Below are 264,859 nucleotides of genomic sequence, written 5' to 3'. Positions count from 1 at the left end.
ACATACTGAAATTCAAATGTGATGATAATAAAGAAACTTAAATAAGTCAATAGTAATCAATGAGAGCAAAGCATTATGAAAAGTTTTTCAACAGAAGCCCAGGACTGGAAAGATCCACCACCAAATCTTGTCAGACCTTTAAACAAACAAACAAACACCTAGAATCAGTGCTCTTCACACTCTTCTGTAAAATAGAAAGTGAAAGAATGTTTCCAAACTCCAATCTACAAACGCTATTATCCTGTTAAAAACCTGACCCAAAAAGACCATCAACAAAACTTTCTAACAATACCCTTCATAAATACAGATGCAACATTCCTCAATTGAGATACTTACAAACAAACAAACAAACAGAAAGATACTTGAAAACAGAATTTAGCAACATATTCATAACTCATACATGATGACCAAGTTGGTTTTAGCCCATGGGTGGTTCAACATGACAATAAGCGTAATTATAAAACACAAAATCAGGGATAAAAGTTATTTGAAACCATATCATCTCAGTAGATGCTCCAAAAGCCTTGATGTTTATTGCTCAACTTTTCTTCATGACAAAAACCCTGAAGAACTCAGTATAGAAGGCTCTTGCCTCAGGTCTTACTTAGGTTCCTATTGCTGCGATAAAACACGTGACCGAAAGTAACTTGGGAAGGAGCTTATGTCATCTTACAGTTTGTAGCCCATTATCCAGGGAAGTCAGGACAGGAACTCCAACAAGAGCCTGGAGGCAGGAGCTGATGCAGAGGCCGCGGAAGGGTGCTGCCTACTGTCTTGCTCCTCGTGGTTTGCTAAGCCTGCTTTCTGATAGAACCCAGGACCGGGGTTGGGGATTTAGCTCAGTGGTAGAGTGCTTGCCTAGCAAGTGCAAAGCCCTGGGTTGGATCCTCAGCTCCACAAATTAATTAATTAATTACTTTAAAAAAGAACCCAGGACCACCTGCCCAGGCAAGGCACCACCCACAGTGAGCTGGCCCTCCCACCATCAATCACTAAACAAGAAATGTCCTTTAGGTTTGCCCGTAGGCTAATCTGGTGGGGACATTTTCTCAGCTGAGGCTCCTTCTTCCAAATGACTGTAGCTTTTGTCAAGTTCACAGAACACCAGCCAGCACAGATCAGTCTAACAAAGCCTAAGATGGAACGAACTCACACCTCGCAGCTAATATTTTACCAAACAGGAGAAAGCTGAGAACATTTCCTCGAGAACCAGGGACAAGGCAAGCGTGTCTTTTGTCACCTCCCCACCCCAGACAGGGTTTCCCTGTGTGGCCCTGGCTGTCCTGGAACTCACCATGTAGACCTGGTTGGCCTACTTGAATTCAGAGGTCCACCTGGCTCTGCCTTCCAAATGCTGGGATTAAAGGCCTGCACCACCACTGCCAGGCTAAGGGTGTCTCTTGCTACCACGTTTATTCTATATGGCACTTCAAATTTTACCCAAAGCAAATTAGGCAAGAGAAAGAAATAAGGACACAGATAGGAAAGGGAGGAGCCAAGATTTCCCCCCCACCTCGTTGCAAACAGCGTGGCTAGACTTAGCAAACCCTAAAGACTCCACCAGAAGACCGTAGAGTAGAGAAGTACAGCGAAGTAGCACTATTCCAAATCAACATCTTTTCATAAGCAGTAATGAGTTCATGAAGAAACAGATCAGGAAAACAACCCCATTCACAATAGCAGAAAAAAAATTTTTTTCTACAGAGAAAATATTTTACTGTTTAAAATAACCCTGGACTTTAAAATTATAACCTGTTTTTATGTTCAGGCTATCAGAGTATTATTTCTCTTGCAGTTGTACATAAAATGTTTTTACATTTAAAAAAAGGACAAATACTATAGAATTGTATTACATGAAATATATAGAACATACAAATTCACAGAGACAGAAAGATCAGCCGTTATCTCAAGATAGAGAAGAAAGGAATATAGAGCAATGATTTCCCAAGTACAGAATCTCTGTTTTGTGTGATGGAAAGACCCCACAAATGGATAGTGCTATCAGGATATAATATCATGAATGTAATAAATCAATACAATTAATGAAAAAAAAAACTACACCAGTTTGACCACACAGCTGCCAAGACAGGCTTAGGGGCCTGGTCACAGCTTCTGTGACAGGTTTACTGGCAGGTACTACCTGGATCCCGGAAAAGCCATAACCTGACTCCACCCAGGGATGGGCCAGCATCTAAGGGGAAGCACCTGACATCCCAAACATCCAACCATTAAGATTAGATAAGATTACCAGATGTTCCTGAGCCTAGCACATACCTGTTCCCCTTTTACAGACACCCCTAGACAAATATCAGCCAGTGAGGGTTCTGAACCCTGGAAATCCCCTCACCCCAACTTCCACTATGATAAAAACCCTACCTGGCCCGGGCTCAGGGCTCTCTGCTCTCACCACTGTGTAGGGCAGAGACACCAAACTCAGGCTTGAATAAAGACTGTCTGCTTGATGGGTAATGCCTAGGGGGCGCTCACCAACCTAAGACAGAGCATCTGTGTGGTCTGGGCAGGCCTCTCCATGACGGGTAAGGTGACCTGCTGATGTCCCATGCAACCTAAGTCAGAAGCTCATTTATTAGTAAAAGGGGGACCTGTAGAGCCCTGCCTTCCCCCCTTTTGGGTAACTGTTGCCTTGCTTGCTGACCCTGATCTTGATATCCTCCCTAGGCTAATTCCCTCCTGGGTTTTACCCTCCTGAATGCTTAAGGGAAGTTCCTTGTCTGTGTATCCTACATAATGGTCGTTAACAGCTTAGATGCAAGATTGTAAAACATCAGTAGTGAACTTCTGCCCTCCGGGGTTCTCCCATTGTGCTGTAAACCTGTATTTAAGACCTCTTCCCTCCTTCAATAAACAGCATTCAGCATTTAAAAAAAAAAAAAAAAAAAGACTCTCTGCTTTTACATACAGGATTTGGTCTCTGTGGTGGTCTTTTGGGGGTCTCACAATCTGGGCATACCACAGGAATAGCTCAGCAGTAAACCACTTGCCTTACATGCACAAGGCCCTGGGCTCAATCCCTAGCAAAACCAGAAAACACTTAGAAAACTGGAGAGGTGAAAGTTAACCCTGAAGGAAGAAAATAAAGATGACATTAGAAGAAGGAAACACCCTTGGGCTACGGTAGTGGCACACGCCTTTAATCCCAGCACTCTGGGAGGCAGAGCTAGGTGTGAGTTCAAGGCCAGCCTGGTCTACAGAGTGAGTTCCAGGACAGCTAGGGCTGTGACACGGAGAAACCCTGTCTCGAAAAAAATGAACAAACAACAAAACAAAACTTAACAACAACAAAAAACACGTGCTTCCTTCATGGATTGGAAGAATGGCTATTCTTAAAATGGCCATATTTGCAATACACAATCTACAGATTAAATGGCATTGCCATCAAAATACCAATGACGTTATTCATAAAAGAAAAAAAATCGTAAAATTTATACGGAAGCACAAAGACTCCAAATAGCCCAAACAGCAGGAAGGCCCATGCTAAAGGTATCAAATACCCAGCTTCAACCACACTGCAGAACCACACTAACACAACCAGCCTGGCTAGTGCATAAAACAAACATATGTATGCCTGCAACGGAATGGCCCCAAAATAGAGAAACGCAGCGCCAGCCGTCGGATCCTTGACCAAAGTGCCGAAAACTGATCAAAGCAAACGTCAACAGATGGTGGTGGGAAAACTGGGTGTCTGCTTAGAGTGGAAGGCCACTAGATCCCTCCCTCTCTTTAAAAACAAAAACAAAACAAACATGAATTAAATGTTTCCTGTGGTTTGACTGTTAAATGCCCTCCCCCGCGCCCGCAACTCCACCCCCCACCTCCCCTAAGCTCATGCAGTTCAACACTGGGTGCCGCTGGGTGGCGCTATTGCGGAATGTTATGGCTCCTTAAGGAGCTGCAGCCCGGCTGGAGACAGGTTTTCTAGCCTGGCTGCATTTCCTGCCCTCTGCTTCCTGACTACTGATAAATGTAACCAGCTGCCTCAAGCTTCTGCATTATCTTATCATTTCCCTGCCACGACACAGCCCTTCTTGAACTGTAAACCACAGTTCCCTTCCTGCCTTAAGTTGCTCCTGGGTCAGGTGTTTGGTCACAACAATGAGAAAATAGTAAATTAATTATCTTTTTTTTTTAAAGTATGTGTGGTATGCATGCAGACTCGGGTGGAGAACTGAGGTTGGTGGGAATTTTCTTGTTTCTCCTTACCTTATTCAGTGAGGCAGGAGCTCTCAGTCAAACCCAGAGCTCCGGGGTGTTGTCTCACTAGCCAGCTTGCTCTGGCTGGAATTACTGGCTGACCGCCATGCCCACGCAGCGTCCGCAGGGGCGCCGGGGATCTCAACTGGATGGAGTCCTCTGGCTTTCACAACAAGCATTTTAACCACTGAGTACCTTCCCTGACCAAATACAGTCCTCTAAGACTCAAATTTTGTCTCCTGTGTTTCTTGTCCACCGAGGTGTGAACGGTCTGCTCCTCCATGCCCTCCTCTCGATGGACACTCGTGACTTCTGCGTCAGGTAAGTCCTCCTGCTCCCATTGTGTCCCATTGTGTCAGCAACAAGTGACTAACACAGGGAGACATTCATGGGAAAGGCTAAGCGAATAGAGAGGACATGGTCGTTAATACATGACAGGGATCTTGAAGATGTAATAAAGTTGATTAAAAAAAAGGGGGGGTGGGGTTGGGGATTTAGCTCAGTGGTAGAGCGCTTGCCTAGCAAGCTCAAGGCTCTGGGTTCAATCCTCAGCTCTGTAAAAAAGAAAGAAAGAAAGGAAGGAAGGAAGGAAGGAAGGAAGGAAGGAAGGAAGGAAGGAAGGAAGGAAGGAAGGAAGGAAGGAAGAGCCAAGTATCTTGTGCTGTACTATCATAACAATTTCATTTTCATATTTTAATTTTGCTCATTTCCCAGTTTCTCATAATTGACATGCTGGATTATTACATTAGAAGTTCTCGTAAGTAACTGACTCATCATGCTGACTGGTGTTAAACACAGGGCAGCAGATGTCCAGGGCGTACAGTTCATGGTTTTACTTCTTTAAAAATCTTCATGACAGCTGTGCTTATTACAATTCCATAATTTTATTAAATCACATAACTTGATGACATTGAAAATCTTAAAATTTGGGCAAGGTAATGGTGGCAACCCATTATTCCAACACTCAGGAGGCAGAGGCAGGTGGATCTCTGTGAGTTCGAGGCCAGCCTGGTCTACAGAGAGAGTTCCAGGACAGCCAGGGCTATTACACAGAGAAACCCTGTCTTGAAAAACAAACAACAACAACAAAAAATCTTAAAATCTGAAAGTACTAGAACAAAAGGGGAAACTCATTAAGCTATAGGTCCAAGAATTCTTATTAATAGAATTCCAATAGCTCAAGAAATAAAAGTGAGAATTTATAAATAGAACTAAATTTAAGAAGTTCCTCCACAGAAAAGGAAACATTAAAATAAAGAGAAATCCTAATAGAGGGAAATGTTGTCAGTTATTTATCTGAAAAAAAAAAATGATTAATTCAACATATACAAAAGATTTAGCCGGACGGTGGTGCCGCACACCTTTAATCCCAGCACTAGGGAGGCAGAGGCAGGCAGATCTCTGAGTTCGAGGCCAGCCTGGGCTACCAAGTGAGTTCCAGGAAAGGCGCAAAGCTACACAGAGAAACCCTGTCTCGAAAAACCAAAAAAAAAAAAAGATTTAAAAAGTTATTAAAAATTAAATAGTCCAGTAAATGAATGGGCAAATGATCTGATCTGAACAGACTCTCTCCAAAGAGGTAGAAATGGTATGTCTACAGAGATGGCTCAGCAGTTAAGAGTACTTCCTGCTCATCCAAGGGATCTGAGTTTGGTTCACAGCACCCACACTGGGTGGTTTACACCTTCCTATAACTCTGGCTCCAGGGCATCTGATGCCCTTCTTCTGGCCTCGTGTACCATACACACACACACACACACACACACACACACACACACACACACACAATTTTAAAATTAAAAAAATAAAAGTTCAAATAACGAATAAATATATGACAAATGCTCAACATTTCTATCCATTAGGAAAATGCAAATCAAATCAAACTACATTAAGATTCCATTTCATGCCAGGCAGTGGTGGCACACACCTTTAATCCCAGAGCTCAGGAGACAGATCTGAGAGTTTACCGCCAGCCTGGTCCACAGAATGAGTTCCAGGACAACCAAGGAAACATGGTAAAACCCTGCCTCAGAAACAAAATATTCCATTCCACCTATTCAGAATGGCTGCTATTGAGAGAGCTGAGCAGACGCCATAACAGCCTGTCAGTCTTCTCTCAGAGATCAGGCCTCAGTTTCAGTTTCCTGAGACCGAGCAAGCTGTTTCTGAAAGAACCAGGAACAATGGACAATCTTCAAAGCCCCTGACAGCAGTAATGAGGGAGATAGCATGTACCAAGATAGCTTGGGCCATCCCCTACAGTATCTCAAGGCAGTGACCATATAGGGACAAATCCTCTACCCACCTTTGGAACTTGACCAAACTTGACCAAAGATGGTAAAACTGTAACCCTAGCCAGTCCCTGCTAACCTTAGCCAATCAGAGATGTATTAATGGCCAGGCAGTGGTGGCGTACACCTTTAATCCCAGCACTTGGGAGGCAGAAGCAGGTGGATCTCTGTGAGTTCGAGGCCAGCTACAGAGTGCAATCCAGGACAGGCTCCAAAGCTACACAGAGAAACCCTGTCTCGAAAAACCAACCAACCAACCAACCAAACAAACAAACAGAGATATATTAACGTAACTGCTGCTTGTTTAACCAGTCATATCTGAGATGACCTAACTGTCCCTACAACTCCCCTTAGCTATGTATAAAAGGTGCCTGTGAGTGTCTCTTGAGGTCACCATTTTGCCTTTGTGTCAGATGTGCAGTCCCAGAATGCTGGAACTCTTGCTCTCAAGCACTAAATGCTCTTGTTGATTGCATATGTGGATGGTGGTCCTTTGTAGGACTTCTTGCAGAGCCTAACACTATGACTTCTCCCTTTCAACAAAACAGAACTGCCAGGGTTGGTGATATACTTCAGTTGGCAGAGTGCTTGCCTAACATGCATGAGACTTTGCGTTTGATCTACAGCAGCATATAAAATTGGACATGATGGTACATGCCTATATTTCCAGCACTCCAGAGGTGGGGGCAGGAGGATCAGAAGTTCAAGGTTGTAGATAGACATTTCTCTCCCTCCCACCTGTTCCCAAATACTCAGAAGCCACTTCCCAATAATTGACTTGGAGGCTTAATATAAATTATAAATGCTCAGCTTATAGCTCAGGCTTATTAGTAACAAGCTCTTACATTTTAAGTTAATCCATATTCCTTATTTATGCTCATGTCATGTGCCATACTAATAAAGGTACTGTCACATGGCAGCACCTTTATTAGCATGGCACGTTCATCTCCTGCTCCCTCTGCATCTGGCTGGAGACTCCTGACTCTGCCCTTCCTCTTCCCAACATTCTTAGTTTGGTCACCCCACCTATACTTCCTGCCTGGCTACTGGCCAATCAGTGTTTTATTAAACCAATTCAAGTGACAGATCTTTTCAGTGTACAAGAGGATGATTCCACAGCACAAGGTCATCCTCAGCTACACAGCAAATAAGAGGTTAGCCTGGGGGGCTGGAGAGATGGCTCAGAGGTTAAGAGCACTGACTGTTCTTCCAGAGGTCCTGAGTTCAATTCCCAGCAACCACATGGTGGCTCACAACCATCTGTAATGAGATCTGGTGCCCTCTTCTGGCCTGCAGGGACACATATAGGCAGAACATTGTATGCATAATAAATAAATCTTTAAAAAGAGAGAGAGAAAGAAAGAGAAAGAGGTTAGCCTGGGATACGTGAGACTGTCTCAAGAAAAAAAAAAGTTCCAGTTCATAGTGGGACATGGTGGCTCATGTCTATGCCAGCACTCATGTTGAGACAGGAGGAGGGCCATGAATTCAAGACAGTAAATTTAAGACCAGCCTACACTACAGTGTGAGACCTTGTCTTCAAATTAAATTCAGGTCACAACAGATGTCAAGTTACATGGTTCAGGCAAATATTTATTTATTCATTTATTTATTTATTGGTGTGTTATTTATTTATTTAATTTTTTTACAGTACAAAATTGTTATCCTAATAGTGAAATGTTTCACTAAAGCTTGCCCAATGATTGGGTAAAACAAAAACTTATGGTAAGCCATAGTCATCCTAGGGTCCCCCCTGCTATATAGCCTACCTGGGTCTATGGGTTGCAGTCTGATTGTCCTTTGCTTTGTATCTAGTATCCACTTATGAGTGAGTACATACCATGTTCGTCCTTCTGAGTCTGGGTTACCTCACTCAGGATGATACTTTCTAGTTCCACCCATTTGTCAGGTGAACATTTTTAAAGCTACAATTCAAATGAATGCTCTCACTTACTCTGTTTCTGTTGGTTTGACTGGGTCTTTGGCCCCTTAAGACACTTTTGGGCTTTTAAGTTTTGCTAAGAATCTCCTTTGAGATTTTTATATTAATTTTCATAGCATTGCAAACAAATTTCTTTAAAAATACTTTCACCCAGCTGGGCATTGGTGTCGCATGCCTTTAATCCCAGCACTCAGGAGGCAGAGCCAGGTGGATCTCTGTGAGTTTGAGGCCAGCCTGGTCTACAGAGCAAGATCCAGGACAGGCACCAAAACTACACAGAGAAACCCTGTCTCAAAAAACAAACAAACTAAAAACCTTCACCTTGAAATCCCACCTGTTAGGATGGCTTCTATCAAAACACCAGAGAGCACTGTATGGGAAAGGGTGTGGCGATATGGAACCCAGAGTGCCAGTGCTGTAGGAAGAAGTATGGCAACTTCTACCACATGCTGCCATAATAATGTGATCCAGAAGTTTGCCAAGACCAGAAAGCCAGGTCTCGGAAAGACATGCTCATACACACATTCACAGCAGCACTACTCATAACAGCCAAAAGGTGGGAGCAAGCCAAACATGCCCTGAAGGAGACATCCAAAGGACATGCGTATCGCATACACTGCAATCTTGAGTAGCCCTGAGGAGGGGAACGCGGTCCTGCTAAGTGGATTTTTGTTTAATAAACACAGTTTCAGTTTTTCAAGGTGAAAGCAGATCTGGAGACTGGCTCCGCCACAAAGTGAACATAGGATCTAGTTATCTTCTGCTGTCGACTCAACACAGCCCAGAGTTATCTGAGTAAGTCTCAACTGGGAGACTGCCTTGATTACTGGCCTGGGGAAGCATTTTCTTGATTGCTAATTGATGTGGGCCAGCTTAGCTCACCGTGGCTGTTCCTTCCCTAAGCAGGGGGTCCTGGACTATATAAGAAAGATGAGCAGAGGCCAGGGAGCAAAGTGTAAGCAGTTTTCCTCCATGGCTTCTGCCATGACTTCTCTCAGTGATGGACTGTGACCTGGAAGTGGAACATAAAATAATTCTTTCCTCCCCAAGTTCTTCTTTAGTAGTGGTGTTTATGACATCAACAGAAAGCAAAGTAGGACACATTGTTATACCCATTTCTCGAAACCCCCAGAGACCACCAAGGAGCCGGTTTCCGATGCAAGCACACAAGGGTCCTTTTATTCAGGTTCAACCTGGGCCACTGCATGGCAGATGATGGAAATGTGGTGGCGGCCACAAGCCCAGGTGTAGAGAGTTTTTATAGAGAAAAACCACACACCGGGATTACATGCTTGGGACTGGGTAGAAGGGATATGGGGCAAGGTGATTTTTTAAAAATGTTGGTCTAGACTTTGGGTGCGAAACCACATTTGAAACCATTGGGAAACCACAACCCGCTGAACAGGATTATCTGGACTGCTCAGCAGGATCATCTAGATATCTTCAAGAGCCATAAACCGCAGACAGAATGTCTGCAGGAGGATACTGCCCTGTATCTGTTCAGTTGTCATGGCACATTCCTGAGAACCGAGTACAGCAAGTGGTCTGAGATGGTGGCCCTTTCCCTAAGATGGAGCCTGGAAAGTCAAGTCTAGGCCCTCACAACATGACACTGCTAACCACTTAGAATAAAGGTGGTAACTTTTTTATTTCTTTTTTGTCTCTCTTCCATCCTGTCCTTCCCCCTCTTCCTGTCTTTCCCTCTCACTCTTTCTTCCTTCCTCAGTCTCTGGAGCGTGGGATTGAAGGCACACATCATCACATACGGCACAGAGACCTTTTAATGTCTTCCATGTGTATTGTCACAAGACTTTCCTAATTCCCATTCTGTTATTACTTTTTTTGTTGTTTACTTTTTGGAGGCTTTTGTAGTGTGGTATATCATTTATAGTAAAATGAATCACACAGGTGTGTATTGGTCAATAATCACAAAACAGGCACACTTTTAAAAACACACTTAATATCCCACTTCTGCACATTCCCTTCCAAAAGTTCTCCTTTCCCTTCTAAATGCAGCCAACATCCTAATTTCTGATACCATGGACTGGGTTTGCCCATCTCCACTCGTTTATCAGTGGCATATTGCAAGATGAACTCTGCTCTAGTTTCTTTCCCTTAACATCATGTTCATGAGATTCACCTATGTTGCTCATATAGCAATAATTACTGGCATATAGTATTCTGCAGATGAATGTATTACACAATTGTTTATCCACCTTATACTTCACAAGCATTAGTATTTGGGATGGTTGATGTTGGTCATCCAACTTAACTGGATCGACAATCAGCTAAGAGATAAACCATTAGGCCCACCTAGAAGGGACTGACTTGATCAGGTGGAGTGAAGTTGGAAGACCCAGTCTAAATATGGTCAGTGGCTTCTGTTGGCAACTAGATCAAAGGGGTTCCCGGGGGAAGCCCATGAACTTTTCCTGCTTGCCTTCTGGTTGTCTTCTGGTCATGCTCTCCAGTTCAGTCACTTTGCAGATCCCGCTGCCCTTTTTTGCTGACATCAGATCACAGCTTCTTCAGTCTTCCAACACAGGCTGAAGATCAGCTGCTTTCCAGGAATCCTCCAGGCCTTTAGCACCTGTTCTCTGGATTGAGCAGCTACCAGGCTCTCAGCCTCAGTAGCGTGAAGGCAGCCATTGTTGAACTACCCAGCCCAAATCATGTATGCAAGTCTGAGAAATCCTCTTGTAATATGTATTCATTTTATGAGTTCTGTTCCTCTGATGAACCTGATCCAGCATTTCCTCCACTACTGGCCTATAACAAACAGTGTTTTCTAGGACTAATGTGTATATTTTTAGATGCACAAATTTTTAAACTTTGAATCTTTTTAAGTTGCTGAGGATGGCCTTGAACTTGCGACCCTCTTGCCTTAGCCTCTGGAGTAGCTGGAATTACAGGTATGCACCAGCAGGCCTCCTCATTCATTTGCAGATCTTTTGTTTTATTTCATCCTTTCAACTTTCCTTTTTTTTTTTTTTTATTATTATTCTGATCAGGACTTCCAGTACAATGTTGCAGGCAATTCCCATGTCCTGATTTCAAATGAAAGGTTTTCAAAACTTCGGTGGCACATACACCATGTCCTAGAAGTGTGTGATATAACTTACTATGTTAAATATGATTTCACTTCTAGTTTATTGATTCATTTTTAGCTACATATATATGTGTGTCACTGCGTGGGGATATGCTATATGTGTGCAGGTGCCCTGGAAGCCAGGAGAGCCTGTCAGATTGCCTGGAGCTGGTTCCAGGCGGTTGTGAGCTGCCAGACATGGGTGCTGGGAACCTTAGTGCAGGTCCTTTACATGACCAGCAGCAATATTAACCGCTGAGCCATCTTTCCAGTCCCTAGTTGCAATTAAATTTTATGAAGTGGTTTTTCTGAAACTCTTGGGATTTTTCTCCCGTGCTGTCAATGTGACGGATGATATGGATTTTCAGCTGTCAAATCACACATTCCTGGGATGATTCATCTTTCATTGTGCTCATTGTGTTGTTAGATCCGTTTATTGTTGCACTCATATGTAAACGATTTGTTGAAGCAGACTTTTGTTGTAGAGCTTGGGCTAGACTAGAAACTCCCTGGGTAGCCCAGGCTGCCCTCAAACTCAGCTCCCTTTTCATCAAACTCCCAAGTGCTGGATTTCAGATTGGAACCACCATTCTTGGCTCCTGATTCATTCATTTAGTTTTCTTTAAGGAATCGGTTCCACTGGCTTAGTGTGTATTGACTATTGATTCTGTGCATTACTTTCTAGCATCTTTGAATTTCATTTTTCTTCCTTTATGTCATTGCTTAATAATTTTCAGCCTCATTCCTAATCTATACATTTAAAGTTATTTTTCCTATTGTCTTTAATAGGAATTGCATCTCATAAGATGTTATTTTATTTACATATTTTAATTTTTATTTAACACTTTCTAATTTTATTTATTTTTTTCTTAGCCTCTTGGGGTGTGTCCAACAGAGAATTTGGTTTAGTTTGGTTTGGTTTTTTAAAGTGTCTCACCATGTAGCGCTGGCTGGCCTGGAACTCAATCTATAGACCTGGCTGGCCTCAAACTCACAGAGCTTCACCTGCCTCTGTCTCCCCAGGGCTGCACTCTATAGATTATTTATTTTGCTGCTGGGAATCTAACAGGACACTTTGAACATACTGGGTAGGGTTTCTGCCACTGTTTAGTTTGCTGCTCTATTTTTATAACTCACTCTGTAGCCCAGGCTGGCCTCGAACTCATAGAGATCCACCTGCCTCTGCCTCCCGAGTGGTGGGATTAAAGGCCTGTGCCACCACCGCCCAGCTCCAGCTCTACTCCTATTCATTCATTAATACAATGATGTATTTTTTTTTTATTTCTGTGTAAGAGTGTTTTGCCTGCATATGTTTGTGTACCTGTACTGTGTGTGCACAGTGTCCTCTGAGGCCAAAAGAAGGTCTTGGATCCCTGGAACTGGAGTTACTGAGGGCTGTGAGCTGCCATGAGGGTGCTGAGAATTGAACCTGGGTCCTCTGGAAGAGCAGCTAGTGCTCTTAACTGATGGATCATCTCTCCAGACTTTGTTTTCTTTTTTCAAAATTTGTTTATTTATTATGTATACAGTGCTCTGTGTGCATGTCTGCCTGCAGGCCAGAAGAGGGCATCAGATCTCGTTTTAGATGGTTGTGAGCCACCATGTGGTTGCTGGGAATTGAACTCAGAACCTCTGAAGAGCAACCACTGCTCTTAACCTCTGAGCCATCTCTCCAGCCCCTGTTTTCTTTTAAAGCTTGATTGTTGACATTATTTTCTGGTCCAAGTCCATTGTAATTAAAAACAGTGTGTGTGGGGTTCAGGAGATGCTCAGGGTAAAGAGCACACAGTGGTTTTTGTTTTGTTTTGTTTTGTTTTGTTTTTGGTGTTTGGAGACAGGGTTTTTCTGTGTTGTTTTGGTGCCTGTCCTGGATCTCGCTCTGTAGGCCAGGCTGGCCTTGAACTCACAGAGATTTGCCTGGCTCTGCCTCGCGAGTGCTGGGTCAGGGAAACCTCCACAGCAATACAGGCAAGTGCCGCTGCTGCTGGGTGTCCGTCGGAGTTCCAAGGTTGCTGGAGACACCATACGGCCTTTTTGCTAGACACAGAGAAGTCACAATGGAACTGAGCTGGATGCTTCACCTTTGCCTGCCCTTGTACTGCAGAGAGGGGCTCTGTAGGCTGCTGGGAGAGAAGTGTCAGCAAGTCCTGCTCAGTTAAGTCTGGGTGTAAACGCTGCAGCCCGACGAGAGATGTGCCCACTGGCGCAGCAGGGGCAAGTCTGTTGTGGGGGTAACCAACTGTTTTCCCATACTGGGTAGGGGGCCTGCTCCACAGGAGGGGGGTTCCTGTCTGACTCTGTGAGCTGGTTAAAAGCCCATGGCTGGGGAGGTCCTAGGTCCTAGTGCAGAAGCTATGGCCGTGTTGCCAAATGGACAGGACCTGCCCATCAAAGTGCCCTCTAAACAATTACATTTGTGCCCACCACTAGTGCTGTGTCAGCTTTGTCAGAGGAGCTGCTCTGTGCAGTGGGCAACAGTAACTGCAGAAGCTAAGTTGGTGTGAGTGCCGTGAACGAGTGATTCTCCAGTGATTGACATGAACGGGACATCTTTATCACCCCCTCCAAGGCTTAGGGAATACTGCAGCAGAAGAGACAGGACGAGTGCGCGCGTGTGCGTGTGCGTGTGCGTGTGCGTGTGCGTGTGCGTGTGCGTGTGTGTGTGTGTGTGTGTGTGTGTGTGTGTGAGAGAGAGAGAGAGAGAGAGAGAAAGAGAGAGAGGTGTACCTAAGGGGAGTGGTGTGGAATGCTGACTTCTAGGCATGCCTCAGCCGTTACATTCTTGAACCCATTGTAGCTGAGATCACAAATAAGATCTGGCCTGTCAACACCCAGTCATGGCAGGCAGAGGTGCTCTCGGAGCTTCACCCATCCCTGAGGACTGAGATAGCAGAGGCAGTGACGTTTTCTTTAGTGGGGTAGCCACTGAAAAGGTGTCCCAGCTCCTCCCAACAATCCTCATGCAAGCTCCCATTGGGTCACCAAACAAAACAGCAGCAAAAAGGACATCAAAGTAGGAGTGGGGGAGGTAACTGGAAAGAGGGATCAGTGCAATGTGAGACTAGAAGGTAATAAAATTGCCATACCAAAACTTGTAATGTACAGTATGTGTTAATAAAAATACCCTACCCGCCGCCGCCACCCCCCTCCGGCTGCCAGAAAAAAAAACAAAAAACAAAAAACAAAAAAAACCAAACCCTTTCAATATGGTAGTGTAACTGCTGCAAATAGGAAGATTTTGAAAAAAAAAAAAAATCTTAAAACAAGATTGATGGTTGGCTAATAATCCAGTAAATTAAAGAAGCATGCTACATCTGTTTGAGTGATAAATGAACTAAGAATACAAGGGAAAGAAACATAGCTCTGACCTATTTCAAGTGTGCAGGGACCTGTCTAATCTTAGGGCGAACTGGGGAGATGGTTCAGTGGATTCAGGTGCTTGCTGTGCGCTGGCTGGTTTTGCCACCTTGACACAAGCCAGAATCCACGGAGAGCCTCTGTGGGAAAATGCCTCCATAAGATGGGACACAAGCAAGCCCGGAGGGTGTTTTTATATTAGTGATTGATGGGGGAGGGCCCAGCCCATTGTGGATGGGGCCATGGTTGGGCTGGAGGTCCAGGATCCTGTAAGAAAGCAGGCTGAGCAAGCCAGCAAGCAGCACTCCATGGCATCTGGATCAGCTCCCAGCTCAGCCCGGCGTGCGCTCCTGTCCTGACTTCCTTTGATAGGAAGTCAAAGCCAAACACTTTCCCCTCCCCAACTTGCTTTTGGTCGTGGTCATTTTTTGTCATTTTCATTATATCAATAGTGACCTTAACTAGGACATTGTGTAAGCTGGGACCTGGGTTCGATCCAAGGAACCTGTGGAAAACACTAGATGCGGAGGCAAGCAGGTGTAAATCATACACTCCTGTGGGGAGATGGGCGGCTGACCTAATGCCTGTGTTTGCACCACAGCGGCGGAAACCAAACTGCCCGCCAACAAGGTGGAGGGAGAGAACTGACTCCCAAAAGTTGTTCTCTGACCTCCACAAGAGTACTGTGGCATGTGCACAGCCAAACACACACTAAACAAACCAACCTTCAAAAGGAAAACCCACAACCAAACACAAACAAAAAACCCAAGCTGAAAAGCCCCAGATCCCAAGAACTTGACGGCCTCATCAGAAAAAGAGCTAAGGCAAAAAAAAAAAAAAAAAAAAAAAAAAAAGCCGGGCGGCGGCGCACGCCTTTAATCCCAGCACTTGGGGGACAGAGCCAAGCGGATCTCTGTGAGTTCGAGGCCAGCCTGGGCTACAGAGCGAGTTCCAGGAAAGGCGCAAAGCTACAGAGAAACCCTGCCTTGAAAAACCAAAAAAAAAAAAAAAAAGAAAAGAAAAGAAAAGAAAAGAAAAGAAAAGAAAAAGAATGGAGTTTTGAGACCGGGTAGTGGCTTGAATGAAAATGGCCCCCATGGGCTCCTAGGCAGTGGCACTATGAGGAGGTGTGGCCTTGGAGGAAGTGTGTCACTGGGGTGGACTCTGAGGTTTCAGACGCTCGCTCGAGTCAGGTCCAGTATCACTCTCTTGTTCCTTGCTGATGCAGATGTAGAACTCTCAGCTCCCTCTCCAGCACCGTGTCTGCCTGCACACAGACATGCTTCCTGCCGTGACAATAATGGACTACACTTCTCAACTGTAAGCCAGCCCCAAGTAAATGTTTTCCTTGCTAAGAGTTACTGTGGCCTTGGTGTCTCTTCATGGCAATAGAAACCCTAACTATGACAGTTACTTTGTACCGAGTAATAGAAGCCCACAGATCCTTCAGACTCAGAGATGCCCAAGGTTACATACAAAACATCTTCATTAAACTGTTTCACAGGACTACTGGGAGGAGCCGATGAAACACGAGGCACTGTCACAGTAACTGTCCAAGTCATCATCAGAGAAACAGAGCTAAAGGCAATAAAGAAAATACAAAGTTGTCAAAAGAAAGATCTCAACCAGGTGGTAGGAGTAATTCTGTAAAGGAAGCTTCCTTTCTGCTACTTCCTCCCAGAGGTTCTTGTTTCTCAGTACTCCAAAAGCCAGGCAGGCCTAATGCATCATCAGGTTGTCCTGTGGGGTGTTCAGTAGTAGTGACTGATGTGAGTGCCGCTCCTGGGCAGGTGGTCTTGGGTGGCTAAGCAGGCTGCGGCAGTGAGGGAAGTGAGTGAGCAGTGTCCCTCGGAGGCGTCGGCTTCAGTTCCTGCCCTGACCTCCCTCACAGGGACTGTAACTCTGAAATCACTTCCTGCTCTGCGCTGCTCACAGCGGAGCTGCTGCATGAGAAAGCAAACGTGACATGATTATCAACTCTTCCCCAAGTGCTTTGTGGGGCAGGCACCCCAAGCGGTACAGGGGGACCGGTGTTCTACAGATCCCATTTTGTGTAGGGTCCCAGCTGTCCTCCAAACCAGGTCCGTCTTCCCCCCTTCCCACCAATACTCCAGTTTTCTGAACTGTTCTGGTCACAGAAAGTTCCCAGGAAGGGATGGATCGAGGGCAGAGGAGTAACCAGGTTCCTGAGGAAATGTTATGGGGAAGCTCTGGATCTGCAGAAGCTGAAGGGCACTGCAGAGGGGGATGTTTAAATCCACCCCACTGTGGCCACCAGGGGCTGGGGAGGAGGACAGTGTTTCTGGAAGCACTGACAGCAAGTGTGCTGTTGAAAACTGGCAAATTTGGGAATCATCCTACTTTAGTGGTGATAGTAATGTCAACAGTCAGGGTTCTGAAAAAGACTCCATTTCTCAAAACTTTCCAACCTTAGCAGTTTTTTTTTTTTTTTTGTACAAATTAATACTGTCGAACCAGTCTTCGAAGAAATATACTTTGAGATATAGTATCGTGAAAATGTGAAGAAAAGAAATGGCCAACAAGTGTCTGATTGCTTTTAATAATTTATTTGAAACCTAGAATAGAGAACGGTTAAATGAATACCACATACCTACTTCTCAGAATTAAAAGGCTAATTCAACTGAACAAACTTGATGGGAAGTGGTGGGGTACACCTTCAGTCCTAGCACCCCAGAAGCAGAGGCAGATGGGTCTCTGAGAGTTGAGGCCAGCCTGGTTTACAAGGTGAGTTCCAGGCCAGAGCTTCAAAGCAAGACCCTCAAAAAAAAATTACAACAAATTAATGCTTATTTTTCAATTACAGGATATATGCTTACCACACAAAGGAAAACAAAGGAAAACTAGGCCAACTCTATATACTTGGTTTTCTCCTTCCTAAAACTATAGCTAATGTTGGAGACAATTACTCTAATCCTCATCTTATTACTTTTAAAAACATTACTTATAAAGCATATACAGTTTGCATCATGTTTCATATCCACAGAATATCATAAATGTAAGTTTTCCTGGCTATGATCTTTTTTTCCAGACAGGGTTTCTCTGTGTAGCTTTGCGCCTTTGCTGGATCTTGCTCTGTAGACCAGGCTGGCCTCGAACTCACAAAGATCCGCCCGGCTCTGCCTCCCGAGTGCTGGGATTAAAGGCGTGTGCCACCACCGCCCAGCTCTGGCTATGATTTTTATAGCTGCTTAATAGTCTAAGTGTGCACTCCACTAGTGATTTGGCTATTCCTTGTTTACAGTTTAGGTCACTTTTAACTTTCTTTGTTGGCTTTCTTGAGTAATACTGCACTGAGTACACTAGAATGTAAAACCGAGGAGAGGTACCTTCTTGGGGTTTATCTGTCAAGAATAATAATATATTTTTTTTAAAGATTTATTTATTATATGTACAGTGTTCTGCCTACATATATGCTTGCAGGTCAGAAGAGGACATTAGATGGTTGTGAGCCACCATGTGGTTGCTGGGAATTGAACTCAGGACCTCTGGAAGAACAGTCAGTGCTCTTAACCACTGAGCCATCTCTCCATCCCCCAAAACAGTAATTATTTCAAACTGCTCATTTTACAAGCTAAGGAAATCAGTCAATTTACTTTTGGGGAGTGGGAGAGTATGTCATGAGTGCTATGTCAGGAATACCCCATTGCTCCAACTTAATTCAGATTCAAAGCCAAATATCTGTTTTGATGATACCATACAGACTTTCAATTAGTGCACCTTTACCAATCCTAATCTGTCCTTACTTACTATGTTACCTCTTCCCACTCGTTTTTGGGGAATACTGGTCATTTAGGTATTTCTTAGGGTGTCAGTCAAGTTTTTAAAGAACAGCTAGAGTCCAAAGGAGAGAGCTATATTTGGACATGCATCAATCCATTGACACCCTTTGCATGAAAGCACCTCCAGGGCTCATTTTGTCAACATTTGATTGTGACTAATGTGAGACGGCTGAGGCTGCCTGAGTGAGTATCTCAGTCCACTTTTCTCTAATCTGTTCTCAAGGATTTAGTGTAATTTTTCAAATGTGGTACTGAGGGATGTTTGAATTTATCATTGGCATTCTCTGATGACTCCATGCTAACTTCTGAGGCTCAACCTTTTTAACAATTATTTTTATTTTTCATGTGCATTCATGTTTTGCCTACATGTGTGTCTATGCTAAAGTGTCAGATCCCCTGAAACTGGAGTTAAAGTGGTGAGCTGCCATGTGGGTGCTAGGAATTGAACCTGGGTCCTCTGCTCTTAACCGCTGAGCTCTTAACTGCTCTTAACTGCTCCAGGCCTTGAGGCTCAATGTCATACATTTAATTTTTTGTATCTATATGCTTCTTTATGAATATATGTGTACATCTATGTATGTGCATGTGCATACAGGGTACATATGGAGGTCAGAGGACGAACTCAGGTGCCATCCTCGGAAAGGCTGTCACCTCCTTTCAGACGGGCTCTTCCTCACTAGACTGGAGCTCTAATTAAGCTGGACTGGCTGGCCAGCTAGCATGAGGGGTTGTCTCTCTGCCTTCCCAGCATTGGTATTAAAAGCACACATACCACGCCCAGCATTTTTACTGGATTCTAGGGAACTGAACTCAGTTCCTCAAACTTGCAAGGCAAGAGTTTTCCTGACTCAACCATCCTGAGGCCAAGTCTTACATATGTTGTATGTCAGAGTCTAGCACAGGTCTTGCTTGGTATATAACACACGGCAGATCCTCATTAAGGTTAGTTTGAACAACAGTATGTTGAGTGTGGCATGAACTCATCCAACCCCTGTTGTCTCACTATAAACACCACCTTCCTTGTCAATTCATTGAGACATACAAGTTCGTTCAGCAACAGTAATACAGACAACACAAACAGCACAAGGTTTGTCTCTAGGTAAGGCTTGGGATTATTGAACCTTGGACAATTTTAGGCCTCACTCTGCTCAGGGACAACCTGCCTTTCTTTTCTTGCTTTTCAGGGTTCTTATGGGGATCTTTTCTTCTTCTAAAAGGAAATGTTTAATGTTGCTACTTAGTATTCTGTGATAATTTCTAATTGCTCTCAAGAAAAAGTCCAATCCCTTAACGTGGCCTGAAAAGGACTGCTGTGGCCTCTGCTCAGCTGTCTGCTATCACTAATCTCCCAACAAGCTAACCTGTTTCACCCCAAGGCCTCTTTCACAAGCTGTTTGATTTGTCTGGAATGGTCTTTCTCTACACACCCAGTAGCAATAAAAGGGAATTGCCGAACTCTATTGATTTCGTCCCAAACAACGGACATTTATATGCATCAGTACAAACGAGGCACAGTGAGGCGACCTGATTTCGAACGCAGATCGGAATTCAAGGATGCTTTCAACGCCTGCTGTTCTATCAGGTCTAGGTATTCCAACGTCTGTAAGTCCCAACAGCTGATTCGGTAGGGTTAGCGTTAGAGACTCTAATTTACACCTGCCTGTATCCTTCGCCTCATTAGCCGGAGGATGAACAAGCCATCTGAATTCAGTTATGACTGCATCTTGTTCACGTTTGAGTCCCTAGCTCCTTTCCAGTTCCTGGTACACGTAATGAACATCAACAAATACTTGTTGAATATTTAAGTGACTGAAAACTGCTTTCACCCGGCAAGACTTCAGCTTAGGACTTAGCTAGGCAACATCACTAGGCTTACCAGCTTGGGGTCTACAGCATGCATCTCACTCTTTCTGCAGTGTGGTACTTTTGTTTATATCCATTCTTCTGTGACTTCGCCAGGTTGCCACAACTCCTTAAATACCGCCCACACCCATCCTTTTCATAACAGGGATTTGTCTTTTGAGAAAATCTTGCAGAGAAAAAAAAAAACAAACTAAAACGTTAAAATCAACTTTCACTTCATTGCTGTTCTTCAAAATGTCTTAAAGCCTCTCCCCTTTAAAGAAAAAAAAAAAAAAAGTAGTGGTGAGGGCTAAAAAACCTCGAAAAGTGAATTTCGAACGCGGGGTAGGGGAGCATTCTAGCACGTTTGGAAATGGGTCTCCCCGTGCTGCCTAGGCAGCCCTGTCCCAGGTGGCATCTTGTTTTTCACAAAAAAATTCAAGGAGGGCCGTCCGAGCGGAGGAAACAGGTGCTGCTCTAAGCAGGGGGGTCTGTTGACATCAACGGCTCTGGCTCCCTTTTTTGACAAAGAGCCCAGAAGCGAAGGCTCTCTGGCCGGGAGTTCCATCACCTTCCAGGGGGAGGATAAAAAAAAAAAAAAAAAAAAAAGGACACCAGGTGGGAGGTGGGGTGGGGACAAGGGAACGTGGCAGGAGGGACGGAAACCTGCCGTCCTCCCCGGGGAGCGAGGCCGGGCCGCGTCCCCCGGCCAGGACCAGGGGACCGAGGCTGTCCCCTTCGCCTTTTCACTGCCCAGGCGACAACCGCCGGGCTCCGGACCCCCGGCCTCGTGAAACTCCAGCACCCGACCCCGCGACCAGCGGACAGAGCACCAACGGGGTGTGTGTGAGGGGCTCCGGGCCGGCCTAACCGCCTGCGGGCGGCTCGCGGATGCTCCCCCGGGGGGCCACGCCTGCCTGCCTGCCTGCCTGCCGCCTGCAGCCGCCGCCGCCGCCCGGGCCAGGCCTCTACCCACAAGCCCCCGCGCCCGCCGGCCCGCCCGCCCGCGCCCGCGCGCGCGCACGCGCAGAGAGGCGGCGGCCCGTCTCAGGAAGAGGAAAATGGCATAAACAACTCGGGAGGCACCGGAGCGCGAGACGGCGAGCGGAGGGCGGGGGGCGGAGGAGGGCGGCGGGCGAGAGTTTTTTTTTTTTTGTTTTTGTTTTTAAAAAGCAAACCAAACCAAACGGACTCCCTGCGCCGTGCCGTCCCCCTCTGCAGCTGCCGGCCGCCGCCGCCGCCGCTCCGGGGTCCCCCCCAGCCCCGGCCGCCGCACGGCCCCGGCGCGGCCCCTTTAAGGACAGCGGAGAGGGAGAATCCCCACTCGCCGCCCGCCCGCCCGCCCCTCCCCCTCCCCGGGCGGCTCCGGCTCCCTCAGCGGGCCCAACCCGCCCGGCCGGCTTCCATCCGGCTCCGGCTCCGGCGGCGGCTCCGGCGGCGGCTTCCCCCGGCTCCCCCCCCGTTCCCGCCCTCGTCTATGGTGGCGGCGGCGGCGGGGGACGCGGCTGCGGCGTGGCCATGAACAGTGGCGGCGGCCTCCCGCCCCCCTCGGCCGCCGCCGCCTCCCCGTCCCCGTCCGCGTCGCCGTCGTCGTCGTCCTCGCTGGCGGCGGCCGTGGCGGTCGCGGTCGCGGCCTCGTCGGGCGTCGGGGGCGTCCCCGGCGGGCCGGCGGCGGGCGTGAAGCTCAAGTACTGCCGCTACTACGCCAAGGACAAGACGTGCTTCTACGGGGAGGAGTGTCAGTTCCTGCACGAGGACCCGGCCTCCGGCGCGCCCGGCCCGGGGCTCGGCCTCCATAGCAACAGCGTCCCGCTGGCGCTGGCGGCCGCGGCCGGGGCCGGCTTTCCGCCCGGGGCGCTCCCGGGCGGGGGAGCAGGGCCGCCCGCGGGGCCCAAGAAGCCGGAGCTGGGCGTCCCGGCGGCGGCGGCAGCGGGCGGCGGACTTGATGGACCGCGGCTGGCGAGTGAGTGAGGCCCGGGCGGGGTGGGACGGGACGGTGCGGTGCGGGACGGGCGCGGGGAGGCGGAGGCGGAGGAGGCCGAGGCCGAGGAGGCCTGAGGCCGCCCGCTGCCCCTCACCTCCGGGCGGCCCGAGAGGCCTAGGCCCTGCGCAGCCCTGCTTCCTTCTTCCTGCTTCCTCTCTCCGCCGCCCTAGGCGAGCCCGGGAGCTAGGGGAGGCGGGTTCCCCGGGAGCGTGGGTGGATGGAAGCGGTGTCCGGGGGAGGGGTGGAGATGGGGGGCCGGCTCTGGGAGTGGGTGCGGGGTAGAGGAGGGGGAGGAGGGGGGGATGGGCTGGGAGTGTGAGGCAAGGGGTGTCCGTTTCCGGGTGCGTCTGTGTGCAAAGGGGCCGGGTTTGCGAGCACTCGTGTTGGTGCGCGCCGGTGTGGAGTGCCGTCTGCCCAAAGTTGAGGTTCACCGGTGGGTGTGTATGTGGGTAGGAGACGGGAGGGGAGGGGAGGGGAGGGGCGGGCTGAAGGCACATTGGCTTTGCTGGAAAGTTTTGTTGAAAGCTTTTGGAGCAAGGTTTCCCGGGCTGGAAATGCTTTCTAAGGATGTCGAAGGGGCGGAGTGGTGTACAGAGCCTCCTTCCTTCCTTCCCTTTTTCCTTCCTTCCTTTTTTTTTTTTTTTTTTCAGTGTGCCCAAGTTTCATAGAGAGCTTGGCTTAGGAATTCCCGAGGACTTGCACTCGGGTAGTTTTCTGGAAAGCCAGACTGGGTGTCTGCCGGGAGCTTGTATTTCCCATAACATTATATTGAGTGAACTCTCAGCATTGAGCCTCAAGAGCGTCTCGCACTACGTAAGATTTCGTGAGAATGATTTAGGGCTGTGGATGTATAGCTTTTTAGTTGAGTGGAGTTCGCTATAACGGTAAATGATTTGTAGAATGTTGCCCTTGAGCATTAAAGCAGGTACCCGATTTCCCCTCGTTTTAGATCTTGCAATAACGAGATAAAAGGTTAACTTGGACTTCGGAACAATCTGTCTTTAACACTGACCAACCTGATACAATGGCTTAGCACTTAACTGGGATGATTTATTTTTAAGAGCTTGTTTCTTTTTGAATGATGGGCTTGTCTCTGTTTACCGAAGCTTAAGTGCTTATAAATTTAGATGTTTTGTAAAGAATAGCTACTTTATTGCTGGGATGTAGCTGTTAACTTTTTAAAAATTACATTTATCTGTTTCTCTGTATGTGTGTGAGTGTGTGCCCACCATAGGTAGCATAAGAGTTCAGAGGAAAGTTTGAGAGTCTTTTTTCTCCTTCTGCGTGGGTCCTGGAGCTGGAACGCAGGTGGTCAGGCTTGGCAGCAGGCATCTTAATTGCTGTGACTCAACAAGCTCGAGTTGTGTGTGTCTCTTCCTCCTCTTCCCTGTTGGTGGTTTTCAGATAGGGCTTCCCTCGTAGCCCAGGCTGGTCTGAACTGGAGAGCCTCCTGCCTCAGCCTTGTGAGCTGGAATTACAGGTGTGCCATCATGCCCAGTGAAAGTTTTCTTCAAGGTAAATTTTAGGAAATGAAGTTGTGGCTCCAGTTAATTTAAGGATAATGTTTGATTGGTAAGGAAATGAAAAAGAATAGTATCTGTCCTGGTTTGCTTTCTGTTGCTGTGTTAAAACACCATAAGCAAAAGCAACTTGGGGAGGAGGGAGGGTTTATTCCTGTTAGAGTCCATTGCTGAGGGAAGCCAGGCACCAGGATGAGCCTGGGGGCGGGACTGGAACAGCCCCCGGAGGAAGGCTACTTAGTGGCTCTTTGCCTAGGTGGCACCTCCCTTCATAGACTGGGCCCTCCCCCATCAGTTGTTACTATGTCTGGCCCTGTGACATTTCTTTAACATGATTGGCCACTGCCCTCTTCCTTGGTAGGCTTGAACCTAATGGCTTTTCTGAATTTGTACACTTAATTAGTTGTTCAGTCTGTTTCTCAAACTCTTAAGATAGCCTTCAGCCACTAATTACGGGTTCAAGGAAATTAAAATAGACAACAAATTCCAAATATTGCCATTACAAAACATCCGAATTCTGTTAGTTGCTGACTGGTATTAGGACATTCTTCAAGTGAATCTTTTAATGTCAGTGTCTTGTCAGCAAGAGGTCATAGCAGGACTGTCACCTGTTAGACCCCCATGCTCTTCCATCACTGTTTTGTCTGGCCTCCATGGAATGGTATGCTCGTGTGCATATGATTTTAGGCTTTCAATTGAAGTACTTGTTTAAATTGAATTGTTGCGTGTTGCTATAATAAAAACATAGATTGAACAATTTACAAAGGGATTTCAGAGTCTGGCAAGATGGCTGGAAGAGAAAGAACCAACTCCTGCAAGTCCTCTGATCTCTACATTACTGCATTCCCACTAAACCTCAATAAATAAATACATAGTAAGAAAGAAAGAAGAACTGCAACCCTGTAATCCCAGCACTTGGTAGGTGGAGGCAGGAGGATCAGAAGTTAAAGGTCATCATCCTTTGTCACATAGGCATTATAGGCTGTTTGGACTACAGGAAGCCAAAAGGAAAGGAAATGTATTTGTTTTGGAGGTTGAGAAGTCCAACATCAAGGTACTGGCTGTATGGAGAACGCCTTCTTCATGTTGTGCTCAGCAGAAAGAACAAGAATGCAGTCATTGTAAGAGAGCCAGAGAGTGCCCAGGCTGCTTTCATTATAGGTCTGATCTTAAGCTAACTAGTCCAGTCCCCTCAACATCAGTCTGTCCAGGAGAGAGAACTCCCTGTGATAGAATCACCTCTGCTTTGTTTCGTTTTGGTTTTCCAAGACAGGGTTTTCTGTGTATTCCTGGCTGTCCTGGAACTTGCTCTGTAGATCAGGCTGGCATCAAACTCAGAGATGCACCTGCCTCTGCCTCCAAGTGCTGGGATCAAAGGTGTGCACCACCACTGCTGGGCAGAATCACCTCTTATTAGGTGTTCCACTCCATCTCTGTTGCATTTGGGATTTAATGTCTAATACATGGACTTCAGGGGTCATTCAAATGGAAGCATTTGGCCCTGAACTCTCAAACATACTGTCCTCACAATGCCCAATTCATTCCTTCATCTCAGTAGTCACAAGACTGTTCACTCCTTCCACTATCAATTTAAAAGTGCAAAGTCCATACCACATCTAAACCAGATATGGGGGAGATGGGCACCTTCCTCTCCATCCCCGAGTCTGAAATTAAGTTACATGTTTCTAGAATTTAGTGATGAAACAGGTAGGTATAGAGTAAATGTTCTCATTCCAGAAAGGAATAGGCAGGAAAGGGGTTGTGGTGTGTCCCAAGCACACCCACAATCTAGTGGAAAATTTAAGCATATTCATCTCAACCTGGGCTGGGAGTTGGACCCCAGGGCCTCAGGTGGCCTTATCCCTGTGACAATCCCCCCCCCCCCCCCCATTTTTAAAATCTCTTACCTTGGATTTTTCCATTTTGACTTGGACACTGGGTGACCTTACCGTTCTGTGGTGACAGGGACTAGTACTACCTGGGAATTGTCTGAGTAGGGACTGTGAGTGTGTGGCTCTACTCTCCTGTCAGCTCCCCAGGCTCTCCAGGACACCCTTTGAAATGTAGTTGTGGGAGTTTGTCACAGCCCCTTAGATCTTACACCGTGTGACAGTCAGTGGTATACGTCCTGTATCTGTTTCCTTGGCTGGGCTTATGCTTCCTGGACTTGTGGAGCGGTAGCTACTGGGAGCAGAGAACCTGAGGTGATTTGGCAGCCAGCCTGGAAGGGCAATCTGGCCCTTGCCACCTAGATGATTTTGCTTTCTCAGAGCTCTTGGTCAGTCCAGGGAGAGGCGATCTCAGAGGTTTCTTCAATGTCCTAACTGGCATTTTCAGTGTCTTCATGATCCCCCCCTTCCTATTCTTTATATTTTGACAGTTTCATACATGTTTATAATGTGCTCCCCAGACCCTCTCTCATTCCTTCTTTCCCATTACCTCTGGGATTCTTTTTTCCCAACGTGTCCCCCTCCTACTTTCAGGTTTTTTAAATTTATTTTTTTTAAATATTTATTTATTTATTGTGTGTACAGTATTCTGTCTGCATGTATGCTTACAGGCCAGAAGAGGGCACCAGATCGAATTATGGATGGTTGTGAGCCACCATGTGGTTGCTGGGAATTGATCTCAGGATCTCTGGAAGAGCAGACAGTGCTCTTAACCGCTGAGCCATCCCTCCAGCCCCAGGTTTTTCTGTTATAAACTTTTTTTTTTTTTAAATGAAGCTCTGGCTGTCCTGGAACTCACACCATAGACCAGGCTGTCCTAGAACTTGGAGATCAACCTGCCTCTGCCTCCCGAGTGCTGGGCCTCAGAGTTTGCACCACCACCACCCTGTGGTCTTTTTAAATTAAAAAAAAAGTTAACCGCTGAGTTAAAACAGGGTTGCCTGCGTAAGCATGGCTGTGGGATTATTACTGGGGCATGGGCAATTTACCAGGGGCTGTGTCCCTGAAGAAAAATGATCTCTGTTCCCCCAGTCGCCATTAACGACCAATAGCTTCTTGGCTGGGGTGGGGCTTCTTGAGCTCCTCCCCCACCCATGCTGGGATGTCGACAGGTTCCATCTCGTGCAGGCAGGTAAGGAGTTCATGAGTTCTGTGGGTGTGTCATGTGTAGAAGGCAGCTTCAACAGCAATGGCCCCATCCTCCAGCTCTCACATCACATTCTTTCTGCCTCTTTCCTGATGTTCCAAGAGCCTTGGGCGGTGTGAGTGTGCCTGTGTGTGTTACAGGTAATATCCTGTTTAGAGCACTTAAACCAGTTAGGTGTCTCAGTATTAACTGCAAGAGGAAGCTTCTCTGACCAGTGTTGCTTAGAGTCAGTTACCTGGTGCAACTGCACAGAGTTGAAAGGTGGAGTTCTCAGAGTCCTCTGGCTCTAGCCGACTGCCTACTGTTTGGCCACGTTCTTGGATTGCGCTTCTAAATGTTCCTCTTCATTCTTTTGTAAGGTGAGGCTGTACATGTCCTAAATATTTGTTTAGCTTCTCTTTTAATTGCAAATTCTGTCTGTGTTTTCTGCTTCTCTGATCTTGGATGCAGTTAAAGGTAGTCATACAGTTCCTTTGTATTTCCTGTAGGAACTTCTGCCAAATAGCCTAGTTTACTGTTCTGTTTCAGCTTTCCTCTGGCAGGGACAGAAGTCGGCCAGTTTTTGACACAGTAACCAGAGTTGCTGTTTGCTTTTGTGGAGGAAGAGCCTCTTCAGCTCCTTTCTGAACAATGTTACATTATATGAATGTATCATTTGCTTTCTAATTTTACTGTTAGTGGCTACTTAGACTGTTTAATTTTTGTCTGTGAAGAAAAAGTTATGTATGTGGACTGGAGAAATGTGCAGTGTGAAGGCCACTTGATCTTCTGAAGACTGGTTGGGTTCCCAGCACCCATGTCCTGCAGCTTCCACCCACCTGGAACTTCCATCTCCAGGGGATCTGGTGCTGGCACCTGGTACACACATGTACACACATAGATACATACATCAAATGGAAAATCAAATTTTAGAACCATTTCTAGGTGTGTTTGGAGAGTTTCTTGCTCAATTCACTAGGGAATTGGTAGGTACAATAGGGTGTGCATATATTCAGCTTCAGTAACCCATGTCAGCTTTCTCCCTTTAGAAGTTTATGAATTTTGGTCATTTTATATTTGCAGTTTGGCATTATCTGTCCTTATTGCAGCTATTCTGGTGGCTAGAATGTATGGTATAATGCCTTTTTGTATCTGTGTATGTTGATTTTTTTTTTTAAGGGTATTGGAACTTTTTTTTAAAGATTTATTTATTTATTTATTTATTAATTATGTACACAGAAGAGGGTGCCAGATCTCATTACAGATGGTTGTGAGCCACCATGTGGGTGCTGGGAATTGAACTCAGGACCTTTGGAAGAGCAAATGGTGCTCTTAACCTCTGAGCCATCTCTCCAGCCCCTGTGTGTGTTGATTTTAACTGAATTGTCAACAGTGACAACACCAGAAGCTCTAAGAGAGAACTACATTTTTTTTTAAAAGAATATAGCTTACTCTTTTTTAAATTTATCTATAGTGCATTGATGTTTTGCCATGGATGTCTGTGTGAGGGTGTCAGCTCTTGGAGTTACAGACAGTTGTGAGCTGCCATGTGGATGCTGGGAATTGAACCTGGGTCCTCTGGAAGAGCAGTCCGTGCTCTTAACCACTGAGCCATCTCTCCAGCCCAACATTTTTTTTTTTTTTTAAATGCAGTGACAAATGATGTAGGATTTAGGCTTCTTGATGGGCAGACTCCATTTTGCCCGACTCCCTACACCTAACCAGTGACTTCTGTGTGGGCGTTTGAGGTTTTGACTCTTGCTTTACTGTTCACATTAACAGAACATTTCATTAATGTTCCAGATAGGACTTTAATAACCTTGGAAGTTAGTGTGGGGGGAAATTCTGTCATTACTTTGCCGGCATTGCAAGGGCGAGCCAGGAAGGCTTATTAGTATAATAAGTTGCCATGATGTTTCACCCTTGTCGGGGAAGTAGCTTTTGTTTGTTGTTGTTTTCTGTAGTATAGGAAAGCTCTCCACTCCAGTTCTGCTGACCTGGCAGTGGGATAATAAGTATGTTTTGACAGTTAAGGTTGTATTATGAGGTAATATAAAGGCACTTGATTTTTCATAATCATATTTCTTATATGATTTTTTTTAAGGCTTAAATGTGGTTTGTGTTCAAATGAATTGATTATTTTTTGTTTTGTTTTGTTTTTGGAGACAGAGTTTCTCTGTGTAACAACCCTGGCTGTCCTGGAACTCGCTTTGTAGACCAAGCTGGCCTTGAATTCACAGAGATCTGCCTGCCTTTGCCTCCCAAGTGCTGGAATTAAAGGCTATGAATTGATTGTTGATGAGATTCCATTTTCAAGTAGCTAGATTTTCATGATGGCTTTACTCTAGAGGGTACTCAAGCTTCAGTAGCCAAAATATGTCAGTTGTTGTTTTATATGCTTGATTTTATTTGAAATCCAGAAGATCTGATTGTTTTATCAAAACATAATTCTTTTTCAGCTCACCAATTTAGTTAACAGTGAAGGCAAAGGTCTCCCTTCCTAGCTTTGTAAGTTTGGCTGGGAGTGTCTGAGTTTCTCATCTTGGAAGCAGGGCTTAGTGCTGCAGGTGGAGCTGAGGAGTAAGGACAGGCCAGGCAGCAGTAGCATCTCTTTGGAGTAGTCAGGAGACTTGTTTGGGAGCTAGTAGGCCTGGCCTGGCATGCGATCAAGTTCAGTCTTAAGTCGCCACAGTTACTGAGTGTTGTTATTTAGATTATTTTTATTAATTTGTGTTTTTTGATACATAGACTCTTTACTGGAGCTGAGGCTGTTCATCTTGTCTCAGCCTCCTTAGGGCTGGGATCATTGCAGTGTGCCGCCAGGCTTGACTAGTGTTAACCTTCATCTTACATCTGTATTTCCTTTCTTTGTACAGTGATTTATTGTGTTTGTGCTTACCACCCCCCATCGGTCCAGAGACTTCTCTGCACAGGCACGTGTGTGTGTGTGTGTGTGTGTGTGTGTGTGTGTGTGTGTGTGTGTGTACCTTCCTCGTTGTTCTTTATTTTATATTTTTGGATTTTCGAGACAGACAGGGTTTCACTTCATAGTCTCTCTAGATCAGGTCTGCCTCTGCTTTCTGAGTTCTGTGATTGAAGGCATGCGCCCCCACCACCTGGCCACTTTATTTTTGAGGTAGGGTCTTTTACCTGGACCTGGACCCTTCTCCTTGATGCTGGGATTACAGGTGTAAGTAGCCTCAGTTAGTTCTTTATGTGGGTGCTGGGGACCTGAACTCAGGTTTTCATGCTTGTGAGGCAAGTGCTTTACTGGCTAAGCCGATTCCTCAACCCCTCAGTCTGTCTTATAAAGTAGTTCAGTGAGCCAAAGTGCAAGATGATAAAATGCTCGTTTACGACAGGAGCTGCCATCTTAACAGTTGAATACACATCTAGTGTTGGGTTTCCTTTTGGTATTAGGAATTAGTATTGGGTTGAGAATCCTGAGATTATAGTTTTTAATGCTGTGTCATTCAGAACAATTGTGGCCTTGAGCTGTACATTTGGTCTGTATGAAAATACAATTTTTATGTAAAATAGAGTGGAGTATGCAGCACATGATCTCTAAAAACCTTCAGAACTACGGGGCTTTAAATATGCATGTGTTTAAGAAGACAAAGTCTTTTTCCTGTTTCTTCTTAGAATTTCTCCTTCTCAACTTTAGAAAGTATTGGTCAGCACCTGAGTGACAGTGTGTGGATAAGGGTACTGATCTTATTGATTCTGAGTTGATTGGTATGCAGATAATAGGTAGTCTTTTAAAAGAAGGACCTCCCCCCACCCCCGTTGGAGACAGGTTATCAGCTGACCTCAAACTGTTAGGTTGCCAAAGCTGACTTTGAGCTTCTGGGGTCCTCTTGCTTTCACCTCCCTAGTGCTGGGGTGACAGGTATGTACCACCTGCATTATGCATTACTGGCAATAAAGGCAGGATTCCCTGCATGTTAGGAGTGTATTGTACTAGCTGAGCTGCATTTCCTAGGCCCTCTCCTTTTTTGAGGTCTCTTTGTATATTTTTCTCGCTTTTTCTTTAAAAAAATAAGTATTGCTCTTACTGTTGTAAGGTAGTTTTACTGTATCTTCAGAATGAAAGATGTGTAGCATTTAAATATCAGAATAATAGCTTATAAATTAAAAGTGTAAAACATGCACAAGTTGCCGGGTGGTGGTGGCTCACTCGGAAGGCAGAGGCAGGCATTCTGTGAGTTCGAGGCCAGCCTGAGTTACAGAGTGAGTTCCAGGAAAGGCGCAAAGCTACACAAAGAAACCCTGTCTTGAAAAACCAAAAAAAAAAAAAAAAGTACAAGTTAAATTTTTTTCCTTTATTTTGAAGAGAAGGGTCTCTTGTAGCCCAGGCTGGTCTAGAATTTATGTAGCAGAGGATAACCTTGAACTTGTGATCCACTTCCTCCACTTTCTAAGTGCTGAGATTATAGGTGTGTGCCACTATACCTGGTTTATGTGGTGTCAGGAATTGAACCCAGGACTTCCTGCATTCTAGGCAAGCCCTTTAATAAAAGATCTACAGCCCTGACCCTAAAAACTTAAATAAGATAGAGTACAAGAGAGATAAATAGTTTCCCTCTCTAAGTTCTTTGATCCCTCTTTCCAGAAGACAGCCATTTTTTTCTAGTTTATTTTGCATCGATTCAAAAGCCATCAAAACCATTGTGTATCTTTATTATCCTTTCTGTTGCCCTTCCTTTAGTGCATTCTGGCGCCTTTATACACTTAGGTGTGAGTCTGTACACAAAGCCTAATGTACTTGCAGTTTTTGAATCTTAATTGTTTAGCTTGTATTTTGTTCCACATTTACTTAGAAATCTACCCATTTCTTCATAGCTGCATAACATTTCACTGTATGCTTGTATTCTTTTTAGTGATGGCTATTTAGATTGTGTGTGTGTTTGTTTTGCTTTCCTTTTGTTGGGGGGGGGTTAGAATTTAGGGCTTTGTGCATGCTAAGAAATTGTTCTGCCACTGAAGTGTATGTCTAGGCTAGGACCTTTAAAAATGTCTTAAGTGATCTGTTGGTTAGTAGACTCTAGCAATAAATCAACAATCTGTAAGGAAGTAAGTCTCCCTGTTGCCAGAGCTTGGAAAAAATAGCAGTGTAGCTCTTATAGGAGACTATTGTTGGTAAGGTCTTTAGGTACATGTTTATAAAAAGACAAATTATACTATGTATCTTCTACCTACCTACCTACTTACCTATCTGTCTATCTATCTATCCATCCATCCATCCATCCATCCATCCATCCATCTATCTATAAGACAAATTATACTATCCATCCATCCATCCATCCATCCATCCATCCCCCAGACAGAGTTTCTCTGTGTAACAGCTCTGGCTGTCCTGGAACTCACTCTGTAGACCAGGCTGGCCTCAAACTCACAGAGATCCACCTGCCTCTGCCTCCCAAGTGCTGAGATTAAAGGTGTGCACCACTACTGCCTGGCTACAAATAAAATTTTTGAGAAACTTAGATTATGGCAATCCCATGAGATAGGATTGCCTCCTTTTTAGAAGAAAAAACAAATCTTAACAGAATTATTTGCTCAAAGTCAAACTAGAAAAAGTGTCAAAAGGAGGGGTATTTATTCTTTTCTAGCATATCTGGGTTCTTTTAGCTCATTGTCATTATGGTGGGGAAGTCAAGGAAGTAGGACCTTGAAAGTGGTTACTAAACCACTTTGCATCCAGTCAAGAAGCAAAGAGTGATGAATGTTGGACTCAGCCAGGTTTCCTCTTTTTATGTAGTCCAGAATGCCTATGGAGGGAATGGTGCCACCCTCTGTGGGCAGGTTTTCCAACCTCATTAACTTAGTTAAGGTAATATTACTCACAGACATGCTCAGAGGCCTATCTCCCAGTTGGCAATTGAGATGAGCTATCCAGGGGTTAATTCAAGTGATGGTCTGAGTTTAACATGTGCAAGGCTTTATCCCCAATACCAAAATAAATTGAAAAAGTTAACAAGAAGAGTATAGTGGATATGTCATTTTGAGTACAAGAAAAAGTTGAAATTTTATTATTTTTTGAGACAGGATCTCATTATCTTAGAACTTGGTGTTTAGACTGGATCTTGAACTTATAGAGATATACCTGCCTATGCCTCTTTAGTGGTAGGATTAAAGTTATGCACCACCATGCCCAAATAATTTTATGATTAGTGTAAAGATGTTTTTGGAGACAGGGTTTCTCTGTGTAGTTCTGGCTGTCCTGGAAGAGACTGTCTCCTGAGTGCTGGGATTAAAGGCGTGCACCACCACTGCCTGGCTTATGTAAAGATATTTTTTCCCGTTGGTATGATAAAATACTCTTGACAAAAGCAACTTGGTGGAGAAAGGGTTTATTTGGCTCACAGTTGGAGGTTAGTCGGTCATTCTGGGGAAGTCACAGCCATAGGACCTTGTGAGAGTGTGGTGGTATTGTGTTCCCTGAAATACTGTGCACTCTAATAAACTTATCTGGGGTCAGAGAACAGAACAGCCACAATATTAAACATAGAGGTTAGACAGTGGTAGCACACGCCTTTAATCCTAGCATTCCAGAGGCAGAGATCCACCTGGATCTCCGTGAGTTCAAGGCCACACTGGAAACAGCCAAGCATGGTGACTCACTTCCTTTAATCCCAGGAAGTAATGGCAGGAGGCAGAAAGGTATTTAAGGCGTGAGGACGAGGAACTATAGCCTGGTTAAGCTTTTAGGCTTCTAGCAGCAGTTCAGCTGAGATCCATTTAGATGAGGACTCAGAAGCTTCCAGTCTGAGGAAACAGGATCAGCTGAGGAATTGGCAAGGTGAGGAAGCTGTGGCCTGTTCTGTTTCTCTGGTCATGCAACGTTCACCCTACTACCTGGCCCTGGGTTTGTTTTATTAATAAAACTCTTTAAGATTCATGCTACATGAGAGCTGATCATATATGGTCAAGAAGCAGAGAAGGAAGAAGCATGCTTCAGCTCTGCTCACTTTGATCACCTCAGATAGCACTGGATTCCCGAGTATGGAATGGTCCTGCCCACAATTAAATGTCGGTCTTCTATGAGCTGGAGACAGCTTCTCTCCAGGGTTAAGAGTGTTTTGCTTGCTGGGCAGTGGTGGCGCATGCCTTTAATCCCAGTACTTGAGAGACAGAGGCTGGTGGATCTCTGAGTTTGAGGACAGCCTGGTCTACAAGGGAGTTCCCGGACAGCTAGGAATACACACAGGGAAACTTGGTCTCCAAAAACAAACAAAAATGTTTTGCTCTTGTAGAGGATCCATTTCCAGCAGTTCATCAATCCTTTTATAGAACTCAGGCCATCCTATCCTCTCTTTCTGTCCTCTGGAAGTACCTTTACCCACTAGTGATTTGCATGTGCACACACAATACCTATATTAAAAAAGATGGTCCTTTCCACATTGATCAATGCAGTCATGACATCCTCCCATCAGCATGCCTAGTGACTCATCTCCCAGCATGGATAGGGACCCATCTCCCAGGCAATTCTAGAATCTGTCAGGCTAACAGCATTAACCATTAGAGTTGTGAGAATGCTTTTTTTTTTTTTTTTTTAAAAAAAGATTTTATTATGTATACAGTGTTATGCCTGCAGGCCAGAAGAGGGCACCAGATTTCATTATAGATAGTTGTGAGCCACCATGTAGGTGCTGGGAATTGAACTCAGGACCTCTGGAAGACCAGTCAGTACTCTTAACCTCTGAGCCATCTCTCCAGCCTGTGTAAATGCTCTTATTTTGTGATGTGATCATTATCTTGGAGTACCCCCCCCCTATTCAGTTTTCAGCAGAAATACTCTTAAGTTTTTCCCTGTATAAAAACTCTGTTGTTTTTCAGTCCATTGACTCAGTAATCCCCTTTATGCTGATTAAAAAACATTAACTCATTTAAAGACCATGAAACGTGTCATAATTCAGTTATCTTTCGTGTAAATTGCAGTGTGCAGCCATCAGGTTTCCAAAAGCTTTGCAGGGGGTCTGTCATTGTTTTTCACAATGCAGTTGTCATCTCCATTGTGAGTATTTGCCCAAGACTGGCTAGTGAGTGGCACAGCTGAGACTCAGACCTTTTCAGCAGGTGTAATAACTGATTGAGAATTGAGGACTTCATGTCACACTAAGGGATTCAGATCTCCTCTCATAGGAGGAGTCCTAACTACTGTCTTCTCTGTGAAGTATTAGCAGAGGAAAGCTATATGGCATTTTCTGTTGAGCACTGTCTGTAAAGTGTCTATGCATTTGCAATCAACATGCTCGATGTTTTAGTACATTTTCTTTTGTCATGATGTTTAGCTCATGACTAGAAAGTATCCAGGAGTATCACAGCAGAAAGATAGGGCAAGCTTTTTAGCTCCAGACTCTTCTCTCCACCACTCTTAACCCAGGACCAGAGAGGCATGATGGACTGGTACTCTACTTCTGAGCTGTGTCTCATACTTTTAGACTGGAGATTGTAAGATCCAGGCAAGAGCAGGTTTGGTATTAGCCATGAGTGCTTCTTTTTTGTTTCTGTGCCTTCACATAAGCAGAAAAGGCAGATAGTTCCCCAATACTTACTTTATACAGTTATGAATCCCATTCATAATGGCTTAATCTAAAAATCTCACCCCGTAGCACATTGTTTCGGTGTATGAGTTTATGTGAACACATTTCAGATCATAACATTCTGCTCCTAATCCCCAAAAGTCCCTGTCCTTTTAACATGGAAACCACATTCATTCTGTCCCAGTATGACTACATTCCAGGACCAACTCAAGTCTTAGAAGTCAAGAATCTTAACTATCTGATTCCGATGCGACTGAGGGTGTTACTAATCTTCAGGCAAGCTTCTCTCTGAAACTGGCCCCGTGAAATCAGACAAGTCCGAGCTGGTAGAATGGGAAAGGATAGACATTTTCATTTCAGTAAGGAGGCAGAAAAGGACAAGGGGTGGCACTCAGCAGAACACATCCACAGAGGCTGGGGGGTCATCTTTGCCCTCACGTTCTGTCCTCTCAACTTAGTGATAGGGGCTTGAGTCCCCCGGGCTGCAGAGATACCTGTTCTACAGCTTTTCTGGGGAAGTCCATATTGCAGCATCGACCTTTGCTGCCTCTCTGTCCTTAGGCTGAAGTTCCATGCTGGTGGCTGTACAGTTCTGGTCTCTTAAGGAGGATTCTGCCATCACACTGTAACAGTGTACTGCTGTAGGCCACTCTTGCGGAAGTTTCTGCCTGGTCCCCAAGGTTTTCCAAATGCCCTTTGAAATGTGGGTCTTCACCTGTGCCTCTCTAGCCCACATACTCCTGTAGTTAGCACTGCACAGATGCTGCCAAGGTTTGTTTACTGTTGTCTCTTTCCCAGTGGTAGCTGAGCCACAGTTGGGTTCACTTGAGCCACAATGGAGTAATAGCCAAGGACAACTGCATACGAATGCAGTGGGGCAGAGACTTGAGGTGGCCCTAGCCAAGGAGAGCTGAGGTCCTGGTTATCTCTGGGTCCGTCCCCTGAAAGAGCTGTCACCAAGGCCAGGACAGTCTGGGCATGTGGTAGGAGTGGCCGACTAGGGAGAAAACTGGAATGCCCTCAAGGTCATTCTTTCAGCAAAAGCCGATTGCACTGAAGGTTGCTTGATACTCTCATAACCTGTCAATACAGAGTTTTCCTGTGCTATAAATTCTTCTCTTTTGATTATAAATTCCATCTTAGGATTGTTTCCAAACATTAACTGTCAACAGTTAAGATAAACGAGCTAGCATCTTCAACACTGTGCTTAGATAGAGTTTGTGTCCATCAGACACTGCAGTTCTCTGCTTAGGGTGAGAAAACACTAGGACACAGACATAGTCCAGCCAGGGCTTGTCATTTTACTTATATGGCTTTTTGAGACAGTCTTACTATGTAGGACAGGTTGGCTGGAGCTTGCAGCCCTCTGGGTGCTGGGACCACAGGTGTAGTGCATCTTTGCCACTACAAAGAGGTTGTATAAAAGAGGTTCTTGTGTTGCTGGAGGGCTTCTCTCCAGGTTCCACCAAGCCCTGCAGTCCCACAATCCACATATAAAATAATCACTCAGACACTTATATTGCTTACAAACTGTGTGGCCGTGGCAGGCTTCTTGCTAACTGTTCTTTTATCTTAAATTAACCCATTTCTATAAATCTATACCTTGCCACGTGGCTGGTGGCTTACCAGCATCTTTACATGCTGCTTCTCCTGGCGGTGGTTGCAGTGTCTCTCCTCCTTCTTCCTGTTTCCCCAATTCTCCTCTCTCTTTGTCCCGCCTATATTTCCTGCCTGGTCACTGGCCATCAGTGTTTTATTTATATAGAGTGATATCCACAGCACTTCCCCTTTTCTTCTCTTTTTAAAAAGGGAGGTTTTAATTTTAACATAGTAAAATTACATATAACAAAACAATTATTGAGCATGAATTACAGTTACAATATTAAAGAAGATGTCCTATCTATCTTATATTTGTGAGTTTAAGGTTTTATATCTAACTTATCTTTTATCATAACTGAGGAAATTACAACTATCTAGTTTTCAACCACATCAAAGACCTGAGAAGGAACATAATGGTACCTGAGAAATGGTAGATGGATGCAAGCAACTTTTGGGAATCTTGCAAGAGTAGACCAAGACAGCTGGCAGCCTGGACAGTCACCTAATGTTTTTCAGCATTGTTGGTGCATTCAAATTGGCTATAGGCCTAGAGTATCTGACAGACCATTTTCAGAAGCAGGAATTCTGAGAGACCATCTTACCCTATCTTGGCAGAGTACAGTGGTCGCTTTCCTTGTGTCCCGCTTGTCCAGAAAGGACAGCATTGTATTTGTACTGTTAGCCATCAAGGTTGGTGCATTCAAATTGGCTACAGGCCTAAAGTATCTGACAGACCATTTTCAGAAGCAGGAATTCTGAGAGACCATCTTACCCTGTCTTGGTAGAGTACAGTGGTCGCTTTCCTTGTGTCCCGCTTGTCCAGAAAGGACAGCATTGCATTTGTACTGTTAGCCATCAAGGCAAGGGCAGTTCTTTGCCCAGTAGGCCATTTTGTGCCAAAAAGACAAACTTCCAAATGGAAATGTCTTAGAAGCCCAACATTCTCTCGGGATCAATTGGTGCAGCCAGGGGCAATTGTGTCTCATGTCAACAGAATTCTAAGTTATTTAAATGCCATATTCTCTAGGTCTATGAAGTGTTTGAAGATTACCTATCTATCTGAAATATATCTATGTATACCTAGAAGACTTAACTAACATGGCTACAAATATGATTATCATAGATGACTAATTATTAATCTATTTTTTAATTATCCATTACAATTTTAAATGAGTTACATAAACATAATACCTCAGACAAGAATAGAAATATATATGTACAGTATAACAAAATTAACTTCAAGTTTGTATCAATAAACTAAAATTTATACCAATGTAAAACATTTTAAACATAAACTAAAATCTATACCAATGCAAAACATTTTAAACAAGTTGTTCTTTAAAAGTAGGTTCATTAATCTACCCTTTTATCTTATCATCTCAATATCCTCCTATATATCTATATCATATCCCCACCCCACCCCCCCTTTTTTTTAGAAAGAGATCACATTTATAATCAACCTGTTTTAAATAAAAATATTGTTTTTTTTTCTGTCCCACACCAGAGGGCTCTTCTGATTTGGGACACAAGAATCTCTTAACCATTTTTTTTTTAAAGCAATATGTCTGGGTTTAGAGGGGGAGTGAGCCAATTCCACCTCTAAAGCCAGCTTGGTATATTTGGGAATTTGGGCATAGCATCTCTTACTACTTCCTGCTGGAGGGGGGGGGCACTGTATCTTATGGGCACACAAAGAAAATTTTGTGGGATCCAGTTGCCTTGAAACTGCTCTGGATGTTAGATTATCTGGGCCATGGTGTCATCGGAGACCTTTCAGGGGGTCTTGGCTGGTCAAACCTGATGTATCTTTTTTTTTTTTTTTGGTTTTTTGAGACAGGGTTTCTCTGTGTAACTTTGCGCCTTTTCCTGGAACTCACTTGGTAGTCCAGGCTGGCCTCGAACTCACAGAGATCTGCCTGGCTCTGCCTCCCGAGTGCTGGGATTAAAGGCGTGTGCCAACACCGCCTGGCTTCTTTCTAAGATTATTATTTTTATTCATGTGTCTGTGTGGGTATTGTGGAGGCCAGAAGAGGGTATTGGATTCCCCTGGAGCTTGAGTTACTGCTGGTTGTGAGTTGCCTGACATGGGTGCTGAGAACCAAAGTTGAGTCCTCTGCTAGAGAGTAGCAAGTGCTCTTGACCTGCTGAGCCATCTTGCCAGTTCATATTTATACCAGCATTCTGATCATGACCTCTTAAGTGTCTGTAAAAAAGATGCAGGTTTTGGTTGTGGCTCTCCATTGACCCCTCACCAGAATCACCTTTTATGGTTCACCCTGTGCTTATTATTCAGTTTTGAAGCCTCTTCCACATTTTTAGGCCTTTGTTGATATGATTGACACGCCATTTCTGAATACCAGTTCTGTCATAGTCTTTTTCTGCCACAACAAGAAGATATCTGAAACCAAGTAATTTATAAAAGCAGAAGTTTATTACTCACAGCTCTGGAGACTGAGGTGCTGATGTTCAGTGTGCCAACACCTTCATTTTCTGGCGAGGAGTGCTTTCTACTTCAGGGTGATGTTGCTTTTTCCCTGGGAGAATGGGACGGAAGAGGACGAAATTAGAATAATTTGGTTTAACAATTTTTGTTAAATTTATTTTTATTTTATAAGCATTAGTGTTTTGCCTGCATGTCTGTGTGAGGGTGTCGGGTTCCCTGGAACTGGAATTACAGACAGTTGTGAGCTGCCATGTGTTTGCTGAGAATTGAACCTGGGTCCTCTGGAAGAGCAGGCGGTTCTCTTAACCACTGAGCTATCTCTCTTGTCCCCTTGGTTGACATTTAATTGACTTCATTATCGGCTCTAGAATTGGGATAACATGTTGTTTGAGAAAAGAGAAGTGTTCATGGGCTAAATACAGAAATGTGATTTTTATACACAGAGGCTGAAACAAAAGAGCTGAGAGCAGATTGGTTATTTCAAAGATAGGTAGGAGCCAGGAGACAGTGATAGAAAATAGAAAAATGTGTAGCTTTCAAATGCCTTGAAGTTATCTTTGCTTTGGGTAATGACTTAAACAGATGTAACCTACTCCCTCCATTGAAATTGGGCTGATTGGGACATTCAGCTTTTTCCTCTCCTGAGTTCTTGGAAATGAACAGGTTAGTTTTACTTGATGTCCAGAGCTTCTTTTAGCAGGAGTGACCCTGTTTTGGATTTTAGTCTGGTCTTTGGGGCCTTAGTGTAAGAGCTTAAGTCCCAAACGATGAGCTGCTGAACAGTTACCTACAGAAGGAGCAGCTCCTTGGGCATTCTGTGTGGGTGCTCTTCCTACAGAGACCTGGTTTCTAACCACCATCTCAGGCCAGACCTCCTGACTGCTCCGTGCTGTTAGAGACATATAGATGAGACTTTAGTATGTGGATTTACTGGTACGTTCCCAGTGCTGCATGCAGAGGAGTAATAACAGAGATGGCACTGGGGCTTTTGAAGAGACAGAAAGCTTTATTTAAGTGGATTGCAAATTATTTACTTAGAATTGACTGGCAAACTAGGGTTGAAGGAGTGAAAAGATTGACTACCTGGTCAATAACATTTATTACCTTTAATTTAAAATTTAAAATAGCACTGATAGCTCCTGAGGTAGGATTGTTGTGTCTTAAGTTTAAAATGTTAGTATTTTCATAATCTGTGTAGGGTAGAAAATGTATCATGGATTAGTGCTTTTCCCCTAAGTGCTCTTTTTTTTTTTTTTTTTAAAAAAAGATTTATTTATTATGTATACAGTGTTCTGCCTGCATGTGTTCCTGCAGGCCAGAAGAGGGCACCAGATCCCACTGCAGGTGATTGTGAGCCACCATGTGGTTGCTGGGAATTGAACTCAAGACCTTTGAAAGAGCAGCCAGTGCTCTTAACCACTGAGCTATCTCTCCAGTCCCCCCTAAGTACTCTTGAAGTGTGAATTCACTTTCTTTTCATCTCTAAACTGTAATTTTCTAAAACATGAATGCAAATGTGAGCATATAACACTCTATATGTGAATTTTGGTGTGCTTAAAAACTGTTCTGTTATATTGAAGAGAAAATTAAAATTAAAATGTAAAAATATCTTTTAGGTGTATTTTGCCTACATGTATTTATATGCATTACCTGCATATCTGGTACCCAAGGAGTTCAGAAGGAGAAATGGGATCCCCTAGAGCTGGAGTTCTGGATGGTTGTGAGCTGCCATGTGGGTGCTGGGAACTCAACCCAGGGTCCTCAGCAAGAGCAGCCAGGGCTCTTGACCACTGAGCCAGTCCAAATTTGAAATTTAAAAAAATTGGTTAAAACCATTTGCAGTAAAAAACATTTGGAATAAAAACACTATTTGAAAACAATTTGACTATGGCATTGTGGTGTTACTATATAGAATTGCATTCTTTTCTATTAGGGAAAGCTGAAGAGTAATGTTCCAGAGACTGGTGGATTAGAAGAGCTTCTTCCTAATGGCTCTCAGTTCTTTTAATCATTTAGTGTTGTGAGAATAGCTGTACTGTAGAAAATTAAAAAAAGAAATGACCTCTTTGGTCACATACATAAGATGGTCAATGTCTTGGCATATTTATTTAGTCTGACTTTCTGTGCTTATGTAAGTTTGCACAGTCATTATGTGGTGAGATATATTCCCCTCCCACTTAATATTTTAAAATGTTAGGCCGAGGCAGTGGTGGCGCACGCCTTTAATCCCAGCACTCGGGAGGCAGAGGCAGGCGGATCTCTGTGAGTTCCAGGCCAGCCTGGTCTACAGAGTGAGTTCCAGGAAAGGCGCAAAGCTACACAGAGAAACCCTGTCTCAAAAAACAAAACCAAACCAAACAAACAAACAAATAAATATAAAAAATAAAATAAAGGAAAACAAGCAGGCAGCTTGCTTTCTCCTCTCTTGCCTGGTGGATTCTTCAAAGCCCTTCACCTTTAGAGGCAGAGCCAGGTGGATCTCTGTGAGTTGGAGGCCAGCCTGGTCTACAGAGTGAGATCCAGGACAGGCACCAAAACTGCACAGAGAAACCCTGTCTTCAAAAAAAAAAAAAAAAAAAAAAAAAATTGTTACTGCACTAAAAGAGAAAATAACCAGCTTTTGTTCTCTCTCCTGTACATTCACACAATCCCTCTAAAGCAGCTGCTTTCCAGCTCTGCACTCCACTTGGACATGGTGTGATGACATCACCTACCTGTGCCCCCACAGTTCTACAAGGTTGCCTCTACCTTCTGCCCCCTGCACTACTGATAGAGATTGCAGGTAGCGGGTCCCCAGGTTATCTATTCTTCTGCCGGACTTGACTACATATTGAGGGTTCTCATTGCTTCCTTCTTGGGTTTGGGAATTTCCTGTACAGCTCATAAGAACTCAAGTCTGTTATCAAGGATCCATACTGGCAGCCAGAAGAGAAGGTAGGCAAGGCAAGCTTCTGACCCTTTGGAATGGATGCCAGCCTGGTAGTTGTTCCGAATACCATAATTTAGGAGTTTTAATGGAGACTCCTGTGAGCATGGATATTGATTCAATCAGTAGCTCTTTCCCCCTCCCTGGAGGAAAATCTAGGTAGGGCTGACAGTTTTAAGCTGAAAGTAGCGGCTTAGCTGGTGATATCTTTACCAAGATTTAGAATATGAGATTTAGGAGCACTATGTCAAGAAGCAGGGTCAGAGATCCAATATTAGATCAAAAGGTAGACCTGGCACCCCCACTGCTTGGTAAGTTAGAAGTCTTGGGAGCACTGCTAGGATCTGGAAACAGCTGAAAGAAAACTTTCACGTTATTACAGATACATGAATTATTTAATCATTGTCATTTTCTGCATCCTTTTATTATGGGGTGCGAGTACACTCGGAACATGGCCTGAAGATGGCACATGTGTACATATATGCACGTGTGTGTAGGTCCTACTTTGGGAAGTCAGTTTGCTCCACCATGGATATTGAACTCATGTCTCCAGGCTTGCGCAGTGGCCTGCCTGGCTCTTGTAGTTAACTTAAAGTTTATTTTGTGTGTGTGTGTGTGTGTGTGTGTGTGTGTGTGTGTGTGTGTGTGTACACGTGTACGTACACTTAACTTTTTTGGCTTTGGGACTTGCACATCTGGAGGTAGTTTCAATTAAGTGTTTTGAGATGGGGTTTTTCTATGTAATACTGGCTGTTTCAGTACTTACTACGTAGACTCGGCTGGCCTCACAGTCACGGGAATCAGCCTGCCTCTGCTTCCTGAGTATGTTGGTATTACATGTGTATACAATCATGCTAGTTTCAATTTTTTTTTTTTTTTTTTGGTTTTGGTTTTTCGAGACAGGGTTTCTCTGTGTAGCTTTGCGCCTTTCCTGGAACTCACTTGGTAGCCCAGGCTGGCCTCGAACTCACAGAGATCCGCCTGCCTCTGCCTCCCGAGTGCTGAGATTAAAGGCGTGCGCCACCACCGCCCGGCCCTAGTTTCAATTTTTTAAAGTTACTTTTGTTGTTGTTTTTTGAGACAGGGTTTCTCTGTAGCTTTGGAGTCTGTCCTGGAACTCAGTCTGTAGACCAGGCTGGCCTTGAACTCACAGAGATCCGCCCGGCTGTGCCTCCCCAGTGCTGGGATCAAAGGCGTGTGCACCACCGCCCTGCTGCCTTAGCCTCTTGAATGAATGTTGCCATGTCGGCTATCTTTTAATTTTGACACCAGCTCTCACTGAGTTGCTCAGTGTGTCCTTGAGCTCTGCCTTGAATTTGATCCCACTGCCTCAGCCTCCTAAATAGTTGAGATTGTAGACCTGGGACACCAGGCCTGGAAAGTCTAGGGATATTTTAAATAAATCCTGCCCATCAATCATACTTATTTTAAATTAGTACGTGGTAATTCTTCAATGGGTACATTAAAATTCATTTAATACTTTTTGGTTGATGTATTCATCTCTCTTTAAAGTGATACGTTATGCTTTCTTTAAAGTGATACTATTTGTTCGTTCGTTCATTCATTCATTCATTCCATATAGGGTGTCATGTATCCCAGGCTGGTCTCAAATTTAAGTGTGTAGCAGAGGATGACTTTGAGTTCTGATCTTCAGGTCTCTACCTCCCTATGGAGTTCTGAGATTACAGGCATACACCACCATGCCTGGTTTGTGCAGCACGGGATATGCGTGCTAGGCAAAGACCGTACTACTGAGCTGTATCCCTGCGCTTTGTGGACTTACTTTGTTTGCTTTTTTAGGCGGAGGCTGATAAATTTCTCTGTGGCTGCTTGGATCAGCTCAGGTTCTTGGTGTAAAGATAAGGCATTGTAAAAAGTCCTACATGCCAAGTTCTGAGGATAGCGTTTAAAACACCCTAGTACTTGTGGCTTTGCTAGTTTGACTGTCTTCTGTACCTCTCCCTTAAGTCAGCACAGAGATCCCAGTGTTCCAGTACTGTAGCCTCTTGTAGCTTTCACAGTTTCTCCCTGAATTCTAAGATAGTATAAGAGTGTCTGTTTCAGATTGGTTGGGAAAGAGAAACACATTTGACAAACTTGGCTGTTTATATTACTCCAGAGATTGTGATTAGGAGTCCCCAGTCCTTTGCTAAATTAAAGGAAAGAAACTTGACTAGAAAGCTAGAAATTCAAGATAGGTTTTTTTTCCCCCTTCTTGTTGTCTTTAGTGTCTATTAGGTGATTAGTATAAAAATACCATTTGTAGTCCAGCAGTGGTGGTGCGCGCCTTTAGTCCCAGAGGCAGGAGTATCTCTGAGTTCAAAGCCAGCCTGGTCTACAGAGGGAACAGCCAGGGCTACACAGAGAAACCCTGTGTTGAATGCCCCCCCCCAAAAAAAAAACCCAAACAAACCCCAAATAAACAAAAAACAAGAACCATTTCTGGAGGCAGGGAGGGAGTAGCCAACATGACATTTTAAAACAGTTTTTTAGAGAAAAGTAAATCTAGGGTTATGGCCTGGTAAACAAACAAGTAAGTGACAGACTATGGAACTTGCAAAGTTATTTAGAAACAAAGAAAGAGAATGTTGTGTTGTCCTTGTAAATAATTGTAAATACTTGCACTTTCCTTCTCTTGCAGTTCCCGGAATGGACGGAGGTGCTTTAACTGACACAAGTCTCACAGATTCCTATTTCAGCACCAGCTTTATTGGAGTCAATGGATTTGGAAGCCCTGTAGAAACAAAGTATCCCTTGATGCAGGTACTGTTCCATGGATTGAGACTTCTTCAAGAGGCGAGAGATGGATAATGGGGGAAGTTGTCTGTGGGTGGAGTCAGGGAGAGCTTCCAAGGTGGGGTGTGGGCAGAGATGGCGGTGGAGGGTGCAGAGGGTAGGTAGAGACTGCTCCACACGGATTGCATGTATTAACTTGATCGTGCTGGTAGTCAGATTTAAAAACATTTCAGTAGATGAATACATGTATGTGCTATCAGTTTTGGAAAAAACCTCTTATCCCCACTCACCAGACGTCTTGTTAACCTTCTCAGACAGCTAGCAGCACTGGTAACAGGGTCCTGAGCTTGCTTTCTGTCAGGAAGAGTCTACTGCACATTTCTGCATTTACATTTCAGCTCTTCTGTGTGAAGCCAATGGTACCTGAGTGATTCATGTTAACATTGCCTTTTTCATTTTTAAACACATTCTGCTCTCTGTAGCTGACTTTTCTGTTTGTCATATGCAATGCTGAAGACATTTTGTAGATAGAGAAGAATTTTGTAGAATTAGAAGGAGCTTGGAAAATGTTTCTAATGTTCTTTGGAGAGCTGCCACAGTAGTGAAAGCAGTGCTGTGCTGCTGTCCCTGCTTCTCCCGCTGATCCCCGAGATTGTAACAGGATGCTGGACACTGGTGGTTTGGTTGCCTGCCATTCGGTGCTGGGCTGACTTAAGAAGTCAGTCCTTTCTGAATGAGTTTTCACTTAATTACTAAAAGCTAATGTTTCATTGTTGCTAATGATCCTTATAGGTTAGTAAGCATTTAAGTAAGCATGCACAGTCATGAACATGAGTCTCGTGTGTGTGTGTGTGTGTGTGTGTGTGTGTGTGTGTGTGTGTGTGTGTGTTTAGTGTATGTGTGCGGCACAGGTGTGTGTACCCATGCATGATCATGTGGCCGCCACGGCTGGTTGTCAGTTGTTTGCTTCTGTTGCTCTTTGCCTTACTGCATTGAGACAAAGCTGGTTGTTTTGGTTAGGCTGGCCAGCCAGAGCATCCACGAGCAACTGTCTCCGTCCCACAATGCTGGGGCCACAGTGAGCTTTTTACATGGTGGGGAGACCATGGACCTTTTTACATGGTGGGGAGACCTCTGGACCCACCCCTGAGTTCCTTATTATTAATGTATAGTTATTTTGAGACAAGGGCTCACGTGTCTCTGGCTGGTCAGAATTTCCTGTGTAGACCTTGAACTTCTGATCCTCACAACTGCCCAAAGGTTCTGTGACAGGCATTTAATACCATGTGTATTACCATGTGTATTTCATGCCTGTCATATATATAATTTTATATTAAAGTTGTCTTAAGAACTTGCCTTCCAGCTTCCCTTTTTAATAATTCAGAGACTGAGTAAGAAGCTGAGTGACTTATGTAAGTTTGGGATTACAGGGGTTTAGGCTAGAGCCGAGAAAGTCTAATTTAGATTACCTTTTCAGAGACTGAGTTAGCTTTATATATAGGACTTGCTGGTTTCAAAGTCCTTCTAGGATAGACATAGAGGCAGTGGGTTAGATAAGAAAAGCAGAGGATATGTTTGGCAAACAGAAAGTAGTTTAATTGTACTAGCTTTTGATGGTATATGAAGGATAATACAAATCAAGAGATGTTAGACCATGTACTGACTTCATATAGTTACTTTCCACCTTCTTGGATGAGTATTGTAATTTATATCTTATGGGTGAGGAAGTTGTCTTGCCCTTGCTAGTCATTTACAGAATTGCAGTTCAGATAGGCCTGTCTTTAAAAGACGTGGCTATGAAAGCATTTGATGTGCTTCCTGGGGGGTCTGTATGCAGGGAGTTGTAATCTAAGCAGTAATAGTAGCGTGTGTAGGAGGGAAATTGAGCTTGTTGGTGGTGGGAAAGATCATTTGGCTTCTTGCACAGTTTCTGCATCATTAAAAAGGAAGGGGAAGGTACAGGCTGGACCAGTCACTCTTACTGTTGGATGCTTTTAATTCTGTATTTTTCAATGGCCACATGTGCATGTTTTATTTTTCAGAGAATGACTAGTAGTAGCAGCTCCCCAAGTCTTCTAAATGACAGTGCCAAGCCATATGCAGGCCATGGTAAGATCTGATCGTGTGTGTGTGTATGCCTATGTGTGTAATTCTAAAAGCAATATGATCATAGTAGAAATTTTAGAAATTAAGAACATGTACTAATTAGAAACTAAAATTTATCAAGAACAAGATTTTGAGTCACCCATTTTTCTTTTTATATTAATAAATAGAATAATTACGATTACATTAAACATTCTAATCATGCCACTTCTTGATTAATATGAATTAATGCTTGTTTTTATAGTTTGTTCTTGCCTCTTTCATAAGAAGTGACACTTCAGTGGACTGTATGTGTGAATAGTTTAAAAAAGTTTTTTTTGTCTTATATTTCTGTCAGTACTTCTAATCATTTGTTTTGGATAAATCTTAGCAATGGAATTATTTTAAAAATTATGAGCATTTAAATAAATTGTATTTAATAGTTCTAGATTTTTCCTATATTTTACTTTAAGAAGTGTTTCATGGTAAATTGTGTGTGTGTGTGCACGCACCCGAATAACCAAGATACAATATAAAATGTTAAAAACTACTAATGATGAGGAAAATTTGCAATTTGATTATTTTCTGTGCTATTTTCTGTATATAAAGTTTCCATTACTATTTAGGAATTTCAGTCTTGTGCTGTAGAAAAAAGTAACATTTTAACATTAGACTTAATGTTCAAAACTACTGTGTAACATATTTTTTGGTATTCCCATATTGTTTCAATGTTATACAAGGTGATAAATGATACATAATAAATTATACCCTTTTGAATGCCTTAAATTTATTACATAAAAATATCTTGTCTTGCTACTTATTAGCATTTTTCTTTATACATTATAACTTATTTCATATTAAATCATTTTAAGACCAGTGAACTTCCACTACAAAGCACCAACTAGAAGAAGGCAGAGAAATTAAGCAAAAATCTCTGTGTACTATGCTTTAAGGAATTTTAGAGCTCCTTTTAAGAGAGGGCATTTACTACAGGTGAAGTACTAAAGTTCCATGTGTTGTCTGTCTCCTGAAAAGTTTTGATGTGTAAAGTGGGAAACAATTCAAGAGTTGTAATGTTTGAAGAGTAATGACACTTTGAGCCTGTAAAACCTTCGGATTCTGTTTGTGTTTTGAAACATTTAGTATTTTCATCAAGAAAGTCAGAAGTCTCTCGATAATGTAGAACTATGAATTAGTCTGTAGAGTAGGTTTGAAGGCCTCAGTGTTTAATCTAATCTGAGCCTGGATCTCTCTGGCCCTGACTCCTTTTAACCCCAAGACTTAGTCTTAGCACAAGTGTTTACTATAACTAGACTTCCTTCCCAACTTACCTCTTTTCCATTTTCCTTTTGTTTTAAAAGCAGGTGCATTTTTACATGAAGATACATACTTGACTTTGGTAGACAGCACTATGGGTTGAATGAAGTAGTTATCAGTTTGTGTCTCGTGCATTGCACGTGCAGGTGCGTGAGCTCTGAGCTTGCTGCTGTCGTGGTACTGCCAGGTTGACAAGGATCAGCCTTGCTTGGTACCTGAGCTGTTGGAAACCTGTGTGACTTGCCTTCCAGATCCTCTGACTTCACCTGCTTCATCCTTGTTTAATGACTTCGGTGCCCTCAGCATCTCCCAGAGAAGGAAGGTAGGTGAACATTGAAATTCCAGCACAACTAATGCAATTTAAGTGGGAATGAGACCTTGTATGGGCTGAGTGCTCTTCTTGTGTTTACTTAAGTGTTTCCTTATCTCCTTGCTTTCTCTCATTGCTTTTGGGTTTTTGAGTTGGGATCTTCAATAGCCCAGGCTGGCCTGTATTTGTGATGGTTCTCCTGCCTCAGCCCCCCAGTGCTGGGATGGTAGGCATGCAATACCATGTCTGACATCTTATCTCTCATATGTGGAATTGTATTTGATCTGCATGCATGGGATGAAAACATTTATGCAAAGGGATGAAATCCTTCTGTTTGCTTTTTGTTCTTTTTCTAATTAAATTCTGTTGCTGTTAATATAACCCAGTGTAGGCATTTTACCCATATTTTAGCTTTATTTTTTGACTCACTACATTTTAAAAGGTTTCCCACATTTTGTACTCATTACAAAACAAACTTAAGATTTACAACTTTTCATAGTTGACCCAACTATTTAAAACTAAATGTTAATTTAAACTCTGTGGGTTTGTTGTTGGTTTTTTTCTGGGGGTAGTGACAACACAGTTTTACTAAGGAGCTCAGGCTGGCCTTGAATTCATAACACTCTTGTCTTAATTTTCCAAGTGCTAGAATTACAAGTATGTGCCACCATGCTTAGCCCTTAACATCTGTTTATGTTATAAAATTGATTTAATTTGATATAATTTAGAATTGAGGTTTATATAACGTAGAATTTTATACAGATTTTGTGACAAGTTGAAATGAATGGTTTGGTGCCTTTGGGTCTTAGTGAGAGCCAGCTGATGTGAGTAGTTCCTTAGAGAAGCTGGCCATTTGGTTAGGACAAATAGTAGCTAAAGATACAGGAACTTGCTGGGTGGTGGTGGCATAGGCCTTTAATCCCAGCACTTGGGAAGCTGAGGCCGGTGGATCTCTGTGAGTTCGAGGACAGCCTGGTCTGCAGGATCCAGGACAGGCTCCAAAGCTACACAGAAAAACTCTGTCTCAGAAAACCAAAACAACAAACAAAAAGATAGAGGAACCTGTGCATCTTGATGGATGTTACTGTGAAGGTTAAAGCACTCTTGTTTTCTAAGTAATGGGAGAAAGGTCCCAAGTTAAATACTGACTTTAGAAAAAATGAACTGAAGAGTTTGAACATTGGTGTCTGAACAGAGGGGAGTATGGCATGAAGTTCGCAATGACTCTGGTGGTGATGGCTTCATGACTAAGCTTAATGAAACATCTGTGTGAAATATGTGTAACACTGCCATTCAGTCATACCTCAATAAGTTACTTACAACATTTGACAAGACTGGGCGTTTTCAAAGCAGAACAAACATTTTCAGGACTCGGCATGTAATCACACGAGCACTTTGTGCATGTGATGTTGTTTCCTTCTTAAGAATTGGATTAGAGCAAGAAGGTGATTGGAAATGCTTTTAACAGCTATGCCTGGTAGATACAATGTTTGGGCTTGGTTTATAGCTCTCTTAATGGTTTTCGTCAAGAATAAGGTTAGTTTTACTTCACACACTTTTCGTGGGTTGGTGAGAAGTGGTAGAGGTGGACACCAGCAGACCTGTCGCAGTAGGGAGAGACAGCACTGAGCCTCCGATGGCACACGTTATCTAGAGCTCTTGAGAGACAAAGAAACTTCCCCTCGGCTTACTGGTCCTTCTGATGGCTTTCTCCTAGTTCAGAAGAATTAGCTAGAGTAAGTGCTGTTTCTGATCCCTGATAGAGAGTACAAGTAGAATGGTAATTGAGCATTTAAAAGCATTCCTGTGAAAATTAACTGGCTGCGTTTAAACAAAGAGTTGTATACCATTTAGAGCTATTTTTGAAAAGTAGTAAAAATCAATGGGGATTTTAAGAGAAAAATACAGCACGTGTTCTTTTTTCATAGAAGAAAACAATAAAAGGAAATATTAGTGTGTGATTGCCGTGCTTTGTAGCCCAGGCTGGCCTCAGACTTGAAGTGACCCTCCTTATGCCTCCTGAGACCTAGAATCACAGATTTGAGCTGCCCTGCCTGGCCTTCAGTATTAGAATATAGTTTAATAGAAAGAGAATAATAATATAATTTCCTGTGACTCTGGAGGTCCCTGGATTTCTGACCCTGTGACCTTGTGCCTTCATTCTAGATTATAATCTTCCATTCATGAAAAGATAGACACATCCTAAACAGGTGTTGTGTTGTCCTTTATTTCTGAAAAACTGCCCGGTCTATAATTGAAAGCCTTAGTATCTAACTGCCAAGACCCCATTGCTGCTGTTGACAGTAACAGAATGTGTGGTGGAGGGACACGTGGGCTTCATCCAGTAGATCGCGCTAGTACGTGCTATTTCTGTGGGTATGTGTTGTGTTTTTAAATGCTAATGGTTGCTCAGAAAGTTGAAAAAATCCTTGTTTTAGGAATTTTTTGACAGTGGGAGTAATGCATGGTGTGCTGGCGGTCATAGGGGCTACCCCCCCCTTTGTTGTAATTTATGTTTGTTTCTTGATGTAATTCTGCGGAAATAAAAATTATATTTAGTTATTTAATTAAATTCAATGCCTATTTAATCAGGGTAGTATGATTACTTTTTGATGCTTCAAAATAATGCCAGAGATTAGGTAGTAGGTCGTTCACTACCATATCATAGCCTGTAAGGTAAGTAACTTCCCAAAAATCCCAGGTGGGTCGAACCCAACAGTCATGTGTTTTTGCTATATGTGAACATATTAATGAGTGCCAGCTTAAATATTTGTTGATTGCAAAGTAGCAGTGAATTTTCTAGATCCACGAGAACACATGAGGAAAAATGTTTGATAGCGAAGACTGTAGAGAAGCTAGACCGTCTAGGCAGGCGCTACCCCACTTAGGAAGGAGTCTTAGTCAATTCCTCCTGTCCTTCACAGAGGAACTAAGAGACTGGACCTGAGCGTCTTAGCATTTATGGGCTTACTGAAGAAAAATGTGGTGTGGAAAATAGTATGAAAAGGTTCCTAGCTGTCATCCAGTTGTCATCAGATATGTGAGAAGATTCCTGAACAATTCCATAGCTGAACATAGCTATCTATGCCTTTGGTCGTTACAGTAGAACCACAGGGACCAGAGCCAGCTTCGCAGAGTCTAGAAACACCTGTAGAGCTGATAAGGCTGGGGCATCAAATGTACAGTTATTCTTCTTGTAATTCGGTTTTGGTTTTTTTTGTTTTTGTTTTTTTTTTTTGTTTGTTTTTTTTTTTTTTTTTGGTTTTTCGAGACAGGGTTTCTCTGTGTAGCTTTGCGCCTTTCCTGGAACTCACTTGGTAGCCCAGGCTGGCCTCGAACTCACAGAGATCCACCTGGCTCTGCCTCCCGAGTGCTGGGATTAAAGGCGTGCGCCACCACCGCCCGGCGTAATTCGGTTTTTAATTTCATGATCAGAACCATGATATACAAGAAATGATTTTAAATGATTTTTATATTTATGCTGGAGAAGCATTGATACTTTTTCACTTTTATTTTCCTCATTAAAAATGTATATAGATCAAAACGGTTATAATAAGAAATTTATGTAATTAATTTTGGGCAAGATAGATGTTGGAAGAATTAAATTCTAACTTTATAGTCTATGGAAAAGTTAAATCCCTGCAAAATGCTACCTATGACTTTGGAGTTTTGTTAAAAACGAGAGTCAATATCCTAGAGATTGGAGATTAATACACAAGGCAGACTTAGCAGCAAGGTGGGTACAGTTAAAGTTGGTTACTGACACGGAGTCACTGAATCATAGGTGTGATCCAGACAAGCAGTAAAACTTGGGTCCCAAGTCCTTTGAAAACAAAATCTCTTAGCACAGTTGGATGTAGGAGAGCACAAGTGTGAATGAGGGTCTGAGGCCCTGCTGGGCTTCTTGCCACTCGGTACAGGACCACCACATGTGGTTGGTGTAAGTCTGGCACCTGAGCAGTCTGGTTGACATTCTTGGCTTCCCTTTTATCTCTTGTGGGCTGATAGTCTGCCCATCATTTTATTCACCTGCCCTGTCCCAGAATAAAAACTTCCTTAGGCACCTACTATTTACAAGTCTTTGGCTCACTTTAGTGTGTTTTAGTCCTAAAGTGGGGTAACGTTCATTTTTGTCCATTTTTTAAGGCTTTAATATTGAGTTAAATTCCTGACACACCAATATTTCTGGAATTTTTGTTCTGCTCTGGGTCAGAATGAGAGCAGTGGGACCCGGGGGGTGGTGTGGGGGAGATAGTCACCTGCTGTGGTTGGTTTGTGATGCAGTGTGGGTGGTGGGAGAATCTTCTGGGTTACTTTGCTTGAGAGAAGAACACTGGCTGTGTTCTCTCTGTTTATTTCCTCGTTTGAACCAGGTTTGGGTCTTCTGGCTCTAGTCTCTTGAGAACATCCAACTGTCTCCTGTCTCTATTACAAAGCTTCCTGGTGATAAAGTGTTTCCTATTTTCTAATGAACGCTTTTTTCAATTTGTTGTACAGTGAGCATTTGTATTGAACTAAGAAGGATTTTCCTTTTCTTTCTTTCTTGGGGTGGGGGTAGGGGCAGGGCTTCTACATAGCTCTGACTGTCCTGGAACTTACTTAGACCAGGCTGGTCTTGATCCTGACTGTTGGGACTAACAGTGTACAGCACTATGCCTGGCTCTAAGAAAGCTTTCTTCAAATCCATGATTGCAGGATCATTTTGTCTTTTTTTTTTTTTTTTTTTTTTGGTTTTTCGAGACAGGGTTTCTCTGTGTAGCTTTGCGCCTTTCCTGGAGCTCACTTGGTAGCCCAGGCTGGCCTCGAACTCACAGAGATCCACCTGGCTCTGCCTCCCGAGTGCTGGGATTAAAGGCGTGCGCCACCGACTCCCGGCTCATTTTGTCTTTTGATTGATTTAAAAAGCTGGCATAACATTTTGTTTTGGAGGTTGTTTAAATGTGTGTGATAGTATGGAGTTTATACATCGTAGCCAAACAAGTGAATTGAAGTTTGTGCCTTTCTACGTATACACTGTTGGCTATACTTATCATCCAGTCTTAAAATTTTAGAGTTAGTTTTTTTTTTTTTTTTTTTTTTTTTTTTAAACAGAAAAACAGTAGTTTAGTAAATACAGAGTGATTTTTACCTGGACCTAAGAGCCCGGTAGATCATTATGACATCTGCTTGACTTTTCTATACCCTACTGTGGTCATTGAGTTTACAAAGTACAACTGTTACCAAGAGTGGACCTTGTTAGTGATTCATACTTGTTTTCCAAGGAAGTAGGTGTGAGGGAATGAATTAGTAAAGATGATTTTAGTCAACCCATGTTTGTTCACTAACCTGATAATTGAATTTCTTAATTTTTTTTCTTGTACTTTTGAAAAGGGAGAGTTAATATTTTAGGTTTTATTTTTTTGACTATTCTCTCTCATTGTTTCTTACAGATTCCTTCACGCTGATAAGATTAAGAGAGATTGGTTCAGGTTTAGCTAAATGACATTAAGATTGTGATACTTTAAGATGTGGAGTAGGTCTTTTTGGAGACAGGGTACTGTAAGTAAGAGAACAGGTTTTGGAACCTGACCTTGTTAGTGGTGAGAGTGTAGGAAAATTACAAGATACAAGATTTGTTTCGAATCCATAAAGTTGGTGTAATGATGGACATTAGCTTCATAAAATTGTGTATATTAAACACATTAATGGATGTAAAATGTTTGGCCTAGTGACATGTGCTTGTCAGGTAGTTATTAGAGTCTTTTATAGCTTATGATTCTGCAGTTTAAAAACTTAATCTGTTTCTTAGTATGTAGCAGGATTATTTTTCATTACTTATTTCAAATAATAGTAGAGCAGTTTTGAAGATACTCTGCTTCTTTTAAACATTCAACTAAGCAAGCTTAGCATACACAGTAAATTTTTAAAAAGTGGGGCTGGGGAAATAGCTGGGTTGGTAGAGTGCTTGCCTCGCATGCATGATGCTTGGGTTTGCTCTGATCCCCAGCACTTAATAAACTAGATATGGTGGTTCATACTCAAGAGGAGGACTGAGGAGGTCAGGAATTCTAGGCTAGCTTGGGTTTCCTCACACAAAACAAAACAAGGTTCTGAGGAGATGACTCTCTGTGTAAACTGCTTGCTTTAAAATGCCTGAGCACCTGCCCTGATTGTGATCCAGCACAATATAGAGATGGGTGTGTTGAAACCCATGACCTCAGGTATGTGCCTCATGCCTATATAGAATCCCAGTATCCCAAAGGCAGAGGCAGGAGAATTGCCTCAAGTTGGAAGCCAGCGCGGTCTACTTAGAGAGTTCTAGGCCACTCAAGGGCCATGTAGCAAAACTGTCCCAAAAAATGGAAAAGGAAAAAAAAAATCAGATGGCTTTAATCAGTTATAGCAGCTTGTGTTTGTACTCCAATGAATTTAATTACTGATCATGAGTGGAATTGTAATGGTTTATTTTCTATAAGTAAAGCTATATTGAAATAGTCAGGACATTGAGTTACCCAAAGGATGATCTTCTGGAGTTAGAGGAGGTTATGGAAGAAAAGCATGCTTATTTGGAAATAAGTATAGAGTAAACTCCAGCCAGAGGCTTCTGGTCGATGGACTTCACACTCGATTGTTAACTGCAGACGACAGTGGATTTGGACTGTCCCTGAACATCAACTGAAGGGATACACACACACACACACACACACACACACACACACACACACACACACACACACACACACACACACAATTTTCCTATGTGTTCATGACTTCTTTTTTGAGCATATGCTGTTTTGATCATTGTTTCCCAGTGCAGATAATGGAAGTCCTTACTTACGAATTTGATATTCAAGAGAAACACTTTGGGGATAGCATCTTGTTGTCTGTGGTCTGTCATCAGGGATGTCATTTGGTCTGTCATGAGTGCAGTGCTTTGGGGTTGCTGTATGTCACCAAAGACTCAGTGCTGTGAGCACTGGCCTGTTAGTTGCTAGTGTTCATCTACACAGGTAGACTATTTTACACCATTCCTTCTAGATTTAAGTGTTCTTGAAAAAAGAACAGCTCATACTGATCATTTATTCCTAAGGACAGAAAGGCTGATAACTGAAATCTTGAGTGGGTGAATGAAATTTGTTTTGAAGTGTGACCGTGCAACAGGAGGGTCAGGAGTTCAAGGTTGCCCTCAGCTACACAATGAGTTCAGAGCCAGTCAAGGCTACACAGACCCTGTCTCAAAAAGCAGCACCCTATCTCCCAAAATCTCAACCCCAAACAGCACAAAAGTACTTGAGTCTAGAGCCTTAGCTGCCTTGATAGGGATTAGAGGATGTCCTCCAATCCTAAGCCACAGACCAGCTCTTTCATAGGCCGAATCCTTAAAGGATTTTGTAAAAGGTGGGGCAGTGCTCTCAGGAGTAGCTGTGAAGGCTCTGTGAATTTGAAGTCAGGGTTCAAAATAGCAGAAAGCTGTAAAGCTTTTCAGTTGTGAGGGTGTCTCCTGTTCGTTGGCATCACTAGTGGTTTCTCAACTAGGTCGTGACTCTTGAGAACCTTTGACCCTTTCAAGTGTGGTCTGTAGATGAGCAGTACCTGGTGCTTTGGGGTTATTTGTAGAAATACTGTCAGCCTTACTCTTGGTTGACTGAGTCAGAATAAGTTTTTTACATACTGTCTCTTGTGGTGATGGGATGGATACCCAGAGCCTTGGGAATGCTAGGCAAGTTGTGATACCACTGAGCTACACTCCAACCTGTCACAAGATTCTACCAAAGCTCCATGTTCATCACACTGCTGCTCTAGAATAGATTTCAACCCTTTCCCCTTGAAAACATTGGCTCAAGACAACCTTTAAAACTAAATCCGGACAAAAAGTAAAATGGTGTTCAGCTACTATTGTCTTCTGTCTTTGTAGTGTTAATTTAAGTTTTGTGAACTATAAAAACCAGTCATTTTTATAGGAAATCCTAAGACTCCAGGTTAAAAAATAGATCTGGATTAGAGAGGGAGCTGGTGAAGACGAGGATGGCTCTGCTGTGGTGTTGGCTTCCCGGAAGGGGAGGGCCGTGGGGGTTAGAGCTCTAACGCCCCATTTCGTGATGATTACCACGATGGGACTGCTCACGCAACACAAGTACTGACTGGTTTTGTTTTTGTTTCTTTGATCATTGCAAATTCCAGTGCTTGCTAAGTTAGGATTTCAGAAGCTAAGGGAAGGAGAGAGGGGCTTTGCCTTGTGCTGAGGGAGAACTCGGAACAGTATGTACAAAGTCATTTCACGTAACGTTTTGTTTCCTTCTTCCTCACCATCCATTTGGTGTTCTTTCCTCGCTGTGTCAGCCTCTGCTGATCCGTACTTCTTAGACTACTAGTTGTTGTGCGTTCTGAATTGGTTACGGTTGCTCCTGGTCTCTGCCTGGTTCTTAGGTAGAGGCGGTGGCGTCCTGCGGGAGAGGGCACTTAGCACCACTGAAGACAGCTTTGTGTTGCTCTGTGATGACGGGGCTGCTGTGGGATCTAGTGGGGAAGACGGCTGCAGCTAATCATCTTGTAGGACTTGGAGCACCCCATTAAAAAGATGTAGCCAGAGTCCAGTGCTGAATTTGAGAAAGCTTGACCTAGACCTCTCTGCCAGAGTCCACTCATTTATGGTCCCTGGCTTCCAGTTTCATATCTACACTTCCTCCAGATTGCTGTAGAACTTCCTTTTTGAAATGTATCTGTTCCTGTCACCTCTTTTCTTAACTCCCTTTGGCCAAATGAGGTGCAGATTCGTTGCCATAGGTTGATAGCATAAATCTTTTGTTACAAGGATGAAGCTTGAAAGCAGCCTTTTTAATTAACCTTCTAGCGACCTTGTGGTGGGTGAACCCTGGACCACCCTGCTTCAGTCTAGTGCATTTCCCTAGTCCCATGTCCCCTGAGAAACAGTCTCAGCCAGCCTACACTCCCATCTCTCTTTCCCCCTTCCCTTCCTCTCTCCACTCCCCCCTCATTCCCCCCCCCCTCGTTGGCTTCCTCTGCCTTAAAAGTCTGCTCAGGCACTTGCATCCCTCCTGAGGTGCCTTTGCCTGCTCTCTGGGTACCTCAGTTCTGTGTGCATTACTGTCAGTGAGTTACGCTTTTCCTTCGTATCTAGGGCCTCCTAGACTATTACTACTTCTGTTCCAGGGAGAGGTGCATGCATGTCAGTGTATTCTAAGTACCTGCAATAGTCCCCAGTAGTCTTTCCTCAGATGTTCAGGTGGACATTTTTTTTTTTTTCTTGAAATAGCCCAGCTGACTTAGAAATTAGCTCCCAGATGAGACATTCCTGTATTTTTTGCAGTGAGACTTGGTCTGTGGAATCCTTTTTGTTTTTCTGTATACCCTTTTTTTTGCTATACCTTCATGCTTCCTGTTGCTGCCATTTCTTTTTTGAATGTCATTTTGCGTTGTGAAGTTGTATTCTGTTGTTTCTGTTACTTTTAATTTTTTCTTTCTTTCTTTCTTTCTTTCTTTCTTTCTTTCTTTCTTTCTTTCTTTCTTTCTTTCTTTCTTTCTTTCTTTCTTTCTTTCTTTCTTTCTTTCTTTCTTCCTTCCTTCCTTCCTTCCTTCCTTCCTTCCTTCCTTCCTTCCTTCCTTCCTTCCTTCCTTCCTTCCTTCCTTCCTTCCTTCCTTCCTTTCTTTTTTTTTTTTTTTTCTTCAAGATAGGGCCTCCCAAGTGCTGGGATTAAAGGTATGTGCCACCACACCCAGCTGCTCCTGTTAATTTAAATGATGCCGCTACATTAGGTCTTTTCAGTGTCCTGCATGACCATGCAGCTTGTTGGCTGCTTATTGAAGAGTTTGTGTCTGTTCCTGTTCAGCCTCAGAGATCTCCTTAGTTGCAGGCACTGGGTATAGAATAAAGGGGAAGGAGTAAGAATTGTTTGGAAAACCAAGAGACAATTATTTTATTGTTTGTTTGTTTGTGACAGGGTTTCTTTGTGTAGCTTTGGAGCCTGTCGTAGGACTCACTTTGTAGACCAGGCTAGCTGAGAACTCAAAGAGATCCACCTGCCTCTGCTTCCCCAAGTGCTGGGATTAAAGGTGTGCGCCATCACCACCTGGCCATCACCAAGAGACAATTCTAATAGAACTCTTGGGAGGAAATGTGATCTATTACAATGTTTTCTATATTACTATTATACTATATGAAAGAGAAATTGCATTGATTGTTATAACTGAGTCAAAAAGAAAATGGGCTTATGACAAGTCTGAATTGCTGTAGACTATTTAAAGTAATATACATATATATATTTTGTATTTCAGTATATGACTAGAATTGAAGTATCTTTGTCTAAGTGTTTTAGCCAGTTGTGATTTTAATTTAAAATTTTTTGCTTATGTGTATGAGTGTTCTGCCTGCATGTATGTCTGCACCATGTGTGTGTGGTGCCTGTGGAGCCCAGAAGGGATCAGATACCCTGGAACTAGCTGCATATAGTTGTGGGTGCTGAGAACGGAACCCAGATTTTTTGAAAAAGCAGCCAGTGCTCTTCACTACTGAGCTATCTCTTCCTATCCCATTATGATTCTAATTGGCCTTTGATATTTTAACATTTGTGATAGAGGTAGAAGATTTTACAGCCAGGAATTTTCTAAAACACAAAATTTTTACATAGTAAATGCTTAATTAAGGCTGTTATTCTTACTATATATCAAAACCTTACAGTTACTCACTTGAAAACAAAAATGTATGAGTTTAATCTTAACTTTTTTCAAGGAGTTATGTTGCTAATAACTTGCTTTGAAATTGTTCCACTTAAAATGTGATTGTGGTATGTGCCTAAAGCATGTATTCTTGTGCAGAGACCTTCTCTCTGATGTAGACTTGCAGGGAGACTGTGAGCCCCGGGTTGCATAGAACTGGCCTTGCTTTAGCTTCCCGAACCTCTTCCACGTTCAGATTAGTGGGTAGGCAGGTAATGAATGGAGTCTCTTCTCGATTCAAGTTTAATTATCTTTCATTCTCCTTAAAAACAATACCAGTATAGGCCTTTTAAGGAGAGGAGAACTATGTTCTATAGTTTAATTTTTCTATAGGTATTATTAGGGTTTTGGAATTTAGAAGTTGTGTATTTTCTTAAATTGTTGATTCCACTACCACTCTTTAAATTTTTAAGTGTATTTTATACATATGAGTGTTTAACCTGCATGTATGTATGTACGTGATGTGCATGTCTGGTGACTGTAGAGGTCAGAAGAGGATGTTAGATGCCCTGGGGCTGGAGTTACAGGTGGTCGTAAGGTGCCAATGTGGGTGCTGGAGATTGAACCTGGGTCCTTTGCAAGAGTAACAAGTTCCCTTAACCACTGAGCCAACTCTCCAGCCTCCCAAACCTTTTTGTTTGTTTGTTTGTTTGTTTTTGTTTTTCGAGACAGGGTTTCTCTGTGTAGTTTTGGAGCCTGTCCTGGATCTCACTCTGTAGACCAGGTTGGCCTTGAACTCACAGAGATCCGCCTGGCTCTGCCTTCTGAGTGCTGGGATTAAAGGTGTGCGCCACCATGCCTGGCTTCAAACCTTTTAAGGTCAATCTTGCTATGTAGTTTGGGCTGGTCCAAGATTTAGGATATTCCTACTTCTCAAATGCTGGGATTACAGGCTTTTTCACCACCACGCACAGCAAAATGTGCTGTTCTCTATACTAGATTTCAAAGAAAAATTTTGATGTTGTACTCTAATAATTTTTAGTACTCTTATTACATCTCAAGGTATAGCAATAAATAAGTGTGGATCTTCCTTTAGCTTTTTTAATTAATTAAATTTATTCATTTATTTTACATCCCAGCTGCAGTCAATCATCTGTAAGTTTATTTCCTGAAGGAGACACACATGGACATACATGTATATGTGTGTGTATATGCATATATTACCTTTAAGGTACTATAATTAAGGGACGATGGTGAGCACCACCATTACATTGTTCTTACACAGCCCTGCCTGCTGCTGTGAGGATGGCTTACTAACTTTATTAGTATTTTAACAAATGAATTTGCTAATTTGTTACATAATTTACTAGCTATTTGTCTACTCAGGTTACTGCAGTTTAAAAGACCAGTGAAGTTTACATTATTGTGCTGTTTACTTTTAAAAACTTTAGGCTATATTTATTTCTGTTCTTTGCCTGTGTTAGAGTAACTGTCATTCTCCAGCCTATCATGCACAGAATTAAAAGAATTTATACAAAGCCATCCCTTAGTAATCAGTTGCTCCCTTCAGTTGGAGTAGTTCTCAGTAGGAAATGAGATAGTGAGATGAGTTGCTGACGAAGATAAGAATTGAGAAGTTTTCAATCTCTTTTGTGCCCCTGAAAACGTTTGCTCCCATATTGCATTGAGAATAGGTAAGTTCATTGGGAAGTTGTATAAGGTAATTTCTAGCTATAAAGTTCTAAGACCAGATTATAATTCTCTACAACATTGGTTATTTATGTAACATTTTTGAGCCCATGCGTACTGTGGGTCTTAGAGAGGTCTGGTGGGGTGGCGGATTGTGGGTGGTGATGAACAAGATTCTTAGAGATTTTACTTGTTTCCTCTCCCACCGTTCTAACACTCCTGCATTTTCATTATAGTAGTTTAGATTAGTGTGGGGATGTTAGGAGTGGCTCGGTTTCTTTCCTTCTTTCTCCTAGCCAAGGAAGTGTCGCCTGGGGATGCTGGAGGAGAGGCTAGTTCCGATGGGATCAAAGGCACGAAAAGCAAAGAACCCTATTGGCTGCCTTGCTGACAGGTGTAAATCAGGAGTACCCATCAATATGGTTTGGTGGAACAGAGTCACAGAAAACAATTTACAGGTAAAAATAATTTTTATTAGAAATTTTTTGAAAGTGATTCTTGGTTTCTTTCTATATCTGTGGGTTGATGGATATGAAAAGATTGTATGGCTTAGCTGATATACTTTAAGTCATTAAAATTTTTCTAAAACCAAAGCAAGGTCAGTAGCCTGTTAACTAGCTGGTTAACCAGATGGTGTGTGTTTGTTTTAGACAGGGTCTTTCTAGTAGCCCTGTCTCCTGGAACTCTCAGTGTAGACCAGGCTGGTCTCTGCCTCTAGAGTGCTGGGACTAAAGGTGTGCGTCATCACATCTGCCTCACAGATGATTTTTGTTTGACTTTTTACTTTTCCTGCTTGAGAAGGTTTATACGCCCCCCCCCATTTTTGCATTGATGTGTGTGCATATGTGTGCCTTGGGGCACATGTGTAGGTCAGAGGACAACCCATGGAGCTCGCCATATGGGCCCTGGGACTCAAATTAGGTCACTAGACTCGGCAGCAGGCACCTTCATCCAGTGAGCCATCTTGTCAGCCTCATCTCTCTCTCTCACTAGCTCTGTAGACCAGGCTGGCCTGGAACTCACAGAGATCCGCCTGCCTCTGCCTCCTGAGTGCTGGGATTAAAGGCGTGTGCCACTACCACCTGGCTATATTTCTCTGTTTTTATATTAACTTTTTCCTTTTCAATTTTGTTAATATTTGAAAGTATTATTTTCTTTTTCTGGGTGTTAAATGTTCAAATCCAGGTCCTCAGACATGCAGAATCTATGCTTAATCGTTGAGCTATATAATATGCGCAGCCCTAGTTAAATTGTTTTTTAAATAAGCTGTATTACTCAGGATGCTCCTCTGAAAAGTTATGTTGTGGATATTTGCTGTAGACATTTATATTCACATTGAATTTGAAACATAGGAATCTTCGTATGTTTTCTTTCTGTACTTCCTTGTTTTTCTTTTTTGAGATAGTCTTAACTTTGTAGCCCAAGCCGGCCTTGAATTTATTCTAAGTCATGGTTCTCCTGCTTCCACATTCCTTTTGTACATTTGTTTTTATTGGAAATAAAAATTACATGTAAAGATTTTCAAGAAACCAACTTCAGTAGTATGTTATTATATATTTCTTATAATATGTCTGTAGAACAATATATTAAATAATGAAGAGGAATTTTTTTTTTTTTTTTTTTTTTTTTTGGTTTTTTTCGAGACAGGGTTTCTCTGTGTAGCTTTGCGCCTTTCCTGGAACTCACTTTGTAGACCAGGCTGGCCTCGAACTCTCAGAGATCCGTCTGCCTCTGCCTCCCGAGTGCTGGGATTAAAGGCGTGCGCCACCACCGCCCGGCTGGAATTTTTTAAAGTCAAGAACCAGCTTCTGTTTAGACAAACAGAAAAAGATTTAGATAAACTGACAAAACAATTTACATTCCATTTTAATATATTATATTTTCATTCTTAAAAATTGGGAGTTGTTATATGATATGGATAGTGCTATTAATCGTAACTTCAGTTTACTTATAGATTTGTTTTTCCTCCCAAATTTTGGATGGATTAGTATTTAAAATATATTCTTTGCTCCAATCTCACATGCTGTACGTAAAAAGATACTACAAAGCTAATAAACTTGATTTAATTACTGTCTTCAAAGTTGGCCCTACAATTTTTTTTTGTTTGTTTGTTTGTTTGTTCGTTTATTTTTGTGGTTTTTCAAGACAGGGTTTCTCTTGTTTTGGTGCCTGTCCTGGATCTAGCTCTGTCGACCAGGCTGGCCTCGAACTCATAGAGATCCACCTGGCTCTGCCCTCTGAGTGCTGGAATTAAAGGCTTGTGCCATCACCTTCCGGCTCTTTCTGAGACTTTAAATCTCTTTTCATTGATTTCTTGATCTTGATTTAAAACACCTTGGTTTTTTTTTTTCCACTTCTAAAGCCAAATGGAAACAAATTTAAAAATGAACATCTGTTTTGAGGCTTTGTTTTTAATTAATTTTGATTTATTCTTTGATAGTTTCATGCATGCATATAGTTAATTTTAAGTCATTTTTACTCCTGTTACTTTGTCTCATTTCTTCTCTCCTATTATAGCCCTTCTTCCCAATAAGTCTCCTCCCTATTTCTATGTCTTTTTCTGTTGTGAGTCATTGAATTTAATTGGGATTGCTCACATGAACATGGGTGGGAGGTCATTTACTGACGTATCCCTACTTCTCAGTGGCTATATCACTGAAGAAAATGACACTCGCTCCCCAGCAACCATTAATTGCCAGTTGTTCCTCAGGAATGAGTGGGGACCTGTGAGCCCTTTTCTCATCCTTGATGAAGTGTTAACCGCTCTATTCTCGTGTGAGTTCATGAGTGCAGTGGCCCTGTTTTGTTTTGTCCAGAAGAGTTTTTGATTTTGTTGTTTTTTTGCAGTACATCTCTTTATCATCATTCACTGTATCTATATTTATGTATGTGTGTGTATATGTGTGTATACATGTGTATGCATATGAATGTTTTGGGGTTTTTTTCCACATGTATATCTGGTGCCTTTGGAGCTGCATCCCTTGGAGATGTAGATGGTCTTAAGCCCTTTTATAGGTGCTGGGAACCAAACCTGTGTCTTTCTTAAGAGCAACAAATGGCCTGGCGGTGGTGGTGCACACCTTTAATTCCAGCACTCAGAGGACAGAGCCAGGTGGATCTCTGTGAGTTTGAGGCCAGCCTGATCTACAGAATGAGATCCAGGACAGGCACCAAAACAACACAGAGAAACCCTGTCTTGAAAAAAACAAAAAGAGAAAAGGCAACTAATGTTTTTAACTCATGAGCCGTTTCTCTAACCCCTTCATTTTTTTTTTTTTTTCCAAGACAGGGTTTCTCTGTGTAGCTTTGCGCCTTTCCTGGGACTCACTTGGTAGTCCAGGCTGGCCTTGAACTCACAGAGATCTGCCTGCCTCTGCCTCCTGAGTGCTGGGATTAAAGGTGTGCGCCACCACCGCCAGGCTCTCTAACCCCTTCATTTTAAAAAATGTTAAAAGTGTGTTTTGCCTGCATGTGAGTGTGTATACTGTGTGAGTGCAGTGCCCATAGAGGCCAGAAGTGGGCATTGGAGATCCTGAAACTGGCTTACAAGTGGTTGAGAGCCATTATGTGGGTACTGGGAATGGAATCTAGGTTCTCTTGGGAGAGCAGCCAGTGCTCTTAACCCCTGAGCCATCTCTCCAGTCTAAGTGAAGGATGTTATAAATATAAATTTATGGTGTTCTTGGTAATAACACATGCCCAATGAAGACCAAAAGTTGGAAAAGCAGTTACACTTTTTACTTGAGATGAGTCTCGAGCAGTCAGTTATTTTCTGTTGTGATCATTTTAAATTTATGGTGATTTCATCTGAGTGTTAATAAGAGATGTAGCCAAAATCAGAAGGGAAGACATAGGAAACTACTCCTATTTAGAAAGAAACTGATCTTTCCAGAGTCTGCATGACAGTATCCCAATTAGTAGATTTTGACTCATGCTTTTTTCAGTAGCGTGTTTGTGCTATTCTTCTAAATTAAGTGTATTTAATTCTTCTGCTCGTCTAGACCTTCTCCACTTAGAAGATTTCCATCAGAGCGCTTTGTTGGGGCTCCATTTTCTAGTTAGTGTCTTATCCTGTGCATGTTGCTGCTTTCATCATTTTCAGCCCTACCCTTAGACGCTTTGCTTAGATTTTCCCATCTTTATTTAAAGCCTCTGGTGCTGAATCTTTCAAGACTACTTTCTACTACGTCTCATTACTTCACAGCTATGGGATCATCAGCTTCCTCATCACCTGTGTTAAGTGCCATCTGCTTCCTCATTATCATCATTGTCCAGTTGAGGGTGACATCCAAACACCTCTAACCAAGCACCATGAAAACTTTACCAGCTTGGACGTCAACTTTGCCTTTTCTCCATATATTCAGGTTTATCAGGTTCACGTCTATATGAGAAAAGGCTCTAAAGCAGTGGTTCTCACCCTGGGGGGGTTTCACTCTGGGGGGTGGGGGCGGTCACCTAAGACCACCGGAAAACAGATATTTATGTAATGATTCATAACAGTACCAGAGTTACAATGAGGACGTAGCAATGAAAATAATTTTATGGTTGGGGGTCACCACAACTTGAGGGAATGTATTAAAGGGTTGCAGCATCAGGAAGGTTGAGAACCCCGGCTCTAGAGTAACTAGTATGTTTCAAGCTAGGACAGAGCAGTGTCTTTCAGTTAGAACTTTCCAACAAATAATGCAGGAGGTACACAATGTGCTATCATACCTCAAACCAGCCAATAGCCTCAAGGAAGTGCATACAAGTTCCGTTGTTGTGCTCCCCCCCCTTTTCTGCCTTGCTGTGTTTGTTGTTAACTGTACTTAAGAGTTTGTTCTCAAGTCCTTAACACAAGTCCTGTAAAGCTTTCTTGTACATGTTTGTGGGAGGCGAGCTCCCACCTTTTAAAAGGGTTCCTATAAGGAGGAGAGAGGGATGAGAAATGTTTAGATAAAAAGATAGCAAAGAGGAGAAAGACAGAAACAGGTTAGCTTCCGGGGGACCTGGGTCAAAACCCAGTGCCCCTTCTGCCTCTTCAAAAGGGCTTTTTATAACAGTGCCAAGGGACGAGGCAAAAGACCTCCCCATTGCCAGAGTAAAACACACAGTACAGCCAAGTGTAGGCCCTTCTAAACACCTGGTAACCACGGCCCTGGTGAAAATCATCCTCTTATGCAGCTCTGCTGGGTAAAGCAAGGTCAGATTCTCACACCCTGAGTAAGGTCTCACTAGGAAAACTCTATAGGTTTCCACATGGTTCTCTCTCTAAGTTCCTATGTGAGAACTTGACTTTGCCACTTTGAGTAGCTGCCATTGCTTGAAGACCACCTGGGTCACAGGCTTGGATTGGCATCTGTACTTTTGAGCAGTAATTGCAGGTTTGGACAGCTCCTGGAAGTCCTGTAGTTGTCATCATCTTGAGTTTTTCAGCTTTTCTTTGTGCTCTCTGACCTGGATTGTGTTGATCAAACTTAAGTTATCTTGTTAATATTTTTTGGAGGAAGGGGAAAAGGTCTCTATTATGTAGCACTGCCCTGGAACTGGTTATGTAGACCAGACTGGCCTCTGCCTCCCAAGTGCTGGGATTAAAAGTGTGTTCCACCATGCCTGGCTCCTTTCTTATTCTTTAAACCAAAAAATCTTAGCTTCTGTAATCCTCTTTTTCTGCTCACCCTTTTGCTGTCCCCACCCTGAACCTGTTTCGGGTTGAGCATTGAAGAAATGGGTGCTTTTGTAGCACAGGTGGGATTAAAGGTGTGCATCACTGCCCCTGCAAAACTAAAGACGTTTGCCTTCTAGTAGCAAGCAAATTGACCACTTCTTAGGGGATGAGAACCACTGAGGTTCACCTGCCCATTAACTGAAGGATGAAAAATCGGACAGTATACCTTGCTGTTGTATTGAGTATAGCAGTCCTGTTTTCCCCATTAGACATATGGAAAGCTGTTTCAGAAAAGCCCAGTTTTAATCATGATCTTCTAAACCCTGAGATTTTCTTACCACACTGTCTGCTTTCATCCCTGGCTTTTGACAGTCTGCATGCAGTACCCCTCCCGTTTTTCTTTTTCATGACTTCTGACCTAGTTTATACCTTTAATATAAGTGTCTGAACATTTTGTCGGGTGTTTTTAAGATCTGGGCTGCCTTCCCTTCCTGAGTCGGCTCTTCCATCTGTTGACATACAATATATTTTACTTGACAGGCTCTTGCTTTTCTTGGGAGGCGGTGGTTCATAGAACACACACTCAGAAGCATGTTACTGGCTCTCTATCTCTGTTATCCTGTATCGGTGTTGATGGAGCCTGAAAACATTCTTCTTTTCTCTCAGGAGGTGGTGCTAAGGCCGCCTTCCTTGTGAGCACCGGCCAAGCATCTGGAAGAAAAAGCCTGCTTTTGAAATTTTCCCCCCTTAAATCTGCTTGTCCTTTGATGCTGGATTGCTATTTGAAACTGTATTTTCAGTAATTTTTTTAATTTCTAGAATATTTTTGTCATTTGTAAATATCACTTTGATTTTTTTTTACTGAGTAGTATGTGTAATTTTGTAGTAATTATCTAAAACTATATGTATACAAAGGTGTATGTGTGTGTCATACATGCATACCCACCTGGCCATGTGTGACTATACATGCCAGTGTGTGTGCTTATGGAGGCCAGAAGTTGATGCCAATCTCTTTCTCCATCCCTGTCTGCTTTATTTTAATTTTTTTAAAGACTTATTTTATGTGTTTGGGTGTTTGCTTGCATGTGTGGATGTGTGCCACCTGTGTGCTTGGTGCCATGGAAGCCAGAAAAGGGTATCAGATCCCCTGAGATTGGACTTTCAGATGTTTTGAACTGCCATGTGGATGCTGGGAACGGAACCTAGGTTCTCTGCGAGAGGAACTGGTATACTTAACTACTGTGCCATTTCTCCAGCCCTCCTGGGCTTTATTTTATGTTTTGAGACAGGGTCTTCATGATTGTAACTCACCAGTTGGTTAGACAAACTGGTCAGTGAGCCCCTGGGAGCCCCTTGGGATCCTGCCGTCTCTACCTCTGAGCCCTGTCATCATAAGTGTGCTACCATGAATGAGTGCCGGGGATCTGAACTCAGGTCCTCATACTGGTGCAGCAAGTGTTTTATCTGTGTAATCTGTGTCCTAGCTCCTGACTTTTTATTTAATAAAATGAATCATGGGCTTTGTGAGGAGGCTTATTACTTTTAGTATCAACCTGTTTCCGATGTACAAGGGGGATTTCTTCTAGAGTTTTAGAGATCTTCCTTTTAAAAACAAAACCTCTAAGATTAATGTTCTGATGTACCTGATATTCAGTCTTGTGAGACTGTTAGTCTTAACTACTTGTCAACTCTTCTGTTTAATGTTACAATATTTTTCTAGTGATCTCAGCCTAACACCAATCCAAAAAAAGTTGATTGAGCTATCTTGTCAGCAGCACCTAGCAGCACTCTAGTTCACCTTTATGCAGATCAACTTTGATGTCTGATTCTACCCATTTCTCTACCTGACTAAGGATTTGTTGAAATATTTTATCACCTGCCCTAGAATTGTGAGCACATAGTAAATAGTCTATATTTGTTCATTCTTTCATTTCTCACCTATCCCTTAAAATTGGTCCATAGCATCACGGTGTTTAGACTAGGGCGGTCACTCTGCTTTATCTTACTGTGCTGCCATCTTAATGCTCACTTGAATATTTCAAATATTGGTTTTAAAGTCCCTTGTACAAACCTTTTAAAAAACTTTTTTGGAAAGGTTGCCTTAACGTGTTTCATCTTGTAAGAATCTGGTGTCTGCTTGAATGACAGAATCAAGGAGATGCAAGGTTCTACAGAATTCTTGTGGTATAAGAGATTAAAATTTGCCTACACGCTCTGATATATTATAATCATGTTCATTTAACCTCACAAGTTCTAAAGTAGAGTTGATGACTTGTCAGTTAGAAGCATTCCTGTGATTGTAACTCCCTGGTAAAATGAGGAAAAAGCATGAGCAGTGTTGGGTGTGTGTGAGCGAGGGTCCACTTGCTCTCCTTGTCCACCTGTCAGTGTCTCGGTGACACCACTCAGCCCTCCTGAGACGGAGTTAAGAGGAAGGCTCCTAGAAAGTCTCTTGGATCGCAAAGCCTTGTGTGAATTCTAGCTTTTCCTAACTGGTGCTTTGTGAAGAACTCAGAAATTCTGGAAACTCATTAGATATACTTGTGTCTTCATTACTCCGTAGATTTAGTGCTACTTTAGGTCGTTTTGAGTCTGTGGGCCAGGGATGGAGAATTTGGGATTTGATGGAATAGATTGGAGTTAATAATAAGCATAAGATGTTGCTTATGTTAGACTGTGGGTTCCTTGGATCTCGGGAGAATTCGAGAAGTATGGTGTAAGTGTGGTGTCCTTAAGGTGGGTGCACTGCTGTGTGCTTCCATTCCCTCACCCCGTCCTCACCACTGTCTCCTCAGCCTGCTGTCCATGTGAAGTGTGTACAGTCTGGGAAGCTGGTTCCCAGACCCTCTGTTGCAGTGGTTTGTGTTCTCTCCTGTACTCTGTGTGCCTTGGGATCTGTCTTTATTCCTGTTGGCGGATCTTCCGTTTGACTTTCCAGTTTGGAGATAACCTCTCTGTGTATGAAGATTTCTACCTTCTGCCTTATAAACAAGCCATGCTTATTTATCTTCTATAACTTGGTACCCAGACAAAGAATACTACATAAAGAGGTTTGTATGGTTAGGCACTTGAACAGCAGAGTGGGGGACTAGTTCCTACTTGAATGAACTACTTTCCTGCTTTTCATTCATCCCATAGCTGAAGTTTTCATTTTCACCACTCACTTGAAAATAATTTTGATCAGGGTGCCTACTGGTCAAAAATTAGCCGGGCCGTGGTGGCGCACGCCTTTAATCCCAGCACTTGGGAGGCAGAGGCAGGCGGATCTCTGTGAGTTCGAGGCCAGCCTGTTCTCCAAAGCGAGTTCCAGGAAAGGCTCAAAGCTACACAGAGAAACCCTGTTTCGAAAAACCAAAAAAAAAAAAAAAAAAAAAAAAGGCCTTTGTACAACTCTTTTTGTTACTGTGATAAAGTACCATGACCAAAAGCAGCATAGCAAAGAAATGATTTATTTTGGCTTATGGTTCTAGAGGGGTAGAGTTCATTAATGGTGAGGAGGGCATGGTAGCTGGCAGGCGTATCACATTTCATCGACACACATGGGAAACAGTGAGAGAGAGAGAACAGGAAGTGTGGTGAGGCTATAGCACTTCAGCCTGCCCTCTGTGACAGATCTCCGTCATCAAAAGCTCCACTTTCTAAAGGTTCTGTAACTCCCATCCCTAAACAGCACCGCCAGCTGGAACTAAGCGTTCAAGTGCATGAGCCTGTAGTGCAGTGGTTCTCAACTTAGAGGTTGCCCAAGATCATCAGAAAACAGATACTTCTTACAGTCATTGCAGTGGAAAAATGATAGTTATGAAGGAGCAATGAAAATAATGTTATGGTTGGGGGGGCGGGGTCACCACAATGTGAGAGACTGTATTAAAGGGACACAGCAATAGGAAAGTTGAGAACCACTGCTGTATTGGAACATTTCTTATTCAGACCACTGTATGATTCTTCATTTTCCATGTAGGCATGGTCATACTGTGATTCAGGTGGAATTAGTCTAATTTTAGATGTCTCATAGCTTTTAACAGTTTCAACACTGTTCAAAAGCCCAAAGTATCTTCTGCTGTGGTGATCTCACTGTTTATAAAGCCAGAAAACAATGATACACTTCCAGCATACAGTGACATAGAATGTGCATTCCCATTTTAAAACGAAGGAGTGGGGGCACAGCAAGGAAAAACTGGACTAACCTAAGGCTGAACCCCAGTAGGGCAAACACTAAATCCTGAAGCTCCGTGTCTGGTTTCTGGGGCTTCAGTTGCATAGGGCTTACTTAGGTGGCTTTGCACCTCTGGCTTTGCCGTCTGCAACATGCATTTCTCTTTGGGGCTGCTTCTACTCTGTATGCAGCTCTGAGGAAGAAAGGAGATAGTGGCAGAATTGGGAGGGTTTGAAGGCCAGGGCCAAGGGCCAAGGGCAAGGACAAGGGTCTTCAGAGAGCAGACAAAGGAGGGAGAATGGTCACCAGTGCCCATGGCAGGAGAGGCTGAGGCTGCCATAGTCACTGCTCACTACTGGGCCGTAGGTTGATGAGGAAGAACAGTAAGTAGGCAGAAGAAAGGAAGAAAATGAGCATGCTGTAATTGCAGCCTCGCTTGCACAGCACTTGACTTGGCTGCACCACTAGGGTTTCCTCTAAAGCTGCGCACATTTTCCTTCCTGCCCCACTTGTTGCTCTTGCTTCCTCATAGCACCCTTTGCTGATCTCACACACCTGCATTGCTGGAGCTGCTCTCTAGTCATAGCTGAGTGCCAAATACTTCCTTTAGTCCTCTAGTCACCTCTGCTTAGAATCCATCCCAGCACTTGTCACTGAACAGAAGGGTCAGGAGTCTAAGACCAGTCTTGACTGTGTCACAAATTTGAGGCCAGCCTAGGCTATTTGAGACCCTGTTTAAAAACAAAAACAAAACAAAACAAAACAAAACAAAACAAAAAAAACAACGAGGGTGGGGATGCTAGTCTAAACTTAGTATATTCTGCTTGTATCATTTTTCTTCTTTGCTTTGTTAAGAGGTAAATTTCCTAGTCAAAGGGCATGCTACTTCTCATTTGGATACATATTCTCAAACTGTTCTTAAGTGGGGCACACCTATGGAGGGATGCTAGAAATGATTATGGTATCACCAGTTTCTACCTGGGGAACTTGGGTGCTTAAGTCTTACCCTATTTACAGAGAATTCCCATGTACTGAGCTGATGATACTTTCCACCTTCCTCTATCATAATGTAATGTTTATATTTACTGATACTCATTTGCATGATCCAGCATACATATGATAGTTTACCTAAGATCGTTCAAAAAGAGCACTACACTAGCAGGAGTCTTATAGGAATACTGGAACCTTCACCCACTGCTCATCAGTTTCATCTGGTGTGGACAGTCCACAGTAGCAATAGTATTTAGATATTGCATTTAACTTAAGTGGTAAAACATGGCTTGAGTAATCCAGAAGTTTAGTATATTTTGGTAATCTTAAATTAACCATATTTGGCTATGTTTTAAACAAGGAGAAAGATCAAACGATTAAGAACAAATCTTGTAGAGATATAGACTTTGAAGGCTTTGGTTAGCCTTTGGTTTCGCTTTTCCATTTAATCTGTTCCTTTTTTGTGTTTTACTTCCAAACACCAAAGACTGTGAAATAGTGCTGAACAGATCCTTATGTCCATGGCCTCATCTTTTTATGCCTTCTAAGACTATTTTAGCAAGGCAAAGTGCCCAAGTCTCCACCTTGCCCCCCAACATGTAACCACAAGTAATACTTTTCAGGGCTTACTCAGAGCCAGAAGAATATCCTGTTTTCTTCAGGCAACATAGGGAAAATAATGGGAAGGCATTTGCCACAGTTCAGGGGCCAAATTGGTCTTAGAATGAATGCTTTCCCAGATCCACTAACCATGCTTACAGCAAGACCTGGAAGGGTTTATCTAACTACACTTGAAGCAGTTTAAGCACAACAGGAAACATATTAAAAGGATGTCTAAGAATATCGCAAACCCCCATAGGCTCATATACTTGAGGACTTGGCCCCATTTGTGGAAGACTGTTTGGGAAGGTTAGGAGATGTGGCCTTGTTCTAGGAGGTGTATCACTGGGGCAGGCTTTGACGTTTCAAAAGCTCATGCCATTCTGAGGTACCTCTCTCTGCCTGTGGTTGTGTCTTATGTGAGCTTTCTGATACTGTTCCAGATTAATGCCTCATTGACTGCTGACATGTTCCCCCTGCCATGATGGCCTTGAATTCCAAACCTCTGAAACCATAAGCTCTAAATAAAATTTCGAATATTAATATCTGTATATGCATACAAATATGTGTATGTATTAACACACACACATAGATAAAAGATAAGAGAATAATTATCATTCTGTTCACAAAATAAGCAAAGTAAGAAGATAAGACTCATACTAAGAAGAAGTAATTAAAATTCCCAGAAATGATGCAGAAGTAGCTAAAAAAACAAAACAAAACATCAAAACAGTTATTAAATCCCATCCCATATGTTCAAGAAGCTAGAGGGAAGATAAAACATGGAAGATGAGTTAAGTTTATAAGTAAATGAAGGTTTTAGAATTTAAAGCTAGTGTCTGAAATAAAAGACTGGATAGGAATGCTTGGGGATTAGAGTTTGCAGAAGAGTAATCACAAAACCACATAGCTAGCGTGCGTGCGTGCGTGTGTCACACACACAGTCATCACCAGCTGTTCTAGTATACTTCTGACTGTTGCTCCTGAAGAAAGACGGAGTTGTTTTGAGAAAAACTTTTTTTTTAGAAAAAAAGAAAAAATTGTTTTGAGAATTAATAGACAAGCATTTTCTGAAGCTAATAAAAAGTTTAAGGCCATAGATAAAATTAGCCTAGAACCACAATCCAAAAAAACAGTAAACAGGGGGCACTAAGCCTCACCGACAAACGGTGCTGGGAAGAAAAACAAGGTTCTGGTTTCAGGCAGCATGTTCCTTACTGGAGATGGCGCAGAGTATCCGATAGTGCAGCAGTGTGTGTGTCGGTTGTACAGCCCTGGCTGTCCTGGAACTCACTGAGGTAGACCTGCCTCCGCCTCCTAAGAGCTGGGATTAAATGTGTGTGCTACCACACCTACCCCAGATAGTGTAGCAATATCTTTAATATAGAAGAAGCAAAATATATCTTTACAGGAAGCAAAAAGCATACCATACCAAAGTTCTGCATTTGGGAAAATATAGAAATGTATTCATGGAAATGAATACATATACAAAAATTGATAAAACTCAAGTTAGTTTTGTAGTTTAGTTACAAATATTCACACTCGGTCTAATTCTCTGGTTTTAGAGACATGCTATGGTCATGTAAGATGTTGCCTGTGGTGAAAGACAATCAGTCTCTCTTGTGACTCAGTATTTCAAATTTAAAAATTCCCAAGAAGCTAAACAGCTAGTGGTGCTTGCAGTGGATGATTGATTGATAAATAAAACACTGATTGGCCAGTAGCCAACCAGGAAATATAGGCAGAGAGGAGAATTGAGAGAACAGGAAGGTGGAGAGGAGGAGACGCCAGCCTGCTGTCCGTCCAGGGAACATCATGTAAAGGCAGCAGGTAAAGCCATGGAACATGTGGCGACATATAGATTAACAGAAATGGGCTGAGTTAAGTCTAAGAGCTAGTCAGTGGTAGGCCTGAGCTAATGGCCGAGCAGTTTAAATAATAAAAGTGTCTGTATGTTTATAAGTGGGCTGCGGGACTGCCGGGGCTTGGCGGGACCCAGAGAGAAAAACTCTAGCTACAGGTGCTCAGTGGTAGAGCCAAGATTCCTTCAGACACCCAGCAGTTGTAAGAGCCAAGACCTGTAGCCCCAGCATGGATCCAGGTAGTAGATTGTGAGAAGGTGGCCCACCTGGGTGTATAGCCAGACTTATTCCCCTCCCTGGGGAAAAAAAAAAAAAAAGTACATCACCACTAGATATATTTTAGTAAATACTAAAGTTAGTACTTTAGAATATAAGTAAATCCCGGTGGAATCCCTGCTATGTGGAATCTAAATAGCTATACCAGATGCAAAAATAGTATGAGTAAATTATAAGATTGCTCATAATTTTTTGAAGGAGAATTGATTATTAAAATCAAAGGAATGATAAAGTTTGTATGGTTTAGAAATGTAAAAAATACAACAATAGTAGAAGTCTTGGGGGAGAAATGGAAAAGGAATTTGCCTTTCCTTCCATTGTATCTGAGCTATTAGTGGAGCTGGATGATAGTGTTAGGGGCTGAATTATGTCCCTCTATCCTCCATTCATATGTGTTGACACCTAACTCCTCATGTGACTGTATGTGGAGGTGAGGCCTTTACAGGGTGCACTAAGGTAAATAAGATCATAGGATGGAACTGTAAGCCAATGTACTTGTTACCTTTATAGTGAGGAATGGATGCCAGGGGTCTGACATACAGAGTGAAGATCTGTGGAGATAAAATGAGAAAGCAGCTGTCTAGAAGAGGGGCTCAGGAAAACCCCTGCTAGTTCCATCTTGATCTTGGATGTCTAGGTTGTGAGACTTAGAAAATGGATTTCTGTTGTATAGTGTCTGGTGTTTAGTTATGGCAGCCCCAGCAGACGTAAGACAGTTCGTGAAAATCTAAAGATAGATACTTGAAAACCTAACGGAACTACAACAGTAGAACAGAATTCTAACTAAATAAACCAAGAGATAAATGAAAAGTACTCAGGGTGGAGGTGTGTGTGTGTGTGGGGGGGGAGGGTCCTCAGATGGAACCATAAGTCAGATGATGGCATAAAATTTACATTGTCTGAACAGAACAGTCATGGACAGAGTGTTTCAGGCTGGATTTAAAAACTATCATGATGCCAGTAAGAAACTTGCTTTAGAGACAGGGAGGTGGCTGTGTGTGTAAAGAGCGCCCACTCTACAAGCATGAGAACATTCCCCAGCACTTACATAAAAATCTAAGTGTGGTGGCACTTGCCTGCAGCCCCAGCCCTGGGGGGAGCTACCTAGGTTGCTGGGGTTTGTTGGCCAGCCAGCCTAGCAATAGAGGAAAAGTCCAGACATCTCTCTTGTCCGACACATGAGTGTGTCCACCCCATTCTTCACACACACATTCAGTACATATACCCAAACAAACCAACAACAACAACAACAAAAAAACCTACCTTAGCTGGGTGGTGGTGACGCACACCTTTAATCCCAGCACTTGGGAAGGAGAGGTGGGTGGATCTCTGAGTTTGAGGCCAGGGCTATACAGAGAAAACTTGTCTTGAAAAAACAACCCCTCCCCCCAAAAAGGAAACCTACTTTAGATATATGTTAGAAGGTCCACTCTGCTGCTCAAAAGAAAGCTAGGACATGCCATTCTTTATTAATTTAGTGAATAACAGATGACAGAAAGGAGAAATAGACAGTGATAGGGATGTTAAGATTATTTCCTCGTATTACAAGGAGAGAAAGAGAGAGAGATATATGAGAGAGAGAGATATGAGAGAGAGATATGAGAGACTTGAACAACTCTAAAAACCAACTTTATATAATTGGCATTTACAGAGCGAGCATTCTACCTGGCAACAGTCAAGTACTTGTCCTTTTCAAAGACTAGGACAGATCAATTTCAGGTCATTATACAGATCTCAATAAAGGTAAAGGAACTCAAAATCACACAAAATATGATTTACCATAGTAGAATTAGGTATCAGTGACACTATTATTAAAATCCTGATACATTTGGAAAATCAGTGGTAATGCTTTTAATTACTTAGGAGTCAAAAGAAGAAAGAGAGAAGTGTTTTGAACTGAATAGCTACATATCAAAAGTCACAGGATGCCACTAAGTGTTGGTAACAATAGGGGCCTTTACTGAAACAGATGCCTGTGTTAGGAAAGATAGGATTCCTTCCTAAGTATGGTTGTGGCTTTCAGCCTTGAAAACTAGGACACAATGGTAAATCACAGCCTAAGAAAGTCAACTCAGAGCAGAAATGAACAGTAAAAAGAAAATGGGGATGGGGTGGAGAGACGTCTCAGTGGTTAAGAGATCTTACTACCCTTGTAGAGTACTAAAGTACAATTCCCAGTACCCACTTTTAGGGCAGCTCACATCCACCTGTAATTCTGGCTCCTAGTTATCTGATCCCTCCGGCCTCTGCTGGCACCCCCCCCCCATTTTAGTATCATTTTGACAAAGTATGAAGATCTATATGTTTTAATTTTTTCTTTTTATTTTATTGCATGTGTATGGGTGTTCTGTCTGCATGTCTGTCTGTGAACCACTTGTGTGCCTGGTGCCTGTGGAGGGCATCAGATTCTCTAGAACTGGAGTCACAGATGGCTGAGCCACCATATTGATGTTGGGAACTGAACTTAAGTCCTCTGCACAAGTGGTCTTCCCTTAACTGCTAAGCATTTCTCCAGCCCCACACAGGTAGGGTTTGTGTATCTAGTTACAGGGCAGCTGGTATAAAAACATATCACTCCACCACCAAATAGTATCAATAGAATTAGTAAGAAAAGGCTGGAATAATACTAGACTTTATTCTACTTAGTAATTTGTTTGATCAAATTCGGTTTGGAAAACATGTTTGTAGTTCTAGTGGTTATATTTTTAAGCTGTTTTGCTACTTCATTTAATCCCCTATTTCATGAATAAAAAAGATTATATATTAACACTTACCATATGTCTAAACCATTTATAGTAGTTTATTCCCAAGAAAGATGAAATTGTGAACAACAAAGACTTTTATATGAAACAATATAAATGTCCAGTGGATAAAAGGAGAAAGACATGTTGCTAAAAGAGAACCATGATGACTCATCATGACGAATATATTCATTAAATTGACGGAGGAATTATTGTAAAGCTGTATATCTAGTTCAAGAGTTACTGAAGCTGGCATTTTAAGTATGTACTGTTTATTATGCCAGTTATACCTTTAAAAAAAAGCTGACATGAAAAGTCCCTGGATCACTCTGAGAGTAGAAAGATTAATGATATCAACATATGAATATGAAACCCTTTATGTCTATAAAGCAACCGAGCTCATTATGAAGAGCTGTACTAAGGCTAAACCTTATAGTGTTGAGTTTACAGTGTGATTATAAAACTCCTAAACAGAGCTTGCCAGGTACCTCAGCAGGTAAAGATTTGATGCCAAGCCTGGCAGATTGAATGGTGTTCTATCCCTGGAACACATTAGACTTAGAGAAGTTTACCGTCCACCTCCACACATGGCGTTGTGACATATGTCCACCCCTTTCTCAACACAAAATAATTATAAAAAATCAAATTAAAAACACAAGAAGAAACTAACCAAAGCCCTGACTAGTATTTAGGAGTCTTAGTAAAGGCTGACAAGAAAGCCTATCAAGTGAAGGCCTTTGCTGCTGATCCTCACTCACCATGTAGCTTCAGTCCTGGGGTCTTACATGTGGAAAGAGAGAACTAGGTCCTGCAAGTCGTCCTCTCTGACTGACCTCCACATATGTGCAGTGCACTCACAGAGAGAGACATGAATGCGTACATAAATGCATAAATAAAATCGGAGTAGGAGAGATGACTCAGCAGCTGGCTGCTCTTGCAGCCCCCGCATGGCAGCCCCCATCGTCTCTCACTCTAGTTCCAGGGGAGCTGATGCCCTCTACTGGCCTCCCCAGGTGCTGCACTCTTGCAGTGAACCTATAGGTATATAGGCAAGCACTCCTAAGTAAAAGTAATTAACATAGTCCAGAAAAAAGACTGTCAGTAATTTCTTATTCCTCATCACTGTGAGAAAGGTATCTCCTAGAGATGTTTTGATCTGTCATTTTTGTAATAAAACATTCTGGTTTTTTTATTTATTTAATATGAACCATTATCTTAATGAAAGTTCTAATGGTTATATTTTTATGCTGTTTTGCTAGTTAAATTAATCCCTTAATTCATAGGTTCTCTTACTTTAATCTTCTGTTTTTAGTAGATACATGTAGGTATTAGGGACTACATTTTAATGTAAAAACGTTATATAGAATGATACTATAATATAAAAGGACGAGTTTATAGTAATTCCAAGTTTAAAACTTGGTAAGAAAATTCTTTGAGCAGAAAGAACAGTATTGAGCAGTTCTAGATTAGTGATTAGCATTTGATTGGAAGGGGTATCTGGGTTGAAATATTACCTTTTTTAAGATGTAATGCTAATATGTCAACACATTGAAGAGAAGGCTTGAGACTTCATTTTTTTATATTTGTGTCCAGAGAATAAAGATGGCATCACACCCCCCCAGTGTTGGGAGATGGTGCAGGGTTGAAGAACTTGCTGCACAAGAAGCAGTAGGTGGCCTTTTGTACAGAAAGTCAAGAGTGAATTTAAGTATATGGGAACTTAAGGCTAAAATATGAAAAATGAATATTTTACTTGATTGGAATAAATTCTGACTTTTAGAAGTGCATTTGAAACTACTTAAGGTACAAATATGAATTAGGATTTAAAATTATGAGTAGAAATTAGTGCTACTTTTATTTTCTATAAATAAAAACTATGGTGCATGCCTTTAATCTCAGCACTTGGGAGGTAGGTGGGGATCTCTGTGAGTCTGAGGCCAGCCTGGTCTATAGAGTGCATTCCAGGGCAGCCAAGGCTATACAAAGAGGAAACAAAAAAAAACAGAAATTTAATATTAAAGAAATATATCTAGAGAGTTTGAAGGGCTTAGTAACCTGTTTTGCCTTGTACTTGATGGGTCAAGTACTAGTTTGATCTTTGAATTTTTTTCCTTGTCTAGGAACGGCTCATTTATGTAATAAAGCAAGAAAGTAAAATTTGGGCTTGTGGTATTTTTCTACTTCTTATCCATACACATTAGTGTTGTTCAGGTTAGGTGAATCATTTATACAAAATCAGTCCTTGAATCTTTTTCCTAGAGAAACTTTGACTTGAGCTGGGGATGTAGCTAAGTTGCTGAGAATGTGCCTGGCACAATCCGGGACTGGGTCAGATATCCCCTGGCAGTGGGGCAGAGGAGTGCAGTTTGGTCTTCTGAGCTGGAAGGGATAGTTTTCTTTCCTTACTTCCTTGTTTATTTAAGGAGTTACTTGTTTTCATTTTGTGTGTGCGTGTTTTGCTTGCATATGCACTACTTGGTGCTCACAGAGGCTAGAAGAGGGTATCAGATTCCCTATGACTAGAGTTCATGGATTGTTGTGAGCTACCATATGGCTGCTGGGAATTGAACCCTGGTTTTTCTGGAAGAGCAGCCAGTGCTCTTAACCACTAACCCAGCCCAGTTTTATTTTCTGAACAGACATTTTATTTAATATGTAAAAGGTGTGTGCTTATTCTACTGTTATACTTTAGTAATTTAATACCTATATTTTAAATGAAAAATACGAAATGTTAGAAATGCATCTTTTTTTTTTTTTTTTTTTTTTTTTGGTTTTTGGAGACAGGGTTTCTCTGTGTAGCTTTGCGCCTTTCCTGGGACTGCAAGTTGTCCAGGCTGGCCTCGAACTGACAGAGATCCGCCTGCCTCTGCCTCCCAGTGCTGGGATTAAAGGCGTGCACCACCCCCCACCCCCACCCCCACCCCCGGCAGAAATGCACCTTTTTAAAGAAGAGATCTGTTGATTATTTGTTTGTTTTAATTTTGTGTGTCTGCATTGTATATGTGAAAGTGCCCAAGAAGGTCAGAAGAGGACATTAGATCCCCAGGAGCTGGAGTTGTAGATGGTTATGAGTTGCCTTGTGAAGTGTTTACCTAAATTGTTCTATTATCAGTACAAAACTCAGGAGTCAGATGTTGGTGTAAAAACCTGTAGATCAAGAAAGTGGCGGGAGGAAAGATCAGCTGCCGCTTTCCACGATTCCTAGATCAAAAAACCCTCGAACATTTCTAAGCCCCTCCCTACTCTTTCCTGTACCTCTCTGTCGTTTCCTGGGTCCTTCAAAATCTCTATGACTAATTCTGGTCAGCTAGTTGACTTCGTCCCCTGATTCAAGGTTAACTTGATTAACAGTCTCAGAGTGTCACAGTGTGGTCAAATATCCGGCAACAGCCTTGTAGATGCTAAGAACTGAACCCAGCCAGCTCCTCTGCAAAGAGCAGTGAACACTCTCGACCACTGAGCCATCTCCAGCCCTAAATAGTAACTCTTTAAAGAACTGTTAAATCTTTAAACAGATTTGTAAATCCATGATGAAGATACAGTCCTCTACTCTCTCTCACCAACTCTCCGAGCACCTCTCAAAGACACCTACATCCCAATCTCTTTTTTTTTTTTTTTTTAAATAATCCACTGAGTCCAATTATTTTTGCTGCCCTTATACAAATGGGTGTCCGGCAGTTTCCTGTAGCACAGGGAACACGGTCCTAAAGCAAGCAAACGGCTTTTCCTCTTGGCACTCCTCAGCTGTCCATCGGTCCTCAGCTGTCCATCGGTCCTCAGCTAGGGCGGGAGCTGTGAGCCCCTTCTCCCTCCAGGTTGGAGTGTGCAGGCCACCACAGCTGCTGTGAGGTCCTGAGTAAGTCTGAGTTGGTCCTGTCATGTCCAGAAGACACTGTTTGACTCCCATCTTCTCCCCCTCTGGCTCTGGACCCTTAAATGAGGAGAAGGTGGTGTGTAACAGATGTCTCATTATGGCTGAGCACTTGATAGCTACTTACTCTGCATTGTGTCCAGTTCTGAGTTTCTGTCTTAACCACCACAAAGAAGCTTCTCTGATGAGTGCTGAGAGCTTTACTCATCTGTGGCTAGAGATACTCATAAAGGGCAGTTTGATACTGTGGCGAGATAATAGGTTCACCTCTAGACAACTGTGAGTTCCATGGCCACAGTGCTTGGTCACATTTACCGTGCCAGACATGGATTTCCACCTGTGGAGTGGGTCTTAGAGTCAATCAGAAAGCAACTATTCCGTAACATCCATGCTACTGCGGTACTCACAGCATATCTTGCCAGGCTAGTTGTTAATGTGCCATGTAGGATCCTCTGCTGGGTAAGACTATTGATGACTTTTCTTCCCCAGCAGCCTACATAGTACCTTCTAGTAGTATGAAAGCCCACTAGCAGCAGGGAGGAATCTTCTGGATCAGTATTAGCGTGATTTCTCCATGTCCTGTGACCAAAGTGTGTGTTGTCTTCAGCAGTAGGCTCTCTTCACTGTCAAGTTCTGGTGTGCAGCCAAGGGCTTTTTTGAACTCTTGAATACCGCTGAGCAACAGTTTGAGGGGCAGTATTTTATACCTGGCATTGGGTGTATTTGACAACCTGTGGCTTGTTTGAGGAGCACTGTCCTCCAAGTAGGATGGCTGTAGTTATAAACTCAGCTAGGCGCACGCACGTGTGCGCGCACGCATGTGTGCAAAGCCTTTAAAATAGGTTTCCACATTGACTTTTCAAACATACTGTTAGATATTGCTTCCTTACCTTCTCCCCTCTCCTTTCCTCCCATCCTTCTTCCAATTTCCTTTCTTCTTCATATCGCCTATATTGTACTATCCTACCTCCTTTACAATCTTTCTACTCTACCCTCAATGGCTCCTTCCTAGTTTCCTGGCTTCCAAGTTAAACACTGAAGTCTAAAGATCCCATGTTAGGACCCACATACATGCAAGAGCATGGGGCTTTTGTCTTTCTGAGTCAGGGATGCCTCATTCAGTGTAATTCTTTCAGTTCCATCCATTTACTGGCAAATTTCCAGATTTTATTTTTCTAAAGCTATGTAATTCCATTGTGTATAAGTGCCGCATTTTCAGTATCCAGAATGCATCCTTTTATTATATTGACTGTCTTATTGAGCTTTACCATGAGAATGTCATGAATTAGGGTTAAAGAACATGATCCTTCTCTGTTCTGCTTATAGTGAAATTTATCTGTTAGTAACAGCTATGCTCTTACTCCTAGAGTTTGTTTGTTTTGTTTTTGTTTTTTGAGACAGGGTTTCTGTGTTGCCACCAATGACCTGGAACTCTCTCTGTAGACCAGGCTGGCCTCGAACTCACAGAGATCTGCCTGCCTCTGCCTCCCGAGTGCTGGGATTAAAGGGATGCAACACCACTACTAGGCTCATTCCTGGATTCTTTTGAGCTTGTTATTTTTTCTGAGTTCAAGTGCTCACAGCTAAACAAACTCACAAGCCACCTACTCAAGGGACAAGAAAAAGGCGAGGATTTTAGGGCCTTCTTTTCACCTTTAATTGCTGTTTAACAATGGATGGGTTTTTGGTGTGGGTGGTTGATTGTGGTTGCAGGTTAGTGTGTTAACTTTAAGTTACATTGGTTTTAATATCTTCTGTTGTGATGCGTTTGGGAGCCCTTAATGTATGGTTTGTTTGTTGTAAGCACAGTGACCTTCCTTTCCATGTTCTTGTCACAGGGACCCTTAAAACAGGCTTTCATGGGTCCTGGGGCATGCTTGCTTGGTGAAGTGCTTGCAGCCCCAGCTCCCACATAATGACTGGGGCAATGCTAGGCTCTTGGAAGCCAGTGTGGGGCAGTGGACAGGAGGTTCCTGAGGCTGCTGGCCAGCCTGTTTACCCGAGTCTGTGAGGCCCCGGTTCAGTGACAAGACATTTCACACATCAGGTGGCCCTGACCGAGTCAGACAGCAGATCTTGACTTCTCACTGCCACATGCATACAAACACATACACCCTCCTCTCCCAATACACACAGAAAACACAGGCTTTCAAAATCAAGTAAAAAAGGGTTTCAGTTGGAGAAACGCAGCTTTGAAATTTGGTAGTCTATTTCGTTCAATATAATTATTTATAGCATAATATATAGGGCGATTTTTTTTTTTAGGAATATATTAAGTACATGACTTTTTTCCTATCTAATTTTGTTGTCTTCCCAATAGACATGTAATCTTGAAGTTGCCATTTGTCCTCAATGTTTCTGACTCTCACGTAAGATGTCAGGAAGCTTGGTTAGGCCCTCCTTTCTTAAGGGGGACTTAGGGTTGACTGTTAGAGCCGAGGCCGCCATGCTTGGTGTCTGTTAGCTGTCATTTGCCTCCTTGTGACTTGGAGGGGCTCCAGCAGCAGCTCTCACTGCCTTGCTTTCTGTTCCAGAAGTTTGGGCCATCTATTTCAAGAATATGCCACTACTTTGGAAAACTTGTGAGGGTTTTTTGTTTGTTTGTTTGTTTTTTCCAAGCAGGGTTTTTCTGTGTAGCCCTGGCTGTCCTGGAACTCACCCTGTAGGCCAGGCTGGCCTCGACCTTGCAGAGGTCCACCTGCCTCTGCCTCTCAAGTATTGTGATCAAAGGTGTGTGCCATCACCGCCTGGCTTGATTAAAATAAATAAATAAATGAGGTCAGCGATTTTCACCCTGTGGTGCCGCCCTTTGGGGACGTTGAGTGGCCTTTCACAGGTGTCGCGCATTAGACATCCTGCCTATCACACACTTAGTCAGTTTGATGGTTGAGGTCACCCATAGCGTAAGGAGGCTTGAGAACCACTGCTCTATATGAAAAGGAATTTTCTTTTTCTCTTTCCTTTTTGGAAAATATATTTTGGGCTAGGCCTAGCTATTCTTTCAGAATTTTGTGTCTTAGATGTGGCACGGGAGGCGCTTCACTGTGTACTTCGCGGATGTTCACAGTAAGCCAGGCTTTGCTATTTCTTCTTACTTAGCACTGTGTGGTTAAGTCTAGTTGACTAATTACCAGTAATATTATTTTAAAGTTTGTAATTTGTTTAGCCTGTGGCTTATTTCTTTTCAAATCTAGTACTTTGAACTCTTAACTTGGTAGTTTAAAATGTCATTTATATCAAAAAACGAAGTTGTGTTAGGCTTTATAATAATTAGTTCATCTTTTTGTTTTCTACCTTCTGTGAGAATTCCAAGTGTACAGAAACAAGCTTTATGAATTTAATATACAGTAGAATGTCATAACACTTGAGTAATTCTTAAAGCCAAAAGTGACATCCAATTTGAATATGTTGGAGTGCCCTGTGAAAAGATAACCCACGTAATCTTCCGTGGAAAGCGCTGTAACGAGTCACTGTGGCGGCGCACAGCAGGCCTTTCCATTTCCTTGTTCTTATCCCTTGCTTCTTACATTTGCCTTAAGTGTGCTTGACTTCTCTTATTTCACTGCAGAGCACCATACTGGGAAAATGTTTGTCCTTACAGTAAAGGAAGTAGTTAATTTAGAAAGAAAGGCAGTTTTGATCTCTATCCTGGGAAGAGGTTTAAAGATAGAAGTTTGAAAGTTGCTGTTCATTTTTGAAGTAGCTTCAACCTCCAGTTCTCAAAAATGTGTAAGGATGGTTTAGAAATGATACATGCACATTTTACATTTTACGGAGGTTAAAATTCTTCACATGGAAAAGTTTACCTTGGATTTGGTTATCCGATTTCCACTAAGAGAATTATTTTTAAAATATGGAAACTAAAGGGCTTACATTCTTTTAGTAAAAGATTTTAGTGAGTGGAACCCTGAAGAGTGATACCTAGTAGGGTCGTATGTCTTTTGGGGGCCTAAAGTGTGTTAACTTCCTATATTTGATTTTCAAATAGACACCAAATCCTACTGCAAGCGAGTTTATACCTAAAGGAGGATCAACCTCCAGGCTGAGTAACGTGTCCCAGTCAAATATGTCTGCCTTCTCTCAAGTTTTCTCTCACCCATCCATGGGAAGCCCTGCTGCTGCTGGATTAGCACCAGGTAAGTTGAGTAACTTTCCAGTGAGTTCCAGGTATCACACCTGTAAGCATTGTGGGGGTTTTTTTGTTTGTTTGTTTTTGTTTTTGTTTTTTTAATTTATTAGAAGTGAAATTGTGTACTTGAATAATTGACTGCAACAAAGAGCATCTGTCTTAGCCTCTCAGCCTGGAGCTCCTCAGAGCTGGAGGAACACCGTTAGCAGGGCTAGTCCTGCCCCTCTGCTTCCCCACTCTTGCCCACACCCTCGCCACCTCTGTCCTTTCACTGCTTCCTTCCCGTGGCTTCTCCTGTGGGTCTTCTCAGTTAGTTAGTAAACATGTCAGAACTGGGACATGTGTAAAAGTGCATAGAATCAGGAGTTTTCTATCAGGAGTTTTCTGCCATGAGGTGTGCTCACTTTTTTTTTTTTTTTAAATAGTCTGGATCAGTTGCGTGTTCTTCTGGAGCATGTCCATGCTTCTGCGTAGCTTCATAAATTGCTGTTATGTATTGATAAAGAATCAACAGTAATGAGCTCCATATGCCAATCACAAAACACCGGTTTGCTTAGTTAATGTATCAGCAGGACGTTTTGTGTGCCCATAGTTGACAAGACTACTTGAGGGTTGCCATTCTAAGGAATGCAGGCGTCACACGTGCTACAGTGCAGTACTCAGCCCCTGCAAAGGCCTTTGAAATGAGGAGGTGAGACTGTTACAGAGAATTCACATTTTAAAGCATTGAACTTAGAAACATCCATAACCACCTGGTGGTTTTGAAGCTTTCTAGCAACTGCTAACTTAGTTAACTTCTTAGTTAAGCTCTTTTAGAGGTCCCATATCTGAGTAGGGTGGTGCAGGCGTGTCCAAGCCACAGCCCCACCAAAATCTCACACTTACTTAAAGCATTGTGATTTTTCCATTTGTAACCCGATTAGTAGTTCTCAAGCATGAACTTTGTAGATGACATCTTGTTGCAATGTCAAAAGTTGGACCAGTACCTCTAGGGTGAATTAATTTTAGCTTAATTATTATAACTGAGAAATGACTCTCCTGCATAACTGACGTTAGAATGGTCACTCTTCTTTCTGTTGATGACAAAAGAAGCATCCTCTGGTACTACTGGAAGTAGGTCTGTAGCCTATCAAAGAAAGGCTTGAGCTGAACAGTCGTTTTAGGAACTAAAGCATTCCTAAGTCAGTGTTTGCTCACTGTGCAGAAGCCTGGGGTGGTGAAGGGTGCACCTCCTAGCTCTTCTCCTCTCCTTCCACTGGGCTAACGACTTCGCTCTGGCAATGAGAAAAGACAAACGGAATTGTGCTTTTCTTTCAGAATATTGTTGTTAAAACCCTTCATTGCCTTCCGTTATTTTTCCCCATACATCTTCAAGGCTTGGGAAAGCGTCTTTGGGTTATCAGCCAGCATCTGTCATCTTGGTTGGTGTGAAGACATCGACCCTGTGAATGTCACAGAAGCCACAGTTCTCAGGGTCCTAGGTTGTGCTTACGACTTGAAGGAATGAGAGTTAGCTTGGGCTTCAATGTCTTTCAGAACCCTACAGTTATATTCATGTGTTTATTTGTAAACAGGTATTTTTCTCTAGACACAGATGTTGTTACAGGTCCATAGCCTTTTAGAAATTACTAGTTTACCCGTTTCTCCGAAGTGACTTCTCAAGCACAGTATAGTAAGAATACTTTTACATAGCGTGGTCTACAGATTGTTTTAATAACTTTGTCTTAGCAAAGATTTTTCTGAACTGATTTTTAGGAATGAAATTTTGAATGTGCCAAGTTGTGAAATGATAGTTTAATGCTTTTATGCCACAGGAGTAATTTAATCATGAAAACTATTTGCTGACTTTTTAAAAATCACAATTTTTTCCAATAGCATTTTGATTTTATAATAGACTTAATAAGCTAAGGATTAGCATACTTTAATTAGCTGTTAACAAATTGGCAGAACCATAGCATGTTTAAAATGAGTTTAAGAGAGGGAGTGATAGAAAGAACATACATTTCTGGGTTGTGCTCTTTATTCTCATGGGTGTGGCATGTGCAGTTGTGACTCAGGGACTGAACACTTGTTCTTCTTAATGACAGAGTTCTTGAGTTTGAAAAGATGATTATTAACATAAAGATAAGAAAAAGCCATAGAGTGTCTTCAGCATTTTTCAAATGTCCATCCCTTCAGGTTTCTGGATTGACCAGCCACTGTATCTTATTGTATATCTTATGGTAAATTTTATATGCTTGAATATAAAAAGGAGAATAATTACTATGCTAAGCACGGTTCATGATACTTATTTATTACCAATTTTATTTTAGGTTTTTTGTTTGTTTCTTTTTACATTACTGAGGTCAAACCCAAGGCCTTGTATGTGCTAGGCAAATATTCTGTCACTCCCTTACATACTTTCTCTGCTCCTCTCCCAAACTGAAGGAAATAGATATCCAGTTTTCGGAGGAAGTGACTAGTTGTTTATTGCATTGTCCTAGAAGTGGTGGTTCCAAATGATGAGCTGAACTGCTAATATTGTTGTTGTTACTCTTATCTTGGGGAAAGTGAGGGAGAGAAGAAAAGGGGAAGAGATGGCGACATGAATTGACTTGTCATTCTTTTTCATTAGTGTTGAAACATTTTTTTAAATGTGGACATTATAAACGTCCTTACAATTTTGAAGGGTTTGGGCCATAAGATCTCTTCCAGCTTGAAAGTTCTATGCTTTAAAAAAAAAAAAAAAAAAAGTTCTGTGGTTCTTTAGGTCTGTGGTGTTTTCTGTCAGTCGAGGAAGGGGAGAGATTTAATTCCTCTCAATTGTAGCACATTTGGCTTGTTTAGCAGTCTACTCCTGGCACTTGAGTAGATGGAAACAAATTCCCATAGTGCTCTTCTACAGGGGCCATTTCTGACAGGTTGTTGTGAAATCGCTGCTTAAGTTGCTTGGAGTGACAGGACTCTTCAGCTCAGCTCACGTGTCGCTGGGCTGGAAGGAAACAGAAGTGATTGGTTGTTGAACTGTGCTGTGCTTGTCTGTCTGTCCTCTGCTCCACTCTCTCCTTCTCCTTTGTCAGATGCTCTTAAAATGTGTTCCCTGTGCCGGGCGTTGGTGGCGCACGCCTTTAATCCCAGCACTCGGGAGGCAGAGGCAGGCGGATCTCTGTGAGTTCGAGGCCAGCCTGGGCTACCAAGTGAGCTCCAGGAAAGGCGCAAAGCTACACAGAGAAACCCTGTCTCGAAAAACCAAAAAAAAAAAAAAAAAAAAATGTGTTCCCCGTAGTTTAATTGCACTCTTTAATTTAGTTCTGTGTGCACGTATCCATAAAACCGGTCAGTTTAAGACGGGAAGGTAAGAGGAGGGCGAACTAAGAGTGATTAAAAGGACAAACTGTCCAGGTTAGAAATGCCTCTTCTAACGTGGAAAGATGAGAGCAGTGGTGTTAAATGAAATCCGCAGCTGTGTCTGCCTGTCTGTGCTATTACACCAATATCCAGCCAAAGAAAGGTGCAGCTGAAAACGCCCAACAGCAGGCATCTGATGGTACAGAATACCCAAACTCATACTGAACTCACACTGTCTTAAGCTGCATGAGTCAGTCAGAACACGAAGCTCAGAGGCTACCACTATAATTGCCTTGTGTTGAAGGATGTAATACTGACAAGCCATAAAAGATTTATGAGTTTTTCAACAGGATGATCATGTTGAGCAGGATAGAACACTAAACTCAGTTCTTTATAATTTTTCAAGTCTACCCTGAAATGGATTCTGTGAGAGTCGAAAATAATTCTGCCACAAATTTATTTTGACATTTTAGTCTTTATTGATTTCTCTGAATTGTTTTTATATTTCTATTAATAGAAATAATTCGTGACTAAAATATTATAATTATTTTACATGTTAATCTAGATTTCCAAAGAAGATTAGAATTCAGATCCTTAAGAAAGGACCAGGTTATATATTTTTTTAATCTAGCACAAATTTAAGTATTTACAATGCTTAATAATGCTTACTCAATAAAACTTCATTTTGTATTGGGAAATAATTTCTTAATTGGCACATATTTCTTGAATACGGTGAATTTTAGTGATTCAATAAATATCTTGGAAGAATTAGTGTTCAATTATATAATTAAATAAGTCAAGCAAAAATGAATGTGAAGAAAGTTTAACAGCGTCAGAACTAAAAGTCTATGGTGAGGTCCTGAGCATTCATGAGCAGCTTTTAAGTATTTGTAAGTTTTATGTTAAAGTTGCATGTGTCCATCTTTTTGTAACTACTTTGTTTTTCAGGTATATTCAGCACAGTCTTTCAAATCTTTCTCTAGTTTGAGGATTACTTTCTTTATTAAAATAATACATTTTAAAAGTTAACGGTTATTTTACTGTTAAGATCAGGCCTTCAGCGTTTTTGAACAGAGGAGCATTTTGTTGCCCTTTAATGTTGAGCTTGTCCAAGAAGGGGCTGCTGCATGTGTGCATGTGCGGACACAAACTGTGGTACCTGGGGAAGGTTGCTGGCAGTGGAACTCTAGACCATACCCAGGTTGAGGATGCCATCTGGCTGTATTCCTGTCCCACTTGGGAATTTCAGGAAACTGAGGCAAGACGTTTTTGGCGCAGAGGGGGATGTGGCTGCGGCAGCTGGCTTGGAGACATGTCAGGTAAGGCTGAAATAGCTATTAGTAGATAAGACACTCTTGCTGGGGAATCCTTGGTTCATTTGCCTGTTAGACTTGCGAGTTCAGTTGTGGGTTTCCTGTGTGTATTACATTATGTTGGCTGCCTTGTCCCTGAACTGAGGGCAAGGCCTGGGGGTGGGGGGGGTAGTTTCCCTTCAGCGATAGGTGGCAGATTCAGTGGCCTGTAGCAAAGGTTCCTGCAGTTCTTGGATAAGATTGTACTGTTGATGTTGAATATGTCTTGATGCACTTGAAACATGGACTGTTCTACTAAAGTAGTCCTATGGTTTTCCATATACTGCTTGGTTCTGTATAAAGGCAGCTTTAAAATCTGAAATGTCATTTAAGTTTAGCAATGTTTGGGGGCAGAAAACAATTACAGAAGCAAAGACTGTGAAGAGAAATAGCAAAAACAGAACTGTAATTCTTGGGTTAGATTAAAAAAGGCCCATGCGCTTTGCCATACTTCATGTAAGTAAAAATCACAACCAGTGCAAGAGAAGCTGAGCTGTATTAGTGCATCGTACTGGTTCTGATTGAGCTAAGAGGCAGAGAGAGCAGATGTCAACAAATGCCGAGAACATTTGTGAGGCTTAGGTGAGTGAGGAGAGCTAGAAGTCATTCCTTCTCCCCGAGTGAAATCAAATGAGCTTAGAGCACCAGGGATCATTTGTTGTGACTCTTCAGCCTATTTCTAGGGCATTGCAGGCACTCAACGAAGAGGGAATGTGGTGAGGACGTTCACTGTGTGTATAGTTAGGAGCAGTCCTCATTCTGTAGGAGCGATCTGGATGCTTGCAGTCCCTTCTGCTCCATCACCATTTGAATCTTAGCTTGATTATTAAAGTTAGTTTTGTTCCTTTTTGTCTTTTAGATGTGCATAGTTATCTTAGAGGATAGGGCATATGCGAAGGGTCTTAGTGAAAGGAGAATTACAGACTTAGCCCATTCTTGTCCCTAGTACAAATAAACATTCAGAGTGAAGAATCCGAACAAAATCTCTGGTGTGGGTTGAAGGGTTATGCTGAGAATTTAGTTCTGGGTTATTTGGTCATGAATCTCTTACATACTGACATTGCTGAAATGAGATTTTTTCCCCCCTGCAATTTCATAAATAACTTTCCCACATTTAGAGTGATGGTTCTCTAACTAGTAACTAGTAGTGGTCACTTACTGTGTGGGACAGTGTGCCCGTGTGCTCTGGAGACAACTGTGTAGATCCTGGGATGGTAATGGTGATTTTTAGTCCCTAAGTGCTCTACCATTGCTTCACAGAGTGTGCAGTAGTGTGGGTTAAGCTGCAGAAACAGGTCCCCAAAGGCAGAGGCTACGTGGAACAGAAGCGCATTGCTTTGTATAGAATAGTTGAGGGCAGGTGTTCAGATCGCGTCTCAATATCTAGTCAACCAGAAGTCGCAGAAGTCTGGAAATTTCTTCTGTGGCATTTCTTCATAGTCAGCTCTACACTACTTTAAGTAGTTGGGCTACATTTCTCTCCTTTAGATGCAGTGTTAACTCAACTTTGAGGCATTATTTATATATTTTGAGCCTGGGTTTTAACTTTTTGACCTCTCTCCTCTTTTGCTTATAAAACGATATCAGAGCAGCTACAGTAGCTGATCTAAGTACCTTTAAGTGAACTGAGAAGGAAAAAGAAATGGTTCTTTTGATCCCAAAAATAAATTTAGTAGGCAACACCTCCCAGGTGCCCATTTTTAACCACTTCTTTTTATATTAGCACACAAAATAATGGATTAAATGTATCACTTTTCCTCCCTAGTCTCTGTCCTTTCCTCCAGTAGTGACCTTTCTATTTTCAGATCTAGATTGTGTCTGTGTGGCATGCCTGTCTTTGCGAGTCTGGTTTAGTATGTGTGTGGGGCATGCCCATCTTCCCAGTGCGGAAGCAGGTACCCACTCTGTTGTGCTCTTTGCCTGATGTAATCGAAATGCCATGGTTTAGCAGATTGCTACCAGTGAAGAGAGTGCAGAAGAGCTTCTCATTTCAGGGCTTGGTCAAGTTTGGGGACATACAGGTCACTTTTCTGTTTCCTTCAAACATTAGAGACTAGAGAGAGTTAACCGTCATAGGCCAGTGAACAAGGTGAATGAATTATTCGTAACTTTAGGGGTTTCCTTTCTGTGTTTTATGCTCAGTCAGCATTCTAAAGGGGAAGGCTGAATTAGTGGCAAGTCTTCTGGAAATTCTGCTGTTTATAAAGGCAGGGCTGACGTGTTTCTAATATCTACATGTCTCCATGGATGCGAATTCAACCAAAGTGGGGTATGATTGATTATGTGCGCCAGTTTTTGTCAACACTCCAGTTATTGACAAGAAAACCAGACATAGTTTAAATTGCATTTATTTTGGCCAGAATCCCATGCCTTCTATGAACATTTTTTTTTATTTTTATTTTTTTAATATTTAGGAAAAGTTAACAAAGCTTTGAGAAAGTATGTGGAAACAAATGTCACTTTTTATATACTATAATGAAGAGAAATAAGTAGTTGTACCTCATCAAATTGAAACATATTTTATACTTTTCATTTGTATTTGCTCCTAAATGTGAAAGATGCACTGTCTTAGTCAGGGTTTCTACTCCTGCAAAGAGACGCCCTGACCATGACAACTCTTAGAAAGGAAAACACTTAATGGGAGCTGGCTTGCAGTTTCAGAGTTTTAATCTGTCATTACCATGGCAGCGTGTAGACAGGCACGGTGCTGGAGAAGGAGCTGAGAATCTACATGTTGAACTGCAAGCAACAGGAAGTCAAATGCCACACTAGGCCTAGCTTGAGCATAGGAGACCTCAGCGTCCACCCTCACAGTGACACACTTCCTCCACAAGAACACACCTCCTCATAGTGCCACTCCCTATGGGCCAAGCATTCGGACACACGAGTCTATGGGGGCCATTCCCATCCAAGCCACCACACAGCATCCCTCGTCTCTCCCACTTCCCCCAGAGCCACAGGGATCTTGCTGTATGTCTCCCAGGCTGGCCTCAGACTTAGAGCTGTTCTCCTGCCCCCTCCCCTCAAGTGCTGACATCGTAAACATATGTCATCACACTCAGCATCTAAACCAAGTTTTATCTTCGTGGCCTCATTCCATGCTTTTTAGTTCTTGATTTACTGATTATTTGAAAACTGTTCATTTGGCTACTAAAGGATTGCAAAATAAAGAGTGTAATCAGATACCACAAAAACCAGAAAGTCTTGGGTCCAGTATTATTTTTCCATGGATCCAGACTTTGGGTACCTTAACAATAGAAAATGATTTTACTGTGTTTTGTAAAATGTTATCTCAGGGCTGGCAAGATGGCTCAGGAGGTAAAGGTGCCCACTGCCGAGCTGGACAGCTTAGATTTGACCCGTGGGCCCGACATGGTGGAGGGAGAAAAGAACTGACCTCGGCTTGTGCACCCACTGCTGCGCCCACACCCTCCTCACATCACAGGCCTTTTCTTAATAATGATAAAACATGTCCATTTGAATGAAAATGCTGTTCAGGGGTGGAGCTGTGTGTCTGTGCCTGAGAGGTACGCTCCTGTGTTTCTGGTGGGTCTGTGCTCTAGTTTTAACCTCTGGTATGCGCTTGTACTCTACCCCCACCACCTGCTTGTTTGTCCCCTCTACCCACAGGAGCGAACCAGGGCCTACGCTTCGCCAGGTAAAATGCTTGACCACTGAGTTACCTCCTCACCCCTCCTTACCATTTAAAAATTGGTTCTGCACTGGGCTTGGTGATGCATGCTTGTAAGCCCAACACTTGGGAGGCTAATGCAGGTAGGTTACCAGTTCCAGGCCAGCACTAACTAAACAGCAAGGCCACGACTCCAGATAAAAGTTAGGCATTTAATCTCTTCTGCAGAGTATACTGTTGGGGGATTGTCTCAAGTGCGTTGTTTCCTGTAATAACTTCATTCTTGGGATTGGAATTTTTTCTCCTGTAGATGAGAAATATTCTGTGGTTGTATGCATTTTTTTTACATTGCAGGTTTTGTATTTTGAACTTTTTTGGGTTTTTCGGGATAGGGTTTCTCTGTGTAACAGCCCTGGCCGTCCTGGAACTCCCTCTATAGACCAGGGTGGCCTCAAATTCACAGAGATCCACTTGCCTTTTGTCTTGTGCTTGGGATTAAAGGTGTGTGTGACCGTGCCAGGCTCATAGTTTGAACTTTTTAAAATCTGTTTCTTGAGGAAATTGAAGAGTCACCTCTGGACCTTATAAAATCAAAGGTGATAATTGGCTTTCATGGTCAAAGCAGACATTTTCATTGTGTAATCTACCTAGTCTCTCTGTTATGAGAGCTCTGAGTTTTCTCTTTGTTTCTATGAAAAGAACACATTTGCAATATAAAAATTTCTTTGTGCTGGAGTTGGAGCTCTGGGTCAGATACTTTCTGTGCAATATGAGCACCTGAGTTTGGGTCCCCAACACTCAAAACTGGGGCATGATGACATCCCCTGTAGTCCCAGCTCTGGGAGGCAGGGACGGAGGATGCCCAGGAGCGTGCTGCCCAGTTGGTCTAGCCAGTTGGTGAGCCCCAGGTTGATTAGAGTCCTGTCTCAATACACAGTAGAGAAAGGGGGAAAGAGCAGCTGCTCTCCGCTAGCTTCCTGTGCCTGTGTGCGGGCACACTCAGTCACACTCAGTGGATGGGTGTGACTGAGTGTGCACACACACGAACCCTCCCGCTTTTCAGGACAGTCAATCCAATGAGCTACTAAAATCAATGTCAGCACTTCCCAGTATTTTAAATGTTGAAAAGTTTAGGATGTTAAAGAGAGGGCAAGGGACTTTTGCCTTTCTTAGAAACTCCTGAAAATGATTTTGTATTTGAGAGAGAATATTATACTAGGGTCAGTTTTCTGTAAAAGCTCGTAAGGAGATCTTTGGAATTGGTCTTGGTGTAAAATGGTAGTATATAAAGTCAGTGGGGCACATGTCTCCCTCCGAAAGAGAGGAGAGTGTTTATATGTTACTCTGTACAGAATCCTGTTGTCTTCACTTTAATAATTTAAACTTGTATTCAGTAAGAAGATTCTGCTTTGAACCATTAGTGCTAGAAAAGCCTGATTTACATTTTAGGAAAATGAATGTGGCTCTAATCTTTGAGCAGTTTACCAAGGAGCAGCATATCCACATTTCCCCGGGTGTTTCTTTAAATATGCATGTCTTCTTTCGAGGTTGGGTGGCACATGACTGTCATTTCAGCCTTCAGAAGGCTGTGGTGGGTTTGTGATTTCCAGGCCAGCTCAGAGTAGTAGTGAGTGAAACAAATAAACAAAAGCTAGCTAGTGCATTCCTGACCGGGACCCACTCTGGTCTTCAAATCCAGTGTCTTGAAGAGCCGTGGCAGTGAGTGCTCTTTAAGCCCAGCACAAGGGAGGCGGAGATAGAGAAACCCTGTCTCAAAAACCAGCCCCCTCCCCCCAAAGAAAGTTCAGTTTCTCACTTAGCACCTTATTTCTTTTCCTCTCATTTCTGCATGTCTGGTTTAGAAAGGCTTTCAGCAGTTCTGTAGTCAGTCTGGATCAAAACCCAGGACTTTGGATAGCATGGTGACCACGGAAATCTTCAGTCCAGACGCACCGAGGGAGGCGGGGCTCTTTTCCCTTGCCCCATGTGCTCTCTGTTCCTCGTCATAGTAGAGAAGTTACTGCATTGACCTAACACGTTCTCGTTACGGCGCTTGAGGGGGATTATGAAGAAGTTTTTAAACGTGAATGTATAATTTCTGTAGTTTTATAAAAATGAGAGGTAGTAAAGCTACTAAAGTGGTGTGTGTTCCCAGCCCCAGTTGTCTTCTCTGAGTAGCTTAGCCATGAGAGTCTCTGCTCCTGTGTTCTAACTTGTCTGGGTACCTCAGTTCACTTAGAAGGTCTGTTCCTATGTTACATTTCAGTTGTTCCAGCCTCATCTTGTATGACCTTTTAAACACTTGACATCACTCTTGGAGAAATGCTTGAACAAGAAACTTGAAATTTCTTTTCTTGCCCTTTTCCTGGTATCTGTAGTAGTCTTGTCGAACAGACAAGCCTCAGGATCTATAAATAGCCAAACTGTTGATGTCTGTGCATTTTTCTTAGAGCAGTCCCAGAGCAGGTCAGAAGTCTCCGTTTGTGCACTGCTGCAGCAACGGATTGCTTTGGATTGGTTCGCCGCTGCGGCCGGCTCTCCTTAGCCAGGCCAAAGGCATGAGAGTAAAGCCAAGGCCTGAGACTTGCCTCCTCAGTCGCTGTGGTTGTCCCTCACCTCAGCCTGCCGTTCTTCTCTGCTGCAGGCAGGGTGGCCGTGAGTACCTTCTGCAGTGGTGGCCAGTTCCTAGGCAGATGTCCTCTGCAGAGCTCCGCTTGCTCTTCTGTGGTGTGGTTCCGTCTTCTTCTAGGGCTCAGCTCAAAGGGCACACATTGAAGACCTTAGACTAACATTCCCCACCATTGTGTTTGGTCATGCTGCCTTGTTTATTTCCTTTTCAGAACTGTAGAAGTTTCATTTTTATTTAAATTTGAATAGGAAATCTTTTTGTACCACTGGCATATAACCTCCCTTTGGACAGGTGCCTTACTAAACATTTTTCAAATTAAAATACTTGAAAATGTACAATAGTCCCCAGCATGTCCAGTTTCCTATTCTGTAGCTGGTTAGTCAAAATGAGCATAAAAATAATAAATGATAAATTCCAGAACTAACTGATAAATTTTGAATTCTCTACCATTCTGAATGGAGAGATAAAATGTCCCTGCATCTTGCTGTGCCTCATCAGGTCTTTGCTCGGCATACCCCTCTGTACATACCACCTGTGCATCTGTCACTTAGAAGATGCCTGTCAGTGTGACTAGTTAATGTGTTCACTTGGTAATGAATCAGAGCACAAGATTCAACATGTGCCAATGAGAAATTGTAAGAGTTCTCAATTTAATAAACAAACCATGAGATTGATAAAGATCTAGCGTAGGAATGAACATTGTGCTTGTGAAGCAGCGAACGAAGAAGAAATTCAGGATCCCTCTGCTGTCTGACTAAGCTGCATGAGTTCCAGCCACAGTGCATATGTGTGCTTCCTGAAGAGGGTGGAGATGTGACTAAAAGCTGCAGAGCTGCCCTGGTCCAGTGTCCACTAGCAGTGTCCAGAGAGGAGCCACCGACGATCACTTGGTTTGCTGAAAAGTAAGCGTGGTCTCCTCAAGTCCACCTCATGGGGGCTTGCTGTGCCAGAGCTCACAGTCTGTTGTTCTAGGTGACCTTGGCAAGCTTTCCCAAGCTCCCAAGACAGTGCTTACCATTGTCTGCTGCCACCAAGATGCCTGGGTGTGGGTAACTTGCTGCCAAGCCTGATGGACCGAAGTTGACCCCCAGGAAGTAAAGAATTGGAAGTTGTCCACTGACCTCCATGCCACATACATACATACATACATACATACATACATACATACATACATACATATAAATGTTAATTTTTAAAAAATCTCTAGAAATTTTTGTGTATTGAGCTCTTTCTTGCTGCTTTTCATCGATAAGGTTAAGTGCCTTTTCTCTTCAACACCATTTCTGTTTCCTAGTCCTTATTAATGTTTTCTGCTTACGTGCTTTTGTGGTGTTGAGTCTTTTAGCAGACTTTTATAGTTTGTATCTACATATACCCCCCCCCCCCCCACACACACACACACAGGGTTTCTCTGTGTAGCTTTGCGCCTTTCCTGGAACTCGATTTGTAGACCAGTCTGGCTTTGAACTCACAGAGATCCGCCTGCCTCTGCCTCCTGGGAGCTGGGATTAAAGGCATGCGCCACCACCGCCCGGCTGTATCTACATGTTTTGCATGTGTATTTCATCCTCTTAAAGTTAAATGCTTCTGGAGACTTCTTGTCATATAATCTATTATTGTGATCACACATAGGCCATTAGTAAACATTAAGTCTCGTTCAGTGCCTTCTTCCTTAGAAGTTCCAGGGAGCTTTCAAGTGTGAGGGACCATGGTCACCTGTGAAGACTGTGGTCAAGAGCAGGCTTTCCTTGCCTCATCTGAGACCTAACTCTGAAACCTCAGGTTGGGAGCATTCACCTTTGTGCTCAGTAGTTTTAAATTCTCCTGACTCTTGACACAGCCCTTTAATTCTAGAGGGAAAAGCTCAAGACGTCAGGAAATTTGAAGGTGAATTTTACCTGAATTATAGAAGGATGTGTAGGTAATAAAGTTTCATGGAAAGAAAAGGTTTGAGATGAGTTTTAGAGGGTGGGTAAAGTTTGTTTCTGTTTTAAACGCAGTTGAGCTGGCGATGGTGGTGCACTCCTTTAATCCCAACACTCCGGAGGTAGAGATAGGCAAATCTCTTGTGAGTTCAAGGACAGCCTGGTCTACAGAACAAGTTCCAAGACATGCTCCAAAGCTGCAGAGAAATCCTGTCTCGAAAAGAAAAAACAAAACCAGTCCCATGGTTGAGCTGGGCATTGTGTCATGTGTGTGCCTTTAACCCTAGTACTTGGGACGCAGAGACAGGCAGAACTCTGCGTTAGAGGCCAGCCTGGTGTATAGACCATATTCTAGGACAGACAGGGTACACAGAGAAACCCCATCTCAAAACACCACCACCAATAACAACAAAAGGCAACCCCCACCCCCACCCCCAAAAAACCGTAAACCACCCAAACAAAAGAACTCACACAATTGAAAACCTGTAAGCTTGATTTTTTCCTTCCTGTTTAACCAGTTTAAAATGTATTACCTAGTTAGTGAACTTTCCAAGAAAGATGTAGTCTGAGTTACCTTAAGACTTGAATACATGGCAAGAAAATCCCAGTTCAGGCACTGTTGTGAGCCCTAAGCTAGGCGTGGAGTAGGATTGCCTGCTTGGAATAGCCAATGACTCTTAAATGCTGATTAAGAGCTCGATCAGTCAGGTGGTGGCGTCACACACTTTTAATCCCAGCTCCGGGAGGCAGAGGCAGGTGGATTTCTGTGAGTTCAAGGCCAGCCTGGGATACAGAGTGAGTTCCAGGAAAGGTGGAAAAGGTACAAAGTTACTCAGAGAAACCCTGTCTCGAAAAACCAAAAACAAACAAACCTAAAAAACGATCGAGTTCCTAGGAATCCAAGGTAGAGCGGAGTCTTTTCTATTTCTTTTTTCCTTAATGCTACTAAGTTATACTTCGATGTTGTACATTCATATTTTACTAATATTTCATTAGCTAAATTCCAGCCAGCCTCTATTTAGTTCATATTGATAGTTCTTTTTGTCAGTACCCAGGCTTTTCTTTTTTATTTATCTTTCAGATTGATTAAAAAAAAATAGGCTGTGTGATGTAGAAAGCAAAAAATTACCTGATCACCTCTCTTATATATGTTTAACAATTTTGCCATAAATTATTCAAAATTGAAGGTAGTGTATTTGAAACCCCCGGGGAACTGTGAGAGCTGGTAGGAGAGTTAGGAAGAGATCTTGGAGCACCTGTAGCAAAGCCTTGGATTGTCCTTCTGTCTCTTTGGAACCTGTAGATTAGAATTATGCTTAGAGCTCAGAATGGTGGTTTTCAAGCAGAGCTCTCATGAAGTCTGTATATAGCCTCAGTATTTTAAATTAGACAGACAGAATTGGCATCTACAGGGCCAAATTTATTACACTAACTCACAGAGTTACTTAGAGGGATAAGACTGAGGTTATTTTGTTAAATAGTAGCTTGAAATTGTGAGTGAGAGGTAACATTTGCTCTGAAATTCTCAGTCTCTTTCTGTGTTGTCATGTGTGATGTGAACATTGTAGGTCTATGGATGAGTTGTGTGCTCATTTACTCTGAGTACATGGACCTTTAATTAAAGGTTACTGCAGAAGCATACCTTGTAACAGTGTATGCCAAGTACGCGGTTGACGGGAGCAGGCCTTTCATTTGTGGTCTGCGTGAAAACACTCAGCTCAGAACAAGTGCTGCCGGTGTCAGTGTGTCCCCACAGATGCAAGCTAACTGCGGCCTGCGTTTATGTTCTGCTGCTCTAATCGCTAGTGGGAAAATAGCTCAGAAAGTCAAACTGAGCACTGGCAGAGAGCCCTGAAATATTTATAGAAGCCCATGATTTTTAAGTAGTGTTTGAAAATCACTGGCAAGGAAGGCTTGTTTCCCGGTGGGAAGGACACTACATACCATGTTAGGGCGCAGGGACCTTCTCGGCTTATCGCCGTAGAGCCCTCATTTGAATCACAGAATACAGGAGTGCTGTGAGGGTCTGCCTGTCATTTTCCCATGGACAGTACGTACCAGATACCATTTACTATGGTCAAGGGTCTCTTAGCTCCTTTGAAAAAGAAAAGGAAATTGTCCAAATGCCAGGCGCCAGTGCTCAAATGAGTACAGCTTTCAAGATGCAGTCACCAATGTATCTTCTGCTACAGATCAGAGATCTGAGGCACTGAGATTGACATCAAAACTTCTCCATCTTAAGACATGGAAATGACAGTTGTTTTGATTAGGGTATGTTTACATTCTTGATTACTTACTAACACTGACCAAGTGGTTTTGTTTTTTGTTTTTTAAATGAAAAATTACGGGTTGGTGAGATGTCTCAGCAGTTAAGGAAGAATACTTCCTACTCTTCCAAAGAACCTAAGTTCTAATCCTACCACCCAAGTGATAGCTCACAATTGCCTCCAACTCCAGTTCCAAGGAATCTGAGACCTTCTCCTGGCCTCTGTGGGCACTAGACACATACAAGGTGTACAGACATACATGCAAGCAACGCCCCCCCCCCCCAATAAAATAATGAGAAGTTGTGTAGGTTAACTTTATGATTCTCTCTGGTCATTTCAGAGAGGTATTTTTGGAATTAGCTTGAACCTTTGAGTTTCTTTACATTTTTGGCTTTGGTTTTTAATGACTCCCTTACTCATAGTACCATAGTATTGCAACAAATACCACTAACTGTTGAAATGGAATGGCTGTCTTGTATTGTTGAGGTGTACCCTGAAGCTCAAAGGCTTTGCATGTAGACCCTTTTTCTTTAGGCATACCAAGGAAGGCAGGTCACAGTGTTAGAACTGAAGAAGAGTGTTTGTTACCTCTTCTTATTTTTATTAAGAATAATAAACTGCAGAAAGAGAACTTTGTGTTAAGGAACACCCCTGAAGCAAAGCTATTCTAGGTATGTTCACTGCTATGGAGTGGAGAGGTTAATGCTCTCTACCATAGTATCCTAAGGCAGCCTTTCAAAGATAAACAAAACAAGATTCGGCCTTTGGAGTACTTGCCATTTATAGTGCCTTCTCTGTCAGGAACCAGATGGATCTGTATGGTAGCTTTTCTTAGAAACGTTGTTGCCTGTTTAACATCCTTGCTATAACTGAGTGAACACTTACAGCAAGTGTCATGGCATATACATGCCCTTGGTTGTTGACGACTTCTGTAGTTGAAAGGAAGTTGATCTGTCTTTTTCTGTCTTTCTCTCTCTCTCTCTTTTTATTTTATTTTATTTTTTTTTGGACCCAATAAGTATGTCTTTTCCACTTGGGTGTTGAAAGAGCCTATGAGCAGTAGCTGTTCTGATTTTTGTTGGTTGTTTTCTCTAGGGAACAAGCTACCCTCTGAGTCAGCACTGGACTTGAAGATAAATCCTACAATTCATGAAACTGACTGATTCGACTAAAGGATGGATAGTTTGGGCAGCGTTGGACAGCTCTATGAGGGGTCTGTTTGTTTAACTGGAGGGATTGTTGAGTTCAGCAACTTTTAATTCCCCTAATGATATGGGGTTGCTGTTGTGAAAACAGGGTTTGTGAAGGAATCGATTCTGGCAATTAATCAATATTCTTATTGACTCTGTTTTCATTTTAATCACAAAACTTCATGGAATAATTCTGTAAAATGAAGAAATTGGAATGTGTATGTCCTGAGCAGTCAGCATAGGGTATTTGTGGCTCAAAAATCCAAATTACCCTTTTTTCACACGGGGTTATAAGCTGTCTTGAGTAAACCTTGGCATTTGGATATTTAATTTTTGCAAGGGAGTATATGCACTCGTGGCTTGACACTGGTAGAGTTAAGTGGGATGAGATTTGATGATTGTTTTATCAGATCAGCGAATTCCAGATTATGGCTGGTATTTCAATGTCATTTTTAGTAAATGTCAAAAATATTAATAAGGTAATTTTTACCTTAAAACTTGCAGTTTTATGTCAGGAAATTTAATGGAAATAAGATTAATTATATGTTTGGTTAAATAGATTTTTAATTTGTACCGAGGGTTTAAAAATACCACAAAAAGAAAAATCTTTGTCTTTAATTTTCTAGGCCACAATACATTATAGAGATATTTCTGGATTGTCATTTTGAAGGATTGAAAACATCTTGTGGTTAAGATTAATTTTAGTTTTATCAGCTAATGTGACTTAAAAATAGGAATCGTGGTATGTTTTTTTTCAACGTAGCAAATAGGTAAATTTCTTTTCAATATCTTTTATTTTTGAGGCTAGAAGCTAGAGGTATCAAGTCACCGAACACAGCAGTTTGAAAACTTGGACTTATGTACAGTTCAGCTTTGGGTATGTTAGCTGCAGCGTGGTTATTATTAGGACCAGAAGCATGACATTCGCCATACTTTAAGCCAGTTTTAAGAATTATTTGCAGAACTGAATTTTATTGAACAAAGAAATTATTAAATGAAATAACATTTAGTATTCTCCTAGCTTTTTCTGATCTGTTTGGTGGTAGGGTTAATGTCTTTTATACAGTCTGCCTTGTATTTAAATCTGAAGTTAAAATACACCTTTATGGGGCTGGAAAGATGGCTCAGCCATTGAGAGCACTGGCTGGTTACTTTTGCAGAGGACCCATGTTTGATGAGTCCTAGCACCCACATAGTAGTTAACAACCATCTGTAACTCTAGTTCGGGGGATCCAGTGCCCTCTTCTGGCCACCACAGGCACTGCACGTATGTCCTGCACATAAATGCACATGTAGGCAAAACACTCATACATATAAATTAATCTTAAAAGTGAAAATTTTTTAACCTCACACCTGTATGATGCTTGACCTAATCATTTTATTTATGTCTGCTTTTTAATGATTCTTTTTCTCATCCCTTTGGCAGATTTAAATAAAATGATCATAATTTCAAGTTTAGTAAATCCTTTTTTTAAAAAAAGCACCCATGGCCAGACCTTGAAGAAGTATTACCATTAGTTTCATAGACACAATGTGACCACAGTCATAATCAAGATTTGTTGTATTCCTGATTGCTAAGGTCATCTGTTTTTCTTTCAGTAAAATACAGCCCATCAATTAATGATAGCCTTTGGGAGTGGCAAGTATAGCTCATGTATTTTGGTGAGGAAAAGATCCAAACGTGTATCCACATTGCTGGGGTTCTTCAGAAACCCTTTAAACCCTTTCAAAACCACCAGAATCCTTTTTGTCTGTAGCACACTAGGTTCCCAGCATCTAAGCCTTAGGAGCAACCATTTAACAGGCTTATTGCAGAATGTCAGGAACATGGACAGGGAAATGTTTGAGATCGATCTTCTGTAGCTTTGATCTTTTGGTATATGTTCTGAAATTCAACAGTGTACTTGTGTTTAGTGGTATTTCCTCTTTGTCCTGTAACTTTTTCTTTTAGGCATATTGCTTTACAGAATCACTAAGTATGCAAATCTAGGTTAAATGGGACAGAGTAAGTCTCTGCACCCGAGGTACTGACCAAGGAAACCTGAACTGTGCTCAGTTGTACCTGAGGAGTGTGTTAGGAAGGAGGAATCTTCGCCTACTTTGGGCTTAAAATTGGAACTTTAAAAGCAGTCTCTTTAAGGAATTAGATTGTCATTTACAGTTTATTATAAATGACATCCTGAGTTAATTGGTAACTCAGTGGGGTGTTGTTGTGAATTGACCCTGAGGGTTTCTAAATTTAGAACTTCAAATTTATTCTAATAATGAGTCCCTTATTAAAAACAAATGTGATCAAGGTTATACAAAGGATAAGCATAAGATTCTTGAGGAGGTAGGAGGATTGCTGTCAGTTCAAACCCAAACTGTGTTAGCTGCAGAGGGATGCATAGTGAATCCGTGACTCAAACCAAAACAGAACAATAGGAAGAGTAAGAAATCATTTTATTTTCGTTGGTAGGTTTTTAATTTAGTAAGTCTTCTAGCAACTTTTCTGTATGTCTAACTATGTCAAAACAGTATTACAAAGAAAAAAATTAGCTGTACATTATGAAATGTCCTTTAGAATGGATGTGGATGTGTTTTACTTTCTCTTCTTAAAACATCAGTAGGCTAAACAAACATCATTTAATTGACATAGTTTGCTCTGACTTAAATTGCTAGTCATTAAAAGACAGTTTTACCTATTAAAAAGTTGAGTCCCTGTTACTTTTAAAGCTGCCATTTCCCCATTTCTGATACATTCTGGGCTCAGGGGCTAGCATATTCTATACCAGTGTTACCTTTTATTTTGAAATACCTACTTTTTTGACATTTTTATCTGTATGTATGTGTATATGTGAGTAAATTGTGTGTATGTGTGCTGCATGCATGCACATTCCCTGAGAGACCAGAAGAGGGCATTGTGTCCCTTGGAGCTGGAGCTACATTTAATTGGGAGCCCTACCCAGTGTGGGTGCTGGGAATCAAACTCATAACCTCTGGAGGAACAGTGGGTGCTCTTAGCCTCAGATGTATCTCTCTAGCCTTTTTTAAAATTAGCATGCTTGCCTGTGTGTGTGTGTTAGTGTTACTGGGTTTCGAACTCAGGATCTAGTGAAGACTACCACCAAACTATATCCCCAACTCATTACCATGCTCTCCCCCCCCCCCCAAAAAAAAAAAAAAAAAAAAACCTTTTTCTCTTTATTCTTGCCTAAGAAATGTATTCAGTCAAGAAGACCAGAGCATTTGGTCTTTCGTTTCTTTGTCATAATTGTAGAGCAGAGTGATGATCAGATGGACCAGCCTGGAGGCAATTGGTGTCTGTGCAGAAATTAGACCCAAATTGTAACCCTTAAAGGCCTGCTTGTGGGCTGCTGCCCAGCTGCTGTATGAGCACTTGTGTTTGAAGACTGCTCAGGCCTTTTTGCTGCAACGCTCTTCTGCAGTGGTGTTTGTGGTCCAGACTTCCTAACTTTCATATTGGCTTAGGATACCTTCGGGACCAGTCCAGAGTAAAGACTTTGGGTACCAAATCCTCATGGGTTTCTCTTTGCTTGTAAATTGAACATGTAGAGTGCAGCGTGTATTCATGGACCACACCATGTGTTCTTTTGGTTCCACTCATCTCTTTCTCTTACTGTTGGTTGTGCATCACAGTGACACGTCTCAGCTGTTAGTAGAACTATATGTGGCGTAGTATACATGCTAGTGACTTTCTGAATGTGTGGAAGGATCTTGGACTCAAGGTGTTTTTAATCACTAAAATTTACTGAAGAGTTTAAGTTGTATAAATCAGCTTTACATATAAGCAACAACAGAAGAAGTGTGTTTCTGATGTTGTTACTTTCAAATATCTTATTTTAGAAAGTTGAGGGGTGCTGTACATTCTGTGCAGCTCCCTCTCATACCTTGTGTTGACAAGGAGTGTTGGCATCTGTAGGAGCAAGTTGTTAGAAGTGAAGGGAATCGCCTTTATACAACACTGTCCAGAAGAGAATTCTATCCCTCCATTTCTTTTTCCAAATTGTCTCTAACATGTTTATCTTAAAACTTTCCATGAAATTTTACAGCTTTGTGTTTGGATCTTCTACATGGTTGTTGGATTTCTTCTCAGGTAGTATTAGAATTGATGCCCTTAAGAAGCAGTGTTTTCCTGGTTCACTATTTCTGTTGTGTAGATATATAATAGATGGTAGATTTTCTACAAATAGTAGTTTTATTTCTGGCTTCCCCACCTCCACCCCCCAACTGTGCTAGCTAGTCACCCTTAGTTTGATGTCATCTAGATTTGGACACATGACATTTTTATCTTCTTTCCAGCTGTTTTATTTAATGTGAGTACTCTATCTGCATGTACTATACCTTTATGTCAGAAGAGGACATCAGATCACACTGGAGATGGTTGTGAGCCACCAAGTGGTTGCTGGGAATTGAACCTGGGTCCTATGGAAGAGCAGCCAGTGCTCTGAACTGCTGTGCCATCTCTCCAGCCCCTATTCTCAGTTTTAAAAGCAGGGTTTTGCAATTTCATATGAAGGTTATTCTGGGGACCTTAGATACATTTGTTTCTGAAGAAGCATCTATTCTAATTTTTCCCATTGAAGAAAATACTTATTTTTAAAAATTGGGTTATTTCTATTAGTTTATTGGTTTTTTTTGTTTTTGTTTTTTGTTTGTTTGTTTTTTGGTTTTTCGAGACAGTTGGTCTCTGTGTAGCTTGGATCCTGTCCTGGAACTCGCTCTGTAGACCAGGCTGGCCTCGAACTCACAAAGATCCTCCTGCCTCTGCCTCCCAAGTGCTGGGATTAAAGGCGTGTGCCACCACCGCCCAGCAGATTTTTTTTTTAAGTGTGTATGTGTGTGGGCATACAGACCACTAAGCATAAGTGGAGGTCAGAGGATGACTTTTTTGGGATGGATTTTTCACCTCTGCATGGGCTCTGGGCATCAGGTACAGGTTACCATGTTTTCAAGGGTAAGCACTTTGACCTGATGAGGCAGCTTACTCACCCTGGAAAGACTACTTATAATTAATTGTCCTAGCATGGAATCTAAAATAACCTTAGCATTTACTCCTGAGACACTTAACGATGACTCTTCTGCCTTTGCCATGGGTTCCAGGATCAAACTAGTAGGCAGGCTTTCACAGCAAGCCCTCTAACTGCTACATCATCTGGCTGACTTTGTTTACACTGTATGTATCCTGGAGGACCTCTAGCCATCATATTGGGCAGTAAGTGCCTTTACCCACTAAGCTGACTTGCCAGCCCCCAATTAAACTTGATTATCTTTGCCAGTCTGAGAAGCCAATTTCAATTTCTGTTTCTTGGAGCTGGGGAAATGGCTCGTTGGGTAAGGTAATTGCTGAGCAAGCTTCAAGACCTGTGTTTGGATTCTCAGTAAATGCTCACATAAAAATCTGGGTACAGAGGTTCACCCTGTAATTCTAGTCGTGGGGGCAGGGACAGGAGCAATCCAGAGGCTTGCTAGTCAGCCAGTCTAGCTAGTTGGTTCCCTACCTCAAAAAATTAGATGGAGATGTTAGAGAGATGGCTTAGTGGTTAAGAGCACTTGCTCTTTCAGTGGACCTGAGTTCAGTTCCCAGCACCCACATCTGGTGGCTCACAGGGAATCTTGCACTCTTGGCCTCCATAGACAATGCACACAGGTGCAATTTGTGTCTGTCTCTCTGTCCCCTCCCCTAACATGTACACACAGACATACCCCAAAATAATTAAATTTAAAAGTAAAATGGTGAATGTTAGAGGAAGACATGTTCTTGATTTCTGACCGCCACATGTAGATATGGGTACCCACAACATGTACATTTATCCATATACTGTATACAAATAATAACTCCCAGTTTTTCAGTACACAAAGATACCTTCATGTTTGAGGGATTTGAATATATACATACATATAAATTAGTTGTATAATTTATTTCCTTCTGGTTCCTTTGTGTTTTGTTCTTTGAGACAGGGTCTCAGAATGTATTTATGGCTGGCCTGAAACTTGCTTTTTCTCCCTGGCAGGTCTCTTATTACACAAATCTGCCCGCCATTTCCTATTTGGTGCTAGAATTAAAGGCAAGCTGCCAGGCCCAGACATTGGGCATTCCCTTGTGAGTTTTAAGAACTATGCCATATATGGGTTAATCCGTTTAATAAAGTGTTGCAAATTACTCTTTTTAGTTAACATTTTCTTATTCTGTTTTTTAAATAACCTGCACTCCCCCCCAAGACAGGGTTTCTTTGTGTAGCCGTGGCTGTCCTGGAACTCACTGTGTAGAGCAGGCTGGCCTTGAACTCACAGAGATCCGCCTGCCTGCCTCTGCCTCCTGAGTGCTGGGATTAACGGCCTTTTTTGACATTAGTATTTTGTATCTTTACAACATGTTTTTTAAAAACCAGCACCAGAGCCTAACATGTTGTCACATCTGACTACTTAGTTACCTTTTCCCTGAAGTTTGTTTTACCGTCCTTTATTTTCATTTCCTGTGTAAGGGCATTTCCCAGTGTGTATGCAGTAACCATGGAGGACAGAATACTTCTTTGCTTGCCCAGAACTGCTGTTAATATGATTGTTAGCTCCCCTGTGGGTGCTGAGAATTGACCCCAGGAAGAACCCTTTGGAAGGACAGGTGTGTGCTCTGAATTCTTGGGCTATTTCTCCCGCCTTCTTAATACTTGTTTCTCATGTGGATTTAAACTCCTTGTTGGTGTCCTGTTGTCCTTTTTTGAGTGTTTTGCCTACACGTATTTATATGTATTTATGTGTTCTGTGTTGGAACACAGTGCCCATGGAGACCAGAAGAGGGCATTGAATTCCCTTGAAATAGTTACAGATGGTTGTGAGTTACAATGTTGCTGCTGGGAACTGAACCCGGGTCTGCAAGAGCAGCCCTGGGTTGATGAATTCCTACAAAACTCTAGAACATCTTGAGGACTAAGGTGATCACCTTTTACTATTACTGATGTAATAACTACCCCCCCCCAATTTGTTTTTCTAACTTCCTTTTTTTGTGTGTTTAAGTGTCCTGTTCTGCCCCCCCCCCCCCCCCCCCCGACAGGGTTTCTTTGTGTAGCTTTGTGCCTTTCCTGGAACTCGCTCTATAGACCAGGCTGGCCTTGAACTCACAGAGATCCGCCTGGCTCTGCTGGGATTAAAGGCGTGCGCCACCACCGCCTGTCTGTTCTGGCTTTCTTAATGCATACTTTCCCACACAGATATATTTAGCTTGGGCATTTATAATTATTAGTGTTATTGTTGTTACTTTTGCTGAGCTAGCATTTTTTTAGGTTAGTTTAAATAAAATTGTCATCTGAATAACAGATACGAATTTAATTATTTTTCCAAAGTCTACTGGTTTGTATGTGTATTTTAGTCTTAATTTTTTTAGCCACTAGTTAATGTAAATGAGGTGGGTTTTGTGTGTGTTTTAATTCATTGCTCCCTTGCCTCATCAACTGTGTCATTGGAATGATTTGGTTATTAAATATTTCTGTTGTTATTTAGTTTACATATTGTAAGACTGAACCCTTAAGTGTGCATTCGGCTCACTTGATTTGGGTGTATTCACAGGATTGTGTAGCTGTAACCGTGAGCTAAGTCATGAACTGTGCCTTTTACAGTCTGTGTTCTCCTTTCCAGTCCTCAGAACCACAGCTCTGCTTTCCTCCTCCCTAGGCTTGCCGTTCTGTGCCCTTCACGCAAATAGCATCTTGTACTAAGTGGCCTTTATGTTCTTGGCCACTTTCACTTCATGTTTTATGGTTCCCATAGTGGTGTGGGTCCATGTTTGTTACAGTCTACACAGTATACCATATTTCACTGAGCCATTTCTCAGCTGATAGATACTTGGATTGTTTCCACTTAGTGGTGATGATCATGGACTATGGGTATTCACATACAGTCTTTGCATTGACATAATGTTCTTACTGCTACTGGGAAATATGCATGGTATTGGGATTTCCAGGATATACGGTAACTTTAATAATTTAAAGAACTGATAAACTCTCTTCAAGTTGTCTGCACCATTTTACATTTTGCAGGAGTAAGAGCTCGGATCTCTTTCTTCCTCACCAACCGCATTTGTTACCATGCTCTTGATTGAACATAAGCGTTCTAGAGAATGATGTGGTATGTCATTGTGGTTCTGACTTTTATGTCCCGAGTGATAACTGTGTTTCCTTACATGTGCTCACTTGGCATTTGTGTGTTGTCTTTGAAGAAATCTCTGGTCAAGTTGCTGGCATAGTTGTTGAATTCAGTTGTTTTTGTTGTGCACTGTAAACAGTTCTCTTTCTGTTGAACTCAGTAGACCTTTACTGCAGCCTTCCCACCAGGATCTCTCCCTGTAGAGTACAGAAATGGGAAAGTTCTTCTCAGGCCCAGCGGGAACCTCTACATGTTTTCCTGTAGTTTCTATGCCTTAGGCATTACCGTCGCTCAACTGAAGTGTTCTTCTCATAGTTTCATGGTTTTAGTTATTTTTAGGATTTTAGGTTTGATCCATTTGTTTGTTTATTTTGTTTTTCAAGACAGGATTTCTCTGTGTAACAGCCCTAGCTGTCCTAGAATTCCTCTGTGGTCCTCAAACTCACAGAGATCCGCCTGCCTCTGCCTCCCAAGTGCTGTGGGGTTAAGACCATCACGCCTGGCTATAGATATATGGAGTTTTAAAAGCTGTTTTACATATAGTATGACGTTGATATTAGATGTGATGCATTTTGTTTCTGTTTTATTACTCTTCCCCACAAGGCAAGGTCCCACTTTGTAGCCTAAGCTGACCCCTGCTTGTGATCCTCCTGCTTCGGCCCTCCTGAGTCCTTGGATGACAGGTGTGTGCAGCACACTTGGTTTGGTGTGATTCTGTGTGGTGGTCATCCTAAAGTTTTAATTTGTGTGCTTTCCTAGTAAAAAGTACAAGACATTTTTTTCTTCTTTTTGCCATTTGTCTTTGAGTGCTTGGGTAGATTTGTGCTTGCTGAGCAGACCTCTACTCTTAAGTGGCTACACGGCCAGCAAATACCAGTTCTAGTGGCTTCTGGCTGCTCTCTCCCTTTCCAGTATTTCAGTTTTCTAGACTTTTACTGACATTTGTGATGTAAACTATCCCAGACTGTTTCGCAGAAAGGATTTGTTCTTTACTGCTCAGAGCGCTTGTTCTCAGATTTTTTTTTTCTTTTTTCCTTTTTTGTTTTTTTTTGAGACAGGGTTTCTCTGTGTAGACCAGGCTGTCCTCAAACTCATAAAGATCCTCCTGCCTCTGCTTCCTGAGTGCTAGGATTAATAAGCCACACCTGGCTTTTTCTCAGAATTTATTGATGAGGTGTATGTGTGGTTTTTTTCTTTTTCTGATTAAATATTGCTTCTCCAGAAATTTTTTTTCTCCTGGATGTCCAACTTTATTTTATATTTTATGTCTCTTAATCAAGCTTTTGTACTCTCTAGTTTTATTTTTAGCTAATCTCCTCAGTGCCTTTTCTTGTTTTGATCTGCTTTAGTCCACCTCCTGAGAGGTTTTTCAGTTTTGATGCTTTTACTTTTTTTTTTTTTTAAACTTTTAGAGAGCTTATTTGCTCTGTTCAAAGAACAAATACCTTGTTTGTCATTTTTGTGTCCCTTGTTTTATTAGTAATTTGTTTATTTAATTTTTTATAGCTCTCTTTAATAATGTTATCTGGGATACTTTGTATCAGAGTGAATTTTCATGAATATTGTGTATGTAGATTTTGTTACTTTTTGATTTCTGAAACAGGTTCTAGCTACATGGTACAGGCTAGCCTTGAGCTGGAAGGTCCTCCCTCTGCCTCCTGAGTAGTGGGATTACTGGTATATGCTTGAGTTCCCAAGTCGGGTTACTTCCTAGGGAGCATGCACACCCTGTGGGCAGTGGAAGCATTCGTCAAGGTGGTGTAGTGCTCCCTTCCTCTGTGTGCCCATTGCATTTCGGTAATGTGGAGTCTCATGCCTGTGCCGGAGATGTGTGTGGGTTGACAGCTAATGTTCATATTTGCAAAGAACAGTCTAACTTGAGTGGTGCCTACAGTGTGTAATGTTCCAGTTTCTTCAGATCTACCCCTGCCCTTTCCTTTCCTCTGTACAGACAGGGTCCCCTTTCTACTGTAGCTCTGTAGTCACTGGTCTGCATCTTTTCCAGAATCCTTGCTTTGCACAGGGTTTAGGTTCTGTTCTCCATGTGTTATGGACTCAAGGCTCCATTTCAAATGCTTTCAGATTCTGCTTTGGCTTTACTCCTGGCTGTATTATAAGCTCTTTGTGGTACATGCTTTTCTAGTACTGGGTATCCATATCCATACCCACCGTGGGGTTGAAGAGGCCATTGTGTGTGTTCTTGGTTTCCAGAAGCAGTGTTGTCCAAACTAATTCTATTGGGGGGGGGGGGCGGGGATTGATCTTGTATCTATTAGCTTTTGTTTTGTATAATTATTTATAGTCATTTAATTTGATGATTTTTTTTTCACTATTTGCATGTATTTCGTTTCCCTTAAGATTTTCAGAAGTACTGATAGGGCATGGTGGCGCACACCTTTAATCCCCTGACAGTCACTTCTATTTTTCAGCTCGAAATTATAGACTAGTGTCACCCTGACCATGATTGACAAAAACAGTAATTCAGAAATTATGATGGTGAATATTGTTAATTTGAGGTATTTAAGATACATGTTCTCATTCTTTTAAATTGTTTTCTATGCTGATTTGTTTCATGTTAGTTACTATGATTTACAGTTCTGTTGGTTGAATGCCAAGATTCTGTAATAACCACTGGGTAATCCTTCTCAAGGAAAGACAGAAATTGCAGGTGGATACTGACATGAAATGGAATTTCTGATGAAGAAAAACTTGCATTATAAATATAATTTATATTTATAGGAAACTGTTTTGTTGTATCAAGTAGATTTTGAATTCTTTGGGAAATTATTGCTGTGGTTACAGACATGGAAGGCAAAATGTTTTCAACTAGGATTTTTTTTATTATTAAATAAAGTGGGGTGGTTTTTGTTGTTTGTTTTTTTGTTTGTTTGTTTGTTTTTTTTGTTTTTTTGAGACAGTATGTTGCTATGTGACTCTGGATAGCCTGAAATTCACTTTGTAGATTAAGCTGGCCTCAGATGTGGAGTTATCCTCCTGCCTCTGCCTCCTGTGTGCTGGGATTGCAGGTGTTGCTTAGCCAGCTGTGGATCATCCTCCTTGATGAGGCAGTCTGTTCACTGTAGTTCAGCACCTTGTGTGTGACACATTGTTTATGTAGTGTTTGCCTTCACGCTGTTTATAATTTAGTGGTGTGTTTATTAATAGGCATGTCAAGGTATATCATTGCACATGTGTGGGAATTCCACCCTGTTCTTTAATATTCTATAAATATGTGAGTGACACGTAGCTGCTCCTTTTGACTGACTAGGTGACAGTTTTGTAGGTAATTTTACCTTTAGCTGCATGGTATCCATGTGGGTACTAATTAATGCTCACTGTTGAACACGTTTTAGTTTCAGTTTGAGTAATTCTAGTAAGCCTCAGCTCACGTGTACAAACTACAACTTTGCATTAAAATAGTTTCACAAAATTGAAAATGTAAATTCTGCCATGTTCAGCTTTCCCTTTTCACTCCCCTTGGATTGTGTGTGGTGGCATGCATTTAGTCTTACAGACTCAATTCTTGTTTTAATTCTAGACCTACCAAGGGCCCGGACCTTCCCATTACTTTAGCTGCATCTTCTCCCACATAAGCCAAATCATCACTGAAGCTGCTGAAGCATCTACAAATCCTCTTTATTTTCCTTCATATGAGACAAAAATTGGAGTGGATTAGATCTGAGTTTAAATCTTGTCAGTCTGTATTTTTACCTGTAATTCTTTTGGCCTCTAAGTTAGTTTCCTCTCTGTGATATGAAGATGAGGTAGGTTGATGCTCAGAAAACATTTAGATTAGTGCCTAGCATGGGGTAGGAGCCAGAATTACTACCACACATATTGCTGATAGTAAACAGAAGAGTAATGAACTAATTTATTCATCTTTGGTGACCTTAGCAATTTCCTCTCAGGGAGACTTAGAAACTAGCTTTAGGGGAAACTGTGAATGCAGCCCATATTATTAGCTAATTAGTTAGTGTTTATTCTAAGCTCCCCCCCCCCTTTTTTGAAAGGCTATGGAGTTTTAAAGTTTCTCTTGACATATTTGAAATTTCTGATCTACTTGAGTGTTACTGCAGTAGACACTGGGTTGTAGCAGTTGGTTGAGAATTAGCAGTTGCTTGAGTTGACTCCTGGCTTTGCTGTTGACTTTGTCCATGTGTCTTTGATTAAATGAAAAACTTTCTAGGCTTTGGCTTGCATTTTTCTGTTAATACCTTGCCTACCTGCCTGCCAGTAGGTGCTCAGAAACTCTGATGCCATGTGCTAAGGCTCTTTAGAAGTGCAGAGTGCTCTTCAGAGACAAGAAGAGTTCCTTTCTCAGTTTTCAGCTCAGCCTCGTTCACCTTTTTTTCTGAAAACAAAGCCTTGATGTCGTACAAGACACTACAAATTAAAACACATCCCATTAATAATAGCTCTGTGGCCAAGGGTATTTTGGTAACTTTTTTTTTTTTTAAATTATAAAGGTTTTTAGACACTCCCCAAATAAATAGCAAACAGTTTCTGGACAAGTGTGACTTGTAGTTCTGGATCATCTGTTCCAGCCCTACTCAAACCGGCCGCCTCCATTAAATCTGTGGCTGACTCCACCCAGCTTTAGTTCATTTCCGTTTCAGCTGCTCTTCTGCATGGGGTTCTCAGCATAACTTCTCTTCCGGTTTTGTAAACCATCTTGTGCTGTTCCATGTGACTCGGTCTTGTTTTCTCAGCTTGCTTGGAGTACTCCAAAGGGTAAACACACGGGTTTTCCCTCCTCGACAGCATCTGTGAAGAGGGTACTTTGTTCAAGTGTGTCCATGGCCTGCGGTTGAGTAACTTGCACTTGGACACGCATCTGCGGCAGTTTGCAGCTGTTTAGTGTATATCTCGAGTTACAGACAGGCATCCAAACAGGCCTTGTTCAAGATTAGGTGCTTTAGTGTGCCACCATGTGTTTTAATGTAGTTTCAACCTTTATCTCCCCCCCCCCCCAAGAAATTTTGCTATTTATATTTGGCTGAAGGAATTTAGTAGATCTTTATTAATTTGTTTAATATAATATTTGGGGAATTGTGTCATCTGAGCAGTAATGAACAGTTCTAAAAGACTAAGAGGAAGAGTTATTCAAGAGTCTTGGTTCTGGTAGTTTTCATTATTTCATTAAATTAATTTCTTAAATCTCTGGTGATTCTTACTATAGGGTTAGGTTGTCGACTTTGATAAGGAGGAACCTGTTGCTGATTCATTTGGAAATGACTATATTAAGAAAAAGAAACTCCTTTGCATTTGCTTTAATTGGAGCTTTCCTTAAAACAAGATTTTTTTCTTTGCACTTAAAATTAATGTTTCTTCTACATGAGTGTTTGCATTTTATTTTCCAGATTTTTTCCCTCTAAAACCAATGTACTGCTCCACTAAGACCCTGTTTTGCATCTTCCCCAGGAATGTCACTGTCTGCTGGATCCTCCCCTCTCCATTCCCCCAAAATTACTCCACACACTTCTCCTGCTCCTAGAAGAAGAAGTCACACTCCAAACCCAGCAAGTTTCATGGTGCCGCCTAGTGCCTCCACTCCTGCCAATAACCCCGTTCCTCAGACTCCATCCTCTGGTCAGGTGATCCAGAAGGAGACTGTCGGGGGGACGACGTACTTCTATACAGATACAACTCCAGCACCTTTGACTGGAATGGTACGGCTCCAAGAAAGAGGGACTCACTGGGCGCTCTTAGGAAAGCTGCTCCTCACATTGGAAGGGCTATAGGGATATGAAAAAGGATTTTATTTTTAACTTATTCTAGTGTCATTAATTTCATTCAGTAATCAGATTGTAGCCATCCTTTGTTTAGTGTGTTGGGGCTTGTTTTCCTCACAGTGTTACCTAGTCAGCACCTGGCTAGCTAAAGTTGTATTCTCTGACTTTTGTTTCTAGTTACTGGAGAGGAAGGTTTACCTCGGGGGAAGAAGTCTCTCAGTAATGAAAGTCACCGTTGCCTCAGATAAAGCAATAATTAAAGGCCAGAGTTCCAGATAGCAGAATGGCATGCTGTGGTAGAGGCTGATAGTGTGGTCCTTGGGAGAGTCTGACCCGAGGGAGCCAAAGAACTGCTGACAGGAAGGGAATCCTGAAGTCAATGGGAAAGGGAGACTGGGGGACAGACGTGCATACAAAGACCAAGAGAGGAAGAACATGCCAAGAAGAAATGATTTCTTCTCAGTGAATCCCCAGTGACAAGAGAGGGTGAAAGGAGGAAGGGGGGGGGGGGAGTGCTGGGCGGCACCACCACCACAGCACAGAGTGCCGCCTCCCCTTGCAGCCTCACTGTTGGGCTACATACATTAAAGAAGTTAACTAGAGGATTTAGTAAATAAGTCTTGACTAAGAAAGCCAAATTCCATTAAACTATATATAGGTTTCCATAGCACAGTTTGATTGTCAGACTAGGTTAAATTTAATATTTTGCTAAAAGATGCTTTGAGTGACAGGAAAACAGGTTTCTTTGTCCTTGTTGTAAGGCTTAGTTCTGCTGTGTTTTCCCCTCAAGTCACTGCACTTTTGAGACAGTTTTCTTGTTTGTAAAATGACAAGAGTAGTACCCACTGCCTTCTAGAAATGAATGTAAAAACCTGTGAGTACTACAAAACACTTGAAAGAACTGTTCTGGGAGGTCTTTTGCTTTGTTTTGTTTGGGGCGGGGTGATATCATAACCATGGAAAAGTGAACACAGATATGATCGAGGTAGAGCCTTGTTTCTTTCAAGCAAGTTCTTATCAATTTAATAAGTTTCGGTACTTTAAAACAATTCTTGCTTGTAGAAAGAAGAAATTGCACTTACTGTGTAGAGGCTGGTTTGTAGAGACCAGTATGACATAGTTTATGATGTTTTCACTCTTCTGACAACCTGAGGTAGGGAACCCAATTGTCTGGTAGACGGAACCGAGGCCAGAGAAAGGCAGTTACTCTCACTGTGGGCTTGGGCTCTGGAAAACTACTTCCTGGTTGCAACCCACAGCAGATGGCTACCTGAGGACAACAGAAAACAGCGGAATTCATTTCTCCGGGGGTGGGGGTGGGGTGGGAAAATGGTGATGAGGAGAAAAAGAAGGGTCTGAGTGTGGGGCGGGACACCGAGTGACTGGCCCAGTGTGGTGTGCTAGGTAGGAGGTGGAGCTGTGGGTGCGCAGGCCTGTCGACAGTCGGTGGCCACAGGGCCCTGCCTACTCTTTCAGTTGGTTTAAAAATTACTTCTGAATTTGTGGAAATAGGACATTCTATACAAGAGCTAGTTTTACTCTCGCAGTGGACCTGAAATTTTACAGCTATGTAAATGTTTTTCTTCTTAGACTTTTTAAAATTATTTTTAAAATAAATTTTAAAATTATTAAAATAGAAGATTTTTTAAATGAATTCATTCAGAAAGTATTCCTTCTAACAGTTGTTGTTTGAAGTTTTTAATTCACTGTTATTAAAACATTTAAGATGTACCAAAATTTATTATTCTCAGATACAAAACTTTTATAAAAATGATAAAGCTTACTAATTGAGAAAAATTGATGATTACATTTTCCTCCTCCTTGCCTTTTTAGGTTTTTCCAAACTATCATATTTATCCTCCAACTGCACCTCATGTTGCTTATATGCAACCAAAAGCAAATGCACCTTCCTTCTTCATGGCCGACGAGCTCCGACAGGTATGCTTTCAGAAGTTAGGGTAGACCCTGAGGAAGGATGTGCAGACCACTGTGTCTAGGCTCGCACAATCACCTAAGCAAGGAGATTTAGAACATGGAAGTTTTGTGTATGTTTTTTTGTTTTGTTTTGTTTTGGTTTGGTTTGGTTTGGTTTGGTTTTTTGAGACAGGGTTTCTCTGTGTAGTTTTGGTGCCTGTCCTGGATCTCGCTCTATAGACCAGGCTGGCCTCGAACTCACAGAGATCCGCCTGGCTCTGCCTCCCAAGTGCTGGGATTAAAGGCGTGTGCCACCACTGCCGGCTTGTTTATTTTTAAGAAAGCCATTTTAAGGAAATCTTAATGTGTTAAAGTAAAATATAGAATTATTATTTAAAAGTGCTTCCTTATGTGCTTCATGTTCTTTGTACAAAAAGGACTCTTTACATGGGTTTATTTGTTTGTGTGTTTATGTGTAAATGCATGCTTATTTGAAGGGAGAGCATATGGAAGTCAGAGGACAACTTATGGGAGTTGGTTCTCCCATGTGGGTTCTGGGTACCAAACTCAGATTAATCAGGCTTGGCAGTGATTGTCTTTCCTCACTGAACCATCTCACATGGGAAGGGCCCTTTAAATAAAGCACACATCATTTAAATGGTCTCTAACCTTTAAATTATTGCTAATAGTTTGACATAGTAAGCTTGCTTCAGTTTAAGTGACTCAGCAAAATTTTTAAAGTAGATTTTATAAAATAATTTACTTTATTTGTTGTGAACAGCTTAGATATTCTTTATAGCTTTTTACATGTACATTCTCAAAATTATTTTTATTTTGCAGAAGGTTCTAGTGTGTGTGTTTGTGTGTGAGTGTGTGTAGGTGTGCACCTTATTTCTTTTTACAATGCTGGGGGTAGAACCCAGGACCTTGTGCATGCTAGGCAAATACTTGAGCTACATCTCTAGTTTCTGTGTAATGGTTTTAGAATGAATTATTGACTAGCTTAATAGATCTTCTGTATTTTGTGTTGAGTTAGAGCACCTTTTTCTTTAAATTCAAACTCAACTTTAATTATGGTAGGTTAGTCTATCTATCTAGAGTTTGGATTTTTTGTTTGTTTGTTTTTGTTTGTTTGTTTGTTTCTTCAAGACAGGGTTTTTCTGTGGAGTTTTGGTGCCTGTCCTGGATCTCGCTCTGTAGACCAGGCTGGCCTCGAACTCACAGAGATCTGCCTGGCTCTGCCTCCCGAGTGCTGGGATTAAAGGTATGTGTCACTGCCGCCTGGCTAGGGTTTGGATTCATATATATTAACATCTCTAGATATGTTATGATAGGAGTATTAAAAGTAAAAAATATTATTTAGTTATAATGGAAAATGTAGGTATCGGAAGCTCTGTTTAAAATCTGTTATCAATATACTTGTTTCTTGTTCTTAGGAGCTGATCAACAGACATTTAATAACAATGGCTCAAATCGATCAAGCAGATATGCCAGGTAAAATGCATATTGATATAGCTCTTTCCCCTCCCCTGGCAGAAGCAGGATTTCTGAGTTTTGAGGCCAGCCTGGTCTGCAGAGAGTTCCAGGATAGCCAGGGCTACACAGAGAAATCCTGTCTCACAAAACCAAAAACAAACAAACAAACAAACAAACAAACAAACAAATAAGGGGGTGGTGGTCCTATATTAAGCCACATTAAAAAGAATTAATAGTTTAACAACTTATATGCTTAAGAACATTTAAAGCTTCTACTGTATATAGCAGTAAGTTGTTTTAATAGGTAAAGATTCACTATACAGGGCACAAAGAGGCTTCTTTTCTTGTGAAGAAATACTGGGTTGTGAATTTAGCTCAGTGGAAAGCATTTGCCTGGTAAATGCAAGGCTCTTGGGCTCATTCCCCACCACTGGAGGCCCAAATCACAAAGCAAAACATTGATAAGTTCTACTAAACTAACATTTGAAAATGACCCAAAGACACCTGCTGTTAAAGAGGAACTAAAACTTGGAAGGAGATTTACAGTCTGTACAATTGACAAATAATAGAAAAAAGACCTGATCAAACAGCTCACCAGGAAAATGGCCAAAGATGAATATGGGCATTTTTATGGACAATCCTTGTAACCAATAAATGTGTCAAGAGAAGGAAATAAGGAATTGATCTGACAGTATGCCAACTTAGGCTGTAGATCCATATGTTCTCGGTATTGATGATAGTTTAAATTGTTGAACCTACAACTGCTTTGGAAACTGAAGCTGAATATCTATATAGCATTCACCTAGCATTTCTGATTCTAGAGCCAGACAAACTTTGGTCATTTCAAGAAAGCATGTGTATAACAAGCCAGCAGCTAATAGTGAATAGGGACAAATCAAAAACTTTTTCTCTAACGTTTGGAACAAGACAAGGATGCCACTTTTGCCCCTTCCATTCAGATCTGTACTCCAAGCCTTAGCCAGAGCAGTCAGGCAAAAGAGAGAAATAAAGGCATCCAGTTAGACAGCAGATGGCAAGCTCTAAAAATCACAAGACTGTACCAGAAAACTTCTAGAACAATACTCAAATTCAGCAAAGTTGTGGTATACAAAAATCAACATTCAGAAATAGTTTTCTCAAAATAGCTCATAGATAACAAATAAGCATATACCAGTGAAGGAATAATAAATATAGCCAAAGAGATACTATCATGGAATTGCTGGAAGAATTTGAAGGGGTCACAGTGGAAGGGTGTTCTACACTTGTCGACTGGTAAGACAGTGATGTTAAATGTCCACACTAAGACACATTGAATAAATGAATATAACCAGAACAAAAAAATAGTCCGCACCATTTAAGGGTTTGAGGTTCCTGTGGTTTCTGTCAAGTAAAGACATGGGTAGAACCACTACTGCACAGGACAGACTATTCCTTCCTAGAGATTTCTTTCAATTCCCTGTGGTCTGCAGAGCTATGAGACACATTCCGTAGAGTCAGACACTGAGATACTGTTGATTCCTTAGGCAAAGCACATGTGTTTTTGCTGCCCATTTCATCCTTGGCTGTGGGACAAGGAACCCAGAGCCTCATGCATGCTGCTTAAGACCTAGCTGAATCCCCAGTCCTGAATCTATAATCTGCTGCTTTGGACTCAAGTATAAAACAAGTACTGACTGATTCGGCGTTACTTTCAAACCCGCGTTAAGTAGTGTGTTCTATAATAAAGAAGCATGAAGGAGAGACATATGAATATAATTCTAATTTTAACTCTGCTACCTTTCATTTGAATGATTTATGTAATCTCCATAAAGAATCAAAAGATAGAAAAAATTTTCCCCAGCTATCTTGTGAGGACTTAATTTAAATAATTTATGGGAAATCTATAATTGAGTACTTCCTACATATTAGTGATAATACTGTATTAATGAAATTGAGTGTTTACTTTGGAGAAGCTTACAGACGAGGAAAAATGCAGGCTTATATAAGACAATTATACACAGAATAGCTATTTCAAAAGCAGAGTTGGTCATAGCACTGACTCTTAGGCTCTAAAGAGAGTCACGAGGACAGAAAGAACTAGCCATTTGTTATTTGAAAGTTAAGACTTGAGAGTGGGCTAAACTAGGTGGAAAGGAGAGGGACTCTGAGGGACTAAACGGAAATAAAGCTGCACAAGTGCATGGTGCTTAGGGCTGGGCAGACCCCACCACAGAGGTGCAGGCTAGGACTGCAGCTCATAGAACTGTGTGCCCACGGGATCGCGAGGAAGCGTCAGCGCAGCATAGGGCACCTAAATCCATCCAGTCCGGTAGTGGTGCATCCCAAGTGCGGCAGACTGAAGGAAGGACGTGATCATGATGGTTCTGTCCTGGGACCATTTTCAGTTCAGCGTAGCCATGCACACAGATTCAAAATGTACAGCTTCCAAAGCCAGATAGTGCATCCTCTGGAAATCCTGTCTGTTGAATAGAGTTTGTCTTCACCTTGTATAGTTGCTTGGTGTTAAAACCGCGGTAGCCATCCAAAGGTTGTTGCAAATACCTGTTGTAGCTGGTTTCCCTCCTGCGCCTTCCTCTTAACTACTGAGGCAAGCATAGTTTCCTCCAGTTGTGCTTACTTGAGCCAGAGGTTGGTTTGTAAGAGTTCAGTGCCATCTGTCATGTCGATAGGTACACCCATAGATGTGCTTGCAGACTTGTACGTGGGTGAACACACTTCCTGATTTAATGAAACTTACTTCAAATTTCTTTATGCTTTAAAGATAAAAAAATCTGTATTGGTTTTTATAAATATTAGAATAAAAATGTTTAATCAAGTAATGACTCAGTTCTGGTAATTATTTCTGAGAACAAAAATCCCATCTTTTGCTGCCAAGAGACTGGAACTGACTTTGAGTGTGTGAACTTGAGTTTTGCTTTGGCTGCTTGGTAGCCTGGTTTATTGGTACAGGAGCTGCAGTTTGTATATGTAGAGGTATTATCAATCCAGTAAAATCCTCCTCATGACACAGATCTGTTAGGATCTGTCGGTGAATGGTGATAGATTTGATTTCTTTTTCATTGAAAATTGTCTTCCTGTGACTTACTCAGCAGTCCCCACTGAAGTTGACAGCTACCATAGCCTCTTCCCTCTGGAGCCACTGCCTCCCCCCAACCGGATACAGAAATCAAGTAATTTTGGGTATATCACATCTTGCTACAAAGCTGTAAACAGCAAAGATGATCTGCCATATTGCCTTCGGAGGATACACGGTAAGGAAGATGGGTTTCTTTTGTCAGTGTATTACTTGAGCTAAAGATGATCCATATGCTCCTATAAACAGGGCTTTATCATACACATTTGAAGGACAAGGTTTCTTTTTTTCTTTTCTCCCCCCCCCCTTTTTTGAGCTTGATACCTTAAAACATAGACCATTTTTAGAAATTCGTATTTCTCGTGAGCTGTCATTTGCAGTTGATTATAATAAAAAATTTTCTTCTTTAGGTTTTCGTCTGGTTAACACAAAGTGCATGGTGTTGGTTGATATGTGGAAGAAAATTCAACACTCAAATATTGTAACTCTGCGTGAAGTGTTTACCACGAAAGCATTTGCCGAGCCCTGTGAGTAACTGGTCCTGTGGTGGTGAGTTCGCTGTCTGGAGCCAGACTTCTGTGACGTATGTTTCTGTTTGCTTATAAGCGCTTGTGTTCGCGTATGATTTCCATGCTGGAGGAGAAACTATGATGAGCAGACACTTTAATGACCCGAATGCCGATGCCTACTTCACAAAGAGAAAGTGGGGTAAGAGAGGTGCCCGCAGACTGTGTTTTGATGCATGCTTTGGTTTGGGGAGCAATAGTTTCATATTAAAACATACACAAATTTATTCTCATCATTTTGAGGGCCCTAGTGTACATTTTTAAGGCATCTCAAAGAATTGGGGTTGGTTTGCAGCAAGTTAGAAGTGTGTGTATTGACTCAGACTTGATGCCAGTATCTTTGGTTGACTCTGGGGAGTTCCCCGCTTTTGTACCCTGTAAACATAATTTGATAGTCTTACTGTCCAGTGTGCCTGTATGGTCATTTATGAAATTACTCCCTAAACGTGCTTTTGTTTATTACGTGTCAAGTCAGGTTTCTTAAAGTAACTTTACTTAAAAATGGAGTTTTTTTTTCCTGCTCTTTCTAATATCTAAAGTCATTTTATAATTGAACTGTTTCAAAAAAACCTAAAAATTTATAATTAGTCTAAAATGTGCTTATTTAGAAGGAAAATGATACCAGAGAAAATGTAGATCCATTTTGAGATGTCAAAATTTATGTGTTTGTGGACAGTCTCATTGTATGGTGTGAACCAAGAATGAAGCATCACATTGGTAACTGTGGTTTACTTAAGATTTTCTTGAACACAAAACATAATACTTGGGTTTGTCATAACCTAGCTTTCTGCATTCTGGCAGTTGAACGAAGAAAGCTGTGGTTACATAGTTGTTGGACATTGCAGACCTGGTCACACAGTGTGGTCATTTCTCCTTTGATTGTGGGGCAACCCTCCCTGAAGATGAATCTAGTTACGGCTCGAATTACTGTAGCGCCACCTGTGAAGTGGCTGTTGGCTTTGATGCCTGGCTGTCTTCACCTGAGCACTGCTGCCATTTGGCCTGCACCCTTGGTGTTGTGAGGGCTCTTCTATATTGCAGATTGGTGGTCAGTGGTACTGTGTACTGGATACTCCTCTGACTCAGCTCTGATCAGCCAGAAAGAGCCACAGACACTGCCAGTGTTCCCTGTTGAGAACTACTCAGAGCATTTTACCAATTCAAAAAAATCTGTATTTTGTTCTTTTAATACATTTTTTTTTTTTTTTTTTTTTTTTTGGTTTTTCGAGACAGGGTTTCTCTGTGTAGCTTTGCACCTTTCCTGGGACTCACTTGGTAGCCCAGGCTGGCCTCGAACTCACAGAGATCCACCTGGCTCTGCCTCCCGAGTGCTGGGATTAAAGGTGTGTGCCACCACCACCCGGCCTTGTTCTTGTATTGGAAACATGTATCTCAGTATTTACATTTTCTCAGAATCAGTCCTTCCATTTTACACTTTTTTTTATTTTTCCTTCCGAGGCAGGGTTTCTCTGTATAGCCCAACTCATTCTGTAGACCAGGCTGTCCTCGAACTCACAGAGATCCACCTGCCTCTGCCTCCCGAGTGCTGGGATTAAAGGCGTGCACCACCACTGCCACCGCCACCACCTCATCTCCCCCCCCCCAACCCCACCCCCGCCCACTTTACACTCTTATAACCTCACATAATACACTATACACACATGAATGTCTATTGGTTTCTTACTCTGTAATTATTGATTTAGCACCAACTTCTTTAAAAAGGCACATTTGTTAGAAGTACATTATTTAGAAGATGGAGATGATATGAGATAAAGAAATTGTATTTATATCGAATTATGTAGAAATTACAATCAAGTGCAGTGAATGGTACAGTTAGAATCAAATCTGATGGGAAGTAAGTCCTTTGTGCTTGCTGTAAGTCTTCACTCCTATAATTAGCACTTAGGAAACGGAGACAGGAGCATTGCCACAAGTTGGAGTCATAACATACAACAGGGCCCATGTAGGAGGTTTATTGAGGGGAGGGGAGAGAAGAGATAGAAAAGGGGACAGGGACCAGTCCCTGGGGATGAGGAGGAAGGGGGAGAGAGACAGGAGCTGCCCAGGGGGTGCCTTTAGTGGCTGAGCTGAGGTATAGCCTGTCAGGACCCTAAGGGCAAGCCAGTATAGATGCTGGTTTCGGCACCAATGTTATTTATTGGTCGGCGTTGTTTACCGGGTGTGAGAAAACACGCGGTGCAGTGGAGCCCGCTGTGAGAGTTTTATTAAGGAAGAGAAGAGTGGAGGTGGGCAGGCCTGCGGAAAAGAAGGGGGGAGGTGCGTGTGCTACTCGGGCAAGAGGGAGAGAACGGGAGGGGGTAGAGCCTGCTTTTATAGGTCACCTTGAACATGCATATATGGGCTTACGTAGCTACGTCACACATGTGCATAGATTACGTGGTCACACTGCACATGAAGGCCCTGGAGTGACTAATTGTTTTGCCTGACTGCTGACGGCACATGTCCAGTCATGTGACTCCAGAAGTAGCTAGGAATAATGACTACAGAGTAAGATTCTGGTCTCCAAAGCAGAACAGAATAGATGGATGTAATGTCTCACTCCTTCAATCTCAGCACTTAGAAGGCAGATGCAGGCAGATCTTGAGTTCAAGGCCAGCCTGGTCTACATAGTAAGTTCCAGGACAGCCAGGGCTACATACAAACAACAATAAAACAGAATAATCAGTACTACTTTTCCTTATGACCATATCAATTGTATAGTAGTTTTTTTCATGGGGCTGGAGAGATGGCTCAGCAGTTAAGAGCACTGACTACTTTTCCAGAGGTCCTGAGTTAATTCCCAGCAACCACGTTGTGGATCACAACCATCTACAGTAGGATCTGATGGCCTCTTCTGTCCTGCAGGTATACATGCAGAGCACTCATAAAGAAAATAGAAATAAATAAAATTTCAAAAACCTCTTGGTGCAGTGGGCTAAGCTACGGGTTCTGTCCTCTTGAGCTGCGCTCCACCCTCAGTGCACTGTTGCAGGGCTCTCCTGGGTCCTCTGACATCCTCATCTTCTGCTAAGAGCTGTTTGGAGACTTCTAAGACTTCTCTGTAGAATGTAATGTCTTCATTCTATCCAAATTGAGATGAAATGGTTTGTTTTATATGTGCTTATTAAAAATGTTGTCCCGAGACATAACTACTTTTTTGTAGTCAGGATTTTTAAAATAAGGTCTTGTTTTGTAGCCCTGACTGTCAGGCCCTGAGTTCTTACGTAGACCAGCCTAGCCTCAGACTTGCAGCAGTCCTTCTCATTGCTTCCTAAGGGCCGGATTATATGAGGACACCTGGCTTGTACTTTCTATTTATTATATTTATTCATAATTAACCATTTGACTCTCACATTTTAGCCCCATTCACAGAAAATTGGTCTACAACCATATGGCTACAAGGTTATGGTCACTGAAGTAATAACAAGATATGAATGAAGTTTTTATGTCTCTGTTACTTAGTTAAATATTAACATTGACCTAGAAGGTGACGAAAAAGCAGTTTCAAAGCTGAGGGTGGTACTCAGTGGCAGACGGTTGTCCAGTGTGTGAGAGTCCCTGGGTTAAATTCCCAGGAGCACAGAATAGACAAAAACACCTACAGAAGCTGTTAGACTAAAGGGAACTACTTTCAGAGTAGATTGTTTCATTATTAATACGGGTACTGCTTTTTAAATTTTTGTTCTTGTTCAATATCTATTTGGTCAAAAGAAAAGAAACAGTCATGAGACCTCTGCTACTTTAGCAACATAAAACCTGTAATCTCGGTTTTAGAAACATTCGGGCTTCTCTGTTAAGTCCTTCCTGTTGTGAACATGCATGAAAATCCATTTGCTTTCTAGGCCAGCATGATGGACCACTGCCCAGGCAGCATGCTGGACTGTTGCCCGAGTCTCTCATTTGGGCATATGTTGTCCAGCTGAGTTCTGCTCTGCGCACCATTCATACAGCAGGTTTGGCGTGTCGAGTAATGGATCCAACAAAGATTCTGATAACTGGCAAAACAAGGTAGTAATTTTTGAAATTTTTGAATCTGGGTTTCTGGTTGTTTTTTTTTTAAAATTTATTTTGAGTGTGCAACTGTTTTGCTTGTATACATGTATGCATACTACATGTGCTTAGTGCCCATGAAAGCCAAAGAAGGTATTGGGTTCCCTGGAGTTATAGATGGTTGTGAACACCCCCAGAACTATTGGCAAGGTATCTGGGAATAAAGACAAAGTGTTAATACCACTTTTTCCTATAGAACATTATTCTCTATCTGACCATAAGTCAGTTTCAGATCGGCAGGGCTGTTCATCTGGAAAGTCTGCAGTTTGCCCCCCTGCCCCCCAACCCCGCCTTTGGTTTTTCAAGACAGGCTTTCTCTGTGTAACAGCTCTGGCTGTCTTGGAACTCACTCTCAAGTTGCTAGATGATTGTTGTTAGTCAGTTCCTAACCCTGAGAATAATACAGTGAGGAACAAATACCTGACCCCACCTGACTTCAGTTGCCGTAGTTTTTGAGAGTTGCCTTGTGCTGTGCAGCACACGGAACTGAAGAGCGTAGCTGGATCCTGGTGTTCGTACCTATAGCCTCGTCACTTGGGAGGCTAGCAGCCTGGGCTATAACAGAGACCTTGTGCATGCACACCCAGTAAAAACTAACAGCAGTAAAGACCAACGGGGTCCTGGTCCATGTTCTCGCTGTTACTTGCCTGTAGGTGGCTTGAGGGCGTTCTTGGCTTTTCTGAGCTTCAGCAGTGGCATTAGACTGTGCTGTGACACTTTCCCCTTAGTTTAAAAATTCGTGAAGAGGTTTGAGTTAATGTCCGTAAGATGCTTGGAACAGTGCCAGCTGCATCTTTAGCAAGTGTTGGCAAGTGAGTAGTTTCCTTCATGAGTAACGCAAAGAGCTCTATGTGCTCAGGGTTATCACCCCGACTTTGTCAGCGACTGACTTTTACAAGTTAGTCAGACCATTGAATGACTCTGAAATGGTTGGTTTTGTGGGTGGGGAGGAGGTAGGTGGAAGTTACAGTCATTTACATTTTAGGTCCTTTTGTAATATTAGGCAATGTTAAATATTCATTAGTATATACTAAGAAAAGTATAATTTTTTTTTTTAAATTTTTGCTCCTTACAGATTGCGAGTAAATTGTGTAGGAGTTTTTGACGTTTTAACATTTGATAACAGTCAAAACAATAATCCTTTGGCATTAATGGCTCAATACCAGGTGAGTAGAATTCATATGGGTGTTTAAAGCTTATTTTCTTTGTATTTTTTTTTAAGCTAAACTTGGTTTTAAAGTATTGAAGGTTTTTTGTTTTGTTTTATTTTTGTTTTTCGAGACAGGGTTTCTCTGTATAGCTTTGCGCCTTTTTCCTGGAACTCACTTGGTAGCTCAGGCTGGCCTCGAACTCACAGAGATCCGCCTGGCTCTGCCTCCCAGTGCTGGGATTAAAGACGTGCGCCACCACCGCCTGGCTAAAGTCTTGAGGGTGTTAAGTCTGACTCTCAGGTCTCTGGAGTGGTGTCTTAACCTCTGTGATGTAAGTAGTGCAGCCTTGCTGTTGAAACAGACAGGATGAGTGACCGTTAATACGAGCAGACTCGAGCTGTTTAACACTGGGATATATTTGTCTCAGTCAGATGAGTGGACTATATTAGATGTTACAGCTTATTTCACCTTTCCAGACCTACTAGTTTGGCTTTTGAGTGCTTGTCCCACTATATTATTTTGAAAGGAGTGGCGTTAGAGCACCCTGCTCTGTGCTTTTCCTCTGTTGCTGTCAAGTCTGTCGCTTCCTGTATATTACCAGAATTTCATTATTCTCTAATTCATTCTGTTAGTACTGAGTCGGGCTCCACAGTGTTCTAAGCTACTTAGCTGTTTATTTCCTTATTAATATGCTATTGTGTAGAAATACAGGAACCCAACCCTGCGTCTGGGAGTGTAGTTCAGGGGTAGAGTGGTTCTTCGCATACTCCAGCAGGCTCTGGAGCATTCGATCTCCAGTACTGCCAAAAACAGCGAAGACGGTCCCTGGGAGGAAGGAGTAGGTGCTCCATTTTGATTACTGTGTGGAAGTAACCTGTGTATTTAAAGTAAAGAATTGATCTTTGTCAGTTGTCTCCCCTTAGTTCACACTGCGATATGGAACTGTCACTAAAGCTGATTTTAGTTCTTTGTGTAAGAAGTCATATTCATTCCTGTTTAGATGCTTGTTAACCTGAGGTTTGGTGCAAGACAGAATGGTTTCATCACATGAAGAGATACTTCCCATTGTTCACCTCTTTTCAACTTCTGTTTGTTTCTAAAGAAAGTTTTAGTTTACTTTAGTGTAAGAAAAAAATTCAGAACAAAAAGGAAAGGAAATGATAGGGTAAGAAAATGAATCCCATATAGTGTTCACTCTTGAACCTCATGCAGCAGTCTGTGGCTGTTGAACCACAGCCATGCTGCCTGAGATCTAGTGGAACCTTTGCACACATACTGTATGTATCTTTCCTGTCTTAATTCCCCTCGGCCGTGCCTGCCTTACCAGGCTGCCTTGATGTTGGTAGTGGCATCTGGTAGGCACTGTGGGGATAAATCCTGATTTCGCATATACGCACACATCCTGAAGCCACTTTATTCTATCTAAATGCAATTTATCCCTTCACTTTTTGTGGAATGTTATTTTTTAGTGACTTTTCTTCTGCTTTATACTTACTAATTAATTGGCCTAAATTTCTTTTCCTCCAAAAGTGACTGATGAGCTAGATGGGGGTGGTCCATGCCTCCAGTCCTAGCACTAAGGAGGAGGTTGGAGGAAAGACAGTGAGTTTGAGGTGAGCATAGGCTATCTTACAAGGTAGCCAAAATGTGAAGAGTATTACTGAATACTAGTGGTCTGCATGTGTCTTAAGAAAGGTACACCACTACACTTTTGGATAATATTTAGAGGCAGTATATCAGGAATCTAGAAACTTCTTTTCCACATTAAAAAATGAAACTCCTGCCTTAGAGTTATCACTCTTGTGTTTTGAATAGAATTGGTTTTTGGAAATTAGTATTTGACTAAGGAGCCATGCATAAAGCCCCGGGTTTAACCTCCAGCACTAAAAAATCACTTAGGAATACAAAGTAAGACTAGTTTGAATCTTTTCTGACTCACTCTTTTTTTTTTGCAAATGGATACTATTTCAACTTAATTTTTTGTGGAATACCTTATAAAATGAAGCTCTTTTAAAAGGTGGGGGGGGGCGCTGGGTGGTGGCGGCGGCGGCGGTAGCGCACGCCTTTAATCCCAGCACTCGGGAGGCAGAGGCAGGCAGATCTCTGTGAGTTCGAGGCCAGCCTGGTCTCCAAAGCGAGTTCCAGGAAAGGCGCAAAGCTACACAGAGAAACCCTGTCTCAAAAAACCTAAAAAAAGAAAAAAAAAAAGAGGTGGGGGGGTGGATACCTTGAATTACAAATGACCAACTGTTTTACCATCCTGGGCAACCATTTTGTAAGTCACAAACTGCTTTCATTTATAAACTCTGTCAACTTACAACCAATTGTCGCTTTCTTTATTATTCAGTAAAATGGATGTATCGGGTTTCTTTCCATTTTCTTAGTTGTATAAATGTAGATTTTTATATAGATTATTATAGTGAGGCATAGGAGAGTTTTAAAGATGGTCCCAAAGGGGGAGTGTATTGACAGGAGAGGGGAGTACATTGTTTCTTGTAGTCTTTTTTCTTATAGTCTGTTTCAGATGCGTGACTAGAGACTGACTTTCAGTAAAGTGGACATAAGTAGAGTCATATATAGAATCAGAAAAAGAAACCAAGAATCAGGGAAAAAAAACTAAAAAATGAATCTGGGGAAAACTCCTGAATTCAACAAATGGGAGGAAACCTGATGGAGGGAGGAAGTTCACTGGTGATTGCCTTAAAATCCCTGGCTTCCCAGACATACTCATTTCACATCTCTTCAAGGCCACTAGGAACATTATCACTAGGAACTTCGAGAGATGCCAACCCCTCAACCATATCCCTAATGGATGACTCCAACACTCAGGCGAGGAGGAGGTCACTAGGCATCATTTTTGTTTGGTTTGTGTTTAAGTTCCTTGGGTGCTTTTAGTATATGGCCAGATTCGAAAACTTCTATAATAAACTCATACATGGCAATAATTGAGATGATACCTCAGATTTTAAGCATTTATAAAAACCCTCAATAAAAATTACTTCAAATATATTCCATGCTTAGAGCAACCACGTTCTTCTAGGCACGTTACTGTTGCCTTTGCAGAGGGCCCTTCTGTTTCATGGAGTTGGAAGTAGCTGGAATCCTTGTAGAGCAGTGGTTCACAACCTGTGTGTGGTGACTCTCTGGAGTCAGACGACTCTTTCCCAGTGGTTGTATAACAGACACCCTGTGTATAGGCATTTACACTACAGTTCGTTGTTGTTGTTGTTGTTTGAGACAGGTTTCTCTGTGGAGTTGTGATGCCTGTCCTGGCTCTCACTCTGTAGACCAGGCTGGCCTCAAACTCACAGAGATCCACCTGTCTCTGCCTCCCAAGTGCTGGGATTAAAGGCGTGCGCCACCGCCGCCCGGCTACACTACACTATCTTTAATCCAAGCACTTGTAAGGCAGAGGCAGGTGGATTTCTGTGAGTCCAAGGCCAGCGTGGTCTACAAAGAGAGTTCCAGAATAGCCAGGGCTGTTACACAGAGAAACTCTGCTTCAAAAAACCAAAAAAAAAAAAGAAAAGAAAAGAAAAGAATTTTATGGGAGTCACCTCAACATGAGGACCTACTATATTAAGTGTGTCACAGCATCGGGAAGGTTGAGAATCACTGTTTGAGAAGGAAAGCTTCAGGGTAGCTCATTTTAAAAACAGGAAATGGGGGAAAAGTTAAAGAATTCATTATTTATAATAAGGAATGTTGTTAGTGATTTGGGAAACAAAGACACAAGCTGCCATTGCGGTCTGTGCCACTTTGATGTTCTATGATGCGTGTGTTCTGGAGTCAGGTGAATGCTTGCTTGTAGTGAGTGGGATGTCTTGTCTTCACATTCACATGGCCAGCTTGGATTCATGCAATGAGAAATGTATCTGTTTAGTCACAGGGGTCTTAGCAGAGCCAGCATGTAGTGGCCGTCAGCTCCGTGTCACAGGGAAGAAGCCTGTCAGCTGTGTGTACATTTTCCAAATAAAACTGCAAACCCTGGGGCAAGTGAGATGATGGCTCAGCAGCTAAAGACATTGGCCATGTCAGCCAGACGACCCGAGTAAAGGGGAGGAGGGAGCTGACCGCGGAGTTCCTGGCACCTGCCACGCATCGCTGCCACCCTTCCCCGATGGTCACAGAAGCTTTTGAAAGCAGCAGCCCCGTAATTGGAATATGAATTGCTTATAGTAAATGTTTGTCAAAAAGTGTAGTCCTAGCCAGGCGCACTCGCCTTTAATCTCAGCACTTGGAGGCAGCGCCAGGCAGATCTCTGTGAGTTCAAGGCCAGCCTGGTCTACAGAGTGAGATCCAGGACAGGCACCAAAACTACACAGGGAAACCCTGTCTCAGAAAATAAAAAAATTAAAAACAACAACAAGAAGTGTAGTCCTAGAAATACATTCATTTAGGGTGACTTAGATGCTCTAAACATTTTGGACCTATTCATTCAATGAAACTAAAAGAGAGGCTCAGAAATCCCTTTCAGTCAGGTCATAGTGATTCTAACAAGTAACCATGCTGAGAACCTGTCCTGAGTCCTCTCTCCTGTGTGTTTATAATGTGCTTTTCCTGTTGGTGATGTGTTCAGTGTGTTGAAAGTATACCTGTGAAGTAGAAATTAAGTTGTGTTTATTCTCTCGTGTCAGCAAGCAGATCTGATATCATTAGGAAAAGTCGTGTTGGCTTTGGCTTGCAACTCTTTGGCAGGAATTCAGCGAGAGAATTTACAGAAAGCCATGGAACTGGTGACAATCAACTACTCCTCTGACCTGAAGAACCTCATCTTGTAAGTATTAACATTACATGAATCAGAGTAGTCCTCTATGGTTAAGATAGAGCTTTCTATAGGAGCCTCCCACTGTTTATAAAGTCAGGCAGACACAGCAGCTGCTGATGTCCTAATCTTTGTATGTTTCTTACAATTCATAAACCAGTTTGTTTCAATTAGCCACTAGCCACTTGGTCAGAGAGCGCCCTCTAGAGTTGCACCGACATCCTAGCTGCTCGCTCTTGGGTGACACTAGTCATATTTCAAGAGCTCCACAGCCACAGATGTTGCTCCCAGCAGCTAAGTCATGGACAGCACAGACAGAACATTTCTGCCGTCTCTTGAGTTCCCGTGGCCAGTGTTGCTCTACATAGTGAGAGACTGTAAGGCAGCCTCCTTCACAGTCTAGTTATGTATGCGAGTCTCTGGTCTAGGCATGCAATTCAGAGAATGGAAGATTCCAGGAACTCTTTGAGTGTACGTTTAGAATGAATTTGACTTCAGAGACCCACTGTGGACTACTATCACCCCGAAGGACCGCTTGCTATCTCAGACACGTCTAGTGAGGCTGTCAGGGGAGGACAACCAACTTGTATTACAGCTGTGAGTTTAGTCAGGGGAAAGATGCTGATTTTCCCTGTTACGTTCTAGAAGCCATCAGAATTCATTGATCATAAGCAGTGGTTTCTTCAGCTTCCAGCGATCCCTTGTGCCCTTTCTGTGTAGTCCTGAATGGGCCAGTTTCTTTTTGGACGAGCCCTGGGCTATGGAACTGGGGGATGGAGGATGGGGCTGCCCACCTGTTCCTCATTAAACTGGCTTCCCTGTCTTGCTTGAGAGACACCAGAAGCCAGTGTATGCCTGGGACCTAGAAATAATTAATACAAAATAGCTTTTGGGGGGAAAATGTTTTGTGTATGATTCTAGCCTTAGTTTACAACATCCAGATTGTATTGGATAGTTGCAGACTATAAACTCTAAAAGTTCCCTTTTGAAAAAGTAGGAGCTGAGGATAGTAATTAAATTCACTTTATGTTAATAATTATTGAAAGTAGATAATGATATATGAGGCTTTAAATACTTGAAAAATTGCCCAGAAAAAAGTAAGTAAATGAAAAGGCATTCTTCACTAGTGACAATAAACTAACATCTATCGAGCTACATAAGTCACTTATGAAGTGCTTGAAATGAATTGCACTTAATTCTCTAACATCTGTAAATGGAGTGTCATTGTTAGCCCCATTTTAGAGACAAAACTGAGGCACAATAAGGTAGAGGACCTCATCAAGTTGTCGTCACATAGCTGGTAACGGGTTTCAGTATGATTAGGTAAATGTAAACATCAGTGGTTCCTGTGGATAACTAAGATAATTTGTGTGGTTATAATCATTCATCTACTCATCAAAAGAATGTTGGTGTATGCCAAAACCCGAGGATACTTATTAAGAAGATTAGCATAATTCCATCCATCTTTTATCGGCTTATAAAACATTGAAGGGCTGGAGAGATGGCTCTCCAGTCAAGAGTGTGTACCGCCCTTGCACAGCCAGCACCTGAGTCAAAACTGCTGTAACCACAGCAGCTGCAGGGGATGAAATCCCTCTTGTGGCCTCCGTGGGCATCTGCACTTAGGTGTCATACCCCACTGCCACACACACGCACAAGTTTAAGAAAGATGTTAAAGACAAAAGCAAGGAAGCTGTTTGCAGGCAGTGATAGCTGAGGACAGTTTCCTGTAGCACACTTGCAAGGAGGTGAGGAAGGACTTACCTTTAGAGGAAGTAGTGGCCACATGACTGAGCGTCAGTGGATTCTGCAGGTGGCTCCTGAAAGAGCAAGACTTCCTCCCTCGGTGGTGATAGAAAGGGAGGTGAACCGGTGCCTCCTGCTCTCTTAGTCTGTAGAGATGGCCCAGAAGGGACAGGTGGCACATGAAATCATGGAGCAGAGGACGGTTTCTCTCTGGCTAAGTCATTTTTGCACAATTGAAGATTCATTTTCAGACTAAAAAATTACTTGGTTAGGTGTGGTGGCATGTACCTGTAGTCCAAAGAATATGAGGCAAGATGATCAATTGAACCCAAGAATTTAAAGCTTTCTTGGGTAACATAGCAAGACCCTTGGCAAAAATAGAGGCAGGTTATCTTAGAACAGAGGGGAAGTTCCCACCCTCAGCCTCCCAGTGTGAGCTTCACACTCCTAGGCTCCTTCCCGGGCATTGCGTGTAGCACTGTTGAAACAAGGGTGGGCATGGGTAAGTGTGGTCCTGTCCTCCTGCCTCATCTGTCACAGTGGACGCGCGGGACAAAATCTGCATGACAAGTGCAGTGACTGCAGCGTGTGTGCGCTTCACTGCCCTGGCCGTTCACGGAATTCTTCTCCGTCTCGATAGGTACTTACTGACTGACCAAAACAGGATGCGGAGTGTGAATGACATCATGCCTATGATTGGTGCTCGGTTTTATACTCAACTGGACGCTGCTCAGATGAGAAATGATGTCATTGAGGAAGACCTTGCTAAGGTCAAGTCTGGTACTGTGTAAATTGGCATACAGTACTCACTGTGCTGCTGGCTGGGACTGCAGTGCTCTCCTTGTCCACACTGGGTGTTAGTGTAGGCTCTAATGTCCTAGTCATTCATGACTTGGCTGTAATCGGGTCTACTAAAATCTTGGTTTTGTTTAATGTGAGTATTTTAAATACTTCCTAGAATTGATCAATTGCATAATCTCCTCGAGTGTGACTCTGAACAAAATAGGTATATGTTTAAGAGCATAACCCAGAAGTGCGGTGTTGGGATTTATTGTGTAAGAATAATATGGGTGCACAGTACCATTCTTAAAACTTTTGTTTATATTCGGCCTGGACATTAACATTCTGTTTTTAAAATGTTTTATAGGAGGTTCAAAATGGAAGACTGTTTAGACTTCTAGCAAAATTGGGAACAATCAACGAGAGGCCAGAGTAAGAGTTTTCATTATTGACAGCATGCTTTCAAACCAAGGGAGCTAACTTGTATAAGGATGAGTGGACTACCTTCCTAATATTTCTGTCTGGAAAAGGGGCAAGCTCTTAAGGAAGTGACCTTGAAAAACCACAGCCCAGGGGTGGTGGTTCTTCGGAACTTGTTTGTCCACATTAGCAATCAGTCGTGTGTGCCGGTCAAGGAGGGCGATAGCAGGTACCTGTCTCCTGTAGGAAGCCTGGTCGCATCGGGTTTTCTTGGTCATTTGGGAGACATTAGAGATCTCTTAGCTGTAGCGTGTCTCTTCTGTGAAAATGCCTTTTTATAGATGTCATGTTGATAATAGAGTGATGTGGTCATTTCATGCTGTCCCAGTCCAACCTTGCTTTTAAGTGAGAGTTATCAGACAGAGTTGATGTCCGCACTTTGTTCACTGCTGACAGGCTGCACAGAGTTGCAGTTAGGACTGCAGTAAGTCACGCCCCGGGACTGTCTGTCCTCACAGAGGGAAGTGACCGGTGCACACTACCGCTTGTGGGATTTCTTTTCTCCCATGGAGTTAAAGCCTGCTTACCTGTTTTCCTTTCTTTTTTAAAGATTTATTTTCATTTTACATATCTGGGGATATTTGCCTGCATTTGTATCATGCACTACATGTGTGCCTGGTGTCTGAGGAGGCAGAATATGGCATCAGATCCCCTGGAATTGGAGTTAAAGACAGTTGTGAATCTCTGTGGGTGCTGAGAATCAAACCCAGGTTCTTAGTAAGACCAGCCAGTGTTTTTAAGCAGTGAGCCATCTCTCCAAGCCCCACTTGGCTGTTTTCAAAATGAAGATTCTCAGTTAGGATTCTCTCTAACAACCACCCTAAGTAAGAGGATGGTTGTTAACCAGTTCTGGAAACCGTGTCTCGGCATTTCCATGGATTGACCCCGTACTTCAGGACAGGCGGGTCTTGTGTTCTGTTGACTTGTGTTTCTCGGTATTTGATTCACCTGGTGACCCATCCTCTTCCTTCAGCACAGCCCTCTCGCTGTCCTGATGCAGACATCCAAGTCCTCTGTTCTCGGGGTTGGCATTGCTGTGAAGAGTACACACCATTCTTTCCCAGCGTCATTACGGTTCTTCTTCTGTAGTTTGCCTAGTTACGTTCTCTTGGGGCTGATAATTGTGTGATGTAATGCACTTAAGCAAACAGTGTGTCTTCAGCACTGGACAGTAAGTTCTCTGTCGTCAGGGCTAGGAAATACTTTGAGAGTCTAAGGCAGCCCGCAGTCCTTTTCTCACCTGTTCCCTCCCGTCCAGGCTGCTTGTGCCTCACAGCCGTCAGTCACACTCACACTCAGCCTGGCACACCTGCTCTCCGCTCGGGGGAGGAGGGCAGTGCCGCCGCCTTCTTCTCTCTGGATTAACCGCTCTGGTGCTTGCTTTTCTTCTCTGATTGATTCTCAGTCAGTGAAGCACCCCCTCTCGGAGCACACACCTCTCACAAGAGGTAAATCCACGAGTTTTTGCAAAGCTAATATTGTCTTTTTTCTATGTTTACACATTGATAAATGATTATATATAAAATTCTAGATTGCCCTTATAAAATTCTGTTTACAGCCGGGCGGTGGTGGCGCACGCCTTTAATCCCAGCACTTGGGAGGCAGAGCCAGGTGGATCTCTGTGAGTTCGAGGCCAGCCTGGGCTACCAAGTGAGTTCCAGGAAAGGCACAGAGAAACCCTGTCTCGGAAAACCAAAAAAAAAAAAAAAAAAAAAAAAAAAAAAAAAAAAAAAAAAAAAATTAATTCTGTTTACATTTCTTAATATGTTATATGTAAATTTTCAAAAAGTTTTGTGGTGAAAAAATATCCTCCCTCTCTTTATACCTAACAACCTCAGTCTCTTACCGGTCCCCACCCTGACTAGTTTATTTATAAAAATTTTATATATACTTCCAGAGTTATAGGTACAAATATATTGTGTATTTTCTCTTTTTAAGTACATAAACATTGTCACTTTTCACTGTACTAATGTTAGAAATCTTCCTGCTCAGCTCTGTTTGACACCAGTCTGACCTGCTTCTCCTTCTGCTGCCCTTGGGAGGCATTGCTCCTGTTTAAGAGAATTGGAGCTGCATGCTGGCACATGTCTTAAATCCCAGAACTCTGAGACAGAGGCAGGTGGATCTTTGTGAGTTTGAGGCAAGCCTGGTCTACAAAGCAAGCTCCAGGACAGCCAGGACTACACAGAGAAACTCTGCCTCAAAAAACCAATGAATGAATGAATGAATGAATGAATGAATGGGGGAAAAAGAGAGAAGTGGAAAGAGATAGGTTGGGTCCTGGTCATGGCAGACAAGGCATGTCCAGAGCTGTGCCCTGTGGACTGTGCTGCCCTTTGCACTGTGTTGTCTCCGCTGTGGTGTCCTCGAATAGTGCTGCAAGGGCCTTGGTCATGATGAGGGACAGTGGAGTCTCCAGATGGCAGGTTTGCAGGGTCCTTTGGTATTGTTCTTGACAATGCTTTCTTTTTTTTTTTTTTTCCTCCCTCCTCGGTTATTTTAACTGCCAACCCCTCCTTCCCACTTTTTGAACTTGCTTCTTGTGGCACTGGCCGAGCCCCATGCAGCCCAGAATCATCACTTCCCTCGGACATATTATCACTCAGGTCACTTCCATCATGGCTGTGGATGCCTTCGTTTTCATCAATGTCCGGTGACTCGTTTTCAGCCAAAGTGATAGGCGAGGCCGTTACGGTTGGTGATGGGACCGGAGGCAATGGTGACACCGGTTCGGGTGCTGAGGCTTTCACAGGGACACTGTCTGGGTTCTGCTCAGTGTCCACTTACATTTCACAAAGCCCAGCTGAACCAGTCTGACACTTAGCATGTAACGTTTCACCACCTGACCCATTTGAGTTTTGTTCCGAGGATAAGACACTGGTAGATTCCCTGTGAGCAGCAAGCGTAGCTAGACTCTTGCCAGCTTCCTCTGTTCCCACTTTCTTGAGAGGGGCCATTTTATTTCCTTCCCCATTAGAGCCAATTTCTTGGTCCTTGGGTGTCTCGTCTCTTCTTGAGTTTCCCTTTGGAAGATCCTGTGTGCGCCTGCTTCCCTTCAGAAGCTGGCTATCTCTAACAGGCACTAAGCCAACTTCAATAAGGACTTGCTCCTGCCGCACCACCTCACTCCTCATGCCCGACCTCTCCTTGGTTACTCTCTTTTCGGGGAGAAGACATTTTGGTGACTGGTTTCACTTGAAGAGGTGGCTCCATGACAGCAGGAGGCTCCTTCTGAACAGATCCCATGTGAGGAGGCCCTGTCTGAACAACCTCCACCTGAGCATGGTCCAAAGGACAAAGCAGCCTCTTCTGACAATGTCCCTGCTGAGACTCCATGGGAGGAGGCGGCCCCATCTGATCAGGCTCCATGGGAGGAGGCGGCTCCCTCTGAGCAGGCTCCATGAGAGGAGGAGGCTCCATCTGATCAGGCTCCATGGGAGGAGGCTGTTCCATCTGAGTTAAGCTCCATGGGAAGAGGCTGTTCCATCTTTGGAGGCTCCATGGGAGGAGGCAGCTCCCTCTGAGGAGGCCCCAGGGGAGAAGGCAGCTCCCTCTGAGCAGGCTCCAGGGGAGGAGGCAGCTCCCTCTGAGGAGGCCCCAGGGGAGGAGGCAGCTCCATCTGAGCAGGCCCAGTCTGAGCAATATCCATGGGAGAAGGAAACCCGGGCTGAGTAGAGCCTGTAGGGGTGACCACCACCTGAGTGAGCGCAGGACCGGAAGAGACCTCCTCCTGAGCCAGCTCCATGGAAGGAGGCTCTGCTGTGCCATCTCCTTCTGCATCTCCCAAGCAGGTCTGCTGCCTTTCTTACTTGATTTACCTTTTTGAGGTTTCTTCTTTGCACCTTTTTTAATGGAAGTATTTTGCTTTTTATTGCCCCCTTTGGTCTCCTCCGACTTGCTGTCATCCTTTGGCACCTCGGTACTATTTTTGGATTTGCTTTCCATCTTTTTTTTCTTTTTTGTCACTGGTTCCTCGTTCACAGGCTCATCTGATGGATGGGCTTCAGCATCCACCTTTCTTTTGTTCTTCTTGGCTTTACTGACTTTTTCTTTATTATTTCCTATATGTACATCTATGTGTTTCGTCTCTGCTGCCTTAGTCTCCGTCTCGGATTTCCGAGTTCTGGTAGTTACCTGGACCACTGAGGCATTGCCACAAGACTTCTTCTCTTTTGAAACATCCTTTTTCTCTAGATATTAAGATAGCTACACCAGCTTGTTTCTTAGGTCCATTTGCTTGGAAAGCCTTTTCCCAGCCCTTTACTCGGAGGTAGTGTCTGTCTTTGAAGTTAAGTTGTGTTTCTTGTATGCAACAGATGGGGATGGATCCTGTTTTCTTATCCATTCTGTTAGCCTGCATCTTTTTATAGGTGAGTTGAGACCATTGATATTGATGGATATTAATGACCAGTGGTTGTTAATTCCTGTTATTTTCTGTGGTTGTGTTGTGTTGTCCTTCTTTGGTGTATGTTGGTGTGGGATTATCTATTGCTTGATTTTTCATGGATGTGTTTAGCTTCTTTGGGTTGAATTTTCCCTTCTAGTGCTTTCTGTAGGGCTGGGTTTGTGAACAGGTATTGATTAAATCTGGTTTTATCCTGGAATATTTTGTTTACTCCACCTATGGTGATTGAGAGTTTTGCTGGGTATAATAGTCTGGGTTGGCATCCGTGGTCTCTTAGTATCTGCATGAGATTTGTCCATGATCTTCTAGCTTTCATAGTCTCTATTGAGTAGTCTGGTGTTATTCTGATGGGTTTGCCTTTATATGTTACTTGGTCTTTTTCCTTTGCGGCTCTTAATATTTTTTCTTTGTTCTGTGTGTTTAGTGTTTTGATTATTATGTGGCGAGGGGATTTTTTTTTTTGGATCCAGCCTATTCGGTGTTCTGTAAGCTTCTTGTATCTTCATATGTATTTCTTTCTTTAGGTTAGGAAAGTTTTCTTCTATGATTTTGTTGAATATATTTTCTGTGCCTTTGAGTTGGTATTCTTCTCCTTCTTTTATCCCTATTACTCTTAGGTTTGGTCTTTTCATGGTGTCCCAAATTTCCTGGACGTTTTGTGTTACGACTTTTTTGTCTTTAGTGTTTTCTTTGACTGACGAATCTATTTTCTCTATTGTGTCTTCAGTGTCAGAGATTCTCTGTTCCATCTCTTGCAATCGGTTGGTTATGCTTGTTTCTGTAGTTCCTGTTCATTTAGTCAGGATTTCTATTTCCAGCATTCCCTCAGCATGTGTTTTCTTTATTGTCTCAAATTCATTTTTCAGATCTTGGAATGTTTCTTTCATCTGTTTAATTGCTTTTTCTTGGCTTGATTTGATTTCTTCCCATTTTTTGTTCATTTTTTCTTCCATTTCTTTAAGGGAGTTTTTGATTTCCTCTTTAATGGAGTTTTTCATTTCCTCTTTAAGGGAAGTTTTTATTTCCTCTTTAAGGGAGTTTTTTGGTTTTTCGAGACAGGGTTTCTCTTGTGTAGCTTTGCGCCTCTCCTGGAACTCACTTGGTAGACCAGGCTGGCCTCGAACTCACAGAGATCCGCCTGCCTCTGCCTCCCGAGTGCTGGGATTAAAGGCGTGCGCCACCACCGCCCGGCTTTTAAGGGAGTTTTTCATTTCCTCTTTAATTAAAGTTTTTATTTCCTCTTTGAAGGAATGTTTTATTTCTTCTTTAAGGGCCTCTATTATCTTCTTAAAGTCATTTTTAGGGTTGATTTCTTCTGTTTCTTCTGTCATGGTATGTTTAGGTCTTGCAGGTGTAGAATCACTAGGTTCTGATGTTGCCATATAGGTCTTTATGTTGTTGCCTGTATTTTTGCACTGGTGTCGACTCATCTCTTCCTCTGTGCGGTGCAGGTGGTGTCTGTGTCTGAGAGTGCCTCTCTTGTTCTAATTTTTAGTCTTGGTTTAGTAGGGGTTCTTGGTTAAATTGGTGCTATTGGGCTGTTTCTTCAGGGACAGCTGATTTCAGTCGGTGAATTATATACTTATGATTCTGGTGATCTGGTTTGGTGGCTGGGTAGCGCCTTCTTCTGTGTTCCCAGGTCACGTTTTGTTCATTTGTCGACTCCTCAGCTGATCATGTTTCTTTAGACTTCAAACTGTAGGCATCTGAATCCTCTCCCAGATGGGTTTCAGCTGAGCAGGGTAGTCTCACCAACACCTCCAAGTTGTTGGGTTTCACAGGATCAGCAGTTGGACCCTGGGTTTTCCTCAGAGTGTTCAGATTCGCTCCGGCTCCGACCCACAGAGACAGCCTCCTCCCCAGGCGTTGGAGCCAGGGGCGTCCCCGTTCCAAGCCGCGTCTGCCCGTCTCCTTCCCCGGGCCTGTCCGCCTCCGCGGTCCACCGCCACATGCCTACCTGCTGGTCTCCGCCGCCGGGCCTGCACGTCCCCGCCAGCCGCCGCTGGGTCCGTCCGCCTCCTGCTAATGGTTGTGGTCCTGTCGATCCAAACTATCTCTCTACTGGACTCATCAACACCTTTCTTCTCCTCCTAGCCACTAGCTTGTGAAGTACCGCTCGCCGCCATCTTCCCCACACCAGTTTGACAATGCTTTCTTTAAAACGTGGGGTTTTTGTCAGCTTAATGAGTAAGAAGGTGAACTTCAGTACCGTTTTGCTTGGGACTTGCTCTTTAAGGAGCCTATCTGAGGATCTTTTTCTGTCTGTGATCGATGTTGATTGTGCTGTCGGATCCTTGCCTGCTCTAGGTTGTCTGTTCAGGAGCTAATCATCTCTGTGCTTGGGCTTTTCCTCTGTAGATGTGCATATGTGTGGCCAAGTTGATGAAACTTGGTTCATCATGACTGAGTGGGGTGAAGGGCAGAGTTCTAGAACGCTTGTCACGTTTCCCCAGCCCGGCAGTGCTGCCCGCCCGCCCTCCGCCCCGCCCGCCCCGTCCAGTGCACTGGCCTTCTTAGTCTGCGGACTGCAGAGCACGCCTGCGTTGGGGCAGCAGCTCAGCCCCTCCTCCCAGGGCGGTTCATGTGTGAGCCCTGTCTGTCAGAGCACTGTGGAGAGGAAACAGAAAGCAGGGCAGGCCCTGCCTCAGGGTGCGGAGAACTACAAGCCGTCTCTGGTTCTCCAGTGCTCACAGCTCACCTTCTAGTGGAGTGTGAAGGACAGGAAGCAGCCTTTCCTCTTTCTAAACATTTCCCAGTTTATGTTCTTTGGTAAAGTGGAAACTTAGCTGATGTCTCCGTGACCTGGAGCATGGATGGAGAGAAGATTTCCTTACATGCTTGGCCAGAGATGTTTACAGACATTTCTTCTTTTGCCTTTTTACCTAATTGTAAAGATTGAGTGGTATAGAAGGGGTAGTTGTTCCTGGGAACTGAATGATGAAAAGTGTGATTTATGTATTTTGTGTTGGTTGAGGTTGGTTGGTTGGTTTTTAAGCACTTTACAGAAGCTGTCTAATTTCTTATTTACTGGGGAAAGTGGGGTTAATCTTGAATCTGAAAAATAAGACCATATGCATGGAGAGTGAGATACTGAGATCAAATACTAACTCCCCAGGTTTCAGAAGGATCCGACTTGGTCAGAGACTGGAGATCGTTATCTGCTGAAACTCTTTAGGGATCATCTTTTTCATCAGGTCACAGAAGCAGGTGCTCCCTGGATTGACCTCAGTCACATCATTTCCTGTCTCAACAAGGTAATTTGTAAGGAAAACCAGTAGTTTTTAATAGTTTTTTTGTTACATCAATGAGCGTGTGTGCGTGCATGCATGCATGCATGGGTGCGTGTGTGCGTATGCATGCCTCGTGCACACACAGGGTCAGAGGACACTTTGGAGCTCATTTTCTCCTTTGTGCAGGTGTGTCAGGCTTGGAGGCAAGCACATTTACAGCAAGCACAGTTGTTACAACTTGGTAGAGTTGTAGTGTGGACAAGTACTAGGAGACTGAAGAAAACAGGATGTATTCCTGCTGTACTTTGTGAGGAATTTAAGACAGGCCATTTTCTTTCTTTCCCCACCCCCCCCCCTTTTTTTTTTTTTTTTTTTATTATTATGTATACAGTGTTTGATCTGCATGTATGTCTGCAGGCCAGAAGAGGGCACCAGATCTCATTACAGATGGTTGTGAGCCACCATGTGATTGCTGGGAATTGAACTCAGGACCTTTGGAAAGCAGTCAGTGCTCTTAACCTCTGAGCCGTCTCTCCAGCCCGACAGTGAGATTGTTTTTTTTGACTAAGTGTGGCAGCTTACACCTTGAGTCCCAACACTCAAGAAGCAAAAGCAGGATCGTCTAGGGCAGTGGTTCTCAACCTTCCTGACGCTGCAACTCTTTAATACAGTGCCTCATGTTGTGGTGGCCCCCAACCATAAAATGATTTTCATTGCTACTTCATAACTGTAATATCCTGCTGTTAAGAATCATCATACATGATATGAGAGCCCTTTGAAAAGGCCAGCCAACCCCCTCAATGGGGTCCTGACCCACAGGTGTTTTCAATCTTTTACTTGGATAAAGCATCACAAAAGGACTGTGTTCCTCCTTTATACTTCGTTGACATGTCATTTGTTTCATTGAGGACAATGAGTAGGGAAAACTGTGTACCGTGTGACTGCTTGCATGGGTGTGTGTTTGCATATGTGTAGGCACATGTGTGCATACGGTCAAAGAGACCCTGTCTCTTACGCGGGGGTAGGGGGGAGAAAGACTGACAAGTTGTCCTCTGACCTCCACAACCTGTACCCACCGTGGGACACATGCATGAGAGAGAGGAGGTGTGTTCGGGAGTAAATCATCGTCTTCGTATACAGCTGTGGGTAAATCAGGTGCTGACCAAACAGTGGTCGGGGCCGTATCCGTCCATGGCCTTTTTCCCTTCTTTGTTTTTACAAAGTAGAAAGAGGAAAAAAGAGATGGAGCAAAGACTGTCTTTATATATGAGTGACCTAGAGTATATGTGTCTCACCCCTCAACTCTGGAAATCCTTCCTGCCCTGCCCTGCCCTGCCCTGCCCGTCCCTCCATTTCAAGTAGCAGAGAGAGAATGTCCAGAGAAAACCATGCTCGGTAGCCCTGCAGGGAAGCCTGTGCTGCCAGGTGCAGCTTTGCCCTTGTCTGAGTTCTATAGACGGTTCTGAGAGTGCTGTCCACAGCACAGGGCTGCCTGCCGCTGCTCTGGTGGGTGCTGCTCCCATGCTCATCCTCCGTAACTTCTTAAAGGGGGGACACTTGGGGAGCAGTAAGTAGAACATGCGCTAACACGTCATAGCCTAGTATTGCGGATGTCAGCACATAGTAGGTAGAACTGTGTTAGGAGTGTGTAGATACTGACAGTGACTGTACTAAGCCTTATCGTACGGTAGTAAATAAAACATACTCCAAATCTGGGGTGTCAGTTTTCCAAGTTTGAGGAATACCATATTGATTAATATCTAAGGGAGACCATATTGATTAATATCTAAGATTCTGCGAAAGGTCGTTTTGATGGGAATAATTGACAGAAATTGTTGGTAAAACATTTTGACAGTTTTAAGCCTCCAGTGGAATGTAAACCTGTTTCAGAGAGTCGGTTGGTGGGACACTGAAGGAAGCAGCTAAAACTGCAGTGGGAACTGTGTCCTAAACACTCCTGCTAAACCCCAGGAGCTGGAGTGGACGCCCATAGAGGAAGCCACAGAAACAGAGACGCTGTACAAAATAAAATGGCAAGAGAGTAAGGGACTGAGTGGACACAAACTACTCATTGGTGACTTCTAGTTGACATTCTCTCGAGTACAGTTAGGCTGTGGATACCATAGTACTTCTGTGTATTTCTCCTAAAACTACATACTTAATCCTTTCTGTTTTGCACTGGTATTCGTAATATACAAAATGGAAACTATTGGGTAAATAACTAAAGAGTGCCAAGTTGACCAGAAGATAGTAATCAAACATGTTTTAGACAGTAAGGCAGGCAGGAGAAACATGGTAATGTTTCTTTGGGGGGAAAAATTGATTGAAATTTTATGGAAATCTGAAAGGGACTGTGACCGTTGTCGAAAGTGTTGTCCTTAAATGGGTTAAATCAGCTCTTTTCCTCGAGATATGAACGACATATTTTTTTATACTTTACTTCTTTCAGCTAGATGCTGGTGTGCCAGAGAAAATAAGCCTGATTTCCAGGGATGAGAAGAGCGTGCTGGTGGTGACGTACAGTGACCTAAAACGCTGCTTTGAAAATACCTTTCAGGAACTGATTGCGGCTGCAAATGGTCAGTTGTAGTATTTGCTGAAAGTGTCCACAGGGCATGGTGAAGGACTGAGCCTATAGCCAGTTGCACTACGGTGACCTGTCGCTGTCTCCTGCCACCAGGGTGATGAGCAGGAAGGAAGGAAGGAGTGGAGCTTCTTGCACTTGGGTCAGGTGCACTGTTACTTGAGAGGAAGAATGTCTCACTTTCTACGCACTCTGGCTGCCACAGGCCTCTGTGAAGAGTTTATGTCAGTGAATGATGCTCCTGCTTCTGTTTTCCACTTGTGTATGCACTAATTTTAATTTTTTAAAGACTTTTTTCTGATCTTTGACCTCTTGCCACATTGTATACTTATTAAGGGAACTATTTGCAAGGACATTGGGAAACAAAAAGAGGCAGCTTTTTGCCACCAAGAGATGCAGAATTTGCTTTTGGGGGACGGGCCAGGTCAATAGTACAGTGTAGTGCATAGTCCTTAAGAGTATCGTATGCAAGCTCTGTGTGCCACCTACCATTAGCTCAAATTGAAGCTTGTGTCGTGTTTAAGAACACACAAAGAGAAATATCAGTGAGTTGTTGAATATGAATTTTCCCCTATTGGTTGATTTAAATCCTTTTCCAGGTAACGATCGGAACAGTAGCTGAAGGAGCAGGCCCTGCTCTTCTCCAGGTTCGTTCGGAGCCTGCCAGTCAGATAGATACACTTACATTGATGCAATTTTTAATAGCAAAAATGAAATTGTGTTGAAGGCCTAAAGTTGAGGAGTTGTATTACTCTAAGGTCTTTGCAGTTTGCTTTTTTTGTCTTTGAACTACAGCTTTATAATGGTACTTTACACTGGATACAGACTTAGAGACACTGTGGAGGAGGTGGGCAGAGGAGCGCAGCAGTGGTCGATGCTTGGCAGTCCGACTCTGGAGGGACACTTGTCCGCTGTGCCTTTGCACTCTCTGCTTAACCCAAAGTGACTGCAGGACCGTCCTGAGAGCCCTCTCAAAGTTCGCAGTGTGCCTGCCTCCTTGGAACGCTTCTTATTTGACATACCATTGTCGCCAAACTCCTCAAGTATTTGTGGGATTTCTGGTCACTTGGATACCGAAGACTGCCAAATACATAGGGATTTTCTCCTAAGGCCGCCATGAAGACTTCATCTCCTTCTCAGAGCTGAGTGTTCAGTTGGTGCTGGGTGTGCGCCTCGTGACTAGGAAGAGAATGGAGAGACTCAGAAGGTCAAGACAGACTCCCAAGCACCTGCAGCTGACGTTACTGTCTTCATTTTTAACAAGCATACGTATTTGTATATTTCAGAGAAGTTTTTAACATTTCTCTGTCCACTTTTTATAAGCTTTAAAATGATTTTTCTCTGCCTTGAGATTTGCATCAAGAAAAAGCACCTCTCTTCACCGAAAAGCTTTGACTAGAGACACAGGTCACATGTCTAACAAGCATGTCTGCATCCACGAGTGGTCGCATCAGTTGTCAATGGAAAATCAATGGCTGCATTTGATCTGGATGGATTTAAAAGAACATGATGTTCACTATTCGAAGGATAATGAACATTTGCCACCATGATGGTCCTTTTGTTTAAAAGGACCTTTTATTTAAGAGTAACAAGAACTTTTGATGTAACACGCAAAAGTCTTTATCATTAGCTCATGTATTTGAGGAAGAGCAGCTGTCTTTTTATATGTTTTTTGACAAATCATATTGTAATTCTTTTGTACAAAAAAGAACTACTTGTATTCTAGAAGAAATATGAAATGCTTAATTTATAAGCGGGCTGGAGATTTTTCCAATATTGTTTTCTTTGAAAATGAAAGGGGATCATCTATTTTAGTTTTGGGGGCCTGGGAACTTTTTGAAGATTTTCATTTGTGGACCAATGTTATGTGAATGCTAAAGAAGGGCAGGGGTACATTAGGGCTTGAACCTCTTGATCCGCATAGACCAGCAACTTCCCTCTGCAGGGCAGGTTCACATCACAAACCCAATGTCTACATCGGAAACGCCAGTTTGCTTCAGCCCCTAGGAACCTCAGGGCTTGGTGTGGGTAGTTAAGGGAGTCAGCTGAACGTTTTCATGAGTAAATATTGTCAGCCAGAAAACAGTTGGTGTCAGGTAATGCATATTTTTTTAGCTTTATTTTATATTTATTTTTCATTTCATTTTTATTGGGAATGGTTTCAAAAGAACTCTGAGTTCTGCTTTGGTGTTTTTTGGGCAGAGGGTTTTTGTTTTTATTTTTTTGTTTTCATTTTTTTTTTAAGGGAGCCCTCTTTTCCACAATGTAAACCCATTTAGGAGGTTGTCTGAAAGTTAATATTTAGTCCATAGGAAGCCTTTACTATCTGAGAGTGTCGAATTAAGGATGTGAACTCCCCGTAACTTCCTGGTAAGACAGACAGAGCACGGAAAGGACAACCTGGAAATCATGTAGTGTCTCTCATTTCAGCTGTCTGTGCCTCTTCTAAACCTGTTGGTATTTACTTCTCTGCAGATGCCTTTGAGGGTGCCCTTGAACTTTGCTTTGACCTTGGTTCTGTCATTTGGATATCAACATTGTCCCTAAAAAGCACCAGTATGTTAAGTTCTAACGTCACAGTCCCAGTCTCTGTTGCTCATCTTTAACCCTGTTCTCAGTCTCTATGTGTATAGCAGTATTTTTTAATAAAGAATTGCAGAGATAAACTTGTCTTTGTTCTGATATGATTTTTACCAGTTCATACAACAACACAGTGCTGTTGGTCTTGATTGGGTTTTGACGATTCCTACCTATGTGTTTCGAAGAACTTCTTCCTTGGGGTGAGAGGGCAGCAGGCTTGATCGGTGGCTCACCACTTACTTGTGTGTCTCCTGTGCCGGTCTGTCTGTGTGGGACTAAGGCGTGCAGATCTGAGGGCTTGCTGTGTAGGCATGTTTGAGAAACCATTCACCTGACAGGACGGGGAGTGGCATGAGCTAGTCCCCTCACCCTTTGGGGAGGCACCCCGGGTCCTCACAAGAGCTAGCTGTGATGCTTCTACTCAGCTGCACCCTCTGGCTAAGTGTGTCTTGGGGTCATTTGCCACATGGAGGAGAGACTGCCAGTTTCTCCAGAAACATTCCACAAGGATAAATTTTGCAAAAACGTTAGCATTTGTTGAGCGTAAGTGGTACTTTATTGTGGGGTTTTTTCTTGCTGTACGATTGAAATTTCTGTGATCTGAAGAGGTGAGTCTGCAGGCTTCGGGGGAGGACGGCCGAGCAACAAGGAGAGGAGATTGCAGTGGAGACGGGCAGACGGCTTGTCAAGGGGGCAGGGGGCTTCTGTAGAGAAACATTTGTGGGTAGGAATCAAATGAAGACCGGTTTGTCGGGTTTGTAGGGTAAGATGTTGTTAAAGCCAGGCCAGTGTCGGATTCGGTGAACTCCGACAATGGTGCAGCCAGCTCTTGATCCCATCTCTTGAGGCAGTGAGTGGACTGTTCTTCCACTTGTAACCCACAGGAGCCCTTGTGAAATCTCCCTCCACATAGACGGCAGAGGCAGAAGGAGAAAGGTTGATTTTGAAACCTATGCCTTTAGGTCTTCCTAACAGCAGTGTGACAAGGTGGGTAAAACTCCAGCTGCCTGCAACAAGACCCAGCGGAAGTACTGGAAGAATTGGCCCCGCTGCTGAGCACTTGAAGCCCTCTGTGGACCTGGCCAAGAGGCTCACCTGTCAGTGCCACAGAGGAGTGAACTGGGAGTCACTCATCAGATACTCATTGACTGTCATTTTATGTCGGGTGTAGTTCTCAGAGCCAAAGGAAGATACTGTGCTGGTGTGTGGAGCTTCCAGCTGTTTCTTGCCATTCCAGGGACAGTTATTTCAGTTGTATTTACACCGAGTTAATTACTACAAATCTGGTAGACATGCTCTAAGCCATACATGAGAGAATGCAGTCCACTGTTGAAAAGACAGCATCTTGGGGTTTGGTTGGGATGAGGGGGGACTTGCATACTGACAACTGTATGTGGTGTTTAGAAGGTAGTTATGGTTAGGAGAGGAGAACCAGCAGTTACCAGATTTAGCAAATAAAGAGTCAAATCTAAATACCAGATAGCATAATTTTTTTAGCATAAGCCTCTGGCGTAGGGAACATTAATACCAGGGAAATCCTCTTGTGTGTAATTCTCATTTCCCTGGCCATGTTTGCCCCTCTGGATGTGGTGGTGCGGTTTCAGAAGGTGGCCCGGACAGAGGGCTCTTGAAGCCCGTGCTGAGGGAGGGCTTGAAGGCAGTGGAGTCGCCAGCCCCACGGGAAGGAAAGGGCAGGAGTGTAGGATGCACTAGGAGATGTGTGCTGCCAGGACGGGGTGACATGAGAACTTGGAAAGTTTCTAAGGAAGGCCGAGTATTCCACCTGTGGACCTTTGTTTTGGCCCATGACCCCAGGGAAAAGGCTACTGACGAGGACTGTGACACAGATACTCCAGACCAGGGAGGTGTGCAACCACGATGCTAGAGCAAGATGCTAGAGCAAGATGAGGGCGTTTGTGTGACCTTGGAAGGGAAGGGCGGGGCGGGCTTCTGGTCGTCCTTTAGAACTAGAACCAGCCATCCCTGTGCTGGGACCCAGCATGCTTTTTCGGCATTCCTGACCTATGAAAGCCCCAAATCTGGAGATGTGTTTTACTCTGCAGAGTCTAGGAAACATTTACTAGGTCACCCAGATGCTGAAGAAAAGAATTCTCAGATGTCCTGTCAATTTCCAGAGTCATGAGAAAATATCTGTTTGCTGACACGAAGCTGGTTCCTGAAGCATTCTTCAAATCATTTCCCAAATGAGTGACTTAGTTATGAAAACTAGCCTCCCCCCCCCAACCCAAGGCAGCCAGCTCCCATGTCTGCTCAAAACCCAGTGTTTTAAAAATATTTCAGATTCTTGAAGACTAAATAAATACCTCTCAAGTTTACTGAGATTGGTCATTTATTCTTTTGTCTTGCGTTTGTACCCAAGAATGTTTGTCTAGTTCCTGCCTTGTGTTTCTCCAGGCTAGTTCCCCAGGGTATTATCAGCCCGATACACGAATAGCCAGTTTATATCTAGTGCCTGAATGTCTCTTCCAGGATGTAATCCATAGGGCCGATTGGAGACATCTAAGGTGTAGCACTTTTCTTGGGGAATTTCTTGTGTTTTGTGCTTTTTTGCCCATTTGTTGTTGGCCACGTGTACCCTCTCATCTATGTGTGCTCACAATACACACGTGTTTTTGTAATTGTGTATTTGTTTATCAGTTGAAAATGAGCATTTAGGGGAGATGCCTGCTTTTAACCGTTTGCTCTTCGTAGGCAGCCAGCAGTCCCTCTGAGACTTATTGGTTCGTGATCTCACTCATTTTGCTATTTCAGGGCAAGCTGTCTGTGGTGGTTAGCTTTAAATAATCAACTTGCCACAAATTAGAATCACCTGAGCCTTAGTTGAATTATCTTGGCTGTATTAACTAACCTGGGAAGGCCCACCCCACTTGTCGTGGCACCTGGTAGCCGCCCAGGTAGAAAGCACTCGGAAAAAGGAAGATTATTCATCCTCTGCTTGCCTAACCTTCCCTTGGCCGCCGAGTTAATTGACCTCATTTCCTGAGAACAGCAAGCGCCGAGGTCGACCACTGCGCCCCTCGACTCCCTCATGAGTCACCTTCAAATGTGCATAGTTTCATTCTGTTGGTTCTGTTCCTAGAGAATCTCAATGCACTGCCTTCTGTGAATTTTCCTTTCCTTGTGGCCTAGGCCGCCACTGTGTGGGACCAGTGGGGGGTCTGCCGCATGCCCCTGCTCCAGTCGTGCTTGCTTTAATCATCTTTGCGTCCTGCTTGATAACTGATACTTCGTGAGCTGGACCAGCACTCTGTCACCCCACCCACCCCGAGGCACACCCAGCATTCCTTTTTCCCTCTCTTACAAGGAGAGGAAGAAAATACTTGGTTTTGAAAGTGAGTTTTATTAAATGAAGATAATATACGAAATACATTCATCATGACTAAAAGGTGGGACCAGATCATGGCTTAGTTCTGTCTCTGGCATACCATCTTGATTTATATAAAAGTAACTTTAAAATTCCAGTTTCTTTAAATAGTTATGCACAAAACATACAGACACACACACACACACACATACAGGTACAGTTCCTACCACTGTCGGTCAAAAGATGCCCTCTTCCTTGACTGAGCTGATTGATAGGCAGGGGAGCAAGGCACTCTGGCCTGTGCAGCAGGTTTCAGGGTTTGAACAGCTCTGTCCCCTGGGGATCTCTCTCAGGTTAACCTAGACCTGCCTGAGGTTTCAGCTCCCTGGTTACACATTGGTAATCTCAAACACTAGGAGAAATGTTTGTTCGTTCTTTGTGCCGGCCACTTTGGCCTCAAGTGGCAAATGGCCTTACGTCACTGTCCGAGTCCCAACATCCGAACGGGCACACTGCAGCTAGGTATGTGTGTCACCACACGTCGCCGTTTGTCTTCCTGCCTTAAAAACTCGGGTGATCTGTCTTCTTCCTTTCTCTTCACTGATGGACTTCCATGGACTCCAAAGCTAAGTCCTCAAGCAGAGCCAGAGAATCCCAATAGATTTTCTTTACTTTTGTGGGAGAAGGGACCTTGCCAAAGTCTCTTACTGATTAAGAATTAGATGATTAAAATCAAAATAGTACAGGACTGGCTAAGGTTTTCTCCTTTCACTGATGGCTGAATGTCTGAATGATTTGAAAATGCTGACATCACTCATTTCTCTGGCAGCCTGTCTGATGGCCTGACTTAGACACTCGCCAGCTGACACGAGCTTTTGCCGATACACAAGGATGTCTTCCCCCAGCCCTGCCTGATTTCTCTTTACCCAGTTCCTGGTTGAAAGCCCTTTCCTACTTCTCTGTCCTGGCCAGCGAGTACCCCAAGAGTCACCGTGGCTGCTCACTGTCTCACTGGGGATTGTGCCGCGCCTCCGGTCTCGTCAGACAGAGAACGTCAAGAATGTGGTGCCCAGGGACGTGGGCAGACATGCCATTGGTCAGGCCATAGAATTAAGTGGCATAAAGGAAGCGTGGTCTGCTCTCACAAGGCAACCACTCATGTCTGCCCCGCTGTGACTGGCGTCAGCAGGTGCACACGTCCTAAACACACAGACCATAATTTGCACATACAACATTTAACAGAGCCAATTCTAGAGATCCAGGGCTTAAAATCTCTAGACCCCAAAGAGGAGGCATCCTTTTCTACCCTGTCTCCCCATTTCTACCCTGTCCCCATCATCCTTAGACCCCCAGGTAGGGTCTGAAACAGATGAAAATAGGATTATTTTTTTTCCTTTTGATGGCTCATTGACCAATAGCCTGAGTCCCAGCTGTGGAAATAGCTTCACAAACCACACGTCGCCTCTTCTTCCAAGGAGCATAAAGTGCTTAATAAACATCGGCTAATGCTCTTTTGCTCGTCTCAGATTGGCTTGAGGCGGTGAAACAGATGATAAAGTAAAAAGAAAACTGAGGTTCCAGCTCTGTGGGTGTAATTGGTTTGGCTATTATACATGGAGCTTTTACTCTGTCTTTCTGGGTTCGAGTCCATTAATCCTGGTTTGGGTACAGAGAAAACCATCTTCTAGACTCTCTTAACTCTCCCCAGCTTCCTTGAATAGCTAACTGTATAAACAGGATGATGTTTATAGAAAGTGTCTTTCCTATCTCTACATTAATACTTGAAATAGAACCTGACTGTTTAAAATGTGGCTTTTGAGTCTATTGGTGGACAACCTTGCTAGGCCAAACTGGACCGCTCAGCTCCCTGTGAGCAATAGGCTAAATTGAGGCCTCCAAGCTTGGGTCAGATCTCAGTGCATCTCACTAGAAGAACTAACGGTAAGTATGACTTGAGAGCCAAGTGCCACCCTCACTGATGTGCGTTAAACATGCTGTGGATGGTAATGGACAACAGAAACAGACTCCCAGGGGACAATGTAAGATGTCCTGTGGTTCCTGAAAACATCTAGAAAATGTCCCATACATTCGGCCCTGTCACCTCTTGGTAGAGTGCCCAAAATGCAGAGGCCAGGAATGAGAAACCAATGACGTGGCATTGAGGAGCCCTCTCCTCCACCGTCTCCACAAGACACATCCCAAGGCCTTTTCCCGTCCCTCTTGTTCTCTCTTCCTCGCCTCCATAAGTGTCATAATGCCTGCTAGAGGACTCCAGAGACACAGAGCAGGCCGGTGCATGCTGCTGCGAGCTAGGGGCCCTACTGTGCCTGCCCCCACAGCTGCAGGGAGGGTAGATGGGCACAAGGACCCATGCCGGGTGCCATGGCCAGCAGATGCCCGTCCAGGGGGCCCTGAGGCTTTGGGGGCAGGAGCAGGTGAGTCATTGGGCTTAGGATTTCTCTTACACGGAGTCCCATGAGGATTGAGCAATAGTGTTCCTCACTTGTCACTATCTGGGGTTACATTCTTGTTAGTCAAACAACAGCAACAACAACAACAAAGCACTATTAAGTCACAAAAAGCAGCCGGCTCCTGTGGAGAGAGATAAGTGTAAACTCATATATGCATAATACTGTCGGGCTGTTTGTCGGTGGCTTGTGTGAAGCGTTAGGCGGGCGGGCAGGAGTACAACACCACGGAGTTGTAGTCTGGGGGTGGAGAGCAGCACAGATCCTTCCCCAGCTCAGAGTGGTCGTGCGCAGGCCTGATGTGGCCACAGCTGGAGAAGCAGACGCTGGACCTGGGGACATCGCAAAGCCCCGACTCCTTGCTTTTACTTGTTATTCTCAAGCTAAAGAGAAAGAGAAAGGTACAAACAGGGTCAATCGATGTCTCTGAGACGTTTTCTGGGAAAGGACGAAGCCCTGCCTTTTCTTAGTGGGCCAGCCGTCTGCACCTGTTCTAGAGTCCTGCCTGTCTCCGGTCACACTGCCTTCCTCGTGCCCGTCTGGTATCACTGGGTGGAGCGGGCATGCCGGTGGCTGGGAGTGGGATGTGTTGATGAGGTGGCGCAAACCCTGGGGTTCTGACTGGAAAACAGCCCTGGCAGTAGCCCTCTCCTGTTCTTGAGTCAGATAGCTCCTGTGATCAGCTTTTAAACAAAAAATAGGCCGCTGCCTGCCTTTCCCCAGTATCTTGTCACATCCTGGGAACCTGTGATTCGCCCCACAACTAGATAGGTAGGTAGGTAGGTAGGTAGGTAGGTAGGTAGGTAGGTAGGTAGGTAGGTAGCCTCCAGCATAGAGAACCATTGAAGTCGTCTATGCCAGTGGAATGCCCAGCAGGAGCCCCGGGATCCTGCCAGTGGCACAGAGCCGGAGGAAGGGCTGATGGACGGGTCAAGGCAGCGGTTTGTGGAGAAATCTGCATGTGAGACGTGGGTAATGGATTCAGCAGGATGCAGAAAACCCTTAGTGTGCAAGTTTGGATTCTCAGGGTGGCACACAGGACTTTGTCTCCTTGTGTAGACCCTCCTGGCCTAGGGACCGGAAACAGGAGTGTTGTCTCATGAGCCTGTGAACACGGCCCAGCCCTCCCTTCACAGCTGGACACATGTGGCTCCTTTCCACCAAGGCCCTGTGCTTCCACCCTAGGCCTGCCTCTTGCATGAACTCCCTACATGGTTTCCTTTCTCTGGGCCCAGTCTTCCTTGCCACAGAGCCCAGGGTTTATATGTCCAATAGATGTCCCCTCTCTGCCCCTGGGGGGGGGGTGTTCTGCTATACCTGAACACTAGGAGGCCAGGTAGCCTTGAACAGCCCCCCGATTGTTCCCGGCATCCCCGGCATCCTCCTCCATGCCCCACCCTCGCCCACCCCCACCCCCACCTCCTTACTCTATCTTCCGTGAGGCCTTGGGCTTGCTCTCAGTCCAGGTGAATCGCTTCAGCAGTGGGGAGGCCAGCAGAGTGCTCGTGTCCAGCTGGTAATCCTGTGGGAGGAAAGAGGAAGATGCCTCACTCGCCTGGCTTGGAATGCTCCACAGGACTGGGGAGACACTGGGAGGCACCTCTGAGGTGCTGCCCTCATCACCCACAACCCCCTGCCCGTTGGCACTGAGCATTTTCCCTGTACTGCCAACTGTGAGCTTGACAGAGACAAATGGTGCCTGTTCCGGGCTACTGCGAGACCCTTCTTCCAGACCCTTCCCCAGAGCCCCGGCGGCGGTGGGAGGTGGGGACAGAGACAGGGGCTTGCTGGCCAGTTAGTTTAGCTCAAACTCTGAGCTCTGGGTTCATTCAAAGACCCTGTCTTAAAAAAACAAACAGCAAAAACCCCAGTAAGGTGAACAAGTAAGGAAGGCACCCATCCTTGGCCAGTGGACTCCACATACACGTTCATGGGCAAGTACACATGCACATGTGCATACTCTCGCGCATACACACATGCATACACATAGGATGGAAAATTGCATGTAACTGCTTCGTATTTTCCGTGTGAAACCTTCATGCACATGATCATATATATTAAAACCAATCAGGGCTGGAGAGACGGCTCAGCCGTTAAGAGCACTGGCAGCTCTTCCAGAGGATCCAAGTTCAATTCCCAGCACCCACAGGGCAGCTCACAGCTGTCTATAACTACAGTTCCAGGGGGTCCAAGACCTTCACACAGACATGAAGGCGGACAAAACAAGTCTTTGAAAAAACAAAAACTAATCTTGGTGGTGGTCTATGGGTATTGCTGCCATACGTAAAATTCCTGGGAAGTTACAGAGGCGGCTTTTTCTGGTTCTTTTTCTTGGCGAGTCTGTGGCACTGGCAGGTCCCCCCTGGCCTTGGAGTCCAGGAACTACTGTGGTTCAGTCATCTTCAGGGCGGGGCTCTCTGTTACTCTGTCACTACAGTGTGATGTCCTGTCCGAGAGACTCCACGCTCGGTCCCTGCTCGCTCGGAGGCTCTCACTGGGCTGTGTAAACGCCAGCGGGGACCCAGGCCGGGGAAGATGCTGCTGTCATTCCCCGCGTTGTAGGGGAGCCTAGGCTTGAGAAATCCTGAGGTTCGCTGAGTGTTGTTCCTGGTACTCGAAACACTACCTACTTTATCACGGCATTCTACACGGGAACGTCTATTTTGAAGTCACCACGTCCCTTCATCTTGAGTGTCCATGCGGTTCAGGTCTTTGTTGGCTTATTTTGAAACATTTATTTTAGTGTATGGGTAATTTTTTTCCTGCATGCATGTGCACCCTGGTATCCCCAAAAAAGGGCTTCAGGTCTCCTGTAACTAGCTAGAGTGACAGACGGTTGTGAGCCACCATGTGAGTCCTGGGAACCGAACTTGGATCCTCTGGAGGAGCGACCGGTGTTCCTAACTGCTGTGCCGCTGTCTCTCAGGCCCCGGCCTCAAGGTTTCTGCTCTCGAATTATGGCATTGTGTTTGTCTCAGGAGCCCACTTGGAGCCCACGGTCAGCCATACCAGACGTGCACTCCTGCTCTGCCTTCCTCCCCACATCTTAGTCTGTCACTCCCCTTCAAGGGATTTCCAGAGACTCGCCGACAGAAGCTCCTGGTTTGCCGGCCACTCTGCATGCTCTGACTGACTAGTGTGTCTGGGTGGGAACATAGCTGCTCAGCTGCAGGGCCTTAGGGCGAAGGGACCTGGGGCCCACATGGCCTTCTTTCAGACCTAGTATGCTATAGCACAAGGCCCAGCCACTCACACATCTTACACTCTCAAGGAAGGGTGCATCTCTGATAGCCTACAAGAGTCTAGTGAACATACACACAGGACCGCTCCACTTCCCCTCCCAGGAACTGCTGGAAAAGAACAGGCCCCTGAGTGAGTCCCAGGAGTTCTTCAAACCGTGGAATTCTCTTTCAGATCAGCTCTGCATGGTGAGGTCTGACCGTCTGTTCTTCCCCCATATTGTCAGTCTTGGCCTCTGTCAATCACCGGCCAAGCACTGCTGGCCTGGGTGCTCATACAAGAAGAGGTTTCCGGCAGAGGTCACCGGGTGTCACTATGGTGACTTACTTCAAACACGGAGGTGGCATTTGGTGAAAGCTCCTCCAAGGTTTTGATTCTTTCCAGGCTCAGGAATTTAAAAGCATTTACATATCTAAGGAAGAAGTAGAGAGAATAATCAATGCAGGAAAATAATCAATACACACACCTTCGATGAGCCTGGGTGGGTCCCACCTACCAACCAAAATACCAGCTGCCTCAGTTTTCTTAGTACCCTCTAGGAATCCTCATGGTGACGTCACTTCCACCATGCGGTCAACTCACAGTTTATTTATAGTCTTCAGGAAAACCCTAAAAGGGTCCACTCCAGTTCCTCATGGAGTCAAAAAATGCCAGTCGTAGAGGAGATCTGAATGAGACCTCATCTGGCCCAAGTGTCTTGGTGACACGAGACCAATGCCCCAGGAGGCACAGTGACTCCATCTTATCACTTATTGCTGTCTGCTTCCTAAAAGGAGATGGAGTGACAAATAAATGTCCCATTGAGACCTCACAGCTGATTTCAGTTTACAACTGAGGGGAGCCCACGTGGTACATTCCGGACCACAAGTACAGTCGGGAGAAATGAGTGATGTTTGTAAGATTTCTCAGTGACCACCTGCCAGTTTTCATCTGTGATCTATTGGAAAGGCCTGATGGGATATCCCATTGGATGGATGCTCATAGGCAAACCCACTCATCAACTAAACCGTTGTCTGGTAGTCTTAGCAGCTGCAAGGCCCAGACCCGTGGGCTAGACGCCTATTGAGTCTCTGGCTAAGCAACCTACTAGAAGGGCTGACATTAGCTTCCCGCCCTTCATCCCATTTCTACCCCAGCCAGGCTTTATCATTTAAAACGAGGCGAGTGGCTAGGTGTCAGGTCTGAGCAGTGACGTCCACCTGTCATCCTCATGGCTCTGGGCTGCCTGAGGACGGCTTCAAAACCCGTCACACATGGCTGCCAGCGGTTTCCAGCTGCTGCATCCCTCTCCTGTGTTTCCCTGGTAACGGAACTGAGGTCCAGCCTGAAAGCTGTGCCTGCTGCAGCTGGAGATCCCGGAAGGCTCTGAAGGGACCCTGACCGCGTTAGGGACCTGGAGAGCGGGTCCCTCTTCCTGGGTTACAAACTCAGTTACTTGGTCGGCACACATTTCACTGAGTTCTCATCTCTCCGGGTGACAGAGTGACAGGTCCTCATCTGTCACACAGGGATAACGCGTACTTTGCAGGAACAGCTCTGCACATGGAAGTTGTTGATATGTACAGAATGCCAGCACAACACCAGACCGGAGCATGTGTTTCTGTGACCACAGGGCCACCACACATTCCATACGCTGTAACTGCCCACACTGGCTAGCACACTTTCTCAGTAACCGTTTGTTCTCTTAGCTGGAACCCAGTTTCCTCTACAGTAATGCGGGATGTAAATGTTGGTTAGGTGAAGATAAAGAACAAAAAGAGAAGGTTGGTATGTGTGTGTGTGTGTGTGTGTGGTTTTTTGAGGCAGGTTTCTCTGTGTTTCCCTTGCTATCCTGGATCTCGCTCTGTAGCCCAGGCTGGCCTCGAACTCACAGAGATCCACCTGCCTCTGCCTCCCGAGTGCTGGGATTCACCGCCACCAGGCTTAGTTTTATTTAGTTTCATGTAACTTTTCTTCTTCTTGGTTGTTGTTTCTGAGACACCGTTTCACTCTGTAACCCCAGCTGGCTCTAAACATGTATCCTCCTGCCTCAGCCTCCTGGGTTCTGGGATCCCAGCCCTGCGCTACTCCTCTTCGCTAGTTTTAGTTTATGTCAAGTTTAATCAAAGTCATTGTCATGAAAACCAGGCTTCAGTTCTAGAATAAGATAATACCTTGAGAAAATACGATGTCTTATTCATTAGAAATTTAGAAAAAAAAGAAAAGACATAGGCCTCCAACTTAATAACACACAGACAAGACATGGCAGAATGCTAACAACAGTTGGACTCAGGGGGCAGAGTAGATGGGGGTTCTTTCTTTTCTCTATTTCCTCCTTCCCTTCCTCCTCCCTCCCCCTTCCATCCTTATCCCCTCTTCTTTCTGTGGTAAAACTGGGGAGCAGAATCTCACCTCACATCATCAGAGCTTCCAGAATGAAATGCTGGAGCTGTAAAGCCATCCTTGAAAAAGTCCTCAGGGAAGGTGGGGACTGAGTACGTGAAGCCACTGTTTCTCGTCAGGATGGCATTGATCGGGATGTAGTCTTTACCATCCTAAACACCAAAGACAGACCTCTAATCACAGAAGTTTCTCCTCCAGGGACACACACATACGCTCGTGCACACACTCGAGCACACATACTTTCTCACTCTAAACACATAACACACATATTCCCTGACACATACACACACTTTCACATACTCTTTCTCTGTCTCTGTCTCTCTCTCACACACACACATACACCACTTTTTATTGCTGTTCTTTCCAATTCTGTTAGGAATACATTCATCCTTCTGATCTAAACGTTACCTGTTGGACGTTGGCTTGAAGCAGGTCACCGAGTTTCTCCACAAGTTCTGCAAACCGGGGCCTCTCTTTGGGGTCTTTGTGCCAGCAATCCAACATGATTTGGTAGCTGTTGATGAGGAACACACAGAAAGAGCTGGAGAACAGTGGGGTTTATAGAGCCCGCCCTGCTCTGTTGGGCTCCCATCGCAGACGATGCTTTTTATAATGTGTAATGTGGTTTCATTTTTAGGTTTATAGCATCAGTGCCTGGGGGCACACACATGTCTACTTACTGAACACCTGACCCACCTTCGTTAGGTGCCAGGACGGGGTCTTACAGATCAAAGAAGGGGACTTAGATAGGAAAGGGGTGCTCTGTGCAGTTGGGGGTAAGTGGAGCACTCCTATCTCAGGAGGAGGACGGTGTCCCCAAAGCTGAAAACAGTCACAGCCTGACTGGTTTGTAGCTTGTGATGGCCACTTTATTCTTGTTGTTGTTTTGCTCTGGTTTGTTTTTTTTTTTTTTTTTGGTTTTTTTTTTTTTTTTTTGGTTTTTTTCGAGACAGGGTTTCTCTGTGTAGCTTTGCGCCTTTCCTGGAACTCACTTTGGAGACCAGGCTGGCCTCGAACTCACAGATTTCCACCTGGCTCTGCCTTCTGAGTGCTGGGATTAAAGGCGTGCGTCACCACCGCCCGGCCTCTGGTTTGTTTTTTGAGACAAGGTTTCTCTGTGTAACTTTGGCTGTCCTGGATCTCACTCTGTAGACCAGGGTGGCTTTGAACTCACAGGGATCCGCCTGGCTCTGCCTCCCGAGTGCTGGGATTAAAGGCGTCCACCACCCACCCAGCCTCCCGCTTCATTCTTGAGTTGTAATGAAGGTTGGTTCCACTTGGCTTCTCTGTAAGCATGTGACATCTTCACACCTTCACACTCCCTTAGGAGGTCCTCATTTCCTCGGGAAGGTTAACAGACTTCCTGGGGGTGCTCCTTAGATTCTTGGAAGAGCTCCCACACTTCCTTGGGAAGGCTCTGCATGGGAGGCTGGTGGGGAAGGCACCAGCCCACGACGTGGGTCATTTCCAAACTAGGTCCATAGACAGTAGACTTCAGTAGTTCCTCGGGTGTGTGCAAGGTTCCTTTGTGTGGCGGCTTAATTTTTGCCCAGAATGTCAAAGTCCCTATTACAAAGTAGTTTGTCAACACTAAGGCAAACAGACGGGGCTTCTGGGTTAGAAACATGGGTCTTTTTTTTTTTTTTTTTTTTGGTTTTTTGAGACAAGGTTTCTCTGTGTAGCTTTGCGCCTTCCCTGGGACTCACTTGGTAGCCCAGGCTGGCCTCGAACTCACAGAGATCCGCCTGGCTCTGCCTCCCGAGTGCTGGGACTAAAGGCGTGCGCCACCACCGCCCAGCTGGAAGCATGGGTCTTAATATCATAGAGACTGCATCTTGTCCTCAGGTTTCTGCGTCAGCAGGTTCTTTTGCATTCTGTTTTCCTCTTAGAGTTTGGCTGTGTTGCTGCTGGGCTGTCCTCTCGGTCATGTGCACTGGGACTGGAAGTCTGGATGGATTCCCTGTGCAGAGCACACGCCGGGGATCCCCGCACACACTGGGCCAAGCGCTCCCCTGAGCTCTCTCCCAGGGGTTTATCTTTCCATCATCTCTTCTTTCGCAGGAGCCTTTGGACCAGCGCAGACTCTGACTACATCAGAGTAAAATCTGACGAGGCTGGGACTTCAGAGTGAGGTCTGGATTAGCCTGTGCGGCCTGGGGCTTCATCTCCACTTTCTGTACCCAGGGCGCTCGCAGGGCAGCACCCCCAGAAGCTCTGCTGCTCTGGGAAGTCTTCAGTCACAGTGCAGGGATTACTTACGGTGCTGGCAGCTAGGGGCGGCTCCGGGAAAAGCCCAAGGGATGCTGGGAATCATTCTGCCCTGCCAGCTGCTACATGCATGCCCATGGCGGCCCTGACAGTTCCTGTGTCTCTTCAAGATATGCTTGTTTTGTCTTAAGACAGGCCATGGCCGACAAAAACAGGTAAGAAGACAGGGAGGTCTAAAGAAGAGAAGGACATTGGTAGCAGGAGGGAAGCAGGAAAATGGGGAGGACAAACGGCCCAAGTGTGGGCCAAATTCCATGGGGGGGGGTTACGCCAGTATCCTGAGAACTCTGTTCAAAGCTGGCTCTGGTGGGGGGAGGGGGTGCAAGCCTTAAGTCCCAGCACTCAGGAGGTAGACATCTGAGCTTAAGGCCAGCCTGGTCTACAGAGTGAGTTCCAGGACAGCCAGAGCTACACAGAGAAACCCTGTCTCAAAAGACAAAACCAAACCAATAAAACAAAAAGCTGGTCTGACCTTCCAGACAGCAGATGAAGAGAAGGGGTGATGGATTCGAAGGTGCACACACACCAGAACTTAGAAACAGACCCAGAAGTCTGGCTGTTCTCAGCCCCGAACTCCTGGGCACCCCTCCACACCCCTGCCTCCCAGGAGCAATGACGTCACTGGACTGTCAGGTACAAGGATTTTCAACATTAGCAGACGCCTTGGCAACAAAGGCTGTTGTTCTTCAGGAACAGGACACCCTCTAGGCACTAATGGACACTTCGTCTGGTTTTAAATACTCCTTTAAAAGGAAGCTTTCTGAGCCGGGCAGTGGTGGCGCCTGCCTTTAATCCCAGCCCTTGGGAGGCAGAGCCAGGCAGATCTTTGTGAGTTCGAGGCCAGCCTGGTCTACAGAGCGAGTTCCAGGAGAGGCGCAAAGCTACACAGAGAAACCCTGTCTCGAAAAACCAAAAAAAGGAAGCTTTCTGGCAGAACTCAGGTTCTGCTTCCTGATAAGAGAACCTGGTCAGCAGAGGTCCTAAGCTTGTTCTTCAGTGTAATTACTGGATTAGCTGTTTTCGAAGGTGAAAACTCCAAACTTGACTACAGCAGACAAACAGCTCCCACTGGGGGAGGAGAGGCCATAGAGTGTCTTCTCTTTCTTCGTTTTTGAGAAGATGTTTTACTATATACACCAGGCTGATTTCAGACTCGGAGTAATCCTCCTGCCTCAGCCTCCCATGTGCTCCGATTAGAGGCATGAGTCTCCCTACCTAACTTAAGTTTTCAGTGAAGGACAGGAGCTTAGAAAGGTCATGCAAAGGCCTAAGAATCTATGTTTCACATGTCTGCTTTTGAGAATCGTCTGTCCTTATCCTTGCCCCAATCTGAAGACTAGCCCGCTCCTCAGAAGCTGGTTCTGGGGTGTCTTCACTCCTGCACACTTCTGTGTGCTGGCGACCCTTGACCCCGAGCACTGGGGGGCTTGGTGACTGTGATGCCTGGGCTGAAAGCTGGACGTTGGTGTAGTGTCCCAGCGAATGCTGGGTACGTCTGTACTGGGGCTCAGCTTCCGGAAACCAAAGCCAAGAGGGGTTGTAGAACTGAGCACTGCCCTTCTAAGTCTGGGTTACTGTCCCTGTTCTGCAGGAGACGCGTGACATGTGGCCGAGACACCTGGAGTCCTCATTGTCCTTGGAGCACCTTGAGTGCTGGCTCCAGGCGGTTCTGCCAGAGCATCCTCGGGCCACTGGGGCCAACGTGCTGCCAGCCAAAGGCAGAAATAGCACAAGCCACACTGTCTCCTAAGATCCTACATGGGTCTCATCTTAAGGTATGTTCATACATGTTACCAATTTACTCATTTTTAGATATTTATGGTAGGTGCAAAAACATGCCTCAGAGCCAGATAGTTAACACACACACACACCCCCCTCTTGAGTTGAGCCTGGCTCCTTGGGGCTGTCTGGCTTCTTCCTGACCACACAGGCTTCATGGTCTGAGGATTTCAAAGTTGGTTGACAGAACATCAGATATTTACTTAGCTACTCTGCAATTGGTAACACAAGTGAGGAAACCTGGAACCAGGCAACACCAAGGCGCCTGAGCCTATTGCATTCAGCAGAGGCCTCCTCTCTGCCACCAGGGTCACTGACATCTCATAGCACAGATGGGGGTCCAGCCTTCTGGGAAGTGTGACTAACTTGGTCATCTGCTCCCTGGGTTCTCTGAGGTAAAAGTAGAATTACCTCCTGGATTCCAAGTGTGTCCCTGGGTTATTATTTTCTCTTTCTGCACCCTGACCTGCAAGTCAATGCAGACACCAAAGGACAAAGAAATCACTCTCCGCTATTCCCCTGTGGGGTGGCAGGTATCTGATTGACAGGCACTGGGTGGGAACAACTCACTCAACTTAAAGTTTCCTCCAGGAAGTAGAGTGAGAGAGAAAGGAAGAGGTGGGGAGGGAGGGAAGGAAGGAGGGAGGGAGAGGGATGAGGGAGGGAGGGAGGAGTTCAGATGCGTCCAAGATGGGCAGAGGGGATTGTAAGAAGAGTCTCAAGGCTATTAGCCAAACTTTCCCAGGCTTAGGTCAAGCTAAGGTCACAAATGCCAGAAAAGCTGCCCTGAGTTATCCTATCACTCAAACTTTCTTGTGGTTGGAACAAAGAGATGACTCCAATCCTTTCAACTCTCACATACCTGAGAGCATGACTGACTGAGAACATGGCTGCCTGAACATGGCTGCCTGAACATGGCTGACTGAGAACATGGCTACCTGAGAACATGGCTGACTGAGAACATGGCTGACTGAGAACATGGCTGACTGAACATGGCTGCCTGAGAACATGGCTGACTGAGAACATGACTGACTGAACATGGCTGCCTGAGAACATGGCTGCCTGAGAACATGACTGCCTGAGAACATGGCTGACTGAACATGGCTGCCTGAGAACATGGCTGACTGAGAACATGGCAGCCTGAGAACATGGCTGACTGAGAACATGGCTGCCTGAGAACATGGCTGCTGGCTTGCATCCCCCTTTTGAGGAAACACTTTTCGAAGCTACATCTTACCTTTTAAATTCTGAACCACGCCCTATCGGCTGTTTGGGGCCCACGAGCTACCTGGAAGAGGCTTATGGGAACACGGAGGTTTGATGAGAGCCTTGCTTGTCTTGGGTTTTTCTGAGACAGGGTCTCACTGTGCAGGGCAGCCCGGCCTTGAACGCCTGCTCTTTTTGCCTCAGGCTTGCCTGTGTCGGGACTACAGCACAGGCCTCTGCACCCGGCCCTACAGAAGCCTTCAGTCCACAGCTGAGGTGATTCCGTGCTTCTGGAATTATTCTGGTGAGTGTGAGAGCTGGAAACGGCCCCTGAAGGCTGAGGTGTGGCCCCTGGACTCTGATGGCTAATGACTGGCCACGGACCACGGGCAGATCATGTTAGAGAGTGGACGTCAGGTGCCCCGTCTGTCGCCTGTAAAATGCGGCTGATGACGGCGTGTACTTCCACAGGGTGGTTTGGAGCGTCAGATGTATTGAACTAGTTGGGGGCACTTAAAACAGTGTCAACCAATACCATTTTATAGTAACTGCAGTTATTATTACTGTTGGCAGCTGAGGACTTGCTCATGACTTTCAGATTATGTGAAAAGCAGGAGGGCATATTAAGTCAGAGCATGTGCTGGCATGTAGAGCGTGCCCTTCGGGGGTCACGGGACTAGGCTGCCTACTCGGCTATTTAGCTGGCAGAAAGATGCAGCGGTACTTCTCTCTCTCTCTCTCTCTCTCTCTCTCTCTCTCTCTCTCTCTCTCTCTCTCTTTCTCTCGACAGGGTTTCTCTGTGTAGCTTTGCGCCTTTCCTGGATCTCACTCTGTAAACCAGGCTGGCCTCAAACTCACAGAGATCTCCCTACCTCTGCGTCCCGAGTGCTGGGATTAAAGGCGTGCGCCACCACTGCCCAGCACAGCTTTACTTCTCGTAGTCTGTTTTGACATTTGCCAAGTTCAGATCATCGGATCTGCCCTATGATCCTCAAGATCGTGGGACGTCTACATGAGACCATCCAGGGAAAACATCGAGTACGGACTGACCTTACTCAACCTCTTCTGCAGTGGTCAGGGTCCCACAAGTCTAAATCCTCTCTGCAGCCTAGGGGGCGCCCTGGCTCAGCCCAGCCCCTACACTCCCCTGAAGAGGCCACCACTCAACACTGACGGAGTCCTGTGTCTCCCCTGCCTTCACGTCCGAGTCCTTGGTCTCCCTCACCCAGTTCCCTGGGTTGGCATTGACCTAGCTTGGTCCTGAGATAATGAAGGAAAGAGATGGCGACCTTGCCCTTTGGCCAAGCCCACACTTCCTTCTGGGTCTTGGCTCCTCCCTAAAGGCCAGCCCCGGGCTCCACAGGACCTCATTGTGTGGGTGGGGGAGGGGAGGTCGTCTGCCGGTTCAGGAAAGGTGGCGCCACCTCAGGGGGGCCCAGGTCCTAGTCAGCAGCTCACCCAAACTGCGGGCGTCAGCACATTCCTGCTGAGGCCTCCGAGTGACAGGAAACGGTACCCAGCAGAGGAGAGCTCGCCCACTGACAGTGGAGAGGCCTGCCCAGAGCCAGCCTGCCCAGAGCCGGTCTCCTCCCTGACTCCTGAAGGAACCTCCACCAGCCCATTGGTCAGGGGCTCTGACAACTGCCTGGCCGAGCCCTAGAGGATTGAAAAGAGGCTTTGCTACCCCGCGTTTCTTTCTTTCCTTATCAATTTATTTCTAAGTTTTTGGAAACAGGTTCTCAAGTAGCTCAGACCAGCCTTGATCTTTGCATGCCGTTGAAAATGACCTTAAATTCCAGCCTTCTCCTTCCAGAGCGCCAGGATTCCCGGCACAGTATGCAGTGCTGGGGATGGACCCAGGACCTCGTGAGTGCCAGGGAAGGACTACCAAGATAACTGAGCCACATCCCAAGCCCCACCCATACAGCCTCCCGTGGAGCACAGTACAGACCACCCAACCCCTCCCTGCTCCCCCATGGCTCGGTAGATGGAAGCCTGGGCTACAAAGGCCGCTGCCTTGACCCGAGCTGGTGAGGGGAGGCCCTGCATTCAGTTCCTAGGGGCTGTTCATTCTGTCTGGCTTTCTGACTTCAGCTCCCAGCTCAAGTCCTTGAAAGGCCAGTCAGTGGGTGGGAGAGGAAGCAGGGGCAGATCCAGAGCACATCCAGTTCTGGAAGTCTCTCCCAGCCCAGCTGAGCCCGCAGGGACTGGGGCAGCATCTCTGAAGAGTGGAGCTGAAAATAAATCTGTGGGCCTTACCACCACCCCAGGGTCCCTGTCTCCTTACCACCACCCCAGGGTCCTTGTATTCCTACACATCACCTCAGGATTCCTGTGGGCCTTACACACCACCCCAGGGTCCCCGTCTCCTTACACACCACCCCAGGTCCCTGAGTGGAGAAGGATAAAGCCATGAACTCACATTTCAGGCGTTGCGTACTCTGGTGACCTCATCCTCATGCCTTCCTTAAGTCGGCTGCAGAAATCTTCATCCATCTGCACTCCTGGGTAAGGAGAACCCCCTGCAGAGATGGTGTGGAAAAACATGTGTGAGGTAAGGTTTCTGGTACAAAAGACGGCGTGTGTGTGTGTGTGTGTGTGTGTGTGTGTGTGTGTGTGTGTGTGTGTTTTGCACACTTTAAATTCTAGTACTTGGGAGGCAGAGGCAGATGGATCTCTGTGAGTTTGAGGCCAGCCAGGACTACAAGGTGAGACCTTGTCTCAAACAAACAAGCAAACAAACCACCCCAAAGACCACGAGGGGCAATTCAGAGTTTCCCTCATTTCTTCAAAGTGATGTTTTAGCCAGGAATGGTAGTACATGCCTGTAATCCCAGTTCTTGGGAGGGAGGCTGAGGCCAGTTTAGGCTGTCTAGTGACACCCTACCTCACAATCCCCAAAATAAATATACAGTCACATTTTAGTGATAGATTTCCAGTGCCTGAGGTGAACCTCTACACAGAGAGGTGTCTGGCAGGCCCTTCCTGAGGGCACATCCTTGGCTGATTCGTGGCCATCCCTCTGGCCACATCTGCCCGTTTGGTCAGAAGGGACAATCTGAAGTCTTCCTGTCCTGGCTCCACAGACAACTCTAAAGACATCGAATCCTTAGACACTCGTGGCTCGGGTTATTAACCTGTCTTTGGAAAACCAATGGACTTGGGCAAGGCTACTGGTGGACCATTCCAACTTCTCATAAAATGACCTTCATTCGGAGGCTTTGGGAATGAGGGATTATAACAAGTCTAAAGGATAGGGCCTTGGGTTCCAGGGCAAGGCTGACTAGGGTGGATGGATGGAGGCTGCTCCTAGTCCAGAGTCTGCAAAGCTGAGGGTACCGGGGGGCACTGGGCTGTCTTTCCCAGCCTGTGTCTAACAGCACCTCTAGCCAATCCTCTGCAGCTAGCCTGGGCTCTGTAGGGTGGGCCAGGCATTGCAGGATGCTCTGCTTAGCCCCGAGGCCGAGGCCACCCAGCCCGGTCTGTGTTTGTCCGCACTTTCTAGGGATCACTGCTGGTCGGAAGCAGCTGGGGGTCACTCAGGCTTGGCACTGTGTCCCTGCAAAGCCACTGTAGCCACTGAGCTGCTTTCTAGGAGTGGAAGCAACAGGTGCCTGTCATCGAAAGCAGGGGAATGGTTTTTACACATTGCAGGATCCTGAGGGTATCACTGAGTGCATCTGAGTGCATTTTATTCATTTTATTTGCTTTTTTTTGTTGTTTGTTTTTGTTTTTTGGGTTTTTTTTTTTTGCAAAGCCTGAAGATTCTTGGCTAATTCTCATACTCGGGAGATCTCATACCATCCCTGTGTGAGCAGGTATACCTTCTGTGCACATCTGTAGGAAAGAGGCTTTGAAGATGGTTTTTAGAAACCCGGAGTAGATGGGCTGGGGTATTGGCTGCTCTTGTAGAGGACCTGGGGTCCATTTCCAGCCCCACACCCATCCGGTTCCAGGGGATCTGACGCCCTCTCCTGGCCTCCTCAGGCACTGCATGCACAGAGTGCACATACTTAGCATGTAGGTACAACACACATACACATAAAAATAATAAATAAATAAACCCATAGTGGAGAGTGCTGAACAAACCTAGCTAGCAAAAAACCTAACCAGAACTTTTTATTGCTTGTCTGTATAAATTAGTGTGCAACGCCATGGCGGGTATTAGCATCAAAGGCATTAGATCAATACCAGCTGCCTCTAACAAAGCCTTCTACTGGTCTAGCTGTGTACATCAGGGCCTTTCCTGAGAAGAAATCCTGAGGGAGTGGATGTCTGGAGGAAAGGGGTAAAGACATGAGAGCTGGTATTGGAGAAACTGGAGAAGGGAGCAAAGGACAGACAGACAGCTCTGTCTCTAAATTTTCTGCCACCTGACTTTGTTATAATGATGTAAACACTTTCTGTAATAGTGGGTATGTGTACATCCATCACCTGTATCTAACAGCACCTCTAGCCAATCCTCTGCAGCTAGCCTGGGCTCCATAGGGTGGGCCAGGCATTGCAGAATGCTCTGCTTAGCCCGAGGCCACCCAACCCAAGCCTGTGTTTGTCCGCACTTTCTAGGGATCACTGCTGGTCGGAAGCAGCTGGGGGACACTCAGGCTTGGCACTGTGTCCCTGCAAGGCCATTGTTGGACACTCCACCTGGGTTTGCTATGGGCTCCGGTGCGGACCTCAGAGTTGGGTGTGTCCACAGGATGCTCTGCACAGGACACAGACACGGGCTTCTGGGCTGTTCCGACCCCCTCCCTCCTCCACATTTACCTAAGGAGAAGATTTCCCACAACAACACTCCATAGGACCACACGTCGCTCTTGGTGCTATAGATCTTGTCAAAGATGGATTCAGGAGCCATCCATTTCAGGGGAAGCCGGGTCTGGAAGAGGGCAAGGGACCTTGAGCATGAAAACAAAGCAATGTCCACACCCGGGGCTCAGGGGTCCCCTTCCACTTAGTACTTATGCGGAAGCAGAACAGCCGTGGTTTCCCAAACCACTGAGCACGTGGCAGGTTGCCAAGAGGGAGCCCTAGCGGCTACCCCATCTCTGGGGACCAGGTGTGGCAGGTAGACTTCTCTAGGGCACTCAGCAGGTCCCTGTTCCACGGATCTTAAGCTGTGTTCTCATGGTCCCTTCCCCACCAACATAGGGACAGGAAGGGTTTGGTAAAGTGGTCTGAATTAGGAAACACCCTGAAAATGGATAGCAATTCCTATGAATTTTTTTCTAAGAAAGGGGATTTTGAAAGACATCCCTATGTAAAAAGATGGGATGGTAAGTCTTGAACTGGGGGCTAGAATTGGCTCAGGAGTGGAACATGTGCTTGATATGTGTGAGGTCCTGGCTTCAGTCTTCATTCAATCTTCCACATCCCTTGAAAGAAGAAAGATTATTTTGTGTTGAGGTGTTCTCCATGTAGGAGAATGTACAGCTGGATCTCAAGCATGCACACCAGTCCTCCTCTTTCAGACAGCAGAGACCACAGTGCGTCAGCTGGGAGTCGGGCTGGTGGGAGTTAGTAAGATGTCTGGACAGTGGAGAGACAAAGACTGTGGAGAAACCAAGAGTCAGGGTCGGCGAAGAGGGCCAACCTGAAACGCGGGCAGAAGCCATTTCTGCAGGCGTTCCACCAAAGTCAGACTGTCTTCCTCTTAGAAAAAAAGGGACTGGGGAGCTGGAGAGGTGGCTCAGCAGTTAAGAGCACTGGCTGCTCTTCCAGAGGACCTGGGTTCCATTCCCAGTGCCCACAGGGTACCTCACTACCGTCTGTACCTATAGTCCCAGGGGGGCTGGTGCCCTCTTCTGGACTCCTCAGGCACTGCATGAATGTGGTGCGCAGACAGACATTCAGGTAAACCACCCACACTTACAAACTAAAAATAAAATAAACAACATCAAAAGTGACTAAGAAGGGATTCTGAAAGTGTGGTCCGGGGTCTACATAACATGGTCCAGAAGCTTGTTGAAAATGCAGATTCCAAGGATTCTCCCTGCACCCTACCCCCAGACTTTCTGCATCAAGGGGTGTGGGCTGAGGACAGCAAGCTGTGATTCGGAAAGGCCGCTAGGTGATATGCATATTTCCTACAGCCTGAGAGTCTCTGCTGCAGGGCAATCCAGAGAGCCCAGACATCAGCTGAAGCCCTCCTGGCAGAGGCCAGACGAGAGAGGACACCAGAGGTCACCCGGTAAGTGACAAGTAACACCATGTTCCGAAACAAACGGAGAAGAGAGGCCAGGGTGGGCCAGAAGGGAGATGGCCCCCCGAAAGGCCTCCCTGGAGGAAAGCAGCTTCCTCCCTTCAAGACAGTGTGTGCCCTCCCCCTGCTTTCCCCGGAGGCACCGCCACCTGCTGAATCAATCATTTGGGTTTATCCGAGGGGAAGAGGTCACACTGTTCTTTCCAGTGTGACATGGAACTCCCCTAGGGGTGGCAGGCAAGGACTGATGTGGTCTCCGCAGGGCCCAACATGCTGCTGAGGCTAGGAAGCCTCATGAGGTCCCGCTCTAAGGCCAGGTCCCCAGCTGGGGCTCAGAGACAGACAGACAGACAGACAGAAGGTTCTACCACAAGCATTCTCTGGTACACAGCTCTTCTGGACCACCTGTCTTCATAGGACCCCATGAGAATTTGGGGGGGATGAGTGCCTGGGAAGTGTACCTCTCTGCAAGGGTTTCAGTCTGTGGCCTAGAAAGGATGGGGTAGAAATGAAATATCCATGCAGCTGACTCACATCTCCTTTTCTCACATAGTCAGGGTTCTTATAAATATCCCGGGCCAGGCCGAAATCGCAAATCTTCACAACATTGTTCTCAGACAAAAGGATGTTCCGCGCTGCCAGGTCTCGATGGATGCACTATAATAAAACAGTTACAGAGTGAACCCACTTCCAGAATCCAGCCGCTTCACTTCCTCTGTCCACTCTGGGTCATGATTCTTTTCTTAAAAAAGTGTGTGTGTGTGTGTGTGTGTGTGTGTGTGTGTGTGTGTGTGTGTGTACTCGTGTAAGCAAGCATACATGTAGAGAACAACTTGTGGAAGTCAATTCTCTCCTCCGGCCCTGTGAGTTCCTAGGACTGAATTTAGGTCACCAAGTCTGGCAGCGGGGTCCTTTGCCATCTCACTGGCCCTAGGATGGTCATCCTTAATTCTAGGCTCCATTTCATATGTGGGAAAAGAAGACACTCTCAGCACACGCCAAGCATAAACACAACGCGCTTCTGCACAAGAAGAGAGTCCAGGAGGCCCAAAAGATAAGTTCTAAATCAGCCAGGCTCTGGTTCTGTGGAGAGTGTGCTGGTCAAGCCACTGGCGGCCTGAATCACGCCAGTAAGTGAGATTTCCCTACAACCTTAGATCAGATCTTGGGAGCTTTGGATTGGTGTGATATATTTTGTTTGTTTGCTGACGCTGTCTTTAAGACAGACTCCTGAGCCGGGCGAGTACTCGGGGGCAGAGGCAGGCAGATCTCCGTGAGTTCAAGGCGAGCCTGGTCTACAAAGCGAGTTTCAGGACAGCCAAGGCTACATAGTGAGACCCTGTCTCAAAAAATCCAATCAAAACAAAACAAAAAAGCAGAATCCTGCCATGCAATGGCAGGCAGAACTCACCGGGTTGGCCTGTAAGCAGGGATCCTCCTGCATGCTGCAGGAGCCCCAGCTCGGCTTGAGCTGAGGTTTTTTGGGAAGCCCTGTGTGAGTGTACTGAAACAGTTTTCTTTATGAGGCCTGGGCAGTTTGGAAATGTGATAGAGGGCTGCTTGGGAGCTGGTGCCGGGTTTGCGTCGTCCAAACACCCAGGAAGCTCTTCTACCCTTACATTAAATTCTACCCACCAGGGCCCAAGGCCACCATCCTGATATCTCTTCATAAGTGAGCAAATGCAGGCCATTGTGGTGTGTCTACTGCACAGTTAAGAGCATAAGTATAAGCAAATACTAGAAAATAGCTTTACCACAGAGCCACAGAGGTGTGCGTGCGTGCGTGCGTGCGTGCGTGCGTGCGTGCGTGTGTGGTGTGTGTGTGTGTGTGTGTGTATTCAGGCCTCATAAGAAAATGTAGAAGAATGAATTTTCAAAGTTTTTACTATAAAGTTATGAAATATTTAACCTGATTTAAACGTTACCCAACATATACATGTATTGAAACTTGACATCATTAACACATTAATTAACATGTAATTTGTGCATTTTTATGCATCAGTTAAATCAAAGTAAAGGTAGGGATTAGTGGGGAAGAAAAATGGAAGGCAAATGTGTGTGTTCTCTTCCAAGCAGGTTCTAAGTTTAATAACATGGATAAAAATAAAATGTACAACGTAAAGCAAAAACGTGTGAAGAACTCAAAACCTCTCTTTATCTCCAATTAAGAAAATTAAAGAAAGCAGAAAAACTGTAAAGAGATGAGCTGACCTTTCTGGAGGACAGAAACTCCATGCCTCTAGCCACCTGGAAACTGTAGGAGATCAGGTCTTCCATGGTGAGGGGCTGCTTGGAGATCTCACTGCAATCTACCAATCATTAGAACCTTGTAAAGACTTTCTCGACTGCACCAAACCCCAGTTTATTGAGACAATATTAACGAAACACAAAACAACCCATCAAGGGCACCAGAGTTCATTGGCAAGAAAATTTGAGTCTCAACACGAACCTCAGAGTTTTTTTTTCCAGGCCATGGGGTTGGGGGTCGGGGTGAAGGGTCAGGAGATGGGGTTTGGGTGGGAATGGGTGACCTGGTAAGACAGAAAGTCCCAAGCAGAGAGAAGGGAACAGTTCTTATCATAATTAGCAACGCTGTACATAATCTTTATTCAAATCTTGTCTCCCTAGGACATTACCCTCATTCCCAGGATGTTTATTAGGGTGATGAATAAGGAAAAAAATGTGTGAGATGCCCAGTATGTTGTAAAAATACCCTAGACTGGAGGCCAGGAAGGAATGAATACCTACCCTCGTCTTCCTCAACGTCGCTCACGCTTTTGTCCTCTTGAAAGCCCGAGCTGGCGAAACTCTCGCTGCTGTTGACACTATCTAGGCGAGGCTTCTGGTCCTGCTCCAGGCCTGGCTCTGTGTTTTCTTTCTTGGGCTCCATATGCAAGGCTGCATCCTTAGAATAACACGAAATACAGGGGTGAGAAGGTCCAACAGGGATTGGGGGTGCCACGGCACAGGGTGGTGGACTAACGTGCTGAGTATTTCCCAGGTTGTAGACTCTCTTGTACCCTTGCTTGGGCTCATGGAGAACACCTTAAGTCAACTGAATGAGACTCCTAGCAGCTGATAAATACTGAGCCCTTATATAGTGTGACTACTGGATGTTTTCTCAATTTTCCCAAGAGTTTATGTTGTGCAACAATTTTGTGTTTTTTTAAAAAGAGATTTTTTTTTAAATTTATGTGTATGTGTCTGTGTATGTGAACATCCATTCAGGTGTCCACAGAAGCAGGTTGTGAGCCATCCAGTGTGGGTGCTGGGAACTGAACTCCAGTTCTCTGCACGAGAGAGAGCGCTCTTAACTCTTCAGTCATCTCTCCCGCTCTCACGAAACCATCTGTACACGAGCAGGTTCCGAAGGGTCCCATCATCAAAGCCACACCCACGAATGGGCAAAGGCTGCCATGCAGCTTGGCAAACTCCCAAGTCTGTGTTCTCCACTGCTCTTCACAGCACGTGGCATCTTGTTTGGAAGGCGGCATAGATCTTCGAGAGGTCGCTCAGTGATGTCCCTCCTCCTCTGTAATCCCCAGGAGGCTCAGGTTGCCAGTTCCTCCAATTTCTTGGGGGGAGAGGGGAGGAAATGCACTTTTCTCTGGTTTTCTCCTTCATTCCAGATGAGGACGCTACACCAGTCCGTCCTGAGATGAAGAGCAAAGGGCACTCACTTCGGACATCGGTGTCTTGGTGCTTTTCTTCTGCCTTCTCCTCGCTCTTCTAGTAATCATGCCATTTTGGGTAAATCCCCTTATTTTTCTGAGTCTCATTTTCCTCGTCTAAAAGGCACAATCTTACATTTTGTGACTCACAGGAAAGGACCCTAACGTGTTCTCGTGTTTTGCCTTCACTAATTCATCTGCTGCTAGAAACCATCCTGTCCAGTGGCTCTCAGGGCGGGACTGTGTACACACGTGTGCAGCCGAGGTTCCGCCAGATGGCCACGTCTCAATCGGGGCTGGGGAAGAATGAGGTTCAGGGGCACAGCAGCGCTCGCCTTAACCAGCCCACGAGATGCCCACGAGGTGCGCGCGAGATCTGCCTGCCCGGAGTTTTCCGGAGAGGTCCGAGTAGTAGGAGCGGTCCCTCCACTAGAGGGCGCAGTGGAGCAAGCAGCCGATCCAGCAAACTATAGGAAGGACCGCGTGTAGGGTACAAGGGTCCCGCGCCCCATCACGAGAGCACGCCCGCCCAAGCATCCCCTCCTGTCTGTCAGGTCCCTGGAGGGGGTTTCGCTGTCTCAGCTCTTCCCAAATTCTGTCTGGGATTTCAGGACTGGAGGGAATTCACCCAGACCAGACACCTCAGGGCAGGTAAAAAACAACAAAAAACCCACATAGCCAAAGAGAACTTCATTTTTCTCTCCATGAGGCTGTTAGCCTCGCTCAGATGGAGACAAGAATTTTATTTTCTGGAAGCTGCCTCCTCCCTCATACCCCCAAGAAGCAAAAACCTGGAAGCTGTCTCCAAGTCACCTTACCCTCCATCTGATCCCTCATCAATGGTATATAGTCAGTTAATTTAGTGGACTTTTGGGATTCTGGCAGAATAGTGGATTTATTACAAAGCATATTTAAGAATCTTGATGAATTTGGGAAATAATAGAACCTACTTTCGATTTTGTCTTTTAGGCTGCTCCTTTCTCTCTCTCTCTCTCTCTCTCTCTCTCTCTCTCTCTCTCTCTCTCTCTCTCGATTCCAAATGTGACAGATAGTCATGAGTTTTCCACAAAACACAGCTCCACCAAGTACCACGGGGAGGCAAATCATTAAATATAGCCCCAAAAGGAAGCGAGCTCTTCCAAACAAAGGACACACAAACCCAAACGTTCCATCCTGCCAAGTCCCTGGAGTGTTCTGAGGGCTAAGCACTTCCTGAACCCAGTCTAGGACATCAGGGCTGACAGGAATCTCTGCTGCTTTCAGCTCAGGGCACCACTGCACCCCCTTATTTAGTGGGGTTCACAGGAAAAGCTCTAAATCGGGAGTGGACCGAGACAGGTCATTCTCCTATCTTCGTTTTGTGGTTACTGCGTCCTTAAGTCAGTTTCTTTATGATATGATTATATGTGTATTGTGTTTGTGCGTGTGCATGTATGAATGTGGGGGTCAGAGGACGACTTGGTGGAGCGGGTGCCCTCCTTCCACCATGTGGGTTCCAGGGATCAAACTCAGGTCATCAGGCTTGGCCGCAAGCATCTTTACCTCAGGCTGAGCCAGCTTGCCAGCCATGACCGACTTCTCTGGCTACATACATAGCCTCAGAGCACCAAGTCACTTTAAGATTCCAATTGCTGGAGAGCCTGGTTAGAAGTGGGGAAATATAGTTGGGCCTGGTGGCGCCCGCCTCTAATCCCAGCACTCCGGAGGCAGAGGCAGGCGGATCTCTGTGAGTTCGAGGACAGCCTGGTCTACATAGGGAGCTTCTGGACAGCCAGGGATACATAGTGAGACCCGGTCTCAAAAGAAAAAGGGGAGGGGTATGCAATAGATTCCTGGCAGTCTGGTGGACACTTATGTCTGATAAAATCATAGTTTGGGATGAAAAAAATTGGGCCAGCTGGCCAGTGCTTTGTTTTTGTTTTTTTGTGACAGGATCTCTCTCTCTCTCTCTCTCTCTCTCTTCCTCTAAATACATATATATATGTATATGTATATATATATATATATATATATATATAAATTATGTGTACATACGTGTGTTTGGGTATGTGCTTCTGAGCACAGATACCCCCAGAGAGCAGAGATAACAGATCCCCTGGAGCTGGAGGTACAGACAGTTGTGAGCTGTCTGGTGTGGGTGCTGGGAACCGAACTCTGGAACTTTGGAAGAGCATCAAGACCACTTGACTGCTGAGCCGTCTCTCCAGCCCTGGTCCCACTCTGTTTTCCAGGCTGATCTCAAACACTGGGCTCACACAGTCCTCCCACCTCGGCCCCCAGGGTAGCTAGGGTTGTAGACATGTACCACGACACCTGGCTGTATCCTGTGGTTCGATTTACGTATGCTCTTCCCTATATGGCGGAGATGGGCACCCCCTTAGAAGTCTGAAGGTTCATCCACCATGCGGGCCAGTTATATTCAACTGACTCTGTCTCTGTCTTTCCAACGCAGAGGAGGGTCACCCACGCTAGGTAAGCACTCTCCCACTGAGCGACACCCCATCCTCCAACATCCCAGTGGACCCAAGATGACGAAAGGGCGACAACTAATCACCCAAGGGAAGGGTTTCGTTTTCCCAACAATCCCATCCTGGGTTCTATTATTAGTGCCACTTAAGACACAAGGAACTGAAACATGGAGATTGAGTAACTTGTTCAAGGCCTGGTTTCCTGAGAGGAGACGCAGGATTTAAACCTGGACAGTCTGGTTCTGGAGCTGGAGAGTTTGCCTCCAGTGTACTCCTCACTGAGGTCGCCGGAACCGGCTAACACTGTCAATCATTGTCTCCCGGACTTCTGCTGCCTGGGGAGGGACCCCGCAAGGGACCGCAGAACACACCACAATGTTTGAATAAATGGCTTCTTCTCTAGAGTCAGTGCTGCTTTAAAGACTGTGTGTCCTCCAGTCTTGGCCCAGGTATTCGCGCGCGCGCATGTGTGTGTGTGTGTGTGTGTGTGTGTGTGTGTGTGTGTGTGTGTGCGTGCGTGCGTGTGTGTGTGTGTGTGTGTGTGTGTGTGTGAACCAGTGAGCAGTGCTCCTCTGTCATCCTTGCTGGGTCCTGCCCTGGCTTCCCTCAGTGATGGACTGGGATGATCAGGACCCAGAAGCCCCAGCCACCGGAGGACAAACCCTTACCTTGTTGAGGAAGAAGAAGTCCCGCTTGCTCTTGAGGTAGTTGGACAGATTTCCGTATTTGCAGTACTCCACGATCACCATCAGAGGCCCTGCGGTCCAAACGGCACATGCTCAACCATGCCAGGTCTTCCAGGCAGCCCGCGAGACCTCAGACCAACCTGTTTTCATATGTGTAGGGCCTAAGAGTGCAACTGGGAGGCCATGAATCAACGACTCAGTTCAGCCTCCGTAGCATGGAAACGGCCCTTGTGAATATAACCAAGAACATGGCCCTGCTCCAATAAAGTTTTATGGACACAGACATTTAACTGTCATGCCACAAAACATTATTTTCTCTCTTTTTTCCCCATCCTGACTATTTTGTTCCGAGCACACAGGCTGCTTGCTCTCTACCCACTGCACTGACGGTCTCAGGCGGCACCATGGATGCCTCCATTGTACTGGTCCCCAGCAGCACAGGGCTACTTCCAGGTCGAAGTAGGTATGACCCATGAAGTCTAGCAGCTCGTTACCAACAAACTCCAGGCCTCTGTGAGGACAGTACCAAGCAGGTACCTGTTGCGCCTTGGAGCCTCACCGGGGGTGGACCTTGTCCCTCCGGGAAAGTGGTTTTTCCGTTACTATTAGTACTTTCCTGCTTTTGAATTCTGACAGCACCCCCTTGTCCCTCAGGGTCCCAGAAAGGAAGTTCTTCAAGAGCTGGGGTCTCCCCACCAAAAAGCAGACCTGGCCAGGTCCAGCTGCTCAGTCTCAGGGGCTTACATCTTATAGGTACAGCGTTGAGGCAGACAGATGCCCGAAGAAGGCTCATTCAAGGTTAGAAGCTATGGGGCCCTTGTCTGGCTCACTAGGACTCTCTAGTTATGGCCTCCCTTAGCTCTTCTTCCTACTCACGACCTCCTTTTCTTACCTCTGTTCCTCCACCTCTGTTTTCTGTGTTGGGAAACTGAAGACCTTTTGTGTACAACTCCCCAGCACCTTCCTGACTTAAACATCTGTTCACATCTACACTCAAGTGCCAACCTTGCCATAGAGGGAGAGAACTCAGTGAGGGCATGCTTGGGCCCAACGGTCTACAGCACAGCCCTGCTCCTGTTCCTTGTCCCGCGGCTAAGGCCTGTCCGGGTGGCTGATGGGAAGGGAGGGGCCCTTCTGGTGGATCCCCATGTCACCTCCTCTTGGGATTTCACCAGTTGTGGTTGCAGTGAGGCTGCGGGAGGATGTAGCCTCTCAGACCATAGTCCCACTCCCCCAAGTCATGCTAAAGGAACAAGGCGCCATTTGACCTAGAATGGGGGGGGGGGTGAAGAGACCTACAAGGCCATTTCCTCAGGGGTGAGGGGAGGGAGCTGTGTGAGTTGAGAGCCCCCCTCCAGCTTGTGCACAGGCCAGGACCCCCCTTTTCTCTTTCACCTCCTTGCTTGGTGCAGGCTCCCAGGAGGTTCACCACGTTCAGATGATGGCCGATGTGAGTCAAGATCTTGAGTTCCGTCATCAGAGCTTTGTACTCGCTGGCTGTGGCCCCCTCTGTGTGAGAAGCAAGGAGCGGTCAGGGTGAGGGGGGCGATAGGGCTGCTTCCGGCCTGAAGGCCGCACTCCCGCCCTCCCGGGGTGGCCTTGTTAGCCTCCCCACATTCTGCAGCTGGCCAGCCTGCTTTTCATCCCTCCTGAGCCCACTTCCTCTGCATTTCAGGGAGGCCCGTCGTGTTGGTGGGGTTAGTCACAGACGGTTCCTCTCGGTGGGTCTGCCTGTGCTCTGGGTCTGCCTCATGACCTCCAGAGGCTTCCCTTGCAGCGGAAACGGGGGAGGCGAGAACCTTTCAGGCGGGGGTCCACCCACACCTCCCCTCTTCTCCCAGGCATGGGGTCCACCCACACCTCCCCTCTTCTCCCAGGCAGGGGTCCACCCACACCTCCCCTCTTCTCCCAGGCAGGGGGTCCACCCACACCTCTCCAGGGAGGAAGGGGAGTGTGTGTGTGGGGGGGTCTGCAATGTCAGGGCAGCTGCCTCTGGAAATGCTTCAACATGTGTTATTTTCTCCACAGGCTCCTTCACGCCTAGAATTCAAGGGTTATCTCAGGCAACAAGGATTCCTATTAACCACCTTTCCCCTTTTTCTTTCTTTCTTTTTCTTTTTTTAAATGTGTTTGGTATTTGTGCCTGCACCATGTCTGTGCCTGGCGTCTGTAGAGGCCAGAAAAAGGCACCAGCCAGATCCCCTGGAGTGGAGTTACAGGGGGTTGCAAGCCACCACGTGGGCGCTGGGAATGGAACCCGGGTCCTCTGCGTGAGTAGCAAGTGCTCTTAACTGCCCCCTCCACTTTAACGTCATGCTTCGTGATAACCCGTCGTATCAGACCCAAAACCAATAGTCTAGAGTCTAAACTCAGCTCCTCCTGTGTCTGTTCCTATTATCCACAATTTTAGGATGATTTAGGTGTGTTAAAAACACTAAAACGTGTTGCTGTAAAATATTGCAACAGTATGAATTAGAGTATGGAGATCCTAGTAGAGGTGTGTGTGCGAGGGTGTGTGTGTGTGTCTGCACGTTTGTGCATGGAGGTGGTTACAGCACAGTGGCAGGGCCTGTCTCTAGCACATGCAAAGCCTTCAGCACCAAAAGTCAAATAATAATAATAATAATAATAATAATAATAATAAAAGTCTGAGGTTCTAGAGTGAAAAGCGAAGTGACTTGAAGCAGTCCCGTCCGACAGTCTGAGCTTTGAGACCTTTCCATAGCACGCGCACTCACTGAGGGCTGGCACACCTCCACACCTCAGTGAGACAGGAGCTTGCTGCTGGGCCTGATGACATGAGTTCCAGACCTGGGACCCACGTGAGGAAGGAAAGGACTGGCTCTTGTAAGTTGTACTCTGATTTTCATGGTACACACACACACACACACACACACACACACACACACACTCACACACATACACACTCACACACATACTCACACACACACTCACACATACACACACATACACTCACACATACACACACACATACACTCACACATACACTCACACACATATACTCACACACATACACACACACACACACACACACACACACACACACACACACACGCATGCGCGCTAATTGTTTCATCCCCCCCCTTTAATATCAGGAATTCTTCTCATTCATTCCTGTTTTTAAAAAAGCTTCACTTATTTTTATTGATGTGAGTTCTGGGAATTAAACTCGGGTCACCACTTACTCAGCTCTCCGGCCTTCTTTTCACTCCTTTTAATAGACTAATGTGTTTCTTCTGACATGTATAGCCTTCAGTTCTGTGTGCACATGTGCATGTGTGTGTATGTGCACATGTAGTTGGTGCGCATATGTGTGTGCGGGCCAGAGGATAACCCGAGGTGTCATTCCTCAAGATCTGTCTACCATGTGTTTTGAGACAGGATCTCTCCGTGGTCTAGAGCTTCAGGGAATCAAACTCGGGTCCTCATGAGAGTGTGGCAAGCACTTCTTCACAGACCAGACTTCTGCCCCAGCCCCTCCCCCCGGGGGGGTTGTTGTTGTTGTGTTAACTATTATAAATAAAGCTATAATAGACAACCCGAGTGTGATGTGCACGTATGCAAGGTTTTCTGTAGGACAGAGTCCTGGAAGTGAGTCAAAGGTGTGTGTACTTAACATTGTGGTAGATATGGATATAATACTTTATAAGACAGAATCATTTTTTAATAATAACCAGATAAACTCAAAAGCCTCGCTGGGGTAGGGTTGGCTTACAGCGGCTGCTCAACAAATATTTTCGGATAAATAAACAGTGTGATTGGTTTTCTCATTTTGAACATTTTTTCACTGGAGTGTGGGGGCCAGGAAGCTGAAGGTTTAGCTTGGGAACACACTGAAAGGGCTCTGACTGTGTCCTTTGTCTGACACCGTGCCTTCTCCAGTGCCTCTGGACAGAGAGGAAACTACTCGAAGCACGAAAGCTTGAGGGACTCTGGGTTCTTTTTTAGGAATTCTATGGCATGGATGCTGTAAAAATCTTTTTCCTGTCAATGCTGACAACGGAAACAAGATGCCTTTGCAAAGATTAATTTATTTTTGTTTCATGTTTTTGAGTGCTTTGCCCACACATACCTATGTGCACTGCATGTGTGCCTAGCGCCTGCAGAGGCCAGAAGAGGGCATTGCATCCCTTGGAGTTACAGATGATTGTGAGCTACCGTGTAGATGCTGGAAATTGAACCCTGGTCCTCTGGAAGAGCAGCCAGTGCTCTTAACTGCCAAGCTGCCTCTCCAGCCCTGGATTTACAGATATATTCCACACATGATGTCTGGATTACGAAGAAGAGATTGGCCTTGAAAACAATCTCAAGTTAGGATCTTTTCCCTTATAACCTAACAGTTCCTGATGAAGTTATCCCTGTTTGGCAAGGAGAAAAGCTGGGGTCTGTGGCTCAGACAGCTCAGCCTTTCCCAGCCTCCTTTCCTCATCTGCAACAGGGGATAGCACTGTGCATCTCACGAGACTGTGGATAGAAAAGGCAGCTCAGGCCTGGCGGGGGTGGCACACGCCTGTAATCCCAGCACTCGGGAGGCAGAGGCAGGCGGATCTCTGTGAGTTCGAGGCCAGCCTGGTCTGCAGAGTGAGTTCCAGGACAGCCAGGGCTACACCGAGAAACCCTGTCTGGAAAAATGGAAGCAAACAGAGAAGATGGCTCAGCTCAGTTCTGCTGAAGCGCCTGCTCCGAGGCTCTCCCAATAGCAGCCATGCTGCTGTCTCTGCTCAGAATCTAGGGGTAGAGGATCGTGCCGGCTCCGATGGATTCTCACAGAAAGATGCCCTATCATCTGGGCAGTCCATCCTGGCAAAGGCTTTATGGCAAGGTGAGCATAAACACTCTGGGTATTTATGGGGTATGGTATGGTATGGTCCAGGAAATATCTAGCGTGTGGAGTGACTAAATCCAGTACTTTGGAAACTTTCCGACTCCTCTCTTATGTTCCTTATAAAATACATAAAAACTTATTGTGTGTGTGTGTGGGGGGAGGTGGCCCAGTGGTTAAGAGTGCTTCTTGCCCTTTCAAGGGACCTGGGTTCAGTTCCCAGCACCCACATTGGGCAACTCACAACCACCTGTAGCTCCAAGTCCAGGAGACTGGACGTCCTCTTCTGGCCTCTGTGGACACCTGCATGCATGTAATACACATGCACACACATGGACACAGACACAAAAACAATAAAAATTTAAAAAGAGCCAGGCAGTGGTGACGTGCACCTTTAATCCCATCACTCAGGAGGCAGAGGCAGGTGAATCTCTGTGAGTTCAAGGCCGGCCTGGTCTACAAAGTGAGTTCCAGGACAGGTTTCAAAATCTACACAGAGAAACCCTGTCTCAAAAAACAAAACAAAACAAAAAACAAAAACAAAAAACAAAACAAAACAAAAAAAAGAAAAGGAAAATAAAAGAAAGAAAGAAAGAAAGAAAGAAAGAAAGAAAGAAAGAAAGAAAGAAAGAAAGAAAGAAAGAAAGAAAGAAAGAAAGGAAAAAAGAAAAAAAAGAACAAATAAAATGTAGTGACCTATAGTCACCCCACTGTGTTGCAGAGCACACTCTGGCCTGGGGTGTGTGTATTGTCCAGCCTTTCTCTCCTTCCTTTATAGACTCTCATCTGTCTCCCGCTGATGAACATGGCCCCTTTGAGGTAGAAAAAAATGTGCTTACACGAGGCTTCCAAAGTATGGCGTCAATGGGATAAGAAGAATGAGAATTTGGAGAGCTCTGCTTTCCTGGGGTCTGAGCTATGTACACAGGTTCCTGGGCCTCAAACATCCCTTAGCAGAAAATGGTGGAAACAGCAGGATCAGAAGTTTGAGGCCAGCCTGGGTAACAAAACAAACCCCGAACATACAAAATTCTCCCACTGTCTTGGAGGTTTGGGAAAGCCGGAGCTGCCCTGGGGCTTTTCTTTTTTTTTGGGGGGGGGTCTGCTTCCTTCTTGGTTTTGAAATCCTGATATGAGGTGCGGCATGACTCTGTCACCACACACGAAGGAATGAAGCCTTCCTACATTGCAAAGGATGTCGGACTCTTACGGAGCTGGGCTTGCGTGCTCCTCCGAGAGTCTGGTTTCAGTTTGTCTGATGCGGACAGCCGGAAATCACCATGTGCTTTGGTCCTTCCTCCCACCTCTCAGTGCGAGATGGAACTCTTTTTAAAAAGTTGTTCTTTATAAAGAAGAGATGCTTTATGGGCAGGGCTTGACAGCATCATAGAATAAAATTTTCATCAACTAATTTTCTCTAGCTTTTTAGTTTCTCTTTATAGTGAGGGCAAACCCAGGCTGAGCCTTTGGGATTTGTGAAGTGTGCTGTTTTCTGACAGCCGCAGGGGACCATGACATCCCTAGCCTTCTGAACCTATGATGACAATAGACGTAAGCCCTTAGGGCTCTCGTCTGAGATGTGAGACAAGAAAGACCTTAGGATGGCAGAGATAATTTTCCTATGGCCAGTTCTGGGTTGTTCCATTGACACAGTTTATTCTGAGCTAGTGTAGCTGAATCTAAAAGTCCTGGAACACAGAAGCCCTGGCTGGGGCAGACATAGCTTGTTTGTTCCTAGGCTATGTTAATCTTGCGCCAACATGCAGAGGGTGCAGAAAGATGGAGGTCACTGAAAGCCAGACCACGGCATACGTTTATGCATCCCTACCTTTCAACATCTTCACAGCCACAGTCCGGCAGGTGGGCGATTTCTTAATGCCGAATGCAGATGCCTGAACCACTTTCCCGAAGGCTCCTCTCCCGAGCGATTTGCCTACAATAGAAGACGTTTATTTGTGGAGCCCATGGTGAGTCTGAGTCTTTTCCAGGAAGGAAATGCTGTGTTGGATGTGTTATGCAAGGCCTGAATCTTTGAAGGGATTCTGCAATGACTGACCCCAAAGGAGGCCAAGTGAGTGCATTTCACCAGAAATCCCTTCCTCTGCCTCTGAGGCCCCCACCCCACCCCTGCCCCATCTTTCAATACTAGTCTAAGCTTCTAGAACATTCAAAGAAGGAAAGTGGCCATTTCCCCTTGCCATAGAGTCTTGCAGAAGGGAGAAAATGCCAAACCCAGCAAGTTTCCTTTTACTGTTTCATGATCAAGATGCTCCACGCCCTCCTTCTCGCCACCAAGGTCATCCCCTCTGCTTTCTACAAAAAGGACGAATGGTGGCAGCTGCTCCGGGTCAGACAATGCCTCACATCTTAAGAATAAACACTGGGTCGTTTCTCAGACTTCCGTGCGGGTCAGAGCGTTCCCTGGTAGCGATTACATGATTCTAAGACCATTACAAGCCCCGTGGTTTTCCCAACATGAGCCATCGAACACAGGTAGTAATTTGCTTCAACCCCAGAGAGATGATTGCCCAAAGCGCTAAGAAAGCAGGGCATCTTTTGTGGCGCCCATTATGTTTTGCTAGAGTGACTGTTCATACACATCTTTCTCCGCTCTTGAATGAGCCACCTTGACTTGGAGAGGGAAGGACGCTGTCTGAATTATCAAGTACCTGGTGCAGTCCCTGGTATAAAGGAGGTCCTGTCCAGTTACAGCAGAATGGAGAGCCCCAAAAGGGCTTTGGTGGACAGGAACTAGAGCCCTGTGGAGCGGGGAGTGGGGAGGGTGAGGCCCTTTAGGCAGAAAAGCCCCGGAATAATTCAGCCACCTTTTCTACTTAGGGTCCTCGTCTGCACAATAAGGAAGCTAAATAGAGCCACAAGAAACCGCCTGTCCCAGTTTTGTATGCTGAAAGAAGAGTGAACCAAGGAAGTCAACACCCCCTTCCTCTCTTCTGGTGATGTGTCCTCGGGGCAGGGCGGAAGGGATAGGAATAACAGAACACCATTGGTCAAAAGAAAATCCCACCTGTTTAAAGGTTAATTTAACTCTCCTTTCCATCCCAGTCTCCTTCCTCAGACTGCCCTGGTAATGAGCCTTCAGTTAATTAGCTTTCCTTCCCCCAAAGCATGGAGATATGAATATATATATTCTTGTAAGCTTTATGACAAGGCATTGAAGTCTGAATCTTGCAACAGCTCCAAGGCTGTTGCCCTGCATGAGGCATCCAACTAGGACCTGGGCAGTTTCAGCGACAAGCGTCATCACAAGAGCTGTCTCCTGGGACACACTGATCAGTGGGGGTGAGCCAGGAGATGACATGGTTTTCGAAAACCAAACATGTACTGTTGGCAGCTGCTAAACCTGACTCCTCCTGGAACACACAACAGGGGCAGAGAGACACAGTCACCCACCCCGTCTTCAGGGAAAATGATCGGAACCAGAACGGACTCTTCAGTTAAAACAAGAGTAACCAATGGTTCCCCAAAGTGCCGAGGGTCAAGGTGAGGTGGGGAAGAGTTCCTCAGGGGCCTCATGGCTTAAAAATAATAAATAAATAAATAAATAAATAAATAAATAAATAAATAAATAAAGAAAGAAAGAAAGAAAGAAAGAAAAAAGAAAGAAAGGGAGGGAGGGAGGGAGGGAGGGAGGGAGAAAGGCCATGTGGTGGTGAAGCATGCCTTTAATCTCAACAATTGGGAGGTAGAGGCAGCTACATCTTTGTGAGTTCAAGGGCAGCCTGGTCTACACAGCAAGTTCCAGGACAGCCAGGGCTACACAGAAAAACCCTGTCTCAAAAAAACACAAAAAAACAAAAAAACAAACAAACAAAAAGAAATAAAAAGGGATTTTTTTGGTTGAAAGTTATTCTTAGCTTTCTTCAGAGTAACAGAATAACGCTGCTTCTCGGCTGTATTCTACCATCTGATGTCCCTAGCCCAGGAAACAGCCTGATGATACTCTCTCCACACATTCCAAAGACTCCCGCCTTTCTCCAGTGCCCACATTCCCTTCTGGGCCGTCACAAGGCATTTTGTGTTACAAGTGTTTGGGGGCTCTGCTTCCATCAGTGGGGCACAAGCTGGTGATCACTGGGCAGGCCCCAGACCCATAAAATGACTTGAAGTGGTTGCAGGCTCTTAGATCATCCTGTGCACTGGAGTCTGGCTTCAGGTCCCTGGTCCCGGTTGCAGCCAGACTAATTCACACTGAACTCGACCTCGCCTGATAGTTTCTTTCCCTGGAATTCTTAGCGTTGTCTGGAATGCCACACACTCACTAGCTCAGAAATACCCTGGGTCCCTGTCACACGATGCAGTAGTATGGAAGGACCCTGAAGAGTCCTAGCCGCTCTAGGAAGGACGCAGGGGGGCATGGACTTGGCCCCCATTATGTTTTCAATGTGAAATGTCCTCCATAGACTTAAGTGTTGAGTGAGGGCGTAATCCAGAGCTGTGGTGTGGTTTGGGGTGGGGGTTTAAGAGGTGGGCTAGGCTGGAGGGTGCAGGTCACCAGCAGAGGTTTCTTAGGGGTGTGTTATCCACGGCCCTTGTCTGCCTGTGTCTCTGCTTCCTGTCTTCTGTGAAGCGAGGAGCAGCCATGCCCATAGGCTTTTGCCACCATGACGGTGGTCTGAGGACAAGGCCAGGCCACCATGGGCGGGACCTCCTGAAAGCCTTTCTCAGTTTCTGTCAGCTACTCTGGTCCCTGTGACAAAATCTAACTAATCCATGGCACCCCTCTTTGGCAATCAAGAGAGCTGGTCTTATTGGCTGTTGTAATGGCCCAGCTCCAGACTCTCTGTGTGCTCTTCCATGCTAGACAACTTCCCCTGTATATCGCTTGCTTGCAGAAATAGACTACGATGTCAGACAGGACCCTGGACATTTGCAGGAGGTGTATTCTCTTCCAGGATTAGTCAGGAATCATGAGCGAGCCAAGGAGTTTTCTTTTCTTCCCAGTTTCAGCAATTCTACTGACTAACCAAGCTCTAACTGAACAGCCCAGCAGTGAAACTTCTGACTTGCCTCCTACAAGGCTGGGCATTGTAGCCAACAGAGAGAGTAGACGCCATTAAAATCACTCCTTGGTCTGTCTCTGTATTTCTTACATTTTTTTTTTTTACCCCAATGTAACACTGCTTATCAAATCATTTTTTTTTCTTCTCTACCAATTGGTTACTTTCAGTTGCCAGCCATGATTTCAAATCCCTTTGTCATTTCTTTGGCTAGCAAGAACCAAGCGAGAAGTCTGGGGCCTCCTGGCTCCCACGTTAATCAGCGGAACCCTCTTCCCCGTCCTGGGGCCACACTGTGCGCTGAAAAGCTTGACCCCCGTTCTCACCAGAGACACTTAGATGGACAGCAGCCAAATCACAGCTGAGGCCCCCACATAGCGAGGCGCTCACCAGGACAAACCTTCAACAGGGAAAATCGTAGGAAATGCGATTGTGCGCAGCCCTTGAGCCCAAGGGAATTCTGGGGTCCAGGGAACAGCCTAGGGGATGTGCTGGGGGCTGAAGTGAGTGGGGATGAAGTGGGTGGGGATGGGGGGGGGTCAGGAGTTGGGAGGGAGCTCTCCTGTATCCTGTCCTAGAAGAAGCGTGTTTAATCCCAGCTAATGAGTTTGGAAAGCAGCTCCTGGTCATGGGGAGAATGACGCTGTGTTCTCTGCCAAGGTCACAGAGGGGCTCGGCGAGCCTGCTTTAAAACCCAGCCTCGCAGAAAGAATTCATCCAGTGTGCTACCTACCTTGAACTGCTCCATAGACACCCCCACCCCCAACTCCACCCCCAACCAGTCGTTTCTGGCTCCCTCCGGCTTTTAGGTAACTCCCCAACTTTTCCCCCCAAGCCAAACAGGACCTACACTGATACTTCCCTTTCCCTGTAAGCAGAATCATTTCAAGGCCCAACAGAAAAGCAAGAACAACCATTTCACACTCCCTGTCACCCCACCCCCATGTAGAGCTCGCCCGGGAAGACAGGGGTCACAGTGCCAGCCCAGCCAGCTCCCCTGCTCTGAGAGTGACAAGCTCAGAGAACACTGGGCTCACAATCTGTTTTCCTAGTTCCAGCCACTAATGACTCTGGCATACACAGGAGCGAGTGGAAAACTTTCAGAAGCCACGCTCCAAACGTTTTGGGCAGGGCTAAGTCAGGCTCTGATTGTTTTGTAGCGCCAGAACTGGAGATGAAGACGCATTGTGACGTCTGAGCCGGAGGAACCGGGGGTAAGTAAGCACAGGGGGCCTGCTGTTTACAACATCTGCCCTACCTGGAAAACACATCCCTGCTTTTCAAAAGTGAAACCTCAGTGATCCCTGAGGGTCGGACCACAACACACCAGGAAAGCCACAGGACATCTTACAACATGTGAATCTGCACAGAGAGCCTGAGTTAACTGAGCATCACTCTCTGAACTGTGTTGTAGGCGACATGTTTAGTCCCCAGTAGTTTCAGTTAAGAGTGCCTGGGTTTGCCAGGCGGCGGTGGCGCACGCCTTTAATCCCAGCACTTGGGAGGCAGAGCCAGGCGGATCTCTGTGAGTTCGAGGCCAGCCTGGTCTACAGAGCAAGATCTAGGACAGGCACCAAAACTACACAGAGAAACCCTGTCTCGAAAAAACAAACAAACAAAAAAAACCCCAAAAAACAAAACAAATAATAAGCAAACAAACAAAGAGTGCCTGGGTGTAAGCCATGGACTCCCTCCCCTCCTCCTGCATTTACCTACGAGCTGGAGACTAAACTTGGCGGGAAGAGACTCAAGCATCTTGGCATCTCTAGGGCTTATGCTGGCACCTGCTGCTCAGACCCGGTGCTTAGTAAGTACCGAATGACACAGGGTGCCAGTGCTTAGTAAGTACCAAATGACACAGGGTACCAGTGCTTAGTAAGTACTGAATAACACAGGGTGCCAGTGCTTAGTAAGTACCGAATGACACAGGGTGCCAGTGCTTAGTAAGTACTGAATGACACAGGGATACCAGTGCTTAGTAAGTACCGAATGACACAGGGTGCCAGTGCTTAGTAAGTACCGAATGACACAGGGTGCCAGTGCTTAGTAACTGCCGAGTGAACACAAGGGTGCTTCGTGTTGCCTTGTTCTGTTGTCTCAGCGACAGCTCACAGGCCCTCTGGTCCATGACCCCAGCTGGAGGGTGGACGGTGAAGTTCAGCTTTCTGTTGCTGTTCTCAAGGCAAGTGTTTTGCATGGAATGGGTTGTTGTGATAGGCTTGTGAATCCGCCAGACAAAATACCTTACCTAGCTTAAGTCTTTCCCGGGCAAACTCCCACTTGTTGGCATCATAGGGCAGCCGATCACACTGTTCATCCAGGGGGACTTCATCTGGGTCCATTATGATTGACAGGTAGTCCGTTTTTACTTCAGAAGAAGACTGAGGAATAGAGAGACCCCCCAAAAGTCACTAAGAAGAAAACAAACAACATTAAAACCCCAGTTTTCCATTCTACAATACTCTGCATCATCCGGCCAAGTGCAGAGGGTCTTCCTATATACACACTGTGGTGGTCTGGATGCGCATGGCCTCCAAACCAAATATTTGAATATTTGGTTCCCAGTTGGGTGGACTGTTTGGGATGGACGAGGTGCGGCTTTGTGGGAGGAGGTGTGTCACTGGGGGTGGCTTTGAGGTTTCGAAAGCCCAGGCCAAGGCCAGACCAAGTCCAGTTACGTCCCCGTTTCTCTGCATGTAACTTTGTGGGTCCTGCGTGCGCTCAGCTGCTCTCCAGCCCCACCACGCTCACCACCCCGATGACCATGGCCTCACCCGCTGACACTGTTAAGCAGGCCCCAACGAAATGCTTTCTTTTAAACGTTGCCTTAGTCATGGTGTCTCTTCACAGCACTGGGGCGATGAGTGAGACACACACCCTGGCGTGTGCCGTTTCCAGGAGACTCCAGCTCCTTACTTTTCTCTCACGACATTTCCACAGTAACAGCAGCGTCTTATCAGGAATAAATGTGCCCCAGACCCCCACTGGCCTTATGTACGCGTCATGTTCTGAACCAATCATATGAGAGCTTTTCTTTTAAAAAATGAAGAGCATTTAATACAATTCTAAACAATGATTGAAAGCTTTCCAGGGCTGCTCTGCACCTTTTTTTTTTTTTTTTTTAAAGGTTTATATATTTTTATGTGTTTGAGAATTTTGCCTGGATGTATGTAAGAGCACCATGCCTGACTGGTACCCATGGAGGCCAGAAGAGGGCAACAGATCCTTTAGAACTGGAGCTACACATGTTTGTGAGCCGTAATGTGGGTGCTGGGAATGAACCCAGGTCCTCTGGAAGAGCAGCCAGTGCTCTTTACCACGGAGCCATCTCTCCAGCCCTGCGAAGTCCTTTCTAGCCTCAGAAACAGAGGCTGGCAATTTCAAAGGCTGAGGAGTAAATGCAGACACATCTTGAGTTCCTTAGGCATTGCTCAGATGTCACATTCATAACACAAGTGTGTACTGCGAACTTGACTTCTTGGAAATCAAGTCAGACCCAGAGAGTAACCATGGTGGCGGATCCCAGAGGAGCAGATGGACAGCTACAGCCCATCAGCCGGTTCATTTCCTATTCGTGGACACATTTCCAGGGCTGATGACTGAGTTTCTGTGGGCAGACTTGGGTGGGACAGGAAGGGTGAGTTTCCCATACAACCCTTGCCTCAAAGTCACATAAACTTTGTTGAAATGAGATTGGCCCCCTCTTTTTGCAGTTTTTTTTCTTCCCCTAGCCAAGAGGAAGCACGAAGGGGGGAAGACTGCCTTTCCATACGGACCACTTCACACCCACTCATTCATTCTCAGCCCTCGTTCACCCTGCCCCAGGCCGTCACCACTCACCCCATCCATCACTCGCTTGCAATCATTCTCCTTACAAAAATTATCATTAGAATGTGGGACAAAGACCGCAGGGCAGAGAGTTTGCTCAGCCTCCCATAAAAGTCAAAAGATAAGGGGCAGCACCCCGGGTGGGTGCCAGGCTATTACAGGTGCCGGGTGCTCAGGGGAGAAGCTGCTGGTGTCATTCCGATGACTAACTCTTTCACTTTGAATGTCACCAAGGCAACCACGCAGAAGCAGGGGACAGCTGGAACCCAGCAGGGGACACCTTGGGTTTCTGCAGGACGGGGAGGTGTCAAGGATGTGGAATGGGACAAGAGAACGGGGCGGGGAAGGAAGAGCTTGTCGCCTGTGGCTCCTGTGAACACCGCACAGACCTGTGAGGGCAGTATGTTGGCAGAGTACGAGGTGACAGGTATTCGTCCTTTTAATTGACCCTTGGCAGGGAGGACCAGCTGCCTGGACCGGAGCCTGGATCTCCCGGGGAAGCGGCTTAACTCGCCCAAACCTAGTTCTGCTTATCGGTGAAATGGGGGTTGTAATTGTACTTGTCTGAGAGGGTTGCTATGGATATCAAATGATTGACCAACCGGTTAGAACAGGACCTGGCTTCTGGCAAGCATCAGTACACGTTGGCCATTGGTCAACACTGGCTCTACCGGGCGGGGGCGAGGAGATAAGATCCATTCTTTATCAATGAGGAATTAGCACTGTGGTTAGAGGAACCGCGCGGACATGCATCTGATTTAGACTCCGTGTTCACCTTTGCCTCCTCCAGCCCAATTCTAGACAGTCTCTTGCCCCCTCCCACCAACTCCTACCTTCTGGAGTCTTGGCAGTGTAGGAGCCCTCTTAAACCTATCTGTTCTAGATCTTTCCATCCTTACCCCGCAAGGGCTTGCTGAGTAAGATGGCTGTTGCTCAGCGAGGGGAGGAGAAGGGGGCAGGGTAGAGCGTTTGTTTCTGGTCCCTCCTTCCGGTTTACACTCTTCCGAGTCTACCTTAGCACTGTTTTCCCTTAGCTTTCTTTTCTCCTTCCGTGTCCGTCCCTTGGGCTACTCCAGTTTTGTTCTCCACCCCAGATTCAGCAAGTATGCTTTTTTGCAAGTATTCCCCCAGGAGATGTGTTCTCTCCTTGAAAACCTATTGTTTGGGGTTGGGGATTTAGCAAGCGCAAGGCCCTGGTTTCGGGCCTTGGCTGGGGGGTGGGGGGGGGCACGGACGGGGACAGACATGACACAGAAATATCAAAACTATTGTTTGCTTCTAAAGCAGTGGCCTCATCAGGTCTTAAAACCACAGATTCCATGCGCCCAAGGCCTGATGTCCTTTGTGGACATGGAAGGCTGCTGCCTGCCACCTCTCCCATTCCAACTGCCAAGCATGCGTGCCTTAAGATTGTGAGTATCAGTCAGAGGTCAGACAGCCCGTGCTCAAAACTCGACTCCTGTCGTGACATCTGGACCCATGTCTTCACCTCAGGGAACCTCAGTTTCCCTCATTCAAATGGGAATAATAATACATCTCCCTCTCTGACATTTTGATAGGACGAACGGAGACCCTGTACAAGGTGTTTCTCACAAGACCTGGGACAACCATGAAGGAGAATGTCTAGGAAAATGCAGAAACCATTGGGTGGTGGCGGCAGCGGCGGCGGCGGCGAACGCCTTTACTCCCAGCACTGGGGAGGCAGAGAGGCAGCAGTACCTATGTGAGTTCGAGGCCAGCCTGGTCTATGTAGTGAGTTCACAGTGCTACACAGTGAAACCCTGTTTCAAAAACAAAACAAAACCCTCCAAAACAAAAACAAACAAACAAACAAACAAACAAAAAAAAAAAAGAAAAAAAAAGAAAGAACGAAAAAGCAGAAACCCAGGCTTCCTTAAGTCCAGTTGCTACTCCCTCCTGAAGATCTCTCAACTCTTACCCCTCCAGCGGGTCGCAGGCTTCTTCCTTACACCACTTTACTGCATTTCCTACATGCCTGGGGGTCGACTCTCGCTGGATCTGGTCTTCAAGACGAGAAAAAACACGCCCCACCCCCTCCCCAACTGGAGTAGCAGCTTCTTCTGACCACACCTCACTTAGCACCCCTCCTCCTCCTCCTCCTCCTCTGCCTGCCCTGCCGGCTGCCGAAGCCTTCACCTGGCAGACCCGCTTCTTGGCATTGCCTCCTCCCTCCAAGGTCCTGCCCAGCCGGACTTAGCAGCCCTCTGCAGCCCTGGCCTCGGCCGTCCTAGCTCCTCACGGCTGCTCTGTGGGCTGTGCCTAGAAGCCCCTGCTCCCTCCAACGCTGTTTCCTCCGTCGTCTACACCCCTCTTCACATTTGGAGTAGCCATGCCCTTCCTTCCCTTCTCTTCCCCTCCCCAGCCCCCTCCCTCCCCCTCCCTTCCATTTTCTGAAGCAGGGTCTCATTAAGTTGTCCAGGCTGGCCTCAAACTTGCAATCCTCCTGCCTCTGCCTCCCGAGTGCCGGGATTGCAGGCGTGCGCCACCACGGTGCCCAGGTTTGCTCCGCTATCCTTACACCTTAGACCTAATGCAGAGTTACAGGGTGGCATTTGGCTGTGCCCTGGAGTCCAAACAGTCTCCTTCCAGACTGCACGCAGTAGCGGCTGCTCTCCAAGGTCCCCAGAGGGCCTGGCACAGGGGCTCACGCCCTGCACCACACAGACTCATGGGAAATAGAGCAGAGCCAGGTCAGACGTGGGTCTTCATTTCACTTGCCCTTTGACGTCTTTCCTTTCTGTAGGGGGAGGGGCGTTGAGGCAGGGTCTCTCTGTGTCTCCCTGGCTGTCCTGGAACTCACTTTGTGGGCCAGGCTGGCCTCGAACTCCCTGAGCAAATATGACCTGCTGAGTCTGTTTAGTGTTGCTTGTCTGTATATGATGTCAGGACTGACCACTGGGTAATGGATAAGCAGCTAGGGTGTCATCCCTGGGAGAGGCTAATTCTCCTTCTCTCAGCACTCCTTGGCGGCCCATAGTTTAGGGAGGAGGACCCCGTCATAGTAGCTCTATGATGGCTCAACAGTATGGCTGCCTAAGTGAGGCCGAACAAGGATGACGTGGATGGACATGCTCACACGGAGGAGGGGGGGGAGGGAGGCGGTTGCATGCCTTAGTGATCTTTTCTTCTGCATTCTTACCTGTTTCAGTTTCCGGATGAAGAGCGTCAAAAGGAGCCAGAAGAGAGTCGCAGCCACGCAGGTGCACGTGAGAGTGATCAGCTCCAGGTTTGACTTGTCTGAGGATCCTAGAGACAGAAAAATCACCAAGATGCTAGTACAAGGAAACCCTCGGACGCAGCGGCGCCGGCGCCTCCACTCGCTCTAGCTTGGCATCTGCCAGAGCACAGGTCTTATCTTCTAAGGCACGCCACGAGCTCACACCTAGAGGACCTTCTGGAAATTCTGTAAATGGTGTTCTCAGAAATGCTTAATTAAACATCAGAGGAGAAAGTAAAGATGGAGGGAAATTAAGGCAGGGGGGGGGGAGATCATTAAATTGCTAAATATGGAATATGTTAAACCTCCCTGATTGGTTTTAGAGGAAATTCTAAAGAAAAAAAAAAAAAAGACATAAAAGGGCCCCTTTGGGACTCACAAAATTCTTCAAAGCTGACATTGAAAATAAAAATAAAACTCAAGGACAGTCCGACTGCCTGCCTGCTTCTCCTGGGGCAGCCACTCTGAATGACCTCCAGTCCTGTCCCCTGTGTCTGGGGCTCTGACCTCAGCAGCGGCTGAAAGGGAAGAGGAGACCAAGGACCTTCGCGGTCACATCCTTTCCAGGGTTAAGAGTGCAAAAGTTGGGGGCTGGAGAGATGGTTCTGTGGATAAGAGCACAGGCTGCTCTTCCAGAGGACCGGGGTTCAATTCCCAGCACCCACGTGGCAGCTCACACTTGTCTGTGTGACTCCAGTTCCAGGGGATCTGACACCTTCACACCAATGTACAAAAAGTAAATTTAAATAAATTATTTAAAAAAAAAAAGACTGCAAAAGCTGAGCAGTGTCCTCCCAGAGAGAGACCAGTGATGCCTCCCGAAGTGAGCAGCTTACACTCAGTAAGGGAAGAGCCCACCGGGCCGAGCAGGGGCCCTCCTAAAGATTCCAGGGGGTAAGTCCCTGGGAGGTCTGAAGAGGCACCCTCTCCTGTGATTTGACAGAGGAAGTTAGGCCAAGGCTGGGTGAGACTCCTTCTTCCTAGGCATGACGGGGGTGTGTGGGGTGTGTGTGTGTGTGTGTGTCTGCTGATCAGTCGCTGGTCGCTTACAGGTATGGTGTGTTCACACCCGCCCCATGGATACCAGACAGCAGTGTCTCAGCTTCAAACACCAGTACCTCACTGTGGGGTTCTTTGTCTGAGTTCAGCTAAGTTCTGCTACAGCAACGGTAGGGGGCCGGAGGGTCGGAACATTCAAGAATCCCCGTGAGCCAAACCAGCTGTCCGGGCACATTGGCCTGACTTTATTTTCTATCCTGTGAAACAGGGTCTCTCACACACGCATGCCAAGCGGGCCTCAAACTCACGTGCATCGCCAAGGATGACTGTGACCTTCCTGCCCGCCCCCCCAAGTGGAGGTTATAGGCGTGTGCCGCAATAACCATTGGAACTCCTAGCCACTCCCCCAGCTACGTGACCGCCAGTGCTCTGTCCAGTAGCCAGGCAAGATGCTTAGTCATCCCAGGGCCTTACAGCCTACCCTACGTAATCCGTTCACGCTGCGTGATCACGTGATCCGTGCACATGCGTGGCAGGGCGATGTAAGCCCACATGCTCATGTGACGGTGTAGATGGCGGGATGCTAGGGGGCACAGGCTGGGACCAGAGCATCACGGGCTCTGAGCATTTGTGTGACGAAAGCCCTGAGGCCAAGGCTGCAGGCAAAGGTGTCCTGCACGGGTTACGGCAAGTGTGCAACTCCGGAAACCTGTGAGTGGGAGCTGCTGAGAGCCTTCTGTTCTGGGGACTCCTCTGAAGATCAAGACCCCCGCCAATCCTCTGAGCTGCATCTCCCCATTCTTGAGTGAGGAAGTTGAGGGTGCTGAGAGATGACGCCTCTTGCCTGTGAGTGGTGGGGCTGTGGTTTTAACCCAGCTGATCCGAGTCCTGTGCTCAACCACCGCGTCTAAGGGGATCGTCCCTTTCTCCTCCTCTCCTGTCTTCTGAGCCTTTACGAGAGCCTGTTAATCGCTTCAGAGAGGGAATGTTCTCTGTCCTACCTGCTCTGCCTTCTGCTTGTGAAGGTGTTACTGTCTCTCTCACCCCGTTATCACTGCCTGGGGGACCTCCTCAGTTCTCATCTACCCAGCCCTGCCTGTCTCCAGTGCCCTCCACTCCTTTCCAGGCCATAGATTCAATCCTGCCATTTGTCTGTCTCAGCGGGTGCCGACGTGTGCCCTCTATGACTGTGAGGATAAAAATTCAAATGGTGAGCTGGCCCTGTAGCTCAGTGGAGGTATGTGCTTGGCCTGAGAAGGCCCTGGCTTCTGGGCCTAACACTGCCTTTTTTTTTTTTTTTTTTTTTTTTTTTTTAAGATTGGTTTACTTTTATTTTATGTCATGGGTATTTTGCCCGCATGTATGCATATGTGCCAGCATCTGCGGAGACCAGAAGAGGGCACCGGACCCTCTGGAACTGCAGTTACAGATGGTTGTGAGCCACCATGTGTCATGTGGGTGCTGGGAACCGAACCAGGTCCTCTGCAAGAGCAGCCAGTGCTCTCAACTGCTGAGCCGGCTCTCCAGCCTCGCTCCCAATTTTAAAAATTAATTAAAAAATTTAAATGCTTAGGTCTTATATCTCCTTTTGTCCTTCAGTCTCACTATACATCCTCAGAGTGGAAAAACTGCAAGACAAAGTTCCTGTGAGTATGGATTTCTTCAACTGCGCACGCACGCACGCACGCACGCACGCACGAGCACACCACACTGGCTTATGCTGCAGATAAGTTCTCTGGTAAGACTGGACCCTTCTGAAGGCAGCCTGCAGTGGCCGCCGACGGCCGCAGTTGCTGAAGTCACTGTCTTCTCACAGGGGCTTTGCACACACTCCTGTAATGGAATGTGAAGCCAGTGGCCCTCTCTGTCTGGGGGAACGTTCCCGCCACATTCCGTGGGACAGGAAGCTGGCCCCCAAGTCTAATTCCATAGTCCTTACTCAAGCAAAGTTCCTGTCAATGGGACTAGTTGTGTGTAAACACATATTTAAGGACCAACTCACTAGAATACGTTTAAGAAGGATGATCATTATGCTCTAACAGTAGTTCTCACTGCTGGCTAGTATTCATCTTAGCCCTTTACCACACACACCGTGGCATCTGTGGTCTCATCTGATAGTTCTGTCTCTCTCTCTCCTAAAGGGCTGCCAGGACAGGCTTTGGCTGGCAGGCTGATGAACCTCTTGGGTGCTTTCCCTACACACTAGCCTGGCTAAACCCAGCTTCACCTGGCTGGTGACAGGCAATTAGTTCAGTACACAAAACAGCCTAGTTGCTCAGGGCCAGAGGCAAAGTGGATGAGACTTGATCTGTGTTAGGAGTGAGTGCTGGTCTCAGGAACATCAGTCCCCTCAAATGTGTGTACAAGGATGCAGTCCATGGCTGTTTTTCCTCGGGATGTTGATGAGAAGGTGACCAAGAGTATTTGATAATGGTGCCCCTTGCTGTCCATTCCCACTCTCTTGCACAGACAAACGTGGTTGTCTTCCCGGGCTTCCTGTCATCCCTCCGGGTACCACTTAGCAGCTAGGCTGGATGCTGAGGGGTGGTAGATCTTGTCAAGAGTCTTCATTGCATGGTGTCTTGATCCTTTCTGGTGGTGACGGCAGCTCTTTGTGCACAGTCTGGGCTGCACACACTGGCAGCCCACTTTTGCCGGACAGTTACCAGGGTAGGCTTCAGCTGGGTAGGCCAACCTCAGAGAAGAGAAGGTTCGGATGTTTTCATCGTAGCTAGGCATCCACACACTGGCCCGGCACGTGGTTCTGTGAGGGGCAGCTCAGGCCGCAGAGCCGGCAGTCAGCTCAAAGAATACAATAACAGGTGAGTTCCAAGAAGGACATCACCAGAGAGATTTGGCCCCAGAGTCTACCCGGCCCCGGGTGCTGTGGGATGTCTTTCTGTACACCGTGACGATGTGTTGCTATGATTGGCCTATGGTGAGTCAGGTCATAGTCAGGCAGGAAATCCAAGAGAGAGACAGGAAGAAGAAAGGCAGAGGCAGAGAGATGCCAGTCTGCCGCCCAAGGAGCAACATGCCAGCAGACTGGGAAAGCCATGGAACATGTGGCAAAACACGGATTAATAGAAATAGACTAATTGAAGATATAAGAGCTAGCTAGCAAGAGGCCTTCCATAGGCCATACAGTGTGTAAATAATATTAAGCCTCTGAGTGATTATTTTATAAGTGGCTGTAGGATGGTGGGTGGGAGAGGTTTGAGGTCCAGACCGCATGGCCGGGCAGGACCAGAGAAAACTTTCAACTACACCTGGGGGTGGGGGTCGGGGGGGAGTGTGCCATCAGGAATTGGGAAGATGCCTTGTGTGAGCCAGTGAGCAGCTATGTGGCAGACCAAAGCCTCGGTTTCTTTTAAAAATTAAAGATAATGTGCAAACTGCTGTTAAGTATGGTTTGAAACTTTCCTCCATCTCTCTCTCCCCTTCTCTCAACCCCTTTAAACCTTTAAGTATGGTTTTATGGGCTGGAGAGATGGCTCAGGAGTTAAGAGCACTTGTTGCTCTTGCAGAAGACCCAGGTTCAATTCCCAGCACCACAGCTCACAATCATCTGTGACTCCAGTTCCAAGGGATCCGACACCCTCTTCTGGCCTCCTCAGGCACCAGGAACACACACAGTACACAGATGTACACGCAGGTAAAACATGGGCACACACACACATTTAGTAAAATAAAAATAAATAAATAAAATTTTATTTTCCCTCATCACTTTTTGGACCTTAAGTGCAAGACAGTTGGGTTTGATTTGGTTTTGCTTTACTTCTTTTCTGTCAGGCACACTCCACGCATCATAGCTTGCCTTTTCTGCCTAAAACAAACCAGATTTTAGCACAATTGCCTGGCATCTTTTAGAGTAACCACCTTCTCATAAGGCTGTACCTGAGCCCACAGTGTGGGTTAGGTGATCTAGCATCTACTGTTATTTTGAAGTTTACTATTAATTTGAAGTCACAAATAATGTAGCAGAAATATGTTCCCTTTGTGTTTTTACCTCAGGCCCAGAGAAAGTCAGTAAAGACCTATACATATATGAGGAAAGATTAGGCCACATTCTATCAAGCTCAACACAAGTGCCGTCATCTGCCTCAAGTTCGACATGGCTTCCCTGTCACTTACTGGAATAGTACAACTGGCCTGTAGATCTTTGTAACGGTTTTTGATGCTTTTTAAGAATCTGTAGAGACCAATTTGGATCTTTTCTTCAGGACTGTGATGTGTAGATCTACTATATTTGAATTAAATTCGAAGTAACTTTTTGAGAGTAATTAAAAAAACAAACAATTAAAATTGCAGTTTGTAACATTTTTCTTGGTAATTCGTTTTTATCACAACAAGCTAGTCCTCAAGGCAAACAGGAATGCTGTGGTCTGGGACGCCATCTGGGTGACTCACATATGTAAGGCTGACAGCTCTGCTGGAATAGAGGACCACATGAACCAACACCAATAATAGCTGACACTTCAGAGTTTATCACGACACAGTCTCCTCATCCTGTACCAGCCCTAGAAAGGCGAGTCAGCCGCAATTCACACTCCCACTTTGTACGGCAGGAACGGAAATACCAGGACAGAGGAGGTCCCCCCACAAGTGACTCAGCTCCTGAAACAGAGACACCCCGCTGCTGAGACGGCTCCCACTCACCATGTGACATGAGGCACAGCAGGAAGAGGGACTCAAGCATTCCCAGCTCCCTCACTGAAGCCTGGCCTGCTGGCCCTGGGATATTATTTGACCTCTCTCTGGGTCCTAACTAGAGTCTTATTTTCAACAACCGGACTTTCTCACAGGATTGCTGCAAAATTTAAGCAAAGAGTGGGGCAAGGGGATGGAAGGATGGTTCGGTGGTTAAGAACACTGGCTGCTCTTCTAGAGGACCTGGGTTCGATTCCCAGCACCTACTTGTTGACTCACAACCCTCTGCACCTCCAATTCCAGGGTCTCGGATGCCCTCTTCTGGCCTCTGCAAGCATTGCAGGCATATGATGCACATTTGTACAAGTAGATGAAACACCCATAAACATAATAATAAAAAAACTAAGTAGACTAGTGTATATATGCTTGCTTAACACAGTGTATCATGTGCTTGACAAGACAAGGTATAATTGATAGGCCAAAGTCTTCCCAGGGCCTAACACCAGTTAATGAAGCTACCATCTATGTCGGGGATACCTTGTGTAGATTCTTATTCCCTGGTCTTCATGGGAAGAAACGAGATGGCTATGTTTGAAGTCTAATTATTTTGCTTCTACAAAATTTATTTTATTTATATTATTCATTTATATTAAGAACTATCTACAAAGATCTTAATTCACCTTAACTGAACTTTAGTACCATTTTTTAAATTCTCTGCTAAGGTGAGGTTTATCCTATAGTTTGGAGTTGAAAGTTTACAAGAGAGAGAGAGAGAGAGAGAGGCGGGGGGGGGGCGGGTATTTAGGGCCCTTAAGCTCCCATGTGCAATTAGGAACAGGTAATTCGTCTATTCTGAGCATGGTTTGTTACTTGGGACACCCCTGAAAATTGCCAGCATCTATGAGAGGAGAAACATGAAGGGCCAGGTTAGTTTAGCATTCAGGAGGACAGGTGTGGGGGAGGGGAGGGCAGGCTGCAGGTCACAGGACCTGGTGGGGAGCAGGAGGACACTGACTACAGTGTAGAACACAGAGAAACGTGCTAGGTTTGTTTTGAGCTGTTTTTATTCTTAAGCCTCGGGATCTAATTAGGGACTGTGGTGCAGGCTTCTCACGGCATGGGTCCTTTCTCGAGCAGATGTGAGTGTGCAGATGCCGTGGCGAACTCTATCTGGGATGCCGTGGCCAGCATCCAGCTCTGACCTCTTTGTGTCTTCTCTCAAGCTATCTCGTCATCTTCAGCAGAAGCCTCTAATGGCAGTCATTCTCAGAGCTTCTCTGTCCTGTGTCATTCCCAATACCGTTAACGTACAGTGATGCCCAGGTCTGTTGTCAGACAAGTTCTTGTGCGGAGCATAGTCATCAGCCTCAAGGAGAAGCGCCAGAGCTCAGTTGGGTCTTTGGATATAAATGGGCCAAATATGTTCATTTCAGAAATGATCTGGATTGCTGACACTTTTACTGTGGTCTTGACACTGGACACCTTTCCTGGGGGTGGGGGTGGGGGGCTCCACATATGCCCAAGGTCCCGTCCAAACCAAACAAAACCGGGGATTATTTAAAGAAGCCACTTTGACTCCACAGTCCATTTATCCTTTTCAGATACAAAAATAACACATTGTTTTATCTCTGAGTATAAGACTCCTTTTTTAAAGGAAATAAAATGAGCAGACCGTTTCCTTCCTGACGGATTCCTGAACCTCTTTAAAAATCTGTTAAACATAGCCACAGACACAACCCATGTGCCCAGATTTCCTAAACTCAACTGGACAAGGCAGGAGTATACCAGGAAACCACGTCTGAAGCTCAGGGATGCTTCAGTGTCCCTCAGTGACATGAGTCATGCGTTCAAGGGCGAGAATCCAATTTCAGTTATCAAGTGAGCTGCAGATAACCGTGGTCAACTGCTCTGAACAGCATCACATGGCCACATTAATTCAGGGAGCCCAGAGTACTTCAAGAAACTGGCCCTAACTCATATGTGTGGGCTTCTCTGAGATGTATGCACTGTCAACTTGCAAACTGCTCTCTATTTCAAATTCTATCCTTATATGGAGCTGACGCCTGCATCCCCAAAACCTCACCATCGGTGGGGCTTTGGAAAGCTGTCACCGGTGAATGCTGGGGTCACAGATGCTGTAAAGCCAAGGCCAAGTGACCTGGCTCCTGAGAAGTCCGGGCTATCCTGGCAAAAGAGGGAAGATTTACAACTGGCATGCACACTCTGACTTCACATCAGGGTCTCTCGCAATCCCCACGCTGACCGTATTACCCACTAGTGAACATGGGGACAGGTACTCAGCAAGGCAAAGCCAGCGTGTGGTGGGCTGAGGTGACTTTCAGAAGAAAGGGAACTTTCTTCATCAGGGCTGTCCCTGCCTGACTGAGAGTAACCCAGAGTCAAGTTACGGCTTCCTGCCTCTGGGGGCTTCCAAACTCAAGCCAGGCTGAGGTGCGTCTCCTTTTTTCTGCTTTTCCCTGGCCTGCTGGAAAGGCTGCAGTGGTGATACCTGAGGTCCACGCCAAAGACAGAGGAGCAGACCTTCGAGAAAGTGGGCTGTTAGTTTCTCTTGATGTGTGGCAGAGTTGGAAGACGATAGTAAAACAAGGAGGATTTGGGAGACGTACGACCATTCCTCAGGCTGTTTGGGGAATATCGCCCTCGTTTTGGAAGTAAGGATTTGTGGTAGGATAGTTTCAGCCTTTCTTCCTTCTTGGCTTGTCCCCAGAAGCACCCACACGCTCTCATATACACTGCTGAGCACTGTGGACCGGCTACCGAACAAATCCCACCTTCTCACGTCGAATCTCAGGATGCCATCGATGGTGAGCTCGAAGAGGCGCACATGCGCATGCAATGCTCCGACGCTGTAAACGCTAGGGTTGGGATGGTGCTTAGCATGGGAGAACTGAAGCCTGGGTTGAGACTGTCTTCCGAACGGAAGCCACATGGCTGTAGTCAGAGCAGGACCCAGCTACTTTATGCTTTGCTCTGTGACAAACTGTCTGGGGCCCAGGAAGCGCCTAGGGCTGTCTCTGAGGTGTGAGCCATTCAGTGTGCCTTGCGTCTGAGAATTTTTTGTGTCTCCTCATGTTAAAAACCAGCTGAGGAAAAAGTAACTCACGTCTAATTTCTAGGACTCAGAAAAGGGGGTGGGGTGGGGATGAACAATTTCAATGGGTGCCCCTCCCCTTCCCCCCATTTCCTTTCTTCCCGGCCTTATTTCTCACAGATGTGGACCCCTTGGGGCATTGTGAGTCACACTGCCCGCAGTGTCGGGAGCACACCAGGATCCCTTCTTCCTGGAAGTACTTCCCCTGCTGAGAATGCTGGCCTGGGGCTCCCGAGGACAGCCAGCCTCTGCCTGCAGACAGAGTGTCCGCAGTGTCCAGAACAGGCAGGAAAGGACCCACTGGGCTGCCGGAGGAGACCAGGAGGTGGGAGGTTAAGCCAACAGGGAAACAGGTGTCGGATCTGCCAGCTGTTTACCTTGCACCGTGAGGTAGGCTGCGCTTTCCACGGCTCCCTTCTGGTTGGCCGCCCTGCACCTATAGACACCTTCATCCTCTTCGGTGACTCTTTCAATAAACAGCGTGCTGTTTCCCGGTCCTAAAATAATTCCTGGGGAGCGAGAGATGTTTAGATTAGCAGGTCTGGAGGACAAACACAAACAGCCCGCAGGAAGCCTGGTGCCTTCCTATCCTCGGCTTCCAGAAGATGTTCCGAGCTTCCCTTAACTCCAGAGCGGGGCATTCCCCCACTCCAGGCTGGGCTAACCAGCATCTGCCCCACGCCTGCCGGGAGCCAAGCGCCACAGCACCCACGCCACAGCTTGATGCTTCCAAACACTCAGAAGGTGCTGTCCTGTCCCCTCACACAGAGAAAACGGAGACCCAGTATTAGGCTATCTGACCAAGACCGAGCAGCTTGACCCAGCACATTTGTGGACTAGGGTCCTTTGTCATGTGCCTATCATGTGGTGGCACAGCATGGAGGTGACGAGCTTGGGCTTAGCTCTGTTTGAATCCCCACCTTAGCACCATAGGCAAATCACTTACTCTGTCTATGTTTTATTTCCCCAGTCTTGATATAAAATGAAAGCAGTTCCCACTCAGTCCATGTGTTTCGTGGTAGTGAGTGCTCAGTAGATGTAAGTACTTAATATTCAGTACTACCCAGACTGGGGTAGTGATGGAAGTTCTCCCATGAATTTCCAGACCCCCTGGAAGGCTTTGAGACACAGACATCTACACCAAGCACTGTCACCGGGTATTTACTTGGTATTAATCTCCTGTCAGTCCACGTCTGGGGAACAGACAGCCCACAAGAGTGCAAGCATCTCAGGAAGGCTGCATGGAGAGGAAGGAGGTGGCCCTCGAGCCACAGTCTGAAGGACTGTCAGGGGTGAGGTGTGAAAGGAGGGTAGGAGACAAGAGGTAGACGTGAACATGTCCTGAGGGCTGGTCCTGACCGCGCATGAATACGTACAAATGAGATGATAGATAGATAGATGATAGATAGATAGATAGATAGATAGATAGATAGATAGACAGATAGATAGACACAGATGATAGATAAATGATAGATGATAGGTAGATGATTGATGGATAATAGATAGATGGATGATAGATGATAGACTGATAGATAGATGATAGAGGATAAACAGATGATAGATGATGGATAGATAGATAGATAGATAGATAGATAGATAGATAGATAGATGACAGATAGATGATAGACAGATGATAGATGATAGGTAGATGATAGATGAATAATAGATAGATGGATGATAGATGATAGATAGATGATAGAGGATAAACAGATGATAGATGATGGATAGATAGATAGATAGATAGATAGATAGATAGATAGATAGATAGAACGAACAGGTAAACCCCAGCCCTCATACCCCTACACATTGTTTTATTAGTCTTTTCTCTGTCTCCCTTCCCAATTAAACCCAGAGATTTACACAAACACGCGACCACTGAGCAGTCCGCTGCCCCTTTAATCTTTTTCAAAAATGGACTTTTTCAAAAGTGATTTCTTCACTCATAGGAGAGCCTCTTTTATGTACCAGCGGCTTCTAGAGACTGGTGAGACCATAACAGGCCGACCAGTCACATCCTTGCTTAGAGGCTTCACATTCAAGTTTACAATAAAGCCCATGGAGCAGGCGGGCTGACTGAGAGGGTAGGGGAAGGAGAGGCAGAGGAGGCTGGTGCGGACAGGGCCATCTAAGGCCTTCAGGGACAGCTCTTCTGGGAGGTGGCCTCTGAGCAGAGACCTGCCAGAAGGAAGCATCCCTACAGCGGTGGAAAGAGCGTTCTAAGCAGAGTGAGCAGCAGATGTGTAGACCCTGGGCCAGGAATGAGCCTGTGTAAGACACAAGGGGCTGAGATGGCCCAGTGCTTAAGAAGAGCACCTGTTGTTCTGGCAGAGGACCCAGGTTCGGTTCCCAGCGCCCACATGGTGGCTCACAACCATCAACAACACAGGGGAGTCTATGCCTTCTTCTGACCTCTGTGGGTGCCAGGCATGCACATGATGCATGTGCATACATGCAGGCAACCACCCATAAACATAAATAAGTCTAAAAAAGAGGAGGAGGAGAGAAGGAAGAAGACCCGTGACTAGTGTGCAGTAAGCAGGCAGAAGAGAGAAATGGTCAGTGCCCAGATCCTGCCTCACCTGCCCCCATGCATCATAAGCATTTAAGATTTGTTGTGTTCTCCACCGCTCAGAAACCACTGGAGAGGGCTGGAGAGATGGCCCAGCAGTTAAGAGCACTTGTTGCCCTTCTAGAGGGCCTGGGTTCCATTCTCAATACCCATAGCAGGCAGCTCACAACTGCCTGTAACTCCGGTTCCAGGAGATCCCACGGCCTCTTCTGGATACACTCATACATTAAAAAAAATAATAAAAAAATAAAAATAATACACATACATACATACAAAATAATAAATAACTAAATATACCGAAGAGCTGAGTGCGGTGGCACACTCCTGTAACCCTTACTCGTGAGAGGTAGAGACAGGAAGATTAGGAATTGAAGGTTAGCCTCAGCTACATGGTGAGCTTGAGGCCATCCTGCACTACATGGCCTTGTTTCAGAAACACAAGCAAGCAACTCAGCAAAACCACCCTAAGCCCAAACAACCCACTGTAGGACGAGCTGGGGAGGGAGCTAGGCCAGGGTGCTTCCCTTAAACAAGCGGGGTTCTAGATCCCCTCCGCGGCATCACAAGAAAAAAAACGAAACAGAAGACACTAGTCGCTGGATGGCACGGGCAGCTGGCAGACATGGAAAGTGGGGGTCTGGTTTGGGGAGTCTTCTCCGGAAAGGCTGGAGCCAGCGAGCCAGTGCCACAGGTGGGAGGGGACTTTGGGGTTTTTGTCCGGAGAACGAAGCAGCTTGCTTAGGGATTGGGGTGTGGTGTGTGCGAACAGGCCATGAAGAGCAGGCTGGCTTCTAAGTCAGTGGTGTGGACAACTGGGGTGCGGAGTATCTGGGAGTGGGAAAGTGGAACAGGGGATGGCCGTCAAGAACTCGGGCGTTTTCCGTGCATTTAAGTTCAAGATGGCTACTGACATCCGAAGGGAGGATTCGCCCAGAGCACAGGGAGGGGGTCGGGACTTGACACTGTGTGTGCTCACTGAGAAGGCTGCAGTCCAAGAGCAGCAGACAGATGCCGCGGCCTCAGTCGGTCCAGAGGGAGGAGTGAAGTCCACAGCCTGGGCCCTGGCCACCTTAGAACAGGAGAGGGAAGCGGACAAGTGGGGGTGGGGGTCGGGGTGGGGGTGGGGGCTCAGGAGGTGACAAGAACCAACAAAAGACATTTTCTCACCGGCAGTGCCGAGCTGCACTGAGAGCCTCTGCGGAAGGAAGCTAACTGCCTGCTTTGACACAGTGGAGAAGAAAGCCCGACCAAGGTCACAGAAAGAGACAGCGGGGTGACCGAGTGGAGACAGCGAGGGGTGTCTGCAGAGCAGCGTGGCTGGAGAAGATGTTGAGATTTTATTTATTTTTATGTTATGTGTGTGAGTGTGTTGCTCCTGCAGATGTCCGCACACCATGTCTGTGCAGTGCCTAGAGAGGCCAGAAGTAGGTGTTTGGTTCCCTGGAGCTGCAGTTACAGATGGTTATGAGCTGCTGCCCGGTGGGTGCTGGAAACCCAACTTGGGTTCTCTGCAAGAGCAGCCCGTGTTCTTAACCAATAAGCCACCTCTACAGCACAAGAAAGGAACTTAAAAAAAGATTTATTTTTCTGTTTTGAAGTGTGTGTGTGTGTGTGTGTGTGTGTGTGTGTGTGTGTGTGTGTGTGTGTGTGTGTTGGGGTATGTGCACATGACTGCAGATGTCCGAGGAGACCAGAGCCACCAGATCCTTCGCAGCTAGAGTCACGGGTGTTTCTGAGCTGACGGGTGTGGATCCTGGGAATCAAACTCGGGTCCTCTGGAAGAGCAGTTCCTGCTCTTAACTGCTGAGCCCAGAAACTCTTTCTTAAGATGCAAAGGTTTATAGGATTTTTATGTGCTGATAGAAATAATCTGGGACAGAGGGAGGGGAGAGGGAGGCAATGGTGCCAGGATTAGAATTTTCCAAGTAAGAGGAACAGAGTTCAAGAGCTCAGGTAGCCTGGAAGGAGCAGGGCCGTCTGTTTTTTCCTTATTTTCTTCCTTCCTTCCTTTTTTCTGGAGACAGGCTCTTGCTACGTAGTCAAGGCTGGCCTTGAACTCACGATCCTTCTGCCTCCACCTCCCGACTGCTGGAATTACAACCCGTCCCACGTTTCCCTACTTCGTTCCACTCCATCTCAGCTCCGTATCTTTTTTGTTTATTGTTACACATATACAAAATATATAACTACGTGTCTAAGTGAATGACTATGTAAATTCAACCCACTGAATCTGCCCACATAAATATATGTTTTGGGGGCTGACCAGTTGTGCCAGGAAACCAATGAGGTTGCTCATTCCTAGGGAATTAGACTCATTCCCTCTTTAGCTCCTTCATCTAGGGCTGGGGCCCCGTGAGATTTTCCCCATCCACGCTGGCATGCTGGCTGGCAAAGATGCCGTCATTTTCTTGATTAAGGATTGACATGGCCCCGGGTTGTACAAGAAAGCAGGCTGAACAAGCCAGTAAGCAGCACTCCCCCATGGGCTCTGCTTCAGTTCCTGCCTCCAGGTCCTGTCCTGGCTTCTCTCAGAGACGGACTGTGACCTGTCAGCTAGATAAACCCTCTCCTCCCTAGGTTGGCTTTGGTCAGTGTTTTACCACAGCAACAGAAAAGCAAAGGAGGCCAACTGGTTAGCTGGTTAGCATTGTGCTGGAAGGGATGCTAAACTAGTTTATCCTTCTCTACCAGTGTCATGTAAAACAAAACACAAACACAGGCCCAAAGCCACCCCACGGCTGCTCCTTCGTCTGTACTCTCGGAACATCCCTCCGTGGGTGTGTGGGTGTGTGAGTCACCTCTGTTTCCCAAACTCCTGTTCTGAGTGACGGGCTGATTAAGGAGGGACTCTGAAGTCAGGAGCGGTTCTGTGCGCCTGGCTTGCAGGAGGAGAGGCCTGCGGATACTTGACTGTGGAAATGACATCATGGAAGTGGCATTTGGGGCAGTTTAGTCTAGCAGAAGGCAGGATGGGCTGGAATGAGGAAAGAACAGCATGGGGCAGTCCGGTTCCCTCCTTGAAATCCAGGCAAAGGGTGGTGAGGCCCACACTCAGCCCCCACCCCCACCCTGGCCACACACACAAGCCGGGATGGGAGAGAGGACGGGAAGAAACAGCCTGCAGGAATTGGTGCTTTATCAGCTAAAGAATGGGAGGAGATGAGCCCAAGGTGAGGCCAGCATTTTAAGCCCAGGCAAGAGGAACTACGTGTTTTTCACTGCGTTCTCCCCGATGACTTTGGCTAAGCCCTTGCGTCCCTCTGACCATTGTTTTTCTCTGTAAAATGGGGGCAACTCCGGCTTTGCATTGCAAGCATCCCAGAAACAGGGAAAATAAATATGAATGACATGCTGGCAGATTTGAGGGGTGCAGGTTTTGGGTGCAGCTCGGTGGTGGAGCACTTCCCGACATGCCCAAGGCTGTGAGTCCCATCCTCAGCACCACAGCAGCATGAGAGGAAGGAGGAGGCAAGACAATTGGAGCCAACGCGTGGTTGAGGCTTTTGGAAAATGTAAGATCTGGGGTATGACTAGCAGTCATGTCTGTGATGACTGTGAGACTGGCTGAGGAGGAGTGAGAGCCGGTCTGGCTGCTCACATCTCCTTCCAGCGCTCTGAACCTTGTTTCTTCCCATCTCTCTGGTCCCATCTGAACACCATCAACAGCGGAAAAAGACTGACTGGGGCTACTCTGGGTATTTTTTCCCATGCCTTAAATACTCTTGTCCCCAACCTTTTCTTGTGGCCGCCAAGTTTAATATGATTTATTATAGTTTGTATTTTTTGTATTTATTATTATTAGTAATATTATTGTATTATTAGTTTGTATTTACTTGTTTAAACCTCTTTTTCTAAACATCATCAAGTGCCTCCCTTCATGAAAACCTATGAAAATATTTACTGGAAGCCAGGTGTAGTGGTACGTGGCTTTAATCCCAGTACTTGAGAGGCAGGGGCAGGACAGCCAGAGCTACATAGTGAGACCCTTTCTCAAAAACACAAACAACAACAACAACAACAAACCAAAGAAACAAACAAATTAAAAAAAAAGAAACATATTTACTGGAGTTTTGCTTTTTCCTCATTTGGTTTTCTGTCTCTGGGTTTTCTTTTGGAGAGCGCTGTGGGGCGGGGGGGGGGGGGGGGGGAGGCAAGGAGCTGACCTCTACTATACAGAGATGCACCACAGTGTCATTTGGGGGTGGTATCTCTCACAACGTAGCCCTGGTTATCTTGGAACTCACTCTATAGACCAGGTTGGCCTTAAACTCAAAGAAATCAGCATGCCTCTGCCTTCTGAGTGCTGGGATTAAAGGTCAATTATTGAGTAAAATGTTTTTTCCCCACGCCAAATTGTGGTGCCAGTTCAGAGAATACAAGTTCTGATATAGTTGGGTCTCTGTTTCTAGGCTCTCTACTGTCAGGGGCCCATTTGTCTGTACCACAGCATTTAAACCACGATGCTTCCTAACGTATCTCTAAAAAGACCTGTGTTGGCTTCTTTCTATTTCACGTGTATAGGTTGCTTGCTGACCTGTGTGTCCGTGTACCACACGCATGGAATGCCCACAGAGGTAATCAGATCCCTGGAACTGGAATTACAGATGGTCGTGAGCCACCACGTGGGTGCTGGGAGACGGGAGCCAGACCCGGGTCCTCTGGAAGAGCCCCCTTAGCTGCTGAGCCATCTCTCCAGCCACTTTGGTAATACATCTTGAAGTCTTATGTGGTCTTCCATCCCCTCTTTTCTTCAAGATGCTTCTGACTATCCTTGCTGCTTTTTACTGTCCTGTCCTGTCACGCTCTGCAAAAAGCCCAGCGGAGCTGCTGACTGGCACCCAGTCAGCTTACATCCTGCCTGACGATAAACATGCCTATCCAGAGACAGCAGCTCTCTTGAGATCTTTTTTTCCTCTCCTTCTTGGGGTTCTTGTATGCCATTGAATGCCCTTAGTTTCTTTTTAAATAACTTGCTTTTAAAGTTACCTTTATTTCTAGATACAGTCATATTTATTTTATATTTGTGTGTTTTGCCGGCATGTATGTCCTGTACACTACATGCACGCAGCTAGAGGCCAGAAGAAGGCATCAGATCCCCTGGAACTGGAGTTACAGGCGGTTGTGAGCTGCCATTCAGATGCTGGGAATTGAACCCGGGTCTTCTGGAAGAGCAGCCAATGCTCTTAAGTGCTAAACCGTCTCTCCAGCCCCAGGTGGGTAGTACTTCTGCCTGTTACACATGTTGGTATTGCGTTCTTTGAGGGGTTCACTCTAGCTGAATTTTTTCTTTCTCCTTCGGATGTGAGTAGTAGAGGAGCAGGCAGACTCACAGACAGGCTACTGCCTTTTTGTTGCTGATAATTGTCTACCAGTTTGCTCCTAGTAGGATGCCAAAGACATTTTCATGTGCTTTCTTATTTATTTCCGCAGCTTCAGACAACCAATAGGTTGATTTTTCAGCCATTGAACATACACTACCCCTACCCCTATGTATACTCAGTATTTACTTCTCTCTCTTTTTTTTAATAATTTATTTATTGTTTTCATTTCATGTGCATTAGTGTTTTACCTTCATGTATGTCTGTATGAAGGTGTCGGATACCCCGGAGCTAGAGTTACAGGCAGTTATGAGGTGCCAGGTGGGTGCTGGGATTTGAACCCGGGTCCTCTGACAGAGCAGTCAGTGCTCTTAACCGCTGAGCCATCTCTCCAGCCCCTTACTTCTTTTTTCTATTAAATAAAAAATTTCGCACTTATTCACCGGAGTCATGGTGCCTCATGTGCTGAGGCCAGGGGATACACTTGCTTCTCTCCTCCACAGTACGGGCCCTGGGGACTGTGAAACTCGGGCTGTCAGGCCTGGCAGCCATCCTCCTAACCTGCTGAGCCATCTTGCCGGCCCTGACTCCTCCTGACCATCAGAACCCACATCAGCTTGGCCAAATAGGGAGCAGGGCAAGACTGACGTAGTTACCTAAAAAGACGTCAACTAAAGCAGCTGGTACGGAAAATGGGGGGTGACTGTGTCTACGAAGCTTAGAAAGCCTGTCATCAGTCTAAAAGTGGAACCTGCCATCAGTTCACACCCATGGGCGCTGGGTAGGGGTTTAATTCTAGGACTGTCTTTTTATGTTTTAAAGAAAAGGCAGGTATCTGAATTTTTTATGTTCAAACTCTCATTTTTTTACTACCCCCCTCCCCCTTTTGGGTTTTTCGAGACAGAGTTTCTCTGTGTGGCCCTGGCTGTCTTGGCACTTGCTCTGCAGACCAGGCTGGCCTTGAACTCACTAAGATCCTCCTGTGTCTGCCTCCCGAGTGCTGGGATCTAAAGGCCGCCATCGCCCGGCAAACTTAGCATTTTTTTAATGTTGGCCCACATGTTCACTTAGGCATTCACTGTGAGGGCCAATAAAGACGCGTATGCTGGGTAGACCAGATACGACTCTGAGAGGATGCTATCCATGGGTAAACCCTCAGGGTTTTGTTATCCAGGACCTGTGTGACCTGGCCCGTCAGCGTTAGGCTCTGATATCTCCCTGCTCTCAGGTCTTGAATCTTTCTGCAGCTCACGCTAAGCCGCTGCGGCTTTACACACGCTGTTTCTTTGCCTCATGGCTGAGGCTTACTTGTTTTGCTTTGTTTTTGTTTAATATTTGGTTCCTGGACCAGCCACGTTGCGAGATCTCTTCCATCGTTCTCGGACCCCTGCTCTGTTCCTGCGCGCAGTCACCCAGTGCCTGCCCTACTCTGGCGTGTGCCATTTTGCCGTCAGATCCCGGACTTTCTTGTTTGCCGGCTCCAGTATGGAGAACAGAAAGCCCGCCTTAGTCTTTCTGAGTCCCTGGTGTCTAGCTCTGTGCCAAATAACCGGCTGGCCTCCAGCGACCGGGGGATGACAAAATGCGTGAAGACCCTCGGCAATGGAGTGCGGGGCAGAGGAGGGACGGTTTTGTGGTCTTTGCGAGTCTTCAGCTAATGTTGCCTTTCGTGCCAACTCTGTCTGTGGTAGTTCACCACACACGCATGCCCAGCTTTCCCCCAGTAGCCAGAACATTCTCACCACTTCACTTCATAAGGCACAAACACACCCAGGTTCCTGGAGCACAGGAATAATCCAGGGGATGGTGTAGGTGTTGGTGGCCCTAAAGAGACGAGGGAAGCTTCACTCTAGGATGTGTGTGCAGGAAGCTGTTATGAACCCTGAAGGGTACGAGCCTCAGTGTAAGACCCCAGTGTAAGACCCCAGGGACCCGGTGAGTTGACTGAGGAAAGGGGCGTTGGATCAGTTTGTGATCAAGTGATCAGCAGTTATCCAGGGGGGTTAGTCCACATGTGTTTAAATATGTCTAGCTATTTTAGTATTTGGTATTTCCAAGGAACTTCGTAAATTATTTTTCCAGTCATGCCTTATGCTGAGGGACAATGGCGATGCTGTGTGTGAGAACTGTATTGTCTCAGAGAGAGTACGGCATTTGATACAACTCGCTAAACCTGTGGAGGTTTTGATTCCCATATTTGATTAAATAAATGCACGGTGTGTTCGAACTTCCTGCTTCTCCAGCACAAACGACTCTGCTTTCCTAACAGGCTCGTCAGTCTGGACAGGGGTCCCTCTGTCGTGTGACCGTCTATACTTCTGACATAGAGGGTATGCCGCTGGATTTGGCTAAACTTAATCTGCATCTTCTTTATTTTTAAGTTTTTTTTTATTGTTTAATTCTGTGTGTGTGTGTGTGTGTGTGTGTGTGTGTGTGTGTGTGTGTATGTGTGTTCACTTGAGTGTAGGTGCCATGGAGGCCATAAGAGGGCGTCAGATGCCCTGGAGCTGGAGTTATAGGCAGTTGTGAGACACCCCACTTGGGTACTGGGAGCTGAACACCTATCTGTACATTATAAGTACACATGGACTCTCCTGGCCAATAAATGCTTATGGTATGTTCACATTTGCCATAGCCTGCCTGGAAGAACGGATTCACTCCCTACCACAAGACGTAACTGTCTACATACAGTGGTTTTTCTAGTTTTTGTTTTAATACAGAGAAATTCTACTGTGTTGTAAAGAGGCTAAAGTTAAGAAAATGTTTTTCTATCCACAGAGGACTAAAAAATACATTATGGGAGTGCATATCATACTGCAAGACATGGTTGTTAAAAAGGATGGGATGGGATGGATAGACCTCCATAAATCCCCTCAAAAAGTCTATGGCGCCCTCTGACTTTGCCTTATAACACCACTACCAGGCAGTTAGCACAATCCTTTGTTTTGTTTGCCTTTTTTTTTTTTTTGGTTGTTTGTTTTTCAAGACAGGGTTTCTCTGTGTAGCCCTGGCTGTCCTGGAACTCTTTCTATAGACCAGGCTGGCTTCAAATTCAGAGATCCTCCTGCCTCTACCTCCCGAGTGCTAGGATTAAAGGTGCGCGCCACCATGCCTGGCTTTTTCAGTTTGCGTCTTCTTCATAGCAGCTATCTGATTTTATACTACACGCTTTGTGAAATTTATTGTCTGTAATCTTTATTTTTACTAAAGTGTGGATTTCGTGTCTCACTCCCTGCATTTAGCTTTGTGTCGATCGAGCGAGCGGTTCTCAGTAAATACTGGTTAAATGAACTACTGAGACTGAATTCCATTTAGTATGCTAAAAAAAAAAAAAACCAAGCCCAAATATACATGCACATACAAAATGTGAAAAGTGGAGCCAGCATGGCGCAGCACACCTTTAATTCCAGCATTTGGGAAGCTGAGGGAGGTGGATCTTTGTGAATCTGAGGCCAGCGTTCCAGGCCAGCCAGAGCTACACAGGGAGATCTTGTCTCAAAAAAGAAACAAAAAGCCAAATCAAACAAAAAAGGTGAAAAGTGGAAAAATAATAAGACGCAATGTAGCCACTAATGCGCACTAGTTTTCCGTAAGGAGATTTTTTTTTTTCCCCAGTGTGGGCAAACATTCTGCCACCAAGCTCTGTATCATATTAATTAGAATGCTTGATTTTCAAAATTGCTATTAGAGTTGCTGGTCCAAGCAAGTTTCTTAAAGAAAAGCAAATCGGTGAATTTTGCCTTGGGATTAGGATAGAAGTTTCTGAAACGGCCTTCAGTATACTTTTGCCATTTTTGCATCACAAAACTATGCAAATCGGTCGTCTGAGCTTGATGACTTTAAAGTCCAAGTACTGATTCACTCTGAGAAACACTGAAGATGCTTTACGTCCCGTGGAAGAGAGCCTTCGGCCAAGACTTAATTCTTCAAGTAAGTCTTAAATTCTCTCCCTACCTCATTAGAATGTGAATTTGCTGTTGTCTTTAATGAGTGACAAGATGCTATGTATACCAAGCACCTGTTTTAAAATGAATTTCTCTGTGATTTATTCTCAGTAAATGCTTGGTCGGTCTGTCTCTTGCGCATGCTCGCATACGTGCGACTGTGTAGAGTAAAGTGTAAGAAGCCCGGACACGGAGAGCGTTTCTGTTCTGTTTGCTCTTTGGTGGATGTGACAAGCTCACGATGGAATGGAGGGCACCACAGTCGCTGGATTCGACTGTTCTAACAGCGATCGAGCCCTGAAAAGAGCAGTGGACGAAGTTCACTAGCAGGTCATCTGAGAGCATCTTTGCCTCTGGCCTTAACTGGGCATAGCGGCGACTCCAGGGGTATGACTGATATGGGTGTGACAGATTAGGCCTTGGTTAAACCTTTTTAAGTTTGTATTTGGGAAGAGGAGGGATTTCCAGGAAAAGTCTGCACATGTGGAACAGAGAGCCCCCACCCAGTGACACCGGTAACACCCAAAGCCATGTAGCGGCTTCCTCTCTGAGCACTGTCTTCAGAGTAAAGGTCTGGCCGATTGGGGTCTGAGCGCCCCCTGCTCTGAGCGCCCAGTCAGTGGCTTCGGACAGGGTACCGGGCTGCTAGGAGAGTGTACCTCCACACCCCCACGACCCTAGGTCCCTTTAGTCTCCTCTCTCCCCTTGTCCTTGCTTGCATTTCTCTGTCTGTCTGTCTGTCTGTCTGTCTGTCTGTCTGTCTGTCTGTCTGTCTCTCTCTCTCTCTCTCTCTCTCTCTCTCTCTCTCTCTCTCTCTCTCTCTCCAGTGGGTCTTTCAAGCCCTGGTTGCTCTCTGGAACAGGGCTGCTCATCTCTGCAGTGCTCACAGCACGAGTCTGTAGGTGGGAGAGTCGTAGTAGGAGTCCAAAGACACTTTGGGTCCGTAAGGGGCCAGGAGAGGCTTTGAGGGCTGGAGAAGCAGCTAAGTGGAGTGGCGGATGCCAAGTCCGGGTGAAGGCCTGGGATGAAGACCCAGCACTATAGAGACACACACATCGGTTTAGGAAGAAGACGGCAGCAGGACCGGACAACACTGGGGATGTATCTACTGCCCCTGAATCGCACCCTTGGAGACGGTAAAATTCACTTGGCTGCCGCTCCTCTTCTGGAGAAATCGGGCAGGTTCTAGAGCACAGGCAGAGCGTTATCCTCCCTGCCCTCCTCTGCAGCACCCCCCACCCCTCCCTGCCTCTCTCTCCTCATCCCTTCATCCTCAGAGATGATTCTGGTCTGTCACAAGGGCGTCCACTGGTGCTGATCTGTGGGGTCATGATGCAGGGGTAACAGGACAGATGTCCCTTGCAGGACGGGTCACTCAGTTAGTGAGCAAGGTTCAACGGCAGAAGAGAGGTTAATCTCGGCCTCTGGGGGCTTCTCTGCTGCTCCAGCTCTGGTCTGCTGGAGATGCAGGGTGCTGGGGATAAAATACTACCGTTGGAACCCTCCAGGACTCTGAGCGCATTGGACTGTCACAGACATTTACGTTCAGTGTTGTTTGGCTGATGACCGCTCCAGGAGGTCTTTGCTGAGAACTCTCGGGTCAGCATTGGGAAGGAGCTCTGTGCTGGTTTGCCAGCTGCCTCCTCCCACTGCCCCTTGGGGTACCTGCTTAGCCACATCACTGTCTGAAACACATTCTGACCCTGGTGGAGCATCTGAGAAGGAAGCGGACGGAGCTGAAGGCATGTACTAAATGTGACTGCCAGTCCCTTGGGCAGGTGGCCTGGAGAGGGAGCAAAGGACCCCATAGCCCGTGTCTCCCAAGTGACTCGGCAACACTGTTTCAGTCTGGGCGCAGACCGTCACAGTTTGTAAGGGCTCAACAGAAGTGAAATTTCCCGCAGGAGCGGTCCTGTCTGTCTAACTCTGGGGACAAAAGCATGCACCCAGCAGCCACTGTCACAAGCAATTCACCCCTAACGAACGCTTGATGCTGAGCTCCAGGGTCTGGTCCCTCCACAGCACACTTCTGTCTTAACGCAGATAAGGGGATTCTTCTTCCACCCCCAGCCAGGCCCGCCCTGGTCCTCCCAGCTGCTCTCTGCTGAGCTCTGATTTGGACACTCTGCCCCTTCCTCAGCTCTTTCAAGCCCTCCCTCATTTCGTCTATGTATTTACCCAGCAGTTATGCATTGGAGCGCATTGCATACAGAGTCCTAAAGCAGGAAGTTAATGCGGAAGATGGATTTTTCTTATCTAATGTAGTAAAGAGCTTTAAATTTACTTTTAACCGAGATATAGAAACATAAAAATTGTAGGTGCTAATGGGGATGTGTCCTCCCCGCTTTTTAAATATAAAGATCGGAATTGTGTGATTTTTAAAATCAATTTAAACCTATCTGTTGCCTCAAATGTTAGACACCTCTTCATGGTGAACACTCTCAACGCTTATCCTTCTGGCTTCTCGGGGTGTGTGGTCTCCTTGCCGCTGTGGTCACCCAGATGTCCCCTAGCAGCGGACTTTCCAGCCCTGCATTAACCACCCCTTTTCCAGAGGTCGTGTTACACAGATCTGCATCCTGGGATTAAGTCGTGGTGTTTTCTTCTAGCCTCACTTCATTCATTCATCTTATCCCACCTTGAAGCCAGCTGACGTGGACAGTGAGCAAGCCGGACAAGGATGGCTGTGGCTTGAAAAAAGCTGCATCCCGCCGGGACACATACATGACGCAATTACTTGGCTTTTCGGCTATATAATCTTTAAGTTTTTCATAGTAGCTTCATTTATTTAATTTTAATTTGATTTAATTTGAATATCCAGAGTTCAGGGCTTAAGGGTTTGTTTGGCTCAGTGGTGTGCTCTTGCCTACCAAGCATAAGGCCCTGAGTTTGGTCCCCAGCTCCCAGGGGCGGGGCGGGGGTGTGTGGCGGGGGAGACAGACATACAGATCTGTATCGTGTCTGCACAGCCTAGCACTGCGCCAGAGAGGAACTAGGAGCTTACAAACATTGATTAAGTAAACAAATGAGGTGTGAGCTGATGTGGCATTAGTGCTGACCCTTTTTAAAACTTTAAATTAACTGGGCACGGTGGGGCTTGCCTTTAGTCCCAGCATAGGAAAGCAAAGGGGCCACCTGCCCCTGTTAGTTCAAGGCCAGCCTAGTCTGGTATGGCAAGTTCCAGGTCAACCAAGAGCTACATGGTGAGACCCTGCCTCAAATAAAATAAAATAAAATAAAAAAATGAATGAATAAAGAAAAGCCCTTAAAGATAGCTAGATTTGGCTTCAAAATAATTTCTGTCTTTATATATGGCATGCCCATATCTACTTTAAATGCCTTATCTACTTTAATACGCTTTAAAATGATTTTAAACCACGTTTTAATACACGTCTCTAGAAGCCTTTACATTTGAGAGGAATACAGAGCTCTTCATTGCTGTTAAATATTTTTTGATGCCAACCTGGCCATTTAGAATCGGTGCTTGTCTGTTGTCTCGTGAGAGATGTGGTACATCTAGTAGTACCAGTGAGTGGCACATGTCGGAGACAAGCTTAGCTGCCCACATGCCATGACCTGAGCCCAGCTATTTCTCCCCTCTCCCTCCTTCTTCCTGCCTGAACCTGTAACGCAGGCAGAATAGCTTAGTGAACCTCTCCAAGCTGCTATGAGAAAGACAAATCAACACCAGTGAGACGCCTAAGGCAGCAGTGTTTGTGAAGCAAAATCCACCTGTGAACCGTCCACCCTAGTAGTGTCCGCCTCCAATAACAGTTACGGACACTGAAGGAGCTTGATGCGTGACCGAATCATTACTGTAGGAAGATCTCACGCCTGTCTTTCAAGGCTTGAGAAACAAGTGCACAGGAAGCCAGAGCATGCGTGATTGCAAGAAGCATGAATGGGACCTGTGAAGGAAGGATGTCTCCTAGCCATGAGACATAACTGAAACACCCCTGGTGACCAGGATTCCAGATGGACACCGAGTTTGCCAGGCAGGGTCTGAAGCAGCCCAGGGGGCAGAGGAGGCAGGCAGGCAGGGTGCAGAAGGCAAGCACCACAGGAGAGGTGGGCAGTGAGTGATGATGCCCATGGATCGAGCAGGGAGGCGGCGGGAGAGCCCGTGGCTGCTGGAGCCTTTTCCTCTAACTCTATTGCTGTGGCAGAGGTGGCCCTCATGCCTGTCTGTGAGCATGCTCTCCTTGGTGCGCATGCTCTCCCAGGCCTGCACGCTCCAGATTCCCCTTTGCTCCTGGCCGCTGCCCTTTGTCCCGAGAAGCTGCTACCCAGCTTTCTTGCCTTTGCTTTCCTTTGCAAGAATGGCTGTGTCTCACTGACAGGGTTTTCCTGGGAGGAAATGAGGAGGGGCAGAAGTTCCAGCTTCCCTCGGCTCTGTCAACAGGCGTTTGATGGTGACCGGGGCATGAGCTGGCATGCGTGCCCAGCTTCCTCCCTCCTGTTTTCTTTGGAATGTTCAAGAGTTATCAGTTCACAAGTAACAATGATCGTGGACCGGATCCTGCTAAGGATCCAGCACCCTTACGATTCTCTGGGTGTCTAAGTCCTTTCTGAGCCGCCAGGCTTTCTGTGAAAGATGCATCCTGGGTTGTAGGCTCAGGTTTTCAAACTTAGTCTGGTTTCACTGGTTTCATATGTAATGAAGGGGGTTCCTGCTCCGTGGAGCCCTGGCAAGTCAGGGCTGGCTACTGTGGCTACCAGTGGTCCTTATTCACAGGTTTATGGCAGAAAAAGCCATGGGAGAGTGGGCATGTTTGATGGTCTTTATTCACAGGTTTATGGCAGAAAAAGCCATGGGAGAGTCGGCATGTTTGATGTCACCTGTGTGTGATGCTGAACGCGAGAGCCAAGGAGATGGAGCACGTGGTCCTGACAGTTGCACCTCAGGTTGCATCTGAAACTTAATGGGTGTGTGACTACCATTCAGAACTTCCTTCCCAGAAGCTCACAGTAGGAGTTAGTTACTTCTCCATCCACCACATGGGTTCTGGGGTTCAAGAACTCAGGTCATCAGGCTTTGCGCCGAGCACCTTTACCCACACGGAGCCATCTCAGTGGCCCAGCTGTCATGGCTAAGTAAAGAGAGGTGATGGACACAGTGTAGGGAAACATAGCAAATACTAACAGTGGTGTTTATTACGGATTTAGTGTAAGAGTTTACAGAAGACTCATTCAAAATTTCTTTTGGGGGTAGACTGATGCTAACTCAGTCCTGATGCCTTCTGGTGGGTTCCGACTCACCGGCCAGTTTCTGCACAAATGAGGAGAGTCAGACCGCGGTGATGGTTGCTAAGCTGTGACCACGGGCGGCTTGGCTGAGTGAAATGGTCGAAGCCTCACCGTGTCCCGTGCAGTCAGCATTATTCCAGTTTCATAAGTAAACAGGGCCTCAAAGGGCAGGAAGACAAGGGCAGGGCTGGGGCCTCACGCCCTGGTCTCCGCAGCGGACTCACCCAGCACTCACAGTCTCTCTTCACCGTGTGTGCGTGCGTGCGTGCGCGTATGTGTGTGTGTGCTGTGTTTTTTTCCTCCAGCCTCATAACAGCCATGGGCATTCAGGATTGGTTGAACTTTGTTGTTTTGTTTCAGACAGGGTCTGTGTAGCCTAAGCCGGCTTTGAACCCTGAACTCCTGATATGCCTGCCTCTACCTCCCAAGTGTTGGGATCACAGGCATGAGCCACCATATGTGACTCTTTAACTCAAATTCAAGGTCCGACAAATGAATTCAAATCCGACTCACTTCTCTCGAACAGCCAGCCAACGTCTTCTGTTAGCCCATCATGGAATACGCACAGTGTACCATCATGTGAGTTTGGAGAACACAGAGTTAAAACCACTATACCAGGCTTCCATAGACTAGGACTCCTTTGGGTCTTTATTATGTTCATATGGACTCTGAATTTATAGGGAAAGAGGTTACACCAGTCTTTTTATGAGCTACGGGTTTATCCGCACAGCCACTCAGCTGTTTATTATGGCAGACTACCTCAAGGGATGAATGTTCCACAAACTAGCATTTTGGTAGTGTATCATCTTGGGTAAGTCGTTTACTCTCTTTGGGCCCAGTTGTCTATTCTCCATAGTGGCCTAAAGATATTCCCAAATTTCTTCAGTAACTGATAGCTCTATGATATAAACCTTGCCCCAAACCAGGTATTTGGGTTACCAAATGAGCTCCTAAAGGTAGTGTCCAAATGTCGGAAAGCCATTCCGTCATCACTCCTGGAGCATTCGACTGAGCAGGAGGACACAAATAAGGCTGTCCACTCACTGAGAGAACTGCATCTCAGCTGACAGGAGGCGAAGGCACAGCTCAGCAGCTGAGAGCATGTGATGCTCCTGCAGAGGATCTGAGTTCGGTTCCCAGCACCCACGACAGGCAGCTAACAACCACCATAACTTTAGCCCAAGAGGAATCGATGCCTCTGGCCTCCTCAGCCACATGCACTCTCTCTCTCTCTCTCTCTCTCTCTCTCTCTCTCTCTCTCTCTCTCTCTCTCTCTCACACACACACACACACACACACACACACACACACACATCCCTAAGTAAGAGGAAAGTAGAAACCCTCATAAGGAAAAAAGACTCAGTGACAAGCTGCCTCCTTTTTGTGAGAGGTAGGCCCTTCCTCCAGCGCAGTGACCAGCTGGTCCCAGTGGTCTGCGTTTGTATAGCACAAGTGATACTCCTGGAGGAGGTGTGACCTGGCTGGCCGGCACTGCAGAATGTGCAGAATGTAAAGCCTTTCCGAGACACTGAAAGTGTCTTCACGTTATCGTGAAGCTTCTTTATACCGTGGCCTCGCCCCAAGGTCAGACTCCCATGCAGGCTTCCTCTGAGTGGAAGACTTACATTTTAGGACTCCACACTGTCACATGAGGGATCGAGGTTGTCAAATATTGTGAGTAAACGACGATTATATTTATAACATGGGCATCAAACCAGGCCCTTGTACATGATAGACAAGTGACAATTTTATTTTTTACTAGTTTAGTTGAACCTTACCTAGCCACAGAATGAAGCAGGTAGGAGACATCGTCTATCGTCACTGGTTTTAGTCTAGCTGGTTTTATTTTTGAAAGAAAATAACTGGTAACAACCAGTTTCAGTTAGAAAGTTGTTTCATTCTTTCTTTTAGGACTGGAGAGGTGGCTCAGTGGTTAAGAGCACTGGCCGCCCTTCCAGAGGACCTGGATTCAGTTCCCAGCACCCACATCACAACCACTTGTAACTTCAGCTCCAGGAGATCTAATGCCCTCTGCTGGCCTCCACTGGTACCTGCACATACACACACACACACACACACACACACACACACACACACACCTAAAAAAGAAAGTTTTAGTTAAACTAGTACAATAAAATACTGCCTCCCAAATTATTAAAATGAGTGTAGATGAATTTAAAAAATTATCAGTCTACCTCTTTGAGCTCCATATGTACTAGGTGTTTAAAATTGCAACATGGAGAAATAGCCCAGTGATTCAGAGGACTAGCTGCTCTTCCAGAGGACTCAGGTTTGATTCCCAGCGCCACTTTTGGTGGATCTGATGCCCTCTCTGGCCTCCATAGGCACCAGGCAATCAGGTGGCACACAGACATACATGTAGATGAAACACTCATACGTGTAAAATTTTAAAAATCAATAAAAAAATCCCGCCGAAACTATGCTGTCCCTCAAGCCAAGAAATTCACTCCTCACTCTCGCAGCTGTGACGGTGAATTGAACCACTTCCTGGGTGACCTCTCCATTTCTTTCCCTCTGAGCTGTTGTAGTAAGGGTCCTTTCTAGTGCTAAGGGTCGGGTGCAGAGCCAGCTCCACTCTACCTTCTCGGAAGCTGAAGGAGACACGGTCTGCAAGCACGCTAGGCAAAAGGTTCCAGGTGTCGGGGAGGCAGGTGACAGGAAGACAAGAAGGGAGGGTGAGTGACGAAGGGTGCGAGGGGGCATCTCTTACCAGGTTCTTGTTGTATTTTGTGGTTGTTTTTGAACCAAGTGATCCAAGGCTGAGGGACGCCGTGAGCTTGACAGTCTAAGGTCGCAGAGCCGCTGATGGGCACCTTGGAGTCGCTGAGGTTCCGCAGCAGGTGTGGGGCCTCCTGATCTAGTGAGGAAAAAGAGGGGGCTGTGGTTACTTTGATTGCACAAACAGACTGGCATTTTAATAGAGACAGAAACCACCCAAGGCGACCCTAAGATTTCAACACGCATTTGTCCTCTTTCTCTTCACTCATTAAAGCTATTGCTTCCCTTTTTGCAATGTGCTAGAATGGTTAAGTCAGGACTATGCCGAACTCTATATTTCTAGATATTAATACACGGGCTTTGACTGGCCAACTCATTTTCTTCTTTGACAAGGAAAAGCTTTTCTAGAACTCAAATATTTCATGCATTTTAGGAACTAAATATGAAAAACATGGTTGTGTATGTAGGGTTATAATACTTTTTTAACATTTCTATTACATGTTTTGATGGGCCAATGTAATCTTATGTCTTATGTCTGATCTCTGAATTGAACCGATGGCCCCTGAGTTTGTGTTGATTTGAGTTTTGTGGGGTGGGTTGTGTTATTCCATAACCTACATTTCGAGGCAGCAGACCAAACAGGAAGATTCTGAAATTTTCAAAGCTTTATTGATTACTCCTCCCCCTCCATCCCCTCCCCAAATGCAAGCAACCAAAAAGTTAATTCAAGAGGCAGAGGCACAAATTGTAGGTTTTGCACTATATAATAGCACAAATATTGTATTTTATATTATTTTCTCTTGAAACATACAAATATGGTACAATACAATTTATTTTAATAAAATGCCAACCAATATAGTACAACAAAAATGAACTTAATACATTAAGATGCAATACATTATAATATTAAAATCCCACATAGGAACCGCAGTACCCCCAGGGCCCCAAATGAGTATACAGTGTCTCTGCGTAAATGAAGTAGTCAGTCAGTCCTGCTGATGTGTATACATTCTAGTGGGGCAGGATGGATTAGAGCTCAAACCCAACAGAGAAGAACAGAAATGCCTCCTAACGTCCCCCCCACCCACCCCCCACCCCCCACCCTACCCCCACTCCTTCCCCATCCATCTCATTTGCAAATCTTAGGACAGAAACTCCAAGAAAGGGTTTGGGCATGACTTACTTATTCTGCACACTGGTCTGAGCTTTCTCTGACCAGGTTTGGTTCCTCATCTTAGGGCATTAACACGGGGAGAGAGCAGCTTAGGAACGGGTACACTACAGAGTGATGCTGTGGCCTGGATTCCACGTCCCTTGCAGGAGTCTGCTGGTCCCCAACACCTTTCTCTTTAAATTCCTGCAGGAAGACTCTCAGGGTGAGCATTCGTTAAGGCCATTTTGAAAGCCCAGGTTAAGAAGTGTATCATCATATAAGGTGGTGAAGGTTTCTCAAGGGACATGGTTTTCACAGCTTATCACCAGTCTTGTTTGACATAAAATGCAGTCTGAAGGCAAGAGCATTGAAGGAAGTGCTGGTTGATTAAAAACCTTCTTCCTGAGCAGGCTGCATGGTCACAACTGCTCTTGTCCTTGCCCGTTTCCAGTGTCTCCCCCTAGCTCCCCTCACAGGGGAGCTCCCCTTACTGCATTTCTGTGCCCATGTTCTATGCAAACGGTCAGCTTTTCTTGATGGAAAATGCAGCCCACAGAAACTGTCAATGTATGATAACCTGTGCACGCTTGCTCGTGACAATGTTGACATTTTTACAAAACACCAGGGAGATAGACAAGATAATATAGAATGCATGACTAATTAGCATTTAAGAGTGCCCTGCTGATTTTGCCAGATTGAACCTAAAACTCAGACCCAGTCCATTGAGTTACTTAGCTTCCTTCAGTGCATTTTACAATTACCAACGTGTCAACTATGACAAAACAATCTATCACTGCTTGTAGGCCTTAAAAGAAGTTTGAATACAGGGCCTATAAAACACCAATTATTTATAGCTACCGTTTATAATATCATCTGTACAAATAGGTTTTGAGTCTCCCTGACGGATGTACTTAAAAGAGAATGTTTTAACAAAAATGTTGCAAAGAACACCCAAAGGGCCCATTTGTATGATACAGACTTCACAGAAGCAGCATGCAAAGCTGCAGAATTAACACAGAACTTTCCATTTAAATACAAGGTCCTCCCTCACACCCCTTCTGAAGCATGCACTATAAGGATTTACCTAGGAAAAATGTTTTCTCGGGTTGGGCTACTGTCTGCAAGGCGGTTCAACCTGACAATCGTATCTTGTTAATTCTACCTCATAGTTTGTAACAATGTATTTTGACATTTTAAGGAAGAAAGGTACACGAAACCCATACATAGTTGGTAGAAATAGAAATCTGACCCCTCTACTAAAATAATCTGAATTAACAAAATATTTTTGCTGGTTATCAGTATCCAGAGACCACTGCCTACAAGAGGTCCTTTTCCTTTTTAGGTATGACCCTGAATTGCTGGCAAGGTCCTAGGTCCCTAAAGAAATGTTTCTTTTCTCTGCTTTCGGGAGGGGTTGAGGAGCCAGCCTCATCCCCCCCCTACCCTCCAGCTAGTCTCGTCTCTAGGTTCTCTCTCTCTCTCTCACCCTCATCTCTCTTCATCCCCCAAAGGACAAAAAAGAATCTATACAATAGTTTCTTTTCTTAGAAGAATCTTCTGGAAAGATTAATTATACAATAATGAATGGAATTCTTAAAATTGTCTCTTGGAATACTGTCTTCCCCTCCTCATGGGGAAGGAACTGGAAGGCTTTGCATGTTCAGTTCAGCTTTTCTGAGAAGTCTCCCTAAATCCTTCTTTTCTTTTCTTTTCTTTTTTCTTTAAGCTTTCCTAAAAGCTGGGCCCCCGAAGTTTTCTTAATGGTGCTGGAGTTTTGTTTCCTGAAGGAACACATTGCCTCAGAAGGAAACAAAGAGACCAGGCCAAAGAGCCATAGGTAAGACTTCAAGACACAATTGATAATTCTTTCCTCTGGGCTGACAACTTCCAGGCTACTGATTGTTTTCACAGCATTTGGGGCTCCATAAAACTGGCATTTGGGGGAAATGCTATTGTTTACTCTTTCACATGTGACAAAAGCAATTCCCACGTGAAAGACAAGTTTAGCCCTGGGACCCGGTCTGTTACCTAAAGGAGGAAACAGGCTGGTGAGTTCCCAAGCTTGAAGAGTCACCATATTGTCACCTCCCACTGGACTGCCCGGTCACTGTTTCTCAGCCACGCTATTTTGGTCATGATTGCTGGCTTCCCCCACCCCTAGAGTTCACATACAAAGATCAATCATACATGGAAACAAAACAATGCATATTAAAAGTACCTTTCCTTCAAATGCAAGTTGAAAATGTAATTGCTCTTGATTTTTTAAAAAAGACATGCATTTAAATAGTTTTAATACTTTTGCAATTTCTTAACCCCCATAAACATCCCATTAACATTTGCATGTAGAGAAGGTGGCCTTTTCTTTTTTTAATGAGTGGATTTTCTAATAGATATTTAGAAAGAAGACTGCATGAAATCTCTAGTCACAATATTTCCTGGATACATGGATGTGGACACCTTTGAATGCCATCGAAGCATGATGAAGGGCTTTAAAACGGTACCCAGGGGCCGTGAGTGTTCAGAACGAAGGCTTGCTCTACTTCCCCCAGCTGTCAGGGGTTGTCAGGCCAGGCCAGGGCAGTGAGGAACATTGCCTGAGCGCTGGACTCCCTACTGAGGAAACAGCGGTGTAATTACCTGGAGTGGACAGAGGAGGGTGGAGCTGCCTTGGTAGACCTTCATAAATCACACTGGGACAAAGCTTTGCTCTTGGAATTACATCAACGTCTTGCGCCCCTGGGACCCGTCTTAGAACCCCCAGTTTCAGATCAATATACTTCATGTAAAAAAAAATACTTTCAAATAAATAAGCATCATAACTTGTTATCCAGGTACTATTTACAAATCAAGAGCCAATGAAACAGTTAAAATAAAACCAGGTAGACACCCGACAAAGACTCAGATTCAACTGTACTCATCCTGTGCTGAAAAATGAACTTATTCGTGTCCATCTTTGGCAGAAACCAGTGTTTGCTTAAATTATTCAGTTTGTGCAGCTTCACAACTTAAAAAATATATATATCAAAAGAGGTTGGCATCAGAGTGGAATAAAAGGCGAGTCCCAGGTTGCTGTCTATCAGGCAGGAGAAGACAGAAGAGCGAACACATAGCGGAGGCAGGGTACAAGGGTCTTCATCCAAACACACACCAGGTCGCCCAGAGAGCACCCCGGCCAGTGAGCACTGGGGCTCCTTATTACACTATCATGTCCAAACTCATTTTGAGAGGAGCCTCTCCTCTGGGCCTGAAAGTTAGCAACAGTAACAATAAACCAAGATGATAGGAGACAACTGTTACTTTTCAATGAGTCCTTTAATGTTTGACATTACTTTGTGTGGTACAATCATTCCTCCTGCTTTTAAATTTGGAGATCCGAGAGAAAATAGCCTTTTTGTTGCAGTGCTCACCTCTAATGAGAACTTCTGTCTTCCGAAGGATTTCTTCCCCTGTGTACATGTTCCTGGCTCTGCAGGCATAGGTGCCCGAATCTTCCAGGGACACATTCTTGATGACAAGGTTCAGAGTGATGGAGTACTCTTGAGTGGTGGCCATTTTCTGCTTGCTGATGCTGTGATGCATTGTTCTGTTGTTTACTGTCCGTAGCAGGATCCAGGTAATGTCTCTGTACAGGAACTTGTTGACCATGCAGGAGAGTTTCAGGTCCTCTCCTTCTGTTGGCATCTTTTCCAAGGAAACGTGAAAGCCATTCGGTACATCTATAAAATAAGAACGAAGAACTTCAGACCAATGTCTCCCAATGAGATACTCAGACACAGCAAGAGGGAACTATTCATTCCCCCCTCCGCAGATCCGCTGAGCGAAAGCATCAGCCAGGACAACGGCTCTGTGTGTCTGTTAGAGGAAGTGATCAAACAAAGCAGGGAGAGAGCCTGTGGAGTTGAGCCCATCCTAAGTGACGCAGGAAATGCGAAACCTTTTCCTTTTTTCCTTAGCTGCTGCTTTTCATGGTGAAATGGTTTTCCTAACTTGGATTAAGAACCTCATTCCCCTTCCCTTGATCACATGCAGTACCGGTAAGCTGACATTCGAGGAGAGTAAAATGATAAAATCACTGAAGAGCAATTTGTACTAAGACTCAAAGGTCCGTGTGCAGCCAAGCTGGTTCCAAACAGTTCCTTTCAACGGAGCATGGAAAGGCTGGTCAGAGTCGGTCAGAGCAGGTCGGCCAGTCCTTCAGGGACTGCCCGTACTTCCCAGTGGCTTCCTCCCTACAGCTTCTGAATAGAGAGAGACCCAAGCCTCTCGACTAGTCCAGGGGGCCAGAGGTCACCCAGGGTTCTCCCCACTCAGGCCCCTCTAGTGGGAACAGTTGTACTCATGCACAAAAAGTTTTCTTTTGAAAATGTAGGCAAATCTGGACCGCTTTCCAGATTCCAAACATGTTTAATAGTTTTAAAAGTCAAATTTAGGGCTGGGAGCGTATCTCAGCGGCATAGAATTTGTCTAGTTAGGATGCACGAGTTTCTGGGTTTAATACCCAGCACCCCAAGGCAGGGAGGTCATATTTATTCTAAAGAAAAAAAATCATTCTGAGGAGTGGGGTGTGGGGGTGTGCACCTGTCATCCCAGCACTCGGGAGGTAGAGACAGGAGGACCACGAGTTCAAGGCCATCCTCGGCTGTACAGGAAGTTTGAAGAGGGCCAGGGCTACTGGAGACAGTCTCAGAAACAACACTAAATGGTTTTGAAGGTAACGGCGTCAGCCAAAGCCTTCTGTTGGGGATCAGTTCTCACCCTCCCTCTGCATTTCCTCAGGCCCTCCCCATTCCACGCCAGCCTGGACACCCCACCTCCTAGTAGTCCTCCCAGAACCATCATTTGAGTTTAGGGGTATAGGCTCCTTTGTTCCATTCTAGAACATTCATTGCAGGGTTTTAAAAATCATGGCTACTGGCCCTGAACTGACGTATTCTCAATACTCTCCCGTTGCTTGTTACTGGTGATGTATCTATATTTGAGCAAAGAATTTGGGCCAACATTTTACAAAGAGCTTTGAAGATGAAAAGAGCTGTTGTCTGTTGTTATTATTATCCTCCGTACACAAAGCTCTAAAGAGGCCTTTAAACCTTAAGGGGACAATGGTCCAAAATTAGACATCATATCAGCTCTCTCCTAAATCTCACGTTGCTTGTTTTTCTGGGTTTTCTGGCTTTGGCTGTGTTATAAAATGTCTCGTCTGAAGAAATGCCAAAGTATTCATCTGAAACCTGGAAGCAGGGGGCAACAGCAGCCTGTGAGGTGGTGGTGGCTGAGGAGCAAGGAGCAGAGGGGACGCTCTTGCAGAGGATGTGACAGCAGCCATGGACAGGCATTTCTAACCAAACAGTAAGTAAGGTATCTGCTCTCCTTCAGTGTCGTTTTACGTTCTTCCAGGTGAGAAGGACACATTTGCTGTCATCAGCCACCCAGATCTGAGGACAGAGGGCAGCCCCCAGGCTGCTCACAGTCCGGTCCCTAAGAGCAGAGCCCTTCTCCACCCCTGGGCACTCATCCTGGCCGGTGGGCACCCAGGGATGCCGGCCACACCACTGAGGTCACGCACGGAGACTCTATTTACTTTAGCGATTTGAAACTTCCGGTGGAAATAGCTCACAGGTTTCCTGATGGAAGATTTTGTTTATCTTTGCCAAGCACCACCAGGAATCTCAAAATAAAATGCATTTAGTGACATCGGGAAACGAGGGAGATAAGACATCGCCATTCCGGTTTCACCCTGGGTGACGGCTCACACACCCATACTCACACCGGGTGCCAGAAAAAAAAAAAAGCATGCAAAATTCACCCAGAGAAGAGGAGACAAACAAACAATAAACAAACAACCTAAAAAAAAAACAACAACCATTTTCTGGGGTGGAGATGCAGTTAGCAAAGCCATCTGACAGCTCTGTTTCTCAATGTAACCCCCTTCAGGATTTGCTTTTGATTCACAGAAGACTGTAGACAAATATCTTTGTTTAATAAACCCAGAGGGACCTTCTCCTTAATTATTTTTTTTAAGCCTGAGTATAAAAATGGACCCAAGAAAGGGTTGTTTTCCTGCTCTGCTGAGAATAGAGAATGATTCCTCCCTAAGACAACTACCTCATCACCAAATAACACCCCTCAGTTGGTTGGGGCCCACCCAGTCTCCTGAGGGGTCCAGGAGAGAAGCCAGCCTCACTCTGGAGGCACAGGCCATCTCTTGTAGGCAGAACACATCATGCGCAAATGGGCCCCTGGGGGCAGCAGGTGCTGTCCCCTGACTGGGGTGGCCTCACAGGGTGAGTGTGAGCTCACTGGGAACACTGGACATTTCCCTTCCACTGAAAACCGGCAGGAATAGTCCCTGAAGGAACACGGATGGTTACTAGGAAGCTTTCCTTAGTTTCTAGGTACCAGGTACGAGTGCCAGAGTTAGGAGGGGACATGGCCAAGGATGCCAATGACCGCAGCTCGCTGCTTCCCCACGGAGGAAGGGGAAGTTACCGTGTTAAAGAAGAGGGGGAGAATTAAAGCGAGAACTAACAAGGCGCCAAATCGATCTTAACGACATTCAAAGTTTCCACAGCCTCTTCAGGGGTCGGGGAGCCTAGGGATTGAACTCAGGGTCGCCTCTGTGATATTAGGGGGAGGGGGTCTGCCACCGAGGTCACTGTGTAAGTTACGGCTGTAGGTTCTAGGCCTGTCTGGTTTACATATGAGTTCCTGGATACATGGATACATAGTGAGCCCCAATCTTAAAAAAAATAAAATAAAAAAACGAGAACCAGGCGGCGGCACGCACACTTTTAACCCCAGCACTCGGGAGGCAGAGGCAGGTGGATCTCTGTGAGTTCGAGGCCAGCCTGGTCTACAGAGTGAGTTCCAGGCCAGCCAGGACTGTTTCACAGAGAGACCCTGTCTCGAAAAAACCAAAAATAGATAGATAAACAAACAAATAAATAAATATTTGGAACAAATATTTGATATGAAAAATATAATAATCAGCTAAGAGCTAATAGTGAATGTAAGCGGTTCAAGCTCATCAGGCCTCACATACACTTTCCAGGGCTGGAAGAAGAGAGCTCTGGGGGGCAGGCCTACCCTAGACGACAAAGCCTAGGTTATGGGCTGTTTCAGGCTGAAGTTAGGGTTCCTGGGTTTTCAGAAGTGCTGTCAGCTCCCTCCATGTCTTTCGCCTCCACTCAGGAGGCCCTCTTCTAGAACAAGCAGTCCAATGTAAGCCAGAAGTGTCCCTCCCTGGGTCTCTAGGTGGTCTGTGTAGGTTGGACTCCTCCTTATCACGTGAAACATCTATGGGCCAAAGGCATGTGCCTAGCCTGAGCCTATCTACTCTAGGTAATGCTCAAGGAAGGGCCTTGTGGAGGGAGGGGTCTCAGAATTCCCCGAAGAAGACAGAGGGTTCCCAAGTGTGCCTCTACACGGGCTCAGTCTCTTCCTGGACCAGAGGACCAGCCTCCTCAGCCTTATCATTCATCAGTGTTCTCACCGCTGGGTCAGCATACAGGAAGTGACCCAAAGGAAGACTCAGTGAGGGGTCGGGGAGCAGACATGGATGCGTCCAGGCCCCCACCCACAGCCGTGGAGTGAGAGGCGAGCCAGGCAGGCTACAGCCTGCTCAGCCGCCCTGAAGAGCCCCAGGACTCCAAGCCTAGCCTGGCCTTGAGGTCCCCATGAAGGTACAAGTGTCTCTAAGAAGTCAGAACATATGGAAAGGTTGGTGGAATGATTTTAGACCGTAGCTAATGGAGGGTCTGTGGCTCCCAGTGACACTCTACTTTGGCTTTGAACACACAGGGGGGAGCCCAGCCTCCCCCGTCTCTCTGTTCAGTCTCCCCCAGCCTGCTGCTGCTCCTCATGCTCTGTTTTCTTTATCAGAGGCTTAGAGCTGACAGTACAACATAAACCCTTCTAGCTACACACGGCTTTGTTAGAGCTGACAGTACAACACGGAACCCTTTCAGCCACACATGACTCTGGACGACAGGCTAATGGTTTGTGTGAGTGAAAGCCTGAATTTTATCCCACTTATTTTAAACTGATTAAAATTTAATCGGAGCAGTGGGGTGAGAGTGCATGCGTGTATGTGTGTGTGTGTACGTGTGTATCTGTCTGTCTGTCTGTGTTCTTTGTTTTTCTCTTGAACACAGGGCTGTGGCATAGCTCACTGGTGAAACATCTGTGTGAGGTCTTAGGTTCAACCACCAGGAAGACCATCCCCGAAATGTTGACTACATATTAAAAATAGAATATAGTATTTTAGATACACTGGCTTAAATAAAGTCATTGTTTTTCTTTTTGTTTTTAATGGGGGTTGTTTTGGGACATGGTTTCTCAGTTTATCCCTGGCTGTCCTGGAACTTGTCCTGTAGACCAGCTTGGCCTCCACCTCAGAGATCCGCCTGCCTCTGCCTCCCAAGTGCTGAGATTAAAGGCGAGCGCCACCACCTCCCAGACTCTAAACGTTTTCCTACAGAATAAGTGAACACTAGAAAATTTTTTAAAACATTTCATTTCTTTCTATTTTATGTGTATATATGTCTGTGGATATGCACATATGTGTGCAGTTGTCATGGAGGCCAGGAAGAGGAAATGGAATCACCTAGAAGTGGAGTCTCAGGCAGTTGTGAGCTCCTGATGTGGTGCTGGGTGGGAACCGAACCCAAGTCTCCTGCAAGAGCACAAGTCCTCTTCCCCACTAAAAGCCATTTCCGCAGCCCCCGGAAGAGTGTTAAGTTACAGATGTGCCTTCCATCTGCCGGACAGCGGTGATCCCAGAGGGCAAACGCAGACAGCACATTACTGCTGCTGATGCATAGCGATTCTAGGACATGCACAAGCTGATACATGGCCTCCTTCTTCCTGGGAGTGTGTCTGTCTGTCTGTCTGTCTGTCTGTCTGTCTGTGTTCTTTGTTTCTCTCTTGAACACAGGGCTGTGGGCATAGCTCAGTGGTAAAGCATCTGTGTGACGTCAGACCTGGGTCTGAGCTGACATGTCAGGCAGGCTGACATGGGCCGCTCCTCAGTGAGTGCTGTCAACCATGGCAGCTAGTCGACTGCTCAACACAGATGTGCGGAAAGTTCCAAACAGAAGGCCTTGTCCCGTCTCCCATCTTCCCAACCACACATGCTTGGACTACGGATTCAGACTGTAAAAACCTGTTTCCAGCTAACCACAAGAACAGTGCAAACCTTTGCGTTTAGTTCGTCCGAAGGGCCTGAATTTACTCGCAGACTAATTTGAGTGAAATCTTTGTAAGAATCCTTCCCCAGCAAAGGCCTTTCCTGCTGGGAGTGGACACAAAGGATCCACACCTTTCTGTCCCTGTAAGGTGAGAAGGTGGGAAGCAGGCCTCGGTCTAGGGGGGCTTTGCTGTGGCATTCTCTCTCCAGGAAATGCAGGGGCACTGTCCAGATCTGACCTATGAGAATGACCTTCGGGGTGTCTCCATGGCCTAAATTCCTGAGGGTTTGGCTCACTGGTCACTGGCTCCTGTCATTAAACAACCCAAACTGTCTCACGAAATTAGTCCTGCTTAGTTCTTTCTGGAGACTTCTAGGCAGTGTCAGCAGCCTGCTCCATGCAGTGTGAAGTTTCCAGAGGGTTGGCAGACTGCCCGGGTTTCCTCAGAAATTGGGGGAGCGTAGAGCCAGGCAATTGTTTTGAGACTCTGAGTTTACTTATTTCCTTCCTGACGCCGTGGAGGGACACAGGGAGTGCCACTCATGTACCTTGCAGGCTTTAAGATTTGCAGAGACCATCAGGTTTAAAATTAAAAAATCCCTAAATGCTGAAAAAAATAGCCCATTAATCACAAGGAAGAAAGCTCGCTTTGGGATTTTGACAGGAGTGTCTCAGTCCCCCAAAGGTCTGAACTACTTCAACTATGAACTTCTCAGTTAAAAAAAGCCCCACAAAACCAAAAACAAAAAAACCCAAAACAAAATAAAACAAAACAAAATAATAATCCCTCCTCCCAAAAACCAAACAACAACAACAAAAACTTCTAACCTCGGGGGCTGGAGAGATGGCTCAGCGGTTAGGAGCACTGGCTGCTCTTCCAAAGGACCCGGGTTCAATTCCCAGCACCCACATGGCAGCTCACTGTCTGTAACTCAAACTCCAGTGGATCTGATACCCTCACACAGACATGCAAATACCAGCACACATAAAAATTAAAATAAATAAATAAATAAATATTACTTAAAAAAAAAAAAAACACCTCTTCCCTCACAAGGGCTGGTGGTGAGCCAGGTGTCAGACCCAGCAGTAGGTCCCGAAGGGGTTCCAAAAGTGGGCATATAGGACCCCAAATTTAGAATCCAGTGTAGGAAAGAGACACAGATACAACTGAGAGAGAATTTGGGGAAGTGGCTCCTTGGAGAAGCCAACGCTGCTGTGGAATTCTCTTCCTGAGGGCAGGGATGGGGGTGCTTGCTCATGGCTTGACGCATCTACAGAATGTTAAAAATAATCACCAAGGGCATTGAAAGCAAGGAGGGCGGAAGAGAGACTGAGGCCGCCTAGTCTCTCTGTAGGTGGAGTCAAGTATGGCTTACCTGTGACGTAAAATTTTATGTTTCTTTCCACAGTCCCTATTTTGTTGAAGGCCTTGCAGCTGTAGATTCCAGAAGCTCTCGAGTCAGCCACCACCAGGGTGCTAACCGTCTGGAAAAGAGAGACGAAGTTTAGCCAGGGGACAGAGAGCTTTCGGAACAGCCCCAAGCAACCGGGCTGGCGTGATTCAGCTCTTCCATTCACGTAGGCTTTAAAGAGGGCATTGCAGGCAGGCGTGGTAGCCACCCTGGAGCTCTCTGCTTGTGGAGCCCCAGCACGAACAGAAAAATAACAGGAAAGCAGGTCCTCAGGAGACCGGAGCCCATGACATCCGACTCTGGGTTTCAGGCTTATCTCAGTCTGCTGGCATAACAATCAGAGACCTGACGCTGAGGTGTGGGATTGCACGTCCCACCACGAGGTGGTCAGTTCCCATCTGTGAGGGGAACAGGTGAGGCCCAGGCCTTTCCTTGTTTGGGTGACCCGAAAGCATGGGTGCCAGCTGGTCACAGGAGGCGTTTGTGTGGGCGTGTGACGTGGGCATGACAGAAGAAGGAAAGGTGGTTCAGCTATTTCTCATCGATGCTCAAGGGTGTGGTCTGCAGCCCCCGTTGTCTTGAAGGAGACAGGAAGCTGAGACGCTAAGACAGTTGTGTGTGTGTGTGTGTGTGTGTGTGTGTGTGTGTGTGTGTGTGTGTGTGTGTTTGCAGATTATACATTCTCAGTCTACAAAAACAAAGATATAAACTGACATTTTCACACTGTGATTTAGCAGGACTGTCCCCAGGCAGTGGTCAAGTTGATAGTAACTTGAAAGTACTTTTCAAACTAAATGATGTCTACTATCATAGTGAGGTGAAAATTTAGACAGCTTAAAGACATCCACTGTTTCCTTTAAAGGAAGAAATTGGAAATATGGGCAGACTGCTACCATTCTACCAATAGGTAGTGAAAAAAAAATTTTAAGGTACTTTTTAATACTTCAGATTATAAACAAACACACAAAAATTGATCCAGTTACTTAGAAGTCGTGGCCTGTGCCCTAGACTGGTCATGGGCTGCAGGACTGTGGTGCTGTTCTGAGGATTCTAGATGAGTTAGATATCCTGATGTCCTCATAGGGCTGATGAAAAAGACCACGCCACATGAGTCTCAGGCACTCTCCTGAGCGAGTGTTCCCATAAGCGACTGGTTTTGGAGAAGGTTCTTAACATTCTCTGAGTGGTTTAAGCAACACGGTGGGCACTTTATGTGTGGTCTCTGAACTCCTCTAAGAAATTAAGGCACTGTTTAAATCTACAGACCAAGAAGACTAAAAACAAGGGCTGGAGAGATGGCTCAGTGGTTAAGAGCACTTGTTGCCTTGCAGAGGACCTGGGTTCAGTTCCCAGCACCCAATGGCGGCCATTAGTAACTCCGGTTCCAGGGATTCTGACACCTTCTTCTGGCTTTTGTGAATACCAGACATGTATGTGGTGCACATACACACATGCAAGCAGAACACTTCTTACACATAAAATACAGTAAGCAAATCTGAAAAGAAGACTACAAGTATGCTCTGTGTTTTCAGCCAGTGAACTCCTTTCTCCATTTCCCCCAATGTTTTCCTGATTGTTGGATGTATCCACTTAATCACATCCACGCACAGATCCTCTGTGTGTTATAGAAATTCTATATAATGAAGAGGGTGGAAATAGGTGATTTTTTTTGGACATTAACCACGGGGCTGTAAAGGCATGGCCAGGGTGTCAATAGGAAGACAGAGAGGGTACAGCAATTTCCACGGCCAACGACTTTTAAAAGTGTTTGGAACCATTCACTACGTCAGGTTCCGATAAATGCTTTCTCTTTCGCAGAGCGGGAGGCCAGTACAGAAGAGTCTGAAAAGAAAGTTCAGCTGTCTCTTTCTTTATTTTGACTGTTCATTTTAATGGAGCGTGGGAGCTGATGAGTTCTGATGGCCACCTTCTTAATTATTATCCATACTAACAAGAGCGATGGAAGACGTGGAAAGCTGTCATAGGACAAGCTTGGCTTGCTGGGGGGTGGGGGAGGCACTGTGAGGGGAACCATTAGCTGGTGGCAGCTGGAAGGACAAAGAGATGACCAAATACATTGCAAGCCCCTGTGTGGTCTTGGGAGTCCGGGCTCTGGCATGTCCAAGCTCTTCACAGGATGATCAGAACCGAGTGGCTGAACTAAGAGGCCTTCCTCTCTTGAGGCTAGCATAAGGCCAACTTTCTTATGAAGTAAGCTCTGACTGTTAATCCTCAAGGACCCACGTAGACTTATTTAAATTCTTGGATTTACTGTTGTCCAGTAAGTAAGCAGAAGCCCATGTCTGCTGGCTTGAGACTGACATTTCAGACAGTCGCTAACTGCCTCTGTAAGTCCTATTGGTGCTGTTGTTAAAATGACTTTAATTTTGCTGAATTCAGAGCAACCGAGGAGGTATGTTTTGTGGCAAGGGGAAGTCAACCTTCATGTGTGTACTTGCCACGTTTAGGAGCTGCACACAGGGTAGCTGGAGGGATGGCTCAGTGGTGTGAGCACTTGTTCTTGCAGAGGATCAGGGTTTGATTCCCAGCACCCACACGGTGGCTCAAAATGGTCTGCAACTTCAGGTCCGGGGGATCTGATGCCCTCATCTGGCCTCCATGGGCACCAGGCATGCACATGGTGTACAGACATATGTATGCACAAAACACTCATACACATAAAGTCAAACAAACAAACAAACAAACAAGCCTGCCCAGATTGTCTGGGGTTGGTTGCAACCATCTCAGATGGATATGTCAGACTTTTCCGTGTAATCGGAGAATGAAGCTGAGCTGCCCAGGAGTGATATGAATCCATGTCGTATGGTTTATCATGGAGAAGCAAATATAGTTCAAATATTCTTTTTCTTTGCTTGAATGATGCCTTCCAAAAAAAGGCACCTTATACACAGGAAGGCATCCCCCCAAAACTGAACCTCACCATGGTTTCTGTTAAAGTTGAAATGATGTTGGCAGGAGTGATTATTATTTCTCTGGGGGGGGGTCTTCATGTTGCCATGGATACGTACTGGACAGCATTATCTCATTTAATCTTAGCCCTATGAGATGGGGACACCAGTCTGTTAGACAAATAAGGCAATCAAGGCTTCTAGGGGCTAAATGAAGAACCCCAAGACGCCAGAGGCCACAGACAGGCCTGGGAAGAGCTGGCCTGATGTGCAGAATCCCAGAGCCCACACTCTGATCTGTGATCACCCATCCACCCAAACTCATAACACCGAGTAACAAAAGCTGTCGACAAGGGTCTTTGAAACCATTTGAAATGGATCTTCCTTGAAAGCAGCCCCTTTAATCCACGGCCATCGGTGACAGGAGCTAAATGCTGCTTTCCTTCTGGGATAGAATTTCACACAAATCGAAAACTTATTTTTAAATGTATGATTTGAAATGATTGGTGAATGAGAAGGTTCTAACTGGAGAAAAAACTTTTTACCATAAAGTGAAATGTAAGATTTATGATAAACTTTACTAAAAGTCACTTTGCTTCTAGAATACTCTTTTTCTAGCAAATATGTTTTAAAGTTATAAAACTAAATATCTTTTCATATAACATCAAAGATATCGGCCAGGCGTGGTGGTGCACACGCTTTTAGTCCCAGGGACAGGAGGCAGAGGCAAGTGGATCTCTGTGGGTTGGAGGCCAGCCTGGTCTACATGTTGAGGCAGGCCAGCCAGGGCTACATAGTGAGACCCTGTCTCACATACAACATAACCCCATGAAAGCTATTTGCTGACTATACGCCAGGTCAGGTCAGGGGTAAGAGCTTAAGTGTGACTGTGTTCAGCGTCCTTTGGCTGGACTAGAAGACAGCTTCTCCTGAGACAGTAAGCAAGGCTGCATGAGTCCCCTGTGTTAAAGGGACCAGCTTGATTGATGCTCACAACCACCAGGGAAAAGGGAAAAGCAGAACAGAACACCGAATTATCCCCTTCATACTTTAGAAGAAAAAGTGCCGAAGATTTGAGATGTAACAGGAATTTAGAGCTGTAATCATTTACTTTCTAGGGCACACTAGAGGGACATCTCAAGACGTATTCATTCCAGAATTAGTTCTCATTCCCCACAAATGAAAACAAACGGAAGAGAATGGGACCAGCTATGAAGGCAGAGCACTAGGCTAGCCTATGATGAGGGGATCCACACGCTTGACCCAGTCAGAGATAACAACTCCTTCACACCGACTGAAAGTCCACAGGGGCCTTCTACAGAGGACGAACCGCAAATCACAGCATTAAAAGAGATAAAAACCCTTCTGGGATTGGACCTCCCTGGACTGAGTCTACCAAGTTGATCACAGTCCTCGGGGGAGGACTTGTCCTGGAGGAGGTGGGTAAGGGGAGGGCGTGGGAGGGGGGAGAATAGGGGAACCCATGGCTGATATGTAGAACTGAATGGTATTGTAAAATAAAAAATATATATCACCAAAAAAAAAAAAAAAAAAAAACAAACCCTTCTGTTGGTGAGCTAGTTTGGGGCTGACAACTTTTCAATAAGGTTTCCAGTCCAGCATAACTCTGCATTCTTAAAGGATTTGTGCTTGTTGCGGGGTCCTTTTCTATGACACAGGGATACTCATCAAAACTGTCACCAGAAGCTCGACAGAGTGGCGCATGTCTTTAAGCCCAGTACTAGGGATGCAGAGGCAAGCAGATCTCTGAGTTCAAGGCCAGCCTGATCTACAAAACAAGTTCCAGGACAGCCAGGAATACATAGAGAAACCCTGTCTCAAAAAACAAAAAGACAAAAAAGCCCCCAAAAAACTGTAAGCTTGTATTTCTTCACATTCCTTCCAGTTTGTGAAGCCTTAGTAATGTTACAATGTTGCTTGAGCCTCATGGAATAGTCTGAATAGAGGTAATGTGAATTCAGCCTAATTTCTTTTCTTTTTTTTTTTTTTTTTTTTTTGGTTTTTTGAGACAGGGTTTCTTTGTGTAGCTTTGCGCCTTTCCTGGAACTCACTTGGTAGACCAGGCTGGCCTCGAACTCACAGAGATCCGCCTGCCTCTGCCTCCCGAGTGCTGGGATTAAAGGCGTGTGCCGCCGCCGCCGCCGCCGCCGCCGCCGCCGCCGCCGCCGCCACCACCGCCCGGCCAGCCTAATTTCTAGAACAAGGGTTTGTAACCAGTCTTTCTCTGTCGTCCCCCGCCCCCCAGCTCCCAAATAATGACACAAAGACTTCTTTTAATTATGAAAGCTCAGCCTATAGCTTAGGCTTGTTTCTAACTAGCTCTAATAACTCAGATTAACCCATTTCTGTTCATCTATGTGCTGCCATGTGACTCATGGCTGTTACCTCTCTTCCTGCTTGTTCTTCTGATCTCCTCAAGTCTCTGCCTTTCTTCTTCCCAGAGTCCTTTCTGTCCCTGGAAGTCCCGCCTGACCTCTTCCTGCCTAGCTATTGGCCATTCAGCTCTTTATTAAATCAATCAGAAGGCGCCTTGGCAAAGACACATCTTCACAGCGTAAACAAATATTCCACAACAAGGTTTTTTTTTTTTTTTTTTTTTTTTTAATGGAATGGTGATTTTAATCTGAAGATGTGATGGGAAAACAGAACCAGGGGCTGTGTGGGAACTGGAGCACAAGCCATAGTTCTGTGGTTCGTGTGACTGTATATACCACGGGATTGTCTCAGGATATTTAGACACTTCCTTCTGTCCCCTCACACAAGTCCCCAGCAATGTCACTATTGCAGCCAGACTGTCCCCATTCTCCAGCCTTACAAAATCAACACAGGGTTCTGCCCACTTCTGATTTTAGATCCACAAACCTCCAGACTTGGCAATTCATTTGAGCAACATGAAAATTAAACACTTGCTTTTAGCCACTTATAAATGTGGGCCAAACCTTGCCAACAAGGAAGTTGAATTTTGGAATTTTCTTTCCCTCTGTGCCCTTCACTGACCTAAACAACAACAACAACAAAAACCAAAAACTCCTGACACTCCCCACCCACACCAGTCCACAGAGGAGTATTGCTGGGCAAAGCTGTGGTATGACTGTGAATGAGCAATTGTTGTGGGACTTTAGTGTACTTCAAACCGTACCAAAGCAGCAAAAGGTCTAAATTGCAGAGAACATTGCGAGCCTTTTTAATCCCAGCACTCCGGAGGCAGAGGTAGATGGATCTCTGTGAGTTCAAGGCCAGTTTGGTCTAAAAGTGAGTTCTAGGACAGCCAGTGCTGTTACACAGGGAAACCCTGTCTCAAAAACAACAACAACAAAACCAACCAAACAACCAACCAAACAAACAAACAAACAACGAACACTGCATGCAATTTAGAAACCGAAAAACCATGCTTGTAACTGTCAAATGAAGGATAGTCTTTTCTCCCCCCAACACAAACATATATTAATTAATGCTAAAACTAAAAGCAGTAAGTTCTCCTAAACCCAGAACATGAAATCAACTATTTCCAGCATAATGGTATCAGCAATTGCCTGAAGGATCTGCACTCTGTTTATTTCCACTTCCTTTATGAAGACCATTGAAGTTTTCTAATACCAACGCTCTTGAATAGACATCCTTCACTCTATGTGACTGCGGCCTTTGGGGGATTACATTACAGCACGTGTGGTGGTCATGTTGTTGAAGTCCTGTGTGTAGAGGGCTTCCTCCCCAGGCCATTTCATCCCTACCACAGGAAGCTAGGGAGGATAAACACCGCTAACTCCATTTCTTTGGAGGAGTTGAGAGATGTGGACATCTTTGGCTATCCAGATGGAAGGAGGAGGAATCTGACCCTGTGCCTCCTGTGCCCAGAACTTCATATCAGAAATCTTTAGCTTAACTACACAACTACAGGACGATGCATTTATGTCCAGCCCGAGCGGAAAATTGGGGTAGACTTTTTTTTTTTTAAATCTCAGCCAAGAGTCTACTTTGTTTTCACCAGATTTTTTTTACTAGCAGGCATTATAGATGGAGTCAGGTAACTACATGAGTTCATACCCATCAGGAATCTCAACCAGTGTTATCCCATTCAGTTTTATTGCTCACCATATATTTTTGTGGTGAGAAAACAAACTAGAAATCCCCCTGAAACCACGCTCATAAGTTCTCTTTGTGAGTTTGCCGGTGTGGCCAGGAAGAAGGGACAAATGAAAGGAGGCCAGTGATGTCACCTGGGAAATCTGCTCGGATTTTGTGACAGCACTAATTTGCTCTCCAGTGTTTGTGAACAGTTTCTGCCCAAACCAAACAAGCAAGTTTACAGAATTCCCTCTCATCTAACTTGGTCATTAAAGTCTTTCACCAATGGCTAGATGCCGCTGGAGGGCAGGCTATAAACCACCCCAACTACGGCTGTGTCAAAAAAACAAAAACAAAAACAAAACCCCAAGTCCTTAGCAAGTGGCTGTTGGAAGTGTCACACAAATGGACTTGTTAATTGTTTTGGTTTAGTTGGCCACGAGAGTACAGAGTTTTGAATCAAGAGACTTTGGTTTGAATTTCTTTACCCTTTTATGCTGTGTGGCTTTGGGCTGTCCAAGTTTAAAATGGGGAAAACCACTCTGGCTTGCCAAAAAAAAAAAAAAAAAAAAAAAAAAAAGGATGCTGACATTAGCATCTTCAGAAAGGTTTAGAGACTGAAAAATGTAGGGTTGGCTGGGGTGGGGTACACTGTTAATCCCAGAACTCAGGAGGCAGAGACAGGTGGAGCTCTGTGAGTTTGTTTCAAATCAGCTAGGGTTAGATTAGACCCTGTTTTTAAGAGAGAGAGAGAGAGAGAGAGAGAGAGAGAGAGAGAGAGAGAGAGAGAGAGAGAGGAAGAAAGAGGGGAAATACAAAAGTGGGAGGTGGGGGCAGCTGGAGCCATGGTTCAGTGGTAAAGAGCACTTGTTCTTGCATAGGACTCAAGCTCAGTTCCTAGCACCTACACAGCAGCTCACAACCATCAGTAACTCTAGTTTCTGGTAATCCAGCGCCCTCCTCTGGCCTCCAAGGGTACTGCATGCTTGTGGTGCACATACACACATGCAGGCAAAACCCGAATACACATAAAATAAAAACAAATAAGTCTTTACAAGAGAAAAGAAGAATGCAGAATTCATTTATTGTTTTTGAATCCTCCATAGAGAATGTTATATCTGCATTTCATTCTCTAATTCAAGGGCACAGCAGAATACATGGATATTTTAAGTATAACCCTACTTGAATAGACAGTGGGATTTATAGAACAACCTCTACTTCAGATCAAGACAAGCATGTATAAATAGAAGTTGGCCAGGAGCTATTTGGTTTGTTTTTCAGAGCATTGCTAGCCTCATGCCCACCAATACCTGCTTTCTAAGCACACCCTTCCTTGCTTCAAAGGGGGAAAGCTTCCTGATTCACAGGCCCACTGGGCCTTCTAATTCACAGGGTGCCAGCTCTTTCCCAGGCTCAGAGGGGAAAGGAGGAAGCAGATTGTACAAGAGTGGAAGGGGAAATACACACCAGACCAGTTAGTTTGGGGAACCTGGATAGATGATGTGTGTTTGCACCCCAGCCTAGACTTCACCTGGCGGGAACACAAGGACAGATGATATTTTATGAGACAGAAATGTTGAATTTTGGGTTGAAGCCTTGTACTAGTTTTTATTTCCTAGGATTCCACTTTCTGTATACCAGCAGGACCCAGGCACAGTTGTAGGCTGGAATCACCTGGTAGTGTGTGGTATTCATCCCAGCACTTGTGTGGACTCCAGGTCCCACCCCAAAGATGTAGAGGCTCAAATGTCTAGTTGGGATGGGAGCCACTGATGTGCACCAGCCTGGTGTTTATTAAGAATGAGTTCTCCAGGCTGGAGGGATGGCTCTGTGGTTAAGGACATGTACTCTTCATGCACAGGACCCAAGTTCAATTCCCGTTCCCAGCACCCACATGGGAGGATGAGAGAGGACGCTCACAACCTGTACCTCTGGCTTCAGGGAAGTCTGACACCCTCATGTGGGCTCTGAGGGTACTGCACACACATGGCACACACACACACACACACACACACACACACACAAGCATGGACATATGCATGGGGGAAAGGAAGAAGGGAGGGTCAGGAGTCTGAAGAATTCCATCAGGGAAGTATCACACCTTGAATAATCTTAATGTATGGTTTCAGGAAGACACACCTAAGAGATTCTCGTTCTCCCTGAAGTTTGAACTTTTGAATTGCTTCTGGGTCTAATAAACTCAGAGCCAGGAGCCGAGAGAGTGTCTCGAGACTATCCCCACACTCGTTTCAAACGAACGGTACCTTATTGGTTCCTTCTATGACCATCATGCGCTGAGTGATGCTCTCAATTCTGTTTCCCACGTTGCTGTCAGGATCCAAGATGAAGGACTCTTCACTCTCGGAACACAAGTCATACCTATAAAAAAGAGGAAGTCATCACCACGCTGCCTTCAGCACAGAACAATGAGCCACAATGAGGGAGACGGGGAAAAGTCCTTAGGGAGAAGGCCACAGACTTTGAGAGAGTCTTTGTCTGAAGCCCTTTCCTCATATTTAGGAACTAAAAATAGCAACCATATCTACCTAGTAGGGAGACTCTCCAAAAGCGTGCTACCATACATCTTTCCTGATCTAAATAGTAAAGAAAATACATGTTGGGATATCTGATGCCTGGGTTTTAGTTAGCTCCTCGTGGGCGGAAGTAACATGCAAATGTGTGTGGGGTGATGGTGGTGTGGGGTGTCACATTAATGAATGGAGACCCTGAGATAATAGTGGCTTGTCACATCTATCTATGCAGGGTGGCTGTAAGTCATAATATTTAGTGAGATAATGCCCCCCCCCCCAGAGCTAAGTAAGTATCCATGGAAACAAACATTTTGGAGTCATTGATTTAATTTAGTTAATTTCTCTCCAAGTTTGGTGTTATCAGAGCAAGGTCTTAACTTCTTGGGCTTCAAGTGTTTAATTAGCAAAGGAAAGTGGTAACAGCGTTGATTTTTAAAGTCTGTGACTCTCTTTTAATTTTTAAAATAAGGTTTATCTATTTTTAGTTTACGTGGATTGGTGTTTTACCTGCGTGGGTCTGTGTAACATGCGTGTGCCTGTGCCCGTGGAGGCCAGAAGAGGGCATCAGATCCCTGGAGCCAGAGCTGTGGATGGTTATAGGTGTTGGGCATTGAACCCAGGTCCTGGGCAAGAGCAGCCAGTGCTCTCAACCGCTGAGAAATTTCTCCAGCTCCCTTCCCCGCTTTTTAAGCATTTTATTGTCTTGTACTCTTACCACCAGCTGGTCTAGAACTTTTGGTGAGCAGAAGGCTTGCTGGTCACAATTTGAACAGGACTTGGGCAGAAGGACGAGGAGGAGTTTAAAACCCATTTCTAGAAGGCATGAGTGGGGTCCTGAGCAGCCCAGAGCAGTGATGACGTAGGTGGGAACAAAGCGAGTGAGAGAGACAGGGCCAGAGAGGGCAGGAGATCTGTCAGGGGTCTTGCTCTGGGAAGTTCTCCAGGCTAATGTCTGTGGGCTTAGGCTCTCCCGCTTCCCTTATATGACCCGGGATAGTCTCCTGCTCCTGAGTCCCCAGCCTATCCCACCACTACATAAAGATACGGATGTGTGTGTGTGTGTGTGTGTGTGTGTGTGTGTGTGTGTGTGTGTGTGTGTCTTCCTAAGGATGGAACCCTGGCCCCAGGCTACATGAGTGTTTGACCACTGAGCCATGCCCCTGCCCCCCCCCCCCCGCCCAGTTTTCATAGTTGGACGTACATGCTTCAGTGCAGATCGCTAAAGAATATACACATCTTCTATTAAAACCACAGTGCCACTTTTAGAACTAGGTTCAAGGATTGAATGTCTGTGCCAGGTCCATATGTTACGATCTCTCCAAATGTCTCAGTTCCTACCACCACAGCCATGACCACAACCACGACCACGACTACCACCACCACCACCACCACCAAAACCACCTTATAGTTAAACACAAAGATTTAAAATAAAAAAGAACCAGGGCTGATCCTTCCTTAGGACGCTTATGAGGTTTCTGCTAACTGGTTTTTGTAATCGCCAGGTAACAGAAGTGAACATCTTTGCTCTCGCTGATTAGTATAATGAAACAGAACCAAGGAGAAAATACACATTTTCCCGTTCTGTTAGAAACCTTTTAGCAATAGAGTTCCAAGATGATTACATAAATGTCACGTTCCCTTGTTTTCATGATCGATATTCCGATTTTTAGGCTGCAGCATTGGTGTTGCGACCTGCGAGTGAGTGACTGCCCACCCTTGCCACAGCCTTGGTGCACACAGGAGCATGCGCAGTCTGTGTATCCACCCTGGCTTGGACTTGCTCATGCACCCTCACTCAGGTTCTCTCCCGATTGTAAGAGAAGGCTTCGGGTACCTTCTTTTGTGCCCCCAAAGCATTGGAAAAGATGAGGAGAGGCTTCCTCAAAGATCTTAAAATTTGTTACACTTCATCTTCAGGAAATATAAAGAAATATGTTTGAGTGAAGGAAGCCCGGTCGGTTCCCAGGGGAAAGAGAGTCGGCTCAGCTCACCTGGGACCACGGGCCTCCGACCCCTTCCCCCACCGCCATCCCTGCCTCTAAGGGCATTTACCCAGGTTCAAGCCCGCCTGGGGAAACTGTAGACTCCACTGGCTTGCCGGGTCCCCCGAATGAAAAGGACAGGTCCTGTGGCTCTTTTCTAATTTAGGGGCTATTATTTCTCCCTCTTTGTCGCTGCACCATAAAAATAGAATGTCATTGAGGACCTGCCTCCATAACACACTTGAAAAGAGACTGGGGGGGGGGGGCGGGGGGGGAGGGGCGCTTGCCTAAGTCTTAAGAATACATCAAGCTCTTGAGGAAGTAGATTGTGCCATGTTTGAAGATACAAAGATAACCACGGTGCTGGGAACAGTCCTGAGGGAGGCGGAAGCCGAACAAGAAGAGGAAAGCAGAGCTTGCCCTCGGCTTCCCACAGGAAGCCCCCGGCAGCTCCTGCCACAGGGAGATAAGAAAGCTCCCATGCACTATTCTGGACAAGGCCACCGTCCGGGCTTCGCTCTGTCCTCCGCAGTACCCCAGGCCCCGGTCTTTTCCTAATGAGCAGCAGGACTCCCGCCTCTATTTGCATACAGCGTTTCAAGCACAATGGGGCGGAGGTATTTATAACCAACGAGAGGAAAATAATTCTGGGGGCAAGCATGGGTTCGTGTCACCTCCGTCCGCTGCTCGGGGGTTGCACAACTTCGTGAGGATCGGAGACCGGCATAAATAAATTAAAAGAAGTCAGCCAATTAGGGGCCGGCATCACGGAGCTGGGCTCTCCATGCCAGTCTGACTGGCTGTGCGTGGGGCAGCTCCAAGTTTCTCGCTCCAGAGCCATTCTCTTGACACAGTGGCGACTGTATGTCCCGTGGGAGCCCGTTCTTGGGTTCCTCGTGGCTTTACCCAGCCACGGTGTTTTAGGCTGGTTTCTTTGTGGGGATGGGTTTGCCCTGTCCCCTCCTGGCTCTCTTATAACCCCCAACAGAGACCAGCCATGCAAGCCAAAGCTCCCATCCCGACTGGACTGGACTGGACTGCGGCCCACAGAACCTGTGTTCCCTTGGGGCTCCTTTTCTGAAAATCACACTTAACCCTCCCACCTCGTGTAGCGTGACACCCACAGATTCTCATCATGTACCAAGAAGTCACTGTGCTCTGGGGCTCTTAAAAAAATGAAGCTTATTTATTCATCTACTTATTTATTTGTGCATTTGTTTATTAACTATTGTATGTTGGAGTTTGCTCCAGTGCGCAGGCCACAGAGCACATATGGAGGTAGGGGACAGGTATACAGAGTCTGTCCTTTCCTTCCGCTTTTACATGGGTTCCAGGGATTGAACTGGGGAGGTTAGGCCTGCGAGGCAAGCCCCTTTTACCGGCTGAGCCATCTTCTCAGCCCCCCAATGCCTCTCTGTGTCTATCAAGAACGCCTTCAGCTCTTTACTAATACCATGATGACACTGGGGAGCTTTGCCTTTTTTGAAGGTTCCCCCCACCCCACCCCCGCCTCCATGACATGGTCAGCTGCTGCTGCTGCTTCTTCTCCTTCTCCTTCTCCTTCTTCTTTTTTGGTTTTTCAAGACAGGGTTTCTCTGTGTACCTTTTGCACCTTTCCTGGATCTCACTCTGTAGACCAGGCTGGCCTCGAACTCACAGAGATCCGCCTGGCTCTGTCTCCCGAGTGCTGGGATTAAAGGTGTGCGCCACCGCCGCCCGGCTCCAGTTTCACCTTATATATTTATTGCTCTCTGAGCTGAAAAATTCTGCAGCTCTTGAAGTCAAGTCCATTCCCGTGACTCTAACACTCACAAGTATGGTGTAGAGTGTGCACCCCAGAGCACCTGCGCGTTGTCTTTTACGCTGGTTCTGGACAACTTTGACTTTCAAATTTCCTCAGGCCTCCTGTCTTTCCTCCCATCAACTAGTCTTGTCTTTCTTTGGAGGGTGGACTGCTGTGTCTGCTGGAGTCAGAAGGCGGAGAGCTGCATGGGCTTTAGCCACTGAAGCAGCGGTCCTCTCATTCGAGAAGTTGGGGGACCGTCTCAGGGCTGAGAGGAGCAGACACAAGTCCACCTAGTTTAATGTGACTCCAGCACTTTAAAGAGCACCCCTGCGGCAGGAATGGAGGGGGCAGTGCTGAGCTAAGTACCCCTGCGGCAGGAGTGGAGGGGGCAGTGCTGAGCTGAGTACACCAGGGTAAAGATAGAGGGGGCAGTGCTGAGCTGAGTACCCCCAGAGTAGGGATAGAGGGAGCAGAGCTGAGTACCCCAATACCTACGGAATGCCTATATTGAATCATTGCCCAGTGTATTAAATATGTATCTAAAACTTATCAAGGAAGAAAAAGCAAGTTCTAGAAAGTTCTCCAAAGCCCCCAGATCCAATATTCTCCTTCTTTCTTCGATTCTGCTCCGGACAGTGAACTATGAGGATGGGCATGGGCTGCGCTCATCTGTTTGATTTTAATGAGGTTTCATGGCTCTTGCTAACCATGGTTAGACTGAACAAAACCAGAATCATTTCAAGTTAGGAAACCAAAGGGCAGCGAAGGAACACCGGGAAAACTGAAGCTGCAAAACGTCTGTAAAACAAAACAAAACACAAACCAGAAAGGAAGAGAAAAACTGCTTGGAGGGCGGCCAGACGGCACACCCAAGGGCCCGGCTGGTGGAGGTCGCCATCGCGGCCTCCGTCCTGCAGGAGGGTCTGATGTAAACATCTCACTGCTACCGTGGGTGTTGTGTCAAAACACTGGTGATAGCAAGCCCGAAGCAACAGATTGATGGACTCTGCCGGCGCTCTTCCCCCTCCTCACCGGCTCTCAAAACAAATGAAGCGCTCTGCGGATAGGAGGCTGGCAGGAGAGGCGCGGGCTTGGAGGCGCGTTTAGACAAAATGGTTCCTGCACCCTTGGCTCAGGAAGAGAGCCTGGGCCTTCAGGGTGGTCATGGGGTCAGGCCAAGGGGACTTTATTGAGAGACCTTGTGACGCCTTAGAGGCCATACTGAAAATTACTTCTTGTCTCGATGAGGGGGTGGGGCCGTGAAGAGCATTTGGGGGACTGTAGGTAAGCTTTGGGTCAGCTCCTTGGACAATGGTGGAGGGGATCCAGAGTCCTGGGCCACCCCTGTTTAGATAAGAGCTTTTCCGTGAGTGCCTTGGCTTGCCCGGCTTCCTGCTCTAGAGGCCCTGTGGTCCATTCACACTCAGGCCTGTCCTCATGCTGGCCCCTGCACCCAGCCTACAGTGTGAGCTCCGACAGCTCCCATCCCCCACTTCCAGGGTCTCCCCGAGTCTACACCAGGATCAGGGCTCCTCAGCCCAACACCTGGGTGGACCCGGAGGCCAAAAGCGTTACACCCAGATAGGGACCTCAATGAAAACACTTATTTTGTTCACTCATTTTTCCTCTTAGTGCAAGACTGTTTGGCCAGCCAAGGAAGGGTGATTTTAATAAAGAGATCTTTAAGGAAATGTCAGGAGTGGTTCCCAATAATATCCTTTAACCCACTCAGGAAGGGCGTGGCTCAGTGAAGAACATGTCAGACTATCATTGTGGTTTGTTCTCGCAGAAAGGAAGACAGCTTACGTGCTACACAGTAGGGCACAGAGTCCTGGCTGCGCCGGGGGTGGGGTGTACGGTGGCCTTTTAGCTCATTCCCCCCCCCCCCCCCCCCCCCCCCCCGGGCAGCAGAAGTCTGACCACCAGAATGATGGCTACAGAAAAAACGTTAAGGATGGTTGATTCTTTGGCTTTCTTAAATGATTTCAAAATTTTGTCTTTGGGTCACAGAGGACAAAAATCACTTGTAACAAATTCTGCTTGGTCTTCTGTCATTGGCCAACATCGAGAGATGTTAGAACAACCAGCCCCGAAACCCTCACGTGATAGAAACATGGCTGAGGAGTCTACCTGCTGTGCCCCAGGGAGCCAGAGAAAAACCCCTTTCCTCAGGTCTCGGCCTGGTTTTCATCTCCCGAGCTCTGGAAAACGTTTATTCCTTCTCTCCTGCTCTCACAGAGTTCTTCATCTGAACCACCTCTGATTCGGCGGCAACCGATGTGTTCTTGCAAACGGCAGCGAATCAACCCCATGCTACCCTGGCTCACTAGTTTTGGTACAGGTATTAAAAAGCAAACAGAAAGAATTCAGAGACGATCCCCTTGACATCAGTAAGTATCACAGTGCTCCTGAGTGAGTTAATTTAGACAAGAGGCTTAGCCTCGTGCCGGCGCACAGGAAGCAGACTGGGAATGTCACTTGTCCTCTGGCTGCACTGAGAGCCAAGTAGGAGCAGAGACATTGTAACTCGCTGTCCAGAGCGTCCACCTAGGCTCAGCGAGCTGCCCAGTAAGGAGACTGAGTCCCAGAAGGATGGCCTAGCTGGAGGTGGGCCTACGCTCATCAGGCACCAAACTGCCATAGGTCACTGACCTCAAATGTGCTGAAAAGGGGGCCACTAGTGACCATCCAATGACCTCAAACCACCTCTCAAACTAATCACTATGTCACACCATCAGTGACCATCCCCTCACAGTGACAGATCTTAGTGACGACAGGATCTGATGGGGACCTGGATAAAGTCAGCCTGGAGGTCAGTGCCTGACAAGGGGATATTCCTGGTCAGTCTCAATGCAGACAGGGATGCTGATGTGTGGAAGAGGCATCTTCAGGTCTAATGAAAGGCAGGAAATGGACCGCTGGTCCTCTTCTTCTCCAGCCTCCAGGCGTGGCCAGAAGTCCTGGCTCATACTCACTAACACCGTTTTAATTCAAATTACTTTTTTTTCCCCCTCATGCACATTCCCTCCCACGTCTCTTGACAGAAGCACACAGTTTTTGCTTCCTTCTTTTATTGAAGGGTGGCTGTGTCCATCAAAGAGACAAGTCAAATTTACGGAAAAATAGCAGAATACATCGCAGAACACACAAGCAAAACGCCGAGAGCTGAGAGCTACCGAGGGCTACACAGGACCAGGGTCAGTGGGCACTCCATAGCTGAGGAAGAACTGACCACAGCGGACACAGCCGCTGTGACCCTCTAAACTCCTAAGCAACCGAGGAAGCTACGTGTCATTTCTGGTCCCGTTTTTTGGGAATTAGTTGTCAGAGACCTGTTCAAAGACAAAAGCATGCTTCTTAGGAGAACATTTGCCCAATGGCAGGGATCATCTTACAAGATGGTTGATGATCAGTCCACACAGGTTCCTAGTGTGTTTGACACCTTTTGGGGGTGGGTGGGTGGTTGCAGTGAACCACCCCGGAGCCGCCTAAAGGGTACCCTAAACGATCTAGGCAACTTCCACCAAAGAAGCTCCTCATATTCATCATGTCAGCCACGGGGCTGAGTGTAACAAACACATCATCCGGCCTAACCCTCCACAACCTCCTGAGGTCCGCACTGACTCCATTGCATAATGAGGAAACCCAGACTCAGAGAGATCTAGAATCCCACGGCTGGGAGATGGCAGTGGGTGGCAGAGCCAGATCGTAGGCTGCAGGGCACATGTCCTTAAGCTGAAGGCCATATTGCCTTTTTGCATCTTAACTAACCTTGAACAAGGAGCTCTTGATACCACAACCTGAGCTTCTTAGGGTATACCAGCTTTTAGCCAAAATCACTCATTTGGTGGTTTCATTTTGATTTTAGAGAAACCCATGCTGGAAGAGACATGCAAACTGCTTCCAACTGCCTCATCCTGACGTGCTGGACACCACTCATTGGTATCTTCTTCTGGCATATCACCAGGACTGTTTCCCAACAAGGTCCTTGAACTCTGGACCTGAGTTAAAAACTAGTGATGATAAGATCTCTTCCCCCACCCCACCCCCAGAAGTGCTTTGATAATTAGATGAGATAATACAAGTATATCACACATTAGGTTTACCACACCCTCTTTTTTTTTTTTTTTTTTTTTTTTTTGGTTTTTCGAGACAGGGTTTCTCTGTGTAGCTTTGCGCCTTTCCTGGAACTCACTCTGTAGCCCAGGCTGGCCTCGAACTCACAGAGATCCGCCTGCCTCTGCCTCCGGAGTGCTGGGATTAAAGGCGTGCGCCACCACCGCCCGGCTTACCACACCCTCTTGATAAGGGCTTGAATACTGGTATCCACAGAGAACATTAAATGGAATTCTAAGCCGAATGTTTTCTAGAAGGTATTGCTGATGGTGTAGCTTGAAATCAACTCTATCGCTTTGTTTTTCTCTTTGGCCAAGGGCCTTTGCACACTCGGAAAGGCAGACTGCCGAGAATGCAGAGGCAGGTGACCATTTGGCATCACCCCCAGCGATGGGGCCAGGAAAAGGGACCATTGACAGCCTCAGATGGGGGCTAATCTTCACCCATGCAATTTCAGTCTTGGTTCACAGGCACGAAAGGCCTTTTCAGGGGTCCGGTGCCCATGCCACATGCTCGATATGAGTCTGTAAAAGGCCACCTGGAGGAAGTGACAAGGGGGACTTCTGGTCACAGACAGCGGGACTCCCCAGGCCCTGGCCGGGGAGTGAGGCTGAGTGATTGACAGCTCCGCTCCCAAACTTCCAGGTTGTAGTAAAGCTTGCCTTTCTTAGGGCACCTTTCATTTTCCCCGGAGCCAGACAAATTAATTCTCAGGTGTGCCCTCTTTAACCAGACCCCAGGCACAGCTGCCCCTTCACTGTCCCTCTCCATCCGATATTCCAGGGCTAGCTCCCCATGTTCGGGGCCTAGCTTCCACCTTTGGCGTGGCCCACGCCTCTAAAATGCTGTGCCAGCCATTATCCACCCACCACGGACCCATTTCACTCATTCAGCCTGATAATAGACACAGGCCACGGAGACCTAATGCAGTCCTGGAATGGAAATAATAATGAAGTGGAAACAGGGACATGGCCTGTGGGGGGCTGAGGGCTTGCTCAGTCCTAGCCCAGCACATTCATCCTGAACAGTAAATGAGAGGATGAAGCTGTTCTGTCAGAGATCGATTGCCCCTGCACAGTGAGAAACCCACAGAGAGCCACGGTCATGAGGGAAAAGGAGACAACAAATGGGTTCATTAACTCTTCACCTCACTATTCCCCTGGACTTCATTTCATTCAGACCTGCTGCTCACACACGTTTCCTCTTATTCTATAATCTGAAAATACCCGAGAAACACTCTGAGCTTCGGGCTTGTTATGGCAAAACGAAAGAAATCATAACTCCCACAGAGAATGACTCTGTGGACTAGAGAGGATGCACATGAAAGAGATGGACAGAGCTTTTGATGCCAGAGGGCCACGCCAATCAAACCTACAACTCAGTAGAGCACTGCCTTAAGAGCCTTCTATAAGGAGTGTAAAAAGCAAGGGCTAGGGTAGGTGTGCACTGTCGGGTACCACTGAGGCTACAGCCACATCCTCCCCCACCTCCCATCTCCATTCACCAGGTTCTGGTTTTGTGCTGAAGTAGCACTGAGTTACATTAAAACTGCCTACTAAAGCCTGTCTTTCAACAACCAAATCCACCAGGTCGACGGCTCCTGCATGTTCTCATCCAAGCACAGATATACGATCCAGTCTGTCATCCACTAGCTAAGGATCTTGAGTCAGATTATCAGTCTCCAGATTCACAATAAAAATGCTCACCCCATATTTAAAATTCTCTCTCCGTGGCCAAGGCTAACCCGAAAGGCGCTGCCCATGCTCTTCAGGCACTTTCTTAAATTGTGTGGCACTGTCTTTTGCTACCATGAATCCTGGGAAACTATATCGACCCCTGCTGAAAAGACCACAATAAAACCCATCCAGCAAAGACTTCCTAGGACACAGCCTTCTGGCTTAATTTAAAACACATAATGAAATGTTTGATAGCAATTATAGGAGACAGTTAATTCATTAGAAACAATTACTTGTGGGGTTCACCGCAGTAGTATGAAGATGGGAAAAGAAAGAAATTTTTTATAAAGCATGGGCAAGTGGAAGGGGCATTTGTCTGGAAGATAAAGTAGCTCTTCTGTTCTCAGGACTGTAGGAAATATTAATAGGCGCTGTTGTCTGGACATTCACGTTGGGCAGTATGTGCTTCCTCATCCCACAATTACCCCAGAGAACGCAAGAAGTGTCTCATTAGGAAGTGAACATTTGCTCCCGACTAGTGAGAAGTTTCCCGTCTGAGATGGCTTAGTTTGCTCTCCAACGCCCTGCTCTGGGCAGCTGGTCTTCTCAAGTCCTAAACTGAGCTCTACGTTTTGTCTGTGGCCGGTTAAAATCAGACATCCCCACAGCATGTCTGATTCGAGCCTGCATACCTAGACACACCCGGCGGAGAGTGTATGTCAGACACTGGGGTGTAAAGTTTCAGATTCTTTAAGAAGAATGCGGTAGATACTAAAACAGGAGGGAAGTGATCGTATTTGTCGGGATGCAGCTTTCTTAAATGACTGCTTCCCTCAGACATCTGACCTACATTTTGCCTGCGGGACATGCGCACTCTTTCCATTTAATTACGCAAACTCTCCTGAAGAAAGAAAGCCCAATAGAAGACCTAAAGCGGTGTGGCGGAAAAATAGCAGACGTCCTTGCCAGCCGTCCATTCAGCTGGGTCCTCCAGGACACTTCTAATTAACTACCGGTGACAATTGTTTTGTTTGTGTCTTGTTCATTCTGCATCCTGATGCCCAAACTAGGATTCTCCAGAATGACCTATCCCTGACACAGCCCTAATGATCCCGGCTTGCTTTGCTCGCCGATGTGCAGATGTAAACAATAGAGAGAAGCAATTAGAATCAGCTTCTCAGGGGCTCATCGTTCCCTGGTTCTCTAGGCCACCCCTCCTCCCGAGGAGCGAAGGGCGAACCTCACTCAGTCCTGAACCAGTGAGCTTGCTCTGGATGTGCACCCACAAACCCCTCTATGGAGTGTCTCAGGAATGGGATGTCAAAGTGTCGTTGACTGGCAGGGACCATAATTCTCTACTTGTCTTCTAAAATACGTAATTAGTTTAGGCTCCATATGTGACCCACTTAAGAGTTTTAGAAACAGCGATTTTAGGGTCTATCACAGACCGATTGAGTTTTTCTTGGAAAACCCACCAGCAGAGCTAAGAGAGGCATAAAGATGATTGTACTCCACAGCCTTCTACAAGTGGAGACTTTAGTGCTGTATTTTCCATCCTGAGGGGGCTCATGGGAAAAAGAACAAATAAAGCAGGGAACATTTTGGAGCCAGACAGAAAGTGGTGATGCCTCTGCTGAACTGTGGCTGCCAGAGATGGTCCAGGCTAGCAGAAGTGAGGACCAGGGCTGACATTGATGGTGGGGGATGGCTGCACACACACCCCCCCTCTCTCGGCATAATTTAGGGCTTCATATACACTAGGCAAGTGCTCTACCACTGAGCATCACGAGCCCCATCACCTTCTCTCTTACTTGGTAATGATTTGTGTTAAAATAACAGAGACCATTCTATTCGGCAGAATATTACCTACGTAAGCATCCTTCTTTCATCAGCTAAGATGCGGTTCATTTGTCATTAATCTTCAGTTCCTGGTCAAGGTAATTAGTCATTTATAAGCCACGAGACAGCACTATCCATGTACATCAGCTGGGATGTTATTTCATGGGTTTTTTTTTTTTTTTTTTTAAAGGTGAACTGCTGTGGGAGGTCTTTCTGTATGCTGTCAATATGTGTTGCTCTGATTGGTTGATAAATAAAGCTATACTGGCCTATGGCAAGGCATCTTAGCGGCAGGCAGGAAATACAAGCAGATAGACAGGAAGAAGAAAGGCATAAGAGAAGAGATATGAGCCAGCCGCCCAAGGAGCAACATGTAATGGGAAGCAGGTAAAGCCACGGAACATGTGGCAATAAATACATAGATTAATTTAATAGGGTTAATTTAAGATATAAGAGCTAGCTAGAAAGAGGCCTGCCACAGACCATACAGTTTGTAAATAATATATGCCTCTGTGTGTTTGCTTGGGTCTGAGCGGCTGTGGGACCTGGCAGGACACAGAAAAACTTCCGACTACAGTGAATGTGTTATTTAAAGTGATTTTTTTTTTTCATTGAGCTCCTCCATTCCTGGGAATGAGAGGAGAGGGGAAGCCAGGAACTGCCATTTACAGAGGGGAAGTTGCTCAGATTAACTAACTGGCCAGGGTCCCACAGAGGTCAGGGGCGGTGCCAAGAATAGAACCCATTTCCTTGATGGCTCGGTCTCTAGCTCCACAATAGTACATAATAGATATTCTGCAGGTACACACATTTGTCCAATAAGCAACCACCAAACAAGTTGGGTCCTACACAATCAAATGACGAGTGATGTTTAACATGGCCAGCAGCTACTGCACATTTATGTATGAGATGGTGGACAGTACACATTTGGGTTGAACACTGAGGGCATGCAAAGTCAATCTATGTGATATACGTAATATTAATGCAATTCCTAAAACATGTCATTGGCTATCACTGCCTTTTTAAAGACAAGATCTTATTACATAGGCCTGGCTGGGCTGGAATTTACTATGTAGGCTAGCTTGAAACTCACAGAGATCCACCTGCTTCTGCCTTTCAAGTGCTGGGATTAAAGGTGTGCACCACCATGACCAGCCTAGTTGATTCTTAAAAATGACATTTTTGCAAAGAAGTCAACGCTATCTAACATTTTCTCTATTTTAGAGGCCAACTTAGTATGCTCTGTAATGTGTCTATTACACATGATCAATGTTATTTATTACTCTGGAACTGTGACCATTAGATGGTCTCCCAGTTAGCCCTCTTATTGCTGTGATAAAATACTGACCAGAAGCAACTTGTGGGCAAGAGAAGGATTTATCTGGCTTACAAGTCAGTCTGCCATCCAGGGAAGTCCACGCAGGAACTGAAGCTGGACCATGGAGGACCTCTGTTACTGGCTGGCTTCCTCTGGCTTGCTCAGCTACCTTTCTTACAGAACCCAGGCCCAGCTGCCTAGACATGGCACTGCCCACAGTGGGCTGGGTCCTCCCATGTCAATCAGCAGTGAGGAAAATGTCCCACAGTCATGCCCACAGGCCATCCTGATGGCCGCAACTACTCCTCCCTGAGTGTGTTTAAGTTTGTGGCGAGCTGCCAAAAAGTATGGCCGGTAGAGAATTAAAGTGGCTTGGGCCCTATAGTAAAGACCCAGATACACTTTAAAAAAAAAGAGAGAGAGAAAACACACCTAAAACAACCATGTTGTTCTGGCTCCTAGTATAGGAGATGGCCTAAGCTAGCAGAATGTGTCAGAACCCAACTGAAGCGCACCCCTGACCTCATGCCTATGGGGATTAACACAATGAGCTCAAACATCCGTTAGTCCGGTACCCGAAGGTCCCGTCGGTGCTGAAACACATGCAAGCAAAAGCAGCCTTTGAACATCCAGAGTCTTCCTGAGAGAACAGATCTGATGACGGGGAGCAGACAGACAGTACCCAAACTCCTCTCCTCACCCTCTCTCAGGAACCCCAAGTCCCCAGGAAGGGACTCCTTGTCAGTCTGTCACTGGTCAATACAGAGACCAGCCTCTTTGCCCTGCACAGTCTTCTCTAAATCTCCCTTCCCACGCGAATCACTAGTGCTGAGACAGAGCTCATCGGGGACTTGCCGTCAAGAACGATGCCTGGGGCTGGACAGGTGGCTCAGTGGTTAAGAGCACTGGCTGTTCTTGCAGAGGACTTGGGTTCAGGCCCAGCACCCACACACAACGGTTCACAACCATCTGAAACTCAGGTTCCAGGAGATCCGATGCCCTCTTTGGGTCTCCACAGGCACTGCATGCATCTGATGCATACACAGACAAGCAGACAAACACTCCTGGCCCAGGAGGCTTAACCCTATTTTATTCTTTAAAATTAAGGGCCAAGTGAATTCCAAGAATTGAGTGTGGACTACAGGAAAGGCAGCTGGTTCACCAGCCTGTTCTGCCCTACCCAGCCTTATGCATGCAGGGTAGGGCAAGACCACTTCCTGCCAGGGTGGGAAAGGATGAATCGGATGGTCACTGAGTGGAGCTGAATCACATTCCCAGAGCACCTCTCTGGTCTTCCTTTTACTTTTTTTTTTGCGGGGGGGGGGGGGGGGGCGGTTTCGAGACAGGGTTTCTCTGTGTAGCTTTGCGCCTTTTCCTGGAACTCACTTGGTAGTCCAGGCTGGCCTCGAACTCACAGAGTTCCGCCTGCCTCTGCCTCCCGAGTGCTGGGATTAAAGGCGTGCGCCACCACCGCCCGGCCCTTCCTTTTACTTTTATTTAACTCTTCCTAGTTCCTTAATTTTTCCTCCTTTGACCTGCTTATTTCCCCCTAGACTTACGAGATTTCTATTTTTAAAGCACAGAGAAGTTGCATCTGACTTCCCATCATCTCTATTCACTTTTCAGAAATAGTCATTAACATTTCTCATGTTGTGAAATTAGCTCTGATGTATGCAAACATTTTCCCTCAATGTTCCTTACGAGCAGATGGGTCTCTGAGAAATGTGGTCCTCAATATGCTTGGAAGAGCCTAGTCTCCAATTTTTATCTCCATAGACTTTCCCCAGACATGTTACCTCTGCCTGTGAAGTACGTTTAATCATCTTTATTTCATGTTAACAGAGGTCATGAGAAGGATATCTAACATTGAATTTGTTTAATCATCTTTATTTCATGTTAACAGAGGTCATGAGAAGGATATCTAACATTGAATTTGTTTAATCATCTTTATTTCATGTTAACAGAGGTCATGAGAAGGATATCCAACATTGAATACTCTCATGGAAGCTTCCTAAGTTGATGCTAGGCTAACATGGAAGAGAGTTAGCAAATATCTAGAAGTCTCTGTTGGTTGTTAAGGATAAAGAAAACTAGTCTCCAAACCCTCTTCACTCAGTGCTGAGAATTTCCTTCAATTCTACCAAACATTCGCAAGAAATTGTCTTCTGCTCTGAGCACTTTACCATACAAATGCATAGGAAAGGGACATGGGAGACATTCAGTCACTTCTTCTTGCTCATTAGTTATACAAATTTAAATAATACCCTCACTTTATTCTTTGTGTTGTGTTTAAGATGATGCATAAAATCCTATAAACTAGACATATAATAGGGTGCTATGTGAAACTTCCATACACATATAAATTGCAGTGTGTTTAAATCATGTTAAACATAGCTGAAACATTTATCTTTCTTTTTTTTTTGTGAAAAGAACATTGAGAATTCTTTTGCAAAATTTTTTGAGTTACAGAACATATAATTGTTATTTATAGCTACCCTACTGTGTAATAGCCCACCAGGGTTTCTTATTAATGCTTCACAAGAATGAATTATAGGGAGAACAGAAACCACAGTATTACTCAGTTGAAACAAAGTTCATTTGCATAAAGCATTCTACCACATATTTTTAAGTAAGAAATTTCTAGCTGCATTGTATTTCTGAAGTTTTAAAATATTTGTCAGACTCTAGGAAATGCTGAAATTTAAGTAGTTTGAATCTCTCTTTTTGTATTAAATTGGGTATATTAAGTGGCTGGTCACAGAAAACCAATTAATAATGTTGGGAATACCAAAATAAACTACTGCTTGAGCTGTGGCCATGTGTAAATATGCCCTTGAACAAGAGTCTCAAATTTAAGCATTAATAATTATTCTGTACATATATAGTTATTATGTATAAAATAATCCTAAAATGTTAGGCATATTTATAACCAAAGATCGTGGGAAATACTAAAATGCAAATATGTAACTCAAAGTAAGTGTAACAAAACATGCCGATTCATGCCACTAATGAAAGTTCCTATCTACAGATGAATCTAAGTTAATCAAAGCATATAAAATATGTCTACACGAAGACACTTGTAAATTTTTAGTAATGTCAGAGGACTTCATTTGGGTATAAAGCCAGGTTTTTCTTCTCCAACACAGTGTGATGAAGCTGTTTTGCTATTTTCAGTGTGTCAAAGTCTCATTGGTGACTCTGCATATCTCTCACTTAGCCACCAAGCACCAAGCCTCAGCCAGGTGCTCAGTCAGTACCCTCTGACCGAAGAACCAAAGCTGCTTACATGTGTATACAGTTTCAGCAGACAATTTCAAGCAAAGCCATAGTAAAAAAAAAAGAAAAAAAAAAAAAGAACCATCATGGAAAAGAGCCAAATCTTCCATGTATGATCTATCTTTTTTTTTAAATTTATTTATTATGTATACAGAAGAGGGTGCCAGATCTCATTGCAGATGGTTGTGAGCCACCATGTGGGTGCTGGGAATTGAACTCGGGACCTCTGGAAGAGCATTCAGTGCTCCTAACTTCTGAGCCATCTCTCCAGCCCCCATGTATGATCTATCTTATATATTATTAAATTAAATTTAAGAATAATAAATTGACTTTAACAGAATAATTCAGATAGTCAACAGACATTTAAGGTTTGAAGTGTTTTTCTTCAAAAAGGAGTAAGACGTTTTTCCTGGACTTGGTGAGCATCCTCCACGGAAGGGGAGAAAGATCTCACACACCACAGAGACTAAAATGGGGAGCAATGCTTCCAGCTGAGCCCCCTCTTCCCAGTCATATCTCATTAGCATCGTCAACCCCAGACTCATGGTGCCCCATCCCTCATAACTGCATTTTTCTAACAGTTACTGTTAAAATTTAGTAAGACAAGAGTTGAAATTTTAGATCTGCTGTTATTGAAACAAAAATTTAAAAGTCTACAAAGGGCTATGCTATTTCATAAAAATGTGACTCTAAACTTTTTTCCTACACTGACCAGTTTTTATTATTTCACTTATCTGCATGTTAGTACAAATATCAATTCTTGAAACAGATGGACCCCCTACATAGGGATTGGTGCCTAACTCAAACTAGCAAAGTGATATACTGTCTCAGGAGGTCGCTTGTGTTCTCAATGAAACATCCCTAAGGCCTAAATGTTTAGCAACTTCTATTTCTATTTTTAGAAAATGACTCTCAAATGAAAACTCAGACTTCTGTGGAAAGAGCTGATTTGCATGAATTCCTTCACTCAACAGCAACTTTCCATTATCATTATACTGTGTCCTAAACAAGGGATTAAGACACAGATGAAGAATCAGGATTGCAGGAACATCCTAGGAAACCAAACAGCCATCACAGAATTACCCCTTGCTTACTTTGTTTGTTTGTTTGTTTGTTTTGTTTTGTTTTGTTTTGTTTTTGAGACAGGGTTTCTCTGTGTAGCTTTGCGCCTTTCCTGGAACTCTCGTGGTAGCCCAGGTTGGACTCGAACTCACAGAGATCCGCCTGCCTCTGCCTCCCGGGAGCTGGGATTAAAGGCGTGCGCCACCACCGCCCGGCCCTTGCTTATCAAGTTAGGTTGGAAGTTTGCTTGCTTTGCTTTAACAGTTATTGTCCCCAGCACTCTCCAGGCAGGGTTAAAAGCAATAAGGAGACTAGATGGGCATAATGGTAACCCATGGGCACTTTCAATGGCATCTCCCTATGGTATTTGTCCGTTCTGTTCCTCTTCTTCCAATTAGCTCCCATGAACCAGCACAGGTATCATCTCTCTAGACTAAACAAACTGGGCTCAGTCACAGACAGGATGTAAGGAAATGCCTCCTCGCTGACAGAGGGCAGGGATGCATTCACTGTGCAGCAGCTACTGACTATCTGCTGGGTGGCTGTAGTTAGCGGACCCAGAGCCCAGAGACAGACAAACCGAGTCGCGTGGACTGACGTAACAATGATGGTGTGTGAATAGCTGCAGCACACCCCTCGGAGGGAGAAATGAGCTGGAATGAGGCGGTCCAGAGGGTTCACAGAGACGGTACCACAAGAGCCTTGGGGCTTGATAAAAACCAACTTCTTAGGAGACAGACAATGGGTGGAAGCAAAGTTCAGACAGAGGGAAAAGCGTGAGCCAAGCCGGAAAGAGGAAACAGTAGCCATGTGTTGGGAAGACCTTGGATTCCAGCCAATGAAGAGAAAACGAAGGATGGGAAGACCAGGTAAGTGACAGAGTGAGAGAGGGCTCTTGGCACTGCCACTCAACTGGGAAGAGGCTCAGGCAAGCTCTAACCAAGTCACGTGACAGCTCCCAGGTCCCAGGGAAACCTTGGTTCTCTCCCATGTTCCCGTTTACTTGAGAGAGAGAGAGAGAAAAAAAAAAAGATCCCATGAGCCCAGGGTAGGGCGTCTTCAATGAGAATCAACAGCTGTTGTCTACCTGCTTGAATGCAGGGAAAACCTCTGCCCCCAATTCAGTATACATCCGGTGATGCCCAGTTGCGGCCAATCGAGAATCTAGTTAATCTTTGAAAACTCCTCAGGAAGTTACCATCCCTACCTTTCTTTGGAGCGATTGTGGTAACAGGGGTGCCAGAACCACGTGACTGCAGGCTGAGGGATCCCATACACGGTGCAAGTGAGGACTTGTCTGCTGCCCAGTGGGTAGAGAGCCGGGCTCGGAAAGGACGACACGGACTTTTCGTAGATCTGAGGTTTCGCTGGAGAGGAGGAGAGAGAGAGCAGTGAGAAGTCAAGGGCAGAGCCAAGGATTTCCTCCTGAATCTCTCGCATGAGAGACCGACCGGTCAGGTGGGGTTTGATGTCAGGAAACACCACCACAAACAAACGCTCATATTATGTAGAAAAATGCCCATTTGATTCCACAGTATGAATATCGTGATGGTAATAAGTCAAAGCCACCTTGTCTGCAGGAGGTAAGAAAACAAGAAGTAATAGATGGGCATCGTGGCACACGCCTTTAATCCCAGCCCTCGGAAGGCAGAGGCAGGCAGAGCTCTGTGTATGAGGCCAGCCTGGTCTACAGAGTGAGTCCCAGGACAGCCAGAGCTACACAGAGGAACCCTGTCTCAAAAAACCAACCAACCAACCAACCAACCAACCAACCAACCAACCAACCAACCCACCAACCAACCAACCAACCAGAAAAGATGAAGTAGTTGCCATGGGTCAGAAGTGCAGTACTTTTTCCTTTGTTTTTCTGTGGGGCTGGAACCCAGGGCTCTGTACTTACGAGGCAGGTACTCTACCACTGAACTTCAGCCTAACCACTAGAAACAGTTTAAGAATATAAAAATTCATGTGGGGCTGGAGAGACGGCTCAGCAGTTCAGAGCACCAGCTGCTCTTGCAGAGGACCCAGGTCAGGTTCCCAGCACCTACCTGGTGGCTCACAACCATCTGCAACTCCAAGTCCAGGGGACCTGACATCCTTTTCTGACCTTCTCAGATACCAGTATGCATGTGGCACACATACGTGCATACACCAATGCAGGCAAAACACTCATAAGATAAACTAAACTAAATTCAAAAACAAATACTTTGAAAGTTTGTTTTCTTTGACAGTTTATACTGACTTTGAACTCACAAATTGTCAATAATAGCCATAGAACGCAAAGATCAGGTGAAATTCAACTTACCATTTACAATCAGAGTAGCAGTGAGGTTTTTAAATAGGTTTGACTGCTTTATGGCCAGCAAGATCGTATAATCTCCTGCGTCCTCGGTGGTGACATCTTTGATAATTAGTGAGTAGCCGTGCACCGAATAGCGAGCAGACTTCTCCGTTGCAGGTGAGCCGTCTTTTAACCTGGGGTTAACAGCATGGTGGGTAAGTCAGGTCATTCATGTCATGATGTCACTTCGGTGGCATTTGCCATTTCAGTTTGAGACCTCAAGTGGATTCATTTTGAGTCTTTGGACATGAGCACTGGTTTTTCTTTTAAAAAAACTTCAGACACTAACTGTTTAATAAAGTCAAGTGAGAGAT

At 45.1% G+C, this 264,859-nt stretch overlaps 2 protein-coding genes across 11 annotated transcripts in view; one reads left to right on the top strand and one right to left on the bottom strand.

The window, feature by feature from the left end:
• The first annotated feature begins 22,017 nt into the window (after positions 1-22,017).
• Pan3 (poly(A) specific ribonuclease subunit PAN3) lies at positions 22,018-148,759 on the top strand. Of its 10 annotated transcripts, none has more exons than XM_076560438.1 (20): positions 22,018-22,495; positions 45,267-45,388; positions 47,404-47,470; positions 49,012-49,082; positions 61,709-61,870; positions 85,541-85,688; positions 115,563-115,810; positions 117,707-117,811; positions 119,224-119,281; positions 122,356-122,514; positions 122,747-122,863; positions 122,943-123,044; positions 126,745-126,910; positions 128,028-128,118; positions 132,741-132,880; positions 135,255-135,384; positions 135,762-135,826; positions 143,395-143,533; positions 145,959-146,088; positions 146,693-148,759. In XM_076560438.1, the coding sequence occupies exons 1-20, from the start codon at positions 22,051-22,053 to the stop codon at positions 146,713-146,715; spliced, it is 2,688 nt and encodes an 895-aa protein (XP_076416553.1). In that variant the 5' UTR covers positions 22,018-22,050; the 3' UTR covers positions 146,716-148,759. The 10 variants fall into 10 exon arrangements, with proteins under 10 accessions (XP_076416553.1, XP_076416552.1, XP_076416555.1 ...); XM_076560437.1 differs by having other exon boundaries at positions 22,023-22,495; positions 122,353-122,514; XM_076560443.1 differs by lacking the exon at positions 61,709-61,870 and adding an exon at positions 101,908-102,025 and having other exon boundaries at positions 22,411-22,495; positions 122,353-122,514.
• A 3,255-nt stretch (positions 148,760-152,014) lies between these two features.
• The window catches only part of Flt1 (fms related receptor tyrosine kinase 1), a 119,664-nt gene continuing 6,819 nt past the window's right edge, over positions 152,015-264,859 (bottom strand). Inside the window, exons 5-26 of the mRNA XM_006979624.4 lie at positions 264,510-264,679; positions 263,412-263,571; positions 244,883-244,997; positions 235,588-235,696; positions 228,434-228,742; positions 223,866-224,012; positions 204,434-204,565; positions 195,218-195,324; positions 190,478-190,610; positions 185,040-185,144; positions 179,764-179,877; positions 178,351-178,439; positions 174,292-174,448; positions 173,755-173,852; positions 172,078-172,200; positions 170,109-170,220; positions 167,764-167,863; positions 160,497-160,602; positions 160,098-160,240; positions 158,034-158,118; positions 155,894-155,988; positions 152,015-154,849 (exon numbers count right to left, since the gene is read on the bottom strand). Coding sequence (XP_006979686.2) covers positions 154,666-154,849; positions 155,894-155,988; positions 158,034-158,118; positions 160,098-160,240; positions 160,497-160,602; positions 167,764-167,863; positions 170,109-170,220; positions 172,078-172,200; positions 173,755-173,852; positions 174,292-174,448; positions 178,351-178,439; positions 179,764-179,877; positions 185,040-185,144; positions 190,478-190,610; positions 195,218-195,324; positions 204,434-204,565; positions 223,866-224,012; positions 228,434-228,742; positions 235,588-235,696; positions 244,883-244,997; positions 263,412-263,571; positions 264,510-264,679 — 2,893 coding nt within the window. The 3' untranslated portion in view covers positions 152,015-154,665. The remainder of the gene's footprint in view (positions 154,850-155,893; positions 155,989-158,033; positions 158,119-160,097; positions 160,241-160,496; positions 160,603-167,763; positions 167,864-170,108; positions 170,221-172,077; positions 172,201-173,754; positions 173,853-174,291; positions 174,449-178,350; positions 178,440-179,763; positions 179,878-185,039; positions 185,145-190,477; positions 190,611-195,217; positions 195,325-204,433; positions 204,566-223,865; positions 224,013-228,433; positions 228,743-235,587; positions 235,697-244,882; positions 244,998-263,411; positions 263,572-264,509; positions 264,680-264,859) is intronic.

This window comes from Peromyscus maniculatus, chromosome 23 (genome assembly GCF_049852395.1).
Source record: "Peromyscus maniculatus bairdii isolate BWxNUB_F1_BW_parent chromosome 23, HU_Pman_BW_mat_3.1, whole genome shotgun sequence".
NCBI classification, from domain to species: domain Eukaryota; kingdom Metazoa; phylum Chordata; class Mammalia; order Rodentia; family Cricetidae; genus Peromyscus; species Peromyscus maniculatus.
Note: the sequence above shows the minus strand (reverse complement) of the source record. Positions and strands in the feature narration are given on the sequence as shown.

What these genes read in the sequence shown, in the direction of transcription:
- Pan3 (XM_076560437.1), top strand. Translation starts at nt 22,051, where the DNA reads ATGAACAGTGGCGGCGGCCTCCCGCCCCCCTCGGCCGCCGCCGCCTCC. An exon ending in CTGATAACTGGCAAAACAAG is followed by an intron (nt 126,911 to 128,027) that starts GTAGTAATTTTT and finishes TGCTCCTTACAG; the next exon opens with ATTGCGAGTAAATTGTGTAG. An exon ending in CATTAATGGCTCAATACCAG is followed by an intron (nt 128,119 to 132,740) that starts GTGAGTAGAATT and finishes CTCTCGTGTCAG; the next exon opens with CAAGCAGATCTGATATCATT.